Raw genomic sequence first — 247,734 nt, 5'->3', positions numbered from 1 at the left:
TTCCGCTGGTGCTCTGGTTTCCTCCCACAGTCCAAAGACATCGTTCAGCTGGACCGGTGACTGAATTGCCTGTGGTGTGTGAATGAATGTTGATGAGTGTGAGTGACGGTCCTGCAATGGACTGACGTCCCATTCAGGGGGTACCCAGTCTCCACATGCCTTATGTTTCCAGAACAGGCACTAAATCTGCACTGGACAAGCAGTTCCTGAAAATAAATAGATTTTGAAAAAGAATTTTAAAATGAAAACAATTGTGCACATATGGAGGAAGCCTGCTAGTAATTGTCACATGCAATGAATGCATTTGTATTGGAAAGAGTTTTTACTTATTTATTTTTTTTCTAAAACTAAAACTTTGTCTTTGTGTCCCATTGTGCACAAATGATTGAATGAATGAATGAATGAATGAATGAAACTTTATCCCAGAAAGAAATTCACTTTGGTTGAAGCAGCATACAATCTACAACATACATAGATACACACATACAGTATATATGTACATACATACACACATAAGTAACCAAACATAAGTAAAAACACAAATACATCTGCAGTGAGAAAAAGCTACCAAAATACATACATACATACATACATACACACACAGTCTGAAGCTGCTTGTCCCGAGCAGGGTCGCAGTGAGCCAGAGTCTAACCCAGCAACGCAGGGCGTAAGGCTGGAGGAGGGAGGGGACGCACCCAGGACGGGACGCCAGTCCATCACAGGGCACCTCAAGTGGGACTCAAACCCCAGACCCACCAGAGAGCAGGCCCAGGCCATACCTGCTGCGTCACCACACCCCCTGCTACCAAATAATTCTACTGGTAAGTTTTCTTAACTCTAATTTGCCCTTAAAGTGAGTGAGTGAATCAAGATGTAAAATTTCATTTGTTCTTTCCTGCCAGCGCTAGATGTTTAGTTTGGACTCTATTATTAATCATGTGGTATAACTGGATACATTTTAATGGTGATTATAATTGCTTTTCTTGAATATTGTACTTAATTCTTAGCTTTCTGTACACTGAAATTGCGCTCAAAAAAGCTTTAATAAACAGAAAAATAAAAGAAGAACCCAGCCGTGATGCTTAAGATTTTAGGCGTGTTATGAGCTAATTTCCCATTTGTTTGGAGCCATCTGTGTCAGCTGCCAAAATGCTGCAAAGAGCAGAAATCTAACTGTTTTCAGAGCACATTTTTCTGTTTTGACCTGAGAGGGAAGCAGCATGGTCATTGTGTTCTCTTCCTGTACAATCAACAGCTTGAAACTGAGCTGATCGCACATGTGAAGTCAGGATAAGTCAGACCTGGCAGACTACAGTGGGATCAAATCAAAGTATCTCCGCTCAGTTCCCACACCACCCACAAAAAGCCCCCGGTAGCGTCTGTGAGGGCCCGTCCGTCATTGCTGCCGACTGTGAATCAGGGAGCCCCGGGGCAGTTAGTAGGGGGCCACGGTGAGGGTGGAGGCAGTAATTAGAAACAGAGGGGCCTTGTCAGCAGTATGGGGTGGGCTGTATTTTTTATTATAAGTGAATGTAATGTTCTTCTGCAGTAGGGCCTCCTGAACATGAGCCCTGTGTTTGGGTTTTGGGGGGCGGTGTGAACTCCACACTGCCGTTCAGAGCTCTTAAGGCTCCGCTCTTGGGCCCAGAACTTCGAATACCATCACCTGCCATCAAGAGCAGCTGTGTCCCCGGCCTCGGAGAAAGACGCGGTGTAAGGATACCCCCTTGTGGAACACATGTCGAAAGGTCCCCACGTGCTGAGGACACATGCGGTAAAAGCCCCGGTGTCTTACATTTCCGTGTAGGACAAAACCCCCTAGGACAATACCCCCTCGGGAGAAATAATTACCAAAATTTTTATTCTTCTGATTATTTGTAGTTTATGAGCACTTCTCTGAGTTGTAAAATACTGCATTTGTTATATAATAAAACTGCAGTAATGAAGACGTTATAAGTATTGTATTGTAGCGTCCATTAATACTCGCATTATAAATTTACAGCTCACTCTTTTTGTCCTTGGGGGGTTTGTCTGGACCCCCTTATATTTGCATGTATTCATTTATCTGACACTTTTCTTCAAAACGGTGTATAGTGGAAAGCTGCATACACTGATATACCCATTTGTACAGCTGTTTTTTTTAAAGCAGTAATTTAGGGAAAATACTTTGATCAGGGGTTCCACAGCAGCAGGATTCAGTGCTTAGTCTTTTTTATTATAGGGCTGCACCTCTGTCTATTGTGTCTGAGCCAGCGAAGATGGTTGAAAACCAGGACAAGAAGGTGCACCCCTGGAAAGAGTAATATGGAGCAGTGAAACATTTGGGTCCCTCGTGTGCTGGTGGAAGTGTATTGAATGTCGTTTGATATCTGAATGTGAAGTCAAGAAATAGCTCCTTTTGTAGGACAAAAGATTTAGAGCAAAAATATAAAGGATATGGGTGCTGGAGAGACCTTTTCAACCCAGTGTTCCAAAATAGACTCTCCTCACTGTACTAACTTGGCAATACCTTGAGGTATCTCTCTACTTTTTCAGTGCACCAATATATACTTGTATATTTACATTTATTCAGTCCTTTTTTTCCAAAGAATCTTACAATTTTAAGCTACATTCAACATATATTCAGTATATCACACACAGTCTGAAACCGCTTCTTCCAAGCAGGGTCATGGCAAGCCAGAGCCTAACCTGGCAACACAGGACATAAGGCTGGAGGGGGAGGGGACACGATGCCAGTCCATCACTGAGCATCCCAAACAGGACTTGAACCCCAGACCCACCGAGGAGGAGGACCCACCCCAGTCAAGCCCGCTGCGCCACTGCACCCCCCCATTATGCAGTATATAATATATATAGGTGTGAAAAGTGTGACTTTAAAGGCTGCAAAACCCAGTTATATGGGTATTTTTCATTTGCAGCAGAACCAGACCGGCTCACAAAGCAACTTGCACTCTCATATCAATTTTGACAGCAAGGTAAGTTTTATTGCATCAGCTTTAGAGTATGTACCTTGTTTAAGGGTACACGGCAGTAAAGGGGGATTCAAACCTAGGTCATCAAGGTTCGGTGGTACCGGTACGGACCACTATGCCACCTGATACACTTTGAAAATGCAAATACATAAAAGTACATCATACAGCTCAAAGTCAAATAGTTATAATACTTAACAGTGGTTAAAGTGCTCTGCCTAATGTTTATATTAAATATCTTTTCAGTAGGTAAGTCACTCTAGTTCGTTTGTACTCTGTCATATTCCGAGAATAAATCTCAGGATGAATAAAATGATGAATGTATCAGGAACGGCCTCATACTTAAAATACAACAAAGGTATAAATGGGCAGATCTTTAAAAGTTCCTGCCTTCTGTGTATCGCTCAAAATGCCTCTGCTCCCAGCCTCCCGTGTGCACAATATTCTTATATAGACATGAAAAGTACAGAAACACAAATAGGTGAACAAAGTGAAACAAAGTCATGGAATATCCCTGTTGTTAAAAATTTATAGCAATAAGTTTTTTAGTTTTAAAACTTTAGTATTGCACAGTATATAATTAATAGTTATTTTTATGAAAACAAAATAATGAAGCATTTAATACAGGGTTCACTTTGGTGACTTTATAGGTATTACGAGGCCAGAAGTGGGTAAAACATGGGAACAAACGGAGCCATGGGCAAAATGCAAGTCCTTATTCATTACTAATGCACCTTCACATAATGAGAAAAGAGGCTTTCAGGAATAACAGCCAGTTTTCTGCTTTTGTCAGCACCAAGGTGTGGGTCGAGTATGATACTCGGTCAGCGCATTGAATAATAATTACAGCTCACAGCCAGTCCTATTGACAGCCAGGCCACAGAGGACCTTCCTCAGAGGACATGTGGATTGTGCATTTTCTCTAATGCACACGTTACATTTTCTACGAGATGTACGTCGCTTTGGAGAAAAGCGTCTGCTAAATGAATAAATGTAAATGTAAACATGTATCACGGTAATTTTACGTCATGAAACAATTATTTTTTAAATGTATTTTATGTATAACTGCTGTTGTTATCCATTCTGTTCTTATGTGTTACACAGCTTTTTTCTTATGATATTAGACATCATTTAGGGTAATTTTAGGATCGGCTTAGAATGAATTACTCTTCTTCTCTGTAAGAAATAATGTAACAAGTACTTTAACTGTCCAGTTTTTCAGTAGAAGTGGGGCACGGTGGCGCAGCGGGTTTGGCTGGATCCAGCTTTGCGGTGGGCCTGGGCTTCGAGTCCCGCTTGGGGTGCCTCGCGACGGACTGCCGTCCTGTCCTGGGTGTGTCCCCTCCCCCTCAAGCCTTGCGTCCTGTGTTGCCGGGTTAGGCTCTGGTTTGCCCCGACCCCACTCGGGACAAGTGGTCGTAGACATTGTGCGTGTTTTCAGTATGTGTTGCACCTTCAGGAACAAAATAGAACTGGGTAACAGGGATAGGTGTATAACAGATCACATTCATTCATCATTCATTACAATTTATTTAGAGGAGTAGTTCACAGTCACATAGCTGGCTGGGCGTGGAAAAGTGCAGCTCGTGGGCTTTTTTGTTGCCCTTTATTCCATTTCCTGTATCTAACAATCAGCACAGGAAGGGAAGCGGGAAGTTGGCGTGACATGTAAGGAAAAATCTGGACCAAATGAACGAAGCAGCTCCACCAAAGCGAAAGACACGCTGTTGAACCTGACGCGTCCGGGGTTTAGTCACGTATTTCTCCGCTGATCTGGACACACACATTTACACTGGCCGACACTTTCTCCAAATGGACTTGCGGTGTACAGCTACTGATGATTTTTTTGCAGCTGAGATTTTTTCAATATCTATATATCTGTAAGTCAGCTTGTGGGAACCATGAAGCTCTTATGACACCAGCTGCACAAGCCCAGCAACATGATGACGAAGCAATATGAGGACAGTGCCGGTTCTGTGGAGAGCGGTACAGTCGGGGTTAAAAAGAGAGATTCAAATGAGCGTGTGTTATGCAAATGAGATTGTGCTGAGGTGTTGCTAGGGGCAACTGATAGTGCAGCGATTGGCGCCGCTGCCTTCAGAACCAAAGGTCGCAGGTTCAAGTCTCGCTTACGGAAGTCGTGACTTTAGCAGCAGTGGAAATACCCAGCTATGAGAATGTAAATGTAGATTGGTGAACGCTGTAAGTCTCTGCGGAGAAATGTGTCACCTACAGGAATGTGGGTGTATCTATCTATCTATGTATGTAATATGTTCACATACTGAGTGGACAGTGTGCCCGCAGCAGTCATCACCGTAATGTGTGTATTTTCAGAGTGGCACTGTTTGTGTGTGTTTCCTGTTTGTCCAGCTTCCTCTGTCCCCCGCTTTCACAGCTCAGCACTTTTCCCTCCTCTTCAGCACCTTTGTTTGCCAGCGAGAAGTTGGCAGCACTCATCCCTGCGGTGCGTCGTGCAAATCTGCTCATATCAACAGAGAGAAAGCCATTAGTGCTCTTTTCTCAGCCCATACGTGCGTGGAGTGTGTCGAGTTTCCTGTTATTTTGCCATGCTCTCTAAGGAAGATCACAATAACTGCCAGTGAATTTTAACACTTCGCCATCATATATTGCACAGTTGACAATATTGTATTACCATTTTATTTACCCTCATTTAGGTGCTATCTTTGTCCAAGGCATTTTACAATGATTTGCTCATTTATGCTGCAGGGTATTTTTGCTCTGTTAATTTATGGTAAGTACCCTGGTCAAGGGTACTGTAGCAGGAGCAGGATGTGAGCCTGGAGCCTTTGTATTACAAAGTAAAAAACCCTCTACACAACGATATCTGCTGCCCCAGGTATTACCGCCTGCAGGCACTAGCATCACAAAGTCTTCCATTTCGCTTTTATTCGGAATCCAGGCTATTTCATTTTTTTACATATTTATTAGGTAGATAGATAGATAGATAGATAGATACTTTATTGATCCCTGGGGGAAATTTAGTAATGAATCTCTGATTAATTCTGTTTAACATTTGTGTCTTTTTTAACCCTGATGTGGTTTTGTCTTTGCAGGACACATGTATACTACTAGTACTTACTCAATCTAATTCAGGTCTGATAAATGAGGTAATGCTTTCATTACCTTATTTATTATATGGAAGGCTTCATTGTTGTAACATGAATGTGCTGAAAACTTCTTTCTCCCTACAGGTCAAGAATTCAATCCTTTGACACAAATTGAAGTCAATGTCACTTTCTGTCCACTAGATGGAAACAAATCACCTTTCATGTTGACTCTGTGTTCTGCTGTAAACAAACAAAAACAAGCATTTCTGTAACTCAGGAGTGACCCAAGTTTTTTGACTGCATCGGGGGAATTTAGGGGAAGAAGCCACAGGTGTTTTTGAAACATTTATTCAGGTTTTATTTTTTTTTCCAGTCTGGGACTGTTGCAATAATTAGTTACAGAGAAAAAAATCACAGTCGTTGAATGCCGGAAAAATTAAGACATTAACAGTGTGAATTTCATGTTAGGTATTAATCGTGGCGTGTGAACACGCTCATTTGGAAACAGTGAGCGGATGGGAATGTGCAGCCCATACGTGTTTAGGCAACAGAGTGCGGCACGGGGCGGCAGGTGGTGTAGTGGTTAAAGCCGCCACCTTGCCCTCAACGGACCAAAATTCCGATCCCACCTCCTGCTGCAGTCCCCTTGATCAAGGTACTTACCGTGAGTTGTTCCAGTAAAAATGACCCACCTGTGCAAATGGTCCAGTCGACGTGAGGAGCCGATTATTGTAAGGGGCTTCTGATGAGAGCGTCGGCCAAATAAATGCACGTTCGAGTCCGAGGAGGGATGCTGCCGCAGCACCCATGACAAAGTCAGTTCACCGAACTCGAATTGCTCCGGTAAGCTTCCGTTTGGATAAAAGCTTCTGCCGAAGCAAACAAGGAGTAAAAACAAATCACAGGTGAACTTTCAGCCGAGAAGCGCTGGAAGATCCCGCAGCAGAGCGGCCAACCGGGGCCGAGACACAAACAGTGAGTCACGGCCTGGAAGCGACAGCAGGCTGGCTCACGGAGCAAGCGCATGACACGGAAAGCACAGCGAAAGCCTCAGCACAAGATTAAGTCACATCTAGCTGTGCCAAGTTATTCAGGAAACATGTTCCAAAATATACAAGGCAGACTTCGCAAGATATTCGGGACGAAACCTACTGTTTCTTGCTGACTCTTATGAAACGTGAAGATTTCTCACAAAACATAACTGACCATATGCCAGCCATACTTTGTACTTTCTTTTCTTATGGCAGTCATTGTAAATACCGTGCGTTAGGTGCAACGGGACGTTTTGGAGTAAAGGGGCAGCCGATAACACAGCGGTTAGAGCCTTTATATCGAAGCGCCCTTCTTCTGCAGTGCCCTTGAGCAGGGTATTTACGGTGAATTGATTCAGTAAAACTACTGAGACATATAAAATATACACACACACACACACACACACACACATTTTCAGAGCCGCTTGTCCCATATGGGGTCACGGGGAACCGGAGCCTACCCGGCAACACAGGGCGGAAGGCCGGAGGGGGAGGGGACACACCCAGGACGGGACGCCAGTCCGTCGCAAGGTACCCCAAGTGGGACTCGAACCCCAAACCCACTGGACAGCAGGACTGTGGTCCAACCCACTGCACCACTGCACCCCCTATAAAATATATAAAAGGGTAAATAAATCGAATTAGCTGAGCGTACAAATCTGATGTAAGTCATTTTGGCTTATGAATAAATAAGAAATTATGAATAAATAAAAGAGTATTTGCTCTCCCTTTTACTGCAGAGGGTATATAGTCTGAGTGCATAATAACTCACCTGCTCCAGGTTTGCTAAGACAGTCATGTGTACATTTTTAGTTCATCCACACCTCAAACACTGAGATACACACACTTGTCCCGAGTGGGGTCACAGGGAGCCGGAGCCTAACCCGGAAACACAGGATGTAGGGCTGGAGGGGGAGAGGACACACTCGGGACAGGACACTAGTCAATCTCAAGGCACCCCAAGCAGGGCTCGAACCCTAGACCCACCACAGAGCAGGACCCGGCCAAACCTGTTGTGCCACCACACCCCCTCTACAATGAGATAATGCATTGTTAATTCTACTTTAAATCAAAATAGCTCCAAGGAACTTGTCATTTGAGCTATGACATCAGTTAATGGAATTTCCATCTGCAACTCTAAATGTCAGGATTTTGTGATGGAGGAAAGCAGATATTGTTGTGGAGTAATTGTTCAGCTGCTATTGCCACAGAAACAATAGTCTGACTTTTATTTGTGCATCAGTTCTGACTCCCCAACTCCAATCTGTATTTTATATTTAAATAGAGCAATGACTCTACTTTACCCCACTCATTACACCTGCACAACACATACAAGCTACCAGAATATTAATATGGCAGTACAGGCCGGGGGACACAGAGGACAGTTCCTCTTTCTGCGGACAGCTGCCAGAAGAGAGTTCCATCCCCACAGCCCTGAAAAAAAGAAAAAAAAACAAGAACAATAGCAGGAAAGAAAAATACTTCACGATTTTTCAGTGACGTTGTTTCTTGTCGTACCAACATTGAACTCACAGATTTTCCTTCCAACACAACATTCAGTTACTCTGCAGCTTGGTTAAAGCCACTATTAAACAGTGTTAAACTTTGCAGTCAACGTAAAATAAGTAATTGCACATGACATTTCCATAAGTGATACAGCATGTTATACAAGCAGAGGAGCAGTAGGTGGCATAGTGGTTAGGACTGCTGTCCTTGGATCTGAAGGTTGAGGGTTTGAATCCCACCTCTTGCTCCAGTACCTTTGATCAAGGTACTAACACTGAATTGATACTGCAAAAATTACCCCCCTGTGTAAATGGGTTACCCATTTGAAGTAAGTTTGGAGAAAACAGTCAGTTAAATATTTAAATGATCACTGATAGTACAAGTGGAGGGTGCGGTGGTGCAGTGGGTTGGACTGGGTCCTGCTCTCCGGTGGGTCTGGGGTTCAAGCCCTGCTTGGGGTGCCTTGTGATGGACTGGCGTCCCCTCTGGGGTGTGTCCCCTCCCCCTCCAGCCTTATTCCCTGTGTTGCCGGGTTAGGCTCCAGCTCCCCGCGATCCTGTATGGGACAAGTGGTTCAGGTGATGGTTCAACTGTGTTTTGTGACACACGTTAGAAGGTTTGCAGCTTTTCATCTTTCATTTCCGTGACCTCAGGTGTACATGCTGCCCGGTGTTAAATAAGGTACTCGCCACATCTAGGGACTTTCGTCACTTTGTTGATGAGAGGTAAAAATGAGGGGCAGACAAAATGTGTGCAGAATGCAATGCGGGGACAGATCAGCAGTGAAAGGAGGCAAATGAGACATGACAGGGCGGTCAGCGAGGGGTGAATGTATTCTTCCCACTGTACTCCTTCTGCAGATATTTACAGGACGCAGGCATTCGTGTAAATCGGCTTCAAGCTGTTGCCCCCAGAAATGCCCCCAGAAATACCCCCTGGCGCCTTACTCGCCCACTGAATGTTCCACACGTAGAGCCCGCAACCCGGCTGGAGTGTGCTCGCTTTTTTATTATTTTACTCTATTATTTACTAGTCTTCATTATGCAGTACTACTCATTATATCTTTGGTATTTTTGAGATGCCTTGTAATGGACTGGCATCCTGCCCTCTGGTTACTGTGAACTGCATGCTGGAGAAAGTTCTGGAATAGAGCGCCTATGCAATTTGGTGATTTTTCACCGATCGGGGAGATCGGCAGGAGACTACAAAGCCTTGACTAGCTCTTGTTTTAAGGACATACTGATAAGAACGTTTCAGGCTGTGTTAAAAGACAGAACAGAGGTGAACGTGCTGAGGGTCGTGCGCGCAGAGAACACGGGACACACGCAGGGGATGGGCGCAGCCTTGCGTCCTTTGCGAGCGCGGATGCACCTCAGTGATGAGTGACGCCTGCTGAAACTGGGCAGAATAGAAATAAAACCTGTTGTGGCTCCTCACTGCGACTCCGAAGAACCTCAGATTGAGAAAAGATCAGTAATCTAGGGTAAGTACCTTGATCAAGGGTAGTACAACGGACTCTTTGTTGATTGAATGGTTACTGTGCCTGATCGAAGAAGACACTGGTGACCTTTGATACCAACCACCCCTACCCCCCCCAAGCTTTTCCTCCAATTGGAGGTTCATGTTCAGCTCCTGTGAGACACAAATCAGACCGAGTTAAACCCAGCTCACTGGCTTTGTATAAGTAGGTAGGAGCCAGTCTGACTCGTAGTTACAGCCAGACGTCGGGGATGTTACAAGACGCAGTCATTATACACGGCGGCGTTCACTGGAATAAGTTTGGCACACAAAGCAGGAATAAGTTCACATGCTGCAATATACAAAAACATGGTATTTTCCTTGATTTCAGAAAAGTATACTACTCCACAGTAAACAGTCAACTCCTGAAACTGAAGAGGTGAAACACAGCCTCAGTCAGGAAGATCTGGCCTGTACCTGTTATCACGAAAGTTTAATTTTTTTCTTCTGTCCTGTTTAGGTGCTTTATTAAGAAAGTTTATTTCCATCAACTTAAACAAAAATACTGTACATACGTATGTGTGCACTGCATATTTATGCAACGTATTCAAACAATTCTGATTTCCTTTCTTTTTCAGTTTAATCATGTATGCACTTAAGCTTGAGGTGCTTAGGAATATCACATTATTATGCAAAACGTACATTTTTGAAGCAAACAAGAAAACCATAGTACTCTACATATTCATTATTATGTGTGTTTAATGTATCACTAAGGATATTTGCACAAACTCTTGTGCATTGATGTTGCTTGGATTTAATAAAATTAACAAAATAATCTCAGGACCTGAATTGCTTACCTTTGGTATTTCACTCTAGGTGACTGCTGGTTTCCCATTATTCCCTGTTGTGCTACTCAGGGTTCAATAACCCACATCCTTTGGATAATATCAAATCAGAGCTGGAATGAACACATTTGCTGAAATCCCCTAATAATAGGAAAGTTTGATTTTTTTCAGAATGTGACAACCTGTATTTTCACATTCCTCTTTTCAGTGAAACAGCATCTGCAGCATTTTGATTACACAGCAGATGACTGAAGTAGTCAGGGCCCCACTCCTTCATAAACCTCCAGTGCTCCTGACGGCATGACTCCAGGGTTAAAATTCCAAAATTACTGCAATCCTTTCTGCAGCGCATATTTATATCATGGAGAACATTTCTCATGGCTAAATCAATGGAAATTTCATCTTTACTTTTTTTTTTCCTCCCTGCAGCAGTTTCCCAGATTGAAAGCTCCTTTGTTCTTTTTATATCTCATTTTTTGGACAAAAAAGTTTCATACTTCCTGCCCTGTGTGTTCAGTACTTTGGAGAAACAGCTGAACTGAACCGATGGGTCAATAGTACTTCAGCAGTACTTCTCAATTATTCACTATGCAGAAAATCTTTTTTTGTAAGCACTTATGCAATTTCTGGCCCTTTAAATTTCCCTCTTTAATTTAACTTAGTCCATTTAGAATGCATATTGTAAACAAACATGGGTTCTGTTAGAATAAACTTTCATTTCCTGAAATACTTCATCTCCCCATATCTGAAGTATGTGTTTACGTCAAATTGTTTTTTTTTTTTTGTTATTGTTGTCTCAAGTAGCAATGAAACTCTATTCATCTGAGGAAGAAGGAAGCTTTAAAGTACGCTTTAAAAGTAGGAAAGAGATTAAAGTCACGCTCAAACATGCAAACTCTGAGTCCTTTTCAGCCAACATCCAGAGTGTGTTTGTGTTTCGTTGGTTTTGCTTTTCATTACTATTTCCTGGATGAGGGGAATCCCGCGCACATTTGTGATCTATACCCAGATCTTGTGGCTAAAGCAAGAGTGGACGCTACAGGCCATGATGCAGGGGCTTGTCAACCAAATGTGCTGCGGCTCCTCCAAGTCTTGGCACAGTTGCCCAGAGGTCCCACATGCTAATGGTGGGTTCCAGGTTCTTTGCTCCATGTGATATTCTTAATTTCCTCATCAGTAGGACCTGTTCTTTAAATGGGGCATCAAAAGACCAACTCCCCAAAACCTACAGGACCTGATCATTGACAACAGCCCAGGAAGCCTACTATGCCCCTCCACCTCTGGTCACTTGGTAGATTCATTCACAAGAGGTCAAAAATTGATGGCGCGAAAGTTCTCCGTTTTTGCTGCAGTGTGGCGAACTGGGCTCCCTCTGTCCCCCAGACTGGCTGAATCAACTTCAACGTTCAACAAGGGTCTCAAAAGGCATCTTTCAAACTGGCCTTTCTCCAAATTTCCTAAGTGCTCCATAAATTTGCATCACACCACATCAATGCACACCGCTGGCAAAAACAGCGGGAAAGGACAAACTGACTACTTCAACAATCAGGTGTTTGCATCTATAACGCTTTGCCTCTTGGTGAGATGCATACTTGTTCATATGGTGGAATGTGTAAAATGAACTGTACTTTAGAATCACGTGTCTGCGTCCAAATCTCTTGTTCCGTTGATGTAATGTATGCTTTGTATTCTTCTCTGAGATGTGCATTGCTTTGGAGAAAAGCGTCTGCTAAATGAGTAAATACATACGCAAATCCGGGCAGGGCAGATACATAACCAGGGCAGGGCTCGAAAACACTTAGAAGCTAAGCAAACCGAAGCATTTTGACACCGATGAGTTTATTTTGACCGATTTAATCTGTGTGATGAACTCAAGAGTTTATCTTCATAATGTTGTTCTTCTCGTTGTCTTATCACATTGGCATATTTGCATGCAACTGATTTCATTCGGGATCTGTTTCATCGGGGAGCGTTTTTTGCATTGTTTTCGCCACTGATGAGGACAAGCGACGGAGCGGATGGAGTGACGGATGAGGATGACAGACCAGAGGGATACAGGAGAGGCTTCGATGGAAAAATCGAGATGTGTTTGGACGTCCAAGTTTGCTAACCGATGGAGCGGGGACACGGAAGACTCGGTCCAACAGCGTTAGTCCAACAGCGCAGGCCTGCAGGGCCGTGAGGAGCGAGAAGCCGGTCACTGGCGATAACATGAACCATATCACTGAGTCATGTCTACTCAAACACGACACAACGTCCCGAAAACAGAGACTCGGTCAATTCAGATAGCAGCGCTCTTCAGGGTTTAGGCTCCGGTGTCTCCTTGAAGCGTTTCCTTTCTCATCCACTTTTGTGGGCATGTTTTGCCTTTCGCAGTACTTCACTGCGTGGGGTAATAATAATGTCGGTCTTTTTCTCACCACAATTCTGACAAACGCTCTGCGTAAACACTGCACCCTAACCGTCCTTTCCCACCCGGAATTCCCGCCATTTTGCGTGTGATTCACTTGTTTTCATTGATTTCATTGATTTCTTCTCTTTGCTGTTCACAGTTTAGATTTTAAAAAATTGGGGGGTTAAAGGTTGAATTAACACTTAAATATCAACTGTCGCGAATGTGTTTTGTGAATGGTTGTTAAAACTTAAGTGTGTACTGTGTGTATGGTACTTAGCGAAATATTTTAATATTTTAAGGTAACACCACATTGAAAGAGCACAGACATACCGTTTTATAGACTAGTCTAGGGGGAAACTGTTTTCGTCGTGTGTCAGTATTGCTACCAATATAACTAATGTTCAATCATGTTATTGACGGGATTATGGTCGTTTTAATTGGATTTGGTGACATAAAATGGAAGCCGGTTTTAACGGAGGTCTGAAACATTTTTACAGTTGAAATGACCGGTAATCTTCGATTTATGGGAATTCACCTGGACCTGTTTCTCACGGACGAATTGGGAGCAAGGCGGAAAAAAACTGTACGACATCGGACTAAGCGGTCCCCAGGGGCTCGATCACGTGATTCCGGTGCCGGTATCACGTGACACGGCAGTGGCTGGGCCAGTGGAAAGGCGTCTGGGCAGCTGGCATCGTCAACTGCGCCGCCTGCGCCCAGAGCGGAGCCTCCAACACGGTAACCTGTTTTCCTGGCGCGGCGAGGCTTTTTATTTTATTTTAAATAATAATAATAATTATTATTATTATTATTTTTTTTCCCCCAATTAATTTTTTTTATTTTATAGTCGTGATGTAACCGTACACACCCAGCTGCGGAAAATTATATTTCATAGTCTGTTCTGTTGAGCCAACTGATCATATACACTGAAAAGGTAGGTGGGCTTTGACAGTCTGAGTGTTTGCTGTGTCCGCTGCGGTAACATGTTAGTAACACTACAGTACCACATTTCCCTACCAGCTCTAACGCTGTTACTAAACAGGGAGACCGGTTGTAAAAAACGGGATTTGTGCGCCAGCTGGACTGGAGCAAAGTGAAACAGAGCTGCGCTCGGTCTCGTTTAAAAAAAAAAAAAAAAAGAAGTTAAACATGCCATTTCTTCCGAGATAAACACGCTCCGCAAACTGAAATCGCATCATCATGTGATGAAGGTAAAGTTTAATAAGCTCCGACAGCCGTTGCTATTATTTTAGCCCGTAGCGGACAGGTAATGATCATGTGATGATAACCTGTATTTATGCATACATCGCATAATGATGCAGTAGTTGCGCTCTGTTTTTTTGCTGCTGTTATTGATTTTTTTGGTGCTCTGTGTGTGTGTGTGTGTGTGTGAGAACGCTAATAACCGTTTACAGTGTAGAAACATCCATTAAAGTGTTTGTTTGCTTGTTCTGGTTTCCGGTCCTCTGTCTGTCACTGTGGCGACAAAGAGACGCGGAAATGGGCAGATGCGAACGCACCTTTCTCTCCGCTGAAGCGCGCGTGCGTGTGCGTGTGCGTGTACGTCGAGTATTCGACGTTGTTCTTCCTCTTGTTCGAGCTGTTTTCTGTGAGATGTGGTGTTTTACTGCGGAGATGGTGTAACTTGGGGGTCGGTCATTCGACACACACACACACACACACACACACACACACACACACACACGGGAGAGTACCGTGCGCCTGTCTGACCTTCCAACTATTGACTTCTGCGAACGGAAAGGACCCAGTTTGTCTTTTTCTTTATCATTGATCCCCCCCCACAGACTCATTCCACCAAACTCGGAAAAAACTCATTCAGACCAAAACTCATTCTGTTTTTCGCTTATTTATACATATACTCTACATAGCTTAATTCATAAAAATATGTTCCATAATATCCAGTGTTTATAACAGACAATCATTTATATGTGTAATATTAAGATATATCTTATTTACATTCTACATACGTATAATATTTGTTGCATATTTCTTTTCTTTTTTTTTGATGGGGGAAAATCCAATTCCGGAAGGGTGTCTCAGGACCTGCTACAGATCAGTCCGCCATACAGGGACCCAAGGGTCACAGGTTCAAATGCCACCCCCAGCGGTAGAACCCTTGAGAATGATCCAGTGAAGTTAGCTACCTGTTTAAAGGGGTAAATAAGTGTAAGAAAAGCATCAGATAAATGAATGAACGTTTCAGTCGTCATCACTTGAGCTCCGGAGGCTGCTGTCCTTTCAAAGTATCCAGATCTGTTCCCACTTGGTTTTCACACTGTGACCCTCAACCTTTGGGTTATGTTTAGATTGTCTCTGTTGTGCCTCAAAGTCCTAGGAGGGATGATATTTTTAGAACAAAATGCAAGGGATTTGTATAGAACATCTTTTTTTTTTTTTTTTTTTTTTTTTTATTATAAAGTTTATAAGGATAAGGATATAGCCCTCCGACCTTGTTATGTCATTAGTCCTGAAGTGTCTTTTTTTTTTTTTTTCTTTTTTTTTTTTCCTCTTTTTAAGTATGTTAGTGAATGTTGGATCGTCCTAGTTTGGGGGTCAGGGGAGGCAAGAGTCAGACTGTGTTTCATTACTGTACAAGATGTTAGGAAAACAGGACAGTTCCATGATTGTGACCTTTGGCCAAATGTGAAAATAGTAGCTGCCAAGATAGAACTTTGTTATGAGGACACTATCTAGTTTTTTTTCCGTTTGTTTTGAAAACGACTGAATAAGCAGAGATGCAGAAAGACACGTAACGTGCGTCCCCCTCACTTTTGTCCATATGTTGGTGTTGGAGGCTGGCTGTTTCTTCCAGGCTGTTTAAAATGTCCTTCCCAGGTAGACGTGAGGTTATTAGCCAATGCTTAATCACCAAAGCACGTGTTTTCAACTTGGGCTTTAAGTGATGAGTCAGTTTACTCTTGGCTGTTGCTCTCTGCGATCAGGACCGGTGGATTTGCTGCACTGTGTTTCTTACATTCACTGCTGTTTTTCCATGCGCGGTCTTTTCTCTCGGAGGTTGCGTTATAGTACTGACTCTTCGGAGGGAGAAGGAAAGTTTTGGGGTTGTGCCCTTGAGCGAGTCCATCTCCTGCTGTGTTTCCTACATTCATTTACTTCTCACACTTCTCTCCACAGCGACTTGCAGTGTTCCTTTCAATTATTTACCCATTTATAGGACATGATAAATTCAAGGTAAGTACCTTGATCAAGGGCCTGTTTTGGCTATGAGAACTTTGGAAGCTTTAATTGAAACGTTATCCTTCGGCTTGTCATGTAAGACAACGGGGATGAATTTTAGAAAAGCGCGTAGGCACGGCGAATGCGTGACGTGGAATACGAGCACCCTGTAGTCTTCTGCCTGTCTGGACAGGCTCTGGTTTCATCAGATCCGCGAGGCGGCATTTCCAGTGAGCCCGAGGGGTCGGCCGCGCGCTTGAACGAAAACAACCAGTGTAGACGCGTGACCCCGGGCCACGAAGGCAGCCGAGGTTTAACGGTGATTAATGTTGGTAGTTGCTCTGCGTGTGGATTTCCCTGTGCGGTGCAGTGTGACCCGCAGCGCGTGAAGAAATGCCTCTTTAGCAGGACCTGTACCGGGGGGACTCCGCGTCCTGCTTGCTTGAGATCCTCGTCGGAGTGTGGATCTCGTGTGGGTTTGGTTGCGTTCCGGTCAACGTTGGACCAATTTACAATTGTTCTCTAATTTTCTGACTGTAAGTTCCGAAAAGGAGCATAGAACTTGCTGTAATGACGAGGAATGAAGTTGTTTAGAGGTGTAACACAACACTGACTGGGTGGTCATCTATGTTTTTACAAACAAGTACAGTGAACTGCACAATTTTGGATAGGAACACAAATAAGAGAAGGCTGTGTGTAATACAGCCCAAGGGTTAAATGAGTAAGTAAAATAGGGTAATGGCAAACAAAGTATTGTGGAGTGACAGGGAGAATGATTGAGAGGCAGGATAAAAATAACATGTTAGAGATCACTAGCCATAAACCTTGTTTTGCTCCACTGATATGGAATTGCAGCAGTTGATAAAATGCTCATTTAATCATATGTCGTTGTCTTGATATGGGAGTCTCCTCTATAAATATGCTTTGGCCGTCTCCTGGATTAGGGCACGAGATTTTGTCAGTGATGTGTAAGCTCTGTTTTTTTTTCCTTCTTTCTCTTGCTAGGGAGGGCTTAGCCGCAGAGATGGGCAAGACTCAAGAGGCAGGCACGCTGCTGAACGGGGCTCCACCAGCAGCCCCCTCCTCCGCAGCGGAGGCACCGAAAGAGGGCATGCAGCTGAAGAAGGAGATCTCCCTGCTCAATGGCATCAGCCTCATTGTCGGAAACATGATTGGCTCCGGGATCTTCGTCTCGCCCAAGGGGGTGCTCATCTACAGCGCCTCCTACGGGCTGTCGCTGGTCATCTGGGCCTTGGGCGGAATATTCTCGGTGATTGGGGCGCTGTGCTATGCCGAGCTGGGCACCACCATCACTAAGTCAGGAGCCAGCTACGCCTACATCCTGGAGTCCTTCGGGGGCTTTGTCGCCTTCATCCGCCTCTGGACGTCGCTGCTGATCATCGAGCCCACCAGCCAGGCCGTCATCGCCATCACTTTCGCCAACTACCTGGTGCAGCCGCTCTACCCCACCTGCGAGCCGCCCTACTCTGCCTCCCGACTTATTGCTGCTGCCTGCATTTGTAAGTATACCTGACTGCAGGGTCTGAAACCTTTCTAGGGTCCACATCAGTCTGTCCTTATCCTTCATGGACATATACCTTTGGTTTTTTTCTTCGTAGATCAGAATGGAAATAACAAGAAAGCAAATGTGTCTGATATCCCACAAATTATAGCCTATGTATTCATCATTTCCTTTTAATAATTAAATGAATAGTAATAATAATGGTAATATCTCAGTAAATGGTTAAAATCATCATTGGTGGCTGAAATCCATTCAGTAAAAGTGACAAATGTACATACTTCATGAGAAATATTTGAAAACAAAAACCATATCCCAACTCTTGGATGTGCAAAATAATTTTGAAAGAGAACTTATCATAGCAACCTCACCAGTAAAGAAGGGTGGGTCCTGACCCGTTCTCAGGGTGCTGCCATTCACCTTTCTGGGTCTCCTCTTCAGATCTCGTTATACTCCTGTTCATGATTTTTTACATAAAAGAAAGAGAAATACAGACTAGAACAAAATGCAGACAAAAAGAACAGTAAGTTAATGAAAATACACTTGTGAAAAATCAGAAGACAAATAAAATCACTGTTCAAGTAGCCATTATAATAAAGAGGGTACTTAAAAGTGGTGTCGCACCATGAAAAACCCAACGAGTACATTCGCCAAAAATGGGGGGGTTGCGGTGCCCTGTATGCGTTTGAAGGCGTTACTTCACAGACATATGCTACAGAATGCATTAACAAGGTGGTACGTTAATGCTCTGTTCTCTGACCAGTAACTCCTGTGTTGCAATGGCTGGAGTTTGTGAAACTCTTTGCTAACTGTAGCGTTACTGTATGTTTCATTTCACTAGTCTGCTCTTTTTTTTCCCCATTTTAAAGCCTCTTTGTTTCCCCCATTCAGTCCTAATGTATGTGATGTCAAAACCACTATAGAGGCAACATCTGATGAGCAATTAATGTAATTTGGTAAGTAACGTAGGAGGCTGACTGTGCCGCTCCTGCTTCCCGCAGGCTTGCTGACGTTCATTAACTCGGCCTACGTCAAGTGGGGCACCAGGGTGCAGGACATCTTCACATATGCCAAAGTTCTAGCCCTCATAGTCATCATCATCACGGGCATCGTGAAGCTTGCTCAAGGTGAGCGTCTCTTATTCTCGTCTCCAGCAAGCACGAGTCGCCTGCTGTGTGACGTTCCTCCTCCCTCCTGTCCGCGCCCTGTCGGTAACCTTCTCGTTGTTGCTTTAAGCACTGCGTCGAAGAGGGATCCTTCTCGGAAGCTCCTCCGCGGTTGTTCTTCAATCCTGTATTTTTGCCGTCAAGTCATGTTTTCATTACCATGTATGAGGTGAATGTTACATCCTGTTCATTTTCGCCCAGGGCACGCTGTAAATTTTGAGGCGTCCTTCCAGGGTTCATCCTGGAATGCTGGAGACATCGCCCTGGCTCTGTACTCTGCCCTCTTCTCCTACTCCGGCTGGGACACACTGAACTTTGTCACAGAAGAGATTAAAAACCCAGAGAGGTGCTTATGACTTTTTTTTTTTGGAAAACGGTACTCCGCCACAAGGGTCGTGCCTCAACGTACCGATCCCCGGCAGATGAAAGTTACGCTTAAGATCCCGCACAACTGCATTACCGTGAGATGACCAATTTGGACGTTGAGTACATTTTGCTGTTCGATGGCATATACGTGTTTCCGGTGACGCTTTTCTCTCTGCTTTCAGAAACTTGCCGCTGTCTATTGCCATCTCCATGCCAATCGTCACTGTCATCTACATTCTGACCAATGTGGCCTACTATGCTGTTCTGGACATGAGCTCTATTCTCGCCAGCGATGCTGTTGCGGTGGTGGGTATCGGCTCGAAGGCGAATATTCCGCTTTAAATGGGGGCGTGTTTATTCCGCTGGTGTGTCTTTGCCTTAGGCAGAAATGGAAACGCGACACTACATTTCCGGTGTAATTTACTTATTTGTGTTAAATTTCGCTATACTTTCTGCTCTGCAGACATTCGCAGACCGCACGTTGGGTGTGATGAGCTGGACCATCCCCATTGCGGTTGCGCTCTCGTGCTACGGAGGTCTCAACGCCTCCATTATCGCTGCCTCCAGGTGAGCGTTCTTGCACGTGTGACCTGGAGGTGGCTTGTTCGAGTCTCAGGAGGGGTTCTGGTGTAGAACGCTTCGCAGACTGCAGCTGAACTGCGAAGTGTGATCGTGCAACAAATTGACTGAGCTGGATTAATTTGAACTGGGAAATATTGAGTCTTGTTGAAAGAAAAATAAAATATAAATAATAATGTTAATCGGATAATCTTCCCTTAGATTCTACTGACTACTCGCACATGGCCTTGTGATGGATTAGTACCCATAAGTGTTTATCCGCCAGATCCCAGTTTGGCATGCAGCGGCCTCCAAAATTATTGCCGCCCTTGATGAATGTGAGCAAGACGCAGGATAAAATAAACAGCTATGTGCCGTTTATTCAGTTGGCTGATGCTTTTTTCCAAAGCAGCTTCCAGTGTTTGGGTACTTAGCTATGTACATAGGTAAATAATTCTGAGTAATCTTTACTGGAGCAATTTAAGGTAAGTACCTTGCTCCAGGGCACTACAGTTGGAGAGGGGATTAGAACATGTGACCTTTGAGTCCATGGACAGTCTCTGTAACCACTACACTACCAGTGTTATCACTGAAGATGTCAGGAAAACCTCTTGCTTTTATTCAAAAACTCTTTAAAAACAGATATACATGAGCTACACGATGTTTTCTTCTGAAATGAAAGCGGCTCCAGGAAGATTGCATTCCCTCTTTCTAATAACGTCCTTCGACACGGATAGCAACACAAAGCCTTTTCCTGTAATTTTTCAGTAGGAGTGGCGTAAATATGGGAAGAATGGAATCTTGGACCAGCCCTCCGTGCAGAACCTTATGGCTGTCCTTAGGTCCGTGCTTACGAACGGTCCTTTTTAGTTCAGACCGTAGGCTTTCCGTAGGGTTTAAGTGTTGTGACTGTGATGACCTTTGGAAAATGTTGATTTGATGTGGGTCTGAAACCTGTGTATTCAAATGGTTGCTACCGCTTGGGAATGGTTTTTGTAACCACTGCAGTCGGATCGGATCTGCCGGTTAACGTGCTGCAGCCCTGGGACAATTTATAGCGTCTGCCTGTTTCGGGGGCTTCCTAATGGTGCCTCACTGTCTCCTCACCGACAGGCTGTTCTTCGTGGGCTCGCGCGAGGGCCACCTCCCCAACGCCCTCTCCATGATCCACGTGGAACGGTACACGCCTATCCCTGCACTCGTTTTCAATGTAAGGCTTGTTGGCGCTCATCTTTCCCTCTCTAAGGTCAATAGTGAATGAGAAGCCATAGCAAAGGAAGTGCACTGAGGATCTTATCTGGTGCCATTTTAAAAAATTAAAGGATCTGGTGTGTGTGTGTGTGTGTGTGTTAAGGGCAGTGTTTCTGACCAATTCTTTTACGCTGATAAGAAATGTAGAGCCCATGTACTCCTGCAGAGCACATACCCAGGTCTTCCTTTAGGAAATGATTAAACTGGCTCTATATATTGACCATATTTCCAAATTTATAAATCTTTTACCTATTAACCATTTTCTGTTCTCTCACATCTTCTAAATTGTCTTGTCTCTCATTGCTTCCCTAATGTTTGTCCTCAGCATTTTCCTGTGTTAATCACAACTTTTTCACCAGTTCAGCATAAAATGAGTGTGTTTATGCCGTTAATGCTGCTGCTCTGCTGAAGTCCACTTATTTAAGCTCCTGAAGCGCGCAGATGTTTACAGTGTAGAGTGCTGAAGCTATGCATTACCGTGAAGTACCTGCAGAGAGGTGTGCGCAGATCTTAGCGCTGCATACTGAGTGAATCATGACTCTCTGACAGCATATTGGTAATGTAAGCATATTAGGCACTTTATTCTTAAGTACAGTTTGAAGAAGTTGGTGCGGAGGAGGAACCGGAGTAAACTTACCGTAAATACTGTATCGTCTGTGTTGTGCGCCCCCTCCTGGTGGACGTGCGCATTGACCGCTGTCTTTGTGCTCAGTGTGCCATGGCGCTCTTCTACCTGACTGTGGAGGACGTCTTCCAGCTGATCAACTACTACAGCTTCAGCTACTGGTTCTTTGTGGGCCTCTCCATCGCTGGCCAGATCTACCTTCGCTGGAAGGAACCTGACCGACCAAGACCCCTGAAAGTGAGCGTAAAACCAGTCAAAACCATACCTACAACAGCTTAACGATAGATTCTTAACGATTCTTTTGCATTCTGTGATTGAAATGTGTGTTTACTCCTTTCCTCCGTCTCTGTCTTCCCCTTGGTCCCTGCTGGGTTGCACACGCACCATCTGCGCAGCTCACTCTCTTCTACCCCATTGTATTCTGCATCTGCACCGTGTTCCTGGTGGCCGTGCCGCTCTACAGTGACACCATCAACTCCCTCATCGGGATCGCCATTGCCCTTTCTGGCGTACCAGTGTACTTTCTGGGCGTCTACCTGCCGGAGTCGAAGCGACCGCCCTTCATCACATCACTGCTGCGTGAGTGATCGGGGAACTCTTTAGTCTCTTGTCCTGTCTCTCTAGTCTGTTTGCCCGGTTTAACCAGGATAGACACACATAACGCAACACTTAACATTTGTCAAAAATAGGGGTTGTAAATGCGAACGGATGTGTCCTGCTTACCCAAGGATGGAGGATCTGCCACAACCCTGTGGGGCTACAGCCAAAAGAGGCCCTTCCACCTCCCTTTGGCTTCTAAGTAACCCCAGTGCGTGACTTCCTTTAACATCCAAATGTTAGGTGGGCCCGGATTTTACGAAGCACACCCTGGACCTCGAAGTCTGACCCCTGTCTGGACCGGCTGGGTTCTTGCATTCCAAAGCATTTGTTTGGCTACGCTGATCACCAGCCGAGTCTGGGCAGCTGCTGCCTTCTGAACGACAGGGTTCCATCCCCTCTGAATTGTCAGGTGTATGACCTGTCTGTGCTTGGCAAGCTGAACTGGCGGCTCAGACTGAAAAGGGAACTTGTTACTTTGGCTCCGGTCAATGCTTTGATGGTGGCCCCTCAACTTTGACCTTCTTTCTTGACAGGGACCATCACACACTTCACCCAGTTCACCTTCTTCTGTGTGCTCACCGAAATGGACACGGAACACTAACCCTTTGCCTCTGCACGACCGCCTGGCCTTCACCTCGGTTACCCGGCAGCCTCTGCTGCTCTCCTTCAGCCACAATGGACGGACACACACGGTGCCTGCTCAGAACTGAGGCGTCGCCGTGGTTAAAAAGGGAGCCTTAAAGCCACTGCGCCGCCTCTCTTTAGCCTTCCCCCAGCACTGCAGCTGCGGTCAGCGTGTAGGAACACCCCGCCACCATTTTTCAACTCGCAGTGCCCCTCTGTGGGAAGGTGCCGTGCAGACCGCACGGGGTCCTGCTGGCCCGGACTCTGCTGTGGAGACTGGATAGTGTGGGGCGCTGCAGTACTGGCACACTGCCACCAGGGGGCATGTTGGCCCTGGACTCTCCTGAGGTTAGTTATACAAAGGGGCTGTTTATATAAGGGTTACGTTCAAGGTGACGGTGCTGTTTTTGTCATAAGAAATCTTTGTGCCAGAGGGAAACGCTGGGGATTGTCTTTAAGCGAAGAAGCAAGGCTTGTACTCATGGGGAGGTGATTGCACTTTGTCTGCACGTACTGGGAAGATGATGGACAGGTTCCCAAAAGGACCGCTGTCCAACCTCAAGTTAGACTACGTTTTCAGCCCACGCACAAGCACTACCATAGGGATGGTTTTCTTTTTGTATTTTCCTCAAGTCAAGAAAGAACTTTTAGTTTTTGTTGGTAAATGGTTCAAAAGCTGTTTATTGGGAATTTTTCTTAGCTGAACTCTTACTCCCTGAAAATACCTGCTGTGCATCGTTTCAGGTGTGTCAGTCTCATTTTTAGGGTCTGTAACAGTGTGCTATTTGTCGCTTTTTTTAATTAATCCAGATAGTGCCGTCAGTGTTACATGTCACCAAAGCACAGGAGAGAGATGGCAGGGAATGTGGGGACTGATTAGTTGAGCATCTCAGACAGCAGATTTTTATCAAATATATCAAAATATACTAAAAATGTATTAATACAAGTTAATTTTTTGTATCTACCCTGTATTTCTTTTGTGTCTCTTACTGTGGTGTTATGATACACAAAGTATTCAGGACATGGGAGTCAAATGCAAATGACTTTTCCAAAGCATCACCAGAATTGGGACTATATATCAAATGAAAGGGTTAGTAAATTTGCACGGTAAAGCTCCAAGTAAACATGGCAAACCGGCTAAAAGCATGCTTGAAAACAGATTTTAGTACTCCAGTTTTCATGGGGTTGTAACACACAACACGGATAAACAGTGTTATCTGCTGAAGCAGTGATGGTAAGAGTGTCAGTTTGATGGAAGAGAGAAGCTTTCAGTCTGATAAGCACCACAAGAGGAACATCTCGCTGGTTTTGTGGTTGTGAAACTCATCTCTTGGCCTGCACGCAACTCGTTGTCCAGGCGACCTTTTTGTAGATCTGCTGTGTCCTTGAGTCGAAAGCTCTTGTAGTCTTTGGCACTGGTTCTGCTTTTGAAAGACACTTAGATCCTTTACGTGTAAAAATTTAGAAATGGGTACAGTAGTTAAAACCTGTTGAGTGCAGCTTCACCGCCCAGAGACGGTACCTGGGTATGTTTCTGGCATCCACTGTCAGCCAAGGGAAGGGAGAGCAGGAGAGGTAGGAAGTGGGGGCATTTAAACAGGTCAAACACCTGAATGAGCTGCAATGGTCAGTAGGCCCTAGCTGCTCATCTGGCAGCAGGGAGTTAGTTCTCTGAGCAAGATATGGCCATAGCACAATCCAGGAGCTAGATGGATGGAGTAGTGGATTTGATCTTCTACATGCTGTCAAGAAGAAATGTGCTGGAATTTTGTAATTAGAGGTCAGGGTTTACGGTGCAGATGATGCCAGGTCTCTTGGGAGTTACAATCATATAACTTGCATTGATGCTGTGTTCATAGTGAGGTGAAGTGCAGGTTATCTCTACCTTGCGGGGGTCCAAGTGTCAAAGGTGTGAAGGAAAGCTGGAGTTGTGTGTCATCAGTATAGTAATGACATCAGTTGTTGGATGTGACAGATCCATGAGATCCTCACCACTGAAAGAGGTGAGGACCCAGTACTGATCCTTGAGGGACCACTGCGGCTTGTGGCTAAGCTCTGGGATAAAAGCACGTTAAGGTAGTGAGAGTGAGATGTGTCCAGAGGGGAGTATAATATGTAAGTGGACATATTATATTGTATAGTAAGTGGTGTGTGTGTGAGAGTTCCAGTGTGTAGTGTCGACTGCGTTGGCTGTCCTGATGAGTCCGCAGTGCCCCCGGTCTTGGGATGTCGCACTCTGGAAGTGGCGGAGCTCTTCGCTTCTAGTGTCCTGGGTGCTCATGGGAAAGATGTGGCACAGCTGGAAGGTGTGACCGTTGAAATGGTCCCATGAGCAGCGTATTCTGATGCGCCGTAGGTGTCTTGGAGAAGCGTGAGGTAAAGTGACGATTGTCGATCGATGTTTAGGTTTATCGTTTTGTACAGTTTTTTCATCTTTAGTTTTTATCTTTACTGCTCATTTCCAGCTCCTTCAGGGTTATGTACATTTTTTTACCTCTTAAATTTTGTAATTGAATAAAATGCTTTGAGATTCTAATAAATGTCATAAATCCTTAATGTCCAGGCTGCGATGTCCTTTCTTCACATTTTGTAATGTGTATTTTATCTTTTCCCACAATTGATTTTTCACTATAAAGTCTTAATGTTTTTGATACTTGTATATCTACCAAAATATGACATTCTGTGTGCAGTGAGACAACCTGCTCAGAAGATTCTGTACAATAAATATATTTAAATTAGATTAACTGAATATTTCATGGCTAAAATGCATCTGTGGAAAAAACATGTAAATCTCATAAACGCTCGTGTACAAAAGTTTCGCGTTGAATTCCATCAGTTGGAAAAGAATGATACAGCATGTCTGTATGTATTTATTTATTTGTTGGTTGCCCAAGAGGCTGGATTTCTAACGATGTTATGTCTTAAAGTATATAAGGTATATTTCTGTTCGTAACAATGCTCCTGGTATGATTATGGTGAAAATAAGCATGGAGAACAGCAACGGAGTGTCACCCTACTTCCCACAAAGAATTTCTTCACAGCATCTTCATTATTTATTTATTCCTAGTTAAATTCTTGAATCTACTTGAATAGTAACAGTTTGAAGACAATTTATACTGAATAAACTTATTTAAAAGTGTACAGAAGAGCTTGCTTTTGTGTGTGTATATGTATGTATGTATGTATATTTTTAAATCAACACTGAGTAATTCATCCATTATCTGTAATTACTTGTCCAGTGCAGGGTTGCCTTGGTCCGGAGCCTATTCTGGAGGCCCAGGGTGTGAGGCAGGATAAACCCCAGACAGAACATCAGTTCAGCACAGTACAACCACACACACACTAAGGCCAACTTGGAGTCACCTATTTACATTTACATGTATTCATTTAGCAGACGCTTTTCTCCAAAGCGACATACATCCCATAGGAAAACTAACTTTCAGAATATTTACGATTCCTGATCACCTTCCTATTTTTTTTGAGATACATATAAACATTTGTCACATTATAGGAGTAGCTGTGTAAAGGATTGAATTTGACTGAAACCCATCTCTTTAGAGTGGGGGAGGAAACCAGAGCACCTGGAGGAAACCCACATGAGCATGGGGACAACATGCAAACTCCATGCAGACGGAGCCAACTTTAAAGCCATATGTGGATCCACAGTCCATTATCTGGGTGGCACCAGTACCCCCGCAATATAATATGTAACAATGATAAAGTAACACATGATCAATTTTTGCTTTTCCTGTAAAAAGTAGTTCAGTATTTTTTTTTTTTCTGTTAACATCTTTTTTGATCGTAATAGTAAAAATATATTATTTTAAGGACATGTTAGATTAGTCTTTGTGTCTTTTTTATTGGAAAATTGTGATGGCACAGTGGTAATTTCTGACTGGCCCAATGTTTGATCCACAATAAACCGTGGAAGGAGGCTCTTTTTAAATCACAATATGCTGTTATTACAGTCATTGTTGATAATCTACTCTTGCATAGATTGGCCCTGTGATTTTTGATCTGCCATTAGAGAGGGGGTCTTGAAGGTCTGGCCGTCATTGCTTTGGGGCATCTGGCCAGCCTTCCGCTTGGAGACAAACAGCCAGACACAGATGAAGAACCCTGAAGGTTGGAGAGCAAAGATAACATGTGGGTGTGGAGTCAAAGCTCTGTGGTGAAGCTGCTTATAGATCACATCATCATCTGAACCCGCTTGTCCCGAGTGGGGTCACAGGAAGCTGGAGCCTAACCCGACAACACAGGGCGTAAGGCCGGAGGGGGAGGGGACACACCCAGGATGGGACGCCAGTCCATCGCAAGGTACCCCAAGCGAGACTTGAACCCCAGACCCACCAGAGGGCAGGAACAGGCCAAACTCGCTGCGTCACTGTGCCCCCTATGTAAAATATATGGTGTATATTTTATATACATATATGCAGCATCATATTAATATAGTAGCATAGGGAGGACGGTGGTTAGAGTGTACTGTACAAAAAATATAGCAATCGAAGTACATGCCTGCACCGTTGCAACCAAAAATCGATAAACAAGTAAGCAGTGTCATTTCTTTATGCAGTTAGAGCTTTTGACGATGGGTCTGTTACCTAGATTGTTTAGTCAGTGAAAAATGTCACGTCTTTCAATACAGTATTGTATGTACATTCTGGAGAGCACTGGATTCTCCTCCATCAGGACCTCCTCCCAAACTGTACGATGGATGGATGGATGGATGCATGGATGGATGGGTTAACTGTCACCTGTTGGAAAGCACACACTTACCCTGCAGTGAGTTAAAGATGCAGAAGAGGTACAGCACAGGCAGCGAGCAGGTAGTGTCTCTGATGCAGGAGAACGGCAGGCACCAGGTGATGCCCAGCACACTGGTGATACCCAAAAGGCTGCAACATCTCCTCCGGGCCTCGCTCTTCTCAGCCGGGCCGAAACCAACGCGGCGTCTGCATACGTGCCGGACCACCACCATCAGCATGCCCAGGTTAAACACGAGTATGATGCCAATGAAGCCCACGACGGTCACCAGCTTCACCGTCATATCTGCCAGGTAACACCTTCAAGCCAGAAAGACGCGCGCGCGCGCACACACACACACACACACACACACACACACACACACACACAGAGTTAGAGCTGCAACTGTCTTTTTTCCCCACAAACTTGAATGCTTGACAAACTAATTTGCATCTAATATCAGTATTTGCCCTTGAGCTCCTATAACTTTGCATGTGGGAGTTACGTCTTCATTTAATTTTCCTGTACATCACATGCAGCTCAGTACAACAAAGCAGAAGTGTACTTTCTCCTCTTTTACTTTTTACCATTTACTCATTATTTACTTTTTTTACCTGTTATGTTTTTTATGATATTATTTAGTCTGTTGTATTCTTTTCATTTTTACATATATTATGGGGAAGTGCACGTTATAGAAATATGTGGCACACCAAGTGTCTCTGGTGCTGGGAGACCCTGCGTGGTCCTTGTTTTGCGTACAACTTGATGATAATCTAACAAACAACCTCTTGACAAACTCACTTGGATTTCATTTCAGTATTTGCACTTAAAGTCCTACGACTCTGCATGTGGGTGCTACATTTCCATTGCAGAATTTTTCCACACGTCAGATGTAGTACAAGGTGGGACTTCCATCAACTGTTAAGCTCGGGGCTTTGTTAAACACGGCAGACTGCTCCATCGTGCTGTCGTTCGACAAGGTCGGAGGTCACAAATGTGTCCCAGCCTGCTTTCGTGTCCAACGACCCGTGCGTATAAAATATTTCTCGCATCTGCTCGATGACGTAGTAATTTAATTGAAGGACGGCCCAAAATGTGTTGAGTGCAGAGGGAAGGGGACCTACATGTAGACGTCGGCGGTGTCGTCCTCGGACAGCAGTTTCACACGCTGATAAACTTCTTTCTTGATTATGGCAACCAGAGCCACGACGACCGCAGGGAACCCTGGGAAGGCAGCGGCATGCTGTGAGGAGCGCTTTCCTAACCAAGACCTGCGGTTTTTCAGAGCGTCGAGCAACATGCAGAAAGGAATGGTGACACCAAGCTTTTATGGAACTGTGTGTAAAAGACCAGATTTTTGTGCCATGTCTGTTATGGTTTATTATGGGACCCCCTCTACTATTCAGCCATGAAAGGTGCAGCACGGATCCACACGGTCCCTGGCAAGCACATGCCCTACGACACACACACACACACACACACACACACACACACACACACACACGCAATGCCTGAAACCGCTTGTCCCGAGCGGGGTGACGGCAAAGAGGAGCCTAACCCGGCAACACGGCGCAGGGCTGGAGGGGGAGGGGGAGGGGACCCGCACAGGATGGGACGCCGGTCCATCGCAAGGCACCCCAAGCGGGAGTCGAACCCCAGACCCACCAGAGAGTAGGATCCAGACAATTCCACCGTGCCACCGCGCCCCCCCATCATGGCCTACTGGTGTGAATTAAAGTAAATAATGATGGTGAGTCACTAATAAAGAAAGGAGCTGAAGAGGAGTCCTTACCCCAGCCCACCAAGCACAGCTTGAGCAGGTACCTCCTGATGTATATGTTGAAGACTCGGACCAGCAGCAAGTACAGATGGAAGCCCTCGATTGCCGTCCAAGTGAACGCGGCGAGGAGCGAGTAGTGCAGGAGCGCGGCCACGGAGACGCAAAAGCCGAAGGGCAGCAGCGCCGCCACCAGCCCCGACAGCAAGAAGTGGACGTTGAGCAGGACGAGCGCCAGCATGAGGTTCAGGTGAACCTTCAGAGAAACGTCGGCGCCGGCCTTCCTGGTGCGACAGTGGGCAATGTAGTGGTTAGGGATTAGGGACACTCTGCCGTTTCACGTCTGAGGGAAGGCACTACTGCAGAAGCTTAGAGGTGTTTAAGGTGCACCGTAGCAGCAAAATGAACAGCAGCAAAACAAACAGCAATACTACTACTACTACTACTACTACTACTACTACTAATAATAATAATAAAAAGGTTTGGGAATTACATATGATTTGGGACTTTTCTACAGTCCTAACTCTCATTTTACTACTGACTTTCCCTTATGACAAGCTTAGAGTCAAAAGAGATATCTACCACTCAATGGAAAGCAATGCTTACAAGGCTGAAATAGCTTCCAGGAATTGCAAACAATTTGTTGTGTTTGTTTGCTCTGAGTGTGTGTGTGTGTGTGTGTGTGTGTGTGTGTGTGTGTGTGTGTGTGTGTGTGTGTGTGTTGTGCAAGTCCACTAAAAAAAAGCTATAGAAGAGCCTTGAGCATCAGTTAGAGCAAAAGTAAGGATTTATGCCATGGAGGAGGGCGCAAGGGAAGCAGGAAAAGTGTACGAGGTGGAGAAGAGAAGAGAGGGTGGGACACAGAGGGCCGGGGGTGCAGTTTCTACCACCGTCTGCTGAAAATGATCAGTGCCACCATCATGAATAAGAGGGACAGGCTGCAGCCCACCAGAGTGATGTAGGTCATAACCTGTCGGTCCAAAACTGAGACGGTGGAAGACACCTGTTCAAAAATCAGATCGGTTCATTTATCACTCAAGTGTTTCCTGAAATAATGAGGAAAATCAGTTTTCTGGGAATTTACGCCGTACCATTAACACAGCAAAGTAGGAGAGATGATCGCAGGAACAGGTGATCTGGTTGTCCAGCTCCTCCCATTTCGTCAAGCAGCCTTCTGTGCTATATCCTGAGCATACGGAGGAGAGCGACACCGTCGTTACGACATTGGCAAATAGTCAGTCGACCCGTTCAGCAGTGCCGTGTCCACCTTTCATTTACACAGAGGACACACGGCGCTGAGAACAAATGGACAGCAGACAGTAGTAATGGCAGTAAACAGTGAGCATCATTGCAGTTCTGGTAATTCAAGCCTGTTAAACAAGCCAATAAAGAGTCTGAAAGTTCAGCGCTTTAGCTGACTGCTCGGTGTTCTTAGATTTACTTATTTAGCAGACATTTTTCTCCAAAGCAACTGCCAATGAGCTCTGCGTAGTGTTACCAGCTCACACACCTTATTCGCCGCGGTGACTTACATTGCGAGATACACTACTTATTACACTAATACACTGGGTCACTCATCCATACATCACTGGAACACACACACTATGGGGGAACCTGAACAGCACATCTTTGGACTGTGGGAGGAAACCAGAGCACCTGGAGGAAACCCATGGAGACAACGTGCAAACTCCACACAGACTGAGTGGGAATCAAACCCACATCCCCTCAGACCATGCAGACACTATGAGACAGCAGCGCTACTGACCGTGTCACCATGCCATATTTACTACAAACTGTCACTTTTACCAATATTCATTGTTTTGTTAATGTTTTGGTGAAACAGTATTTAGTGAAATGACTAAAACTTATGTTTGCATATGAGTGTGGACACTTGGATTTTTGGAGACAAGAATCAATTTTACACCTCTTAGACTTCTCTAATTCAATACAAGGAAAACATTATTTACCTGCATGACAATTTGTATATGTAACAAACAGTTATTTTTACTTTAGATATAGAGGGAAAATAAAATTTGAATGACTAAGTTACTCTTGCATTCTCCCTTGGGACTTTTGGAAACAGGGTCTTTCAACGGAAGCCCTGACAAAATCAGAACAAGATAACACATATGTGAACCGTACATGTGGACAGCAGACAAAACTGAACATGCTGCCCCAAGTTACCTTTCACCTTACCTTTTGCAGTGAAATTATAAAAGTTGCACTGTGGCACTTTTTCCTTCTGTAGACAAAAAAAAATAACATCGAATCAGGGTTTAGGAGCAATTGTTTCTGTCTGTCTGTACGTAGCACCCGGGTGGAGGATTTGCAGTGCGATCTTTGTTCGTACCTCTAGAAGGGCTGAGGGCCTATTCAACATCATTGTGATATTGATACGGTCAGTTAGCCCTGAGATTCGTGTGTGTCTGATGTCCAGTCCCACCAACTGACCGTAGAGAACCTTCAGGTGGGAAGTCAAAGTAACTCATCTATTTATCTCAGTTCCTTGAAACATGTCAACACTTCACTTGCCAGTATATACTTCACATTTTCTTGCAAGAAAGGCTGTACTCAGGACACCTCGAAGTAGGTGGATGGATGGATGGATGGATGGATAACAGATACAGTAAGTGAGAGAAGCCTACCTCAGTCTGGTTGGGGAACGTGATCAAGCAGAATTGTATGATCTTGTCATAGTCTTGAGGACCCAAGACAGATTTGGGTAGCTGAACATGGACTGAGATGTTCTTCACCTCATCTTGATATGTGGACACCTGAGAATATTCCGGCGAACACGTGGGGGACGAGATTGTGATGGTCACGGTTCAAAACGCATTGCACTAATAAAAAGGTCAGTGGGTCTACAGCACATACATGCACTTTGTATTGCATGTCTGTCAGAGAAGAGTCTTTGGCAGATTGTGAACATATTATAAATAACAACAAGCCTCTGGCAGGATGTAGTGTGTTGCATGTATTGCACAAGTTTCTAGCGTGTGTGTGTGTGTGTGTGTGTGTATTTAAGGGTCCTGTTACTCATGACGGTTCATTGGTGCTTTACTGAAGTCTATGTTGATGACTCTTACATTTCTCAGACTGGCATAAATATCCAGGCCAGCAAAGTCCACACCAGCCTTGTGCAGTTGTGCTGCTAAAACATTGGTTATTATAGTTGCGGGGCCTTCAGTACAGACTCTCTCCGGAATGAACTCTAGTTTTTGCATGGCACTGTGGAAAAATATAAAGACATGAACTGACAGTAATAAAGCGCAATGAAGTGCTTTGAGCAAATTGATGTTATATCTCTACCGAAACCTCGTTTTAATCTGATGTGGTCAAGTGCGCTGTTGCAGAATGAGCAACTTATCTTACATCCTGCATTTGGTTGGTGGATCACATTGTTTATTACATGTTCATCACTGTCTAAAATAAAAACTTAATACTACTATGGTATGTTACTTTTACAGCTACCACCTTTTCACCATTACATCATGAATAGTAGATCAGATACTGAAATGCTGAAAAATGTTTTTGAAACTTCAGTTAAGTGAATTAAATGTAAATGTCAGTTAAAAAGTATAATCCATACCGATGCATTACAGCAGAAGGATCAGTGCCCTCCTCAATCATGTCATCAATTTCAAGCATTTCTTCTCTATGATATTCAATGTTTGAAATGTGATTTCCTGAAGCAAGGGGAGCTATGGTACATGTAATGTGAACAATCAGTCACAGAGGCACTAAAGCATCGTCAAACCAGTAGTCAAAGAAAGCACTTCACCTTTCAAACGGAGTAAAATCATGTATAACATGGTCCCAAACCAGGTCTTCATCCTAACAGGACAAAGAAGCTATTAGCCAGACTCAGAGACAATGGATGCAAGACCCATCGCCTTACTTTCGGTTGCGATCCATCATTTTGACTCTCATCACAGCAAAAATGAACATAGTAATGACAGTGGATGACTTCCCAGCACAATTTTACCGCAGTGAAAAAAGCATCCTGCACCAGGCACAACAGACTTGTAGAACATCGGGAAAAGTACAACGGTGCCGCAAGACTACTCCAGGGTGCTGTCCAGGTGCACCCCCCCAAAGTACCTATATGACTCCACAACCTCCAACTCCTCTCCATCAGTGACCACTGAACACAGTTGACCTTTGGACCTCCTGAAGTCCATCCCCATGTCTTTAGTCTTTCCAGTGTTGGTCTGTGGATGGTTTCTTCTACATCACTCAACAAAGTCCTTCACCAGAACTATGTACTCATCCCTCTGTCCTTCCCTGATAACCCAAATATTGCTGTATCACCTGAGAATGCCTGCACATGGCATGACTGGGAAATGAAACTAAATTCCAAGGTAAGCAGGGTAAGCAGGTTCCCCTCAGTGTCAAAAAACAGTAGGCAATATACAGCTGATCTCAGTGTAACAGAGGGGGGAAAACAAAAAGTAGACTTTTCCAAGAATAATAATATCTCATTAATTATTAAGATAAGTTGATTAAGAATCCTGGTGAAAACAAAGCTCAGTGGACATATTTGCATTTTCTCGCTCTACTCTCTCTGTCTGTATGCTGTTCTGACCCTGTGCTGTATGGAAAGCCAACTGAACTAAAAAGAATAAAAAATACAAAGCTGGATCAAAACATTTTTCATCCATGCTGCATATTGCTACTCATCTTAATTATTACGGGTTCATTTTCTGCTCCATTTGTAAAAATCTTTTATTTTATTTTGCCCTCTTCGTAATATAATCCTCATTTCAAATGGGATGGTTTGCATTAGAAAGCAGGTCACGGAATATGCATGTCGCCTGATGAAGACAAAACTGTTTTACTACTGGCAGAAAAATATCGCAAAAATAGGAATGCAGCTTTTGAGAAAGCAGAGATGAGCTCACCTTAGCGATCATGTGAAGAGTTCTACAGAAAAATGTTTCTAAGCTATATGCCAAAAACTGTCTTGCTATCAGCAGGAAGAGGAAGGAGATTTTTTCTGAGATAAAAACTTGTATGATTGTCCAGAAATTGAAGTTGGAAAAAGATGAAGAAAGACATTCTTTACAAACAATTAGTGTAACGAAACAAGGAGTGTCAACACAAACACAAGGAAATGAAGCTCTTAGACAAGAGCTCTTTTTTCCTCAAGGACCTCCATCTCAAGTTGACATCCCCAGCTTACTTTGCACCCCTCAAGCTCTTCTCTTCCCACCCTGGCCAACACACTCACCCCCTTATATTCGCTGTGAGTCCCCACACCGGTTGGACACTTAATTCACATTTTACCCACAATTCAATTACTCATAATAAACTCATTTTGCTGCTCAAACATAACACTCGCCAGTAATGTGGGTTGTTACAGTATATTGTTAATGCGAACAAGGTAATGGTATAGAGTAGAAACAGAACGTTATTAAAATAAAATTAAAACGGAAAATAAACTCAGGGTGTAAAGATGTCCAACTTGAGCTGATTTATCTTGTAAAGTTACAACACAGGGGGTGCGGTGGCACAGCGGGTTTGGCCAAGTTCTGCTCTCTGGTGGGTCTGGGGTTTGAGCTATGCTTGGGATGCCTTGTGATGGACTGGTGTCCTGTCCTGGGTGTGTCCCCTCCCCTCCAGCCTCATGCCCTGCATCACTGGGTTAGGCTCCGGTTCACCGCGACCCCGCTTGGGACAAGCGGTTTCAGACCTTGTGTGGTTACAACACATCCCCGATACCATGAAACTGCCCCCCTACGAACTGTACAAGTAAAAATCCTTCAGGTTTCATTACTGCTATGTTGTGTTACGAAAGTTATAATTTGTGCCATTTTTATCTTTGCGTTTATTCACTTAGCAGACGCTTTTCTCCAAAGCAACTTACAATGGATAATATGTAGTGTTATGAGCCCACACACCTTATTCACCAAGGTGACTTACACTGCTAGATACACTACTTACACTGGGTCACTCATCCATACACCAGTGGAACACACTCTCTCTGTGTCACTCACTCACTCACTCTCACACACATACACACTTTGATAGCATCCAATTTCCATTTGACAAGCCTGGGCAACTGGTTGCACAGTGGTTAGATCTGCTGTTTTTGGATCCAAAGGTCACAGATTCAAATCCCACATTAAGCTACAGCACCCTTGAGCCATATACTTACCCTCGATCACTCCTGTAAAAAAAGAGACTCAGCTGAATAAAGAAGTAAATAATTGTAGATAGCCGAACACTAAGAAAAGTCCCAGTTAGATGAACAAATGTAAATTATATTGATACTTTTTGACTGACCCTCTTTTTCAGGCTGTTCTATTTCTCAGTCCCCCATAACAGCATAGGGATCTGAAACTGGTCTTATACCTTATTGCTTTGTTTGCAGAATGTCTTCATGATCAATGTTTATTCATTTAGTAATTCTTTCCTCCAAAGCAACTTCCAGTGAGCACTATGTAGTGTTATCAGTGCACACACCATATTCACCAAGGTGACTTGGACTGCTAGATACTTCATCTAATTCAGTCTGTGTGGAGTTTATGTGAATATCTGCAACACATTTGTTTATTGTATAAGTTTTCTTGCGTAAAGAAAATGGGTCGTTAGCTCGCCAGTTTTTTGAATGCAAAATTGTGCAAGATTTAAGGTTTGATGTGTATGTTGATAAATCAGTCTGACCTAAAAAACACCATTATTCATGCAGCTTCTGCTGTTTAAAATTTCTTTATTTGTAAAACTTCATGATTCTGACAAATTAGTAGTGTCTTATTTCAAAAACAACATGTAAAAATACATTACACCTTTCTTATTTCAGGAAAGAAGGGGGGGAAAAAAAAAAAACATAAAAAATAAATTACAATATCAGTAGTCCAGAGGAGCCATGAGTAGTTGCAGTTCTCTGAAGGCACTCCCATGTCGTCCAACCAGTCCAGCCTTGTTCTTTACAAGATTGCTTAAGTTCTTCAGCTGCTTATAGCAGGCCTTGCACTTCTGGAGCCTGCATTCCAAAAGGGGAAGAACAAGTCTTCTCATAAAATGTGTTCTTCCTTTTCTTTTTACATGGTAGACAGCATAGGCTGTCAGCAATGCTCAGTCACATAAGTTTTAATAGCGTGATAAAGTAAAACTTTACCTTTCCTCTCGGGATATATCTACTCCAACAGAAGGAGGCGCTGCCAGTGTGTCAGAGATCAGGGGCCAGAAACGTTTCAGAATTAGCTTTAAGGACGTGCAACCGGTCTGGACATAACTGAAAGAAAAATATAAATAAGTACAGGTGCCATTGACTTGGTGTAATTAAACCATTTTACCTTTAGCACTGCTACAAATCAAGCCGACAAATACAAATTTCATGCACATTATGTTAAAGCTGGTGTTAAGATAATTAATCCTGGAATAAAATGTTTCCACTAAAACACACACAGCATGGTATATCATTCATATACAGAGGCAAATAAACAGTGTCAGCTCTCACCTCTCATATTTGCTCTGCAGCAACTCTTCTATCTGTGGCAGGATGGAGGTGCATAGATCAAGCTTCCATAATGACCTGGGGACAAAGGGCAAAGTGTAAATCACCTTGGTGAATAAGGTGTGGGCTAGTAACACTACATAGTATCCATTATAAGTTGCTTTGGAGAAAAGCATCTGCTAAGGGAATAAATGTAAATTTACATTACATTTACTCATTTAGCAGACACCTTTGAACAAAGCAAAACAAAAGTGTACTTCAGATGGAGAGATATAGATGTAGGCATGCGATTCTTAAGTACACTCACTTTATCTAATGCCACTTTTTAAACTGCCAAACATCAGAAGGGTAAAATGATGGAAGAAACAGCATATAATGTTCACAGGAAATAAAATGGTAATTATGACAGAATGTAATGGAATTTCATTGACTACAGTAAATCTGAGGGATGTGTTTTCAGACCCTTCTTGAATGTTGAAAGAGATTCAGCAGCTGAGGGATAGAGGGGGATCATTCAACTACAAATGATCTCGCTAATTAACACTGAATTCTCTACAGCTATACAAATCCTCACTGATACCAGCAATGCGGAACGTGATTCATAATTTGTTAACATGAAAATTACTGAAGCTAATTAAACACTACCCAAATGTTGGAATTAACAAGGTATTTCCATCCTAATTAAATATCTAAAGTACATTAACCCTACAACGTAGCAGACCGCTGAAGTTACTTACGGCTTAAGGTTGATGATGTTCAGGATGTCTACAACAATGGACAGGTCATTGATAGCCACAGCACAGTCTAGGGATGTCTGAAGTGCAAAAGAGAGGATTCAATCAATTTCACTGATCCATCCTACTTTTACTTACTATGTACATACATGTACATCTCACAGAACACCATCAGAAGCCCCCCCCCCCAAAAAAAAATTACCTAAAATATGGCTAATTAATTAGGTATGCAGAAATTCTAAGAAATCTTCCAGCTACTTCTTCAAGTGGTTGCTGTTGAAAACGATGCATCTACAAGTTAACACCAGTTTTTTTTCTTGTTGTAAAAAACTGTTACCTGCATAAATTAGACAGAAATCATGCAACACAAGACTTAAGTAGGTTTCTCCATTTTTCATATACTCTTTCTGGTCTGCACATAATGTCAGTCAAAAACAATCATGCACCTCACGCTGCTCAGGAATGTTTTACCAATTTCTTTAAGTTCCAATTTTTCATTGAGCACACTGCACCTGGATACAGCTGTATGCCAAATTTGTTAAAGATAAATCTTCATAAATAATAGTCACTAAAAGAAGTTACTTTGTTTATTAATGTTTCCTTTACAAGTGTACCACTTGTAAGCAGCTGCACGCACCTTGACATCCCCGCTATTCCACACAGATCGAACAGTATCCAGGTTCTTGAGCCGGCTGGTCAGCATCACACACATGGTATCATGTCCCTTGCGGATCTGCGACATGGCATCTTCGTCACTCAGTGCAGATGGCTTGTGATTCTTCATTACCTGCAGCATACACGAATACAAATTGTTCAGCAATTCAAAATGCATATCAAAATTTGGACTACGGAAAACTGTCTGGTCACCCCCAAAGAACTCCTATCATATTCTAGCTCACAGAATACAGGCTTCACTTGCAGTGTTACTCATTCCAGAAATCTGCTTGTAAAGTGAATTTTTGTAAAATTAACGGTAAATTAATGTGTTTGACTTTTTCCCCAACAAATATGCAAAATTCCAACCTTATCTTTTAGAGCAAGAAGAAAAACTAATTTAAACCAAATCCAGCATTTCGCTAGACACCTTTAAATCCAGGTAAGAGGATGTTTAAAATTAAGCATATACATTTGCGTGTCCCTGTACCGCTTTTGCACCCACCATTTCACTTATTATATTCTACTTTTTTTTTTTTTTTTGTTCTGTTGTATCTGAGCACCAGGGTGGCACAGCAGGTACCACTGGTACATCAAAATTGCTGAAATCTGAAGATTCTGTTTGCATGGGCTTCTTCTGGGTGCTCTAGTTTCCTTCCATGCTCCAAAATCATGTGTTTCAGGTGATCTGGTAACTCCCAACTGCCAGTAGAATGTGTACGTTTGAGTGAATGAGTATGTTTGACTGCCCTATAATGGACTGGCATGCCTTCCAGGGTGTGCCGTTTCATGTCTGATGCTTCCTCATTGGACAAGTGGCTATTATTAATGGATGAACAGAGCCATCAGTTTTATTGCTGTAATTTTATTTGATGTTTGTTTAATTTGGCTGTTCTATTATTGCAATTAAAAAAAAAAAAAACTGTAAATTGCTTAAATGTTTTAAAACATAAAGTTAAATATCTGCTCACCGTGGAAGAAACTGCTATAGCCGATGTTGAAGCCTCCAGGAAAAAAAAAACCTGAAATAAACTGCTACAAGGCCAGGACTCACAGCAATAATCATTTATTCATTTTATATTCTATTCTAGCCTGGGGTGGTCTTTGAGACATGCAGGTGCAGGTGCTATCCAACATACCGGGAGGAAGTCGCTCACATTGAGGCCAATAGGCTCATTTCTGGAGGAGAAGATGACTGCAGGCTCAGGTCTGGGCTGTGCTGTGGCTGCAGCAGGAGAAACCACTGGAGGAGGGCAAGCTGGATGAACCACAGCAGGTTGTTGGCGGCTCGTACCAGTCACCACTGTGGGCTCCACCCTGATGACGGGTGTAGATGATGCCACAGGGGCACTCTTCAGATGCCCAGACTGAAAGCATAAACAGGCATTGCATGACACTTCGCTAGGTTCCACTAATAATCACACAACAGTATCACCATGCTTAGGTTGCGCAAAATGGTATTTATAACCAGAGTCCACAATATGTAACCGCAAGTTGTTCCGTTTTAGCAGCTCAAAGTCTTCCATAGTCTTCGTACAAGCAGCAATAATACATTTGTTTAAATCCAGAAAATGTTAAGAGCACTATTTGCAATTTACAGTCCTGATAAAAACTAATTTCCAGTAAAAACCCTGATTCTTGCCTTCGTCACTTGCAAGTGCTGGGAATTTTGTTTATAAGCCAAACTAGTTCTTGGTATTGGTACAAGACATTTTACAAGTTAGACTAATTCACACTAAAAGCAAAGTTCATCTAAGCAAAAATAATAAAAAAAAATACAATTTTTTTGCATTTTAAGGAAAGCATTTAAGAGGAGTTCTACACTAAATGTCACCTCAGTGCACGTTATCATAAGAGTAAAATTAAAGGAAAAAAAGTAATATGAAATTGAAATTTACAAGATCCCAGACACACTTACTGTCAGTTTCTCAGGCATTGGGGTCATAACTTCCAACACTGAGTTTTGCTTCACCAGGAAACTCTCTGAAATATGAGCATAAAAATAAAAGTACATGACAAACCTTTAGCCTGTTGCAATCTACTGTCAGTTTTGGTAGGGAAAAATTCCACCTCTTTCTGAACTGACATCCAACCCCTTCCCAAAGAGCAAGTAAATATAACAAAAGTGATACCCCACTTCAGAAAATGTGTACAAATAAAGGCAGACTTTATAAATTCCATCACTGATGGTGAAGGACACGTGGTTAAAAGAAGGCTCCAACTACTCACCATCTTCAGGTGGAGCTGGAAAGGGCTCACTCCTCCTTGGGGGTGTACGAGCTATGAGAGGGCCACAGAAGCAAGCAGATTATGTTCTGACACTGAACCACACTTAAGACACAAAATATCTGGGGTCTCGGGGGAAAATCACCACACTTTTGTACAATTACGTATATTGCAAAATACAATGAAACTGCTACACCAATTATTTTTCAACTGAAATTACTTGACAGAATTTTATTGAACAGACCATCAACAACCGAGCACTTCAGAACTTTTGAGTGATCTGTAGTCTATGTTGGTTATATGTTTGTACAGAATAAACATTAGCACTGGGTGTGAACAACCTACAGATGGCATTCTTTGGCTGAAAGATCTCCTTGTAGTCCTCGGCATTGTGGATCTCTGCAGTAGACTCCTTCTCCTCACGTTCATCCTCACTACTAGGGCTGCGCCTCTCCCCCTCAGGGCTGCGCCGTTCACTTTCTGCATTCTGTTTCACCCTGTACGAGAAAATGTTATTCTAAATGTCAGAAACAAACGATCTGAACATACAGATATTTTCTCGGGGATACATCCTCTTGCAGTGAAGACAAGTTCAGAAGGCAATAGTAGAATGGTATGGGACACAGACTGAGGCAGGACCTCTGATTGGTGCACGTTGTTAACGGGCGATCGTAGTTGCGGCGGATTGTTGCGCCTTTGGGCGTGGGTTCAGGAAGCAGCTTATCATCTTGAATCAAGCCCTGGATAACAGAACCGGACTTCTTCACACGATTTAGATCCACAACATAGGAGGAGACATTTGTGAACTGATATGAGACTCCGATCTGATAGGATGAAAACAAGAAAGGGAGGGGGAATATGGAAAAGAAAATGTCAATCGCAGTGAGAAAACACCTACAAAAGCACACTTAGTAAACAACCATTAAAGTTCATTAGTGACTTTTATGGATAACTGCTGTATGCTTAAATGTAAGATTTTTTTCCCCCCAGAGATAAGTGTCTGCGTATGCCCCAATTTATATGCATGCATGTATGGGTGTGTGTGTGTGTGTGTGTGTGTGTGCGCGCGCACACTAAACAGTATGAGAAACAATATGGTACAACACCTACCAGCTGGTTGTTGCAGATGGCCAAGTCAGCGACCCGGCCCCAGCCCACAGGCACCACGTCGAAGCAGCGGTCAGGCTCCCAGCCATATACACGAAGGGAATCTTGGGAGCCGCTGTACAGACAGCACCCATCGGGATGAAAAGCTATGCACCTGCAAGAGACGGAATGTCTGCTGAAATGGGGAATGTTTGCTGAGCTGCTTCACAAGAGACACCATATGTGTATACTGACAAGCCTGTCTGAGGTGCAGCAGGCCCCCTGGGAGCATAGAATTTTCCAGTAAATACTGTAATCACACCTGACACCCACCTCACTGGGCCAGTCTCTCCTTCAGAAGAGCCGATCAATTTAAACTTCTCCAGGTCCCACAGCTTGATAGTCCTGGGTGAGACCGAGAAGAAGAGTAAGGGACGTGCATGAAGTTTTACTTGGGCTCCTCAAGGAACACCTTTCTCCTTTAGATATTTATCACCTAGCTCAAAATCCTACTTATAAACTCGACAATTCATACTAACTTTCAGGGTGTTACTTTGTTATCCTGTTCTTTCATTTAACTTTTCTTAAATAAGGATTCCTCATGTCTGTATGCAGACATTAATGCAACAAGACTCAAGACATACAGCAAAACTCTATTCCACGGACATACCTGTCAGAGCTGCCTGATGCCAAGAGGTACTCATTTGGGTGAAACTGGATGATGTTTACAGCACCAGTGTGAGCTGTAAACTCTGTAATCATCTTTCCTGCTGTCAAGTCCCACAGCTTCATCATGACAGTGAGGAAGATGGGGAGAAAACCACTTGTTTACACCGGGAAAGCATCTTGAACTGCCAATTACGCAAGTTGCACAATTGTGCAATTGTCATAATGTATGAAAAATTGTTACCAAAGTGCAGAATACTACTACACAACCCTTAGAGAAGTACCAGGCTAATTCACAGAGAGACATCAATACCAGCTGCCCTGTAATGCTGCAATACCTTCCTATACTGGGCTCCACATACTTTACCTTTATTGTACTGTCATCACTAGAGGATGCGAGCCACTTGCCATCTGGACTGAAGGCCAGACACCGCACTGCCTGTGTGTGGCCCTTGAGAAGTAAAACAACAACATTTTCTAGAAAAGAGGCACTTTTGCAAACCCACACACCATACTCGTAATACCAAATTATACTATACATCTAGATGCACAAAGACAAACTGCATTTTAACATCTTCCCCACAATAAAACCCAGAATGAGTTCATCTACAATGCCAACGGTTTCCTTTCTTAAGGACGTTTCTCAGTATTTTACATGGAATATTTAAGCAAAACATTCAGTACTGCTGTGTAAGGTACGTGCACTTTTGAAGAATCTGATCTGTAAGAAACATACCAAAATAACTTTGTTTTGTTGCATAAACTATATGAATTTTCCATCAAAATTCCACGGAGTACACTTCAGCTAAGTACAACTGAAGGTAGGGCTTTAAGTCTCATTCAAAAATGCAACTGAGCAAAACTACTTAATGATCTTAACTATGAATGTGTATTAGGATATGCTCATAGTGTATCCTGTATAGTATTACCATTTGTTTCATTTATTTCTATGCTGCTACTGTTGCTTTTAGGCTTTTAAAAACAAATAATGAATGTGAAAAGTAAACATATACTGACTTTAGCTTGTATGTCTAAATTTATGTCAAGTGATCCTTACTGTGAAGTTCAGAAACATAATTAAATGGAAAAATCGTCAATAATTAATTGTTACTACTTTGCAAACTCAGCCAGCAAAATCTACTTTGTCCTAATTTCTGCCAGACATTAGTTAAAGCTATAATGACATTTCAAAATTTTCTACTGAATGTCAGAACAAGAGAGTTTATTTTACCTTGTACCTGAAGACACATCCTTTTCTCCTAACGTCCCAGAGCTGAAAGAAAAATATCATCATGAGAAATGTACTGCGCTGTAAAGTTTGAGGGTACAACTATACTGTAATCAGGACCATAACAAAAAGCAAGCATAATTTTCCTAAAGCCTTCATCATTCCACCTTGATATTGGTGTCCAAGGAGCCTGAGGCCAGGTGTTCGCCAAATGGGTGAAAATCCAGGCTGCAGATATTTGCCTTGTGCCCCATCAGAGTACGCAGAACTAGGCAGACAAAATGAAGTTAGCCTTATTAACCTAAGAATGACACATAGTTCAATGCACAGTAAAGACGTTAATTTACAAGTGCAAGATGAGGCTAACATCTTTCCTCACACAAAGGCACACAGAGTTAAAACCCGATGCTTCAAACTCACTTTTGGCTGCCTCCAGATCCCAGACCCGCAGCGATCCAGACTGTGACCCAGCGACCACCTGCTCCTCGGAGCTGCTGAACTGGATGCACTCCACGGGGTTGTTGTGTCCAGTCAGTCTCTGTGGGACACAGACAATAGCGCTATGGCTGAGAGGTGTGGTGAAACACCACAAGACTTAAAAACATACAAATCTGACAAGAGTCCCAAACAGCAAACTTGGAAGGATGACTTTTGAAGAGGGTGAACAATCTCCAAATTAAAAGAAAGGGAAACACACCTGTTCGGCATGTAATGTGGTTCATTTGTTCCATGAAATCACCATGAGGCAATTAAGAATGGCTCAAGTTACCAGTATTTCTTATGATGGTGAAAAATAATCAGATACTGGATGAAAAATTATTTCTACCTTATCTTTTAGTGTTATATTGTCTTTCATTACCAACAACTTCTTGTCAGATCTGTCACGGATGACTAGAGTGTCCAGCAAGTTCACTCTGGATGGAAGTAAATTTCCAAAATTTCGTAATTTAAATTGCAATATACGATAAATTGGCTCATGTATGTTTATGATATAAAGGTCACAACATCACTGCCTAAATCTTTCACTCTAGAAATCATGAAGATGCTGTTAATCCTGAAACTGTGCAGCATTAAGGTTTGACATTAGGTGATCATTTCATCATAAGGGTTAGGCTTCTTTACACTAGTGAAGAACTATTCATTTATAAAAGCTATTAAATGGTGTTAACCGTTTTGATAGAGACTCAAAGATTCGGGTTCAAATACCCACTTCCAATGTAGCATCCTCAGTTAAGGTATTTACCCTGAATTTCTCCAGAAAAGAAGGGGGGAAAAAAACAAAAATTACAAATGAGTATATCACTGCAAGTTCCTTAAAACTGTAAGCTGCTTTGGATAAAAGCATCAGATAAATGAGAAATAATAACAGTGTAGAATTTGGTATTTGTACTAACATGGCGGTGTGTGCAGACACAGCAGCTCAGCTCTAAGCACCAGTTTGCCTACTGGGCAAACCGCTCCGCAGAACGTGCCGTTACAACAGCTCTCCACACCGCTCTGACACACTTAGAGGAACCAAACAGTTATGCAAGCATGCTATTCATGGGCTTTAGTGCTACATTTAACACTGTCATCCTTCACAAACTGGTCAGGAAACTGGACAACCTGGGCCTTGGTTCTTCTCTGTGCTCATGGGTCATAGACTTCCTCACAGACCGCCCACAGCAAAAACTGGTAACCGCACGCACTTCCTCCACCCTCATTCTAAACACAGGAACCCCACAGGGATTCGTACTGAGCCCCATGCTCTTTACACTCTTCACCCACAACTGCATCCCCCTCCACACAACTCCTAATTAAATTCCCAGACAACACAACAATAGTTGGGCTGATTTCAGACAATGAGAAGACGGCCTACAGGCTTGAGGTGAAATATCTGGCTGAGTGGTGTAAAGACAATAACCTGATCCTTAACACCTCTAAGACCAAGGTAATGGTTATTGACTTCAGTAGAACAAAGGAGACAGACCACCTCCCCCTCCACATACATGGAGAAGCAGCGGAAAGCACGGAAAGCCTAAAGCTCCTTGGCGTCTGTGTATCAAAATAGCTGACATGGACCCACAACACCTCATACCCGGCCCAATGAAGGCTCTTCTTCCTCAGGAAGCTGAAACAGGCCCAGCTCCCACAAAAACTGCTGCTAAATTCCTACAGGAACATCGAGAGCATCCTGAATAACTGCGCTACCGCATGGCATGCCAGCTGTACAGCCGCCAAGCGAAAGAATCTGCATCATGTGGTGAAGTAGGCCCAGCGAGTCATCAGGATGGAGCTCCCAAACTTAGACACCGTCTCTGCTAGCTGGCTAGATAAGAAGGTTGGCAGTATCATCAAGGACACCATACACCCTAGTCACTCCCTGTTTGAAACGCTGCCATCTGACAGTTCAGGACAATAAAATCCCACACCAATAGACTGAGGAACAGCTTCTTTCCCAGAGCTGTGGCCTCCCTCACACCCCTCCCTACCCAACCAGAGAACTGATCACAAGAGCTAGCTGCAACCTCCATCACTCCCCCACATCCACCCCCCAAAGCTGCTAATGACTTCAAAGCTTAAATCCAATCCTTTATTTATTTAAAGTGCTTCTTCCGCTGCTGTTTGAGAGTTGCCACACAAAATTTCAATGTATTGCATACAATGACAAAGTATCTTATTTCAGTTGTGAAATATGTCTACTGCTTTGTGTAAACAGGTTGCGATTGGTTAAAATTGTGAGCTCCATAGGACGTAAGAAGTAAACAGTAATACAATTCTGAAACTAAACCAACTATATGCCACTACAAATTATACTATAAACTGACATACCTTGTATGGGAGCCCATAAAATTAGTTATATCTCTCATAAACTCCAATAAGAGTTAGCCACTGTCCAACAGGAGCGCAACAAGAGGTGGGAGTGCACAAAACTTTTACGTGAGAGGTATTTCCATACCATGATGCAGTTGGGTTTGCTGACAGCCCAGATGTTCACAAGGCAGTCCTCCCCGCCCGTGGCTAGCAACCGGCCCGACGTCTTCCCCAGAGCCAGCGAGGACACGTTGCTGGAGTGTGCCACGATCTCCTCTAGAGCAGAGAGAGCTCAGTCATTAATAATGCCACCACACTGCCTCAGCTACGCAAATCTCTGGGTATTCACAGAAACACATGCTCTGCATTACATCGATACCGCAAACCTGGCACGAAAAACGTAGGCCATTACGTTAAAATGCTTTGATCGCCGATCCCGACGACAAATACGGGGTCAAAACCGGGATTCAGCCGAAAATAATAAGTATACATTCGCCACCATCTGCCATTTTCCTTGCTTTTAATGTATTATCCTTATCAGTCGTGATATTACTCCCATTTAGAATAAAGATGCCTGCTTTAAAAAGCTGCTGATGGTCTTTTCCAATTAATATTCTTTCTTAACGTATCAGAATTACTGTTTAAACGGTAGGGCAACACTTACGTAGTTTCCACGACGTCTTAGTTGCACTGGCTCCTGCCATGCTTTACAATTAATGACAACCAAATGACAGCTTATGTAACCGAATGCGGAATTATGTCAAACGCAGACAGAAAAGAGAATGGTTGTTCTTCATTCTTTTTCACCGAGCTGCTGATAGGACCTGTGGAAAGAGACAAGAAAAGACATTACTGTACTACAGGTAAAGGCCTCGTAGGGACCAAGAGCCACTTGAGCGCAAAGCCGCTGTTCGCTGCAATAACCGTGTCTACCGATAGGGGTCGACAAAAGCAAGCAGTAAAAAAAAACTAAGCACAGTACTGTACTCCAACGCTTCGCTTCTGTCAAACTGCAATAACACTAACATTGCGCCCGTCATGAATCATAGTTCATCGACATACTGAAACCGTATACGTGGACGGATAAATCGCAATTTAATCATGTTAGAACCTGACAAAAACAGAGGGCAACTAAACATACGAGCAACACGAATGAAGTCATAACACACAGATCACGGAAAAAAAAGCGAACGCAGGCATACAGCTGGCAGTCAAGAAAAGAAAATAAAAGTTAGATATTCCTGTTTCCCATTAACGCGACTTTTAAACGTTTACAGTAAGGCAAGGCAAAGTAACAAGTTACACATGAGAGCTGAACACAACATTCCATTCGATTCGTATTCGAGCTACCAGCTTAGCATAGATAGATATCTAAGACAGTTAGTCACACTGACATATACCTTGGTCAGTCTAATCATTCAGAAATCTAAACCCACCGTCTGACTAGCTAGCAGCTAAATGGAACAAAGTTAAAAGAAAATAATGCTAGACAGTAAACAGTTCAACTGTTGACATCTTTATTTCGTTATCCGATGCCCTCGGTTCTGGAGGTTCAGACACACCAATCAAGAAGGGCAGTTCTGATTGGCTGATATACGCTTAGCAACCGCGCAGCGTTTCGTTCCTTAATTAAAGTACAGTAACTTCACTGTTATTTAAAATAATGTGAATTCACATATATTACCAAGATACATTATTTTAGAGTGACCATCGCCTTTGCTTAAAGACTTTTTTTATTAAAAAAAATACCTTTATTCCGCTATAGCACAATTCATTCAAACAAACGGGAGCCACCGTGGTTACGGTTAGCCAATAAAATTCCCGAATGTTCACGCGGACGTAATGACGTAATGACGGCTGTATTGACGTGCCAAAAAAAAAAAAAAAAAAGTGTTTGTTCCATGGAGAAGCGTGGATGCAGCGCAGGTGTCAATCAGCGTACGAAAAATGTACAGGAGTTCCAACTCAAACCTAAACAGTCTGTGGCAGGACGCTGTACGGCAGTTGTAGCAAAATAATAACGTTAAATGTAAGACTAACATCCAAATTTAAAAATTATGCTGTTTCCCTACTTAACATATTCTTAAGTTGTATCTTGAATTATAGATCAATATGATTTAGATCATAGACAGGAAGATTGTTTGGGGGAAAGGAAATCGTTGTGAAAATTGTCTTTGTGCAAAATAAATATGTATTAGTATTGTACACGCTGCTGTAATGAGTTTATTTGTGAATTGATTCTAAGAGTGTCCCTTGCTTTGTGTGTGTGGACACAAACACAGTATTGCTTGAAACTCCACTATAAGTTGAGCACGTGTTTAAAGAAACTTCACTCTATGCTGGACACTGTTAAGGATGGGTACGTATCTAAGTGGTTTTTTTTTTTTTTTTTTTTTTGTAAACCAGCAAGTCCTCTTTAATTTTCCACAACCCTCTCATCTGCTGTGTAAACAATTCCTCATTCTTTTCACTCATGATGTCTGCTGGGTTCCAATTTCAATCCCAACCTGCAGATGGGGACATTTGGGAGACCTTATTCATTGCCTTTGATTTTCCTATATGTCATTCTACGAATGATAAATGGTGGATACGGAGCTTGACTGCTCTCATGGGCAAGGTTTCATTCTTCGGGACAGTGCTTCGAGACAGCACACTTTGCAGTGAGACTCAGTGTTTTACACGACTGAACAGTTATCCCTGTCAAAGTATGAGACAGCAAGAAAGCCATGCAATATGAGGGAAAAACTGTAGTATCTGTCTCTGAGATGCTGGAATCGATATGCTTGACACCAATAATAATGCCACATTTAAATTAATCTGGCCATACTAATATTGTCAAACTGTAACAAGACCTCAAACTTGTCTGCATGCTTTAAATGAGTCACTTTTTTCAGTACTTTTTTTTTTTCGGTGTGGAAAGAAGAGATTTGAAAACTGAGAGAAAAAAAAGTTGTTTTCATCAGATTTCAGTTTAACAGCTGTTTGGCTGTGTTTTAGTACTGTAGAAATTACATATGACATGCTGACATTTAAGGTCTGGGTTATTTAGGGACTTTTTACTGCAAGCAAAAACAGGGTGTGCATTGTACTGTAAAAAATAGTGATGATGCAGCTTAGCTTTACTGTAACTTATTCATGTTATTTTTCAGAAATTTCTAGCCACTATATGAAACTCACCAGACAGCGGTACCCATGGAAAGGTTGTCCTGTCCCCAGCCATTTGCCAGCGCTGTTATTTAATGGCATGTAATTATTTTCTGGTTGCTAGTAATGTTCCTCTGACCTTGATACCTAGTTTATGAGGTTAATGAGCTTCTGATACATTTGCTGTGATTGTAATATGTGTTTTCTTTATCTTTTGAACAGCTTTCTTGGTGTTGATACTCACTTTTCATAATCTTCACTTTAGTTGACATGTGATCAGTAGTTTTAACTAAAGTCATCTCCCCATATATGTGTCTGGCAGGACTTAGTTATGAACTACCTGTACTTATAGTGCAAATGCAACAAACCACCAGCAGAGGCCGATATTGTCATTTGATTGATTTCAGTTATTATTATTATTATTATTATTATTATTATTATTATTATTATTATTGCTATTATTATTAGGAATCCTTATGTTTCTGGGGTCCTTGGTTTTTTGTAGCAGAATTTTTACTGACTGTGTGCATTAATGAGTGGAAATTCTACAATCAATATTAATTATTTTATTTTATTTTATTTTATTTCGGAGGGCGGCGCGGTGGAGCAGTGGGTTGGACCAGGTCCTGCTCTCTGGTGGGTCTGAGGTTCAAATCCTGCTTGGGGTGCCTTGCAATGGACTGGCGTCCCATCCTGGGTGTGTCCTCTCCCCCTCCAGTCTTACACCCTGAGCTGCCAAGTTAGGCTCGGCTCCCTGCGACCCCGTATGGGACAAGCGGTTCAGAAAGTGTGTGTGTGTGTGTGTGTGTCTGTATTTTATTTCAGTTATTTATTACAGTCATTAAGAAAGCAGAAGTTCTATTCTAGAGCATAACCTCTTCAAAAAATTGTAACCCTTTGTCACGTTCATTCTGAACAGATGTCTATATAATTCATTTCCAGTCCTTTTTTGTGACCGTTCTTAATTTTCCGAAAAGTACAGCAGGAGAAGCATGAACATGTTTTACCTCGCAGTTTTACTTACTTTAAACTCGCTGTACCGAGCTGAGCTCGCACACAGTGGAGCCCTATCCTCTCCTATGTGATTGTAGTGTTTCCTCATCTAAAAGGACAAAAAAACCCAAATTTATAGCCAGACTCTCAGGAACTGAGCTGGGGGAAGGTGGTGGGGGGATCCACTGAACTGTGCTTCCCCTCCCTGGGACAATTGCTGTGCCCCCAGACAGGTCCATCTGTCACTCCCCGTTAGCTGACAGTGTCTATGGGTGAGGAGTGAGGGGTGTCTACCCCGTCCGGCCTTGTGATGAGGGCACTTCCAGCGGCAACTGTGAAATGAAAGGTTGTCTTTCACCATGTGATCTGGAGAAGATAATGAAGATAAAGTCCAGCTGAGATTGGAGTGTCCGCTTTTGGAAGTTCAGCATCATTTGCTCATGTAACGCTGAAGTTTTTCTCCAAAGCTGCTTAACAGTGTGACAGTACTACGATTCGCCAATTTTTACCCTCTCATGCTGCCAGAAGATCGCCTCTTAAAGACCGAGTGATACTGAACTCGCTCTGCGCCATCTGAACACACCAAACATCACCCCATTTCACCCTGTTCTCTCCTGTGTAAATATGCTTATTTATCGCTGTTTCTTCCATGCGTTCATGTACGTTGCATTTTGCGTGCAGCTGAACTCACGTAAAATTTCTCTCAGGGATTAAAAAAATTCTACTTATACAGCAGTGTAGTGTTTACTCTCTCCATTCAGTGCACCACCAAGGGAGGTGGGATTTGAACCTGTGTTCTTTAAGAACAAGGGAGCACTTCTAACCACGACGCCACCTGCTCCCCTGATACACTTAAGGCTGTTTATTCCAGCATAAAACATTACTGCTGCTTGCAGTGGTGTTATTACTTTTACTGTAGATATGCTGTATTATGTCTTTAAAACAGCGTAGTGGAAGAAGGAGAGTTACAGTACAGTATGCTTCTTTTCCAGCGACATCCGGCACCCCCCCACCCCCGCAACCCTACCCCAGCCCAACCCACCCCACCCCACCCCACCCCACCCCCTCCCTCCACCGAGCCGGTGCCATAAAGAGGTTTGATAGGGGGCGATGCGGAGCGCTCTTTCATGCAGCAGGGGGAGGAAAGGCAGCTGGAGCGGAGGCCGGATCGAGTGTCGCTCTGGGCTGGAAGTGGACACAATCCAGGGAAAAAGAAAAAATCAAGGAAAATCTAGATTTTTTTTTAAAGGGCAGAAACCCAGAAGCTTTTCCAGAAGAAGGCTGCGATCCAAAAGCGGTGCTCATTAGGCTCGCTCCGGAGCAGCTCGGTGCGGCCCTTCATGGACGGATGGATGCTGCGAACTGCCGCTCCAACTAAGTTTGTGCGCACGATATTCCTCCTTTCTCGCGCGCCTCTCTCCTCCTCCGTTTCCCACGTCTAACCTCCCGCGTTCGCGCCGGCAGCGGACAGTCGCCGAGGAGCTCTTCGTACCGCCGCTTCGCTGCAGAATCATCATGTGCGAAGCGCGCTGAGCGGGCGGGCGGGCGCGCGCGCGCTGTCATTGATTGAGCGTCCGGGCGGAGCGGCGCTCGTGGGGGACCCATGCTGCACGCGCACGACTTCCGAAGGAGAGACACGCGAGCGCAGTGCGGGCAAGAAGTGCACGTGTAACGTCGGAAAATAGTTGCTCCTTTTTTTTGCCCCAAAACTCGCTTCCATATCCATATCGGGGGATAAAACACGTCCTCGAAGTACTAGCATGTGGACGCGGATCAGTCACTCACTGCCACATTCCTGAGTCACCGATGCCCCAGATTATGAATTAACTAACGCCGTGCAACTTTTTCCTCCCTTTTTTCGTTTTTCTTTTTGTTTCATCTTTTTTTTTTTTTTTTATTCGCACGAAGAGACGAAGCGTCAAAGCGTCGCGAAGCTGAAACGCACAGCTCCGCGTGCCGTGGACGAGCGGAGACACCTGTTCTTGCCCACGAGCGATCGCGCCGAAGGTGAGAGAGCAGCTCGAGAAGATGCTGCCGCTGCTGAAATGGACCGCGGTTCCGCTCCTCGTGCTTTTGATCACCAGCTCCGGGACACATGCTGGGGAAGATCATGACTCTTTCAGTGCTGAGGTGACTATTATTATTATTAATTATGTGAATGTCGTTGTTGTGTCATTTGCTGGTGTTGCACACAAGTAGTAGTAGTAGTAGTAGTACTCCATCCATCTCTCTTAAATTAAATTATTATGCTGCATTCAAATTTTTTGGATGCTTAAACACGCCATTGCTGCAAAATAACTTTTTAAATCCCCTTTAATTTCCTAGAATCCCGTTATGTTCATTGCCTACATCACCCTTTAGTTGCTGGTGCTGCGCGGTACTGGGGTGTTCAGCAGGGCTGTGGCTAAATAGGGATGTACTTGGGATGAGTTCCCATGACAATAATTTTAAACAAAAAAGTAGTAATATAAAAAAAGTTAGGAGGGAAATGTTGGAGTGGTGGCACATTGATGAACACGGGGAAATTGTTTGCTTTCACATATAAACTTTGGTTAGGGTTATGTTCGATATGAACACCATGCAATGACTTGTAGATGGGGCACAGATTTGTGTCCACATGCTATATCTGTGTGGTAACACACACCTGAGTGCCACACTGTTTCACTGACAATATCTCTGCTCTGCCGACATGTCTCTCTCCCATCGATCGGTGCTCTTGTCCTCAATGACAGGGACCCGGTCTTGCTGGTTCTTGGCTCTTCGCTTCGTGGTTTATTAACAATAGGCGGTTCGGCTGCCAGGAGCCCCCCGGAGGCGGAGTGCCTTCCCCGGCAGCAGGCCTCTATGGCGGCGGCCAAAGTACACAAGCGACGCTCATTGACACACTGATACACTGGGGCAGGACCATATGTGGACATGCTGCTCCCTGGCAGGTCCACAACTGGTCCTTCTAGTGCCTCGGCTCCCTCCTCTTAGAACGTGTTCCCTGTTTATGTGTCATGGTGTTTTAACCCTCGAGTTGCCTTGTGGTTATCTTTGACCCATTTACAACTTTTATCTATCATAAATCTGCTGTCTTTAATTTGATTGCCATAAGGCTTCGTGACATCCTCCACGCCAAGTGTCTGAACACATAAGATTAATGCTCACCAGTTTTACTCAATTTTCTGTGTTATATTCAGAATTTGTATATCTTGTGTGTGTGTGGTCACATCTGGCCAGCTGTAGGAAATGAGGGGTTTAGACTACAAACAAGAGCAAAGAGTGTCCAGTGCCACATTCAGGAGTTCAAACACACACACACACACACACACACACACGAGTGGCATCATTTCTGGCATGAACGTCCATAGACCATAAACTCTAAAAAGTGTAGAAACTGAGACAATGACCAGGAATGAAGCTGAAGTTTAAAGGTGTAAACACCTACATGTATGTTGGCGATCATCTATGTTTTCTAATTGCTTTATAAAAAATAACTACGGGCTGCCGATTTTGGACAGCAACACCAAAGGCAGAATGCTATCTTGAAGGCAACCCGAGGGTTACTTTTTTCCCTCAGATCGAAACTCTTCAGTTCACTTTTCAAAGCAAGGCTGTTGCCTCCTTCCACATTGTCTCTCGTTCTTCTGCATCTGCACGGGTGCGATAACGCTGTTGGTTTCTGCTTTCATCTCACGTGTGGTTCTGTGGTTGTTTTGCTGTGCTCTTCAGGAGTTCTGTCGTGGAGAACAACCGCAGGAGACCGGGCTCAGTAGTGTGCAGACATGGCAGTCCTTCCCAGTTTACTGGACACACCTCCCTTTTCCCCATTAAGTTCCTCTTCCTTTTCTCTTTTCCACCACGCCATTATCTCTCCTCCATGCCCCCCCACGTACCACCACCTTCCTACAGAGCCTGTTCTTCAGACCTTCTCAACTCCACAGGCCTCCCAGTGTCAACACTGTCACCTTGAAACCCCTACTGCAACATATTTCCCATCCCAACCCTTCCATTCTCAACATTCGCCACCATATTTGCCTCTCTAAGACCCCTCTTTGGGGTTTAAACAAACTTACCCAGCACCTTCAGCAGGGGATGAGAAATGGCAACCTAACGGGGGCTATTAGGGCTTCTAACAATAAGAATGAGGCCTCTGGAGAGGGGGGAGGGGTGGGAAGTTCCAGCTGCTACCTGCTGGTGTTTTTACTGCTGTTGTGTTTCTCCCATCAGGGCTGGGTGTTACTCTCTGGCACCAAACGGCTGATTGTTTGTCTGCCCTGCGCGGTTGCCACACGCAGCGTGCTCGCACGAGTTGTCTTTTTCAGCGCACGTTATTATTCCAAAACGCACACGCTGCATAGGAATAAGTCTTCGTATTCGGCTGCCGTTTACATTTGGGCGTCGCCGATGAAGGTACAGCTCCGTTGTTGCGCAGACGATTTTGGGAACGTTCATTCCTGTCAGATTGTTGGTGCGACGTTTGACTTCATTCGTGAAGGAGAGTTTAAATTGTCCCGTAGGGTACTTGTGAGTTTCCCTCGCGTTCACGCATGCATTGGGTTTTTACTGCTAGGGGAAGTAAGGGACAAACTATTGTCGTTCTTATTGCTGCAGCACCGCCTCAGAATGGCTCCAGAAATACCAAAAGTTTCCTTACAAGGTATTTTTCTACCGCTTTGTCAAAATGTACAACTTCGCTGCCGCAGAGCGGTTTCTTACAGGAAGCGAGGGAGTCGCGGAGGGCCAGTTGGTGCAGGCCGGTACGCAAGCGTGTCCTCTTTGCGGTCGGTACCCTGTCATTGGCGGCGAAACAGTGGGCAGGACAATGAGAAGTGTGGTCATCTTGCCATGCCCACAATAAGTAACAGAGCAGACTTCGCAGCGGGAGCCATTGTTGAGGACAGCCAGAATTTCCCATGGGCACCTTCTCTGCCCTGGAGAATGGGGCATTATCTTCTTTATTCCCTTTGCGCTGTACCTCATATATCTGTGGGAGCGTCTCGTCCGTTTTCTGGGTATGCCTCCGAACGGTCCCGGTCGTGACTAAGCCTCAGATATGCAGACAGACAGGGATGGGGCGGAGAGAGGGGTAATTACAGTGTTACACTGATATGTGGGAGGAGGAGATGATGGGGTCATGAGGGGTTTTTGCTATGAAAGGACAACACAAGGAGGCTGATGCTCCTGAAAAGGTGCGGCCGGAGGCGACGTGAAGCTCACCCTCTGTCCAGACGGCCTGTTCCGTGTCCAGTTCCTGCCTCCCACTTGCTCCACACATTGTCTGCATGAGCGCCATTACTCCCCAAAGACAACTTTCCCCATCTCCCTTTGCTTTTAAGATACAGGGCCGCTTGCTGCCACCCAGTTTCGTGGTCTGTTGTTCAGAAAACGGACCCTTCCTTCTCAACCAGCGCTCATGAGTCTCCTGCCCAAAACACCAGCTCTGAACACACACATTTGTTCTCTTCAGATCTCACGCAGCGTTGTGGGTGTGTGTGCAGGTCCCTTACCTAGGAGCCCCAGAGAGCAAGCGGTGACCACTGACACAAACCCGAGACGGAGACAGTCTTGTGTAGCTGCAGACGAGTTGGTGTGAGGGCTTGTGTTACATTCCTGTCTTCATTGTTGAAAATGAATAGTAAAGGATTACGGAAGTTACACGCAGATACGAAAACAGGGATGATCATAAACACGTAGCATAGTCCAACACATTCAAGCATGGACTGAATGGTCATTGCTGATTATAAACCGACTTTGGATTTATGGCATCGCATACAGACTGAAGGCTGGCGCCTTGTGACAAATTACATCTTCATAAAAGCATTCTTATTGAGTGTATCAGGCACTTATCATCGTAATCAGTCTGTTGACGATGAGAAAGTGCCATAGGATGGAAAAACAGGCAAAGTGGCACAGACTGATCCAGTGTGACTGTGGATTCCTGGTTATTCTGGTGTGTCTGTCTTTACTGTAAACAGTCATATCTACAGTATGTTTCAATACTCTGGGTTCTGGCTCACAGTCTTCTCCCTGTTTGCCTTGGATCTCAGCCCTTGGGATGCCTTTAGTTTGTTACTGCTCATGGGTCCTGCAGTCTCCCTGCACCGCTCTTAGATCTCTCCATTTAGAATTCCTTTGGCTTCTGTCACTTCTCACTCCCTCACCACCCTATACCTTTCCATGTTGTCTGTCCAAGTTCCTAGGTCTGCAAACTCAACCCTGTCCTTGGCGCTACAGTGACCAAACTTCATGATACTCTAGGTAGGTAGGGTTGGTGCTGTCAAGTCAAAGTGAACTTGGGAGGACCATTGGGATGGTTTTGCTGGTAAAGGAGAGTAGGGAAGTAGTTTACCATTGTCTTCTTCTGTCAATGTCTTTGGACTGCGTGAGAAAAGCCACGCAAACTCTAAACTGTATGGGGACCAAACCCCTGATCTGAAACCACAGGACAGGCGCTATGAGGGACCAGCCCTACCCCCTTTTCGCAACATGTAACCACAGAGTGGGACTGTTCACTGTAATTTTCTTCTTTTTTTTTGCATTATCAAGACATTGACTGAAGGGAGAGGCCTGTGAGGCTCCCTGGCCTCTAAGAAGGAACAATAGAGGCTCTTATTTTTGAACAGACAGTATCAGAGAGTGAGTAACATGGGCAGAGGAGAGGAATTTAGGAGGTGGGGTATCCTTGTGAAACCCAGCTGTATCACTTCCTGAAATCCTGTCTTTATCCTACCTTAACCCTGGCATTCCAGCATTCAGCTGCAGTCTGCAACTCATCTATAGGATTCCTGGAGCATCGATTGCTCACATGCCATTCCTTGCTGCTCCTTTGTGATTAGACAGTTGTTTCGTGCACGCACTTTTCATCCCTTTGAGTAAAGAACATCTGGTGTGATGAACAAGAGGAGTGTTGATAAGTCCTGAAGGACTCTGGGTGACCTTTCTGTAGTCATTGCCTAGTTAACATCAGGGTTAGAGGCCAAAATGCTACCGTTAATTGCACTCTCTCCTACTTACAGAAAATAGTGAATAGTAATTATGAAGGGACCTTTTTCTTTTTTTCTGGTGGCGGAAATTGACAAATTACAGTACTGGAGGCCTTGGAAGGTGTGAGATTTTTTTCATTCTATGATTGTCCTTAATTGCTTGAAATGAGTGCAATGCTTTGATTGTTTAACCTTTGGCCTAAACCGATTTTGTAATATTGTCCTTACTGTACGTACTGTAGTACTTTTCTCTCCAACATCTCATGATTCAATCATAAACATGAAGCACTTACACGATCTGCAGAGTAGAGCAGGGCTTTTGCTGAAAGTAGAGTAACAGGCCATTATGCCAGTGAGGGTGAATGCAGGGCAGGTAAGATATTCATTACCCTGGATGTAGCCCACACGATATTAAAATTATTCCTCTCACTAACTTCTCCAAACTTGACAAAAATCACATTTGGTCAAGAATTGCAGACTCCCAGTCTCTGGTAATAAAATAATACTCCAGCTGTTCCTGTCTCAGCTGTCATTTCTCCTGGCCATGCTCAGATTCCATTTTTACGGGCCACTCGAAATTGCTTTACCCGTGAATCCCATGCTGGCGCTGAAGCCCAAGGCTCTCTTCAGGAACTACCTTGGCAGGGAGAGAATATGAGTTAAAGATGTGCACTTCTAACAATTTCTCACTGTCTCAGACCTTGCACAGCATCTGGCCCTGCTCTCTTGGCAATAGGTGATGCCGGAGACCCACATTGAAACACTTTGTATTTTGTATAAAAGGTACTTACGTATCCTTTGCAATATTACAATCACTCCAGTGCCCCGCAATAAATACCAGCTTGCCTGATGCCAGGTGCCCTTTTGAATAAAAAGCCAAGTGTGTTTTATGAGCCAAGCAGCGAGTGAGCTGCCATTGTTAATAGTATTTCCATCTAGTGGGCAGTGCCCACTCTGATTTTGCCCTCGCAGTTTCTCAATGAAAATGGCAACCTATCTGGTGTGTGACAAACAGATGTGCCATTCAGCCTTTTGAACAGCTGAGAGGAAAAAGAAAGAGACTGTTGCTCGAGGAGAAGGAGAGAAAGGAACCATCGAAAGAGAAGTTTGGGGTGGTTGGGGGCAGGGACAGAGAGGTGTGTATTTAGCCAGTCTTAAAGGTCTCATTTGTTTTTTTGCTATTTTCTCAAGCAACATGAGTTTCAGGAAAGGCTCCTTGGGGGGTTTCTTACTTGTACATTGCCTGATCCTGTGGCAAATGGACAGAATAGAAGACGGCAGCTCCGCAGATGGTGCTCTGCATCTGTGAAAGCTTTGTCATGACATGGCAGAGTTCCACCTTGGACCCCTTGCATGAAGACCCCTGTGTTGGCAAGGTCTGAACATTCAAATGTGTGGCAAAACATGGCTTGCAGCCACATGAAGGATACATATCTGGAAGACATACACTTCTAGTTTCTGGTAAACACCTGCTTTGCAGAGCTGGAGACAGGACAAATGGAAGCCATCCTAAAAGATTTATCACCCTGTTTAAACTCAAAGAACTGATCCAAGACCCTGCAGGCTGTTAATCCAATTATATGATGTTTAGGAAGTGTATGGTATGTGTTCTTTATAGACTTAGTAATAATATTGCCATCTTGAATTACTTTGGATGACTTCTCATCATATGGACACAAATTTCTGTCAACAAGACCATCTTACCGCTGCATGTTGTTAGATATAATACTTGTATGCATTTACTACTGACCCCTGACTCTTAGTTATTTTGGTAATTGTCAGCACTTATCTGTTAATAACAGTTTGTTTGGAATTAAATCAACTTACATGGGGTTTATCGTTGATGGACCCACCCTTCATCTCATCTGCAGCAGTGTCCTTTGTACAGTGGCTGGCGGTGGTTTGAGGTTTCTGGTCAGTCTGTCAGTTGAGTACACTCTGTTCCAAACTGCAGTAAGGCTTGCAGTCTTTGCTTACTTGTGACTTCTGCCTTTCTGCTTTCTCCCATCTCTCCAACCCCTGTGACACGTCGCCCTCCATCTATGAAGTTATTGAATTTTTCCCTCCGTTTTTCTCAGTCATGGCTGCGGATGTACGGCTACCTCCCCCAGGCCAGCAGGCAGATGTCTACTATGCGCTCAGCACAGATCCTGTCCAGCGCTATCAGCGACATGCAGCGCTTCTACGGCCTCACCATCACCGGCGAGCTGGACCTGGACACACTAAAGTGAGTCACTTTGTCTGCAGCTCTCATAATTGTTCTCAGATAACTGTACCAAATCATGTCACTGGCTAGGTTTCAGAAGCAGCAGGAGGTTGTCTGAGCCAGGTAATGTGATAGCCCAGTCCAACTCCATGCTGGTTATGTGAGATAATTAGATTCAGTGACACAAAGTGGATTAGTGTAAACACCTGCTGATGTTGAGATCTGCAGCTGGGTTACCCTGATATGAACTGATTCTTTCTCATTAGTAAAAACCTTACTAAGCACTCGCCTTCACAGCTGTAGCTCTCAGCAGCCTGAACCTAGTGTGTTTCCCAGTTTCATTAAGGTCTCTTGTGTTTAAAGTGGTCATTTTTTATTCAGGTAGTTACTTGTATGCATATAGATTATATGTATGTTCATGCATGTTGGGGACTTGCTGGTCTTGCTGAGTATGCACCACAGATCTCTCTTCCCACAGGGCTATGAGGAGACCTCGCTGTGGTGTCCCGGACAAGTTTGGGGGTCAAATCAAAACGAATGTGCGACGGAAGCGCTATGCTCTAACCGGTCACAGATGGAACAAAAATCAGCTGACGTTCAGGTACAAGGAAAATCAAACCAAATTTGCCATGGAGGATTTTTACCCAACAGGTCCTTGACAGATGTCTTGTAACCCTCCTGAAAAACCTGCAGCCATTGATACGAATAAGTAATGACTTCTTGGCTTCTTCCAGCATCCAGAACTACACGCCGAAAGTGGGAGAGTACAATTCTTATGAGGCCATCCGTAAGGCCTTCAAGGTGTGGGAGAGTGTGACACCTCTAAGATTTGAGGAGATCCCCTACCACGAGATCAAATATGGCCGGCGAAAGGAGCCCGACATTTTGATCTTCTTCGCCTCAGGCTTCCACGGTGACAGCTCGCCCTTTGATGGCGAGGGTGGCTTCCTTGCCCACGCCTACTTCCCGGGTCCTGGGATGGGTGGAGACACACACTTTGACTCTGATGAACCCTGGACAGTTGGCAACCATGACTTGTCTGGTAAGTGGACTTTCTGTGCATGGTGCTGAGTGGTGTATTGTAACTGAAGGGTTATTTTATAATAAGCCTGTTAACAATGGTGACGTCAATCCCTGAAGTAAGTAAGGAGGCTTCCTGGTGCCAAAGAACCACATGCTTTGGATTATCAAACTTAATCCTGCTAATGTAGAGTGTATGTTGCTAGGTTGGTCGTTTGTGTTTCTGTTAGGTCACTTTTGTCATTTGGTCATTAGTATGCTGCTTTCAGCAGAAATGGAAAAAGCACATTGAACTCACTTTATAATGACTTCTTATTATTCTAACGACCTTCTTAGAAACTAATCCTAAATGCTGACCCCATTTTATTTTAGTTGGTTTATTCCCTGGTTAAATCATTCTGTTTGGTGGGGTAGTGTTCTAAATTTATTCTCACTGCTGTATTTCCAACATAACCCCATCCTGGTTGCTGGAATCCATGCTTAAACTACTGGAGTAATCTTGGGTAAATTTTTACATGCTTTAATGTTTTTTTTCTTTATTATTCATGCTGGTTGAGGAAATACCTCAGTCCCTGCCAACCCATCCATTCCACATTGTTTAAACCCTCTTGCTTGAAGAACTTTGTTCTGCATCTACCTTTGTGCAGCTTCAGATGGATGAGGAAATTAGCAGGGCCATTTTGTTCTGCATATCCAACACCCCCAACACCCAAGCCGATCATAATGCATTTCCTTGGCTGATAGAATCCGTGATTGTTTTTGTGTTTTTCTCGCGGTTCAATTTTACTCTCATTATCTTTCTTATGTAGCGCCAAGGAAACAAAATGACTGAACCTTTTCCTGGTAGCAAGGGCCATTCTTGTCATTTCCTGAGTTAAAACAGCGGCAGATGGCTGGCCACCTACTCATATGGCTTAGTGAGGATGTGGGCAGAGGGGGCGCTCGCTCGGACCAACAGGCTACTTTTAGAGGAGACTCTGAGGTAATGGTGCTGCAGGAGAAACATCACTGCCCCCACACCCGACCCTTCTCAGGTTTGTGAATGTGGGTCTTAAAAAGCAGAGAAATTCTGAAATACATAGGTCAGCATGAGGGCAAAAAATCCATGACATTTTGAGCAAACAAACAGAAATACCTTTTTGGAATCAGTGATCCCTTTCTGTTTTTTACAAAAAAAGCAACAAAGAACTTGCTGTTCTGGTGTACGTAGTAAAAATTCCCAGCACACAAGACAGTCTTGATATTCATGCCCTGTGAATGTCCGGTATAAATGCCCGAAGACCTGCAATTAGTGACATCTCCTGAGATGAATAGCAACAACTTCTGAACTGTGTGACAACAGCATGTGAAAAAACAACCAAACCCAAAAATGAACATCTGGATGTTGCTGCTCTCATTGAAGTCTTTCAGCTTTTTGCGTGTGAGTGTTAGCAAGCCCCGCGGTGTTTACATATCCTTTTTAAAGTGCACAAAATGTTAGAGGAGGCTTTTGTGATGAAACGAATGCGTGTTTTTCGGGGTCTCATCACACTGCCTCCTGCATCGGGGTTTTGCTTTGGAGCAGATACATCTCCGACTCGGATCTTTGTTTCCTCAAGCAGCCGCAGAGATAACTGTGATCTCATCCTGTTTCGCTACCATTAAGCAAAGCACACATCCAGCGTAATGTAGAGTGAGCCTGATGTAACACAGAGCACTGAAGCAGAGCAAGCTCAAGGATATTATTGAGGGAAGGCCTGTAGCCCCCCATTTAAAAAATGCGCATTCATCAATGACAGACCAGAGTCTTACATTAAAGGTTCATATTGAAAGCCAGACAAGGGATATCGAAGTTAGACTCACCAGGCTAAAAATAAACCCAGCATGCAGAAAATCAGCAGTGTCTCTTTGAGTGGGCCAACCTGAGATGTCCATTTAAAACAAGCCTGTTCAATATTGACATTGCCCTTCAACCAACTGTATCTCATGGGTTATTTGGTGTTGTTTGACAGTGTATTTTTATACATTCCAGGACCTGTGATAGTGCATTACTGGAACCACGATGAATGCATCCCATCCATCAAGGAGAGATGCTTGCACAAGGATGTGCATGTGGGTTTTTGCACCTCGAAGTCGAGGGGCCAGAGAGTGTGGTAAAGCTAGGCAGTAGGGTGTGTACAATGCGAACATTTCTGAACTGGCCATCAGTGGATTGCACAAATTGTGGCCAAATAAAATGGCCTTGTAGGGCTTGGTGCTTTGTGGAACATGGAAAATCTTTTGACGAAAATTATGCGGTTTTGTAAATGATTACCCTGAACAAGCACAAATGGCTGCCAGTGCTGTGGGACACAGCAAACACCCTTAGGAGAGGCCCTTAGGACCAGCCAGGGCAAACTCTCTTCCCTCATTGTAAACTGTATTATTTTATTACGTCCAGCTAACGACTGCAATGGCTCTGATGTGTGGATGTAGTGCCAGCCTTCCTTCATAAAAACTCTAAATAAAATGGAAATGATTATAGTGTGTTTGTGGAATCCATCCTCCTGAAAACGTACCTTTTGTGTGTACTCAACAAAGAAGGGTAGATGCCAGCTCTTGATACCAGATCAAAAGAGGTTGAAAGGGGCTGAGGCTAGTACGGAGGGGTTTGAAATTACACTATTATTGTTTTAGGTTTGAAATTTCAGTATTTGTCCAAAGCTACTTAAAGTTTATATATTTATAGAGTAATTTGGGTTGAGTTCAATAATAAGAATATTATCCTTGGCACCTTCCGCTGCTCTCTTTGAACAACGCAATAAGATGAATACAGTCATACTCTGAGGTATGCCCATTTGTGTTACAAGAATTCGACTTTACAGGGACTTTCTTTTAATACCTCTCCCTTGGCTTACAGGGCATATCTTCACATTTATGAAGACTAAGTTATAGTTTGCCTCTTGCTGGATTAAGTTGTCAAGCTCCATTGTCCCTTGTTTGCTAGTTTCACCTGTTAAAAACATGGTAGTTATGGACTGTCCAAACCATGTCAACTTGCCTGATATGTGCAAATTCGTTTACATTGTTGTCATTGATTTCTTTTGTCTTGACTTTTTTTGCATTAAAGGTTACGTGAATACTTAAAGTATCAAGTATCATATGTACCCACATTATATTTGTTGTTTAAGTGTATGGTGGGTCATAGCCCTAAATTAGCTCAACAGGCACAGGTAGACAATCCTACAGAATTATAGTATATACAGTATTATAAAATAATTAATGAAGGGAAACTCACATTTAATGTTGTGCTATGAGAGCTAATGTTAACTACTGACATACTAATGCCCATTTTAGTGGAATTTAGTGGTATTTTAGCATAAATTGCACATTTTGTGGGTCAGGAAGACAAGTTTTTTTTACAGTTGAAAATAGTGGTAATTATATCTTCAGTTGATGAGAATTCACCTTACAAAGGGTTTGTTCAGGATCAAATTACCTTTGTCAGGTAGGGAAAAAACATACTTAGCTTCTGTTTTTTTTGTAGTTTTTGCATGTCCCTCATTCTGCAACGATCATGCTTACTCATGCACCACACACAAACATATACATGGACTAAAAGGGAGGAAGGGGCATCGCAGGGGGTCAGTGCACTCATACAAACCCCACTGTACAGCCTCTTCCTGCCCCACCCCAGCAGCCAGCGCAGCAAGGAGGAAGTGGCCCAGGGTCAGAGCATGGAGCGGGGCTCCTCGCACAAAGAGCCACTTGAACTCCTACCTGGAGCCAGAAGCAGGAGTCCCCAGAAAAAGCCTTTTGCTGCACCGTTACTTGATTTTATTCAGTCTGACAATAGTGTGCATATCTCTACTGTATATGTCTTTCCATCCAAGCACAGAAAATAAAAGTTCATACCGTACAATACACAATGCTCACTTTTACAATGCGTATTTGTGGTTTTTAAATAAGGCAACTTGCCGCTGTTTTGTTTCTCGAGTGACTTCAAAGGGGCCAGTACAGGTCACAGGTTTTAAGCCCACGGTGTGCTTTGTTTAAAGTCCTTGAATCAACACACAGCGAGGGGTAATGAGAAGACACATACTGTAAATGTTACTGAACTTTAGGTGCAGTAAAACTGTGATCTCCGTTTTCCTGAAGGCAGTAATGTGATCCACTCCCTGTGCTCTGTTTATGACACAGAGGTACGTTTCAGCAGCAGGAACCCTGTCGTTTTATTGGTCTCTACGGCTCAAAGTACTTAAGACCAAGGATAAGGGCAAGGCTATTGCAGTTAGACAATCAGTTTGTTCAATTATCCCGAATTACAACTGCGCTGAATGAAAACCATGGCTCATTCTCCTCTCTCCCTGCTTTTCTTCCATACTTTTTCTCTCCTCTCTCTAGGGAATGACCTCTTCCTTGTGGCAGTGCACGAGCTAGGCCATGCACTGGGCCTGGAGCACTCCAACAACCCCTTAGCTATCATGGCTCCCTTTTACCAATGGATGGACACAGAGAACTTCCAGCTGCCAGAGGACGACCTGCGTGGGATCCAGCAGATCTATGGTGGGCCTCCTCTTCAGCACGACTCCTACATACCTCTGTGGAAACAAGGGTCCTATGTTCTCCCTCCTGCCTTTCCTCAAACCATCTGCAGAGTCTAGCCACTCTCAAACCCCCATTGTGATAGTTGTGCATTGTCCTGGGCCAGGAGCCTTGCAGGAATGTGCCTGTTAACACAAGTCTTTGTGTCTCGGCTCTGTGAATCTGGCATTGTTCATTTTGAGAAGAATTTCCTCTAACATACATGATGCAGGTTCTTCTGGCTGTAGCAGTGTTCAGCAACTGCACAAGGGGCTCTCTGCTTTGTTCTGGTATCCCTGATCCTTCCAGCTTTTACTCTCTTAAGTCTTCAACCTAATACTATGAGAGAACAGCTTATTGTCATTAATTTAAAATGGGAAAATAGCTTAACACTAAGTTGCTTTGAAGAAAAGTGTCAGCTAAATGAATAAATGTAAATGCAAATTTCATTTACTGTCAGACTGGTTTGGCTGGAGTGACATTAAGTTGTTATAAGAGCTGTTGATGTTCACGTTTGTGTGTGTGACCAGGGTGTGGGGAATTCCAATTCACCAGCATTGTGGTTTTGGTTCCATACAGGCCCACCAGACAACACCCCCACAAAAACCTTGCCCACCGTCACCCCCCGCCACCCAGCTCAACCTGATCCCAAGCCCCCTAACCCTCCAAAGACCCCACCCGGTCCACCTCCGCGTAGGCCAGACAAGCCTCGCACCACAGATCGCCCGGACCATTACGGGCCCAACATCTGCGAGGGCAACTTTGACACAGTTACAATGCTGCGGGGTGAGATGTTCGTCTTCAAGGTGAGGAGACAGTAATGGGAAGGGTCACCATACCCTAACGCTGGCCGTGATCTAGTCACCTAACTTAGCTGGGCATGTTATGAGCAGGTACATGTTGCAGGAAGCAACATAGTTTGTAAGTTATTATTTATAGTAAGGTTGCTAAAAATTTTTGACATTGTTTGCTTCGCTCATGGACTCTTTGCACGCTGGGAATCCCAGAGTCATGTGGTGAGGTTCAAAATAAGCGAGGACGTTGTCGTCATCTCAGTGCCTCCACATTCAAAGTAGTTTATTTCTGTGAAGTAGCGTGAGTCAGTTTGCAAAAGAACATGAAACTGGGCTGTCCAAGATTGTGTAATTTTCCTGAATCTTACTCCACATGTTCAGCAGATGGACTTTAAGTATCTGAAGTCATTGTATTGTTTACAAATGTAGTCATATGAAATCAATTAGAAGTGCAAATAAAAATACTAAGTTCTAGAGTAAGTTAAGCAGAAATTCAAGAGCAAATATAATTCCTGTAAAACTGTTTCTGTTATTTATAGTTTTTCAAAATAATGTTCTGCTGTTTTTTTGCTCTACGTTCCAGTTTTGTTGACCATCAGTCTAGCCATTCAGACCACCCACCAGCTATACTTATACTGTCCTGCAAAACTATTATTCCCAAAGACAATGTACCATATCATACACCAAGATGTCAAGGACGCTGTTAAATTGCTTAGAAACAGACGCACGTGTTGGGACAGATCCTGTGCTCAAATAAACAGAATGCAATGCAGTTAAGTGCAGTTAAGGAAGACCAGTGTTTCATAAGAGTCACGCTGAAATGCGCCACGTTGATAAATAAATGGGGGTTTCCGGCAGTTAAATTTAGAGTGTTTGGCGGCCTTCCTGGGTCTGGTTTTAATATTGGATGGGACTGAAACAATCTCAGAGCCTGGATGGAATCCAGTGAGGTACCAAATGTATGAAGGGCAGTTTCACTGTGCACATAGAGGTCATGATATAACTTGCACGTGCAATTGTGTATATAGAAGAAGGGCGTGAAGCCTGTTATACCATGTACAGGGTTGAATGAACGAATGAATGAATGAATGAATGAATGAATGAATGAAATTAGTCAGTAACTGAATGAAGTTGACTCCCAAACACAGAGAATGCCTGTGCCATTGCATTCTACCAAAACCCTTGCCTCCTTTCCACAGGGCCGTTGGTTCTGGAGGGTCAGGAGAAACCGAGTTCTGGACAATTACCCGATGCCAATTGGCCACTTCTGGCGGGGTCTGCCTGGAGACATCGATGCTGCTTATGAACGGCATGATGGGAAGTTTGTGTTTTTTAAAGGTACGTTGTTCCATGGTAGTCATATATTTCAGTTTAAGTTTAAAGTATGTTTAGGCATATTCTGAACTGACTTTTGAGTCAGTTGGTCTTGGTCTGTCTTGACTGAAGCACAGGACTTGGATTTGCAGCTTCAGATGATGAGTCTCAGTATCATGTGATGGAAGAGGAATATGAGACCCACCTGGTCATTGATGGTCTTCCTTAAATTCATGATGTCAAGATCTAGTCTTTGACTGTATGTCAAAGTAAGGGTTACGGTTCAGTTAGGGTTACTGTAACTGGATATTCTTTCCTGGCAGCAGTACTCAATTCAGATTGATGGATTTTCCTCTGCTTTGGCTCCAAATATGAGATGAGACTAAAGGTTTCAGCTTGAGTTTGTTTGTTTTCCTTTCATTAATTAACAATGCCTCGGAAAATGCAGCTGAAGTTACACGTTCTCAAAACAGCAGCTTTACTGTTATCCTTTCCCCATGACCTATTCTTAAAGCCGTGCAACAGCAGTTTCTTTAATTGAAACACAGCAGGCTTTTGTGCCTTTATTTTGAAGTCCATCTTCAGGAAAAACAAAGGAAATGCTGTACATGGAAATGGCTTGAGGGAAGGTATCTCTTTAAGACAGCTGACACTCCAGTTGAAAATGTCTTTAGGGCAGATGATGTCACTGGCAAAACATTCCAAAATCTGGGTATCTGCCATTACAAAAAAAAGGAGGTAAAATAGGAAAAAGAAAATCTTGGAGCCTGACATCTGGTAGATGTGAAACTGTGGATTGCATCAGCCAGCGGTTTCCAGATGCTGACTCCAAAGGTTTCGCTTCTTACCAAGAATCTGGGCCAGCGGAATCAAGGGGGATGAAGTGGGCCTGTGGATGGTGCCTCTGTGTCTAGCGTACTGTATAACATTCCCACAACATTTAAGTAACATTGCGGTATGTTGATGAAGCATTGCAGCTACATCACAAGAATCTCATGTGATCGCAGGATAATACAGGCAGTCAGGAGATTTTGAGATGACAGATGAGTGGCATTTCGGGCACCTGATGACCATGAGTTTGAACCAGGAGCTGTGCCACACCCTTGAGAAAGAACGCCGCAAGCACCGCAATAAATTTCACAATTTGTGGCCCAGATTCACAAATAGGTTCCATATCCTCGTTATGTTTGTGCTCAGTTTAAATTATACACGCCATCAGCTGCCAAAGCTAAGTGGTGTCTGCAAATAAATAAAGCAATAATGTCATGTTGCAGTTTGTTTCCATGACAGATGCCAGATGTGGATGTGGAGGAGGGCTGTTTTCACAGTCCTACACACTTGCACCATGAAGCTTTGTGTATAGTCAGCCTTCCTGTCTTTCCACCATCCTGTTCCTCCTCCTCGCTTATAACCACTTTTTCTGACTTCAGGGAGCAAATACTGGCTGTTCAGGGAGGCAAATCTGGAACCTGGGTACCCTCAGGAGTTGACTAACTACGGACAGGACATCCCATATGACAAGATTGAGACGGCCATCTGGTGGGAACCTTCTGGCTTCACATACTTCTTCAGGGGAGACAGGTAAGAGCTTGGTCTCATGTCAGCCTCCCTTCCCTACACATCTCCATTATTCTTCACGAAAATCTTGTGTGATGGATGATGGACTTTTGCAACTATGCTATTTTCACAAGGTGTTCTTATTCCACACCACATCATATCATTTAGTCATTTGTCTGATGCTTTTCTCCTTGCTGTACCTTGCAGTACCTTGGTGTACCTTGCTGAGGGGTACTTACAGCAGGAGGTGAAATGTGAACCTTTGTCCTTCAGGTCCGAAGGGCAGTGGATCTAACTGCTATGCTGCTTGAAAATTTAATTTTTTTTCCACTTTCTCAGGCTAATTAAGTCTGACTTTTTTGCAATAGCATTTTGTAAGCTTATGCTGTTTTCAAGTCAAAAATCTGTCTTTCTCTCCTTCTAGGTACTGGCGGTTTAATGAGCAGTCCCGCACTACCGATAAAGATTACCCAAAGCCAATAAGCGTGTGGGGCGGGATCCCGCCTTCTCCCAAGGGGGCCTTTCTCAGCGATGATGGAGGTGAGGAGGGGCAGGGGAACGATGCCCTGGAAAATGCCCACTAACTTAATACATCGAACTGGGGAGCCAACAAAGAAGAAGGAGACAGAAGGCAGGGAATATGATCTCGGAAGGGGGAAAAAGTGACTTAATCTTTGACATGTAGGAATAAGAGCTTTTATTTGCAGGAGTGTAGGTTTTTTTGCAGTTCCGAAACCTATTACTTCCAGTCATGGTGCTCACTCCCTTAATTGCCTATGACCAAAATGGTTTAGCATGAGGGCAAGACCCTGCCACTCAGCAGAGATAGTAGAAACGCTATAGGTCCTTGCCCTTGCCTGGCGTGGTCTAGGGCATTTTCCTTGATGACAGTCGTGTGTTACATAAAAGCCACAGCTTCAGAGGCCCCCATTTGTTCCACTGGACAGAAATGGCCGTGAGGGTGGGTGATATCGGATCTGGTTTCTTGCTGCCAAAATTTGGCCATCAAAGCCTTCAAAAACACCCCTTCCACACTGTTGAGTTTTATTCACACATGAAGACTAATCCAGCCAAATGGGTACCATAGCATATGATACCACCAGTAGCAACTGTTGCTTCTTTTTTAACGAGTTCTCCTTCCTCATCATCTTTTGCAGCATACACATTCTTCTACAAAGGGACCAAGTACTGGAAGTTTGACAACCATCGGATGAAGTGTGAACCGGGGTATCCCAAATCCATCCTCAGGGACTTCATGGGTTGCAGCGTGGACCTGGATCCAGACACGGACAGAGACACAGATACCAAGTGGCCCAACGTGGACCAGCCACCATTCAACCCGGACGCAGGACGTACCAATGACGTAGACTATAAGGACGAAGACAATGAGGTGGACGTGGTTGTCAAGATTGATGAGAGTGAGACCCGCACCATGAACATCATCATGGTGACTGTGCCTCTGGTCCTGGTGCTGTGCATCCTGGGATTGATATACGCTATCATAAACATGCTGCAGAGAAAAGGGGCACCCAAGCTGCTGGTGCACTGCAAGCGCTCCCTGCAGGATTGGGTTTGACCACTCAACTTTGATCTGTTCACAATCATCATGCTTCATTGTCATACACCTTACACATACAGCCAAACACACAGACCAACACACAACGTCTTGCTCCCATGGTGCTCTACCCAATCTTTTGACGAGTTTATTTATATCAGAGTTTGCACATAGTTTTTTTTCAGTTTTGTTGTGTTTTTTTTGTTCAGTTCATATTGCATTTTTATTTGATTTTTTTTAAAATGAGGAATTCTGCAGTTCCGCTTCATGCACCTAATGCAGAGGATTTCTATCACGGTTTTGGTAGGAATCAAATAAAACAATATACTGGAGCAGAGAGAGAGAAGGGAAATGACCCTCTTCCTCCTTATTACCCATTGAAACGCACAGGAAGAAATGCGGCTCATTGGAGCAGCAGAGCCGTGCCTGGGGTTGACATTCAGAACAGGTTTCTGGTCACCCTGCTCACAAAGCCATTGCAGTTTAAAACATACATTGATTGCACACATAGTCTACTGGTGTACAGTGCTGGGTTTTCTAGCTGTTCCAGAACTTCCAAATGGGGATTCTCAGCCAACACATGACATTCTACGTCTTCTGTAGACTTTTTATATTATTGCAGGATGTGTTTTGAGTAGACAATATGTTATTAGCTTAAAAGTACATGGTCCATAGTGAAGACGCACACAGAAGATGACCAATAATGATTAGTGGTAAAGGGTTTGCTAGATTTATAGGACAAGTCTTTTTTGTTTAGGTGCACAGGAAACCTAATGTTTTTTTTTGATCTACACCCAGACCCATCAGAATTCACCCCATAGGCCTCCTGCATACAACCCAGTCCTGGTGGAGAATCATCTCCCTGAGCCTTTGGGGAGATATCAAATAAGTCAGAGTTTAAGGACAGCAGGTGTGCAGAAACACAACCCTCTGCCCACCCGGCCACATTGCTCGGCCAGTCTTAGCACAGTCAAGATCTGACTATGAGAAGGCAGGCTAGCAAAGGACAGACATGAGGAGCCATCTGCTAGAGTTCGCAAGGAATGGAGGAGGAAATCTTATCTGTTGAATATGCAGGGAGGCTTACTGTTATTATAGATCCCAGCCTGGTTTGCATTACACAGATGCTGCTGATTTGGGGGCAGCCGGCTGCCAGCGAATCTCCACTGATTTCAGTTCTGCTTACTAAAGGGGGTGCCTTAGGGGAGAGGAAAAAGTCTGTCCTTGATAGGGTCCTATTGGCACCGTTCCACATGACCTACAGTGGGGAGCTCAGTTTTTTCCCCCTCCTGGTTTTTGAATGTGTTTGTGTGCCCCAGAGTTATTTACCCTACGAGAAAATGCTTTCTCTACTCATTAAAATGTCTTGTGACCTCACTTGAAACCAGAAGGGACACTGATTTCACAGTCTGAAAAAGAGAACAAAATGGACAAGAGTTTGCTGTGTTTTCAAGGAATAGATGCATAAAAGTTACATTGGTTGTATCAGTAGAAACACAAACAAATTGCAGGGTCACTGAAAACAGGCCAGTGTCTTATAACCTTGGGTGTATAAAGGTATATAGAAGTGCTTCTGATGGAAATGGACTATTTTACTTTTTAAACCCGTTCGACACGTCGTCTTCACATGCCTACATTTCAGAATATTACGATCTTCAGGACAAAAAGAAAGGTTTTATAAACATTAGTATGCCAGCCAACATAAGGAAAAGGAGGGCTTAATGAATACTGTTGACCTGGGAGGAGTCTGTCAGTGATGGATCCTGTTCATTCTGGTTTCCTTCCAGCCTTGTGCCGTCTCCCCACATCCAACACACACCCTACTGTCCCTGGGAGGTTCGGAAAGGACTTAATCAGAGATAAAAGCTCCTTTACTGTCTGTCGGCCCTGGCAGAATAAATGGAGCACTTAAAGGCTCGGGATGACGGGGGTGTCCAGGGGGTATCTAGACAGTCCCTGTCAGTGCTTGCACATCCTCTGAGAGGTTTGTGCTGCTTTTTTGTTGGGATGGTGTGCGTAGGGCTTGGGTGTTAGGTTACAGAACAGCTGTATACTTCTTTTTCAGCCCTCCATGGATGAAGGGCAGGCTTACAAATTGTCCCAGACACATTAAAAAAGCAAATCTGACTTTCTTTGTGCTGATTGCTCTGGGACTGATTCCAAGACCACTTTCTTTGCATTGTAATTTATTTATAATAAACCTCAAGTAAATCTGCAGGGGGGGTGAACAAATACATTAAAATCCTACTTGTGATTTATTAACACATGAGTGCATCTGAAAAGTGAAAGGCCTTCTGCACATGCATGTGTAAATGTGAATAATACTTTAACCTTTTCCTTGCCTCCCCTGTGGTCCTTCAGGTCCTCGGCTACATTACATATCCGTGTCGCCAGTCGCCGCGGGTTCTGGTAGGCTGGTGGACATTCAGGGTTTCCAGCTCTCCTTAAACTGCTAACATCCAGAGTACGGAGAGATCTAAATTTTTTACATTATAATAACAAATAGTTTCTTGAAGCATGTGCTTAAATGCTCACTCCTGCAGCCCCTTCCGCAGTTGGGTTGAGGTTCGACCCTGAGGGACGGCTGTCACAATGAGCATTGTCCTTGGAAGAGGTGTCCCGGCACAGTGCCAGTATTTCACAGGACAGAGGGGGAAAAGTACCTTCTACCCATAATGCCTTTGTGTCTGGCCCAACCATGTGATGAGCCAATGACACAGTGCAATGAAGAAAACATCTTTGGCAGCTCACCAGGAGCCAGGGCATATTTAATTTTGGACTAAAGGGAAAAATAATCATCTCCATTATGCTTTTCAGTACAGCGACCATGGCTGCCCCCCTTTTTGCAGATCGTATTGGATATTTTCCATGTTGTTTGGGAGGCTTTTGAGGACAGTTCAGACAAAGTCAATTGGAGTAACTATTAATAAAAGAGCTTGGTAGTGCCAAGCTGTTCTGCCTGTGTCCAGGTTTTTTGTGTCTCCTGTTGTCCTTTTTCTTGCCAGATTGTCCTTAACACACAGCCAGGTTTTCCTGCACTGGCTTTCAGCACTCACACGTGTTTAGATGGATGGTTTAGTTTTGCTTCTCATTAGTAGAGCATTGCAACTCCTTCTCGGTTCTCCTGCTAACCACTAGTTCCCTCAGGGTGACACATATAGAAAAGATTATTGTGAGAACATGTGCTCCATCCAACTTCAAGTTTTAGGTTCTTTCCAGAGCACCATATCTCCCCATTTTTAAAAAAAGGAGCAAAAGAAATTGCAGATATATGGTTGCCTTGGAAATAATGTTTCAGCATTTTTGCCCATATACAGGCCAAAGCCCAGACTTTTTCAGATACAGTATCTAGCTATGGTCCATGGTTACTGGATGCTTTAATAAACAGTTGTCGCCTTTGTCCTCAAGCCTAAAAGCCAACTGCTATGAAACATGGGTGACACCAGCCTTCTTTCACACCAGAATTTAAGTTAGATAATAAATGGCTCCTGGGATTTTAATTTTGAATTTTAACATTCCACAACCTTACTGTAATTCACTGCAGCGTTGTGCTAATGTTAAGCCTGGAGTTCAGCGGATTTTGAAACCACACTGCCTTCATGTTCAAAGAAAAATTTGTAAAAAAAAAACAAACTTTTTTTTTGCCTGATTATTGCTGATTTTTTCTTTTTTATATTTTAATTGTCTAAATTGTAAATAGTTCATTGTTACAGGAAACAATTTAAAATTGGTATGCAGATTTTTGTTTTAGTCTTAATTTTAAATCTGAATTGTAAGTAACATTCCATTTTTTTGCAGCAGCAATCACAGAAAATTTTATACATTTGTTTTGTGTGTTGTTCACTTTAATGTTTAATGATCCATGCTGGACATGTGTAGCTCTTACACAATAAAAATGCAATAAAAAGAAAATCTCTCAGAGTTTTAAATTGGATCGGCACAGTTTTCATACAACAGGGTACTATACAACGAAACGGCTACAGCAGCATATGGAAATATATGCCCTTTTTCATACAAAAGGTTTATTATTCAGAACAAGAGCGTCTTTTCCAAGTTACACACTCATTTTATTTCCACAATTGGTATTTACTTCACAGCCTGCTATGTTTTTCCTCTGCAAAACACATGGACACTGTCCTTTTTCCATAACAAAATTGATATTTCCTACTTCCTGTCACACTGACAGTCTCAATCCATCACAGCTTCAACCAGGTAAATATATGTCAGCTGTAAAAAGATTCAGTACTCTTAGTTCCATTTATTTAGCCAGTACTTTTCACCCATGCAACTTAGTGTTAAAATTCTTACAATGATTTATCCATTTATTCGACTGGGTAAGTTTTACTGAGTATGATTAAAAAAAGGGCAGCACTCTCAGATGAACTGAACAAAAAATTTAATTTGCATAATACATGTGTACTAACATTAATTTTTACAATTCATTTTTTACTACAGTAACTTCAACAATTGTGGGTAGTACATCAGGGGGGTGGGTCAAACATTCCAGCTTTGTACCAATGTCCCCTCTAATTAATAAGAGGCCCTGTGCACTGTAAAATATTTTGTGTGAGATTTTTAACGATTACTGAAGCATGTGTGCCATGATGATGAACAAGCCGAACATTCCAGCATGATTTAGATTATAGGGCTGTAAAAAGAATGGCACCAGCATCACAAAACAATGACAGTAACAGTATTTACTGGCCAGGCAGCCACGAGGCAATTTACATTGGCTGTCTGTTACATTAAATTTTTGATGACAAGATAACAGATGCATTCTGTGCACTTAAATGCTTTGCACAAGCACGCTTAGAGGGAATGTTGGTCAAGTAGACAAGTGGACAAGTGAACTGGAATGGTCTGTGGACTTACCCTGTGGCCCAGCACCCAACTGGTTAATGAAGTCCTGCTGCTTAAAAAGTTATATCCCTTGACATCTGTAGAGTCATGGCAAAGTAATTCACAGTATAAATGGGCAATCTCACTCTAGATCCATGGTGATCTCAGATAAAATAAAAAACAGACAACACACAGCACAGTAAAACTTCATATGAAGTCTGATGCCTCTTGGCTCTGGGACAGGAAATTAAGTTAAGAACAGGTGCTTTATATCTATAAACCTGAAGCATCAATGACCCATATATGAATTTTAGAGCTGATGGTTCTGTCTGGCAAGAACAGATGTTAAATCCTTGTCAAGGCTCGGATCCCTGCTGAGAGAATAATGTCAAACTGCTGTTCACCCCCCTATGAGCTCCCATGCTCAGCACAGTATATAGTGCTTGGTGAGAACCCTGCTGAGACTATAGTAAACAAACATTACCTCCTCCTGGATCCCCTGTCCCCTTACTGTCCCCTTCCCCCTTTGCTGAGATCATGAGACCCAGGCCTGGACCTTGCTTCCCGTTTTCTCAGGGAGAAGGACACGTGCTCCATGCAAGCCTCTCATTTTATTTATAGTCAGTCTCAAAGGGCCAAGTAGGAGTCCATTGTTAGAGGGTGCAGGTGTCTGTTGCACTCAGACACACACATACACAGAGTGCAGAATGTGTGTGCCCTGGTATTAAAATTTTGCAACAATGAATATCCATTTCCTCTCTGGACACTTTCAGCCTACTTGGCTATTAATTCATAATGTGGCATGCATGGATCCCAATTAATTCTAACATTATTCTGTAACAGCTGCAAAAACCTCCAGCTGAGTTGTGCACAGTGATATGACTCTGTCCTGCCAATGGTTTCCTCATGGACAAAGAGAGAGACATGCTGAGAAACAGGTCTGTTGACTTTATATACTGTAACTAACCTCATTTTGCTAACACTTGGTTTTCATACATATGTAATTTTTTGTATTTATTTTTATTTTTTAATTTGTATTGCTATTGTCTTGCATTTTCTTTCATTCCAAAACAAGCAAGACCCCGCTTCACCTTGGATTCAACCCAAATTTCTCATTCTCCGGAAATTTGTCTTCCGCGTCGTTGAATTACAAAGCATTGTTGTGACCAGCACCGCTCTTCTTTCAATGACTCTACTCATATTGATGCAGTTGCTATGTGCTTTACAGTTGTCCAGTGTCGAAACTTAGCAGTGTCAGTGTTGTAAAACAGGCACACTTAGGTCCAAAAGGAGTCTAAAAGTACTCAATGAAGCTAAGTTTTCTCTGGTAGAACATCAGCACAAATCTTCATTTCTTGATAACTGAGCTTCATGTCTCTGCTTGTTCTACAGGCACATCCCCTGAATTAGTGTAGGAACTCTATGAACACCTACACCCTACCACGGGTAGCTTGCTCACTCCTCTACTTTTCAAAGATGTCTTTTCACCCTATTAGTTTCAAAACAAAACTTCCAACAAGGGTCTCTCATCTCGCAGGTGGGGTCTCAAGCAGCTGCTGGAAAGAGTTACAGAATATAGCTGGTTTTAGGGCATTATGTGTACAGTGAAACATCTGGATGTGTGCTTAGCATAGGCGCTGGTTGGCATGGGAAGCCCACTGAGATCACACCATGGCCCACCCATTTATCACAACCAACATCGCTAAGCACTTTCAGAACCCTGATTAAACTAAATAGGTTGTCATTTGATCCAATGTCATTATGCTCTGGCCAGGGTGAAGCGTTTAGCTAGCGCGGCTGTTTATTTTATTGGAAGTATTTGCCACATTTATTCAGCACCACCTTAAAACGGGCACTTATTTGGGAAAGCAATAAAATGCCTATGCAATGTACATGTGCTCTTGGCTCTTCACTGTGAACTGTGTCCCAGCTGGCAGACTCCTCTCCTGTGCCCTAAGAGGTGGTCACCTAATCTGGGCAAGGCAGGAGTTTCAAACCTGTAGTTAAGCAAACAGGCTATATACATTCAGTCATTCAGCTGACACAATTCTCTAATGTGATCTACAATGTTAAGCTATAATTATTTACCCATTTATACAGCTGGGCATTTCTTTATGGAGCAACTCAGGGCCAGCGCCTTGCTCAAGAGTACATATCAAGCAGAGGTGGGACCGAAACCTGTTTTCTTTGGGTCCTTTGAGTCCAAAGGTCCCCGCTTTCACCCCTGCTAAGCCTGCAGAAGCTGGTGGTTGCAAAAAGGCAGAACCACTGTCCATCTGCCCACTGCCCCCCTGGATGCAGGATGTGTCACACAAGCATCATCACAAAAAATATGAACATGAACACTGAGCACTACTGCCGTGGAATATTTACGCAAAGTAAATGAGCTTGTTGACAATTTTAGACGATGTGTTTGTTGGAAGGGTGATAGGAAATAGCAGACAAATGGAACCCTGAGGGCAGTTTGGGTTGGAAATGGTAGATTAAACTGTTTGCATTGCAGTTAGATGTAGCCACTTAGCTGCTGCAACAGAGCATCTGATGTAGAAAATCACATAGGAAAAACTTCAAAGGTAAAAGCCAATCATTTATATTCTTCATCATTTATCATTCTCTTATTATTTATATTCTTTCTTCTTTCAATGAACCTACTCATACTGATGCAGCTCTTTAGAGAGTATTCCAGGACAAAGTAGTCACACAACGATTAAGGAAAGAGACTAAGCTGTAATTAGGTCTACATATTGGACTTCATATTTTATTTCATACACATTTCATTTGTGGTGTTGTAAGGATTAGTCTGTGATGATGCGTTGGGGCAAATGCTTAGTGTATTTTTCATCCCGGCTTAAGAGTCCGCCGGAGGGTTCGCACCTGCTGTCAAATGAGGTTGTTGAGCACACCTGCTGGGACACTTTTGGACAAAAAAGAAAAGGAAATGAGGTAGTGGTGAGTTTGTGGAAAACAAAACACGTGAGAGCATGAAGGTTAGTGGGTGTTTGGATTTTCTGGTTTGTTAATAATAGAACAGTAGTGAGTTACAGCAGCACAGAGACACTACATGTTTGAAAATACATTCACATACACAAGATAAGGGCAAACAATCAAAAGGTTACAATATTTAAGTGGTGTGATCACATGAGACTCTTAACAAGCTCCAGAAAAGTGCTGAGAAATTCCAGTTATACACCTCCTACTTCCTGCTTGCTGTCACATGACTTTGTCAACCCATTACACTGATTACAATAAAAAATTAACACAGCAGATTCAATCATTGCTTACCCCTACACTATCATAAACAGTGTCTTGTGGATTGTGAATTTATCTGAAGATGACACTGCTAGTCCAAAAAAATATTCACTCTCCGGCACAATTCATAGTACCAGTTTTACTCATTTAGATTAGAACTGAAAGAATTTTTAAAAAATTTAACAAATGTTACAAAATATGTTAGTGTTACAGCTGTAATGTATAAAGACAGGACTATTTACCCCCTGCAATCGGTATATTTTTACATTACATTTATTTAGCAGATGCTTTTCTCCAAAGCGACTTCCAGTGAACTCTATGTAGTTTTATCAGCTCACACACCTTATTCACCAAGGTAACTTACACTGTTGGATACATTGCTTACACTGGGTCACTCATCCATACATCAGTGCATCAGTACATCAGACACTCTCTCTGTCACTCACACACAATGGGGGAACCTGAACAGCATGTCTTTGGACTGTGGGAGGAAACCAGAACATCCGGAGGAAACCCACACAGACACGGGGAGAACATGCAAACTCCACACAGACTGATCGGAGATCGAACCCATATCCTTTCGCACCACCCAGGCACTGTGACGCAGCAGTGCGATTTGCTGTGCCACCCAGATTTTTAAAAAACTGTATAGCAGACAGCTTTATCTGAAACACTGTGTTAGTGGTGATGATATGCACTGTTCAATAAAGACTTTCAGCAGATAAGGAACAGTTAGGGTTGGTCCCCTGTGTCACAGGAAGATGGGCTTTAATCTGACTGGGGCTGGCCTGTTTCCTGAGAGAAAACCAGTCCCCAGGAGAATGTTATTCAATGGTTCTGAGAAAGGCCCTCATCCAGTTCCCACAACCTTTTTCATTTTGGGGTGGACCCCAGAGTACAGGGAACCCAGCTTTGGAGCAGCTGTGCAATGACACTGTCATGGGATTTGACAATGGATACAGGGCTCTGAGCAGCAGCATCAGCCGTTCTGCTTCCATGTTGCAGTCCTGGTGAATGTTCCTGAAATGTTCTGTGAACATTGTGCAATCTGCAGAGGTTCTGATGAAACCATGGACTGTGCTTCCATGAAAATAGGATTTATCGTAAACTCAGCTGTTTTAAATGAAATATGAAAGAATTATTTGTTCAAAAGTATGTCTTTTCAGTCTTTATTTAAACCACTCATTTCTGATTTTAAAGCTGTCACTATCACTGTGTATTGAAATTGGGTATGGATTCATCAAGGAAGGGTCTTTGCAAATGTTAAAAGCATGAAAGCTGCTATCTGCCCTAATACACCGTACTTATACCACCGTGACCTCTTTGCAGCTGTGTCAACCAGAAAAGTGTCCTAAATAAGTAAGATAAAGTAGTTAATACCCTAACAAGGTGGGAGACTACATGTTAACAGCCTATTTGTTTGTGAAGCAGCCCCCTCTGCATTGTAAAACACGATGAAGCATGATGACCAGAACAGCTGATGTGCGAGTAAGTTGCCCTCAGGGTTCCATTGTTCACTTCATAGCACCAGGGCTGGTATCAATAAAACACAGCTCTGTGATTTGGGATTAGTAACAGCAAGTTGAAAACAAGCAAAAGGAAGTCCATAAATGACACAGGTGTCCAAGGACCTAATGGAAAACACACTGAACTGCAATGGACCCATTGAGGGTAAGGCTTAGAAGTTAATAGAGGAGAAAGCAGAAAACACAATGTGGTGCAATCGGAATACTTATATAAACAGTTCATTGAAATTCCACGAATTGAAAAATGACTTCATTCCTTCATTGCGTTATTATCTACAACTGCTTGTCCAGTGCTGGGTCTTGCTGGTCCAGAGCCTACACTGAAAGCATAAGGCATCAGGTTAGGAAGAGTGTACCCTGGATAGGATACAGTCCATTCCAGATTTGTTTCGATTCAATAAATAAAGCAAATCAATCAAACCAAACACACAAATAAGTAGTAATGTTGCTAAAGATAATTACTCAAAGTCCTCCATGAATAATTACTAATATTATGCTGTAACATAATCAGTTTAATTAAACAAATTAAAAGTTAAAACCAGGTGCAGAGAAAACATCAACTGACTGTCTGACACTTGGTGAATAGGAAAAAAGTCTAGTTTTAAGTTTATATTGCAAGTCTCCATTTCTTTGTTTGTTCAAGTTTTCAACAAAGTTGTTCTGTTCTTTCATAATAATATTATCCACAGACTTATGTAAACTGTTCTAGGACATTTCTGGGGAACCAGGTTTTACTACAATAATGGGCAGTAGTATTTTAGCTGCAGTGGATAGAAACTGCTCCCATGGCAGTATGTTGCTGTTTCTTTGGGGTCATCAGCTAGCTTTCAACCTGTCCTTGTGAGCAGAAAACATAAGAGTAATATGAAATCCAAATGAAAAAACTCCCAAAGCCATTCTCAGAAAAAGTATGCAGAGTACCTTTGCTTCATCATACAGATCCAACCATAATTTTACTCAACAGCAGAAAATACGGAACTAACATTCTCCATATACAAGGAGAAGTATGAATATAGATCACAACTGCAAAATACCATTAAGTCTGAAAGAAATAAAACCAATATCGGTCCTTAAAAATTTTAAACACAATTTTGAATGGATTGATTTAATTATTTAAACAGTGAAATAGTTCTACTTTTATGACGTACGAAGTGATAAATTTAACTGTAAAAAATCATTTTAACCTAATATCCTAATAACTCTAACACTACATTTAATTTTACAACACTGTTTTCACTTTAGGGGGCGCGGGGGCGCGGTGGCGCAGTGGGTTGGACCGCAGTCCTGCTCTCTGCTGGGTCTGGGGTTCGAATCCCGCTTGGGGTGCCTTGCGACGGACTGGCGTCCTGTCCTGGGTGTGTCCCCTCCCCCTCCTGTGTTGCCGGGTTAGGATCCGGTTCCCCGTGACCCCGTCAGGGACAAGCGGTTCTGAAAATGTGTGTGTGTGTGTTTTCACTTTAAAATTTTTTTTTTTTTTTTTTTTTTTGGCCCTTGATCAGCAACATCGCAGCATCGTGTGCTGAAGAAAATGTATCCACAAATATTAGAGCAGGTTTGTTTCACAATCTGATTCACGTCAGTGCATGAACAAGCAAATTGTTCGTAATATCTCAGCACATGTTGTTTCTCTGGGCTGCACTCCTCAGTCTGTTTGTGTTTTGGTGTGTGCGTGTGTGCCAGAGAGCGTTGAATCAATGCTGAATGGACCAAACACACTAGCAGACAAACTGTGGGGTCCTTTAGTCAGACATTCTCCGGCTGTGATGTACACAGCGTCTGTCCACTGCTTGGCCACACCTGGGGAGAATCACATCTGGATCCCATACAGCTTGGGTCAAGCAGCATTGGCAAGCCAGTTGGGAAGACTGGAGATTTCAAATGCCTCAAGTGTAAGAAGCAGACGAGAGGGGGACCATAAACTCTTGTTGAGCTATCGCTGATGCACTCTTGAGGATGATCTGATTTGTCTGTCCATAACTTGATTTTTCTCCGTCTGTCTTCCACCCTTGTATATTTTAGTGGTGGGTGTTTTACTGGAGCATGATGTGTGACAAATCAGCAGCTGTGTTTTCATGGAAGAACTGTAATGAGAAATGCAATTTGACTCCCCCAGTATTGTTATTCAATTGGTGTATGGTGGAGACATCACGTCATGAATGTAGAAGAAGTGTAGTAGGAGTTAACTATGAGAGAACTAACACTGTGTTCATCCAGTATTCTTACTGCAGGTAATGCAATACATTAGTTAGTGTCATTTAGCAGATCATTTTAGTCTTCATTATGATTACTATCATAGATATTAGGGTAAGATAAAATATTTCTGCAATATTAAAACTGGTCAAAAGCAAATTCTTGCAGATTCTTTTTGACTTACCCTTGTATTGTCACTTATTTAGCTGACATATCTGTCCAAGGTGACTTGCAGGGTGAAGGATAGTAGAAGGTAAAAAATATTCAAAGCAGGTTACCTGGATTACACTTCACCCATTTATACATCTGGATATTCCAAACAAGATATTTTATCAGAGTCTTTGCTTCTGTCTCTTTCCCATTAACCCATATTAACCACTTGTCACAGTTTTGAATCACACTTCCTGCTGTAGCACCCTTCATCAAGGTACTTATCCTAAACTGATACAGTAAAAATTACCCAATTGTGTAAATAGTAAGTAGTTAGCTAGTAGATAGTAGTTAGTAGTAGGTAGTTTAACATGGTAAGTCACTTTGGAGGAAAGCATCAGCTAAACGAATAAATGTATAAATGCAACGGCATCACCAACCATTGAAGCCCACCAACAGAGATCGGCGTAAGAGTTAAGAGGCGTAAGTCTTGCTTCCATTCAATAGCCACACTTCCCTCAGAGCTGTTTTTCATCCATATGGTGCTGAAGCCGACCTCCATTATTGTACCCGCTCCATGACCTCTGTGGCGATTGCTGTGAATCAGCTGGCTTTTTTACATGCTACCATTGCCTCCTGCCATTCGAGTTTTCCATCAATAAACCTGCAGGAGTACGAGTAAGGAGATCGATGTACCTCCTGTGCAATTCCATCCTCTCATTCCTCCAGATCAGGTGAAAAGCCATTAAAGGCCATTAAAGCCCTCATCCTACTCTCTCCATCGGGGCCATAATTTCATTTATGCTGCACAGCTGGCAGTCATAGCACTCACTCACCACCAGTTGGACATCATTTTTGTGGCACATTACAAAAAGCAGACCCTTCTTTGTGTGTGAGCACACGTAGCAGATTTCTCACTGCAGGCAACAACCCTAGTCCCGTTCCAGGGCTTTTTTTTCCCTCTTGAATGAATCCATTGTCCTTAAGTGTGCTTTGAGCTACAATTCGGATATGAAAAAGAAGAGCATGATCATTCAAGCAGACGCTGCTGAGTCTGAGACAGTGTGGAAGATTAAAGTAGGGCAGCTGGTGATGATGTCTCTCAGTTTTGGTTGTGTGGGTGGGTGACATCAGGGTCAGACATGCAGGATGTGGGTCAGTAGTATCAAGTGTGTCTCTGTTTCCTTTACAGTTGAGTTTAATGAATGTATTTTTTGATGTTCTGACATTGGCAGCCTGCATGCCAAGGGCCTTTTGTTGGATGACGTATGTTGCCAGGATAACCAAAGCAGTATAAAGACCCCCACAGAGGTGCTGTAACTGGAGCAGATAGTTAAAGATCCCTGAATTACAAGGGAGCTGAGGAATGGGTATGTCCCTGCTGCGGAAACACATTTCTTCTCCGAGCGAGTGCTGGGGACCGAGAGATGAAAGCATCATGTAAGAGGGCAGCGGAAGGGCAGATGTGTCGGCCACATGCAAGCATGTTACATCATCTCCCGTGCTCTCACCGAAGTGAAGTCGAAAAGAATGAAGGTGATAAAGACTGACGTGTGGCCTACTCGTATATTTGCTGGTCATGGAGAAGCTCCTCAAGAAAAGGTCCTCAGAGAATCAGCAAAATGAATACATGTAAATGTGAGAAGTAGCCTGCTCAAGTCTGGCCTCATGCTGGGGTTGGGGGGGGGGGCTTCACTGAGAAAGTACTGTCTTTTACAGGCACTGACAGAACCTTTGTCCTAGTCTACTGGATCTCCAAAGAGCCCTCCTTTCTCATACTCTCCTCCCTGCTCATTTAATTCATGTTAATTCAATTTCCCCTGCACGTGATTTATATTTCTAATGCCCTGCAGTCTGTCTTTGTCTGGTTCACTCCCTCCCGCAGGGCACGCTGTGCTGTGCTTCTAACTGCCTGCCCTTTTACGAGTAAATGGCAGGAAATGAGGCAGAGGAAAAGAGAAAAACGAGATTCTAAAGTGATGCAGAGGACAAAGTTTGTGATACCATTAAGGGAATGTGCTTGGAAGTTTAAAGGTGTCCCACACAAGGGCAGCAGTAGAACAAGCCGCAGCGTGCCTTAAATCTGGATAAATGTCCAACATTTACAGCGGTCATTTGTAGGGCTATCGGTATTAATTAATGACAGTAGATCAGTTTCATTTCAACTGCGAGACAGCGAGCATGAGAAAGAGAGAACGAGGGAGTGAGTAGACACTGGATGGACAGAATGTTAAACCTGTTAATCTATCGCTTCTTTCTGCCTGCCACATTCCAGAAGATAACCCTGCTCCACTGTCAATGTTGAAGCTAAAGTGATTAACATGTTTTGCACATCGGAAAGAGGATTCTCAAGGAGCTGTGCTGTTACTACAAAGCACCTTTTTTTTTCTGTTTACAAGGTTGAAATAGCAGATCTTTCTTCTGTCCACCCTGGGGGGTCATTTTTATCATGTGCTCTAGTTACCCTGACTGGACCACACAACAGCACTCTGTTCAAATCCTCTTCATCCCCCCAGCTCCTTATGATTAGATCAGCTGCGTCCCTCCTGCTACCAGGTGATTACAGATGACATTGGAATGGGCCTTTGCCCACAAATATCTGGTCTTTGTCAGATCTGCAAGACAGGTTGATGTATCAGACCATAGAAATTCCGCTGCAGACCTCCCTAGCTACAGAGGATATCAATCTTCGGCGCATGACCTCCAGAAATGGTTCTGTAGATACTTCATTGCTTCAGGGTTATGTTAAAAATGCTTTTATCCAGGCAGCTGGCTCTTTTTCAGTGGGGAAAGTTCCTTGAAACAGTTTACCCCACAGAAGGATAATGACACCTCTGTTTTAGTGATTTCTGTGGAGAATGGTGGTTGAAGAATGCTCCAACAACCTCCACCCTTGAAGCTGTATTTGCCAGCACCCTTGTGTTCTGCTCTCATCTGAAACATAACAGCCATCCCAGCTGTTGTATTTATAAAGACTGCACAAATCAGTCACGATGACATGATCACAGAGCTACTGCCTCAAGCTGGAGAACCTGGCCTATTCTGTTAGACTATAGATGTATTAATCACAGTTGGTTTGAGAAGGTGGACAAAGGGTCTTGAAGGTTTGCTGAAGAGACCTCCTTACACATGCACTGATGTACAGACACATGCCTCATGCCACTTAAACCAAAACATGAAGCTATCAATGCTCCGCAAGACCAGACAGTGAAGCTCCATTCAGCCTCTGCCTCACATTTGAACCAGTGACCTGACCAGTGACAACTGCACACTTTTTTGCATTAGCATCATGTTGCAGGCCAATATGAGACCTTTTTACCTCCCAAAAATCCATAGTCTGTTATTCTTACTGCAGAATCATTTTGACTTTTTCTACTTCAGTCCTCACAGCAGTCTCCATCAACCATACTCATGACTGTCTGAACACACGGGGTGGACTCTCTGTCACCAATGACTTTCTCGACGTCTTGGTTCACGTTTCTACAGAGCTATGAGATCACATAGACTGTTTTGACACGTTCCAGTCATCAGCTCCTTTCACCATCATCCCTCCGTAGTAAAGAAACCATCCTTCTGCCTCCAGCCAGCTCACAACTACAGTTAAAGTACTAACAAAGAGATCTACAGCTAAACCAAGTAGGGCATTAATTCATACTCATGCATAACAAAACTATAGTTTGCATGTTGGAGGATATTGGTTTATTTAAAAATCTTGAGTGGCAGAAAGGATGGATGCCATCTGAATAGAGGAATGCACAGAGAGGCCTGGGCAAAGTAAGGTTACACTAACCTTCCATTAAGGACCCAAGAGCAACTTCCAAAAATTTATTGGCAGAGGCCTGCTTGAAGGCCGAGAGCTTTACTGTCGGCATGACTGCTAGATCTTGAGTCAGAATTAATCAAAGCTTGTCTCTAAGAGGTAGCGCTTTTGTGTGTATGCCGTGAGGTTAGAGAGGATTGCACCGCAAGAGCTGGAAAAGAGCCCGCTTCTGTTCCTTGTGCAGGAGCCCCTATTCATTCACCTTCCTTTGGATTTTCTCATCAACACATACTCTTACAAGAACAGAATCAATACTCCTGCAGCTTTGAGCCACTATAGAGTTTGTGTCCCTTCATGGAAAACACCACATTTTTGTTATACTACCCTCATTTGATTTTCATAATCTCTTGTTCCGAAATTGACTTATCCTTTAGGTTAAGATCAGTGGTTCTCAAACTGTCATTGTTCAAGTGGGCCACCTGGTAATCTGTTATTTTTTAAAAAAACAGGAATAATAATATGATTATGACTCACTCAGATGTACAGTATAACACGTCCATTGTCAACAACCGCTTGTCCCAAGCTGGGTCGCAGCGAGCCGGAGCATAACCCGGTAACACAGGGCACAAGGCCCAAGGGGGAGGGAACACACCCAGGACGGGACACCGGACTGCCTTGCGAACCCCAGACTCGAACCCCAGACCCACTACGCAGCAAACACCGCCACACCACGCCATTATAACACAATGCAGCTTAAATAAAACCTCATATATCTATTCATGGACAATTTAACATCTGTGGGTCAATTTAGAGACCTTACATTCAGATAAGTTTCTCCAAAGCAATTTGCAATGTTATACTACCTACAGTTAGCTTGTTTATTACCCATTTGTACAGCTTGGGAAACTTACTTGAGCAATTTAGGGTACGTACCTTATCCATCCAAGGGTACTACAGCTGGAGGTGAGACGGGAAAGGCAGCAGCTCCAACCACTACAGTACCAGCTGCCTCAGATCTTTTTTGTTTAAACATTTTGTATTTATTGCTGAGTAAATTTCAGTGGAAAGTGTTAGGGTTAGCTACTCAGAAAAGTACCACTGGCTTTACCATAATGGATGCATTTCCAGAGCATGTCTCTTTTATAGTCTTCATTCCCTGTTAATCTATGCTGAGAAAAGACTTTATTAATTATTTTAAACTGGACCGAGAAACTTGAAGGAAATCAGAAAAACCAGTAGCATTTTGAGTGACCCTCAGACATGGACAACACCACAGTAGGGTAGGAGGGCAGAAGGGAAGGACCTACTCTTTGGTAGAGCCTATCTACCAACAGACAGGTCCTTGACCCAAGTTAGGATAAGGAGACATTGTCTCTGACTCTGACCAGCTCGCCACAGAGTTTGGCTCCGCCCTTCCCCGGGGCAAATCAAATTGAGCTCTCAGAGGAAAAAATCTGGGGCTGAGAATGAAAGGAGGTGGCGGGGGAAGGGGCAGAGTCAAAGGTCACATCCTGCCAGGGACAAACCCTCTAATGAATGGGACTTCTGGCTACTCTGCAAGCCTTGTGCTTCCTCCTTGCATGATGTAATGCTTGAACTCACATCAGAGATTAAGGTAGCATACTTACTACATTTTACTGTAGTAGGGAAGCAAAATAGATATTTTAGACATGCTCTTCCGTGTTGCTAGTTTGCTTTCCACACTTTAACCACTTTATTTTTCCATCTTTTGCAGAGCTATATGGTCCAGGCCAAAACATATCTTTCAGAAGAGAGGAACATTTTATCATCATCTTACTGATTAAGGGTGTTCACAAAAGGGCAAATAGTTATTGTGGACCAGGTGGGCCCCATTGTAGTGTGGTGCTTTTAAAGACTGGGCTTAATCTATATAATCCCAGAAGAATAAACTAACCAAAAACCCTTTGGATCGGTATTGGAACTGTTGCTGTGCTAGTCATCACTTCAGATTTTACTTGAGGCGCGTAATGGCGCGAGCTACCGGACAGAGGATGTTGAGCAATCCTGACCTCATCATTGCTCCAAAAACGGAAGTGCGTACCACTGTCTTCCCCAGCAGGATGAATCCCCTGGAGCTGACCACAATCAGTAGAGGAACACCTCCCCCAAGCCAGTGGCATCACTGAGCCATGGTTTTATTGTGTGTTTGGCAGCTGTGGCATACAAACTTGTGCAGCAGCTTTACCAGCAGAACAGAGACTTCCTCTTACGCATGCTTTTATTTTCTGGATAGGTGGCATTTACTAGAATATGAGTTTACTTCCTATTCCTAATTTCCTGTTACAAATCCTGACATCATGGTTCAATGTGTAGCTTTTTGAATTGGATCATATCTATCCCATTGTGGCTCTTAATGGTGAATTTTGTTCTTGCTGGGTGCCCTCCAATCGTTGTTTCTCTGGCTCCTCCCTACAGCTCTGCTGTACCCACTCAGAGAGGTGATGCTTCCGGTAATTATTCTTTCCAGTCTCAAAAAAGTCTGATCTGATACTTCTGTGATTTTTATTCTTCACTTAGGGGAATTGTTATGTTCACTCAGCACATTATTAACCTTCCTACATTTTCATTCAGTGGCACAAAACTGAAAGTTTACATGATTTAAACAGAAGTATTTATTTTGGATCATTTCGGTGGATAAAAACATACAGTTTTAAATTCTTCTACCAGTACACATTGGCAGTTTTCTGAGGGGATTTCAGCAGCGTTGTGGCGATTAGCAAAGATTGCCCTCTATTCCCCAGTTAGTGACCTCATACTTTTTTGTTAAAGACATGTTTTCAATACAGATCAATGAAGGGTATTTCCTCAGGGACGATATAACTGTCACAATGGAAGTCAGCCATGTAACCATTTAAGTTACAATAACTTTATTTAACCAACTAACAAAGGAATTTAGCAAGTATTACAACATGCATACAAGATGAAGATAACAGAGTATGGGCAAGTGCCATCAAGTCAACATTGAGTTATGATAACCACGCATGTGGTTTCCCAGGTAAAGGAGGATATGGAAGTGGTTTAGCATTGCTGTCTTCCGCACACGAATGGAACCCCACACAAGTACTAAGAGAACATGCACAGACTCTACACACTCTACACAGAACGAATAGGGATCAAACCCCACATCTGAATCCTGCGAGGAATGAAATTATTCGCTGGTAAAAACCAGTGCTGGTAGAAAGAACAGAGTTCCTGCCTATTTCCCCATGCTGGTGAAGGGGGAATTTCCTGAAAATAATGGCCTCTCTTGTGCACAGCTGCCTCAGCGGAGGAAATGTACAAGCCCATTGTTTTCACCCGGGAGATTTTCTGCAAATACAGTGGCTATATTCCGACTCCGCAGATGATGCAATTGTGAGATTGAAAAGCTGCCGCATGAGAAGTTACGCTTTTTGTCTTATGTTTTCATACTAACTTGATTCTGATGTCATGAGATCGAATGTTTCACAAACTATAGTACAGAAATTCATTAAAGCCCATTTGCAAATGTTGTATCTGAAACAAACTGGTGAATTGGAAACACTCTGTACACAGCCAAGCAGCAAAAGCACTGGATGTGTTGGGGCTGGAATGCAAAATTTTGCCTTTTGACATGTTTCATGCAACATCGTGAAACTATTTTGTTTCTTTAATATTGATAATTGCGCCCAATTCCATAACCATTGTTTTATAGCAAACGACTTTAAGGAAGAATGTCAGTGCTCAAACTGCTACTCCACATTATGGATACTGTCTCAGCGTGATTGTCATGTCCGTCACTTTTTCCGGACCCCCGTCATGACAATAACACTGAGACAGTATTCATATTGTATAACTTTATCTTGATAGAGAATCCTTTAATATACTGTAGGTTCTGTCTTAACCCTGTGACCTCAATTACAGAACCACCACAATGGTCCAAACACTACCTCAACCTCTGAGAATCATAATCTTCCTCTGCAATAATTACTCTGTCATTATCTCAATGCCTTTGGGTCAAGAATTTCACACTCTAAACCACATCTAATTTCTGTGTTTCTGTTTGGGTTTGAAGTCACATAATTGTACTAATTTGTTGTTAACACCATGTACTTATTCCTCATGACAAAATGCACAGCATCTGTTAATTCTTTTATATTAGAGCAGAAGTTAGGGTACTGGTTAAGAATATAGAACTGTAATATAAGTAGCTTGTTAAAGAACTACTGCTGCAGTTGCAGTTACTTTGAGCAAGGTAATTATCCTGGATGTCTCCAGTAAAAATGCCTACATGTATACATAACTCAAAAACTTTACATTATTTTACATTAAAAAAAGAGCAAATTAATAGTTATAATAATATGATTAATTTTGATACATTATTATGAGAACATGGAGACAAAATGTGGAACTTGAACTCAAGCTGTTAAATTCTTTGCAGTGCTTTTTTTTTTTTTTTTTGCAATCTCTGAAACTAGTGGTCCCGAGCAGGGTCGCGGTTAACTGCAACCCTGCAGCCTAACCCAGCAATGCGGGGTGCAGGGGGAGGGAACACACCCTGGATGGGATGCCAGTCTGCAACAAGGCACCCCAAGCAGGACTCAAAGTACAGACCCACTACTCAGCAGGTACAGACCAAACCCACCACACCACTGCTGTTAAATTTGTGGCTCTAATGTGGACAACCCAGCAACACATTTATCATAGAATCAGGGGTTTGAACATGGAAATAGCCTGAACAATGGACTTCCCTCCAGATTCCTGTGAGCACTTTTTAATGCTCCCAGAGAATGTGAAAAGGGTGCTCACTGACAGATGCCCACTTCTACTCGGAAGGAAATATGGCTTGTATTTTTTTCTTTCCAGGATGTTGTTGTGATGTATATTTTGCTGCAAACCTTTCCTCAATGGTTCCTCTCACATCTAAGTTGATTTTTGTGTTTTTTTTTTTTTTGATTTTTGGAAATGAACTTAAAATAAACTCAACAAGACTCAGGCTGTTTTTCTTTCTAGGGCAAAAGCCTTGGTAATTGAAAGTTCTCTGTACACTTCATAAAGGAGTGGAGGGCTTTGGCAAGCAGCATACCAAGTTTGATGTTATTTTGCTGCAAATTTGTTCAACCGCTTTCCTTGAAACTGAAAGTCTAATATTTGTAAACATAAATCAGTAACAGCTAGCAAGTTTTGGACCACCAGAGTTAAACAGTGACAACTGTCAAAGAATGAAGCCCAAATAAATGATCAGATGCATGCCAGCCTATGCCTTCAGTTATTTCAGTATGGCACATTATTTGTTAAGGCTCATGAATCAAATTGCACAGAGATTGCTATCAGGCCCAGAAAAGAACTGAGAGAAACTGTACTGAGGAATGCTTGTTTACGGGTTCATTATTAACCCAGTTCAATAGAGGTGACCATCGCCGAATCCCCTGCAGTATTTACACTGCGAGCATACATCCTGGTGTTTGTTCTGTTTGACTGCACTTTGAAAGAGTACACAAAGCGTGACTCTGGAACAGAGAGCTATCAAAGCCCTACAAAGGGTCAGTTGTGAAACAACATCAAACAAAGCATAAAAGGAGAAAAAGTCTTAAAGTTCCCTGTAAACATCCATGATGTTTGTCCAAAAAAATCCTTCACGTTTAGTAAACTACAGTACCTATAAAAAGTATTCACCCCCTGTGAGTTTTTTATCGTTTCATCACATTGAATTCTAACAGATTAAATTATGCTTTTTTTGACAATGATCGACACAAAAATACTTAATAATACAAGGATTCTTAACTTTTTTAATCCCATGCCTCACCTGAAAATGTAAGTAGTGTTAACATCTCCTATTCTCCACTAAATCAATAAATGAACCAGTCAAGACATAATTGCGACATATAACCTGGTTGGTACCTTACACCTCTTTTGCAGCCATTGGTACCTGCCCTGGGGAGGTACAAAGGTGCCCTACAGGTAAGGAATCCCTGCCTTAATTTCAAAGTGTAAACACATTTGTTTGTAAACACATCTGAAATAATTGCAAATATAAAGTCTAAGAGTTATAATACCTTTTATATGTACTGTATATTTTACATAACCACTGTTGTTTCAACCTCTGTGCCTGGGTCACCCTGATATTCTTGTATGAAACACTGTAATGCATGCTTATGTAGAGGTAGATGTCAAGGTGTCTCTCACACCTCAGTGGGAATCTACCCCTGCATAAATGCTCCACCACCTCAACAATGACTAATGTGCCGCCTGACAATGATCAAAAGGATTCAATCGATGCCGTCTCAGTGTTGCCACTAATGTGGTCTGATAGTCGAGACGGATCTCGTGAACTTGCCCATGGGCAGGGATGGCACCAGGGAACCATTTACTAACTGCCACACGTTAGTGTTGTTTTTGTCTCAGCATAATTGCCCAAATGTTGACAAGAGCAGTTACCAGCCAATCGCCTAGAAGTCAGAAAGTCCTCATCGGCCTATCCACCCTGTCTCCTAATGTGGCTGAATCGCTCTAGTTTCAAAACAACACCATCCTTGCCCCCTGCTAATAACACACTCTATGGAATGCGTTGTCCTGACATTGTTTTCCTGATGCATTTTGCAGGTGCTCATTATCCGTAAGGTCTTGCGTTCAAACAGATCGTGACAGGCACTTGTAAACCAAGGGCCTCTTTGGCATTATTTCATCTCAGAGGATTTCTGAAATGTGCTGATAGGTTTCCTTCCCTCTTCGTAAACACATGGGGTGTAAACACATGGCTCCGACAATAATTTGCAGCAAAGGGTCTCAATCAATTTGCAAATTCCTTTGGTGGGAAAAAAGTAGAACATGCACCAGTCTTTAAAACAATAATGACGAGAAACAAGTCCGCCACTAACCCCCAACCAGAACTGCCCCATCTCCTCTTCCCCCCACTATTTATGAGCTCTTTGTCTTTTCCTGTCGATAGTGTATCATAATTCCCAGTCCCCAGGCTAAATAAGATCAGGCTTCTAATGTGATTGAGTGGGCCTCCTGTAGCCTGCCTAGTAAAAGGTTGCATCTCAGAATCCACAGAGCCTTCAACTAATTTAATAAAAGGTCCATCAGACTAATGGAGCCCTAGCTGAATTGACCACCCCTCCCCGACCCAACTCATCTCGGTGCTGCCTCATCTCCGTGGGAACCCATTGAAATTCATCAGGCCACACACTGCATCGAACGCATGCCAAAGGAGAGGGAGAATCACCTTGGAAAGGTGAGAGGGAAAGGGCAGAGGAGAGCAACGGTGCAGGAATGCAGGAGTGTATGACCACTGGAGTGTGTTAGTGAGAATAGTGCAAATGAAGATAATGACAAATTTTCAGCATGTCTTTTTATTAAGAAGCGAAAAGTGATAGGATAGCTTAGGGCAATACAACTGCTACTTTTTTTGCTGGTTTGGGTTGTTTACTGGATTGTTTCGAGATGAAAAACTAGGCTTGTGCAAGAGCATGGCCCATTCTGCTGGGATACAGCATCAGCAAAGACGTTCCCTTAAACACGCCCACACAAACACACAGACCCACATGTTCCCAGAAACATTACACAGAAGTACATAGAAGTACACATAAGATGCATTCATATACACAGTCTGCTCACACACTCATGCTGTCTCTCTCTCGTACACACACACACACACACACACACACACACACACACACACACACACACACACACACACAAATACTTGCAAGGTCTTTCTCCTCAAGGGAGCTGGCTGTGATTTATTTCCACATGGAAAAGGCAAGTGTGGAAATTTGGATGCTTTTCAGAAAGTCAGAAGAGGACGTGTCCTTGTGCTGTAAAATCTTTCCGCTCCCTTTTTGTTTGCACCCCATTTTTAATACGTTTTGGTAAATACATTAATTTCGTTCCATGAATGTTTTTACAGTATGAAGTTTTATCGTTCCTATATGTCTTAGAGTTCCTTCCTCCTCCTGTCATTAAATATTTTATGAATGACATCCTATATGTATGATCAGCTATATTTTAGTCATATATGAACTGAAAGTTTTCTTTTCATGTAGTGAAATCTCAGATTGACTAAATAGAATTCATAAAGGTAAATTGTGTGTAAGCACTCATACTTGAGCACTTACAGTAGAAGGTTTACAGAGCTGGAGAGAATGGTTGAAAGTTAAACCTGCGAACCAAGGATGTTTAATGTGTCCTTGGTGTGATGGAAGACCTAAGTGTATTTAACTGGAGACAGAGGGACCGTCTCCTTTGTTTGCATGGATGTGGAAAAAAGGAAAGAGTTAATTTAGGAAATTTCTGTCTTTGTTTTTCCTGGCTGACATACAAGCCAGGCCCGGAACAAAGGGAAGCAGACAAGTAGTGGTTCTTGCCTGGCAGATTATGGAGCAACGAGCTGCTGAAGCGTGCATGGAGCAGCAGGGACCTGGACAGCTAGGGGAGAATGGGCAGAAAACAAGTGGCAATAGTGATCTCAGAAGTCAAACTGCCCACACAGATGGTTTTAATTGCTTGCAAAGGATGATGGAGGGGGAGAATAAGATCATAGGCATCCATAAACTGCAGGAACAAAATCAAGGCATTTGGCCCTCGCATATGGAGAAAGTGAAAGTCTCATGGCTGTTTGGCCTATGGGTCCCCCAATCCCACAGAGCCTCAGTTTTGGGGAGGTCTTGGAACTAACAAGCAGTGCAGCTGGTCACAGACACCCTTTCCAGATCACGTTACTGTGGTAACCAGGCCTGGCTGTGTACATTACATGATCGACATTCTGGACAAGGGTGCTTTGTGTATTGTATCTCCATGTTTTTCTCTTTCGCTGTTGGCTTGGAAAGGCTCTTGTACGGTTCATTATAGCAGTGATTGTTTATTAAGGAAAGGATGTCCTTGGTTACCATCCCTCCCATCAGGCAGAAACAGTTCACTCCCTTAGCTAAGAGTCAGGTTTAATAAAAGTCTGCAAGAAACACTCTATCAGGTTACAGGGGTTGTAATGTGACAGGCAGTCCACATAAATCCACAGAGCAATACATCAGCAAAGACAACCTCACAGATCAGCCAGAGCTCATGTGCCATTCAAAAATATCTTTGTCCATGAACAGTGGAACAGGCTTCATAACTCTAATATATTATTTTGTCTGCCTCATGCAGTGAACAGCATTGACACTGTGTAGTTTACCTTTCCATTGAAAGAAGCTCTCTTTCCTTCAGGGTGTGAAGAAGGTCCAAGGACGGTATTGAATAATCCTGCATGCTCACTATGTGTCCTGCTCGCTGTAGATCAGTGAAGATAGTGAGAAGTTCTGATGCCTGAGCCTTACTCAAAAGCACCTGATCCCCCACTTTAGCATCCCCAGCAAGCAGATAGAACTCAAGAAATGTGTGTTAATGTCAGTGGGCCCCTTCAAACTTGGCTTCTATCTTTATGGTCTATAGCCAATTGGAAAGCAGACTTCAAGACCCAGCTGGAGTTCGGCTACAGGATCTGCAGTTGTAGAAACACATTGAAATTGCATAGAAAGGCGGGGGGGAATACCTGACATCTTTCTTTTCTTTCATTTCTCTTCTTTGCATTCTTTTTGTGACCTTTTACCTTTTTCCCCGTTTTAACGCTTTTACAACCCTATCTACCGCGCCAGTGTCTAAATCCCACTACTGCAATTCTGAGAACCACATGGGACAAAAAGACACCCGCTAAGATATTCTGCCAAGCAAAACATAAGGGCAGGAGTAATTCAGAATCACCAGTCAGCCGAAGTGGCATGTCTTGTGTTAAAAAAGATGAAGCCTGAGCACCAGATACAGACCCAAACACTGAAGAGAAAACAAACTACTTCCACAGAGATTTGACATGGGAACTTTGCTCTGGAGCTCTCTTCCTTTTCTGTGTCTTCTGACTCCGTGCAAAGACAAGGCCTTCTTTCCCCTTTACTTAGTCTCTGTTGCACATTGCAGCAATATTTGGTGGCTAAAAGGGACGTCTTCTCATGAATCGACGAAACAGAGGTTCTGAAATGGGGGGGGGGGAGTTAAAAGCAGATGTCAGGACACTTTGGTTTCACAATTTGGGAAAGAAAAAAAAAATCCTGCAAAATGTTGGATAACATACACACACGAGAAACTGGTCTTGATGTTCTCAGAAATTATTCTAAGATGATTACCTCATTACACAATACATTGAAATGATGCCACAAAAAAGGCAGGATGTGACATATTCATTTAACGGAAAGCTTGAGATGTGGTGAGAGGGAAAAAATATGACAAGTGTTCCCACTCATGGGGCAAAACCACAGGAAGCACTGGGGCAAGAGAGTCCTCCCTCTATAGAAAAAAATCCAAAGGAGTACTGTTGTTTAGGGGATGGCCTGTAGTAAGGTCTGCAAATGAGTTTGTGTTTGTTTGGGGAGGCCTGGAGGCTGAGAACTGGGGTCTCTGTGGGTTTCTGTAGCCCTTTGTGAAGCACAATTCAATATGTATTTTGGGGATCTTCTTGGCAGAGAGCCAACTAGGAAAGAGTTCACTGACAGAGGCCAACTGAAAGCACCACAGACCAGTCTTGGTCTACAATTGCTTAACCCTACTGCAACCTGGGTAGCGGGGAGTGGGCGAGCTGTCAAGATAGGGCAACAGGGCAGAGATTACCGTAACTAGGTAGAGTGCCGATGAGCTGTTCACTTGGCTGGCATTCGGCGAACAAGAAGAAGCACAAATGATGTAAGGGTCAAACTTCCATTAGAAATTTAGTGGTCGATCCAGATTTACGTTTATAAAATGCCTATTTTTCAATATCCTTATTTTTCCAGAATTGTACACGGCAAGACACAAATTAGTCTGAAATACTTAAGGTATTACAAATCAAACATTCAAAATATTCCCAGTCTTAGATTTTTGCAAGGATTTTGTAGACTAAAACGCAAAAACTTTTATAGGCTTATACGTATATACTGTAAATCTCTCTCTAAGTTTTGATATACAATAATGGACTGAGTTTAGCACCTGTCAGGCGCTGCTTGAAAAATTTCTAATTTCTTTTCTATTGGATGATGCTGACAGCAGCTGAGTTGCTTTATATGGAGAATGCAAACATCAGTTTAATAATACAGAAGGTAACTTGGTCACCACTGCAACTGTTGCTGTGTACCAGTATGAATCCTTCTCCACTGGTAAGGTCTCCTTTGACATGTTGGTCAAAGGTCAGGGGCCCAATAAAGACTGATTCAAAGAAAAGTAAACACACACACACACACACACACACACACACACACACATTTTCAGAACCGCTTGTCCCATACAGGGTCACAGGGAACCGGAGCCTACCCGGTGACACAGGGCGTAAGGCCAGAGGGGGAGGGGACACACCCAGGACGGGACGCCAGTCCGCCACAAGGCACCCCAAGCGGGACTTGAACCCCGGATCCAACGGAGAGCAGGACCGTGGTCCAACCCACTGCGCCACCGCACCCCCTTGAAAAGTAAACAATGAAAGAGAAAAAAAAAGTGGTGTACATGTACTTCACATAGAATGGAGTTTCCATAATCCATTCTTGGACCCAAGCCTGGGTGCGACGTTTGCCAGCTGGTGCCTTTTGGCCAAGTGGCCCTCGTTGTCTGTCGGACCTCAGCCAAAATCGCAACATGGAATGTGAGGAATGGGGTCGGGTACAGAGCCTGGTGGGTAATGGGCATGGACAAGACAGATCGAGACCAACTGGACCAACATTGTGAAAACTTTCTCATGGTATATAGAATGAGCCAACATTGACAACGAAGGAGCCAAAGAACTGTGACGACAAGTTACACCCTAGGAATGAGGAGGCATGGGGTGGCAGTGAGTGGATTTACCCATCTGTGCATTTTTTTGCCCATATTCACAAAATCAGAAACAAAACAAAATGAAATTCTTTAGCCAAAACAAATGAATGAAATGGCCTTTCGGGTCTAAAAGAAGGAACACAAAATTGCCAGGAATTAAACAGTACTGAAACAACTTACAACAATCAAAATACAAAATCTATCACTTCACTCTAATAACTCAATTTTTCTTTTATAACCACCATAACTTTTACTGTGAAAATTCCCTCAGCTTTTCTAATCACCTTAAGTAGAGCTTTTAACTGGCTTTACTGGCCACACCTGGTGCTCATTGCCACTCAATTAGTTCTCTTGGTGCAGCTGTGAACCAGTGAAATGGGGGTGTACACAGGGCTTTCACCTGGCACACTCTAACAGTTTACATTTACATTCATTCATTTAGCAGACGCTTTTCTCCAAAGCAATGTACATCTCATAGAAAATACAGTTTGTGCATTACATTAGGAGAAAGAGAGACATAGCTGCAGATGTGTGATTCTTAAGTTAGTTAAATTCCACCATATGCACCAATGTTCATTACACGAGTAGCTGTACAAAACTCAGAAACATTTTTTTTTTGAGATACGCAAACACTTACATACAGTACAGAAGTAGTAGCTGTGTAAAGGCTTATCTGGAGATGATCATAAAGCTGTGGTGCATGAACATTTACACTTTACATGAGCTTCAGAGATCATTGTCAAAGTGAGTCCAGAAGAGGTGAGTTTTCAGATGCTTTTTAAATGTTGAAAGAGTTTCAGCAGTTCTCAGTGAGAGGGGGAGGTCGTTCCACCACAACGGAGCCAGAACCGAGAACCTCCACGCTTTACTTTTCGTGCGTGGGACCACCAAGTGAGCAGAAATAGACGAGCGAAGGGGTCTGGCTGGAGTGTAGCGGATGATCAAATCCTGTAAATAGCTGGGAGCAGTTCTGTTGATGCATTTGTAGGCTATAACCAGGGTCTTAAATTTGATCCCAGCAGCTATAGGAAGCCAGTGCAAAGAAACGCGTACTGTAGTTATGTGTAGTTATGTGTGCTTACTGGGCAAAGAGCAGATCTTATTTGAGTTTTACTGGAAAAAAAAAAATCTTTGCTTGGGATTTAAAAGTACCCGTTTTTGTGCAGGGATGTATAGACAGACCACCAACTAACAGATTAATGTTTTACTGCTCTTCTGAACAACAAAGACATCTTCTACACAGCAGTAAATCTGGGTTTTTCAGTTTGCATTTGTTTTTGTTTAGTGTAAAATGTGAACGCTGTAGAATGTGAGGATTAATTATAAATAACTGACTACATACAGTATACAGTAGGCATACAGTATTTTCTTGGTTTGAGTTACCTTAGTTGCAGAATCATAGCCTTTGTCTTTTACTTTATACTCCTCTGCTACACTAAACTTCACTCAGCAACTGTTTTGCCAGCTTTCACTGGCATGGTGGCTACAGTAATGAGATCATAAGAGATCAGTGCTGCCATCCGTGTTGACACTGGTGTGGAGCGAAAAAAGCAATGAAACATGAACAATGTTGGCATTCTCCTTCCAGCAGGCCACTGGGGTCATGCCAGGAAATGTGGTTTGAGCAAATCAGTGCTCTTCACCTCTATGCTACATTGGCACTGTCAAGTTAACGTTCTGCTTTTCTGAACTGGGGCCTAACTAGTCTTCGATCTCCAATGACTATGAGTTGTCAAGAGCAGGTATGTGAAGGGGTGTGGTCCTTGTGTCAAATACATGCATAAAAATGCATGTGCTTGTGGAATGCTTATGTTTATATATCAAAGAGCAGTGATGTCTATTGTCATAAAGCTCAAAGCCCACATGAAATCCTACTCGACCACCTCGTCTTCTGTTCCATGGGGCCTTCGCACATTACAGCCTAGATTTTTCGATGCGTGGAGACTTTCAGGAGTGCTTTTGAGAAAGGAGATAACTGAGTACCTCGAGGGCTCAGTCATTTGTCTCTTCCTTCTGTTCCTCTCCCACCCTATTTCTGTCTTTTTCTCTCTACTGCTCTTTTCTTATATTTTTTCACATCTGTTTCAGAGGACATTTTTCCTAGTGACAGATGTAAACTAATGTTCCACGGCCTTTCCAGCCCATATGCACACTCGCTTTATGATTTCATCAGAAGTGGGTCAAATAAACACAAGGAAAGAGGTGTGTGCAGTAGAGGGGGGAATCAATAGGCGTTTTCCTGTTGGAAAAATATACAGAATAAGCATGTGTGGCACTGACATCATACAGGCAGCAGTTACAATGAGACTGTAGGAAAGAGGCCTCTCATCAGCAATGGTGATGATATGAAACAGCTTGGGAAGTTCACACAAACACACACACTTACAAGTGCAAATTGTTGAGTCAGGGAATCAATTGTCCGATGGGACCCACCAGACTATGGTGGTTTTAGGAGAGAATGGGAATTTATCGTGTAAGTATCAACGCAATGGACTGCAACAGCAAGGTGAAGGTGAAATGGAGGTATGATGACTTAGTCAAAGAGGTTAATGAAAAGGATCATTTCTCACGTGAAACATGTCTTCTCATATGGAGCTTAGCATCTCTTCCTCTGTTGTTGGTGAAGAACCCCACATGCATACAGCCTTGTCTGTAAATGGAAGAGCCACTGGAGCATGGTTTCACTCAGACGAAGAGCCACAGAATTCTGCAGCATTACAAACTTAAATGAAGTATTACAGACCACTTCATCGACAGATATAGTCTGATAACAGAAAAACACTGTGGAGCTGATGAAAAAGTGAAAGTGATCTGCTGCATAGAATTTGTAGATAACCGATTGTCGTGTAAAAATAAAAGCATGAGAGCTGAGAGCCCCTTGACCACATCAATGTCACAAAGTGCTATTGTTACACAGATGGCGTATCCAAGCAAAGACTGCTACCAATTACCAATGTCCAAGGAAAGCTTTGTTTATTGCTAGCGCTGGTTAATATTATTCAAATTGATTCATCAGGGAAAAGTCACATCAACATATGGTTTTTGGACAGCCAAGGAGACAATCACTCCGCCATCCCCTAGACTTCTGTCTCTAAATTAATATGAATTAGTATATACAGATGCACACAGGTCATGAAGAAGGGAATATAGATATTTATGAATTGAATTTATAAATATGATGTTATTTTTAGGTACTTATTTATGATCACAAACGTAACCATTATGTATGAATAGAACACAAATTTATGGAAACAAAAAATCGTTTTCAAGGCTGAAGTTTGTTATATATATATACAGTTCTGTTTCCTATTTCAAAGACACAGGGATATGCATTATATAATGTTTATATAATATATAATGGGCCAAGTCTTTACTTTTCTAATTAAACTGTTTATCATTATGCAAGATTTTTTATTCATTTCACCTGAAGTGAACAAATACAGTCACAACTGTAAGTGCTGGCCTAATTACGCTTTATTTCAGTTTTTTGAGGATTTAGCACCAGTTACGATGATCTTTCCTGGCCTTCTGTGGTTAGCACATGTTAAATTTTCTTATTTGTTTCAAAATTAAGCTGTATTTTTCAATTTTAATAGTAACGTTTGGTGCCCAAAAAATGTCAGCATCTTCACACAATCGCCTGTGTTCCCCTAATTATAAAAATGGTTCTGTATTTACAGCAGTTTCATGATGAGCAAGCTTTTATCTTTACTTTGCAGAAGTTGTCCTTCACCCCTGTCCTCAGTAGCGTACTGTGCAAACAGATACTCTACATGTTTCGTTTCTCCCAGGACAGACTACTGTAATCTACAGCCCTGCTCGCTCAGGCTTTTATTCTGGTTGCATTCGCCCATCTCTTCACACCTTTTCAAGTCAGGAAGGGGATGTGGAAGTGCTGACCCACCAGGGCCAGTGGCAAGTGTGTTCAGGTTGGCTGAGATGACTAAGATCTGGATTGACAAGAAGAGACAATGGACAAAATCGTAGGCAAGTTCTCAGGGTTTTGGATTAATATCTGTTAAGCACTTCTCTGCATGCTTTAAGACGAGAGGGTGCACAAGAACATGGGAAAAGATGGTAGGTGAGTGTTTAGATGGTGGTCAGTAGGACTGATTCAATATCAGATCCTAAATAATGTGCTTAATAGAAGCTCTACTTCCTTGGTTCATTTATCCTCTACATCTAAATGTCCATCTGGGTAATCCTGGGGAAGATTCCCTCCTGTAGGCCAACTGCTGTAGGCCATGCCTATAACATCTCTCCGTCTAGATCACTTATTTGGGCAAACAAAGTTCGCACAGGTGTGGGATTTTTATGTTTAACCGCACTGCGGTCTCTTTTCTGCACTTGCATTTAGATATCTAAAAACAGAACAAATAATAAAGGAAGAAGGAGAGAATGGAAGGATAATTGAAACCCATTTTACCCAGTTTGGTTGTTTATTTTCTAAGCAAGCTGTGTCATCTGGAGAGACTCCTCCTTTCTTTTTGTTTTCTGTAATTTCTAGTTTGTTGTTTTTGTGGACCATAAGTGGATTAGTCCCCAAGGTCATTTAAGAGGCACGTACATATACAATCTTACCTTGAGTTACAAAAATTCAAGCTAACAATCTTTAAAGACCAGAACATTTACCGTTTTGCTTCTTTTTAACTCCATTTCCTTGATCGTTCTATTTCACAAAATTTCTCTGTTTCAGAGCAAAAATGGCATGTGTTTCTGCTTGCTGCCTTTACTTTGCAGCAAAATGCACTCAGATAAAATGGAAAAACAAAAGTGCTATATATGGTGGGTCACATTCATGGAACTGTGCAGGACTGATTTCATTCAGCATGCTTTTTGTTTGCTATAACTACAGTATGTCTTGCTGTAGTATAGCTACAACAGGAAGTACCCAGGGAATAAACAGATGAATACATCTATTATTATACTTTTTTGATTGGAGCCTGAAAGGATCCAAAGGCTGGCAAACACTGGCTCTGTTTATTTGTTGAATAGTTCCGACCCTCACTGCCTGCTTTATGTGTCCTCAGGTACAAATGAAGCATGTAGTCGGTTTTTAAGGTCACTTTTTAATTAATTCTCCCCACGCTGTCCTCCATCAGACTCCAACTGACTCTCTTTCCCTGCTTTTATTCTTCTGAAACACACGAGAAACATGACATTGTCTTGCACATACAGCAGAACACAAAACACTGAATAAAAGGTAGTTGACATGACATGTTGTCATCTCCACTCATTTCAAAGTAGTTTTAACTTTCCTGTTTCATCAGAACAGGGGTGCGGTGGTGCAGTGGGTTGGACCGCAGTCCTGCTCTTCGGTGGGTCTGGGGTTCAAGTCCCGCTTGGGGTGCCTTGCGGCGGACTGGCGTCCCGTCCTGGGTGTGTCCCCTTCCCCCTCCGGCCTTACGCCCTGTGTTGCCGGGTAGGCTCCGGTTCCCCGTGACCCCGTAAGGGACAAGCGGTTCTGAAAATGTGTGTGTTTCATCAGATTAAGAAGTAATAATAAAATAAAAGTTGCGCAACTCACTGGAGTCCATTCACCAGTGTTCATTGTCTGACACAGTGTATTTCTTGGACAGATGAACATTGACACACTGCACTGGGATGAACAATTCATTGAATAGCTTTTTTTAAAATTTAACTTTAGCTTTATTTGACTTTTTTTTACAAACACACATTGACTAAGAACACACACACACACACACACACATATTCAGAACCGCTTGTCCCTTACGGGGTCACGGGGAACCGGAGCCTACCCGGCAACACAGGGCGTAAGGCCAGAGGGGGAAGGGGACACACCCAGGACGGGACGCCAGTCCGCCGCAAGGCACCCCAAGCGGGACTTGAACCCCAGACCCACCGGAGAGCAGGACTGCGGTCCAACCCACTGCGCCACCGCAGCCCCTTACTGACTAAGAACACATTTGTATTAAACTTTTATTGATTGCAATGTAGTGGGTGGACTTACAAACAATTCAAAAAACTAACAGACCTCCAGCCCCAGTTTTGTTCGCAAGTTGAGGTCCAAGTGTATACGTTTACAAAAAAAAAATTTACAGAAACATCAAGCTTATAAAATAGGGAGTAAAAATGTTAAGCAAATGTAAATGTGTGGTTTTTGTTCTCTCAGTGATTTTGCATTTTTTGTCTTTGATCAGATAAGATACACGTCACGGTACAGGAAACCTTGGAGAAAGAAGGGAGGAAAAGTCAGGATGTTCTCAACTTCAAGACTGCCCCACCAGTGAGGCGTAGCCAAAGAACCCTGAGGTCTGGCTCTGCTTAGCGCAGCGTGCACAAGTGCGGATCAGCCTGGCACAATTCTCACTTTTTTCCACTACCCACCTCCTTGCCTCCCTATAAAAGCAACTATGCCATTTACAACATTATAAGACGTTCAGCATGAAGATTTAACTTGCTTTCCTTTGTTGAATTTTCCTATTTGCTTTTGCAGATGCATCGATCCAAATACGAGTCATTTAGTTTATTACAGCGTAATAGCTTTAATTCCTTCTATGACCAAGCAAAAAAATCAATGCATATCCTATTATCGCTGCTCACTCTCCATTGCCTTCAATGTGCCCCATCTCATTAGCAGCCGCTCTCATTTTGTGTGCTGCTGCTTATGCTGACTAACGGATTGTTCAGCCTTGTTCTCGTCCTGGCTCTCCCGATATTCACGACATTTAGCATTATTCACTGTGTGCTGCACTGTGATTCCCATAGCAGTCCTTACTCAGAGCGTCATATAGCCAAGGATCAGTGTGCTGTCAGACATCGACCCATGCGCACTGTGTAGGTGTGGCAAACTGTATGCAGTTATTTATGAACGGCAGTTTTCATCGGAATAAACACTCGGGTTAATCGGTATCAGTACATGTTTCCGAAGAGCGGGTGGCCTTGTTTCACCTTCAGTGTGACTATTTATGGACTATTTATGGTCACTGCTGTCCCAGGGCTGACCCCAGATGCAGAACTGCCAAATTTGCAGTAAACAGTACACAAAAATGGTTTTCAGGGATGTGAAGCTAAACTCTTGTAAGTGACTTTAAATACATCAGCAAGGGAAAAAAAGCACAAAATGGAACCTCTTCTATCTCTCGTCTCACAGGCAGCCTTAAACCTTCATTGCCTCAGCAAATTTGCATTTGAGAAGTAGCCCACCCTGCTGGTGGAAAAAGCAATCGTGTGCTGCACAGCAAGAAGGTAAAACTTCTTTGATGTTTTTCTTTTTTTCAGCAGACGGTCTCCCAGATTATTTCATTTGCAGTGTATTGTAGTGCAGAAATTCTGAATTAAATAGCAACTAGTCTGAAAGGACTGCTGTGGTGCTTCCTCGCAGTATAGCTCGCCCTACATTGAGTGACTGTATATGTCAATTCCTCATTTTATAGTTGGATGAAATTCTGATGAAAGTACACTTTCTGCATGTTTACACACACACACACACACACACACACACACACACACACACACACACACACACGAGCCAGTAGTCCATCCATCACTAATCCAATAGTAGCAAAGGAGGTAACATGATCATCCTTGACCCCCCATTCAAAGGAGTCTGTTGATATGAGACAAAGTCATTAACATAAAGATGACTATCTCCTTCCTTCTGTCTGCAGCCTTGGCAGGATGTGACTCAGTGAATAAGAAAATCCAGGGCTCTCTGAGAAGAAATGATGCCATCATGTTGTCTGTGGAAGTCTTACGGTTGCCTGCAGTTAATTTTCAAATGTCAGTACTGCACTGGCGTTTGTCACAGGACAATGGATTAATTGAACAGTTTGGTTTGCCATGCTTCATGCTTGCAAAATGTGCCTATATGTTTAATGGCAGTGGTTGTTCACCCTCTGGTCTCACACATTGTGGTGTTCTCTTTCCAGCCACTTCTGGGATGATACTGATCTGGCAGGAATGACTAGCAGATATTGGATGGGTGGAGAGGTGTTTTTTCCCAGACCTCCCAGGGGCTGGTAACTCCACGGCGGGGGTCGTACGGTGCAAAGGAAAGCAAGGAAGCACAATCTGAAAGCCTCTGGGATCTACCCCACTGTCCTAGTCCTGTCTGTCAGACACCCTCAGGGGAGTCCTGCCACAAACATAACCACACCCTACACCCCCGACCCCAGAGCTAAAGTGCTGACAGAAGAGCTACGCCTGGCTGTGGTAAACAGTCTTTGTTTAACGCTTTGTTTCCTGACAGCTGTGGAGAGATTCAGAGGTCAGGCTTTGTGAGAGGACTAGGGCAGTACCCAATTAACCACTGTCACCATGGGAGGCCGTAGGGGTGTGTGCAACATCTACTGGGTTCAGATGGACAGAAGGAAATGGCAGGATCAAAGCATGGAGATGATGTACAACCAGCCCTGATTGTGCTGCACAACACCTCACTACCCTACCATGGGAATACAGCTATCCTTAAATGTCCAAACCTGTCCAGAGCCACGGTTACAAGAATTACCCAGCAGCCCCTGCAGCTCAGGCTCATGAGCAATGCCCTACTGCAAAGCAGACTGGCTTGTGCCCGGCTAAGTTTTCACCATTGTGGTTCAGGAATTAATAACTGCATGCTGCTCTTTTCACCCCAACCAAGGACAGCATAAAACACTCATGTGTAACATGAACCTGAAATTTATCGGGCAGCCGTGGCCACATCCTGCTTGATACAAACACAATTATTAAAGCAGGATGAGGAAGGAATTCCTGTGGCCTTGGAGTGAATGTGGAAAGCGACCATCAGCGACTGTCGCTGCGGTCTACAGGTCCTCCACGTTGCCCAATTAAGCCCTCAGGGACCAGCATCTGTTGCCAGGGGAGACGCCCTGGAATGTCAGCGGAGACGTCAATGTGGTCTGTCTGCTCTGAACATTAGCGCCGGGGATCCTCGCTGACGAGCTGTCAGACGACCCGTGCTAATTCAACCCAGAGGAGAAAGAACCAAAATCTATAGAAAAAGAGGTTTAGTACTTCTTCTGGACACAGTACATCACTTAGGGAGGGCCTGGCATGAAGGGAGGAAGGGTAGTAATGAAACGAGGTTAATAAAGGGCTTGGACGCATCCATTTCCAAGTCTACAGAGTCCATCATTCATATTGGAAGCGCCGCATGATTCCATTGACTCCAGAAATTGTTTGTGACCTTTGGTTGGAAACATTGCATTTATACACTCTCCTTTGGAGACTTGAGGGACTTGTTATCTGAGTCTGCAAACGTCATGTGGTCGATTTAATTTCAAAGTCAGATGACCCATCGTGAGGAGCTGGCTCGCTGTAAGATAGCCCACACCCACCCACCCGTTTACAAGTGCTGAGCCGGATCAGGGAGGAGTGGAGGTGTTTCGCAGTGCCCTGATGGAAGTGTGCTGTTGGGAAAATTAATTTCATCTGCACACATGGATCTTTAACACCTGGACTCATTCAGAGAGACGAGCACGGCAGCTGTGCTCCTGTAGATGAACTGTGTGTTTATAATGTACAGTGTGTGTGTTTCTTTTAACTAACACGCCCTCATCTGCACAAATGCACATACACACATACACTCACAAATGAACACATGCCCGCTCTCACACACAGGTGGGGTACATCTCCAGAAAGACCCTTGTTATGTCCTGCTAGGCTGGAGCTCTACACCATGGGGCCTGGCTGCGCAAACATAGGTCAGTCAGCTGAACTTCGTAAGTGTAAAAACAGATGGAAAGCACTTAGATCAAACCCTGAAGGAGGGGATGGAGTGTCTGTGATGTTACCTTACTATGAAGTATAGTCACAGTACTGTGGTACTGTTTCCAAGGTTTTGAAAGCCATATTCATTCCTCCCGGTGTGATAAATGTCACAGTTAGATCAAGAGGAATGCTATCGCCACATGCTGTCAGTTCCTAAACTGATCAATAGTTCACTTATTTATTGTACGTACATTTGTTCCTCTAGCTGATGCTTTTCTCCAAAATGACTTTCAGCATGAAGCTACTTACAGTTATCTATATAGCTGGGTAGTTTTTACTGGAGCAATCATGGATACAGAAGGAGTTGGGTTTCAAATCTGGTACACTAAGGTACTTGGAGTCCAAAGGCATGTTAAGGGGACTAAGTTATTTAAAAATTTAGCTGACACTTTTCTCCAAAGCAGCTTACGATTACTTACCCATTCGTACAGCAGACTAATATTTTTACTGTATTCGTTCTGGGATAGTACCTTGATCAAAGGTATAATAGTAGGAGCAAGGATTCAAAACCTGTGTCCTTTGAGTGCAAGCTGGTGACTCTAACCACTCAATTACTCGCTGCCCCGTTTATTACATGTGACTTCCTCTTAGTTGGATACAAAAACAAAGTATGCGTAACTGCAAGATTCTTTCTCAAGATTTCGGAAATTCTAAGTGGATCATAACAACTTCAGTAAGACCAGCTCACTAGTGCTTGTAGCAGTTTATCACTGTGAAAGACCCTTGAAAGCCATCTGTCTGGAATAATACTGCTTTTTACGCAAACACATCTTGCAGCAAATGTGGGCTCTTATGCATCCATTTGATTGCTGTGCTGGAGAGGGAACTGACACCCAACTGGTCTGCTGCTCGAACCCTCTGAACCCTCTACGGTCTGCAAACAATGGCAGGGTGACATCATCGTCAGGGAGGCAACCGTGCTCTTCTGACAGTAAAGGATTCAGCATGGCTGAGCGAGAAGACAGTGATGAATTGCGGCCAAGGAGATTCAGAGGAAACCCTTGACTGGCCGCTTGGGGATGCACTGTCATAGCTGGAGGGAGGAGGAGAATCACAATGAGAACGTTGCGTGCATTGCTGTGCGCAGTGCCAAATAAAACACAACGATGTTTTAGACTTATACATTCATGAACACTACCTGTGTATCCAAGGAAACACCACATTTACTCTGTACATTTAATGTTAATTGCTTTTGTCACTGATCCCTTGTTTTTCATTGTAATACTGTTAATGTTTTTCATTTAGTTGTTTGTGAGTCAAGTTTCAGGTTCTGTCAGCAGGCCAAATGAATAAGATGCCTAATTCATCAGTTCAAATCATCAGCTGAGCTCTCATTCCCACCCATGTCCTTGCCCAACCCAGATACACTGCATGTAATGTTTTTACAGGATCTGCACGTGGTTGAGCTTTGCTGGACCAGGCCATCCAAGTGGTTCTCAGGCCGTAACTTAAGACGCCATCCCAGGGTTTTATGTCTTGCTCTGAAGTCAATTTCACACATGAGAAGCACCCATCGGGAGGGGAGAGGTTTTGGAGAATCGATTGGCCATGCAGTGGGGCCAGGGTGGCACGGTCAGGCCAGGCTCAACTGATCTCTGAAGAAGCCCAACCCCCATTTACCAGGGTCAAGATTTCTTTAATGTTTCCAACCCGTGTTTAAACAATCATTATTGCACATCCCTCTGGTTTCCTCCCACAGTCCAATGACATGTGTTTCAACTGAGCTGGTAGTGCAAAAAGTGTGTGTTTGATTGTCCTGCATTGGACTAGCAATCCACCCATCCAGGGTGTACCTTGTCTTACACCTTGTCTTACACTTTATGCTTCCTGGATTGGCTCCGCACCATCTTCAGCCTGCATTGAACAAGAAGCCATCAATAATGCATGGATGTACCTTGCACTTATTTAACAGGCACCTTTTTTCCAGTATCCTCAGCAGTGTGATAAAGCGTCCGGTTCAACATTTTGAATGAACGATTTGAACGAATTGAATCATTACTTCTAAGGTGATTCCACTCCATTTTTGCATTGCAGTCAAAAGTGTATGTTTCAGCCCAGGTAAAATTATTCCAAATTATGGTGTGAATTCATATGACATTTTCTCAGAGTAGAGGATGGTGAAGAGAAAACAAAGATAGAGTAAAAAAAATAGAGTGAACACATGTACTAAACTCAGTGGAAGGCCACGGTGACAGTTGGATAATCTCTCCTGCGAATTTGATCTATTATGCGTTGGGGAGAGGGGAGGTCGAGAGGAAACATTTCAAGGGGCATGGATACGGTATGTTTGAGTTCAAGCAGAAATTTTGCTTTGTAAAGGTAAAGTTCACTTTCAGTTCTGAAATGCAACACACGTACCTACAAAAGAGCACAGCATGCATACTAAGTGCTCCTTAAAACTAACACACTTCATCTACTGGAAGGTCACACACACTTTATCCACTAGGAGGCAGCCATACTGGGGAAATCTGCATTTTCCAAATCCGAGTTCATCGAGTTGCTTTTGTACAGTGTTGCTCATGTTTTCTGCTGCTGGATAACCATAGTAAGCACTGAACAGTTACTACACAAGGAAATCTTGGCACAGCGTTCTCTCTTTTCGGTTTTTGATGCTCGAAACCCTGATGAGAATTTGATTCCGCTGATCCCAGAAACTATTGGGGACCTTTGGTTGTAAAAATGCTTTATATTAAATGAACATTTATCACTGAATTCATACTGTATGTGCATTAGTGTTCACAGATTTATTCATTTTTTTTTTTTTTAACCTTGGCATGTCCTTTCAGCAATAGGCAGAAAGGTGTCATATGTGTCAGCAGTTTTCAGTCGTGGTTCTTGCGACTTCCAGTGTGTATTGTTTTAGTCTGAAGTATTTAGTTGAGCTATTCAACAGAGTTATTTTACGAAAATGAAAAGAACTTTTTATTTCCAGATTCAGTTCATTTATGTTTAGCAGTGGTGTGGAGGCGCAGTGGGTTTGACTGGGTTCTGCTCTGTGGTGGATCTGAGGTTCGAGTCCTGCTTGCAGTGCCTTGTCTCCCCCCCCCAGCCCTGCACCCTGCGTTGCCGGGTTAGGCTCCGGCTCCTTGTGACCCTGCGTGGGACAAGCGGCTTCAGACTGTGTGTGTGTGTGTGTGTGGGTACGCACGTACTTTAAGATAGAAACATTTAGCATCATGCAGTAAGTATATATTCTGCCTATACAGCCTCTGCATGAGAGGTTCTTAACTTTTTTAAGACCACGGACCCGTTTAAGAATCTGATGCAAGCTAAGGACACCTGGAGAAATGCCCACGAATATGTTCAGAGAAAATGTTGCTCTAGTTTATTGCACCTTAATTTTTTACTAAAGAAATTATGCCATAGATAGTAATATTATAGCCACGGTATTCATAGTCAAACTATACGGTGGCAAATGTGTGATCTGATGCACTTTTGTTTACAAAAAGTACAATATATAGGGAAAAAAAGAAATGTCCTGGCTACTTAGCCCTTCATTAGTTTTCCTCTCTCACCCTCTGGACTCATCTTGTTTCGGTAACTTCCCCCACGCCTCCACTCCTTGGCCATTTCCGAAACAGGATTTCAACAGCACTCAGAGCTCACTGTCCAACTTCAATGACCTAAAACCAAGTAGGATTACTACCCTACCCCCCACAAACACTCACCTCCCTTATCTAATAATAGGATCTCATGGCTTTTAGCTCCTCTCCTCTGCAGCTCTCTTTACTGGGTCTTCTCCTACTCAGAGGTGGCTGTTTAACTACTCAGTTGTCTTGTTGACCACAGAACATCCCATTGTGCTCTCCAAATTGTTTTCAACTCACACAACTTATTGTTCTTACTGAACGCTGGATCAGGCGAGAAGTATAGATTTTTCACAGAAGCTTTTCAGTGAGAAAGGACTTTTTGTAAAAATATTTACTATAGAGTGTAGATGTATCCACTCAGATTTGTCATCAACAATATGACTTGATCTCAGTCTCATAATGGAGAAAATCCAGCATCTGCTTTTAATAATTGGGACCATCTGAGAAATTCTGTTTCTTCAGACAGTCCAGTTGTCGGTGGTTTCCAATGAAACGGTAAACAAACACTGGAGGAAAACCTTCTGTCTGAACGGTTTCAGCACTCTAATATTCTTACCATCCATCCCTGAGAATGTGTCGGTGGTGAACTTCAAGATAATAGGGTTTTTTTAAAAGTGGATTGCTGCAATTATCTCACTTTGCACCTACTCCAAAAACCACTAATGTCCAGTAGGAAAACCACTTAAAATATAAAGCTGTCATCACTGCAGCTGAACTCTGACCTGCCATGGGGCACCTAATCTCCTACCTGTCGTTCCACAGGGTGACTCCTTTGTGTGCAGAGTCAGCCCACTGTTCCCATCATTCATTCTTGAATGCCCTGCAGCTTGTCACATACAGCACATATCTTGTCTTTCTGGAATGATGTGATGTGTGACCTATAGTCTAGCCAGGTCTGGACCTTCTGGCCTAACCTTATCTGATCTGAAGATTGTGTGGACAGGAATCCTGGGAAAATAGCCTATAAGGATTAAGCACAGTTTCAGTCTTTGGAGACAATTACTATAAGCTAGAGTCTGGGGAAGATCCTCATTTTTCATTCCTAATCTCCTCAACTCTGTGGAAAGTCCTGATTTCCCAAGCTTTGCTCGAGCGGAGTTACTGAGCAGCACCAGAAATCCTTGCTTTGGTAACACAGTAGTGATCATCTTGAATTATACAGTAATCCCTCAGACCTTGCTAACTGAATGATTGTGCCGTTTCCCCCACCTAGCCTGATAGCTCCTGTATGCCTTACTGAGAAGCATCACATCTGACACCCTTCCCATAAACAACCCATCCGGCAATATGAACAAAATCATGAATAGCAAGAACTATGGTCTTCTTGAGAACAGCTCCATGCGACTGCTCCACCTCCAACTGTCATACCACGGTTCCATCCTTTCTATATGTCTGGAAGAGCACATCACTCTGCTCTTAAGATTTAAGGTTTGGTTGCAAAAGAAAACAATACAGTTGAACCAGATTTCTTCTAAGGTGATCAGTTACTCTGAGCTCATCCTCGGAAACTCATTTTTCTTGCCTGGAAGTGACCGTGATGTAGTAATACCAAGGGCCATTTCTGTTTACTTACACTCTCAGCAATATATAGGCTTCATGAGCCTTCATGAGTGTATTTTTACAGCTGCTGCAGTTTATTTACCTCATTGGATCTTTTGTTCATTCTGAGCAATGTACAGCTTTCTGGGATTTGTCAAGTGTTTTCATTTCCCTTCAAGTCGCTGTGTCCCAGGTTAGTAAAATATAGACACAAAAATATTAGTCCATGTTTCTTTTTATCTTATTCACACACCAACGCTGTGTGTGTCCTTCATTTGGTTAACTGAGTGCTTAATCCAGTCTGAATGTGTCACAAAACAATAATTACAACCAATTACCTGCCAGAGTGAGGAACCTCAAATACTGAAATGACTTTAGCAACTGGCCATAGTCACAAGTGACTAGTGGATGGACATGTCTAAGTGGACACAGCATTGGGACACACCACTGTATTGATGAGGGTGGCGAAAAGATGGGACTTAGTGGGAAAAAGAAGTTAGTGAAGGAAGTTCACATTTATATTTGCTAATTTAGCAGCTGTTTTTCTTAAAAGTGATGTACAACTCAATAAAGTAAGAGTGCATTTCACCAAGAGACAGAGAGATAAAGATGCAGACACATGATTCTCAATGTGCAGTCAATTACTGTAATAACCCTGTTTAGCAAACATACATTATATGAGCGCCTGCATGTAAAATTGGTGAAGAGTAAGTTTTTAACAGATAAAGTCATGTCTTTTAACAACAGTATCAACACCAGGTTTTGGCAACAATAAGCATGATAACAATTTCATAACAATTGTTTCTACAGAAGTGACATTCAGATACAGACAAGAACAGGAAATTAGTACTTAATAAAGCTAAAAGAAATAAAAATAACACAAGTCCTGCTAAATTTCAAATGCACCATTAAGATTTAATTCTAGGCACATTCAACCACCCAGTTTCAATAACCGCCTGTCCTAAGCAGGTTCGCGGTAAAGCAGAGCCTATCCCAGAGGCATTGGGTACAAGGGTGAGGGGGGTACACCCTGGATGGGATGCCACTCCATTGCAGTGTAGCCATACATGCACACATGACCCAATGAGGTAGAAAGTAGAAAGTGACAGAGAGAGAGAGGGAGAAGAGAAAGAGGAGAAAAGTGGAAAAGAAGTAGAGAGAGAGAGAGACCAAATCAGAAATGCAAAATTAAGCTGTAAACAGCAAAAAAAAAAAAAATATATATATATATCTATACATATATATATATATATATATATATATATACACTCTGCCACCCTCCCTCTGAGAACTTGTCCACCACCACTTTTTCCAGGTGCCAGAAAACAAATGTACCTCCTTTATCCCTCACTGAACATCCCTGCCTATACCATCCACCCACTGACTGAGGTTATGGGGAGAGATGTAGCGTGAGTGGCGGGTGGGAGGGGGAGCAGATCTGTGGCCTCGGTGGTGACTCCAGGCTCCTGCCAACACACTGACCTGACTATGGTACCTGTTCTGGAACTCCCCGAAGACACAGAGGTCAGGGGTCACTAAGAACCCCCGCACACATCAAAAGAGCCCTTTAAGTTTGAAAGCCCATATTGTCACCATGTGTCAGCCATCAGGTTGAAAGTGTTAAAGTGTTCACAAGGCTCAGCAGGTATCTTCAAGGCTGCACTTTTCTGTCTCGGATTATTATAGATACCGCTGCAACAAAAACCTTCTCAGAAATAGTGGGAGAGCACCAAATTCAGTTTCTCTTCATTCTTCCACAAAAAAGGAGGGAAGACCACTGACTGGAAAAAATGACTTTGCTTTTTACTTGCCATATGACTTCAGTACCATTACACCTTTGGCTGCTTTCTAAAACTAGAATTAATTACCTTTCAGACTATTCTGTTAGGTAATTCTAGGTAATTCAGTTAATTACTGTTCAGCAATATTTGATGTAATAAATAAAGACCTATGTTTAAAACGGTATGTACAGATGGTCACTCTGCAGCACTAATAGGGACCAAAAAGTGCTTTTTCATGGGATATTTCTCCAGTAAGAAATAACGGAAGGAGTGTTAATGTTAACCATTGTGTGTAATGAAGGCACTGAAATTGTCACAAAAAAGGACCAGCACATTTGCAAAACAATTTACAGCAGAGCAGCATTGTATAACAGGGATCATCTATACTGTACCTTCAGACATTTTGGGCTCTGTGAATAACCTTTAAATTAGTCAACAGAGAATGTGTTCAAATACACACACACACACATTTGCAGAACCGCTTGTCCCATACGGGGTCACAGGAAACCAGAGCCTACCCGGTAACACAGGGCGTAAGGCCGGAGGGGGAGGGGACACACCCAAGACAGGACACCAGTCCGTCACAAGGCACCCCAAGCGGGACTCGAACCCCAGACCCACCAGAGAGCAGGACTGTGGTCCAACCCACTGCGCCACCACACCCCTGTGTTCAAATATTAATATTTAAATAACATATACTGTTTAATTCTTCAAGATTTGAGGCACTTTCAGCAGAACCACAAGTAACCTTGGAGGTCTATGAAAAGAGGCACTGCTCCAGGCCTCACACTGGACCTTGTAGCTCTAGTCAGATCCAGAGCAGGTGTAATTAGGGGCCAGTTGCAGGCATTGAATTTTGCTACTGAGATCATTGTCTGAAATCACTTTTCCCCTACAGGGTTGCAGGGAGCCAGAGCCTAACCCAGCAACACAGGGCACAAGGCTGGAAGGGGAGGGGACACACCCAGGACAGGATGTCAGTCTGTCGCAAGGTACCCCAAGTGGGACTCAAACCCCGGAGCCACCAGAGAACAGGACCCAGTCAAACCTGCTGCACCACCACCATTCCCCCCCAAGTACACACACACACACTGTCTGAAACCACTTGTCCCATATGGGGGTCATGGGGAGCTGGAGCCTAATCCAGCAACACAGGACATAAGGCTGGAGGGGGAGGGGACACACCCAGGATGGGACACCAATCCATCACAAGGCACCCCAAGTGGGACTTGAACTCCAGACCCACTGGAGAGCAGGACCTAGTCCAACCCGCTGCACCACCACACCCCCCTCAAGTAATTATGTTTAAGTTTATTCATTTAGCAGATGCCTTTCTGCAAAGCAACAAACATCTCAGACAAAATACAATGAGTGCATATTACATCAACAGAACAAGTGACTTGGATGCAGACATAAGATTCTAAAGTAATATTAATTATCATATTCCACCATATGAACCAGTATACATTACTTGAGTAGCTGCATAAAAGTTTATCCACACACACAAACACACATCTTTATAACCGCTCGCCCCAAACAGGGTTGCGGGGAACCGGAGCCTAACCCGGTAACACAAAGTTTATCCATTAATCCACAATTTCTAAACACAAAATTATTGAATATAAACATTTACCTCCCACAAGCTGCTGCATAAAGGTTTCTGCGGCAATAATAAAGAAATAGTTTTATTGGAAAACTGAAGAAGATCTGCAAGAATCACCACCCCATGTCTTTGAAATGTTGCAACACTGTGTTCTGTGCATGTTCAATGTTCCCATATGCATTATTCTGAATAATAACATGAAAAATGTACGTATAAATTCAGAATTTGTTTTCCTTTCTTCATTAATTGTATGTATATAGAGTAAAAATAAAAAATATAATTTGTTGTCCTATACGTATGCATGCATACCTTTACTAATTTAGAGAGAGAAGTCAAAGGGGTGCTGGACTGGTTATTGCCTAAGGGGTACCAAACATCCTAGTGACAACTCTGTCCCTGGTTAAAGGTGGGCCAAGTTCCTCCAGGCTCCCGTGGGTGTCCTTTAGGGCTAATCTAGGATGGTCCCACCCTTGCAATACTGCTGTCCTTCAGAGCCTAATCCAGTTAGCTGAGCCTCCCTGTCATCCTAATCTGCATAGAGTCCATTGCTTTCCAGTGGCGAGTTGCCTCCGCATCCTCTGGAATGCCAGGCCATTGCTGAGAAGAAACTGCAGGTACAACTCCGCACCGTTGTGGACCCGGATCCCTTTCGTTCACTCCACTTGGATTTGTTCAGACCCTCGCCCAGGGGCTCAGGTGACAGTGCTGTGGGATTTGGGGCTGGTGCTGCTTGTGTGCAATAGGCTGAGGTCACTGTGTAGCTTTAAGCTGTAAGCCTTTAGTCATAATGGCTAAGAGAGACGGACCTACAAAGTGGAACAGCAAAAGGGGGTCTGGTGTTAATTTGTGGTTTGAAATTGTGTTTGGAGTGTGGCAACAGTACAGGAAAGCCAGGTTATTTGAATGACGCCGCTAAAATGTTTTTGGAAACTGACAGCCGAGGGTAAGACACGTTGCGTCAGTGAAGAGAAAACACTGAAGTCGATCTGAAATGTGGAGAGACTCTTTTTTTCCAGAGCGAAAAACACCAGCAATGTTGTTTTAGCTGTGTGAGTATGTGTAAGACAGAGAGACGAACAGAGACCAAAAAATTGCTGAACTCAACCCCCTGAAAACCTGGGCTACCCTGCCCTACTCGTTTATGATCACTCAGCACATTTAAGTGTCAGGCTAATGAGGCAGGTGTGCACATGTCATACCTCTGCAATGTGAATTGTGGGGCAAATTCAGGACGATGCCATCGTCTGCCGAGGGCAACGAAGCTCACGGAAGAGAAACGATGAACACCATGGGGGCTAAGTACCCTAACACCCAAGCAGATGTTTACACAGCTTGGTTCTTATTAAAAAAGTTCAAGTATATTAAACAGCGTGAAGCCCTTGAGCAAACTTGGAATATAACGCAGTATGTGTCTGAATGCAGGACAAGTCCTACGCACACAACAAGTGAAGGTCAAGTCAAGTTTTGCAGGTACTAGCAAGCCAACTCACAGAGTATTCAGACAATGTGTAGAGAGGGAAACTGTAATGCATTGTATCTGCCTCCACCTAACAGAATAACTGATCATGAAGACTGGTCAGTTACAACAGCCATGACGTGTTACAAAACATCTTTCCAATGGCCTTCGGGAAGCAGCCAGATTCTTTCACTCTTCCACTTTGTGGTAATCCGTTCGCTTGCTCTGCCAAAGGGTGACATCTCTACGCATGTGCTTTGCACTATTAGTCCTTCTGCAGTTGGCATTACTAAAGGTGGTTTATCTCCCGCGTCATCTGTTTATTTTCTGCCGTTGCACTTGCCTGTGAGAGATTAGTGTCAGTGTGGTCACCGATGAGGCGGCGCCACTCAAACGCAAGTCACACGTTGACAATCAAACGAGAATTTTCAGTTACTTCAATGGCAATGAAAGCCAAAATGCCTTTGACCACATTTTTACGCTATAAACCATCTGTGAGCCAAAAACAGTAGTTTGTGAAGGAGAGGTAGAATACAGAGCACAAATACGACACTTTTCTTGCACCTAACTGAGGTTGACCTTCTGGCATTTGACTTTTCAGTTATTTCCTAGCCAGTTCCATTTTTTTGCCTTTTTTCACACAAAGAAATTATTTTCACAAGTTGCTTTTGTCACTGAATAATACTTGATCATGAGTGAGAAGGATTTCAAGCCAGAGCCTAAGAAAGATTCATCTCCTGTATACAGCCTGGCATTTTGATTCTAGCTATTTCCCTGTTGCAGGATGTTTAGTTGGGTAGTGAAAGTGGTTCCCCAACCCCCAGAACCTTCTGGAAAATTGGCAGGGGACAATGCAAACAATGCTTCAGCACAAGTAAGACCTGATTCTTTCATGTTAGGCCTTTTCCTCTTTTGTTTATGCATGTATGTACATGTGATGATCTATTAGATAGAAAATAACCGTGTTAGGGAGTGTAAAATTGTAGGTGGGTTTGAGGTTTTCTGTCTACATAAAACATATGAAACCTTATGAAATGACTAGCAAAGCATGATCATGTTGATTTATTTGGGTTGTTGAAAATGTATTTTTCCCACCTCTCCAGGAAAAGAAAGGGATATTTCAGAATGAAGTCAAAAAAGGTGAATATTTCTGGTCTCCAAATGTATAATTACTCTTCAACCTTCATATATTAGAAAATTATAAGAATAGGACCAGGGCTGCACTATCCATCAGAACATGATGTTTATAAGATCAGTGAAAAACTACCCTGCTTTATTGTGTAGTAAATTGTAGGTTAATGACAATAGGGGTTAATAGAGAATAGGGTGGATGAACATTGATTCAGAAATTATTTTAGTTCAGGAAATAATATGAATAGTATTAAGTGGTCTTTCTTTCCTCAAAAGTATAAATGCAAGAGGTTCATACATGATACCCTCATCTTCCATATATTGTGTTTTATTAACTGATTATACAATAGGAGAATTGTATTATTGCAACTGTATGCTTAAACTTTCCAAAAATGCAACTTATATAGGATTAATCTGCAGCACATACATAATTGAACATAGAAATGCATATAAAGCTACAGGTTTAATGCCTCTTGTTTACTCTTTTTGTTACATATCAGCAGAACCTGAGACAAAATCTGCAAAGGTCAAAGAAGAAGTAACAGAAGCAAACAAGTAGGCCAGTGTGTGCATTCGCTCTGTGTGTGTGTGTGTGTGTGTGTGTGTGTGTGTGTGTGTGTGTGTGTGTGTGTGTGTGTGTGTGTGTGTGCGTGTGTGCATTTGTGTTGTTTGTGTGTCCCGTGCAGTCCTATGTATACTCAATCCCTTCATCACAGCAGCAGCATTGCACTCAAATTCCTCCTCTGGTCACTTGCTTATGTCACAAAGGGCCCAATACTGAAAGCCTGCTGATTCCCAGTTTTGGCCAAGTGATATCTGTCCAACACCATCTGCTATGATCATCAATGTAATTGATATATGATTCTCTATTCTGTAGGGAGCTACTTCTGTAATGTGTACCAACACAACAGTGGGATGAATCCATGAAGTTGTACTTTGATCCTTATGTTCATGTCATTTGCTTGTACTTTTGTATTTTGCCAGTTGTACGTGGTTTTGTAGAAAAGCATCTGGTAAATGCATAAATGTAAATGTAAATAATATCTATGGCTGGATGCCAGACCAAAACTGTAAGTGCGGTGTGATAAAAGGGGAGAAAAATCACATATTAGCAAGATCCAGGTCCTGGATGGTACCACTGGAAGATAGTAGACAGTCATACTAACTGATTTGAAGCACTGATACTTTTTAAAAACTGGGGAGAGACATCAGATGGATACTAGTGGGATGTGCAATTAAGAGGTAGGGGTATCAAATGCCGGGATGGAACAAAAGGGGAAGAAGTCACAGTGCACCAAAGGGAATCGTACCATGCAGCCACAGCAATAGGACAATTCCAGTTCTGATTTGCATCTAGAAAAGAATGCGTAAGGAGTGTATTCTGTAGCCTTCTTTGACACTCGTAGTCCTCTCCTCCTCCCCCTCTTTCTTCCACTTTGCTTGTCCTCAGCAACCAGGGTGGGGTGCTATCCTGGCTCTCCAATGGACTGGCTAGCGCATTGCCCCAACCCATTGGAACTGCCCAACTTGCTCAGGCCAGCACCAATGGCAAAACAGAAGCCAAGGTTGGTCTTCTTCTAAAGCCATAGTGGAACCAGTGCAATCATGTTCATCAGTATGCTACATGCTGGAATGGGTCTGGAAGACACCTGTTCTGTCTTGCTGGAACCACCTAACACATAAACAAGTACCCCACAAGTTTAAAGTATTCATAAGAAAATGTCAAAATCTACTATAGTTTCATAGCTACCTGCTGGCCACATTCCTCTCAGTTGTCTGTAAACCTCCTTTTTTCCCATATAGAAATAGTGCGTGGGCCAGTATTGAAGGTGCCTTCTATTACACTGGTGGTGCATGTCACTCAGCTTCCCTATGATCTGAAATTGTGCTTCTCCTGTTTCCATCCAGCAGCCAGCGCCCCAGGAGACCACAGCTGACACCAGGTAGAGCCTACATCCACCTATGTCTCTTGTATTACTGTTTACACACACACACACACACACACACACACACACACACACACACACACACACACACACTCTGTCTACAACTGCTCATCTAAACCGGGGTCGCGGGAAACTGGAGCCTAACCCGACAACGTAGGGCGCAAGGCCGAAAGGGGAAGGGACACTAGACCACCACAAAGCACCCGAGGCAGGACCCGAACCCCAGACCCGCTACACAGTGGGCCCTGGCCAAACGTGCTGCACCACCATACGCCCCCAATTACTGTTTACATTTTTTATTATTCAGGGATATACAAGAAATGGGGCAATGGCTGAATAAATGAACAGTGACTGAAAGCTGTCTAGATATGTGGTTCTGTTGGGGAATTTACTTTATGACACTAGGAGAGCTACCAGTGATATTCCAATCTGCCTGAACGAAACAGATGATGTTCAGATGGAGCAATTTTGGTGGGTGTAAATGTTTGTTGAGTAGGACAACACTGATGCGTGCTGTGTTTCCTCCAGCTCCATCACAGCCAGGAGTAAAGCAGTAGAAGAGTGAGTGAATGCACAGACAGTACTTCACAGGCCTCCGGCTTATAGCCAACATTGTAATGCAATATTGTGGGCTTGCTTAGACTTTGCCTTGTTCACTAAGCGCTGGCACACTGAGTTGCAAGACTTTTGCATACATTTTCAAAAGTCTTACGGGGCAGCTGGTAGCATAGCGGTTGGAGCTGGTGCTACTGGACCCAAAGTTCATGCGTTTGAACCCAAATTCCAACTGCAGTAACCCTTGAGCAAAGTACTTTTCTGAAATTGCTCTAGTAAAATTACCCAGCTGTATAAACGGGTGAATGATTGTAGGTACCTTAACATTGTTAGTCGCTTTGGAGAAAAGCTTCAGCTAAATGAATAAATGCACATGGAATGTAAGCGCGAGGAGGCAAAAGCAGGCAGTGCCTGCAGTGGTGTAAGAACTGTACAGCCGATATGCTGTATAATTTCTCTGTATAATCAAAATGTGATACTTTCCACATTTGTATCTGTAGTGAATGGCTGTACAAGGTGCCACTGTTGTGTGCCCAGTCCCAAGCTTGGTCACTGCGTCCACATGAAGCGCACTTCGAGCCACGGAGGAATTTTAAACTAAAGCTGCTTTCTATTAATAGCTATCTTAGCAGCACTCCTTCCTATACCCGTCTTTGCCTGTTTGTAGCGTCGAGATATGAGATATGCAGCTTATTAAGAAATCCTTTGCTGCGAATAATTAGTAGCTAATGAAGTAGTTGCAAAGAACTCGTTAGAACACGAGCTTTTCACGCAAAATCTCCACAAAGCACTCGCGCAGGCAGGATGTCCGGCGTTTGCGCGGGACCGGAGGCGCGCATGCGCGGATGTGCAACCCTCTGTGCGCTTTTCTTTGCCTCTGGTGCCACCTGTCGGCTGCGTGGAGCGTAGCAGTTGAGCGTAATAACGGTCCGGTAATAACGGGCCCGTTTCCCGCAGGCAAGGGGGCGGAGTCATCGGCTGGATCGTCCAAGAACTGGTGAAGGTCGTGCCGCAGCCGGAGGAGAAGTCCAAAGAAGCGGACAAGTCTAAAGAGCCTGAGCCGCCACGTGCTCCGGAGACGGTCACGGAAGTGGCACGTGTTCCTTTCATTTGTCACTAGTGCACGGAATGATTCATTGCCAGTGCTGTCCATATTCTCAGTTATTGCACGGGCCGTTATTGTTCTTGCTATGATCATTTTTATAATTGTTAAAATATCTAGAAAAATAATTTTAGAATTACTTCATAGCTATGAATTAATTATAGGTGGTCACTATCCAAAGTAAGACAATCCATATAGCCTAATAACCTAGGGTTAATTGTAGCAGCCAGTATAGCCCTATCGAATATTACTTTACAAACTGATTTACTAAATTCATTAACTTGTTTCTGTTTCGCTGATGAACAAAAAAAAAAAAACTAAATTATTCAGTTTTGGTTCAATGTAATGAAATCACAGTGGTGGAATTTAGCAGTGTTCAGTTTTGTTTGTGCCGTTCACATTTTGTAACTTGAAAGCAGCTTCGCTTTTTATTGTTTAGATCACAGCATCAGAGATTAATTTTATTTTCCCATAGCTTTCAGAGGTCAACAAAGTCACAGAATGTAAGGCTGAGCCTCCAGTAAGTAGGCCTACACCTGCACAAAGGCAAATGCAAAAACTGGTGTTGATTTGTAAAGGCTCAAACAAGTGCATACTTTTTTCATCTCAGAATAATTTTGCAAGACCAGTCTAGGACAGAAACCTTTCGTTTTACTCTTTTCAGAAGGTTTAATACGTTTGAATTCAGTTCTACTTTATTTTCGCCATTTTCTAGCATAATTTGAAAAAATGCTGCGCTGGTGTGAAATCTTTACAAATCAACACTAATAAATACTGACATTTGTCTATGTCTATTAGCCTCTGTGCAATAATACCAATTTTACAGCATTAAATGAGAAAATTATACTTTTGGGTGTCTTCTAATATCTGCAGATTTAAAGATTCTAAATCTAAAAGCAAACCATTTTGCCTTAAAGACTATTCTGCAGAGATTTGCTTATGCTACGCCACAAATGCATGACTATAGCTAATTCATTAAATTAAACTGAATTAAGTTTATATATCCCAACATGGTTGCCCCATGGATTTCAAAACTGCTTAACAGAAAAGCAGTTAATTCAGAACTGCACATGTGAACTGAAAAGTTAAGAATTCATCACTGATAACCACTTCCCATAATGCAGGGTACCAGTAGTCCAGAGTTTATCCCGTAAGCGTAAGGTATGAGGCAGAGCACACCTTGGACAGGGCACCAGGCAATCATACGCACATTCCCACTGTATGAGCAGTTCAGAGCAACCAATCCACCTGAAACACATGTTATTGGACTGTGGGAGGAAACTGGAGCACCCAGAAGAAACCCATTCCGACACGGGGAGAACATGTAAATTCGACATAGAGCTGAATTCGAACCCATGCCTGAACGCGCAGCCCAGTGCTGCACCTTTGCTAACTACTGCTCAAATTAAGAATTATTATATCCAAGAATTTTTCGGTGTTTGTAGGTTGATAGCCTTTTTTTTAAAAAAAAAAAAAAAAATCTATTTTTAAAAATATTTCAGCAGAGATTTTATCACAGTGCATGGTGACACAGTCCATAAAATAAAATATTGCTGTTATAATTGATTAAACTGAATTAAATCATTTTTACGTACTTCGATTAACAACATCGTTTGCCTCAGTATTTAGCATTTGATTTGTCAAAAGTATGTTGATACAGGGAGACAAGGAAACATGTAAACATGTCACCAGCAGCACAGCAACAAATAGGATTATTAACAGAATTTCGCATATGTATACAGACAGAGAATAGCAAATTAATGTGGAGGGTAAAAAAGAATAAAATGTTGTAACAGGAAAGGTAATCATCCTATGGAGCTACTTGCGACTACGCTGTGTAATCATGCATTGAAGAATGAGCAGTGGTAGTAAGAAATCATTTAAATCATGTGCGTTATAAATTTTAATCCGATTTCACCTCTGTCTTCGGAGATCCCTAGATGTATTCCCTCCAGCTTTTCAAAGACATGCAGTTCAGGTGACTAAATTGTGTGTGTGTGTGTGTGTGTGTGTGAGAGAGAGTGAAAGAATAAAAGTGAGAGAGAGAGAAAGAGTGAAAATGGACCAGCATCCCTCAGCCTCGTGCTTGCGCGGCCCAGCTTATATGACCAGTCAGAAAAAACTGGACACGGGATGCTGTGTTGATCCAAATCATGTAGATTTGCAAGTTGTTCATGGTTCATTCCGTTTTGTTTCTAGGTTCACGATGCCAGCACTATTCCAGGTGAGCGTACCTGCACGCCATACAAATACTTTTTTGCTAGCGTACTGAAATCTCTGCGGTCTCAGTCTGTAACAGAAGCATCCCGTCGCACTAGCATATGGAGCGCAGTATACAGTATGTTTAAAAGCACTGTGTGTTTCCTGCTCACTGTGTCTGCGGATGCCGAGAGGTGGCAGGGTCATTAAGAGTGGCCGTGCCCACAGATGCAGAGCCGCTCCCGCACATACCCGTGGTGGAAGTGGTGTCTGAGAAGGAGCCCTCTGAGGTGGACAATAACAACCAGCCCGTTTCCCCCAGGTGTGTCCTTCATGTGAGCTCCTGCCAGCGACACTCAACACACTCCATCTATAATCTACCCACTACATGCCCCTCTCATCAGAGCAGTTAACAACAGCGTGGTGGAGGATAACCTAACATTAACTGATGTTGTAGACGTGGCTCTGAAGTTACGCTGAAATGCTCCTCTGATATCTCCAGCTAACAAGTGATGGAATCACAACCAATTTTAAGTCGTTCTGCAGTGAAATTAGTTGTATTTTACATTTGGTCTAAGAGGCTAAAATGAAAAAATTCCAGCAGCCAGGAACTCTCATTCCATCACCACGTGATGGTATGTTTACCACCGATTTTATCCACAGGGTGATCGACTGGCTAAAGCAAAGCTTTGAGAAGGTCATCCCCCAGCCGCCAGAGATCCAGGCTCCTCTGAACACCGAGGAGTCTCTGAAAAAGGAGGCCTCTGCTGCTTCTCCAGCTCCTTCTCCCGCTGCGGCTCCTGCTCCCACCCCTTCACAAGCCCCAGCTCCAGCAGAAACAATGAAAGGTAGCGCATCCACTCTTCTCCAGTCCTGCCATGTGATATGACGTTGCATGACTGAACTTCTCTGAAAATTCTCTGAAATTTGCTTTGTGTCTCAGCACCTCCATCCATCAACGCAAATGACGTTTTACACACCAAGGGCAAAAGTGCTGCACAAAAAAGAGAACGAGAAATTTCCAGTGAACGTGCAACATCGTCCCAATAAACTCACCCAATGACACAAAATACCAAAATAGAGACGTATTTCATTGGCTAGAATATTTCAGACCTGTGTCTGATGTCATTTATAGAAGAAAATTTCATTCTATAGACTTTATATCTATATCTTTAGATATCTATAGGCTATTTATAATATAGAAAAATTACTTGAATGATTAAAGAATATTTCATTTCACTGTGACTGTTACACATATTGTCCAGTCATGCACTACGGTACGCGCTATACAATATGGGGGTATAACTGCACTTTTCTGAGTGGCCCAACATCTCGGATAAGGAGCAGAAATCAGGACTCAGGAATTAAGGAGCTCTGAAAACTTTTAGGTTTGACCCTTGGACATCTGAATTGTCTAAGAACACCTCTGTATCACTAATAATTGTCCTGTTATAAGATGTACCTGTGTATCTGTCCTCTCACCTTCCACTGCTAGTGTTCTTACTCCTTACACACGCTACCCTTAAAACACACCTGTACATTACTGACACACCGCATAACATTTTAAATGACTCATTCTTCCTTGCTGTGTCAATGACATGTGTCTGACTGAACCTTTTACAGAGGTAGGATCTGAGCTCAGTTCAATGTGTGTGTGTGTGTGTCTGTGGTTAGTACTGTGGCAGTGTCAAACGGCATGTCCTTGTCTCTCTCCATCAGAGCCTCTGAATTCTGGCACAGGGGAGCCTGCGGCACCCAAGTGAGTGGGGCTGGGAGGGGTTGCATGAACAACAATACCAACAATGTGTAATTGTAAATAAAATGTCTTTAATTTCTCCCATCGCTTGTGCAGAAAAAAAAAAATCACTGCTTTTAATCACATTTCTCAGCAAAAAGCAGCTAGATGGAGGATGAATTCAGTAGTTTGCCCTTGTCCACAAGAGCAGCAATATTTTGTAGGACCATGTGAATATGTAGTACATTTGATAGTAATTTTTCAAAGTTTGGATAGTTAATATTTAGTCCATGCTGAAGTGCATACTGCGACACACTCAGTCGCTATCCATAAGTGCTTGTCCCAGTCAGGGTCGCAGTGGTCCAGAGCCAATCCTGGAGGCACAGGGGACGAGGCGAGTCAGGGGACACACTGGATGGGGCGCCAGTTCATCACAGCCCTAAAAACATGTTACAGATATTTAATAGTGGGAGTTATATGCCACAGCAACTACAGTTTGCCAGCAAAAACTCTTAGGCCTGCCCATCCTGCCCACTTAAGATACATACAGTAATGGGCAGGATTAGTTTACAGGAGAGACACTGAGTTGGACTTTTTTCTAAGGACCTTTTTCCAACCCCCCCGGGGACAAAGCTGGCACCTGAAAATGTAGCATTGCTATGTCTCAGAGAGTTTGTTTCGGGACCCCAATGAGCACGAGGATGAGGATGAGGATGGCCGAACCGATGCGTCTCCCTCTGTCCTCTGCCCCTCCAGCGGCGTGGTTGGCTGGATCTTCCAGGAGCTGAACCGCATGATACCGCAGCCTGTTGTGAAGCCTAAGGAGAATACGCCGGTGAGTGGAGTCACACCTCTATGCCAACCGACAGTGCATTTCTTTAGTCCTGGAAACCTGGAAATGAAACCACCACGCTAAAGTGACAGAGTCAGTGACACGTACATGGATGACATTATAGACTGCTGAGACCAGATATATTTATCTAATAATCTTCATTAGCTGAATGGGTTTCTTACCATAGCATAGTGGGATTACAGGGTCTTCTCCTGCATAACGGTGTCTCTGCACCATACAGCTGAAGGTTGCTGTTCTGGTATCACCATTTAGGCCTTTGATTTGACTAATTGACATAAGTCTTCTAGTTTTAATACACATAGAGTCTCAGTCTTGGGTAACCTTGTTTCTGCTTTGCTGTCTAGGAGGGAGTCAGTGTCGCACAAAACAGTAAGTAAAACACTTTATTTCTCAACTATCAAATATCAGCTTCAGAGTTACTTATTGTAAAATTTATTAATAAATCAGGTGTGTAGCCCCTTGTGATGGCAACGCATGCACGCAACAGAGTGCTGAGTGACCTCACCGGAAATTGAACCTAAAAATAAACCGTTAACTGATCCTTCGGCAAACGAAGGGTCGCGGATCATTTGAGTTGCTTTGAGAAGCACAGCTGCACACTTTCCCTTACATATACACACACACACACACACACACACACACACACACACGCACTCGGTCAAGAGGGGATAGAGCTCTGGGTCAGTATCACAACTCGTGCGGTGGAGAACAGGGCGAACAGAATCCCTTTGCATCACTGTAAGGCTGTGATGTGTGACTCAGACCTTAACTCAGTTCCTCTTCTCCTTCTGTTTCAGGGGGGAACGTGCAGACAGCCCCTTAAACATAAGGAGAATGAAGACTGGGGTCACACTGACCGGCTGATACACACACACACACACACACACCCACACGAAGGAGACAAGCGAGGAAACTGGCAGAGACATACGAACACAGATATACACACAGGAGAAATGGGATGAGTGGGTAGACTGGCAGGCACACACACACACACACACACACACACACACACAGACACAGGAGTGATGAGTGAGAGACAAGCAGACAAGCAGGTATACTGACGGAGATAGGCACAACTGCTCAGTAGAGTGACAGGCAGCTTCATCTATCCGCTTTTGCACAGCGACAGTACTTTATGCACTTTTACACATTTTACTGATGGTTATGAACGTGGAATATTAACCTGAGATGTCAATAGACTGTAAAGTTGTTCTGGGTAACTGCTCATGCTCTACCACAGCTGAAGACACAGCTGTGTCACAACGGATTTTAAAGTTGGCCTTTTTACGAATAATTTTACCACAAAGGGTGGTTTGTGGTAAAAGGTGCAGTTTGCAGTTTTTATGCCCTTTCGGTGATGATTTATGTGCAGCAGAGAGAGCTGGCAGACGGTGCCCACTAGATGGAGAGAAATTAATACTTGAGCTGTTGTGTTGAGCTCTAAATCCAAATGCATGCACTCCAACCTTAACTTGTATTAGACACGGTAAATATATGTTTATTCTCTTTAAACTCTACATGTTGGTATAAATTTACACCTTTAACTTGTATTCTACAATTCTACATTGCGTTGATTTTTTTTTTCTTCTGTTTTTCTATGCAAAACGCCGTTGCAAAGCTAAGGCAGCTCATTTGTTATCTGTTATGGTATATTGCGTTATAATGGCAGTGCATTCTGGTACAAATAATAAAACATGAATTTAAACTACAGGCTGTTGTGTTGATGCATGATGGGTTGCTTTAATGTCCCTTGGGATGGAAGTGATGAAGACACCTTTCATGATCATCTTCATGTTGTTTGTCTTTGCCCTGCTGTCACTATCAAGATGCTGTAAAACACATGAGCAATGTACATACGTAATCAGGCATCCATTCAAATACAGCTTGCAGGTTTTTTAAATTTATAAATGAGGTATTTAGCAATAATTTACTTACATAATTAATAAATTAATTTTGCTGGAATCATAGTGGAAAGGCTTTGGAGAAGAGCAATATGTACAATAGGAATAGTTATTTTTTACAATGGTTAACTTGAACTAAACGTACCGTGTATAATACAGTGCATGAAACATGCTTTTCTCATCATATATGTAAAAAGCACAATATTAGTTTGGATTATAAAATGAAATAATGTTTTTCCAAAAGTGGGGGTTCAGGTTTGGCCGGGGCCTGGTCTGGGGTTCGAGTCCTGCTTGGGGTTTCTTGCGGCAGACTGGCATCTCGTCCTGGGTGTGTCCCCTCCCCTACAGCCTTGCACCCTATTTTGCCGGTTTAGGCTCTGGTTTGGCGCGACCCCATTGGGGACAAGCGGTTGTAAACATTGTGTGTGTGTGTGTGTGTGTGTGTGTGTGTGTGTGTGTGTGTGTGTGTGCGCGCCAAGGGATAAAAACATAACTGAAGTTTATCTTATACATTGGAAATCTATCATGCCTTCTGCTTATTGCAGGTATTAGGGATTTAATTTTGGAATTAGGAACTGAAGTGTGGAAATTTAAATTTAAAATGTAATTTTATAAGTTAATTAAAAATTATAAGTTAAATAAATCTGAATTCTTTGGTGCCATATAAAAAGTGCTGGTTGCTACTGCTAGTCATTGACCATTGATGTTACCACTTTGTCTTAATCTGAATCAAGTTTGATATTATCAATAAGAGTAATTCATTGATTGTGGGGTGTGGTGGCACAGCAGGTTTGGCATGTGCCTACTCCCTAGTGGGTCTGGGGGTCAAGTCCCAGTTGGGGGGTTGAGTCCCCGTTGGGGTGCCTTGTGACGGACCGTGTCCCCTTCCCCTCCAACCTTGTGCCCTGCGTTGCTGGGCTAGGCTCCGGCTTGCTGGGACCCTCCTCGGGACAAGTGGTTTGTGTGTGTAAGTGTAACTCATTGAGGCTGCCAGTTACAAGTGAGGAAAACTTTTCTGTTAAACAATAACATGGGCAGGAAAAAAGGTAAGGATCCTGCCTGTTCAGAAGTGATTTTTATATCCTCATGTTCAGTTCTGGCAATGAGTCTATCTGTCAGTTCTGACTCCTGGCGCCCAACTGTGTTTCCATCCAGCTTGTATTGCTCAGGATCCTGGGCAGATGGTACTGGAGGACGTGGACTCGGACTGGGAGAACGAGAAAGAGGAGTTACCACCTTCCCGGGACCCTCCACGGCCCATGAGCCCTCCTCTGAGCTTCCTCCCCCAGGTGATGGCCATGCATCAGGAGGACGCTGAGACTCAGACAGACCGCTGGACACCCCTTGTGGAGCGCATCAAGAAGGAGGCTGAGGAGTCTGTCATGGCAACACTGGAGGAGAGGTGGGGGAAGTCTTCCCCGTGGCCTTTACATCAGTAACATTTTCACGACCTCAGATGCCTCCAACCTTTGTTAATTGCTGAGATGTTATTCCACCCATTTCCCACCCTGCGACCTCCTCCGTCCTCCTGGTCATGCGCACCTTCCCCAGGCTCAGGCAGGAGAGGCTGGAATCTGCACGCATGGCAGAGGAGGTGGCCCGGGCGGCAGCAGAGACGGCCGTGCGGCAGCTAGCGGAGCAACAGGGGACCGGGCGAGAACCGGTGGCCCAGGATGAGGAGGAGGAGAAAGAGGGGCAGGAGGAGGCTGATGGTGGAGAGCAGTAAGTCACGCATTCTCGCCGCTTACATGTGACGGAAACCTGAGCCAGTTGCGCATCCACACCTCAACGAGCGGAGTGTCCGGCAGCCGGGCGTGTCAGCAGAACCTCCGCCTGTACTCTGTGCGATCTGTACGTGACCCTGAGTTGTGATGAAAAGCGCTATGTAGGAACAGGAGCTGCGGTGTAAGTATGGAGCGCTGTGAGCTGGAGGTAAACGAGGAAGAACACTTGGAAAATCGACTAACGACTGTTTGTTTTGCAAAGATTGCCCAATATCCAGGAGGACGAGAACGAAGAAGATCCAGAGTAAGTTCTGCTGCAGAGGTCTCAACTATTTTTTATTTACGTCAGACCTCCGTAATTTTGAACCAGAGCCCCGGTGTCACATCATCACGCTGCTGGCTTCCTTTTTCTGCATTACTGGCATATTTTATGCCTAAAATCTAGTTTTAAGTGGCTGTCTGCTACCAGAGAAAACCAATTCTGTTTTCCCTCACCCCCTGTGTAGGTTACTGGAGATCCGTGAGGAGAGTGAGGAGGAGACGGCAGATAATAAGACAGAGTAAGACCACTCACTGACACGGGCGTCCTCCGCACGAGGAAAATATTTGTTACTGTCACCTATTGTACTTCCACTATGAACTATATTTTATTGCAGAAAAATGACGTTAAATAGTGAACTTACAGTTACGCTGTACATTCATTATTATGTTACGAATACCATGTTTTGGAAACAATACGTTTAGGATTTAGAGCTTCAGAGGCCCACTGACTTCTCTGATAGTCCTGAGGAATTGCTTTTAAATCCTGTTTGTTTGACCCTCAGCTGAGATCTTGACGATCATCTGTCATCCATCCATTATCAATACCCACGTATCCTATGTAGGGTCGCGGAGGTCCAGAACCTATCCTGGTAGCACAGGGCACGAGACAGGGCACATACTCCAGGGTGCAGGTCTATCACACACACACACACGCACACACGCACACACTAAAGGCAATTTAGAGCCACAAGTTCACATAAAACACAACAGCATCTGGAGGAAATCTCAGGCTGCTGAAATCTCGAGGTCTGAGGCACCAGTGGTACCCGCTGCACCGTCCTGCCGTAATCCATGCTGCTCCACTGGCAGTGTCACAGAGGTGATATCAGAGAAGGAGAAGCATGGCAATGGAGACGCATTCCAAGTCTACTTCAAGTTTAATGCTAAATGGTCTCATTCTCTACTTTTACTTATTTTCACCCTTTTGAAATGGATAGAAGGCTCTACTTTTAAGATTAGCATCCAAGACTATAGACTGTGTTTTTTTCGCTTGGACTTTTATCATCACGAGACATACTTTGCCAAACTGAAATTGTCCATACAACAAATAATGACATAAACAGCTGCACGCTGGAACTTTTTAACCTCACCAACATTTTTTACTGGAAGATGATTCGCTTATGGTTACTCAACGCTCATTCTGTTTTCACAAGTATTTATTAAATAGACAGAAAATGTGCTGCGAAGTCTACCGAGCAGAACGCGCTCCAGCGAGGTCCCACCATGGCCACTGCTGCATTCATCCGGGTCTCTGAGACTTTTTCGGGACCGTTCTCCGAAGGATGCTCATTAGTGATCCCCGCTGCTATGGCAACAGTCTTCCCAGTCACAGCAACTGCGCCTCGTCTCCTGGTAACGGCGAGTCTCCTCGTGACGGTTGCCTTAGAAACGTATTTCGGATTCCACGTTCCACGCGCTCTGAATTGTATTCTTTAAAAAGAACAGAGTCCGCCTGAAGTCCTCGGCAGGTAGTACGCTTGGTGAATCTCTTTGGTCACCTTTCTATTATCGACTGCTAAAGTACCATCAAGCGGGCCCTTTTGTAAGTACGTATTCAAAACAGTTTGTGTTTATACAGTAATTATATCTGTATATATGCTTATGTAAGTCATTGCATGCTCCAGCTATTTTTAAACAGTGAAAAGTTAACCTGTCACCCATGTTCGCCTAGGGTCAGGTACTCTGCTTGTTTTCACATAACTCGATTTGTGAACTTATGTTTTATATGATTAAGCATAATTTAATAATAATAATGTGATGTAGCACCAGGTGCAGCTGGTAGCATAAAGATTTAAGGGTGCTGCCTTTGGACCCGGAGGTCACAGGTTTGAATCCCACCTCTACCTGCAGTACCCTTGAGCACAGTACTAAAATAAATTTGCGTGCTGTCGGAACCTCCAGTCAGCTTGTTTTGTTATATTTTGTCATGACGCTGTAATATTCGCATTTGCCTTCTTAAAACTTATGTTTGGGGGACTGGTGAAAAATAAATGTTTTTGGCAGCTGAGGAAAGCAAAACTGCTCCCGAGTCCTTCATAAAGTGTTCTGACACGTCTGAGGTGTCGAATCCTGCGGTTCTTTGACGTGATTCCCCGTGCGTCCTGCTTCGTCGGGTGCTCAGCGGACTTTGGTTCTGTGGAAACGTCACCCGTAGGTCTTTCCAAAGAACCACAACCAAATTCCCTCAACAGGCCGACATCTCCAGAAGAAGCCAGAAGGACCCCGTCGCCCGTGGAAGATAGCCGGCCATCCCCTGTTCAGGAGCTGCTGAATGAACCTGAGGCAGAAAGCACCAGGAGCCCATCTCCTCAGGCCAAGGCACCAGAGCTAGAAGCAGATGAGACGTCTGCTCCACGGGATCCGGAAACAAACATCATAAAGGGAGCATCTCCTCCACCTGAGGAAGCAGAACCGTTAAGGGCACCATCACCTTCAGCTGAAGAACCAGAACCAGTAAGGAGAGCATCCCCAGAGGTTGTAAAGGAAGAGTCCTCCACTGTGACTGAGCAACCGGGGCCCAGCGAGGACCCATGTGTCTCTCCAGCCTCTGCACAGGTAGCACAGGTTCCCCGATGATGCTTCGCTGTCACATCTACCGGAACGCCTGGACACAGTGAGCAGTGGCAGCTCACTTCACTGCACAGGGCTTAATGAGCTGTTCTTCTGTCTTGGTACAGGAGGAAGAAAAAAAGGCCGAGGGATGTGAAGGTAAGCATGTCTGCTTTTGTGCGATTCCAAATTAATAGGTGCATGGAAATCAAAAGGATCTATTTCATGAGTACAGTGAAGTAATGAATTTCGTCTGGAACAGACTGCTGTACCTTTTACCCCTTCAGATGCTGTGAATACCCTTCAGCAAGGTGCTTAATGTGAATTACTCAAGTAAAACTCTTTAGCTGACTAAAAGATCTCTTTTAGATAATATTGTCATATAATAAAAAGTTAGTAATATTTTCATAGTAGATTTTGTATAATTATATGATTGCAGGTACTAACCCAGTACAAATATGCTTTTACTTTTTAACGGGTTCCTTTGTAGAGACATACTTTTATGAGTTTCCCTCTCATCCTGCTGTGTCATTGCAAGTTTTCTTGTCCAGCATAGTTTGTGTTAATGAGGTTCTTGGTAGACCGTAGATTGTTATTCATCCTTGATCTCTCTTAGGTAGTTCCATTCCTTTTTTTGACATGACTGCGTGTTTTGGCACCATAGTGCCAAAGTAGTTGTTTAAACACAGTCACAGACGACATCCTTACCACATTTTAAGAGTGTAATGGTTTCGTGAGAACTTCTTGTAAACTGAATTTTCCTGAATTGACTCCTAAATTAGCATTCATTTAAAATGAGAATAAATGAGAGAATATCTTGTGTGTTTATTTTATTAGTTTGGGGTGTTTCAGTACAATATCTATAATATTGTCGATGATCACAGTGATTACTGTTTTCTTTCAAATCAACAACCTTGTGCTGGATAATTTTAGTACTGAAGTTTCATGAAAAAGAAAAGCACAGTATAAGATATTAGATAGTTGACAGAACCGTGTGACACAAAAAGGATGAGCGGAAGAGCTTTAGAGAACGGAGATTTTTCTCCCCCCTCTTTTGCCAGATGTTGAATGAATGCTTCATTCTGGGAAGATGGGGCCTTGTGTGATGCCTGCAGTGTGACGCTGATGGCATGTCTTCTTTGCTTCTCAGCCCGCTGCCTCTCAGTAAAGAGCTGTCTAATGCGAGTCCCCTATGTGCCTGAATGCCTCGACCGCTTCCGTCAGCTGCTGCGAGAGAACAACATCTCTGTGCCAAAGCTGCCCCCGATGCCCGAGCTTCCTCCGCAGGTGGTCCAGTTTAACCAGAGGCTGCAGCCGCATCTGGCCCAGTTCAACCAGCATCTGCAGCCCTGCCTGGACCAGTTCAGTCAGAAGCTGCAGCCGCACCTGACACAGCTGAAGCAGCAGTTGCAACCCCCGTTGGCTCAGCTGAAACCACAGCTGCCCCAACAGGTCACCCAGCTGCCCCAGAAGCTCGTGGAGCTGCCCCAGCGGGTCGCACAGCTTCCCCATCTCACCCGTCAGCGCTGCCTTAACATCATCCACCGCCTTAACAGCATCAACCCCAAACAAGATGCCTAAACAGCAGAACGTTGACCTGGAGTTAGACCGGCTAGTTCATCAGGCACCCCTTCAGCACCCCGGGACCCCTTCCCCGTCCTCCCCCAGCAGCACACTGGAGCTTCCGAACGTTCCCGCCTATCCCCGCCCGCCCCCCGTTGGCCTCTCAAGGCAGCTGTCGGGGCTCTCGAACCCGAGCTTCAACAGCGAGGAGAGCCCACGCCCGGCCTCGACTCGGCTCTCAGGTGAACCGTCAATGGCAGAATTACACATTTCTATACTGCGTGCATTATGTACAGTCACCGCCCAGTTAACATCAGGGTTAATGACCAAAAACACTGCCAGTAACCACACTTGTCCTCTAACTGCACAACTCGGGGACAAGCCACATAATATGAGGTCCTACAACTAGTACCATTTTAGTTAATCCGTTAGGAAATGGCAATATATGGCACTGTAGAATAAATTTGTCGAAAAAACACATTACGCATTAAAAAGCACCAAAGTTGCGAAATTAATTAAAAGAAAACTAAAATATTTTTAAAAAAATGTCTAATGATTTCTTACCTTTGTCCATGATGTCAACATGTTGCAGAACATACAGTAAAGAGCATTATGTTGTATGCGCTAGGTCTCAGTTTGCAGATATTTGATCGAGGATGTATTAATGCATATGCACTTAGTGCACGGTCGACGAGGTCATTGTTAGTGAATCTGGTGCAAGAAGGGTATGATCGTTAAAAGATAACCACACATTGAGGGCATTTGTGGGTCAGGCTGCTCGTAGCATAGGGGTTAGCGCTACTGCCTTTGGACCCAAAGGTTGTAGGTTTAAATCTCGCCTCTCTGTAGTATGCTTGTGGAAGGCACTTACCCTAGATTACTCCAGTAAACTTACTCAGCTGTGTCAATGGATAAATAGTAAACACTATACATTGCTTCGGAGAAGTATCTACTCAGTGAATACATGTATATTTTTGTTATTCAGTGCACTGAAAATGTATTTGTAGCTTTTCCAATTTTTCCTATCCTTGACATTAAATTTCCTCAGATCTTTCTGTGTCAGTTGTAGAGGTATATGAATGGAGCCAGAGGGAGAGAAGGTGACATTACTGTTGTTTTTAAGTCGTTTCCTCTGTGCAGAAGATAACGAAATGGGCAGTCATCGCCGTGAAAAATTTAATCTCAAAAAGCAGCGAAAGTTGGAGGAACTGGGCTTTTTTTTGCTGCATTCACTGTATATGTGTATCAGTTCTAGATCACCGACAGTGGTGTTCCCTACGGTACTTGAACACATGTTGCACTGCGGTTCCCAGACATTCGAGCAATGGCCCGTATCTCTGTGTCTTCAGAGAGCTCGAGGTTGAGCATCCACCCTGCCGTCAATGTGGAGGACGTGGACTCAGAGGGAGAGCTGGGAGGGGGTCCCAGCAACATACCTCAAATTCTCGCCCCTCACACACCTAAATTCAAGACTCTTACTGTCCCCGGCGTGAACGTGGCAACTCGGAGGTGAGCTGCTTCATATTACATGGTTCTCTACTATATATGTGTACACAGCCATATACTCATTCCTGACATAATGGGATTCATTTGATCCATGAAATCACCTCATTGTGAAAAGGATTGAATTATCTTTTTTTACTTAAAGAAAAAAAAGTCAGTTCTAGGACAAAAATGTCACTCTAAATTCGACAAAATACCAAAAATGTATTTTTTACGCATGATAATGACACCAATATATTTTACAATATTTGTAACAATATCTATTTTGAGCTTACCTTCTAATGTTTCTATATTTTCATTCATCCATTCAGTTATCATCGATAAGGGCTTGTACTAATGCCGGGTTGTCGAGATCCAGAGTCTATGCTGGAAGCACAGGACGCAAGGCAGGGTACACCCTAGACAAGGCAATGCTGATAGTTTGGGTCAAGGATGTTTGTGATATATAGAAATATGTTTGCATGTGGACAGTAAGCTATCGGACGCATGGTGTAGCGTTACTAACAAATCTTGGACCCTGGGTGATCTTCATTTGATCATAAAGTTAAGGCTTTATTTACACTAGTTCAAGGTTATTTGTGTTATGAAAGGTGTTTACATTTATACATTTAGCTGATGCTTTTCTCCAAAGAGACTTACAATGTTAGTCTACCTACAATTATGCACAGCTGGGTTATTTTACTGGAGCAATTTAGGGTAAGTACCTTGCTCAAAGGTACAACAGCCAGATGGGGGATTCAAACATGCAACTTTTAGGTCCAAAGGCACTAGTTCTAACTGCTACACTACCAGCTGTCCTACAGTGTATGCTCATTATGTTTACATCATAAAAACAGTAGTTTAATATTTCATAGTTACACATTTATGAATTGTATCTAATAGCTATTATTAAGGAGCAGAAGGTAGTGTAGTGCTTAGCGCCATCGCCTTGTAAGTGAAAGGCTCATAGTTTGAATCCATAACCCTTTGTCCTACCGTAGTACCCCTGAGCAAGGTACCTACTCTGAGCTGATAGAGTAAAAATTACCTAGCTGTATAAATTGTTAAATAACTGTAACAAGCTGAACACTATCAGTTACTCTGGAGAAAAGCATGAAATAAATGAATTAATATTAATGATATCAATATAATATTAATATAAATGAATTAATAGTAATGGTTGTGTTGAATCTCCTGTCTCGGTTTTAATTTATATTTATCTTAGTCAATGGTAGTTACAGAGCGGAAGCAGGAAGCACTGGATGTACAGTAGCTGGTTTTATTATGGAAGGGTGCACTGCTTGGAAGAATATCTGTCTCCATCCAGAGTCTATATTAAAAGAGAGGAGTCCAGCCACCACCATTCAGACTCTACTTGGACACTAGCGGTCTTTGTTTCCATAGTGATGTTAAGGACAACGTGCACTTTCTTGCCAGAAAATGGCCACATTGATACCAGAGAGGGATAATAAGCGTTTTGGTTGGCGAGACCGGGGGGGTGCGGTGGCACAGTGGGTGGGACCAGGTCCTGCGCTCCAGTGGTCTGGGGTTTGAGTCCCGCTTGGGGTGTCTTGTGATGGACTGGTGTCCCGTCCTGGGTGTGTCCCCTCCCCCACCAGCCTTACGCCCTATGGTGCTGGGTTGGGCTCCGGCTCGCTGCGACCCAGCATGGGACAAGCGGTTTCAGACTGTGTGTGTGTGTGTGTGTGTGTGTGTGTGTGTGTGTGTGTGTGACACCAAGTATGTACTTCTCTCCCAAAATACATGCGGTGATGCTGTTGTGCAGAATAAAATAGCAGTTGTAAAAGTAAAATGACTGCGTAATGGTTAAACATGTCATTGCACAAGATAACATGCTTGTTCTGTGAAAAAAAGGCATATCTTATATTTTATAAAGGACAAATGTATAGTCTATTTGTGTTAATGAGTTAGACTCTCTAAAACAGAAATTATGCAAAAATTTCCTCAGCCTTCTCATTCTGTCTTTGTGTTTCTTTCTTGTTTTTTTATTCCTTGGACAAATTACAGCAAAGCAACGGATAATGAGTAAGAATACACTACAGATGCTAGTCCTCTGTAGCTGGTGGTACCGTAGAGTGTGCAGTTCTCATAAGTACAGTAGCTGCTCCAGTTTTATTGCAGCTGTGCACAGTGCTGCTCCTCATTCCGCTTTTTTCCTGCCCGCTATGTTTCATCTTGTCCTTTGTCATCAGTCTACATTGCCATAAAGCCAACAAACCTGATATAACATTTCAGTGTTATAGTGTAAGTGTATCTAGCAGTGTAAGTCACCGCGGTGAATAAGGTGTGTGGGCTGATAACACTACATAGAGTTCATTGGAAGTCGCTTTGGAGAAAAGCTTCTGCTAAATAAATAAATGTAAATTCCAACATCAGCATCTTTTACATTTATATCTTAAGAACTTCAAACATTGCCCTTGCATTCTTTATGGGAGAAGCCAGTGATGTGGTAAACTGAGCTGCTGCCTTTGGACTTTGGTTGCAGGTTGGAACCCCAGCATCCACCCATGAAAAGTACTTTCCCTAAATTGCTCCAGTAAAAATCACCTCGTTTTATAAATGGGAAAATAATTGTAAGCTACTGCTTAGCAAAGTGTCAGCGAAACGTAGATGTCTATTTCTGCAAGAGCAGAAAAAAACTAATTTAAAAATAGATTAAAATCATATGTTTGAAAGTAAAACGTTGTGGAGGACAAAGTGCAATACCATTACACTCAGCTGTTTTTGAGAAGACACAGTGCTGAGGATTACGAACAAAACATGTTGGCTTTCAGATCCAGGACACTCTGTCTTGAATGCAAATCTAAAACACATTTCTGCACTATAAATAAATACTGTTCATTTGTTTGTCAAATACTCTGTTGTGTCTTCCTCTTCTAAAGCTGACTTGTGAACCACACCTGATTTAAATTGTATATTAAAGTATGTATAGTGAGTATTCATTTTAGCATCAGTTTTGTTTTTAAAAAGTAAGTTTTTTAGATTTAACATTTTTTTTCTGGTGTTTGTAACATTAGTTTTATTTGCTGGTAAAAGTCTCACTAGTTCTCTGTTTAATTCTTGATAGTTTTAGAGTTTTACCCTCCTTGTCCCTGGGTTTCCTCGCGTCTCTACTTTTTGATATAAAACCCTCCTTCTCCACTCCCTCCTGTGGATGGTCACTTTGATGGGCCCCCAAGACCCAAAACCACATATTTGTTTGGACAAAAATGTGAGCTTCATCTTAACAAACCAAAAGCCACAGCACTGACAATTTTCACCGCTGCTGTCATCATCAGCCTAGAGTTCTGGATTTCATATGTTCCTCGTTCATTTAGCAGTCCAAGCTTGTATGGTCATAACTTGGGTAAAATTTGTGGCTTTCCAAAGTATGCTAGCACTACTAAATAAGGGCAGCAGATGATGTAATGCTTATACCCGCTACTGCTGGACTCATGAGTCTCAGGTTCAAATCCCACCTCCTGCTGTAATACCTTTGGACAAGGCACTTACCTTAAATTGCTTTAGCAAAAGTGTCTAAATGGATATGTAATTGAAAATCACTTTGGAGAAAAGAACTAAACCTTCTGCCATCCAACGTGGATGAAATCCAAGCTCCAAGTTCTGTCTTTGCATGTGAACTAATTGTTTTGTCTCCCATACCTTGTGAAACCATTTACTTGTCTTGTGCCCCAAGCTTGCTTGAGGTCCCATCAGTCTTGACGCCATTCCTACACTCAGGTTTGCTTTTTCCCTCTGTAGTTGACAGTTTCTGTATGGTACCTTGTCTCAGTTGGCCTCTGCATTGCTCTGCTCAGAAAGAAGCTTTATACTGAAGAAGAAAATGATGAAGAAGAGCCAGGGACAGCCATCAAGGCTTGGCCCAGCCAGACCAGCCTCCTCAGTGTTGATGATGGGTGAGTGTTGCGTCCTCCACCTCTGGCCACTTGGTGGTGCGCAGCAGGTCCAAAATCAAAAGACCAAAGGTCTTTGGTTCTAGTTCCAGTGTAGGAGGATGAGTTTCCTCTGGTCCTCAGAATTGAGTCCCTGTCAACATTCAAGAAGAGTCTCTAAACATGGGTTTCAGACTGACTTCTCTCGTGATCTTTTGTCTGCTCCGTAAACTGTCACTATGTTGTCTTTCAAAAAATGTATCCCTTGCATAAATGGTGGTATTCAACTAACCGACTGCACTTTGAGAATTCCATGTCTCTCTACGTATATCTCTCTGTCTGTTGGTCAGATGCGCTTTCGTTTACTCTGAGTTGTAGGTCACTTTGGAGAAAGTCCGAAATGGATGAATGTAAAAGTGTCTCAGATCTTCAGCAGACTTCAGTGAATAGTATTAAAAAAGCTATTTCATTGTAGAAACCTTATATTTACTTTAGACTTCATCTCACCCTGCTGACTCTCACTTCCATTGGGCTTTATATAGGAGCACATTGTTGTACTGTAAACCTACTGAGATGGGTGTCAAGATGTCAAAACTTGAAACGATTCTGTTTAGTTTTCGGACAGGATCTCCGTAGTGGTTCACTCTTGTGGGGAAAATGCAAGAAGTGATCTAGATTACTAGACGCAGGTGTGAGAGAAGTGATTTGTGCCGTAGCATCTGACAGTCTGCCGCCGCACTGTGATGTCTGAGGTCACACTCTCTGTGCCTCTGCAGAACGAAAGACCGCCCAGGCTCAGCCCTCAGCCAGACGAGCATGGTGGTCAACGATCGGCTCCAGGAGCTGGTCAAGCTCTTCAAGGAGAGGACAGAGCGTGTCAAGGAGAAGCTCATCGATCCAGACTCCTCCGACGACGAGAGCCCCTCCACCTGTGAGTTTGAACCTTGTGCATAAAGCACATCAGCAACTACTTGCAAAGGACAATAATTCAGAATAAAAAAAATGCCAGACACTCATTTAATGGGATTTAAAATGTCATTTCTTGAATCAGTCCAATCAGGTTCCGAACAACAATGATGCCTGTCTTTGGACTAGGTCCTTAACAAGTGACATTTTACACGTGAACCACTTGTGCCCCTTAGTTTTACCACAAAAGTGTTATTTTAATGAGAAGCAGTCTTTCTCATCTGCTATGATAAGTGTGTAATGACCGGTTCTATATGTTGGTTTGGAGGAAATATTGTGTCTCATAGAAAAATCGAAGTAGTGCAGGGGCAAAAAGAAATGAACCCCAAGTTGCCTTGGTTAAACCAAGTACGTAAGTAGAATCAGGTGTGTAAATCATCACTATTTATTAATTTTATAGGTTTTAAGATTTGAGATTTAGATTTTATTTGTTTATGTTCATATTTTATACAAGAATAATGACCATTCAAGCAGCATTGTATGAAAATACAGCTACCACAGACGAGGTTCGTACAAACACAAAGTTGCCGTATGGATGAGTGACCCAGTGTAAGTAGTGTATCTAGCAGTGTAAATCACCATGGTGAATAAGGTGTGTGGGCTGAGAACACCACACAGAGTTCATTGGAAGTCGCTTTGGACAAAAGCATCTGCCAAATAAATAAATGTAATGTTCATAATGAAGCAGATTAAATTCATGCATAGACCATCAAGATGTGATTCAACATCTGGATCCGCAACCCACACATGATTTAACACCTTTCTCATATTTTGTCTCGCTTACAGCCCCATCGAAAAAGTCTGCGGCACCTCCCCCGCCACCTGAGGAGAAGAAGGAGGAAGTCCCCGGACCATCGGACAAGGAGGTGGAGGAGTGCTACCGCGATGTGCTGTGCTGCAAGGTGAAACTGCCACCGTGGGTGAGGGCGGTGCTAAACTACCGCTTCCCGGACAGCATCGACCCCTTCACCAGTGAGCTCCTCTCCTCTCTCCGCTCCACCTGTGGAACAAGGACAGGGATCTGCAAAAAATAACTGTTTAAAACATCACTTGACCATTATGGTCACCTAATCCATTTAGACAAAACATGCTGACATACACACACACACACACACACACAGACAGACACATGCAAACACTGCAGTAACCACTCTGTGGTTAGTTCATATATTTTGCTTGATGTTCCCTTCTAGGACACACTGTGAAAGAGCTGGATCTGTTGACTGATCCAGCATGTTTTGAAATTCGAAGGGCTCTATTGCCTCTGGAACCGGAGCGCCTGCTGTGTCCGCAGATGTGACGGTCCCTTTACGGTCCCTTTTCACCGGTCACTCGTTCACTTAGCAGCGCTCACGCTCGCAAGGGCGATGCCGGCATGGGTGATCGCTTCTGAGAACCTGCTGAAGATGCAGGAATTGAGAAAGAAGCATGAACTGTAGCTGTCATCAGCGAAATATTGCAGCAGGGCATGTGACAGGTGAAGTCCTGTAGCAGGGAATACAACATGTTCTGGATTTCGGTAATGGAGAAATGGATACTTCGGCACACCGATGGAGGGACCACGTGCCGGTCGGCCACCCCAGTCCGACAGGCGCGCGCGCAGATGCCCAGCTGAGTATCTGCTCTTTCCCTCTTGCCTGCAGACCTGGTTTATGTTCTCTGGCTCTTCTTCGTCACCATGGCCTGGAACTGGAATGTGTGGCTCATCCCGGTGCGATGGGCCTTCCCTTACCAGCGTCCTGACAACATACACCTGTGGCTGATGGCCGACTACCTGTGCGACACTATCTACATCCTGGACATCCTGGTTTTCCAGCCTCGCCTGCAGTTCGTCCGCGGCGGAGACATTGTGGTGAGGGAGCGGAGAGGAGGGCAGCAGCGCTCGCACGCGGTCGCGCACGCGACACCTTACACAGCAAATCACACGCACTGATGTCCCCGACAACCCGCACGCATACCGCATGTGACCAGTACAGACACAGTATCTCATACAGGGACACGCAGCAAAGGCACAGAACAACTCGCACAAACTGTTGTTTTGGTGCATGTGTTCTCTGCTGACTGCTCCTTCGTTTTTTAGAATTGTTGCAGCTTTCACTGCTAATTGTTTTTCTCTTTCTTATGACTCTTTGCAGTGTGACAAAAAAGAAATGAGAGGAAACTACATGAAAAGCCTTCGTTTCAAGGTGACCACTTCGGACTTTCATAAAGTCGAGTGCATAGTTTGTGCACATTTACAGTATACTGTAAATACTGTATACACACCCATACAGCGCTAGTCAGAAGTTTGAGTACACCTGGACAATACTTTTATAAAACTGATAAACTGATGGGGTGGCGTGGCGGATCTGCGATTTGAGTCCCGCTTGGGGTGCCTTGCGACGGACTGGCATCCCATCCTGGGTGCATCCCCTCCACCTTCGGACCAGCGCCCTGTGTCGCCGAGTTAGGCTCTGGCTCACCGCAGCCCCACTCACAACGAGCAGTTGTTGACGACGGATGGATAAGCTGGACCGATGAAAGTAAAACCACACATGTCCTACATTTCTGGGAACTGCCGTAGAAGAGCTGGGAAGACATATTTGGTGATTTCCTGTTGACAGAATGCCGGTATGTATGCAAAATTTATACATATAATGTGTCAATTTCAGATGGATGTCATCTCCCTCATTCCCCTAGAGCTGCTGTACATAAAGACTGGAGTCAATTCTCTCCTTCGCTTCCCTCGGCTATTGAAGGTGAGCTGGCCAGAAACAGATCCAAATGGTTTGGCTGGTGCTTTAACAATAACACTGTTATCTCACACTTTTTCCAAAGCAATTTACACTGTTAAGCTACTTGCAGTTACTTACCCATTTATACAGTAATGTATTTTTACTGGAGCAATGTAGGGTAAGTAGGGTACTGGAGGTGAGATTTGAACCTAGGCCCTTTAGGGCCAAAGGCAGTAGCTTTAACCAATACACTACCAACATTCCCCATTGTTAGTGTGTTATTTTACATTAATTTTATATTGTATATTATTAATTATTATTATTATTCACCTGCAAAATTAAAAATTTGGAAATTCCTCTGCATGATGTAATGTTTCCCATTAACCATATCTTTTCTTCACGTGGCGAGGAAAAATACTAAGCAAGAACACTGCTTTTCATGGGGTGTTATATCACACACTGCCTAACTAACATTTGATGAATTAAGGGTCTAATGAGACTCGTACTGCATCTTTTCCCCACAGTTCATGGCGTTCTTTGAGTTCAATGACCGCCTGGAAGCCATTCTGAGCAAAGCATACATCTACAGGTGAGGGAGGGATTTTTAATTTTTACATTTCCCTGCTAGAAGAGTCCCTCTTAACTGAAACATCTCAAGCTAGGCTGGATTTTTTGAGGTGTAACTCCCTTGTACCTTTGGAATTGTTTCCGAATGAATAGCTCCTAAAATATGATCTGATCTTCATCTAAGCGGCGATGACAAATAATGAAAAGACCACACATATTTTATATTGCCATTTTTTTTATTGAGGAAATGGTTTAAACAATCAAGGTCCTTGATGGAAATAGTACATGAACCCTTATATTTAGCAACTACAGGAACCTCCTAAACTCCACCACATGCTTTCTGTATTTCCTGATCAGCATTTTACAAGGCGTTCATGCAGAAACATGGATAATTCCACAGGGTTTACAAATTTTTTTCCTCATATCTATCCATTCTATTGTCAAGAGTCATCCGAACCACCACGTACCTGTTGTACTCTCTGCACTGTAACGCCTGCCTTTTCTACTGGGGCTCCACCTACCAAGGGCTTGGGTCCACCAGCTGGGTGTATGATGGTGTCGGAAACAGGTGTGTTATTTTACCCTCGTCACTAATATTACCAGCACACACACATTTTCTGTGCTGATCTGACAGACTTGCACTGACTGATCTCTTGTCGTCCAGCTACATCCGCTGTTACTACTTTGCTGTCAAGACCCTGATCACCATCGGGGGCCTTCCTAGCCCCACCACGTTGTTTGAGATCACCTTCCAGCTGGTCAACTACTTTGTGGGAGTGTTTGCTTTCTCCATCATGATTGGACAGGTAGGGAGGAAATGATGTAATCAAACTGCGTGATGTCAGACGAAGGATCTTGCTGATTTGGGATAATAGGCCTCGTTATCTGTGTCAGGTGACAAAACACTGACTTCTGCACATTTATGTAACACTTCATGTTGGATGTGTTTAATAGGGGGTGTAGTGGTTAAAGGCATTGCCTTTGGACTCCAAGGACCCAGGTTCTAATCCCATCTTGTGCTATAGCACCCTTAAATAAGGTATTTACTCTGAACTACTCAACTAAAAATTGCCCTGTTCTGTAAATGGGTAAATTACTTGGGCGAAATTGTCTGTTAAACAAGTAAATGCCAAGTGTCTGAGAAATCTCAGTTATACAGCTGCAAAAAGCATTGGTCTGTGGCCTGGGTGTGAAAAAACACCCTTGTACCTGATTTCCCTGTAAAGCAAAACTTGCACATTTCACACAGAACACAGCTCTTCAAAGCCAAAAGACCACAGTGGTGGCGTCTCCTTACTCCTCCATACTTAGGAAACTGAAAAGCACTAGGTTCCATTGTTCAGTTTGCGAACGGTCTGATCCCTGACAAACCTAGCTCATGACACAGAGCACCGAATACACGATTGATCATAAACTGATTTAAGCTGTTGTCTAGAACCTCTGAGCACAGTTTTACACCTGGCATCTTTGTTATCACGTGCTTATGTGCTGTATGGCAGAAAAGAGTTTGGAAAGATGAGCAGTTCTGATGCTGCAATAATTTAATTTAAATTGTTCCTGAACAGGTTGCTTTAGAAAAAGACTGGACTGTGGGTTCATCACTAACCAGCCTCCTGCCTGTCCTGTTTCAGATGAGGGATGTGGTGGGTGCAGCCACAGCAGGACAGACCTACTACAGGGCCTGCGTGGACAACACCATCAAGTACATGAACTCCTACCGCATACCTCGTGATGTGCAGAACCGAGTCAAGACCTGGTACGACTACACTTGGCAGTCTCAGGGCATGCTGGGTAAGAGCCATGCAATGACTTTGTGGATACGGCAATATTGTGAGTTCGGTGTTATGACAACTGATTGAGGGTTACAAGATTTGAGTGTCATCGTTGTATTTTCTTTCTTTTCGCTCTCTGTCAGACGAACAGGGGTTGCTGGTGCAGCTCCCGGACAAAATGAGGCTTGACATCGCGGTAGATGTCAATTATGCCATTGTCAGCAAAGTGGCTTTATTCCAGGCAAGCGCAGCCACTCAGTCTCAAATACAGGGCCATACAGCAGCACCTAAATCACAACTACCACCTACGTAATTATCCACTTATCCACCCACTGCCTTCCAGCATTAGATTATATGTCTCCTTATGGAACCATCGTCTCTCTTTATTTAACATTCACATGTTTTCCTTGACAAAGACAAAATTATCTTGGATTCTAGTGAATGACTTCTTGCTTATTTTCTCCATCTGTATTTTTACGTTTATCTTTGCATTTATTCATTTAGCAGATGCTTTTCTCCAAAGTGACATACTACTCTGAGAACGATACAAGAAGTGCATGATATTTTGTTTCTCTTCACCTCCTGTGCATGTCCTTTTCCCTCCCTCTTCTCACAGGGGTGTGACCGGCAGATGATCTTTGATATGTTGAAGAGACTCAGGTCTGTGGTTTACCTGCCGGGCGACTACGTTTGCAAAAAGGTACAGGGAGGCTCAACTGGCCACTCTTACACAAGTTCTATCTACATAATTAAAATTTTAACCTTTGCCATTCATCCTTTATTCATTAAATTAATTAAGTGATGTGAAATTATGATAATTACCAAAAAGTACATACATTAAGTGAAAGGACAGTTAAATAATCTTTGGAAAATTCCTAATAGCTGCAGATACCCTGTGCTGTTTCTTTTCGCTTATTTCCACCTCAGTTAAAAATAGCTTCCTATAATGCGTGACCTCACCCATTACTAGTTTAGTGTTTTCATCAACGCAGCATCAATGTGCTAGTGGTGACTCTCGAAGCCATTCAGGTCCTCCTCCTCTGAAGAGCAACGTCCCAACTCTCTGCCTTTCTAGGGAGAGATCGGGAGAGAGATGTACATTATCAAAGCTGGGGAAGTGCAGGTGGTGGGCGGACCGGACGGGAAGACCGTTTTTGCAACACTGAGGGCGGGGTCTGTGTTTGGAGAAATCAGGTAAGGGCACGCGCTACAATCTTTCACCAGTTTAAGAGATGTCACTAAAGCACTCACTTGTAAACTGTCCAGTAAATCAAAGTGACTTTTTATTCACTGTTTCACGTTGATGCTAATGTCATATTGATCATTTAAACTGGACGTTGACTGAATTCTACATCACTTTGGAGAAAAGGGTTTGCTAAATGAATAAACGTAACATAATAAAATGTACTCCATCTAATTAATTTCTCCCTGACATGTCTACTGGGGAAGTTTGTTGGCAGTTGGAGGGGGGAACCGGCGAACGGCCAACGTGGTGGCTCACGGTTTCGCCAACCTCTTCATTCTGGACAAGAAGGACCTGGCTGAGATTCTGGTCCATTATCCAGAGTCCCAGAAGCTCCTGCGCAAGAAGGCCAAGTGAGAGAGGAGCCAGTCCTCTGTGGCGTCCACACTTCCACCATAGCGCTTTTTGTCACAGCTTGTGGGTCACATGACTGGTCGCAGGACCTGTCCGTCACATGACCGGTCACACGGTCAAAAGCACAGAATGCTGACAACTGTCCTTGCAGAGAGTGTGGTGGACCAGGAAAACAAAACTACCTTTATTGCACAACCAAGCAGAGCTGAATTGAGTGTGGCAGTCAGATCTGATTAGCTGTTTGTCTTGTGATTTGATGTCGGTGTTTGCTGTTGACTCAAATTTGCGATCTGCGGTGCTCTTGCGAGACAGAAAAGCGGAGCTCTGACACTGAAAGGGTACTTGCACCGTGTGGCCCATGGCACATGTGCTGTACTTTTCATCAGAGGTTGCGAAATGATTGGACACAAATGTTTGAGATTCATCAGTGTTGGTAGATAATGCACAAAGTACTCTCACAACACATGGTAATGTATGTGGCATGCTGGGTGTGCCAGGCTTGAGGAATGACCAGATGTGAGGTGGTACAGGGTGGTCTTATGGAGATTTTATTTAAAAATGTAAAGCAAACTCTGACAAACTCATACGATCATGGTCCAGGAGCTCTGGGCAGCATGTTCTGAGCTCTGCGGTCTCCTGTCCTCCTGTCCTCCGACAGCCCATTCAGACAGAAATACCTTCTAACCGTGAGTTTTGTGAGAGTAGTTTGCATTTACTAGTGGGCCGTCTTAAAAATACCTACCCACACACTTGATATGTGTTTTTACCCCCAGGAAAATGTTGACCAAGGACAAAAAGCCAGCAGGCGACAAGACAGAGGCAAAGGAGACACCTCAGGTCATCCCTCCACGACCTGAGACCCCCAAACTGTTCAAAGCAGCGTTGGAGGTGACGGAGAAGTCTGGCATTAAAGGCACCTTCTCCAAGCTGAAGGAGAAGTCAGTCAGGTCAAGCTCGACCTTGGAGGTACCGTCATTCATTCATTCTCGATGACTGCTCGTCCTAATGGAGGGTCAAAATTGTCTGGGGCCTATTCCACAGGCATAGGCCACCAGTCCATAGCATCCTCACTCACACACATACATTCACAGTTACCAATTCAGCGGAAATGTATGTCTTTGGACTGTAGAAGGAAGCCCAAACACAGATAGATTTGAACCCACATTCAGATGCACAGCCCAGGAGCTGTGAGGAACCCACACTACCTGCTGCTCCACTCTGCAAGCCTTATGAAGGTACGAGCTTATGGGAGTTACCATGCACACAGGAGCATGCAGTTTAAGCTCGGGAGTTCATACTGGGTCTTACATCCAGACACTTTCATATTGATTGATTGTGGTCATAATTTGTACAAAACATGTTTCATTATAACACAAGACTTTATTGTCCTCTGCAAATGAAAATAGTCTGACATTTTTCCAGCATGAAAGGTTTTCTTTGTCAGTCCTGTACCTTCGCTAATGAAGTCACCCCTGTCTCGCTCTCATCAGCCGTCCCCCACAACCTCGTCACCCATCCCCCCTCCATCCCCCGTCCACCGCCGCTCCCCAGTTCCACGCAAGGTGGTGGAGGAGGACAATGACGACGAAATGGTGTCTGAGACCACCGATAGCTCTATGCTGATCCGCATGGCTCCACGTCCGCATGGGGAGGAGATACTTTCTGTAGAGGTTGTCCCTGGGGATGAGGAAGAGGAAGAGGAAGAGGGAGGGAAGTCTGTAGAGGAAGAGAAGGAGGAAGCAACACCCAAGGAGTAACAGAGGGAGTTGCAGAGAGGCTTGAGAACTAAGGGACCCCAGTTTATGTCTTGGCCTGGGAGCCAGGTTTCTATTGAACATAGATGCCCATCATAAAGGTATACTGAAAGCACCCTTTCTCACCACCCTCACCAACCACAGAACTACTACTTCAAAATAGACAAAATGTATGGTTCAGTCCCAAAAGTCACAATAGTTACCTCTGACTATAAATGTGGAGTTGGGACAAAGCTCTGCTTGCAGCAGAAAAGTGGACAAATTCCGGCCCTCATAATGCCTTTACAGTGCAAGTTATCATAGAGCCTTCACAATTACAGCATTAAGTTATTTAATCTAGGGTATAGGAGCTTTTGCTGTCTAGTCAAGTCAGTCTCCAGGTATGCTGCTCTTTTTCATCCCGTTGCGTTGCCAAAGTTTTCAAAGCAGAAATGTGAAAATACCGCACCTCTCCAACTCGACCAGATCCACTAACCTGTTGATACACTAAAACTACCCCGAATTAAGGTAGTTAATAGACAACTATCGGTCAGCCCAAAGCAATCCATACAGCCCCGTCACTTAAATTGATGGACTACCAGGAAACATTAACGCTGAGAGGACTGTAAACGGAACATGCAGGTTTAAATGTAAGGCATTTTTAAACCTGAATTTACATGTAAATATTCAGCTCTAAAAAAAAATGACTCAAATATGCTCTGGCATTCACTTTGGAAATGAGCATCTTTTATCCAGACTCAAAAACGTGTTTCTCATTTTTCTTTTTTCTTGCCTGCTTTTCAAGAGTTTAACCTTTGTAACAGTTTATTGATGCTTTCGCAGATGGTGTAGAAAGCCAGTGGCCTTCTGTGTTGCTGCCAGAAAAGTAAATACCAGTAGTGGTACTAAAGATACATGTTTTGATCAGAAATGCCTGTTAGGGATGAAAATAGAAATCTGGCTGAAACATACAATTCGTACAATAGCCTGTCAGCATCCCACAGACCCATGACTGTGGGGATGTATCTTATCCAGGAATACACACACACACACACACACACACACACACATATATTCAGAACTGTCCAAGCTGTTTTTAGTAACAGTCCCCAGCTATTTAGCACATTTCTTGTATATTCTGTGTAAGGAAAAATACCCCTTTCATACGGGTTTCCGGTGACTGCAGTTTACTTCTCCATGATATATAGAAACAACTCAGTTTCTCGAGGGGACCGGAGTAGATAACAAAAAGAAAACAATCCTAAGTAAATGTACAGAGTTCCTGGTTGAGCGAGGAAGCAGCAGCAGGGATATCCCTCCTGATTTCTGAGCTGAAGCCGGATGCTTGCGAGAAGAATGAAACAGACAGCAGTTTGTGTACTTAGTGCATTATGTCAGGAGACAAATGTCTGACGTGCTATTTCTGGGAGTCTCACAATAACTTGACTTACGCGATGCCGATCTCCCGGCTGAGGCCTGTAGTTAGAATGGAGAAATGAGCTTTTTGAGTTCTGAATATTGAAAATCTGCCAAGTTGTTTACACTTACCTCAGTTGCCAGTAGCACAATTTGTTAGAACTAGCAAAAGTTGTGGAGAAAAAGCACATAGGTTGCATTTGTTTTTAATTACTTTATCATGATCTAGTTTAAACCCACTTAGAACTGTTGCGCTTCATGGTGCTGAGATTCAGTGTGGAAGAGGCGAATTACTGAGAAATAAATGTGTTTGACTTCAAAGCTACTGGAAGGAGCAAAGGAAATTATGAAAAAGGCGGGAACTGAAACAATAGTGAACAAAGCTTCCAATGAAGCAAGGAATAATTTGTCTTACTCATAAAACACTGATAGTCTTTTATTTAATGATTATGGTTATGTGTTTCTTCTACTAATTACACAAAGTGTCAAATTACATCTGTGTTGTTATTAATAACATACATTTCTTTCAGTTCTTATGTATTTCCCACTCCTCAGACCATAGAAGATGTAAATGAGAAGTACAGTTGTGTGATTTTTTTTTCTGTAATTAATTTGTAAATTTTACAAATACATTAAACCGTCAAACATATAAGGACAATTAACATTCCTGGACAACATGAGTGCTACAATAGTGTGTTTTTTTTCCCCCCCTAAAAAGCTGTACGCTCAGCATAGCTTCAAAATTCTGATATTGTAAGCATTTTCGCACCCATGATGATGTACTGTGAGGGTAATGCAGGAAAAAGTCCTGCAGATGTTTCATTAAACCTTTTCTTGTAAATATGTCATGAAATAATGTAAGAAAAAAAATCTGGTACCAAGTTTGTGATTTTATAAAATATGGAACAGAATACAATTCTGAAACAATAGGTAACTGTAAAAAGAGATTTTTAGAATGATTTTTATAAATATAGCACAATGTATAGACTCCTAGACTGCTGGGGACCAGCTGCTGAAACTGCCACTTATGCTGTACATATTACTACAAAATAATGCTTGGAGTGTTAATTTCTGTATGTATAGGCTACCGTAGGTGACTTCTATTACATATTATCAAATCTGTTACCGGCTCATCAATAAAGACGCCCAAAACACATACGTTGAGTTTGGACGTGTTAATTTTGCATGGTATGTAGCTTGTAATAAACTGCCAGTGAAAGCAAAACCGCTTTCACTTTCATTATAACCCTTGTCGTATGTAGAGGTGTTGAAACAAAAGGTTCTGCCCAACACCTTGCAAGTCCCGTAATAATAAGCAGCGCTTAGAACGGCAGCGCTTGGAATTGGAGGGTGAAGGTTGGAATCCCACCTATTGCTCTACTCAGTACTACTCGGACTACTGCTGTACTGGCCTTGAGCAGGGTATTTTAGCCTGAATTCAGAATTGCTCCAATAAAAATAACGCAGCATGAATGTGGGTGAATAATAAAATAATTTCGAATAGCTTCACTGACTGCTTGCAAGTCAAGATCATGCAGCTGTGGGAAAAAAAAAGGGAGTCGGCTGAATGAACAAATGTAGTAGTAATAATATTAATGATGATGATAAGTCTGCTGCAAACTAGGCACTGCTAGGCTATGTACGTGATGGAATGAAAACGGAGCGCCGAGGAGGAGCAGCTGCTCTTCGCTCTAAGTCGCGCTGCCGCAGTTTTGCCTTTAAAAAGCGCAGCTGCGTCACTCGCGTTTCTTTCAAAGCGCCGGCCGATTCCGGCCTCTGGACGGACCGAGTCGCACTTCTTCGCGAGCGCCTCCGGAGTCCCACGCGGGGCTGTACCGTCCAAAGCCGGACTCGTCGCGTTAACACACGCCGTAAAACTGGCCGACTGATTCGGGGAAGGGGAGGAAACGGGAGTCGCTTTGCTGGGAATCAGGTGAGCGCTTCTTTAACTTATTTCACCGCACCGGGCAGTTTTGTGTGGCCGGCGCGGCAGCGTGTCCGTTTTGTACAGTACAGCAGCGGTCGGACCTGTTCCGTCATTGAGCGTTTCGCGTTTGCACTCTGTCGTTTGTGTGGCGCTCCGTCTTCGCATTCATCATAGCAGTAATAATGAACATTAGCGGCCCTTCTTCTTCTCACACACACACCACCTTCCACTTGCCTCAGCGCCGCTGGACGCGGGACACGGGACAAGCGAGTAGTGTGTGTGTGCGTGTGCGCGAGCGAGCTTCGCCGCGCTTGGCTACGCGGTAACTTACGTTGTTGTCTCTCACCGTTTCGTTCTTCCAATGGTATTTTATGAGGCCTCCCGGGAGGAATGTGCCGCTTCTGGAAGCCAGAAGGGTGAAGCGCCTCGTGGCACGAAAGCGATGAGACTCAGATTTGTGTGAGTAAAGCAGGTCAGGAGGCGGAAAGCCTGGAAATGAACGTCCGAATCACGCGAGTGAGTGAGTGAGTGAGTGAGTGCGTGAGACGTCCCTCACTGCGAAAGACATGATGTTTCTGAGAAATTTTCTCGAGAGCCTCGTTGGTTTCGTCACTGCTTCGCTGACCTCCTTCGGTCTAATGACCTCCCAACAAGATTACGGATTACCACAGTAGTGTACTGTAGTACCACAGGGCGCTTCGCTTCTCTCTTTTTCGCGCAGTTCGTCCGCCCTTCAAGGCTTCAGGGCTCCAAAAGACGAAGAAGCGACGTGCCAACATTTATCTTCGCCACGTAAAAAACGTTTTGAGACGTTTTGTTTTGAAAAGTGTAAAACTTTAGCCGCAGGCAGTTAGTTGTCGGAACTCAATAGTGTGTGACCTTGAAATGGACTATGAACAGAACACCGTTTTACACACTGCACTGGGGGGGCTGAGAAAATGATGACGTTTGGCAATATACTGTAACCCTAAACACAACTTCTAAACTAAATAAACTGGCTCTTCAACTTAGAAAAACAGTGACAGTTGAGTTGGGACCGGAAGTCTAATTGTTCGCAAATCCATCCACCGCCATTAAATAAGCGCTCAGTACCGTTTATTCAGCGGTACCAAGCCTTGTGTAAAAATCTCAACCAGCTACTGTCGGTTAAAACTTTCGTTATTAAACATTTCTTTTTAATAGTCTCTACAACCTCACGATGACTGTCAGCCAATTCATTGCAAGCATGAGCAGTGTTCCTCAGCATCGGGTCACTTTCTCTTTGCTTCGTTATCCATACAGCGAATGAAGTGTGACGAGATGGACCTCGATTTACTTGCTGAGTTGATTCTGTAAAAGTCTTGGATACAGTTATGATAAATTAAAAAAAAAAAAATGCATTGACTAAATGATTTAACTTTGAGTAAGATAACATTAAAATTAATGAAAATTGCTCAAAATAGTCCCGCCTCTTACAAACTCTTAGCACTGAGTGACTAAACACAGTGAATGAATCCAGGCCCATATTTCTACTCTGCTTAGTTCTTTTACTGCCAACTAATGGCTGCGTGTGGAAACACAGGTTGCATTTGCAATTTTTGAAAACGTAAGACACGCTGAGGAAATGTCATTTAAAAGTGCCTGTTCGTCTTCCGCCCCCTAGTGGCTGTTCTTCGCCTGCACAGGCTGAATTTCCACGGTCAGCTTACATATGTTTGAAAAGTCTCCCAAGATTTTGAAAATAAATGAAAGGCTGAAGTCACAGTAAATTTGGAAAAAAAAAAAAGGTATTGTGATGTAAGGCTTGTGAAGCAGTAGAAAAGCTAATTCATTTAAAGCTGAGCTGGATTAAAAACGAGGTGCACAGTGGATTGCACTTAGCAGAGTAATAACTGATTAAGTATTTGTATGTGTTTGATTGCAGAATCAGTTATGTAATGAAATGCTTTGATAAACTGTAAATGGGAGGTTTATTTCCATCTGCTTGGATGGGTTTGTGCTCAAATATTACTTGCTCTGATCTTGCAACCACTGTCTGTATAGTGATAGAACTGAGCGTTTTTTCCTTCCGAATGTCTGCCTTGGATGCAACATCACATTCCTTTAGCTATGAATAGATCTATTGAGTTTTGATTATTACAAATGGCAGAATTAATTTGGCTGCGTGGTGCATTTCACAATGCCTACCCACATGCTTGTGCAATTTCTGTGAGTTAACTTTTTTGAAGACACACTGCAACAGAATCATTTAAGCAGTTTTTAATATTAAATTGTACAGAAACATTGTCATGGTCTTCATATTTGCCCCCCCCCTTTTTTTTTTTTTTTAAAAAAGGCACGTATTGCGTTAAATCAATATTCATGATTACGTCTCCATATTCCTAACAGAATGACTGAGACACCAGATGAATTGATGGAATGCTGGGACAAGGAAGTGGATTATGAATCACCATTTTCCAGTTCCTTCGTCCAAAATGTCGCACTTGAAAATTTTGGCTCCTTTTCCCCTCATCCAGCTGTTATGTAAGACATAATTCCAACCAGATGGTTGCACTAGGTGCAGTTCCCATCTCCTCCAGCAGAGGGCAGAGCACTTCCACCACTTTGAATGTTACAGTGTAGCTCTTTGTTGGTGACAGTGACCACTGCACATTCCAAACAAATGTCCCTACTAACTGGACCCACATATAAGCTATAGTACAAGCAAAGCAGCAATTTCATTTCATATGTACTGTGGGAAGCAGCACACAAACAGATGGAGGAAAGCATGTGCAAAATATAATGTATATTATAGTCACCTCTGTCCGTGTGGTTCATAGATGGAGAAGGAGCGCATGCTGTGATTCTCCTCGCTTGCTGATGGAAACTGGTGTCTCGCTGAGGCCGTCTGCGGGGAGCGAGCTATGGGTACAATGTACGCCACACCCCTCGCTTACTCCACACGCCTGTTTGTAGCGCATCGCGCTCCGTGCTTCTCGTTACGGCTCCTCCCTGTTCGTTCCTAGGTTTTAAGTGACTTGTGTGGGTGTCTTTGGATGGTGGCAGTTCCCTTGTATCCATGTGGATTTCTTGTCCAGGAATGATAGTGAAGGTTGGGTGTGGACGGGACACGCACACGGGTAACGGTCCTCTCCCTGGGTTTCCACATCCAGGAGGTTTGTGTTGCTGCTCCTTCTTTCCCCTTTTTCTCACTGCGGCCACTCAGGCTCTGAACTTTGTCACGTACAATGAGTAATGCACACCGTATTTTTCTTCCAGATGTATTTCACTTTGGGGGGGGGGGGGGAAAGAGTGTCTAAATGACTGAAGGTGGTAATGAAGCCTGACAGCCAGTCCTCACCCTCTCCCCCCCCCAGCCCCATTTTCTGTAAATATATGGTACATGTGCCCTGTGTTGCTGGGTTAGGTTCCAATTTGCTGTGACAAGCGCTTTCAGACTGTGTGTGTGTGCATTTGTGTGTTTTTGGAAAGTGGGAGCCCTCCTGACCCTCACCCTTCCTTCCATGCTGTTTGTTTGTATTCTGGGTGTCCAAATACTTTTGCACTGACTGCTGCATCTTTGGGGATGTGTGCGACGTTGTGACATCAGCTGCCAAGAGCTTTTGAAGTAATATTTGGTGTGTTTCGTTAAGCTGCTTATTCATAGTGCAGCTGGATGAGAGTGTAACCGCTTTCAGCTGCTTGCATGCTATCGGTTCGTGCTTAAAGTTACGAAAGATTTGAAAGCCCTCCTTCCTGCAGTCGCCATGGACGGCGATATGGCTCTTTGCCTGCACGTGCCGTGACTGTTCCTTCGGCGGTGGAGAGCAGCGCGGAAAAGTGCCGTTGCTCTGCGCTATTTCCGGAGCGGATTGGAGCTTCGCCCTCCTCGTTATCGCGAACCCGTTTATTCACATCGCTCAACCCGTGGAGCTGTGTTGCAATACAGAACAAACATCTCTGTGATGATGGAAAAAGCACAGATTGTTGGTGGTTATGTTAATATTTAACATTTTATCAGCCCATGTTTCTGTAGTAAAAAGTGAGGTGTCCACTGGGTGAATATGGTATGTGCATAATAGGTTGTTGGCATTTTGTACTGTCTGTTTTGTCTAAACAGTATTTTGTGAATATATGTGGGCAGTTATTAGCATTGTTTGACAACGCATAATGACCTCTTGTCCGTATATATGTTACACGATGGAGCGCGAAGGACGCAGCAGTCGAGAGACGCCCTGTGGACCAACACTTGGCAGAGCTGCAGTGGAAGATGTGGAAGTGGTCCTCAGATGTGGATCCATCAGCACAACGATGAAGATCAGAATTGTTCAGCTAGCGCTGTTTTCTCTAACGCTGTACGTGGTGGCACACGAGTAGCACTGCCACCTCACAGCGTCTGAGCTGCTCGGGCATAGGTTCGACTCTGGTTCGGTCCGTATGGCGTTTGCCTGTTCTCTGTGTCCTGTGGGTTTCCTCCTGCAGTCCAAAGGCATGCGGTTTACGTGGGTTGGTAGCACAAACCTCAGTATATTCCGAGAGTGTGTGCGCATGTGGCTTTGCTGTGACGGACTTCCATCCAGGATGCACCCCACTTCAAATGTGCACCCAGTTATTCTGGGATAGGTTCAGGACCTCTGTGACCCTGACTGGGATTGATGGTCTGATCTGTGTATGGCTATGAAAGCTGGACTTGAAAAGCAGGACAGGAAAAAAGACTTTCAACTGTGATGCTGGAGGAGAGTTTTCAAGACTCTGTGGACAGCTGGGGAAAACTAACAGATCGATATTTGATCGAATCAGGCCGGAGAGCTCACAAAAGGAAGTAGAAGCAATGACAGTGCAGCAATTGTACTTGGACACATCATGCAAACATCAGGGCAAGAGCGTCATCTTTGCATGCAGTGTCCCAACACTGCAGTTGTTGGGGAAAGTTCAGGGAAGAAGACAACTGTTGACCAGATGGCTGGACTTGATCGCTGCAACAATGGACAGAGCCCTTTCAACACTACAGACACAGGTAGAGGATGCAAATTCCTGGAAACACTGCTTATGTGGTCTATAGCAGTCGGCATAGACTTGCTTCATGGAGCTCTGAAGCGCGAGGGTTTTTTAAAATAAATTGGGTTAGAGCAGATGACATGGTTGGGGGGGCCTTGTCCATATTTAGATGTACTTGTTTTATTGTGTGCCGCAATGTGCGGTTAAAGCTGCAGATCAGCTCTTTTCCCTCCGAGCAGTTAGGGTAAGGTACAGCACTTTGATCAATGCACAGCGATAGCGGTAACTTCCAGCATAACCTCAGTGCACTGTGGCAAGGTTTCCTGGAGGCTTCTGCTCCTGGTTTCTGCCGTCAAGCAAGAAAAGGAAAAGCGGTGGCATGTAGGTGCTATGGAAAGGATCACTGTCCTGCTTTTCTGACCCAGCAGGTGAACAGCACTGCACTTCTGCAGCATGGCCTGTCTCAGAACTGTTGTGTGTGTGTGTGTGTGTGTGTGTGTGTGTGTGTGTGTGTGTGTGTGTGTGTGTGTGTGTGTGTGTGTGTTGAAATATATGTGCAATGAATAAGTATAGGAGGGGGCACAGTGGCGCAGCGAGTTTGGCCGGGTCCTGCTCTCTGGTGGGTCTGGGGTTTGAGTCCTGCTTGCAGTGCCCTGCAATGGACTGGTGTTCCCTCCAGCCTTGCGCCCTGTGTTGCCGGGTTAGGCTCCAGTTTGCCGTGACTCTGCTTGGGACAAGCAGTTTCAGACCCTGTGTGTGAATAAGTATAGGTAGTGAGAAGGCCATTTCCGTTCCCCGTTGTTGCAAAGTCAGCATAACAGGGAGAAAAATACCTATATATAATATATAGGTGTAATTTGGACATGTTTGACCAGCATCTTATGTGTAATCCAGTAAAAGATAATCTTATCTAAAGTAAAAGGTAAGATTGCCTTATTGGTTTGTTTATTACTGTTATCGCTACTTGGTTCGAGGGAACTTTATCATATCCTGTGTTGAACAACAACATTCCAGTTCCACACCCCTGCTCTAGATTGTGGCGAAACTCCCATATAAATACCATGCGTTCTTAGTGTGTTTTTTAAATGGCACATAAATGCGTTTGTATGTTGGCAGGGATTCCCACACTTAGCCGTGAAAGTGCTTAATCAGTCGGAAAGATACCTTTTGTTCTGCTGACACAAGACGGGGTAGCACGCGGGACACGGACAAATTGGTGTGTGGTGCGGGAGGCTTCGTGACTGATTTCACGTGGGGGAACTTGGGGGTTCATTCTGAAAGGCACTGAGGGTGCGTTTCAGCATTTGGTGGGATAATGGAGGCCCTCAGGTCCCGGGGGGGGTGCTGCCTCTCTTTGCCATAGCAGCTCCAGTGGTATTCTACACTGTCACTCGGACGTGGTGAGGAATGAGGTCATTCGGAGATGGCAGCCAATCGCAGTTTGGGATGCTGCATTAGACCTGCTGCTTGGATGGGGGAAGCCACGATTGTGTGTGTGTGTGTGTGTGTGTGTGTGTGTGTGTGTGTGTGTGTGTGTGTGTTTTCGTTCTGCCCTTCTCTGTTCCCATGTACGTGTTGTTGAATTACATCACCAGTGTCCCGCTTGTCCCCTCTCCGAGCTTTATCCTAGTTTTCTGGTTGGGCAGGTGCTCGGGATGGGTCAGAACAGTTTGTGACACAGTATGTGGATGAGATGGATCGCTGCAGTTTGGTGCCGGAGAGCATCGGGACCTGGAGAGGCGCAGAACGTGTCCGTAGGCAGCTGGTGTCTATTCGGTCTGCGGACGTGGACAGATGCACGGCTTTGGTAGCCAACGCCCACCTGTGGACCCGGAACCGACTGCATACTTTCCACAAGAAGAATGTAGAAGAGATGCAAAATCCTGGGTCTCGGCATCATTTTCGCTGTTTTTGTTAGTATTTGTGTTTGGAAGATCGCTCTCACAGCGGCCTGGATTTAACCCAGCGAACGTGTGGGATTCCTTCACGCACGCATATTTAGTGTTGCGTAACACCTCCGGCCTTTTCCTTATCAGGGCAGTAATTTCTTTGTGATTGTGTTTGTCGCAGCCTTGGCCGAAGATCAGCGTGGCACGCTGGCTGTGAGGTGAGCGGGTGCGACTGGGTGGGTCCACGGCTCAGGTCGAGTATATCAGCGGGCGTAACCGTGAGAGGCGATCCAGACAGAACGTGCTGATAAGCGCTCTCCGTATTCGGTCATCTCTGCGGAGCACCAGAAGAGGTCGAGCAGAGTGCTGTCGCCCTATAGCTGGGACACAGCTTTCCAAAGAAGTTATTCGACACTGCGTCCTGTACCTATCGCTCGGAGGTGAAGAAGTAGCGCCCGCTGTCCATCCTTGAAGATGCCTGCTTGGTGATGCTTTGGGATGCTCCCTGACCCCTTCACTGGAAGAGAGCAGTGGATGAACTGGGTAGCGCAGGTCTCCTATAAGAAGAGAGAACTGGGAATCTGACATGCAGTGAATTTTGTTTTCCCTCCCCCCCACACAAAATCTGCCTTCGGGTTACGTCTGAGAGCTTTGTGGGACCATTAGGCTCTAGTGGACATTGAATCTCTCCGTCTTTCTGCCAGGAGCATTTGGGGCAGTGAGGCACTGGAGTCGTCCTCGCCGGTGCCCCGCGAGCATGTATGTCCTCTGCACCCTTGTCGTGCTGTCCATACACAGCATCTTCAGGGACCTGAAAAAAGCGCTGGATTCAGGGCGGAAGCAGGGGAATGGGCCCCCGTTGCAGGGGCCGAAGGTGGGCCCTCGGGACTGCAGCTGCACACCTGATCTAGGCAGCCAGGATGAGTGGCGTTACGGATATGTGCCAGAGAATGGGCTGGAGGGCAACGTACGAGCGCAGGTGAGAGTGACCCATCACACCGCGTGAAGGTCTCGAAGTTCCTGTTGAAACGGCTCCAGTGTAAATGAAGCAAAAGGCTTGGCACAACTGAAATGAATAACTGCGTTTGTTGTGCGGTTTCACGCGCCGTCTCAACCGTGCTGTTCCACAGTAGAAACGATTTTAGAACTCAAGTTTGTCTGTAAACTGCGTCATAATTACCCCCCTTTCCCCTCCCAAGGGCCTGTTTCTAAGTATGCATTCACTCATAATTATTATGAATGATCTGCAGCAGTATGTTTGGCAGATGTTAAAGATTAATGCTTCCCCCCACTTAATTGTTCCGTTTGATATGTTTTATGGGGAATTGTGAGGAATTAACTGATTGTACTCGGTTGGGTGGCACAAGTAGCGCTGCTGTCTCACAGCGCCTGGGTGGTGTGAGAGGACATGGGTTTGATTCCCGCTCAGTCTGCGTGGAGTTTGCATGTTCTCCCCGTCTGTATGGTTCCTCTGGGTACTCTGGTTTCCTCCCACAGTCCAAAGACATGCTATTCAGGTTCACCCGTAGTGTGTGAGTGGCAGAGATTGTGTTCCATTGATGTATGGATGAGTGACCCAGTGTAAGTAATGTATCTAGCAGTGTAAGTCACCTTGGTGAATAAGGTGTGTGGGCTCAACACTAGAGTTCATTGGAAGTCACTTTGGAGAAAAGCATCTGCTAAATGAAGTAACATCAACATACTCTTCAACCTTTGGCTTGACAAACAATTTTCTGTAATATGTGAATAACAAGTGCAGGGTTCTGATGCCAGTGTCCATGTGAGATGGCCCATTCAATTCCATGAGTCTGTGCTACATCTGACTTTCCCTACCCTCCCCCCCCCCCCCCCAGTGTGATGGAGCTAAAACTACACTGTCCAAATAGTCTTATTTCAATCCAACATTCTCTGCAGGGATCAAATGTTATATAATAAACAATGGTGGAAGTTGAGTCTCCTGTTTTTGCCCTTGTGTTTCACGATGATGGAAAGAGAAGCACTGAGATACTAAGTCAAACTACCATCTGGGGCTTGGCTCATGGAGCTCGTGTGTGTGTGTGTGTGTGTGTGTGTGTGTGTGTGTGTGTGTGTGTGTGTGAGAGATATATTCTATACAAGTCAAAGTTCTACCAAGGGGTCAAAATTGACATGCTAATGTAAAAATGTCCAGACTGATGGTTCCCTCATGTGAATTAGTAAATTTTTAATTTGAGCATTTAGAAATTAAGGATCTTGAGACATTCACAATTAACATAACTACTAAAATTGTACTGTGAGTCACAGATGCTGTATTTTGTATATGTAACAAAGACTCCGATTGTTTTAATTGGATGGCATGAATTGATGCAGGTGAACAGGGTTAGTGTCAGAAGTAAGGCGAGATGTGGGGCAGCCATGTCTCGCCAGCTGATCTGAACAGGACAGCGGCATAGATGTGAAAGGTGCAAGAGCGGCGCGCGGCAACTGATCCTCATTCTGCCTCTTCGCGCAGCAGCTTGGTTTTCTTTTGCGGATGAAATATTCATTCGGCGTTATGAGGGGAGGGATGATTGGGGTGTGGAAGGAGGGGGTGGCAGCTCGGTGGGTGGTGTTCCTGCCGAGGGCTTCCGCACTGGCTCGGGTAGCGCTGTTACTAAGTAACGGGAAGAAAGCGGCGTGTGCGCAAACGCCGCTCGGCGGGAAGGAGCACGGGGACGGGGCGCTCGGTGTAAGCGGGACAGGGCCGCGGGACTGTGAAAGGATGTCGGCCGCCCGCCGGCGAGGGCCGGGAGGTGAGTGTCTGCACGGCCGCCCCATTCCGCACACGAGGGGAGTTCGGGACCGTGCTTCGCAGGAGCACACGAGCCGCCCCACTTCCGTTCCCCCGTGTGCCGAAGCATCTCGCTGCCAGCGCGTCGGCATCCTTCGGTCCTCTCTTGCTGAATCCATCTCCAAGCGGCGAAACTCCACAGGCAAGCGATCGCTGTGTCCTCGTGACTCTGGGACAGATGGGCCTCCGATTCCATCAGTGTTCACGGGTCTCATGTTTCGTGAGTGACGGTTCTGCTCACGGCTCTTTTCGCTCCGTTTCGCATGCACATTGGACACTTTCCTGTACTTACTGCAGTTATCATACTTGGATACATTCTGCAAGCGATGGGTCATACGAAAGAGAGAACTGGTGTTTCTGCTTGTGATGACTTCCGATTTAATGTGATTTTTCCATCCAGGAACGAGAAAAGATGACACTTTCTCCACACGGCATATTGTCCCTTGAGATTTCACTGCCCTGTGTGGAAGTAGTACTGGATGTGGCATCTACCTACAGCGTGTGCTCTGTGTCAGTGAATACCGTAGTAAGAAATGTTCTCGTTGACCGATTAACGATTTCAGAGAAGCTCAACTGCGATGAGATATGTGATCCACACCTCAGAGACAGAAGGGGCTGCACACGTAGCCTGAGAAGCCTGTTCAGGTGCCTTCTCTTTGGAACATGGATTGTGCTTGGAGGGTGTTGCCAGAGCCCTGTTTGTACATGAATTATTCACCGCTTGAGCATGTGTGACGTCCCCGTCAGCTAAGTGGCGGGGGGGTTGGGTGGGACCTTGTCTCAAAAGCCACTTATTGTTCATAGAACTATAGTAAGTTTTGAGATGTGATCGCTGTGCTGTGGTTTGGACCGACATTTCCGCAACACGTTTATGAGATTAATTACTGTTAAGGTGCTGCTATACTAATTTTAAAATTGTTTAATCATAATATTAGCTGTTTAAATTACTATTAAACAAGGGGAATAACATGTAATGGCCTTATTGATGAGCAGTTTTTCTTCCACCCCATGTTTTGCACTGTACGGAAGTGATTTGAGGTGTAATCTCCAACAGGACAAGCGGTCTGTTTTATTTCTCTTGTCATTTACTCATGGTTCCATGTGTCCCCAGAAATCTCTACTCATTTGTCTTTTTGTGTTAGGTTTGAGTAGAACAAAGCCCTTGTGTGACCTACAAGCCCTACCACACATTTTGCAGTCATCTTCTTTTTTTTTTTTTTTTTTTTTTTTTTTTTTTTTTTTTTTTTGAGTGTTGGTATAACCTTCAAACAGATTGGTAAGACATCACATTATTGCATATATCCAGCTTCAGACTGCCATGCACAGTTGTTCTGCATCTAATACACACACAGACCTTCACCTTGGCAGTGTGCATCACTTGGCCTGTGCACTCTAGATGCTCGGTTTTTACATCGTCTCCAAGCTCTGACTGTTGCACAAGCTCCCCGTCAGCCCGGCAAAGTCGCTCACCGCTGTGCGGATGATGCAAATCCAGAGCACCCAGCACAATAGAACATGTGCGCGTGCACGCCACACAGGCCCTTCGTACAATAACGCGTAACATGCAAGAGTGTGTTCCACATTAATTCTAGAGGGGTGTATGTGTGCGAGAGGGGAGGACGGCGGCGTAGGTGTGAAGTGGCCGCTCCTCCGATTCGACGTTAATCTTGCGGGATCGAGGTCCATAACAAAATGGCTAAAATCGTGGGGAGCTGCATGACGGCAGATAACGGAAATGGGCTAATGAGATGCACACACTCCGAGGCCCGGGGGAAGGGGGGAGCTGCGAGGGGGAGGATGTGCTCTAATTTTTCACTCCTCTGAAGCTTTGGGTTTACAGTAAGCAACTCATCCCTTCCAGATCCTCTTGGAAAAAGCATTTCAATATTTTATTTCTAATAAGAACAGTCTTTGAAATTTGATGGCCTTATTCTTAAGAGAAACGGTGTCCGAGAGGATAACGCATATGCTGCGATTTTGCCTTAGCTGTTTATTAAAATATTGGCGAACAATCCCTCGCTGTGTGTGAACAATGCAGCAGTATTTGGAGAAGTATATAAGCGGCATAAAATAAACGATGTGGTCTAATATAGTAGTAAGAGTAGCTGGACCAATTATGACAGTTCACATGGTTGGAAGAACAAGCAGTGTACGCATGAGCCCACCATGGACTGACTGACGCCCCTGTCACATAGTGTGTGTATCGTTTGAAATTAACAGGGGCATGTCAAAAGGAAGCAGCAAATGCTCAAAGAATACTTGTGTTCCTCTACGTTAGTCATGTTGAAAATGACCTTCCTCCAGCGTGTGTGAGACCTTGTGTGGTAACCTCATGGACAATGGGTGGACTGGGAGAGAGCAGTGTGTGTGTGTGTGTGTGTGTGTGTGTGTGTGTGTGTGTGTGTGTGTGTGTGTTGATGTGGAGAGAGTCAGGCTGTCAGCTTGGTAAACAGTGACCGTCTAGTCCCCAAATGTCAGGATAAGGCACGGCCGTGTCCCCAGGAGCTCCGCGGATAATTCCCTAGGAGTGCCACAGTCGTGTGCGTTTACGGAAGTGCGGCTGACAAGAAGGCACGATGCTCAGTTTTTCACTGCTGTGCGTTTTTACTCTATAAAGCTACTCTGTTCACCTTTACGATTCTCAAATACAAAAAATTTCAAATTCATCCCCAGAGTGTGATGCAATATACAGAAATAATTTAAGAATCCAAAACATTACCTATATAGTACAATAAATCCATATATAATGTAAAATACAGAATAAATAATAGCCGAAACATTTTCAAAGGGATCGGTTAAAAAGGACGCAACTAATGCAGTGAAACCAAAGTGGAGCGATTTGTAAAAGTGCTTGAATTCTGAATGCTATCTCATGGTCTCCAAAACGAAAGCCACTAGACTATTAGTATTTTTGTATTCATATTGGTGCAATGAAACCACATGAAAAATAAATGTATATGGAAGTATAGTTGAGTCACTAAGAGGAGTGACGGCGCACCTTCAGCCCGCTATAGAGGAGCCTTACAGAAAAGAAAGCCATCTGCTAGCAAGCTTAAAGGATTATGGGAAAAGGAGCTCTTCGGCTGGGTCAAAGTGTCTGGGTGGGGCAAGGCGCCGTTATCGCGCAGCTGACCTTCGTGCAGGTGAAGAGGGTTGCCCGGCTCTGCTGCGTTTGGAGGCGCACGTCCGCCGCTCAGGGGGACCGCGGGCTGGGAGTCGGGGCCTGCAGAGGGAGGTCAGGATGTTTGGGTGGATGGGCTCCCTCCTCCACAGGAGGTGGCTGGACAGCGAGCGGGACAGGAGCGCCTGCCAATCCGAGTGGCCCGGCACTAAGGATCGCTCCGGCCAGCGGTTTGAGGTACGGCGGGTGTCGGGGGGTATTTTCTATTGACGGATTACGGAAGAGGCGGTCCCGACTGCCGCTTGGGTCATGATACTTCAGAAATATCACTTCTAAATGTGTGAAGTGTACAGTAAGAGGAGTTAGGCTTTTTATTGCACTCTGGATTGGGGTCGGCATCCGTCCGCACACGTGATATCTGTGGATGGTGCGTTAACTCGTTACAGTTTTAAAGTAATTTTAGTTGTGCGGCTGCAGGTCTAAAACGTGAGATGATCTGGAGCTTTCTCATCTGCACCTCTCAATTTCCCCTTAATTCTCGTATCAATTTTGTTTTTGGACCGTGAGGTCAGTGATTTCTAAGCCCACACCGAGGTCCGCCGTCCCTTTGTTAGGGGCGGACGCCCCAAAGACCACAGTTTTTACACCCAGGAGTGAAATTCGCAGATGAAATGACGATTTCCAAGTTGAGCATCTCGTGTAGTCTATGTGTAGACTAAACCGTTTTACCGTGATGGTGACGCCATCACATTTCCCTTGTCCAACAGCATAGTCAATCTGTTAACCTCTCCCTTGTTTTAATGGCTCAGCTATTCCTTCATCGCCGTCTGTCTGGTCTGTTTGTATGTGGGTGGTGATACCGATGGGCATCACCAAGTCCTGACTTACCTGAGGAGTTACTGTTGCAGCAGTGGTACAATACATTATTGCTGAGCAGGTTGTATCTTGATTTTCAGGAACGTTTGTAAAGTAAGAAAGAGAAAAACATAGTTGGTATTTTATGTGAAATGCTATGTGTATATTTTTACAGCCAGATAATTTACTTGTTCAGCTGTTGGAATACTTTCCACTCTTTCAGATCTGTAAAAGCTGGAGAGATTGTGCTGTCTCAAAACAAGTGTCGTTTCCCCAAAGCATTTAATTTTTGAATGTGAATGCCTGTAATAATGCACCCTTTTGTACAGTGGGATGCATACGGGGACTGTACGTGGATCATGGCCACCCACACGCTCTCACTTTCAAAGCGTCCTGATTCACAGCAGGCTGTTCACACCGTAAGGAATCTCAGGGCTCAGTCAAGTCATGTCACTTCCATGCTTGCCTGACCCTTCAACATGCTGTACCTGCAATGACCCCTCCTTGTGGAAAATATTCATCTGAAGTATCTTTCATATTCGCCAAACGCTAACCCTGTTATGTATTTCAGTTATTACGGTCAATGAGGGTTTTTTCCCCACCCCTCCTGAATGGGAAATGTTAATCCACTTTAATATCCGGTGCATACATTTTCCTGCCTTATCGGCTTTATTTTAGTCTATCAGGTCATGCATACACATCGCATGGAATAGAGCGTAAATGTTGCGCTGGTGCTTTGGTAACGTTTTTCTCTGTCTGTATAGCCAGCGCGACGGCCCAGCGCGCTCTTTAAGCGAGCGGTTATGCTCAGCACGCGAAAAAGCTGGGACCTTGGCCACTCCCCCTGCTTGACGGAATTCTGGAGGAGGGACGTCTCGTTGGACGGTGAGTGTCACGTGCGCGAGAGGAAAAACCTGTGCGGCAACGTTTTTCCGAGCGCTGCGAGAAAAAGAAGCTCCTTGAGGTGAAGGTAAGGGGGGAGAGGACGAGGTGGCGCACGGGCGCGATGCTTTGATCGGCACCGGCACTGGAATCAGCATGGTGTACCCGGAGGTACCGTACAGTAAGGCCAGTCTTTCTCTCCACTCTTTGATAATTACTTCTTAATTTGTCTCCCTGATTAAAATACTGTTTTGAATGTGGCCAGTGGACTGTTCATGTGTCTTCAGTAGAGGTTAAGAAAGTTGCTCCATTGGCAAGGTGCATAGTTTGAAGTGTTGGTCCAGGGGCAGCAGGGTGAATAATGAGCCATGAACTTTCCAAGAAGTGTTTTGTGTGTATACACATATAAACAGAGTGCGTGATTTGTGGAAATATCACCTTGTGAGTCAGTTCCGAGCGGTGGGTAGGAGACGCAGGAAGCCTTATCACACATCGATAATGCCGTCTCCAGTTAACCCCCAAGGACCCCTGCACTGATTGTGGATGGATGATAAAAGGAGTGTGAAACAACAGTCCGTCTCACCTGCCAAACTAATAAGTTACCTATTAACACATTTCAGGGCAGTCTATGTGGTCTGTCAATTTGATCTTGTGTGCGTTTCCATGGCGCGTGTCAGTGAATAGACGATGCTGAGAAGCATTTATATATATTAACAGCAGGAGCGCCACTGGGTCTCAGCAACATGTTATGAATACAGCCGCATACTGTATGTAACACAAGGACAACACGTAATATTCGGAAGCGCGCTAAAGCACCATTGTCCGAGAGGCATTCTCGGTGATGAAGAGCTTGACGTACGCTAAATGATAGGCTGAAACATGCTGGCTGTGACTCACTAGAGTAGGGAAAGACGTCTGCAATGACGGGGGGGGGGGGGAAGGTATCGTCTTTAGTCATTCAGCCCTTTTTGCTGGGTAATTTGCCGAGTCTTCATCACCCTTATATAAATGTATTTTTGTAATGTATGACTTGTAGGGATAGTGTGCACCTCCCTTGTGCATTTAAATATGTTTGCCTATTCAATTTTTTCTACATACTGTGTGTGTGTGTGTGTGTGTGTGTGTGTACATTGCAGCCAAAGTGAATTTCCCTCTGGTAATTAATAAAGTTGTTTGTTCTGTAACGTATGACTTGGAGAGAGCGAGTGTGAAATGTGATGTGCTGGTCTCCGCAGCGAGCTCGCTGGATTTCCTGATGAGTGACGGTGAGGAGGACAGTTCCTGTCTTCCACTGCAGAGCGCAGCCTTCCCCCACCAGTACATGACTGCTGACCTTCCAGAGTCCAGTGGCACCAGGGACCAGCAATTGCTTATACAGGCAAGTGGTCACATGAGAAAACACACACACTTCTTAACTGCTCATGTGATCGCCTTATCAAATGCAAGTCTCATATTCTTCTTATGGTCATTCAGGGTCAGGCAGTGCGTCTCCATTGGTAAACGTTGTGTGTGCTTGTGTACACGTACTGCTTGTATTTTCTAGGGATAGCAGCACTGCCAGCTTCATACTGTAGGTATAATGCATACACAGTTTTTTTTTAAAGTATTCTATTTATATGTTGGGTTAGGTATATATTTGTATATCTGTGTATGTATGTTGTAGATCATATTTTGCTGCAACTAAAGTGAATTTCTCTGATTAGTTCATTCATTATTCATACTAGATATATAAATATAGCTGTATAATAAATTCAAAATTGTATACTGTAAACAAAGCCAAAAATATAAAGTGCTGTAGTGTGTTCAGAACTACTCCAGACTTGTATATGTATTCTGTTGGTGTCATTTATGTACTGTAGTGAAAGGTCAATCTGTGAATGTGCTCTTTCATGTATGCTTTCCCACGGTGAGCAGTGATGGGGCAAATACTAAATACTTTGTGGAGGAAATTACTCATTAAACTGTGTGTGTGTGTGTGTGTGTGTATGTATATATATATATATATATATATACACACACAAACCTGTACTTAACCCAGCTAAAAATTACCTATTATCTCAGCCTTGAAAGGAAGTGCTTTTTAATTTAAGATTGTGTGGTTTTTTTTTTTTCCCTCCTCTTCCATAATGATGTGTATGAAACCACATTTTAACAAGTAATAAGACTTAAGTGAGAGCCTGTTTATGTTGGCGTGTTCAGACAGGATGTAAAACCTATTGCTCACCCGCTGCATTCCAGCTCCTTCACGCTACAGCTGTTGTTCTGTCTTCTCGTCTTGCTCATTGTTCTCGTTTTCTTGCTCCTCTTTGTGTCACTGCACTTCCCACAGAAAGTCACTTGGTCTTACTCCTGGACTGCTGCCTATGTAATCTTCCCTCTTTTCTATCATTTGTGACTTAGTCCAGTTGAGTAGAACTACTGTAGATGTGGTGATTGACTTTATTAGTCTTAGTACGGTGGTTCCCAAATTATTTTGGGTGGCTGGACAAGAGTCAAGTTCACAGTATCGCCGATGCCAAAAAAAATATTGCATCCCTAATGTTAAAATAAATTCTCAACTCCAGTGCAGACGGGTCATAAGCGAGCTAGTTATTTATACTAATTGTTGGATTTTTTTTTTTGTAGCTGTGACACATGGATATTTTAGGAATAATTTGCTTGATGGAATGCTGGTCTGTGACCATTTCATACATACTTATGTATTACAGTTTCTGTAATGCTTGGATTAATTTTACTACGTGTCTGAAGTTAATTTGCCATCTCATTGTCTTGTCAAAAGCACTTCTGAGCAACTCACACGTGAAATGAATATGCTGTATGGTAAACCTACCGGTCCCGCTTCCGGCCATAACGTTTGCCTCCTTTTTCGGATCAGGCCCTTCAAGACAAGGCGTCTGAGATCCAGGCTCGTCTGCACAACCAGGAGGCAAGCAGGAGGCTTCAGCTGCAGCGGTTGTGCCAGAGCCACGAGCAACACCTGCAGGACCAGGTGCCTGCGATCCACAATCTGCAGGACATCTCAGGGAGGCAAGACACGGCCGGTGAGCAGTAGGGAGGGCTGTAAAAAATGCTGTTATGACACTTGGCACAAGTGTCACATTCCAACGTTATCTGCAGTGAGAATGTGCAGTGGGGGGAGAACCTGTTGGATTGTCATCTTCTGGGGAGCTTGCATAATTGTGTGTATACGCGTGCGTGTGTTTGCAGATGTCGGGCACTCCAGCTTGGGCAGCCGAGGGGGCCAGGAAGCGCAGAAGATTGCCAAGTGCGTAACCCCTGAGCAGGAGTCGAAGGGGCGGCTGCAGGAGGACCGACTGCGCAGGCAGGAGAGCACGCAGCACCGGCTGGAGTGCTGCCTGCGCAAACAGGTGCGTTCGTGCAATTTATAATTCATTTGTCCAGCAGAGGCACATTTCAACATGCCCCACGGCGGAGCAGGTTTTTCACACTGCTTGGTTTTTTAAAAACTATTCAAAACTGCATCACAAACGGCAACATGGAGAGATTATGAATACATCTGTGAATATAAAGCAGAGGCAAAACATCGCACTGTTTCAAAAGTGTGATCAAGAAGTCATTTCCGCTTCTATGCGAGTTCCTATAACACGAACTGACCGCTATGCCATTAGTCAATAGGGGAACGATGTCGATATCCTGCAACGCTCCCATCACCTTATTTTGTCCCCAGCTGTAAGACACAGCGGCTCATGGAGGAATGTGCATGTCCACGTACATGACTGTTCTCCCGCATGCTTTGTGGTGGATGAGTTATGAGGTTCTCCTAAATTTATTCAAGAAACGTTAGATGTTATAAAGATCCTAAATCACAAAGGTCACTAAGTCCTTTTTTATATAAATTCCCAAAACGGAGTGATGACGATGTGCCCAAGAAGCATGCTGGTTATAAAGTTTGAGGTGGAAAGCGTAAAAGAAAAGCTTGAACATGTGAAGGAAAAACTTTTTTTATAAAGCATTTCGAACTAAATGAGAACGTGGTGTCGCTCACACAACTTAGTCAACAGTACATTCATGTTGAGATCCTGTATTTACAATAATATTTTCGTGAATTCAGCTCGTTTTTTAAACTGTGCAAATTTATTGATTTAGTAATGGTTATCAAAATTATAGTTAATTGGTAATGCTTTGGTTGCGAGTTTCCCTCCTCCTAACCCTTTTTTCCTATAAGCCTTTTTGTTTTTATTGCCTGATTCTAAGCTGTGTTAAAGCAGAAACAAATGTATCATTGTTCAAGTCCACTCTCCAAAAAGGTGTCCAGAATTTGTATGAATTGCAATACAGATGAAATGGTAGTTTGTTTCTAGCAGAATAAAATTGATCATTTGGATCATCAATATAGCATATTTAGAGGGAACGCCAGGTGTATTCCACACCAATAAAACACTGCTGCTGAATTATTGAAACCAGAAGTAAAGATAATTCAGGTCCTTATAAATTTTTGCAATGGATCATTTAGCAGACTGATTTTTGTTCCAGAATATTTTTGATCATATTGGCATCCTAGGCAGGAATTTTTAAGTGAGAATTTTATTAGGAAAAATAACGCATTTTACCGGATTTTAACAGTTCCTGATTACTGTTGTGGCTCATTCTGAATAGAATGCACAAATGGGGACATTTACTGCTATGTTTCCAAAGACACCGTTCCCTGGAGACAAGTCGTTTTTTCTTCCAGAGAGGCCAAGAGAAGCCAGAAAGCTCGAGTCTGTTTAACATGGTGGTGGTGGCCTGCCGTAAGGGTGTCTGATGCATGCAGTATAACAGCAAAAGACGTGATCGGGATCGTCGTCTTCTCTCTCCTACTGCCAGGTGGAGGACTTGAAGACGAAGCTGCAGGACCAGTCCCAGGAAGTGATCAGGCTTCGCTCGGAGCTGGTGGGTGAATCCCGAAAATCCTGTTCATCAGGAATTCGCCTCTGGTTCTAAATGTCTTGTCGGTTTTTTCTTTTTTTTTTTTTTTCTCCCCCACCCCTTGTTTTCTGTGCTGTACTCTACTTTTTAGTTGGAAATCACTCAAACGCCAGTTTCAAAATGTCAAATGTTTTGCCTGGGTGGTGGAAACTTACTGTGGGATTTATGGAAAATTTAAATTGATGGCAGTTCACTGACCCCTTAGTTTTCCCCCTTTCTAGGGAGCAACAGACCTGGAGAAGCACCTGGAGATCCTGGTGTCTGAGAACGAGCGGCTTAAGCAAGAGCTGAGTGCCTGCCAGGCCTCGCTGCTCGACGTCCCAGCACCGACGCACGCATGCAGTGACTGTCTGCACAGCAAGGTCAGAGCTCTGCGCTCATGTATTTGAGAGGATGTTTATATACCGGTACCTCCAGGCATGAGTGTTGCATTGTATATTTGTTTGTGTGATAGTACTTATGCCCAAATCAATATTACGAGGATTTGCCACACGTGTATAATAATGCACGAGACCCTCCCCATTGACTGCGCTGCTGACGCCAGAATCTCTCGCACCCTGGGTAAAGGATGCAGAGGCTCTGCGAGACCAACTGGTGCACCTGGAGGAGGAGATACAGGAGAAGGACCGCCAGCTGGCTGAGCTGGAGAGGGCGGCAGCTCAGGTGGCGGAGCGGGAGCGGTGGTTAAAGGAGTCTCTGCATGAGAAGGAAGAGGTGGAGCAACAGCTCAGCCGTCGCTTAAGAGAGTGCCAGCTAGCCCTATCCCAGCATGCAGCACAGCCCCCCCAGATCAAGGTGAGAGCTTTGGGATCTTCATAGCATCTAAAGTCTCTTGCGGTCTTGAAGCTCTGCCTGTTTGTCACAAAGTTCTTGCTTTTGGCACTGGTGTGGTGGAATGAGCTCCCTCTGTTTCTCAGAACAGCTGAATCCCGTTAGCATTGAGACTGGTCTCAAAACATCTTTGACTCATTTCTCACCTGAAATTAAACAAAAGAGAAATTATAGTTCTTATTGCTATTCCAATTGTAGACTCTTTAATAATGAAGCTTACATATACTGTATGTGATTCATGGACACTTGAGAATTTTTAGTTTTCTGAGGGGGGGGAATGCAAAAAAGTACTTTTTTGTTTAGCCAAGATTTCAAAGAAAAATATGTGGACATGAAGGGCTGAGTGTATAAAATTCGTCATTCAGTTTCAATGTGTCACTGCTTTTTCTTTTATGGTGATTTTGAGGTAAACTTGAAACAAATTGGATTTTTGTCCAATAAGAAATAGAATTAGTATTTTCATTATCCAGTTTCTTGATATACAAAGTCAATTTCTATGAGCAAATTAGGACCAGCTAATGGGGAATAAGTGTAAATGTCTTCTCAAGCCATACTTCTCCTTCGCTTTTTGTCAAGATTATGTATGCTTTTTGTGCTTCACATGGTCGTTAGTTATTTTCAATGCACTATTTTAAAAAAGCATGAATCGCTCAGGAAAGCAAGTGAAATGTAACGGGCGGCACGCTGCAGACACCATTTACGTATCCCCTTCTCCCTCAGTACATCAGCAAGACTGTTGAAGTGGAGTCAGCCCAATCGAGGAAGGCCCTGCAGGAGGCACAGGCCCAGAATCAGGCGCTGCAGGAGCAGCTGGTGGCCCAGAGACGACTCCTCCGTGACCTGGAGCTGCAGCTGCACGAATCGCAAAGGGTCAGCAGCCAACTACGCACACAGGTACGTATCCACTGCTGCCCACCTCTGTCTCTGGCTTGGCACCAAACTACATGCTCACCTGTTTGGTTTCTCCCCCCCCGCCCCTTTCTTTCTAGAAGAATACCAAGATTCCCTTGTACAGTGATATGCTCCACACTTGTGCTTTTTGTGGTCAAAGGCATCTTTATGGCCCCACAATTGCTGGCATTCCCCGGTGTGATGCTGATCAAAACCTGAGGAGGTTAATAACTCGCTTAACTCTTCCATAGCAAAGCGTCTGCGGGGCATGTCTGTGGAACGAGTTGCCCTCGGCATCCCCGTTCCTCTGTGGCAGCACGTGGGCCGAGAGTCTCTCTTTAACCGCTCTTTCCACTTGCATTCCAGCTGAGGGCGGATCGGAGCCGGCTCTGCGGCCTGCTATCTCAGGCCATTGGGAAGGGCAGTGGCGAGCCCATTCGTAGGTTGTCCAAGGTTGGCCTCTTATTTTGATGCCGTGGGGTCGGAGGTACCTGAATGCGGAGCGAGGACTGCAATGAGAGCACAAATAACGTGAACAATGTGACACCTTCGTTAGAAGAATTCTCATCTTTGAAAATGTATCTGTGTTGAAGTCGCTGTCTTGGCACCATACAGCCTTGCCGTCGGCTAATATACCACCTGTCACACAAACTTTTTTTTTTTTCCCTCTTTCTCTAAAGGGAATTCTCACGCATTTTGTCTCTCGTTGAGTCCAGTCCGCCACTGTACCACCCCAAAGCATCACTTACTGTGTTTTTCCTTTGTTAGAGCTTTGTATGAACCATGCTGTCCTCTGTGCTCAGTGGTATGACACCTGAATCACCCCCCTCCACCTGTAGCAGCAGGTCTAGCTAACCTGTGTTCCTGATGTTGCCTCTGCATCTCAGCTCGTGAATGAGGGTTTGTTTAGCTGGATGTAGAGCCGCTTCTCTGTGATGTCCCTGCCTAGACTCAGCTGTGCACTGGCTCATCTGTACGCTTGAGAACAAATGCAGTACAAACAATGTCTGAGGCTGTCAGATGTTCAGCGCTGAAGACACTCAGCTGTAGGGCACTGAGGTTAGAGTAGCAGCGACGCCCAGTGAGAACTGTGGAAGTCGGCTGTATGCCGTCCTAGGTGCGGAGGGACTCATCGCAGGATTTTTCTGCATCCCCCAGATCCTGGCGTACGAGGGCGAGATGGAGCGAGCCCAGGGCCAGCTTGAGGCCGAGATGCAGAATCTGGAGGAGGAGAAGAACCGCATCATCGAGGAGGCCTTCGTCCGAGCTGAGAGTGAGATGAAGGCCGTGCACGAGAACTTGGCCGGTCAGTCGTCACTTGCACTTTGCATATGGGCATACGCCCCGTGTGTGTGTGTGTCAGTGAACATACCTGACGCTGACATACTTGCCTTGCGCAGGTGTACGGATGAACCTGCTGACCTTGCAGCCAGCCCTGCGCACGCTCACTTTTGATTACAACTGTCTCAAGAGGCAAGTGCAGGACTTCCCCTTGATGCTGAAGAAAGCTATTGCTGAGGCCAAGCAGGAGGTGAGAGATGTCTGGAGACCCTCTTTCTAAACAGCCACGAGTGCTTGTCCCACGTTCATCACATTAACCCCATTTCCTGCCTTGCAGATCTGCCAGGTGATCGGAGAAGTGAGCAGTGCCAACCAGGAGCTGCTGCGCAAGTATAAGAGGGAGATGAACCTCAGGAAGAAGTGTCACAATGAGCTTGTGCGCCTCAAAGGTAAAACACAGGTGCCCTGGGTTCGGCGTACAATCTGGACAACTGTTTGTGGTTGACTGAAGGAAGACGGGACCTTCTGATGCTCTTCTGGCAATTCAACAGGAAACATACGCGTGTTCTGCCGAGTACGTCCCATCGGGCTGGGAGAACTAGACGAAGCCAAGAGCATGGTGACCTTTGACCCTGATGACGATGCTGTTCTAACCCTTTCCAACAAGGGAAAGGCAATGACTTTTGAGCTAGACAAGGTGTTCCCCCCAGAGGCCACTCAAGAGGAGGTCAGTGTTGGACACAGGGGAGACTTTTTTTCTTCTTTTAAATATTATAGATAAAAAAACAAAAACATGACATTGTCCTTTGTTGCTACATGAACAGGTTTTTCAGGAAGTCCAGTCTCTGATTACCTCCTGCATTGATGGCTACAATGTGTGTATATTCGCCTATGGTCAGACGGGCTCGGGAAAGACCTACACCATGGAGGTAGTCGTCCAAGTCTTACTGTATGAATGGGGGGGGGGGGGGGCATTGTTACCCTTGTCGGATAACTTTCTGACAGTCGGGGATCCTGGAGATGTAACTCAAAATGGGCCCAACAGTTGGAGTTTCATTTAATACTACTACTTTGATTTACAAGTCTTTTCTTTGCATTTAGGACTGAATTTGGGTTTTGTGCATCTCATTACAGCTGAGCAGGGCAAGACTTACATTTTCATTTATTCATCTAGCAGATGCCTTTCTCCAAAGCAGCATACGATGATCACGTGGTATTTAACTGAAGCTGCTTTCAATGGTGACATGATGAGGGATACAATACCGTAAACTCTGCAGTCATGAACCTGCTTTTGCAGCACAGCAATATAACACACACACTCACACTAATTTAAAGTACCCAGTTCAACTGAGGATCATGTCTTTGGACTGTGGGGAAATCGGCACCCGGTGGAAACCCACACTTTGCGTACAGTATGTAATAGCTGTGAAAGACAATACAGTATTGGAGTAATTAATGAAGGGAAACTGCTTTACATTATAACTGTTGAAGTAACTGTTCATTTTAATAGGATTTGGTGATATTTTAGCATAATTGGTTTCAGTGGTAATTTATGCATTCCTGACCCCACAATTGACACCCAATGATGATTAAGTCTTAATTATGAGAATCACCTTACAGAGGATTTCAAGTGCACCCTACCTACCTAACATGGGGGAAGACTACTTGTGCAGTGACATTTTTGCACTCCTGCCATTGTTCTTCCTTTCCTCCAAGGGCATTGAGGACAATCCGGGAATTAACCAGCGTGCGCTGCGGCTGCTGTTCTCGGAGGTCTCCGAGAAGGCCCCAGACTGGGACTTCAACATCACTGTCAGCATGGTGGAGATCTACAATGAGACGCTTCGGTAAGTGAAACGAAGCGGTAATAAATACATGGGGGGGTTGAACAAGTTGCCTCTCATAACCACTCCTGTCATACTAAAATATCCTTTGTTGTGTTCACTCCAGTTATATTTTAAAGAGTCTTAATCACTATGAAATGAATGTGTCCATTCATTCCTGCCAAATGTACACTGTGGTCAAACTTTGCACAGTAAATCTCTAATCTCTGTGTGCGCAGTCCTCCCATAGATGCACTCCTCCCCCCACTAATACTTATTATATAATTCAGCTCTCCGCTGGCGCAGATATCAGGGAGTGTGTGCTGCTTTAAAGTGGATTATAATTAATGTTCCTGACCATCTGGCTTGGTGTTCATGTGACCCAGCCCTAGTAGCACCGCATACAGTGTTTGTGTATCCGCTGAGCAGTAGTGTTAGCTGTTGGGGTAGCTGGCGGTAATGTCATTGGCACCATTGCTCTTAGATCCAGATAGCACTGGTTCGAATCTCTCCTCTTGCTGTAGTAGGCTCGATCGAGGTACTTACCCTGAATTGCTCCAATAAAAATGACCCAGCTGTATAAATATGTAAATCACTGTAAGTCACTTTGGAGAAAAGTGTCAGCTAAATTAATGAAAGTAAATATGAAAGGCTGGCTTAGAAAAGGTTTTGGGAACAAAGATGAACATTGAACAACCTGTCTCCCCAGCATCACCCCTTTCTTTAGGAAGCTTTATTAATACCTTCCATATTCTGTTTGTGTCATTCATACCAGTCCTTGATTTAGTACCTAAAGTTGAAAAATTACATCTGATGTACAGTTGGTCACATGCTGTGAGACATCACCTCACAGCACACTTATTCCAGTGAATGTTGTGTGATGTGATATGACCCATAAAAGGTATAAGCTTAACTAATGAAATAACTGAGTTTCACTGTTGGCTCAACTGCAGCAGAAATCTGTAGCATGTGATAGTTGCTGTGTGCTAATAGTTTATCTGCCGTTTCAAATTAGGAACCTTCTGGGAGACAATCCACATGAAAAGTTGGACATCAAGATGTGTCCCGATGGTAGCGGTCAGCTCTACGTTCCAGGATTAACGGAGGTTACAGTGCAGAGCGTGGAGGACATCAACAAGGTAAGTACACACCCCAAACGGTAGAGTTCGCCTCGGATTTACACAGGCGTTTCATCAGGGTGTGTTCATACTCCGAACAAAACTGGGCACATCCTAAGATTTGTTCTTAAGCCATGAGTTCCTTTCCCAAATACCTGCAAAAACATGTCCTGCACCATTGTTTAACAAGAAGTAGTGACAGCACAGAATTTTTAACAAGATTTGTGAGAACATCTGTTTGCCTGTAACTTTTATGGGCAGCTCTGCGAGTAATGTATGAGTAATGTGCAGGTGAGTACCAACAAAATGACAGCATCCGACAAATAACCCGTGTTTTATTAATACTGTACTTCGTACCTAAAGCTCTTCATCTGTTGAATGTGCTTTGGCACACCCTGACCTGTGCATCCCTTTGGAGAGAGTCTGCCAAATGTATAAACATAATGACTTGTCTACATTTAAACTTGGGGCTATAATCAAATGAATTCATCTGTTTGCTACTCAGAACATTTGACAGAAATGGTTTTCATGCAACAGAGGCTATGAGTATGCTTTTTAGGCATGTAAATTATTCTGCAGGCTCTAATCCCAGTTTCTCTGACCTCTCGCACCATGCAGGTGTTTGACCTGGGCCATATGAACCGGGCGACTGCTTGCACCAACCTAAATGAGCACAGCTCCCGCTCCCACGCCCTCCTCATCATCACTGTCGCCGGGTTCAACGCCTCCACCGGGCACCGCACTATAGGTCAGGGGAACGCACTTTGGATGCCCTATGTGTACAGCCCGTTCCCCCCCCCCCCCCCCCCCCCCCCCATTCTACAATAACTTATATCATTCTTATAAATAAGCTAATCTGAAAAATCTGAGCCTGGGTGGAATTCCCCATACTCAAGGTCCGGTTACAAATTCCTTACCATGCAAGTCCTCCCATTATTCAGTTTACAAACCTGATTCATTACCGGAAGTCTGTTTATTTAGGGGGATTAAGAGTCATGTACTGAAATGACCTTTACCATAATTTTTTGTAGGACAGTTGTTCCAAGCAGGACACAAGTCCACCCAAAGATAACTCAAATTTATTTTTACAATACTCACTCTAATATGTGAAGGTCTTGCAACATTTGCACAAACTGTTCAACTAGAAGTTTGCATGCAATTTTAACTCCTTTCCAACTACAGGATGAAAAGGGTTAGGGTGACCGATTTAAAGCCCAACAGCATTTTATCTTACCGTGTCTTGCACTGTATATGAAAGGACCCATCTTCAACCTCCGTCTACAGGTAAACTCAACCTTGTGGACCTTGCTGGTTCAGAGCGTATCGGCAAGTCAGGGGCTGAGGGCAGCCGCCTGCGGGAGGCGCAGTGCATCAACAAATCTCTCTCCGCCCTGGGAGATGTCATCCACGCCCTGCGCTCAAAGCAGGGCCACATCCCCTTCCGCAACTCACGCCTCACCTATCTGCTCCAGGACTCGCTGAGTGGGGACAGCAAGACCCTCATGATGGTGCAGGTTGGTACAATCAAACGGGAGAGATGGGAAAACTGTACGCTACAGGTGGTCGTCTGCTTCTCTTCTGTTGATCCCTGTGCATGTCAGCTTTTAGTCAAAAATCCCCTTACATGCACGTCAAGTATTCATATATGTTACATTTTGTGATTGAGGATCTAGCAAATCCATTATACACTCATTTCACACATGTCAATACTAATATATACAGCACAGTTAAATAAAATGGCGCAGGGAATTTGTGAATACTGTGGATAATACTGCGGATAATACTGCGCAGTACTATCTACAGTATTCACAAATTTCCTGTGCCATTTCATTAACCCAAGAGCTTTTCCTTCCTTTTTTTTTTTAATTTATTTAAAAAGTAACTCTAAGGAAATCATAGTTTTGCAAACAAAACCAAATCTGTATTTGGTATAAGATGCCAACCACAGACTGACACACAAATGATAAAATGCGGTGCCTGGAGGCAGTGCAGCCATGTTGTTGTGCAGCACGTGGAGCAGTTGGCAGTACACGTTATGATCAAATGTCAGGACTCGGGAATAATGCTGATAAGATGGCCATCGTAAGTAATATTTGTAGTAACTCGAGGACCTCCTGGGTGTTGTGGTGAAGCCACGGTGAGCAGTGTACCATGACCTTCGTGACAAGTGCCATGTGCCTTGCCTCAAAAGCTGAATCTGTTGCAGACAGTGGGCTGTGCTGTATTATAATAGTAATGATGTGATGTATTCCTAGATCTCCCCGCTGGAGAGCAATGTGAGCGAGTCTGTCTGCTCCCTCAAATTCGCCCAGCGCGTGCGCACCGTGGAACTGGGTGGGCCGACTGGACGCAAGCTCAACGAAAACTCCTCCACGTCATCCTCACCCACTCATGACAGCCTGGAGGTAAGAGCACCAACCGCCTCCACCCTCCCTATAGTGTTCAGGCCCGAACCTCCGAGCGCCCTGGTCTTTTCTCAGCTACACCTTAACTTCAGTACACGTGCTAGATTGCAGTTGTTGGCCTTGAGTTCAGCTCTGAAAGTGGCCCATCTCAGGGTTATGACACACCGCAGCAATTGGAAACAATGCAGCCTTTGAGGGAAAATGGGCTTGGGAATGTGGAATTTGCTTATGAAAACCCAAGAGCTTTTCCTACACTGGAACTGATCCATAGCTGCAGGGAGAAATAGTCACATAGCACGTTAATCAGTATGAATGTCAGCGATTCATCGACAAACTTGTAAATCCGTTGAGCTGCGAGTGCTGTAATTGCACCATGCTTTCACCTGCAGCTGGACTCTCCTCCGGTGACACCTGTGCCTCTGCCCCTGTCGCGGGCCAGCAGCGGGGGTTCCACATTGGCATCTTCCTCCAGGTCCACAAGTAGCACACGCAGGAGGTCCCACTCCTACCAGTCTTCAGGTTGGTATACACATGTACGTGTACACTTGTCAACTTTGCAAAAGTGCATTTTGTTCCTTCACTATTGATATGGGGGAAAGCAGGCTCACATTTGGACTCCTGTCCTTGTTTAGCAGGAGTAGGGGGATCACTTTAATATAGCAGCATTTAAGAAGTTACTAGATGAATGCTTTTGTTTCAGGGTAGAAGAGAATGTATGGGTTTATGCTGCTGTCATAGGAAAACCTTGAATCAATGCAAACAGTCATTTGAGTGAACCCTACATTCCTGTATAACAAAACTAAATATCAGCTTACAGTGACTGTTCACCATTAATGGAATTTCAACACCTAATCCTTTTCTGTATTTGGATGAGGGTTGGGACACTATACTGTTACAGTACTAAAATGTTTGAAGTATATACACTGGCTCTTCAATTTATGAACGCAACTGGGATCGGAAGTCTTCATTATTATTATTAACTTCAAAGTTACTTCCACTGATTACAAGTAAGGGTGAACTTCTAATACAGATGTTTATTCACATTACGTTATTTACACATTGTAACATTTAAAGTTTTAGTCTCCAAACTCCTTTTCAGTCTTGATTGCACCTTTTCCTGGAATGATTTGGTCAGCAGTTTTCCTTATCTTCCTCAACACAACACTCAGGGACACCAGATGGACAGTAAACAGGGTGAAAGCATGATAAATGAAGTCCAGAAAAATATTCTGTATAGTGTATTTTACTGACATCAGCAGGCAGAAATGGATCATGTTTGCTGTAAAAGGACTATTCAACTGCATTTTAGTCTATATTTTTGGAAATTTGTAACAGCCATTCATAACATGAGGTGCCGGTGTACTGGAAGAAAGCCTTAACAGTACTTGTTCTCACTTTTGGAAACAAGAGTCTGTTCTGCATTTCGACGCCAGACGCATAGGTTCCTTGGAAAATGCGTATCTGCACTCTCTCAGCTTGTGCACTTGTCTAAACGAACAAGTTCAGTAGCAGAGATGCTGATCCAAGATGCTGCCTAGTTGTGTTCAAAACCAGTGCTTTTATGGAGTCTTCCATGGACTTCCTTTCTGTCCTGTCGTCGGTGTCGTACTGTGGCTCTGACCCTGATCGACTGGTTGATTTGCAGAGTGACATGTAGAAAGAGGCAGCGGAGTGGTGGGGGACAGTGGGCCAGGTAGGTGGGTTTTGGTGGACTGTGAATCTAGCATGGAAGACATGCAGCATTGCATGGTGCCCCTTTGTGTCACAGTCAGTGGCCACCTGCCGTAGCCGCCTAACACCACTGAGCCGCTTCCTGTGAGTTTGTCCTTTCTGGCCGTCATCACAGCTGACCTGCATGTTGCCCATGCCATGTGTGTAAAACTGAATTTTGAAAACTAAATGCCATTTGTCCCCCCTCTAGGAAGGACAAAAGTGGCAGTCTAATGGATGCTGGATGCCCGGGCAGGACTGACGGGCCGCTGGCTAGAAGCTCTCCTTTGCTGGGACTAGTGCTGCGTGCCTGTAACAGGGTTACCTGAAAACTTTACAGTTCCGCAGTGCACCGACATATGAAAGATGCATTTTGAAACGAGAAAGCTCGGCTACATTACCAGCATTTGGAGTTCAGAGGATAAAAGGGCACAGCTGCTGCTGCTCACGTATTAGGGTGCTCACAATGTCTTCCAGAGGTCTGCTGACGAGGGGAAAAAGTCTTCCGACCACAGTATTTGTTCCAAGCAAGTTGCACTTTAGATAGTTACCATTTTTAAGCTCTGTTTTTGTATTTTGTATTGAAGACCGCTGATGTCAACAGCACAAATGTTTCCTCCTCGGCACCAAAAATTCACAACTGATATTTGCTTAAGGACCTGGAGACTAATTTTGTACATTACTTTGTAGCAATAAGAAACATTTTTAATATTGTATGAAACATCTGTTGTTGCTGGATTAGTTAAGTAAAACCTTTCGATGCATGCATTTTTTGCTTGATTTCTTTATTTCTGTGGGAGGGTAATTTATCAAAGGCATCAAATTGACAGACTTGCCATTGCCTCAAGAAAACTGCAGAAACTGATGCACAAGTAAAGTTTTAATGTAAATGCCATTGCGGAACCACCCCAGCAACCAGGCATTATTTCTGCTGTTCTGGTAATGTTCCCTAAATTGAGAAATCAAATGAGGGGACAAGCACCTGCTATGGATTTTTACAGGCTTTTTGTATTAATAAAATTGAGCCAAAGCCACCATCTGTCTGTCTTATGTAACTACCCTCCACTGGAAGCAAACAGAGAAACCCATTTATAAGTAAAAGATTAGGGGAGGGAATACATTTCTTGGGCTGAGAACAAATGAGTAGAATGAACAGGTATCTGGGAGAGCTGGAGTTCACAAACCCATTTCAATCCCAGCAGATACACAATCGCATCCGAATTTTGCTCCCTGGTTTCAACTCTTGTGTACAAGAAATGTTGGCTCTCACCTCAGTTAAACTGTGCTTACAAGAGCCACACAAAAATAGGAATAAAAAGTATAATGTTGTAAATGGTAACATTATTGAATAGTGTATACTGGGACCAAAAGTCTGAGATGTCCCTCACTTCATTAGTACATTAGGTTCTATTAAATTTGCTGTATGACTTCATATATTCAACCAGTTACCCTATCAGCTTCATCAGCATTATGTCTACAATCTCCTATCCAAATCTGCCTGATTGACAAACATGTCCATTGTTTGTCCAGCATCTGGCCACTCCATCAAAAAAGTGTGATGAGATGCCTGAATTTATTCACTAAGGAGATTCTGTGAGTCTTGGATATAATTAAAAGCCTTATAGTGTATTCACATCTTTTACTTTAGGCTACATTAAAAATAAAACTAAAATACATTATTCCACAAATTCCTTATCAGCATCAAATGTTTCTCATAAGTGAGTATGTTTGTCTTGTAACTGATCACCAACAATGCTCTTCACTTCCAGATAACCTCTATGTGCAGAAATACAGATGATGCTCCACAACAAACTGATTCTTGAAAACAGATTAAAAGATACAGCAAAACTGACTACATGAACTATATGATTACCAATAAGGGCACAAAGCCTAAATGTTGACAAGATCTAGATTTTAGTTTGCAATTTCTATCACAGTTATATCAATAGAATTGTTCACTGGCACAACTCTGTAATCCTATTTCACCAGAAATATCTTGTTCCAATTATTTTCTCACCTTTCCCCAAATTTTCTCTCTACCAAGTACTTATTAAAAGTTTATTCTCTGACCAATATTTAGGAACAATTTGAGCTTTCTTTTTAATTTGAAAAAATAATAGACAGCATAACTTTTATAATTAATCTGATGCAATTTCTTTTTATAACAAAAAAATGTAACACTGTGCAAACATTTATCTCCCCACCATGCACAGACCAAGCTTTCAAATCCCTTCAGTTGTCACACATTTCAAAGTAATCTGCCATATTTTTGGTAGAGTGAACTTCATAATGCATGGGATTAATTCCATTATTTTGAAAAACCTGTGCTAAGCATTAAACACAAATAAATTAGAAGATACTTACACATCAGACTGTTTGGACTGAAATAAAAGCAGTTAAACATCAGGGCACTACAGCGTGACATTTTTAGAGTTCAAATAAACACGTTTTGTGGTAGAACCTGCTAAGCTTGACATTTCACCCTTTCTCTAGTCCTTATCCATTCATTGCTGCAGAAAATAAGCTTCTGGATACCAGCTCCTCATAAAGGTAAAGGGCTTGGAAAAGAAGCATAAGAAAAGCATCCTTTGCACATGGCTGTAGTCCTAAAGAAGAGAAGCACCATCTGCAGGCAGGGTGTCTGAGGAACAGCCTGGGAGAAGGATGCTTGTCCGGCGTGTGCTCTCATTTAGATTTATTTATTTAGCAGACGCTTTTGTTCGAAGCGACTTCCAATGAATTCTATGTAGTGTTACCAGCCCACACACCTTATTCACCGTGGTGACTTACACTGCTAGATACACTACTTACACTGGGTCACTCATCCATACCTCAGTGGAACACACACACTCCCTCTGTCACTCACACACTATGGAGAAACCTGAACAGCATGTGTTTCCACTGTGGGAGGAAACCCACGCAGACACGGGGAGAACGTGCAAACTCCATACAGACTGAGCGGGGATCGAACCCACATCCTCTCGCACCACCCAGGCACTCTGAGACAGCACACAACACACCTCCTGACACACTTTGCATTGTCATTGATCAACTTCAATATGACATAAGTAATTACATAGCACTAATTAGATGCTAACTCAATTAGTAACTGCATTTGTGATGACACTGGCAGATCTGGGGAGGGACAGCACCATTACTGTAGGAACAGCCAACAAAATTACCACAATACCAAGATGTACAATGCTCAGGGGTTAACCAAGAAGCTTAGGGTAGCTGCTATCAATCTGTGAGCATTTCTTGCTTTAGCTGATGTCTTTGTTTATGAGCCCACGATAAGAAAAAGACTGCACACAAATGGTGTGCATGGAGAAGGACGCCTTGAAGGAAACCGCTGCTCTCCATCTTGTCTCAGGTTTTCCGAACACCACCATGAATACTGCGTAACAACCTGGTTCTGCTGTTTACTAAACAGAAAGGTTTACATACATCGCTCCCTCAAGTAGCTGCATAAGACCGTTCATAACTTGATTTGTTTGTAGATCCAAAGTTACTTGGGCCACTAATTCACAATCAATAAATTTCATTTCCACAACCTCCTAACCAACAGTTGACTCAAAGTGTCTGTCATCCGAAGTGTTCATCCTCTGGCCATTTTCACCTCGATTGGCACACTCAAAATTTAATAATACTGAGATCCCTTGATTTACAGTTGTGGTTCTGCAAAAGTATTGGATAAAGCTAAAATACAATTGTTTATCTCATGTAAACGGCTTTGATTATGAACGCCCTTAGAATAAAATACAGTTACTCAACTTACAACGACCCAGACTTAGGACAGCAATTACAAACATTAAGCAAAACACTGCTTCTGAAATTTATCGGCATTCTCTATTATATTTGCGTTCAGCACACCTCTAAATGAGGTCTAGATATTACCTTCGTAAAGATCCAACAGAAACACAGGGATCACATCAAACAGCAGTACTTCAGATGTCAGTAGCTAAAACCAAGATGGCATAAGCTGTCATTTTCAGGTATTTAGTCATTTTATTATCTGACTACCTGTCTAAGGAGAGCAAGTGGACCAATACATGCATTTGTTTGCTTTTCTCCAAAGCAACTCCCAATGAACTCTATGTAGTGTTACCAGCCCACACACCTTATTCATCAAGGTGATTTACACTGCTAGATACACTACTTAGAATGGGTCACTCATCCATACATCAGTGGAACACACTGTCACACCCGAATAGCATGTCTTTGGACTGTGGGAGGAAACCAGAGCACCCTATTTTACCAAGTTTTCTAACGTTTTACATAAATAAAGCGTCTGCCCCTGAGCACTGTAACACACACACGGTGAATTAGTCACCGCCCCAAGTACATGTTTTTGTAGTGTAGGAGGAAATCAGTGCAAATACACTAGCCTTAAATTAAAATGCTATCCTTAAAAAGGAACAAATTAGAAATTAGCAATGTACATAACACAAGTTGGTCTTATAATCCTATAATGTAGTGTTTACATCTGAGAACGATAGGGTCACAGACTTTAAAATGTGATTATTGTAATGAAATTTGATTACTTTTTCTGATTTTACAACTTTCTAAATTGAGGCAACCTGTTTCATGATTTATTAGGTAAAAATCTTGTCACTTAACAGAAAGTAATCAAGCTTTGCTGCTGTGATCATTGATAAAAATGTCATGTTCTATATGGTAATAATTTTTCCCCTCCATTTGTCTGCAATAAATACACAAATTAAATACGGATCTTTGTAATATTTAAACTGCAGCTCTAAAGGTAGTGAAGATTCTGAGCCAGCTACTACTGAACCACCTAGTTCAATTTGATATCATGACTGATCCCGTTTAACTTTTTCGGAGCTTCTAATGGTACAACGAGGGCTGGAAAAGTTGCTGGACCCTCAACTAAAAAGCTGACTTAAAGACAGAGTAACAGTTGTGTTATAAAAAAAAACTGTACTAATAAGAAGTTAACTCACAAAAACAATAATTGATGGTGCTTGCACTTTAATACAGATTTTTTTCCTCAAGTCTATTCATTTTCAATGGCATTTTTCCAAAACAGCCTATTTTTAAAAAGTTCTTGGTGCAAAATATTGTTTTTAATGCATACAGATACTCAAATATACAAACAGAAAAATGTTCAACATTCTGACATTGCTCCAATACCAAGTTAACATAACCAAGACTGGACATTTTCAGGCAGTACCCCAGCTTTTTTTTAGACAAGAAATGGCCAGACAAGTAATGGTGAGCTGACATGCTTGAAGAGTAACCTTCATCTGACACTTTAATCTCGTCGTCACTGAAAAAGATCGGTACGGGGGGGCTGCTTTTATTAAATCATCTTTTCATTAGTAACAATTTGAAATGTTTGCTATTTTCCACCTCTGTGCCCCTATCTCCAGCCCAAGAAAATTCCACAAAACTTCTTTGCAAATGATTAAAATAAAAAAAATCTTTAATACTCCATTACCTCTGCCAAATTAAAATTTCTTCATTTGTCTTCGCTCCTGTCTTCTCTGTTTCTTTTCATTCACCTCCTCAGTGGCAGCTGGGGTCTGAGCTGTAAACCAGGGTCCCAGAAAGTTGACCCAAAGCAAATACAAAGCTCGCAATGGAGCCTGAAATCCAAAGTGACAGAACAGCAGACAGGTGGGGGGGGAAAAAAAAAAAAAAATTAGCCAAAGAATTAAATTCTGCCAGGCTGAGCTGACATAACAAATCCTGGAAGAATACAAAGCCCATAAAAGGTTGTGGCACATCTTACCAGAAGCCAGAGGTACCAGAAGTAGGATGATATGGTGCTGAGGACCTGCACGATGGCAGTGAGCAAAATGACATCTTTCAGGTGCCTGAATCAAGAGAAGAGTCATATACTGTGACAGTTTAAACTACAAAATAAACCAATTAGGTGGCCCCTATTCTAAGTACCACTTAGAATACCACTGTGCTATTTTATATAACTTGTGCGATTACCACCGAGTTACACATCCAGATCTGCTGTGGTACAGATAAAACAAAAAACAGCAACATTTTAAACAGAGTGCGCTCTAAAACTATGCTTCACTGTGAATACTGCTATGTGTCCCATTTATCCAAACCGGCTTAATATTATTTCACAAGTTATACAGCTGGGTGTTCTTAATGGAGCAATTCACAATAAATACCTTGCTCAAGGGTACTGCAGCAAGAGCAGGATCAAACCAAAAACCTTCAGACTGCAAGTAAACAGCCATAACCACTATGATACATACTGTATGCAGGCATACACCAGACCCATATTATCACCCTTTAAGTAAAAACATGGACATTGCATGGGAGAGCAGATCCTGCTCACCTGGTGCAGTCTCGACACTCACTCTGCCATCCCTTGCTCCATGTTCAGATCTATTCCACCATCAAGTAGGCTTCCATCTTCTGCAAAAGTGGGCCTTGCCATAGCAGACATGGACCGATAACTCCCCATGTAAACCACCAGAGCAAACACCAACAAGAGCTGCAAAAGAAGACAAAAAGTCAAAATTGTAAAACATGATACAACATCCTGCAGTAGGAAAATACTCAGAGCTGAACAGTATTTATATTTGGCTCATCAGTGCAGTAAAGAAAATGTATGCTAGTTGGGAACATTGTAGATATTGACATTGTGTAGTAATAATTTCAATCCACATTACCCATGTCCAAACGGTTGAAGAACTGTAGAAAAGAAGGTTTACAGCAGCAAATATGACCTGTAAAGAAATTATTTTATTTTTCAAGAAATAAACATCATGTTACATAATCAGCACAGTAGAACAACAAAAAAAAAAAAAACACGATCTTACATTCGCTCCAAGAATAACTCTTGTGTAAAACTTAAGTGTTGCAGCATTCTCCTCATATATTTGCTTCTTGCCCTTTGTGCCAACTTTTCCTTTGGGCTGGATCATTTTAGACAGAGAAAGAAAGAGATGATCATGTCAATCTTTCAGTTTCTCCAGATCAGCAGCAGAAAACGCATATCCATTAGCTATTAGGCTAGGTATTTTATAACTAAATGTTTATAGATAAAAACTCATTACGACGTACTATCGGGTCACTAAACGTCACAAAACACACAAAAACATGATATATACACAGCACTCTGTATATATTTATAGTTACACACACGTGGAGTGCTATCATCATGGCGACAGACAGCACAGCTACTACTTCAACTTGCAAACATCTTGCTAAATGTATTAATTATGACTTCATTAGACAACGTACCGCCATATTTTTTGTTTTGCACCAGTAATATGATACAGTCGCGCCTACCAAACAGCTTGTATTCCTGTTCACATCAACCTCTACAGCTTTATTTCACCCCGAACCTAATACATCGACTCAACCGCAGTAACACATCAGCATTTACACAGGATGCGTATCCGGCGCATGAGTTACTCGTCACTTCCGTCTGTTTTTAATGACGGTGGGTGTGTATGCGCTTTTCTGTCACCAGAGGGTCGCATCGGTAAATCGATGTTTGTAATGTATGAGGCCTGGGCTGAGAAACTGTAAGTAATCAATGACAGCCAAAATCATGCAAGTGAGTGTCAATTGTGTGATCTCCTCTAGTTAATTGCCGTTTAATTTCTAGAATTCTAGTATAGTAACAATTTGTGTTATAATATAAATGCCGGTGCAGCTACACTTAATCTTATTGCACGTAACTGTATGTAATTTGTGTTCATAACTTTATGAATAACACAGCTAACATTAATGCTGCACAGATGAAATACTGTACCATAGTAACCTCTGTTCAAGACAGGAGCGCATGTGCGGTCACATGTGCGGTCATATGTCCAAGGAGCGAACGTGTCAAAACTACAACTCCCGGCATCCTCGGTGTCGCCACTGTACCGAATTTTCAAGGTATTCACTGAGCTCGAGGTCACGCCGGGGATCCATGCAATGCATGCGTCATGTATCATAAAAAGAGTAAGAAGGGGCGCGTCGCCGAGCGCCGGGCCGAAGTCCGCGCGCACTGGGACAAGGACTGATACCGGAAGCGCCCCGATGCCGCTCGGATGCCACAACAAACTCTGCGGGTTTCCGTGAAAAGTGCCGCCTAAATATTGATTCACCTGAGCGGGACCTGACTGTCCACTTTGACCATTTAAACATTAAACAATCTTTTTTTTTTCCTCCAATCCGCAAGGACAATGGAAACGCCAGATTTACCTGTCGAGGTACAGTATAGTAGCTAAAAAATTAGGATTTTATTATAAAATTTCCATTTTTCCATTTAGCAGACGAGCGACTTCCAGTTCCAGCGTTAATTATAATTACCTACAATTTACTTACCCATAACTGGGCGAATAAAAATATATGCTATGTAGTTTTAATTGATGTATTTCTTTGATTAAATACAAGTACATAATTATTATATATACATAGGACTGTAACTTGTTGAGAGTTTTTGTTGCTGTTACATACATTTTTGGGATGGTTTCAGCACTTAATCCATGATGCCATGGTGTTTAAGTGTTTTTGTGTTTTATGAGGACAAAATGAAGAGGGGGGTAGAGATTTTGTGAAAACTGCATTGGTGTTACTACTGGACAGCACAGGCTTGTAAGCCTACTTATGAAAAGTAGAATTAATTCTGCTTCTGTTACACTAGATCATCACGTACATCCTGACGTTCCTACACGCTCCTGACAGGAAGGAGGCTTCTTTGGTCTCTAAAAGCTGGTACATCGCTAGTCAGGACCCCCAGTTCCAGGTACTGTGTGCGGACTCACGATTCTTCTCTGACTTTCGTTATAATTATCCGTGTTGTACTCGCATACTGTATATATGAATGCCTCCCCTCCCAGCTCCTTACGCTGTATGTTTACATTGGAATGCTGCTGTTGTGCTCGTTGCAGAAGAACCTCACCTTCAAGTTTCCGGCATCCTCGTCCTCCCTGGACGTGATCCGTGGCCTGGCTAGGCTGCCGCGCTGCAGTCTGGTCATCACTCACCTGGACACCTCACATGCGTCGCGTGAGGTGCTCGCTCAGGTGGGCCGACATCTGGGGCCACGACTCGAGAGCCTGTCTTTGCCGAGGAGCAGTGTGACTGAGTCCAGCCTACTGGGCCTCCTCCCCCGCCTCACCGCTCTGCGTCGCCTGGACCTTAGTGGCCTGGACAGCCTCTTCATGTCAGGTGCCTTCCTGTCCCGAGAGGATATGCGTAGGCAGGTGCAGGCGGCTCTGACGCACCTGGAGGAACTGGACCTCTCTGGCCTGCGCTACCTGTCTGATGTTTCCTTCAACCGGTTGACAGGCTGCACCCCGCACCTGCGGCACCTCTCGCTGGCCGGCTGTCACATCGCCTTTGAGTTTGACCCTTACCGCGGTTGTCCTGTAGGACCGGACTCTTCTGCATTGCTGTCGCTGCGCAACCTGCACCGGTTGCTACTGCAACAGGTTGGCACTATGCAGAGCCTAGACCTGAGCAGGACCAGCATCACTCCTGAGTCTCTCAAGGCCCTGGTCAAGGTGGAAGGGCTCTGCCTGCATGAGCTGCGCCTGCGGGGCTGCAAGGAGCTCACGGACCAGGCGCTCGTCACCCTCTGCAGGTACCAGCCTGCGCTCAGGACCCTGGACATCAGCGCTTGCAGTGAGCTCACAAATGCTGCTGTACTCGCTGTGGCATCTGGCCTCAAGGACCTCCAGCACCTCTACCTGTCCCGGGACTGGAGGGTGACGGACAAAGGGCTGTCAGAGCTTGTGATGCTGAAGGACCTGCAGACTCTGGACGTTTCGGAATGCGTTCACATCAGTGGCACAGAGCTGGCGAAAAGCCTGACTGGCCCACAGGCCAAGGCCCAGCTGGCTTCTCTCAACTTCAGGAACTGCAGCTACATCCGGGTGAGTCGGCATCCGCCTGTGATCATCGCCCTTCTTCCGTCAGCTCGCCGGCTAACCCTATTACAAACATTCAGGTTACAAATTTGTGAAGATAAACATTTACAATTTATTTCGAGCAGCATTTTCTTTACTTTTGTATTTCCTAAAATGTGTATTGTAGAACAAAAACAACCTGCATTTCTGTAATCAATAGATATTTGGCAGTAAAATGCACCTAAATGTACAGGGATGTGGGGCTGCCTTAATTCAAATAATTTCCGCAATGTTTACAGCTTATGTCTGCTGTTCCTCACTGTTTCATCGTAACATGATGAGTATTGCACTTGGTCGAGGGATAAGTGATGATTTTTGACTTATGAACAAATGGATTTACAGATTTCTGATGCCAAATGTTTGAAAGGTAAGGAGAAAGTGTACTGTATTTTTAAAAAAAAAAAAAAAAATGGAAAGGAACATAAGCTGTAAAAAACGTCAATTGTGATTTTAGTTCCAGGCTGCCGTGGTTCAAGATTTAACGTGGGTTTTTTTCCCCCACTGGCTTTTTTTGGGTATATGGAAAATACACCATTCCTTGGTTTATATGGTAGGTGTCAAAGTAACTGAGTGTGCCACTGGCAGGCCATGTTTAGACTCATTGAATAATTGTTTTTAAATCAATCTGTTTTCTCCTCCCCAGGACCTTGCTGTTTTCTCACTGGCCCAGACGCTCGGCCCCCGACTGCGTGAACTCGACCTCACTTCCTGCCCGTACCTGACAGACCTGAGTGTGAGTGCCATCTCCACATACCTGCCAGCCTTGGCGGTGCTGAGGCTCGGCTGGTGCAAGGAGATCACAGACTGGGGGCTGCTGGGAATGGAGCAGCCCTCTAAAGAGCACAATCCTGACAAAGATCTGGTGAGATGCTGCCGTCGTTAAAATGCATCATGAAATAATTGGAGTAATGTGAGGGCTCCTGAACTTGTGACCCTCCCACCCCCCAAGAAATGGGTAACAGGATTGGGTTTTATCATCTCTCCATCCAGGAGGACAAAGGGCCCAGCTTCACACGCACCTTTGGGAACATGGGCTTCTTCCAGCCACCCCCCTTGCCATTCTCAGAGAAGCCCCAGCAAGTCACAGAGGAATATCTGGGAACCTTCCGGAAGCAAGAAGGCGCCTCACTGCTTGCACTCAGGAGCCTCCAGGAGCTGGATCTGACTGCATGCTCCAAGCTGACTGACACCAGCATCACACAGGTGAGGGAGCAGCAAGATCAGAGTGGATGTACCATATTGTCAAGGGTGTGTTAAGGCACATAAAATCCCAGTGATGTGGGACTTCCTCCTCTGGGGGCAGGTGCTACGGTACCCAGATCTGCAGTGGCTCTCCCTCTCCATGGTGACAGACATCACTGATGAGAGCCTGGTATCAGTGGCCCAGCACTGCCGCAGTCTGCGCAGCTTGCACCTGTCCCACTGTCCCCTACTGAGCGACGGGGGTGTGGCAAGTGCAGCCCCCTTCCTACGGAGGCTGGAGCACCTCCACCTGGCAGCCTGCCCCCTCATCACCAACAGGTCTGAAAGGTCCATATGAGCTGGAAGGGTAGAAAAACTGCTTAAGAACAGTAAGAAAGAGGAGGGTGTTCCAGGTTTGAATCCTACCTCCTCCCATAATACTCTTGAGCAGGGTATGTTCCCTGAATTGATATGGTTATAATGGCCAAATTGTGTAAATGAGCAAATCACTGTAAGTAGTTTAAGGCTCCAAGTTTCATACAAGTACGGTATGTTTGTATTCTATCATAATTTCTGATAAGGCATGTAAGGGGGAAGTAATTTAAATACCTATTAGCAGTTTGTATGGAGGTGCTGCTCTGACCCACCGCCTCCCTCCCCCAAGGTCCCTTGCTGCCCTCACCCAGCACTGCAAGCGCCTGCAGTCTCTGGACATCTCCAGATGCAAAGCCATCACGATGCGAGCAGTCGAGCACCTCCACTCGCAGCTGCCCTTCCTGGATAATGTCCACTGCCGTTTCGTGGGTGCGGCGGACCCCACCTTCATGCCCTGATGGTGCTACTCATACAGTTTTGAAAACTTTGTTAGGCTTAGCCTGCTCTGTTCCTTGCTTCACTTGAAACACAGGAGCTTCTCTGCATTGGAAACCAAAATGTCTCCACAGATCATAGCCAATGCTGACTACTAAATGTTTTTTTTTATTATTTTTTATTCAAAGAGACTTGCAGATTTACCCATTAAAATAAAATATAAAGATTCAAACCAGGTTAACAAATACATTTCTGAAGAGTTCTGCAACAGCACTCCTCCTGCAACCTGAACCCAGAAGCTCCAGGTTGCAACTCCATGTGCTGAACCTGTATATAACCTATTGTCCCCCTTGCAAGCATCACATCATTTAGTAAGTATTGTGAATCACCACATATTACATTAATCCAGCTGCATTCCCTAGGGATGTCCCTGTGGTCAGACCGGTGAACATTCATATTCATGGTGCAGGTAGCGTGAATGTCAACGCAAACATATCCTACAGATGTTCGTTTGCTTGTATGGTTCCTGCCAGTTATTTTTATAAACAAATCTGTATCCAGCATTTAGTCCAAAAGAATTAAGATCTAAATTTCTTCTTGCTCAGAGTCTGAGAAATCATTCTGCTAAAGTAACCATAAAGTAACGAAAGCCATCATGGGCATCCCTTCAAGACAAATGTAATAACTGCTCCAAAAGCTGTCTAGATGTACCACTGTATATACAATACCAGAGTAATAATTGAGGGGAGAAAAACTGAAGTACCACTCTATGAATATAGTTCAAGTTCAGGTTGTTTTCGTCATTCCTCTATACAGCTTGTGTACAGTGGAACAAAATGTTGTTTCTTCAGAGACCGTGGTGCAACACAGAGCATAGGACAGGACATGGACACAGGTATGGCTGTGAGCTGTAGTATAGTGCTGAGTTTATTGTTCAATGGAACCAGGTGAGCGGTGGGAGGCAGCTGGGTGGTGAGTAGTCTGAATGCCTCAGGGAAGAAACTGTTGCGGAGTCTGCTGGTGATGGTGCAGATGCTCCTGTACCTCCTGCCAGACGGCAACAGGGTGAAGAGTCTATGAAAGGGGTCGTCCATAATGCTGGTGGCCTTGCAGATGCAGCGGTTTTTGTATGTGGAGTCAATGGCGGGAAGAGGAACTCCGATGATCTTTTCAGCTCTTCTTACCACTCGCTTTAGGGTCTTGCGGTAAGAGACTGTGCAGTTCCTGTACCACACCGTGGAGCAAATAGAGCAAAAGAGGTAGCGCTGCAAGTGTTTACATAATTTTAGAAGTTATTTTTCCCACATATCAAATGTCTGACTTTTCTTTCCCCTGACAGCACACTGGTGGTTTCGCAGAGGAAATTGTTAGATCAAAAAAAAAAAAAAACACCCTTCAGTGGCACCATGGTTTGCTCAGAAAGGTTAAGATAATGAGCCATTGCTTATTTTGAAGCCTATAGATGAGGATCTATAACTTAAAAAAAAAAAAAAAATTGTGTGCTGTTAGATAAGGTGTTGGATGGCAATTACTCTGGGTGTGTCGTGCATTGTAACAGATTCTCAGGTTCCGTTTGTCAAGTTAAGAAAATTATTAGTAGGGAAAGTCTACCAGCCCTAGCAAAGCCATATTATTGTCTGCAAAAAAATAAAATATAAGCAACAATGAACACAGAGATGACATTAATCTTTAACAATGCCACCACTTCCTGGGTAAACAGCACAGGCGGTGTTTGTGTTGACCTTCTGCACTCAGTTTCATTTTGCAGCGGTGCATTGATGGTACAGCGTGTTACTGTACACACTGGACATGTACTACCAGTTCTCTTCACTTCCTTTAATATCCTTGATGTATAAAGTGTAATGAATATAGGCCAAATCTTTTAAAATAAGTAAAGGCCCAAGCTGGGGCAAGTAGAGGGAAAGGAAAAAAAAAAAAACTACTTGAGCTTCTTGGGGACATATATAACTAATCATTTACATGTGACATAAAATACTTTAAATGTTTAAAACACCAATTAAAAGTATACAATCTTGCAAAAAATGTTGACTTACTGTACATCATACCTTAAAAGCTACAAGTGTAAAATACTAGGATTTTTCTTTTTCAATTCCACTTATGAAAGGATCAATAAATAAGCACAATGCATTGTTCCCAGCTGATGTTCCCATAATTGGCCATGCAGCAAAGTCAGACAAATCAGTCAAGTCGATTATGAGATATGTCAAGAGTTGCGGCCAAAAATACTGGCACCCTTGCTAGTTTTGCAAATCAAAATTCTCTCTAAAAAGTTGAAATTGACCAAAATGTTTAGTCTCCAGAATTCTTAATTTCACTGTTTAATATTAAAGAACCTTTGTTTTCTTTATTCTGAATATAACATTTTAAAAATAGAAAAACACCATGGGCAAAACTGTAGACAAGTGAGTTCAACTGAAAAGGACAATCACCTGTTTCAAATATATTTGTAACAGCTTAGGTACAGGCCATTTTAGGATTTCCTGTGGAATAAGCAAACACTAAATTATTCACCTTTTTGTTTTGTTCCACTGCAAGCCAAAGAAGGGCCACAAGATTTTAATTAAGAGTTTTATGGAAATGTTCCATTATTTGAAAAATGTGCACAGGTGCCAATATTTCTGGCAGTGGGTGTAAGTAACGGGCAACAATCTATAATGCACACACTTCTACGCTGTACACCACACTATTTCGCTGCTTGTCAGTTCGGCCACAGCAGTGAGGTTAGAATTCTGGGTCCATGTGCTCCCCCTGCAAGATCGGGGTGTCAGCTTTTGTTGATTTCTTTTTCCTTTCCAGCAGATCACATAAAACTTTGAGGAAGCACAGCATCTCTTTGGCTGCTACTGGCTGTATTGTATTGAAAAGTGTGTTGCCCTTGGCTACCAGTCCATGTTTACACTGTGCGCACCTCCAACACCATCTCCTGAATTTTAAAGTAGTTGAGTGCTATGAATATTGCACGCTCTCCAATGCGGCAGCTCCTAGTTCCATAACTACAACAGTGGGGGCTATCGGACTGAGTATTTAAGCAGATTCATTGTTATTATTAGCTGGAAAATAACTTCCCATACAAGTACCATTCCAATATTACAAAGAATGATGGCCACTTACATCAAAAATAGTTCCAATAGTCTGATTAGTAATTTTGGATGCCATTCAGGAGCTTGCTACAACACATTTTAAATTAAAAAGTCTGTTTTTAAAAATTACCATAATACTATTAAATGCTTTTTAAATTATCCAGCTCAGATCATGACTGAAGAAGTGTGGATTTGTTTGACAGTGCATGCTATAGTTTCTGTACTGTAGTTACCTACTGAGTTTTTCCAATTTTATATGTACATTTTTCTACTCAGAAAGAGGTGACTTCCAGACAGTGATGACCGACTACACCACACTGAAGTCGTTGCCTCTCACCGGCTGATGCTGGTTGAGATATTATGGCAAATGTACAATTGTGTACACAATATACTTACACATGTACCATCATGAGTGAACCATTAAAAAAAATAAAAAAAAAAAAAACCCCTTTGCATTTGAGTGGTGCAAGGAAACTGCAGTCCAGCCAACTGAATCACAGTTCTCATTCCATCTTACCATCCAGCTGATGTTCCCATCAGAGAAAGGATCAATAATGCAATGTCACCATTCACTTTGCATGTGTTCAATGGCTCTGCATTATTGAACAGCTTCACAAAAGTACTTAAGATGAAATTACTGAAGTTAAATGTTTCTGCCAGCCAGATGTAACAACAAAAATTTCCCATTAGCTGTGAACAGCTGAACTGCCGATTCCTTTGCTGCAGGAACTACTGAAAAATATTGCACAAAAATAGATGGAATTCTATGCTCTAGACAGAACACAATGACCTTGCTCATACAACCCTTGTACCACAGCATATATACATTCAGGCCAGCTGTGCTCCAACGAGTAATACGTGTACCTACTAACCACTGTCATCTAAACTTGGAGCCTGAAACTACTGCACACCAGTGATAATGATCACTGGTACAAGGAGGATCGATTGCTTTAAATGGTCAAAACTGCACGGACACAATGAAAAGCAACACAAATCTGGTGCTCCTCAGATTCAAATCGAGAGAAATGGTGTTGATTCTTTGCCGAAAAGATGACGAAAGAAAGGATGATAAAAAGGGTGATGATGACAGGGTGATAGACACACCACATTGAGGGTTTGTCAAGACACCATGTACACTAGATTCCCTCTCATGTACTCTTCTGTTCAGCAAAGGATATTTATCACATTGTGTTCATAATGTATTACATTCTAACTTTGCAGACTCTTACAGGATACAAGCTGAACCTAATGCCACAACACAGGAACGACTAGAAAATGTCTCGGACTAAAAAGCTCTATTTTAAGAGCTCAGTGCTTCTCTGCTTGTGTGTGTAAATGCTGTCTGCCCTGACGCTCAAGTCCCCTCTGACAGCACGGTAATGCTTCGGCAGATCCCATCATAGTCTGCAGTCAATTAGTCCATGATCTACAAACAGAAATAGCCTGGAAAGACAAAGATTACAGTTTCAAAATTTAAAACTTTCCCTATGTTCAAGGTGCCAGCACTCCTCTTCCAGTTCATGAGGAGTCTCTGAAAGCATGCAATGAGACACGACAGGAAGTCTTGTGGAGGGGAATCAAGGGAATTCAGTGTTGTTAATGTGGTAAAACTGAAGACACTGCCAACACTGCTGGATTAAAATGCTTTCACTGAATAGCAATACCTTCAGTCATCAGTCTACTCATAAATGTTGCATGACCACACCCACCTCCTCTTAACACAACGGGTAACCTCTATATATAAAATCTCTTTTATAAAGCTTCTCATATAGCTCAGCCCTCTACTGCTCCGTTTGGCTGAAGTCATAGCAGAAGTTGAAGTTGCTGGGGGGTTTGGGGACTGGAGGTGCAGCATCTGGGATGGGCACATTCTCCAGGTCAAGCAGACGCAGCTTGATCTCCATGGAGAGCAGGATCTCAAGCTCACTACGCATGCACTCGCTGCTCATCTCCCGTCCCAGAAGCACACTGAGCCCATCGGTCCACAGGCAGAACTGGAAAAGGGAGACATTACAGTTTTCCAAGTGTGTAAATGAACACATACAGAAATGATGGCACAAAACCGGTTCATATTGTGTAGACACACAAATAAGTGTAAAAAATTAGAAATTTAACAGGACAGATGTGTTGCATATTTTTTTCCAGGATATATCTTTTCAGAACATAATATAATACATACTGAAATTCACATCTGTAAGTCCTGATTTTTTTGGGAAAAAACTACAGAGAAACAAAACAACAAAGCTAAAAATTTTAGATAAGACAGAAATTGCCTGATCTTAATTTTCTTTTCTTGTTTCTACTGCCCATTTTAATACTTTAAATCGGTTAAGATCTCTCTCTCTCTCTCTCTCTCTCTCAAAATTGGGGCTGTCAGCTTGGTTCGTAAGCATTAACACCCCTGGTGAACTTACATCGGTTCTGGAAGATGCAATGAAGTTGAGGCTGTACTCCTCTACATCATAAGTGATGCTGAAAGCCAGGTCAAGAACTTCCTAAAAAAACATGATAAAAGCACATTATAAAGAGTTTCTATATAGTGGGTATGTTTCCAGGAAAAGTGTGTATCCATATGCACTACCACTCAAAAGTGCAAGTCCACCTGTGCAAGGTGTAAAGAATCTGTATGGGTTACACTGGACAGAAGAGTGAAAACAAAGCAACATCGGAAGTGTCCTACATGTCTGGGAAAGACATAGCAATTCATTTCCTCATCAAACCAAATACATCATGGTGGTGGGGGGCTTGCAGCTAATGGACTCGCTTTTTACTGGTGTTGTATGTGGATATGTGCATGTCTCTTTGGTGGTGCAGACCTTGTTCTGTTTCCCCTTATTCTCTTTCATGTGGGGGCAGTCCTTCCCAGTCAGGAGTGCTTTGATGTCAGCCACAGGAACTGCAAACAGAGCAAATTAGAGCTGTCATTGTTGGGGGAGGCATATGATGAACCTCCAGGCTAGGGTGCATGCCTGCCCCTATGGCTGTAGGACACCACGCTGGACTGTGGTGTGGTGGCCAGCTTACTCTTCTCCTGCAGGGTTTCTATGGGAGGGGTCTCTGTGTCCTCCTCAACATCTCCGTAGTGAAGGACCTTGTGATTGGGCGAGAGGCGGCAGTACCACAGCTTGTCTGAAACGGTTGGTTACAAACAGAACAATACAAAAAAAGTACATTACAGCAATAGGAGAGATCTGAATGCAGATAAGTGATTAAGTTGTCAATTTGTCATATAACAGCACATAAATCAGAATACATGAGTGGCTGCATAGAGGGTTTTTTTTTTTTTTTTATTAAACATAGTATGTGTTGATCAAGCAGATGGAAGATCAGGTGAGATATGAGTCTGAAAGAGGTAAGTTACAAGATTCTTCTTGAATTCTGAGAGAGACTCAGCAGTTTTGAGTGAGAGAAGGAGATCATTCCACCACACTGGAGCCAGAACCATAAAGCTTTGTGCTTTTGATTTTGGACCTCTTATACAATGGATCATGAAGCAGGCAGTACTGGAGAAGCATAGCAGTTTGGTTAGGGTGTAACAAGCGATCACATCTCTACTTAGAGTCTAAGTACCTTGTTTAATGGTCCTACAGCAATAGGTGGCATATGAACCTGTGACCTTTAAATCCAAAGGTAGCAGGAGTAACCCACTACACCACCTGCCCATCTGTGTGCTTCACTCACCCTGACGCCGGCGGCTGCTGATCTTGCGGAAGAGAGTACCGTGACACAGCCGGTTGAGCCTCTGCTGCCGGATAAGCTCCAAGAGTTCTGGCTTCAGGCGCTCTTTCAGCTCACTGTCGGGACACACACACACAAAACAGGGTCCTCAAACACACGTGTAACAGACCTGATAACATTTAATATGTTTTGAATTTCTCCAAATTTATGATGTATAGCAATAACTGTCTGTTGTAACAGGACAGGACTGTAAATGTGTGTGTAATAAAAATATGTAAATGATAAATGTGTATATATAAAAATTATAGCAACATCCTGTGTGTTGAATAGTACCACTGCAGTTTGCTCTTGCTGTCCCACTCATTTATCACTGTGCTACAGCAGAAGTGATGCTTGTTCTCTGCTGCAGGTAAGTTAAACAAGTTTTGCTGCAAAAAGTTTACAATTACAAACTCAGATAATGTTATGTGTTAAACAGCTGGGTTATACATGCAATATGCACACACACAGTCACATCCTTTATTCCTACTTTGCTCCTAGTGTGGACTTCCTCCTGTCCTGGACCAGCAGAGAATCCTTTACTACCGGTACTGCCCTTGAGTTGAGAGTTGCAAATAAATATGACTAAAAACATATATAATAAGTAAAACTGAGGCCATGAACACATACCATGAACAGATGCAATTCTCTTCATTATGACACCACTGAGGTTATTTCCTTCGTTGTGTGCATCAAGGACACAGGAGACAATGAAATAGGATCTACTATCAATGATCTGCTGGTTCACAATTCTCATGACCGATATTTTAACTAATAAATTTATTATAAAACAAAATTTACATCACAAATGCACTGAAGCTCTGTAAAAGCCCAGACACACAATTCCCTGTGTCCTCTTCCCTTCTACGTTTTCGCAGCGGACCGCAATCGCTCAACTCCTGCCCCACCAGTGTGTACTGCTTGACTGGGTCGGGAGATGAAGATTCCAGCGCTTTTTCAAAAAGTGTCTATTGGAGCTGCGCATGCTGGGATGAGGCAGGCAAGACAGGGTGGCAGTGGTGGGACAGGCTAAGCCTGGGCTGTTTAGTGACAAACACTGAGGACAGGGGAGAACACCACTTTAGATGTGACAGCAGAAAAGCTACGGACCTTTAAAGTGCGAGTCACCTTGACCAGCGACTATTAACATATGAATCTGCGAAATACCTCTACAGAGTTCAGGCATACAGTCCCACCAAAGACAGACAATTTATGCATCTTAATTTTGACTGTGAGGAGAAATAACTTGTTCTACTACAAGCACACCTATCCCCAATCATACAAATACTTGTCATACACAAACATTCACCAGTCATCCTGCTCTAAGGACTAAACCCCTAGTTATTTCTCCTTTCTAGGCACTAAAGATTTTTTTTTTTTTTTTAAATGTTAAATTGGGGATTTTTTTTGTCTTTAAACCAAACCTGTGTTGTTTCAGGAACAGATTATAAATCCACAAGAAATAAAAGCAATTATTAGCTTCTCTGGTGTCTGGACCCCCATCTCAGAGTTGACCTTTTGGAGGTCTTTACAGACTGGGTTTTGAATACTGGGGGGACATGCATGTATTGTTTAGAAAGAGCTCTGCACTGCAGATGGGCCAGATGTTGAAACAGGAGTCACTCACAGCACAGGTGGGGCCAGAGTCTCTTCTTGGTGCAGGCGCTCTGTCTGCCGCAGCTTGAGAATCTCACTATAGTTGAGGGCGTTGACCTTGTTCTTGAAGAGCTCCAAGGACGTGGGCTTGCTGGCCAGTGTCCGCGTGATCTGCTCCCGCACAACCTGCATCACCTGAGCAGCAAACAGAGGAAGTGGATCGATGAGCAAGTGGGCACCAGGCAACCCTTAACAATGGGGGTGAAGCGTAAAGTGGGACCGAATGCTACAAACACTATAGGAGAGACTGAAGACACAAAGACAGGTCCAATGTATGAACATCTAGGAAGCTGCATCATTTCACCCAAGAAAATTCACTCGTGGCAAATTCTCGTTTTGACCAATAAATATGTGGTTCTACTGAGCTGGAACTTTGTGATGCCATTGATCACCTTCCATTCTGCATGCAGCGGGGCAGAAAGCAGAGCAGTGCAGCTATGATCAATATAAGCTATCAATACCCCCCGTGATTCAGGATTAGACCATCATAGCTAATCCACTCACTGCAATCCCCACAGTGAAAAATTTCCTGCAAAACACACAATGCAGACAGTACATTTCTGTCATGCAGGTTTTCGGAAAAATTGAGTCAGTCTTGCTTTCCTCCACAAGATCTGGTTTCCTTTCTTCCTTTTTAATGTCCTCTCATCAGTACTAATTAGTAGGGAGTGGATATGGACAGTGGCAGTGTGTGGGTACAGCTGTGAGAGCTTTGGGGGGGGATGAGAAAATGTGTCCAATCTGTTCCAGTCAGCCTACTTCCCAAGCTGTGACCACAAAATACACAACAGCCTCGGATCTGTACAGCGAACAAACAGCAAGGTTTGTGTATGTGTGTGCGCGTGCGCACACACACGCACGCACGCACACACACGCACATTCCCTCTCGCCACACAACTCCGTGGCTCACACAAACTGTCTCCTAGGTAATGGAAGCCTTGCACCCACTTCATCCCCAGATCTGGTGTGAAAGTGACTGCTTTTCAGCAGCCCATGGGTACGGCAAACATCGAATCCGTTTCAGACATAACAGACATCAGGTCATTGCAAAGAACTGCCAAAACACACAATAAGCACTACAATACAGAGCACTAGACAACCATTATAACACAGGTACACACAACACATAAAATACCATATTCACACACTATTACATCCCTAGTTCTCACAAAAGCATTCATCAGGCACATAGCATGATTGTCTAGATGTGTTCAAGAACAATTAAAGAAACAGTCATATTGTATATCACAAAACAAACATTAAATGTAATATTGTGGATAAAGTAGTGTTGCTCACAATATTAAGCTACTTACATTGATTACCCATACAGACAGCTAGATGATATTTATTGTATCAGTTCAGGGTAACTACCATGATCAAGAGTACTACAGCAACAGGCAGGATTTAAACCAACAACCTTGAAGTCCAGAGGTGATGGCTCTAACCACAACACCATCTACAGCCACATTAGACAGCATTTTAATGAACACACTTGCTCATAATTTAATTTGACAAAGTTTAACTCAAATATCTCAAACTGTAATTTATCAACTACTAGAAGTATGCATTTTAATGATGCATAACTAATGAAAGATGTGTGTTGAAGCCAAGAAAACTGCAAGCCAAGTCAGTTGTTACTGTACAATTTCTTCACACAGAGTAGTGTGTTAAAAATGAGACCTCACCTGCGCATGGCACCTTGTGAACACAGTCCACACCGTAGGGGTGCTGTGACTTTCCCGGAGGGAGGGCCAGGCAGCAGGATACTATAAACCGTAGCAGGATCCCTCATGCACACATGCACCCCATCTGAGGGGGGCACTCTGACTCACTACTAGATGCTCTTACCTTGGCTACTGAGAGGGGTCAACTGCCCTCGATCCTGTTCGAGCCTTTTGTAGAGCCTGGTGCCGTTCGCCTGCAGCCCCTGGTGTACACAGACCACTGGCACCAAGCCACATAACCCCCAGCCCACCCTCAACCAGCCTTTTCCAGGAGATGCATCAGCCACTGACAGAGGAAGGACCGCCCACTCACGCAGGCACAAGTACATGCTGCCTTCCCTGCCCCCAGCTGGAAGTGACAAGTTGGCGGCCATTAATGCTAGTAAACTTATTGAGCAGCAACATAGTCATATGCTTACTAAATGATGTGAAAGGGAGAGAGATAGAGGGAGGGAGAGAGTGAGTCTGTGTGTCTGTGTGTGTGTGTGTGTGTGTCACACACACAGGATGGAGACCAAGGTGCAAAATAATGCCTAAAACACACTAAATATTGAAAATGACCCAGAACGCTGAGCAATAAGTTTACAGAAAAGATACAATCAATTCCTAGAAAGAGGAATGTTACAGAAGCACCCTGATACCTGCAGGCAGATCAGTGGCCCAGGCTGACAAGCTCAGGGTCACAGCCAGTTTCAGAAAGAACATCCTCAGCACAGAACAGGCTTAAAATCACGCAAGGTAACCAGGTGGAAAATCATGTGTGGTACCTGTGGGAGGAAGTGGGACTGAAACTGGAAACTACTGAATCCAGAGGTGGAGGCTCTAAACAATGTGTGACCTACTGCCCCCAGGCTGGGAATGTAAGAGGATGACCAGCAACCAAACAGACTGACTCAACAGCAGCAGCAACAATAGACACAGCTCTTTCAACAGAAGTTTCTGGAAACAGTCTACTAATGTAGTTGCTGAGAATTACCGTCAACTGAACAGCACTTAATCGCAAAGTGCATCATGGTGTGCGCCGAGTAACAAGTTAGTCTCAGAGTTTTAATAATCCCCTCTGTGTTCTCACCATAGACTGAACGTCAGGAGTGCCAAAAAGCTCTCACACAGTCAACTGAGCTATAATCCGACACAAAGCAAAAACAGATTGAGCAGAGTGAGTAACTTCAAGACACAGTGCAGCTGAAACAGCAGAACGTAGAAGCACTTCGCCAGCTCCCTTTGAGTAATTGATAGAGAGAGAAGGGGAAGGGGGGGAGGGGAAAAAAAAATAAAAATACCCCACACACATAACATGACCCCATTTTCAACAATGCAATATGGAACCCTCCCTTTGACCCACCCTAAGCATAAAAAAACTAACAATTAACAACTGAATTAAACAAAAATAAATACAGCAAGAAAAACAAAGTTGTTTAAATGTGGGCACATAACATGTTTGCATCCTCATACAAAATAACAAACCAGATTTAAAACTAAGTTGGCACCTGACATCGTAAATCAAAGTGCAATGTGAGACGGAGGCACGTTATATCTGGTTGCCCCCCTACTCTGCAGGGATGTGCTGTGGCATCTTCAATCCACACCCATCCCCCCACCTCACCCATCGTTTCCCCCTGCCCTTTGGTCATCTTTCCTGAAGGATCAACAGAACTAGTCATTTTGCCAAAAAATGAGTCAAAAGGTATCAAGTCCCCACTCAGGGACATGGAGAGGAGAGGGTGGAGCAGCCATGAACAGTTCAGTCTCAGGAGGAAGGGGGGGTTCCTCCGAAACACACTAACAGAATCTGCTGTGCCAATGGATATCAAAAAGACAAAGAAAACGTACTGTATATAGGCAGTGTAGAGGTTAACAGTTAGCACAGCCACCCTGGACTCAAGGGAAACAGGTTCAGATTCTACCTCCTCCTGTAGTACTCTTCACCAAGATAATCACCCTGAACTGATTCAGCAAGAAATTACTCCACTGTGTAAATGGGTAAATCTGTAAAAACTGTACATTTCTGGCAAAATTGTCAGCTGACGATGCAAATGTAAATATATAACTAGACAAAACTATGAAAGAAAATATTACAATCATAGAGCTGAAAACAGAATCTACACAGATAAACCATCCAAATTGCTTGTTAATGTCAACTGCCTACACAGGGGAAAAAAAAAGAAGAAAAAAAAAAAAAGATTCTACATTACAGAGAAATTCAAATCACACGGGAGTCCAAACATTACAGGCCCTGGCACATCACAAAGCGGAGGACAATTTACACCGCACCGTACTTTACTGGTCCCTGTATGCACAACGGAGACCAAATATTTACCAACAAGAGCGGTTTGCACCTTGACGCTTCAGCTTCTTATCCGAGACTCTCTCACGACGCTTGGGCTTCTGTTTTAGAAGACCATGATCGGAGCGGCACCGACCCACAATGCCATTCTAGCTCACTCCCAGCAGAGCATGTACGTGTGTGTTTGTCCCCCAACCCAACTGTTTAATGCTGATGTAACCAGCTGCTGTGTGGTCCATCGCTTGCTTCCCTGCACTCCCAGCGCAAAACATTTCTGCCGTCGGGGCGATTCTTTCAGTAGCATTAATACCATGGTGAAAAGGCACGCACCCCATTGTTTATGCTGCTTGCCAGCTGAGCTTTTGCTTCCAAATGGGGGCTAGAAATGCTACGTTTACCGTCGTGTTAGTACTCCTGGCGCCCCAAAAAGAGCAGTAAACTGGTAATTAGGCACCATGCAGAGGACAACAGACACAGGTTTCTTTGAGCCAGGTTATGGTTCTGCTACAGGTTTCATGCACAGTACATTCCTTTGGCTTATTAAGCGGTAACAGTAATGAAATCTAAAGTCTATACTGGACAACAGGAAACACACACCAGTGCTACCCACACAGTAACAGATTATGGCCCACAAGGGAGAATGATAATATACACGCGCACATAGAATGTGTGGCATACTAGACATATATACAGACAAGCACAAGTCAGCGCTGGTTATCAGGATGAGAGAACACTCAAGGTGAGGCGATGCCATTTTGAAGATACACATGTTATGGTAGCTATGCATGTCTCTTTGTGTGTGTGTGTGTGTGTGTGTGTTATCAGTCTCCCCTGCATGTCGCACAGATGTTAAAACCTTGCAGGACAGGAAATGGGGGCAAATGGTAGCATAGTGCTTAGAGCTGCCTCCTTTAGACCCAAGGGTCGCAGGTTTGCAGTAAGTATAAAAATAATCTTCAGCTGTAGTACCCTTGAGCAAGGTCCCTACTCTCAAGTCTTCCATTAAGAATTAACCAGCTGTATAGATGGGTAAATTTACATTTATTCACTTAGACACTTTTCTCTAAAGCGACTCCCAATAAACTCTATGTAGCGTTATGAGCCCACACACCTTATTCAGCAAGGTGACTTACACTGCTAGATACACTATTTACACTGGGTCACTCATCCATACATCAGTGGAACACACAGTCTCTGTGTTACTCACACACTATGGGGGAACCTGAACAGCATGTCTTTGGATGGCTAAGTGATCATAAGTATGTTAACACTAAGTCGCTTTGGAGAAAATGCATCAGCTAAATGAATAAATGTAAATAAGCACACACAGCAATCATAAATAAATGTGACTCAAAGATGGTGAATCACATCTCAGCAGTGCATGTGATGAAAGACCAGATAATGCCACTAATGATAAAGTGAATTCGAATGAAGACTAAACGTCTGATGATAGCGAAGCAGCTGATGAAGGATGACTTCAGGTTATTTCATAAAGGTACTAGTATATTAAACACGTGTGCACCCAATTAAAACCGCTGTTGCAATTCACCCTAGTAAAATTATGCTTTCATTGTAGTTATATTTATATTTATTTGCATTCAGCTTAGTTATATTTACCTGACACCTGACTTCAGAGCAACTTACGATTTATGCAGCAAGGTAATTTTTAGCTCATCGATTCAAGTACCTTTGTCAAGGGTACTACAGCAGGAAGTTGTATTTGAACATGTGTCCTTTAGGTCCAAAGGTGGTAGCTCCAAGCAGTAGATCACCTGCTCCTACAGATTAGATAAGTGGAAGACTTTGACTTTTAGTGAAACGACAGTAAAACAACACCTGTCTGAGGCCATGTACTCCAACACATATGTATAAGACACAAACTTGTTTCATTGCGTTACAAGCGATCGCCTTTCCCCTCATAAGAGCGGAAAGGACAGGCGAGTGGAGAACCCTCTCACATGTAATTTATAATGACTGGCAAACTTGAACAAAGTGCAGAACCACCAAGTGTGAGGTGCCAGCGTAAGCAGTAGCAGCAGTTTACCTGTGGTTTCAGTTTTCCATATGATACCGGCAGATTGTGGGTTTTCAGTGCAACCCTCTGACAACAAGAGCACAGGCAAAGTAACCACTGGCCCTCAACAGGCATGAACACTGAGGTGCTGGAAATTCCCATGACGTGTATATCTGGCAGCTCTGAAATTCACCTCTAACTGTGCGCACACACGCACACACAGGCTAACAGCTTTACCTTATCAAAGTCCTCCTGTGTAGCACGCATTTCCTTCCAAGTCTTGTTGAGTAGCTGAATGCAGATGCAGAAGAGCTCATTGAAGATGCGGTCCTGGGAGAAGAAGATGGGGTGGAAGTCGGAGCGGGTCTCGGACGCTGCCAGTAGGGGAGAGTACAGTGAAAAGCAAAGTTAAGAGGGTTTACATCTCATAGGCCCCCATTCATAACAAACTTTCTAAACAGTTCTCAGTTTGTACTCTGCAATGCAGCTTTAGTATAAGTTTTTTATTCTTTTTTTTTTTAACCTACATTTGCCAGTTATACCTACTTATTCTCTGAAATTTACAAGGATATACAAGAGTTGCTTGAAAAGCATTGACATCGACTGTATTGCGCACGTGCCGTGTGGTGGGGGAGCACACAGCAGGACCTCTTTCTGTTTAGTCCTTCACTCTTTTCAACTCATGCTTTGTGACGGCAGCCCCAGGGGATGTTTCTTCAAATATGCGCAACAGAATTTTCTTTAAAGCCCCAAAAAACTGGTCAAGATACTTCTGAAGAGTAGAATCAAGCATATGGAACAAAACTTTGCTGAGAAGGAAACTCATCTAATAAAAAGGAGGAGAAGCTGCAGTTGTCACCTTGGAGACAATGTTAAAAAAAATGGCTGCTACAGTTTTTGGAGGACTGCAAGAAGGGTGTTGTGTATGAAAAGGAAAAGGATGCCATTCCTGAGGGACCTTCAGATGCTGAATGATGGGTACGGTCTCAGACCTTTACAATCAACAAATGCATATGGTAAAATGAGAAACAGTGAAAGTCTCCGTCTGTCCTCAACAACAGTGGAGCCTCTTGCCCCATTCAAGCTCCTTGGGCCCCGTTTCAGCTCGGTCCCAACTCACGTGGCTCCCCGATGCGGAAAATCTCGCACAGGATAAGGGTGAGCTGGATGCTGCTGCGTGCGAATGGGCACTCGTGCTTGTCTTCCCGACTGCTGTTCTCCAACACAAACTGCCAAAGGTAGACATTTCTCATTTTAAACTCCACTGAGTGTGCAACTAAAATAAAAACACAAAGTAAATGAAGAAAAGGTGGTTCACAAAGCTAAAGCACTGCTGTATATCATATAAGTTGCTTGAAATAACCCCTATAGGTATTTTTTTTTTTTTTTTAATTAAACAAAACTAGCAGGATTCTGTCTTGAAGAACTCCTTCTTTAAGTTCCATGCTTCCCATTTAAAGCCTGGCTCTGGATTTGAGCTTTTGGCATCCCTCCCTCTGCTTTCACTTGTTCCATTTTTGCTATAATGGACAATATTACTAGGGACACATTGTTTCAATGCCCCCTCCCAAGTTAAATTATTTTATTTTCCATTTAAAATTATTTCTCAGAATGTCAATTTAATGAAAAGCAGGATGCTTAAAGTACTCCTAACATTTCTTAAACTAAACAGAAAATCAGTCTGCTCATGGATTCATTGTAAACGTACAAGGTCCTGCATTAGATTTACTTCTTCTAGCTTTAATAATTCAGTATTAGTTTGTTCTTCACCTGAAGTTCCCTCTATAAATACAGGATATTAATAATTAAAGTAATGAATCTTCTGCTAGATAAAAAGTAACATTTCATCTGTATAACAACTCATACGAGCGCTGGACACCTTTTCTGGATAGTGGACTTCTCGGACAATCATTCTTGATCACACTTCAGAAATATAGCATTTCCTTTGCTTTATTATGTGAATGTGTATTCTTAATTCCTGTTTCCATTTCCCTGTGACCCAGTGTTGATGCTGTTGCTTATCAATTTTTAAAAAAAAGTTCCCTGTCCTCCTCTTTCCCCCTCCTTCCTTTTCTTCTCTTTCTCTATTGTCTTTCATCCTTTTCCTCGATAGCCTGTCAAAGCTCACCCTGCTGTAGGCATCTGGATAGCGGGAAGCAAAGTATGTCATAGTGTCGAGTGCCAGCAGCCCTGGCGGGGCTCGAACGAGGTCCTGTCCCGGGTTACTGTTGTTCTGTACACAGGAAAGAGGACATGGAGAAACTGTTTGTGAAACTCATGAGGTCAGTATAATGTCAGTGAATGAGGGACAGAGTGTGGAATGAGGCTGGAGCACAAGAGGGATGGGAGGAAGCACACGGGGCAGGAGGACATACGGAGAAGCCCAGCTTCTTGAACTCCTTGGCACAGAGGGAGCGCCGACGCTCATTGCTTAGGCTCCCCTCACTTTCTGTCTCAAACGCCAGCTGCCGCAGGTTGTGCAGCATATCCCTTTGGTCCTGGGGGCGGGGTTGGGGTTTGTGAACGAGAGAGATGGGTGTTACCCAGGAAACAAGCAGAAATTCACCACAAAGTCCACAGTCCCTGTTAGTCTTTCTGATTAACATTGTATTAATCTGCCACCCAACTTAATCTGTCTGTTTTCTGGTTTTGGTTTGTGCTTTTTTCTTGTTTCTTTATAATTATTTTATTATTATTATGCAGCTAATGCTTTTGTCAAAAGCACATTTCTTCAGGGTAGCAGTGACGTTTAAGCAGCACCCATAAAACTTTTCACTTGCACACAGCCCTATAGGGCTCTGACCCCCTTTCAAGCAAAAGGGTCACCTGGTTGTAAGAATCCAGCGGTGTCCTCATGAGGGGCTCCAGGAGGTTAAGGGTAACAGACTGCAGGACATACAGGTAGTGGGCCATCTCATCCCCTACAGGGCCAGAGCTGTGGATGATATTCTGTGGACCAATACAAAAAGTCAGTGTGTACCATGAAGGTCACATTAATTTCATCAATAATTTATTATAATGGGTCATTCATATCCTCAAAAAATACACAGTTTTAAGTAAAAAAAAAAAAAAAAAAAAAAAGACCTTCCTATTCAAAAAAGGCAGAGGACTGAACTTTAAAATAATTCAGTTACTCTTTGAGATCAGTTCTTTATAAAGCAGAATTTAACATTTTACACTGTAAAACTAAGACTGCAGCCTTTACATTTTTCATTAGCACATCAGTATTTTATTTGTCCTCAGACATCCCTACCAGGAAAAAAAACAAACAGGTCATCTGTTTTGCAGGATATAGACTCAGAAACGTATACTTAAGAGTAAGCACAACAAGACACAGATGTTCGAAACACATGCGAATTGCGTGCAAAACTTCTAGATGTGAGGTTCAATTGTAAAAAGTGGATAATTACCTTGTAAATATACTGACGCAGATTTTTGTTCCCCAGGTAAGCTAACAGTTCCTGGGAAATAAGAGGAAACCGTAGAAAAATATTCAAGGTAGATAACCAATGCATAAATAGTAACGTTCAGTTACTTTTTAAACCTTCATCATAAGTCTCCACATATATGACCTACCTGCCAACTAGAAATAGTACACACTTTCTTAACCGGCGAAGTGAATGACAGAAGTGACCCAGCAGGTGGCAGCAATGGCACTTTACAAGCCAACAATGCACTCCAGTTACTCATTCACTTCTGACTCAGATCCTCACTCCCAAATTCCCAAGTTGGAAAGAACTAAATTTCACATTCTTGAGCTACCGCCACAGAGAATAATTTATCTAATTACTAATATGACACAGCATTTATTTGCTCAGAACACAGTAAGTGGAAAAACCAGGATGGAATCCAACATATACTGGTGTGCAATTTAAAGGAGACTGCAGACATGTAATTAAGGTGAGCAGAGAGCAGCTTGTCAAGTCAGCCCTACCTGTCTGTCTACTTCCCCAGCTGTCTGCAGCAAGGCCATGAGCAGAGCCATGGCTTTCGTCTGGATCTGCTGGTTGGTCCTGTGAGATGGAGAGGAGAAGGGGTTCGATCACAGAGCGCTGGATAGATGTTTCTGTCTCCCAGCCATTATTCCATTTCCCCAACTGCAGCACTAAATCAAAAATGGACCCTCTGTATCCATGCCACAGAACATTTGTTGGTTCTGGGTAACAAACACTAGACAACCCTCTTCTTTAGAACCACTGCTTTGTCTATATGGCATTTTAAAACAATGCCATTTATCTAACTACGTAAGTAATTATGCACACTGCATTCCAACTAAAAAACTGGCAACCAAGTAAATTATGTTCAGAATTTTGCCTCGGTGAGAATTTTTCCTTCTTACTTTGAAGTTCAGGTATTTCACTTCACAATCACTGCTTCTACTAAAATAAAAAATAAAAAAAGGTGTCCATAGATCAAAGCAGAAACCTTGACCAGTAAAAACACAGTCTGAACAAAGTCATATGACGATTACTTGTGTTCCAATATCCCAGGCTTTGAACGGCTTCACCCCGCCAGTCTGGCCATCTGAACTGTCTTCTCGTGCCAACTGTTCTCTCTTCATCTGAGATTGTTTAACTCCTGCTCTGATTTCTTTACAAGATGCCTGCTGCGAGGACTGCCACTGGATCTCATACTATCCGTTTACTCATAATTCTGGGCCTCTGTGGTTAATTTCGTGGAAGATGTCTTTGTGAGCAGTTCTGCAATTTCCCCCCTAAAGGAGAACTGTATATGGATTGTCAAGTATGACTATACGAGTTGTGCATGTGAACAGGTGAACTCACACCAACCCTCTTTAACTCCTTCAGGGATCTGATAGCACTGGACTGGGACACACTGGACTGTGGTCCCAAGGAGAAGTTCAGAGGTTCTACAACCCTGAACATTCCAAACAACAGCTGAGAAGCTTTTAAATGTCAGACGCTGAGATGGCAGATCAGAGCTCTCAAAACTACAGACCCGTACACCCTACCCTTTACATCTGCCAAAATTTTATATGCGTCTTACCATTTCTTACTGAAAATACAAAAAACTTTTTTGAACACACCTGCAAAGTTTCTCTTTGTAGACAGTTTACCAAAGTGAGTTCATACTCTGTGGAAATGGCCCCACAAACAGCTTTGTCATTGTTCTATGCCCAAGACCTTTTAAGTCTACAGCTGGAACAAAGGTTTTAAGAAAATTTCTAAAAATTGTTTTCTTTTCTACTCTACATTATAACTGAATGCAATAATTAATTTCTCTTAACTGCTTGCCCTGTTCGGGGTCACGGCATGGAAGTTGGGAGGTACATCCTAGACAGGACAATTCATCGCAGGGTAGCCATCAACACAGAAATTAGTGGTTCAATTTGTCATTTTATAGTTGCTATTTTTTTTTTTTTTTTAAGATTTACTCAGACTACAGGGTTCATGGCCAGCTATTCAACTATTGTTATAAAAATTTATTATAAAATTTCTTCGTTGCAGGGGTGGATGTGCAAGAAACCCGCTGCAAACATGAAGGGTCTAGGGTACCATGAAACAATGTTGGACATGAAGGAATCACAGGCTTTTCCCAGAACTTTTAGAGTCCTAGCATTACCCACACACCCACTGAACATAAAAAGACAACCTGCGATCAAGGACTCCTCTCCACAACAGATGCATAGCCAAGATGAAAGCGGTGGTGTGATCAGAGAAAGTCACGCTTGTAAACATGGTCCTCCCAGGGGCTGCACTAATTTCACAAATTTCCTGCCTTTCAGCATCCAGCAGGCTGTCTGGATGCTTGTGTGACTCAGATGTTTTACTAAATGTAACTACTGCTGCTGCTGGGCCTTCATTCCAGAGCTATTTGTGTATGTGAGTGTGTGCATGTACACACTGTGACTCCTCACACTTGCAGGTGGGTGATCAGTCTCTCCAGAGTCACCTCCTGCCTGACCAGCTGGAAGAGGCTGTTGCTGCTCAGGACCATGTTCTCCAGGATGGCCAACGCCAGCCGCTGTATGGAGGCATCCTGAACTTTGGCGTTGACAAAGCTGGCAATCTGAGAGGGATCAGACGTGTCACTTGCAGAATAGCAGGATGTAATCACAGGATGGCAGAAGCAGGACTTTCAAAAGTACCTTCTTGATGAAGGCAGAGGACAGGTTTTCCCAGGAAACAATGCCATGATCCATGAGCTCCATGAAGCCAGTCAGTGTGTGAGTCATGATGAGACAAGACCTGGGGGTCAAGAACAAATTCCAAAACAAAAAAAAAAAAAAACATTTGCTTAATTTAAAAAAAAAAAAAAAAACATTTACCCAATACATAATGAAAAGTGTTCTGTTACATTATCAAAGCTATCAGCAACTACAGTACTTCAACTATCAACAACAAGCAGTAATTACATTTACATACAGCACCAAGCCTGCAAGGATGAGCACAGGTATCACTGACTTGTCAATATACACACCTAACACTTGCAAGTGTGTAAAATCCACTATACAGAAAATCCAGCGCTTTGTTTTCATTGTGTACTTGGGGTTTGACTCTGGCCTTGTTGCCATTTTGTGGCGTTTGCACATACTCCACACTGTTCACCTGGGTTTCCTCCTCCATCAGTCAAGATCTTATTCAAATTGGTCCAATTCCAAATCAATGCAAAATGAAATCAGGTGCAAGAAACAGAGTGGCACACTAAACTAATGCCAGAGGTAAAATCACTTCACAAAAAGCCTAAAATAAATACAGGGGAATGGCCTTTAGGAAGGGGGTGCAGTGGCGCAGCGGGTTTGGCCGAGTCCTGCTCTCTGGCAAGCCTGGGGTTTGAGCCCCGCTTGGGGTGCCTTGTGATGGACTGGCGTCCCATCCTGGGTGTGTCCCCTCCAGCCTTATGCCCTGTGTTGCCAGGTTAGGCTCCAGCTCGCTCCAACCCCCGGTTGGGACAAGCGGCGCGCTTGTGTGCGTGCGTGTGTGCGCGCGTGTGTGTGTGCGAGGCCTTTAGGACTTCAGAGGAACTGTGGCTAAAAATAGTACAGAAATACTGCTTGGCATCACCATGAAACATGTAGAATGAGGTTTTTACAATTAAATTTGCATTTGTAAATACTATTAATCTTACTTTACATGCAAAATTTTGTATTATTTCCGCCACAGTTAGGGTATACCCTGACCACAGATACACAGGAGGAATGCTGCACGCCAACATTTCCAGATTACACACATACATAGCTACTGGAGCAAGGCGCTAACTTCGTGTCACAGCGAGTCCAAATTCCTTTGGTGCATGTGGGAGATTAGGTTTGATAGCTGTAAACTGAGTTTATCCTTGCATGGCCAAACTAATGGTGTGGCATCACATGTCATTCCAGTGTCACATGTGTGATTTTGTTTACCTTTTTTTCTTTGTGTGTGTGTGTGTGTGTGTGTGTGTGTGTGTGTAACAAAAAGGAAGGAACCATGCAGTGTCTTGTACAGTACATAACACTTACTTACCAATTCAACACTTAAAAATATTTGTGTGATGTATACAAGAATACAATATATGTATAAGAATGCAATAACTGTATACAAGAAAAGGAAAACATTGGGGCATTGAGTCCAGTTCATTTGAATACAGCATCTTTACACAGATTTGGTTCAGTTCTGTAACTTGCTGGAAAAATGACATCTGGGCATAACCTTGGATAATATAAATGAAATTTAATGATTAATGAAGAATAATTGATGGAGGAAAGTGATTATGTAGACAGGGACCACTGATGACCACAGATGACTGACAATGACTTTCCTTTCCTCTACTGCACTGTAACCTCACTGAAACCCACAACAAAGTCAATCACCCAGAGCAGCAGCAATGCACATCACACTCACTCCTTGTCCTCTTCCACTATTTGTACTAGTAGGGAGTGTCCGTCGCGGCTGATAAACTCCTGAGCAAAGGTGATATCGGTGGACACGTCCGCCAGCTGCTTCAGAGAGTCACAGCGTACTCCTGAGTCAGAGCTCTGGATGCCCTTATACAGGTCCTCGGCACAGCGGCCCTGAAACACACACATGACTGTAAACCATACTTGTAAACCAAATGCCTCATGAGCAATAAAGACAAATTCCTAGCTGGTAAAATCACAATGATGACTGATGTAGACACCAGGAGGCGTAGCGGTTAGAGCTACCTCCTTGCAGCTAAAGGAATCAAGTTTTAATTCACCTCCTGCTGCAGGACCCTTAATCAAGGTATGTATCCTGACTTTACCCTCAAGTTAAAAAGAAAATAAAACCCAGCTGTATAAACTCGTAAATCACTGTAATCAGCTCAACACTATAAGACGCTCTGGGGAAAAGCACTGGCCAACCTTGTGCTGAGATTGTAGTACTCACAGCAATCTTGATTGAAAACTCCTGCTGAGAGAGGCTGGTAAATCCAGTAATATCCTCTGCAAAAGCCTACAGTAAAGCACTTGGTGAAGACTGTGGAAGAGCACGGTAACTAGGCGCTGACCGGACTATGAGTAGGCCCAGCAGGTGTGACTATGTAACTTGACGTTACCCCTTGTCCGACTGTCCGGGACAGAAAATGATCAAATTAAGGTAAAATATTAATAAACTGCATGACGTCACTAATTGCATTTTGGTTTTGAAATCTCCCTGGAATTTGTGAAATTAAGTGAAATAGTTTAATATTCAAGCAACTTATGTCGGAGCCTTATTTGTAAGTATAACTACATTTGTCAGACTTTTCCTGAAAGCAACTGCCGATTTAACCATTTATACAGCTAGGTCATTTTTACTGAAGTAAGTATTTAGGATAAGTAGCTTGATGAAGGGTGCAACAAAAATGACAGTGTGACAGGAAGTGGGACTCGAACCTGTGACCTTCAGATGCAAAGATGAGGTACTAACCACGATGCCACCTGCTGTACATTTCCTTTCACATGATGCTCTGATTGCCTTGCATCGATTACAAAGATATTTTAAAACATAGATTTTGATTTATCTTTCCAATATATTCCAAAACTTGACAGGAGCAAAATACAATGGGAAAGTTAAAATGTACAATGTTCTTGTCATGTGAACAACCAAACACTACAAATTAATAGGAAGCCATGAGAGGCCTTCCCAACAAGGTCGCGTCCCAGCTCTCCTTCCTCTTGGCCGTTTTTGGAACTTGGAGCAGAGCACGGCTGTAGTGGGACTGCACCGCCCACACACAAAAGTATGCGTCTTGGAGCTGCTCACATTGGAACACACACTCCCGACCCACTCACACAAGCACAGGCACGCGCGCGCACACACACACACACCCTTGTAACAGTACAGGAGTTTAGCTGGAATAACTTTTTGTGCAACAGACGCGCTCACACGCGCGCGCACACACACATTCCAGTTCCTACCTTCATAAGTCATAAGGAGGAATTACAGCTTCTCAGCATACAAAGCTTTCCCTGCTGCTTCAGGAGACACAAACACCCCTTTGTTCTGAGACTTCCACAGAGCATGATCTCAGAAATGGGGGCAAGGGTTTAATGGTGTTCTGGGGGGCTAGAGGACACACGGCAGGACCAGGCAAAAGCCGCTCACCACAGCCTGCCCATTTCCGCCCGTTCGGTGACCAAAGCAGCCAGACAGAATGAGCTAAACAGCAGGCCAACAATAAGGGACTTCTCTGTTCTTCTGAACTTAGCCAGGCAATTCCCGGAATTTGGAAGGGTCAAGGAGGAATGAGATGCCGTTCCCGTAGGGTCAGCGGAACGGGGGTGGAGAGTGCTCAGGACACACAGGGTAATTCTGAAGCCCGGGACCCTAAGTCACACTCACCGGTGCCTTTGTCAGACGCAGAATGCTGCCGTTCTTGATGTCCAGCCGGTTCTGGAACAGAAACAGACACAGCTCAAGTTACTTGTACTATTAGAAACTGCAAGGCAATAATGTGTGTATTTTGGGAAGTGTAACAGTCCACTATAACAATGGAAGACTACTAGTCTGTGTGTGAGTGACACAGAGAGAGAGCGTTTCACTGATGTATGGATGAGTGACCCATTGTAAGTAGTGTGTCTAGCAGTGTAAGTCACCTTGGTGAATAAAGTGTGTGGGCTTGTAACACTACACAGTATCCATTGTAAGCTGCCTTGGAGAGAAGCATCTGCTAAGTGAATAAATGTAAATGTACTTTGGAACAGAGAGAAAATAAGTCTTGTAAAGCAACTTTTACTGGTAGTACAAAGTATAGTTACTAATAGGCTTACAAAGTCTGAAAGAAAATGAGAGAGCGAGAGAAACGGAGGGATAAATGGAAAAGTGATTGAGAGGAAGGGAAGGAAGATAGGTGGGAAGAGTAAGTTGGGCGGTGGAGTGCAGAGGAAACGGTGTAAGAGGGAAGCAGGTCGCCATGTCCCGACTCGCCCTGACTGCCTCAAACAGGCTGCTGGAATCTCTCTTCCTGAACAAGGTGGGTCTCCCTTGGAAAACTGCTACGATACAGGCACACATGCACCTCTCACACTTTCGTAAGGGTGATTTAACCTACTTTCCAGTCACCTTTTTTTATTCCTTCCTACCATCCCCCTATCCCTAGCAAAGGATGTAAACACTGATAGTGGATTGGTACACACTGCAGCAGAGTAGTAGTACAAAGGTCGCATACTACCAAGGTTAAGGCCCGAAGAATTAAAGGAAGAAAAACTGAAATTTTAAATAAAACACGTTTTACGCATTTCAAGGGGAACTGTACACTTTATTTAAAAATTAAAATTAGCTCAATGTACTATGTCATTACTCTCATAAAAATACTATAGGCTACTGTGAAATCAATAACATATTAGATACCATTTGCGGGAAAAAATGAAAAATTTACCGTTTCTGTTATGTAGGTCTGAACACTGTCAGCATATTGAAGGGCATAGTTGTCCGGTCCTTGGAGATTCCATCTGCAAAGAAACAAACAGAGAAGACATTCACTTTACTAACTAACTACACCTGGTAAAAATAGCATAGCCCAGTGCAATTTCCTTTTAGTAACCTATATATGCAATTCAAGTTGTGATTAAGCAAATCAGTTAGTCACAGTTCCACAATGCTGCTTGAACTTAACACAAAGAACATCTAGGTGACAGCTGACTGTCCTTGCAGTTACATTTGCAAACCATTTGAAGTGGGGTCATGCTTGTCAAACCACTGGTGGAACTACAGACATTTCACAAATTTAAATCAAAATGTGAGCTGAACAGACTGGCAAAGTGTACAAATGATACATGGCCTTGAGTAAGCGTAATTAACAGAAATACAAGACAAAGCAACTTTGGGCAGTCACATGCTACGCACATACAAAATGATATATTACATAAGAGCACTTAAAAAAAAAAAATGAATCAAGTACACAAAAAGAAAGGGGAAGCGGGAAAACCGTCTGCTTACCCATCACAAACTTCCTTAATGACAGCTGACAGTGGCTTTTTCTGTAAGCAACAATAGTTGCAGTTTATTTCACTGAAACATTTCAGAAACGACGTTACAAAATTGATTCTTTTAACACCCGTTAACTTGTACATGGATTAAAGTTTAGAAGAAAAAAGCTAAAGTTTAATATGTGGTAAACCAAGACGATAATTTAACTTTTACAAATGACCCGAGCAGTAACGGGAAACTAAACAAATTGAAAACATCTATTTTATTCCTCCGGTGGCAAAAGGCTGAAATCTGCTGCCCTGTAATTTGTGGTCTGCGGTGCGGTACACCAATCAGCAGCTGAGGGAAGAACAAAGCACCAATCACAGGCTTGGTGGGGAGCACAGCACCAATCAGAGGTACGGGGAACAGGACTGCGGTGCTCTCTGCTAGTGGAGCATCTCCCTTTGGCCACAAACTGCAGCCACAGAGCATGTACTGGTTTAGCACACATCTAATCAGTCACACTGCAAACACTGACACTGATCCCTTTGCCAACACCCAAAATAATTTTAAATTTATTCAACAGCCCATCAGCGCTTCAAAGTTCAGGCTGAACTGTACCTAACTGATGCTAAGCTGAAGGTGCACACGGTCAGGCCTACCTGGTCCAATTCAATGAGCTGCGGGTAGGCCCCGGGCATCTGTATTGCGATCTTCACTATGTCCTTTTGTGGTGCCATGCTGGAGTGTGATTGCGGGACTCAGCTGACAGCCGGGTTCAGGGGTGAGAGCAAGGCCAACAGGCAGGACACAGCCCTGACAGTCAGAAGGAGGGGTCACAAGGACATCAAAGGCTGCAGGTGATCAAATCCCACGTCCCATCCTGATGGGCACAGATCCTAACCCCACTGTGTGCGGAAGGAATTTTCCATCTCGAAATAACTAAAATGTTTTGTGTGAAAACAATGGACAAAAAGCTCTCCAGTAAATCACAGAACTAGACACATGGGTAGAAAACCACCACACCTCAGGGTGCATCCCTGCATATAGAGAATTCCCCCCCCCCCCAACACACACGCTGCAGTTACACCCTAGCAGTCCACTCTTACCCTACCACCACTACAATTCCGTGCAACTGACTCTTTCACTGAGTCACGTAGTGTTTTGTTTTTAGCAGAATTATCTGAAGTTTTATTCTGGAACCTATTTTCATAATGAATAGTATCTGACTTGCAGGTTCCTCTTTGTTCATCTGGAAAGAAGAAGGGGAAAAAAAAAAAAAAAGTGCTGCAAAATCAGCCAGTTACAGTGCCCATCAGGGCTGAGGTTAGGCTGTACATTTGAAGTATGGGCAGAAGTATTCTGTGCATGTGTGTGATAAAGACACCACACCGCTTGTCCCTGTCTGTGTGTGCACGGTTTCTGTGAGCCTGGGCTTAGTCTGTCTGCAGCTCAGTGTAATGCACTTGCAGAACAATACAGATTTTTTTCTCCCCTCTTAAACAGCCAATGTACATTTCTTGAACAGCCTCAAGTGTTTCCATATGTCCAGAAAAACCTGCTGCCTGCATGTGAGAGTCAAGAGGGACAAAAAGCAGCTGAGTGTGAATATAAAGGTGAGTGTGTGTGAGAGGAACAGAGAAAAGGTACATGTTTGACCCGGCACACTGAGATGCGGGCAGACATGCAGAATGCTCTGAAGCTGCCAAAGCCACCAGACCACAAAATGCACACACCCCCAAAAGCAAGGCTCAGACTACGGTCGCTGAAATGGAACACAAGGACAGATTTCCTCCTGGGCTCCCATTAAAAATGAAAAACACACGGAATTAAAATAGTAACAGTAAATGTGAGCATTCACTGACAGCTTCCTTTTTTTTGATAAATGAAGTTACTTGTCAGCAGGTCCCATTTCAGAAAAGGATCAGGACTGACACTTCCATTAAGTTCACATTTTGACCACCAAACTTGGCGAAACATATTCAAATACTGTCACAACTGCTATACGGACAAGTTATGCTTCTTTTTAGCTGTGAACCTGTAGAATGGTTAGAAGCGTTATGCTTGCTCTTCAGAGTATAAGAACATAGTTTGTGCAGTAGGAAATAATGAAATTCCCAGTAAAACCATGCAAAAGCCAGAAAAACATCTTCATCCAGCTGCAGCATGCCTAGAAGTAATAAGAAAGGAGATGAAATATGATACATGCCCATAGCACCCATTGACCACAAAAATGAACAAAAATGTCATGACAATGACATTAACAGACATCTAAACTGTTAGTCATATAGGCATATATCCACACATACATATGTATATACATACATACATACATACAATATCTGTGCATCCATGTGTAAGCATATATAGCAAAAATGCATGTGTATTATATTTTTTGTGGGCTGTCCCACATGACTGCATTGCATTATTTTGTTCAGCATGTTTAACATGTAGCTCTGAAACAGCATCTGAGTCACCCACTGTAATCTCCTTTCCAGTAAAAAAAAAAAAAAAAAAAGAGAACCTGCAGCAATTACAGAGCACGTAACCAACAGAAGGGAAGGACATGAAGGAAGAGAGAACTTCTCAAGGGTCCCACATACCCCACAGCCGAGAATAACTTTCTGTTTAACAAGTTCACACGCCTCCACCCACCAAACTGACTTCCTCCGTGTCACGTAAAAATTAAACTTTGGACTTGTCAATCTATGTTAACCAGATTCCACTTGCCAAGTCAGACGCGGTCCACTCCTGCCCGCTTCCTCCAATCGGGGCCAAAGGTTCTAATCCCACAGGTAGTAAGTGGGCAACTACCCAGCGGCCGGAGTCAGCAAGAGCAAATTGCCGTCCAGTCGAACCCAATGACCACGGAGCCCCTTTGTCCCAGTTTACTGCATCAGGAGCCATGAATAATTAAAAAAAAAAAAAAAAAAAAAAAAAAAAAAAAAAAAAAAATTGTTTAAGCAGGAAGTAACTATGTTAACCCTTTAGGCCCTACTAATAAAAAACACATTGACCAATGAACCCATCACAGCCTGTCAGTTCTTTAAACAAACTTGTTGCCATGCCACCTTCACATCCATTTTTAAGCTCAAAGCTCTTAAAGCTTCCTGTGCATTTCATCTCAGGAGCTGAACACACAGAAGAGAGAAAGTGTTAATGAGGTCACTGGTCAATGGAAAATACCAGCCGTATACATTCCTGCTAGAAAGACACAGCAGTCAGTCATGAACTATTGTGTAGTAGGGTCTTCTGCACCCTGAGGACCAAGGTTCTTGTCCTGTGAAGAAATTGTGGGTAAGGGCATGTGTGTGGGACAGACGGGGGGGGGGGTTCTGTAACCTTGGAACAGTTGACACACCAATCAGAAACTATAAGGTGACCCTCATTCTTTGAGCCCTGCGGCAGGGGTTCGACCGTCACTGCTCGAGGCTGATAAGTAGGCAGAGTGTGTTCTTGCGGAGCGGAGCATCAGGGCTGAAGACAATGTCCTGACCAACAGACCTGTGACACCCAAAGGCCCAACGCGATGCTCTACTGTAGGACCCCGAAGACACACACCCGGATCGAGTCCTTCCATTACCAAGAGCCCTGCCATCCAGTTGCGCTGCGTCCTCCACACTGGGCTCTGCCACAGACAGAGCGTTACCTACAGCCATTTTTATGAGAACCAGCAGATGTAACGGATATGAATCACATTTAATGTCCTGCAGGGAAAAGTTTATGCCTAGTGCCACAGCACAGATTTAAGAAGTGTGAATATAACTTAGAAGTACAGGTGTTTGCTTAGAAAATTAATTGTAGCAAGATTGGAGGGGGGGGAAACAGGCAGCATGACAGATAGAGCCATTCCCCTGCAATGTGAGGTTCCTTCTGCATCGCCAAGTTTCATCAAGGTTATTTACCCTGGAATGATGCAGTAAAAACAACCCAGCTGTATAAGATCAGTATGGTTCTCTCTCATTTCAAGTCTCCTTGACAAAAGTGTCAGATAAATAAAGGTTAATTTAACTATGTAAACACAGTATTCACATTTGACTTGTTATTATGATGCACTACTATTTGACGTTAAGTTCCCTCTGAAGTATGTATGTGGGAGCGATCATGAGAAACTTAGGAAACCCATCGAGGCCCCTCAGCTTCTCCAGTTTCCCCCGGTGGGTGATCGTTTATTATACACAGCAAACTTACACAAAGTCATTCTTGACACTAGCTGTACGGATCGCGCGCGCGCGCTCGCTGCCAAATGAAATGTACCTGACCTGACGCAACCACTACAACTTAACTGGAAAGCCACGACAGAGCGCGTGCAAAAAATGTTCCGGGTAAATGAGCGCGAGCGCAGCGGCCGATGCCCATAGTCTATAGACACACGGTGGCCGTGCGCGGGGTGCCAGAGTCCCAGGAGAAGCGGGTGTCCGTTGCCTCTGGAGACACAGTGAACACCACACTTCAACCCCGTTCCAGCGGAACTCCGTGCGAAAAAAGTGCAGTGAGCGCGCCGCGGGTACCCGCTTAGCCCCTGAGCGCGCGCGCGCCTCGGACCCTTTTGTTGCGTTCGCTCCGCTGTCCTCTCTCTTACCTGCTTAAAATGCCGCTTCAGTGACCAGGAGGAGCCCGAAAGTCCACTGATTTCATTTGTTTCCCCGCTCACCAGTGATTCGAAAGAGCTGGCGGTTGGAAATTAAGTTAAACAATGCGTGTGTATGTTTTACATAAGTTTTGTCGAACTTCGTAAGCGCGCCAGAGCAGCCTGCCCTCCGAGCTCCAAGCCGATTGATCACTTTCAAGGTTTTCCGGGTGCGGAGGGATTCGCTCTCGGATTCCGGCCGCCCCCTATTGGACGGAGCGGGCGCGCGAGGGGCTGCCGCGGGGCACCGCCGGGAGCGCGAGCTGCGGCCGCTGTAGGAAATGCAGCGCAGAATTGCCGCCATGCAAATGAGACACCCGGGCGAGCCGTGTCTGCGGAAAAACCCGGCGTTAACGGGACGAAGCGCTTCACTGGGCGCAAAGGTGGCGTGACGGGAAAAGAATACGGTACCTTTTTCAAATATAAAACGTAATCCGTGCTCTTAATTTCAGTGTCCGTTTTATATCGTTCCCTTAGCTTCATATACAACACTTATATTGTGTTGCAGCAGGTAGTAATGGTGCCTCACCATGCACGGCATTGGGCTGTGTGTTCAGACGTGGGTTCGAGTCCGACTCGCCCTGTGGGGAGTTTGCGTGTCATTCCAGTGGTGGCAGGGTTTTCCTCCAGGTGCTCTGGTTTCCTTCCACATTCCAAAAACCTGTGTGCCAGATGAATTGGTGATTGTCGGCTGCATGTAGTAAGTGAATGAGTGAAAAAGTGTGTGATATCGCCCTGTGACACTGAGGTCCCATCCATGCAGTACCCTAACCTCACAACTACGGCCCCTGCCTTGAACAAACAACTACTGGTCTGGTCACGAATGAAAGGAGTCAAAGTATTATTGCTCAATTTCTTATGAGGACACAAAAGGGCAGGCCTTTCTATTCAGACCTCCTGCATCTCAGACCCTCTGCCCCATGTCAGGTGTCAGCTGAGGAAGCTGAGCCACTAAAGAGATGGTCTTGCAACCTGAAGGTTGTTGGTTCACTACATGACATTTACTCATTTTCTCATGCTTTTTGCCAAAGTTGTACAAATATTTACCCATTTATGAAGCTGGGTAATTTTACCAGAGCAATTTAGGGTAAGTACCTTGCTCAAGGGTACTACAGCTGGGATTTGAACTTGGAATCTCCAAGTCCAGAGGTAGTTCTGAGCACTATACTACACTGATACACCAGGTTCAGACCCTATTACTGTACTGTCCTTAATCATAGCCCAGCACCTACACTGAACTGTTCCAGTAAAAAAACACATATTTGAATGAACATGTCAAATACTGAATATCTTTAGGTATGACGCCTAAACAAAAACTTTGATTGTAGTTGTGGTCATTGGTTTTGTCAGGGCTTCAGGAGGGGCTCAGCTATTATCTCTACAACCTATACTCAAATCAGAAGAGAACTTTTTAATTGTAACCGGTGTGATCTAATACAATTGTGTAATAACTTGTCATGTATCCGAGGTCCAGAAAACAGCATTAATAGACAATGGAATTCTGCAGAAATATGGGGGCCAAACAAATTCAAGATGCCACCTTCTGCTGAAGTACCCTTGATCCTGGTACTTATCCTCAATTTATCTGGTAAGAGTACCAGACTGTATGGGGGGGGACTGCAAAGCTTATGATCCAAGTCTCCTTGGACACAGACACCGGGGGGGCAAATAACCAAAATGCTGGTTTATGAACTTGAATGCAAGTTATGTAGATTAAGATTGAAAAAGCAACAACTTGCTGCAGACAAATATTCAATTATTCAGTTAAATTTGTCCACTTATACTTCACTCATCTGCTAATTGTGATTTCAATACTGAAAACTGGTGTACCAGTAAAAGGACATTAAGAGGACACAATCAAATCTTTATTTCATTTTTCTTTTTCCAGTTAGAGAATAACTATAGTAATTTGTTAATCACTGAAGATATCTACAAACAAATGAAGGTTTAAAAAATAGAGAAAATTTCCTGGAGATAGAAGGGGAAGCTGTTGGACCTCGCAGTGCTTTCGGTAGCTCAAGTGATGGCTGGATGAATTGGTGTAAAGTGCTATGTTGAGATGACTCAGTTTGACACAGATTATCATATTCATACATGTTTACACTGTTTACACAGAAAAAGTCAAGAACACTTGTTTTATATTTGATAAATATAAAAATAAATGCTCACTGTATACAAACAGAACAGTGCCTTCATGAATGGCATGAACAAGAGAATTTCAGCCAGGTGTTTGAAAACACACCCACTCAAACACTCCTAATTTTTTAAAAAAATTAGGATTACACAGGAGTATGCAGACTATCAGCAGTATTTACAAAAGCCTAAAACTACACAGGAGACAATTGTTGATTTCATGGCAGCTTTCTTAAAAACAAGCACACACGCAAAGAACAGATCATTTCATGGCAAATTCAGCTAAGTGGATGGCAATGAATGGGAATAACTAGGAAGCAATAAAGCCAAACATCTGGTAGTATAAACAGAAATGCAGAAACCAGGGAAGAAAAGAAACATCATGTTATCAAAAAAAGGTGAGAAGTTAATGGCAGTTCAACAAAAGGCTGTCAAGCCAATGCAAGTTCCGTCAAGTGCATCCCAACGCAACCATTTCATAATATTAAAATGTTTTGGAATCCTGGGAGAGGATATGAGCCTTCATTATAGCCTCTGTCTCTATGATTGCTTCTGTTCTCTCGGTGAAAAAAGTAAAAAGTGATTAATGTGGGGACCTAACTAATATTCATGGAAGCAAGATAAACAAGGAAAAGATGAAGTTCTACAGAACTATTTCCAATACTCAAAACATCAGCAAAGATCCTGACCATGGATGTCAAGTTCAGATGACAGCAGGAGCCTCTGTTGTACCTCCAGAGCAGGGAGTTATGAGAGACCAGTAAAGAATGAAGCCTCCCACATAAGACATTTTAATTAACTTGAATGTAGTTCATGGAACTTTACCATTTTTGGCATCTATGACTGGGCCCTTCTTCAAAAGGAATATTGTTTTAAATGAAGTTAAATTAGTCCTGCCATCCTCTGCCTATAAATTAATCACGTGATAAGCAAGATTAGGCCTAGAGATAAAATTAGACCCCATTATCCTGAACAAAACAAACTAAAATATCTTGTCTTGATCCAAATGTTCACTGAATAACTGGAAATGTAGAGGTTACATAGCAGAGTCAAACAAACAGTAAAACATATAATTCAGTCTCATGCTGGCATTAAAAATCAGTGGAATACCAGACACATCCCATATGTCCTCAGTTATTTTTCTATATAGCATCCTTAGTTTCTTTCCGAAACCACAAGACTTACTAATGAAAATGGTGCGAGTAACCTGAACGTATTGAAGAAACATTAGAAAATCTTCATAAGCTTAGATCCCAGGTAACTACTGTATTATACACAGAAGTGTTGGGTTAATTCTTCCATCATACGCAGATATACGATACTATATTGCAGTAACTGAAAGCCTCCTTAAATTACTCTATACCTTGTGGAAAAGCATGTCACCCAAAAAGATGAACAGCCTGAAGCCTGGAACTTAAACATCTATCATATTATCTCACTGGGGTCACAGCCCTTAGATGCACTAACCATCTGGACTGCACTAGCACAAAACACATGAAAAACGTTGTGTAAGTAGTTACTTTAAAAGACGCTAAATTGTGTTTAGTCTTTCCCAGACAAGTTAAAATTATGGATGTGATCAAGGTTTCAAGTACAACAGAAATTTTACAGTGTTTCCCTGCACAGCTAGAAGAAAAATATGAAAATGGGATAATAAAGTCCAATCCAAGATGACAACTTTAACTGTAACCTATCAGCACAATGCTGTTTCTGGCCAGGTTTATAGTTTATTGTAGCAAAATTTTACTTAAACAATGGTAAACACTTGTCTCTCACTTCAGTGCATGCAGTATAGTGAGAGCATTGAGGAAGAAAAGCTACTCAAGGACAGATGATGGCTGGCAGACAAAATTAATTAGCCCCAATATTATCTCTCTGTGCACCAAGACCAGGACTGTAAAACAAAACTACACATTGTTCAGTAGACAGGCCTGGTAAGGAAAAATCTATCCCTATCTGAAAAATACCCTGGGTCAACTGGGTCAAGACAAAGTTGAAAAATTCCCATTCAGTTTACTCTGCACTGTACAAGGCATACAGAAGTTGCAATACATTTCAATTAGTATAGTTTTATAAGGTTTGCTAATATTTGTATTAATATATGGCTTAATGGGATGCAAAAAAAGGCTAGCCAAGATTATAAATTACATATTACATGACAGTGTGGAAAAGGTTCAGCGATAGCCCCTTTAAACCCCTCAAAATATATAACAGAATTACTTGTTTCTACAGAATATGGTTCAACTTCTAATGCTGAAGTTTTAATAAATGAGGACTTTGCTTCATTTAAACACTAAATACAGTACATGTCTATCTGGAGCAGAATTACTGTGGCTGTACTTGTAAGAATTATTGCTGGTGTTTGCCTGCACTGCATGAGCCCTGTCGCCACTTGCTGGAAAGTCCAGAAATCGCAGCCTGCCTTCTACAGCCCACTGGAGAATTGCTTCCCTTTCAGCTCTGCCAGTCCTCAAGTCATCAACTTCCTTTAGTCCTTTCCAAGCCTCAAGCACAGAACTCTAGTTCTCTTGCTCTGCATCTCCTTTCCAAAATACTTCACTATGCAAGTTAAAATGTTCATAAAACTGAGCCAATCATTTCCAACACCCATCAAAGGTTGCCATTTTAAATAGGTTTGTGGGATCACATAAAATGCCTTGTCCACGCAACAGCAGCTATCTCATCTTTAAAGCTTGGTGGCTGGAAGTACAGTGCTGGTTGCCCTTTAGCCTCTGCTGTAGTATCACAGAGACCAGAGACCATGCCTTCCTGTTTAGAAGCAACTGTTTGGGCCAAAGGGTCTAAAAAAGAAGACAACAAAATGACAACACACAAAAATATACGTTCATCAAATCAGCTTATAATACAAGAATCCAAAAATAGAGCAATTCCTGCTTTGTTCCTCAAAAAGGGCAAAAATATTTTCTTTTTTCTGCTTTTGGTTAGAACCCTATTCACAAGTGCCCCGTGGCTTAGATCATTGTCAAAGGTTGAGGATGGGGACGTCAAAAAGGTCACAGAGCCCTTCGCTCTCGTCCAAGTTGTAGATGTAATCATGATCCCCAGGTGGAGGGGAAAGACGGAGGAGTGGAGAGAACACTGTGGGAAGGAGAGGGTAGCAACACTGTGACAAAGGTTTACTCATTACACAGAATCCCTAAACAAAGACGCAACCAAACTTGGCAGAAACAGGCTGAAAATAGTGTGGAAAATTAACACTTTGTTCACTTGAAACCTTTGAACAAAATATGCAAAAGTACATCTTCATAAATAAAGTATCTCAGACATTAAGTTCAAATACTGTATAATACTCTGTCAGCCATCCACAGACAAATGACTCAAGTCGCTAATAGCTGGTGACAGGACTACTGTGCGCAGCAGATGATCTGATCTGCATGTCATGAAAAGAAAGAATGTACCTTCAGAGGCCATGAGTTCTTCCAGCAGATCAGCACTCATCATTTCTACAGGGAGGAAACCGCAGATTTGAGAGAGAAAGAGAAAGTGTGTGACTTCCAACTGCAGCTCTCAACCACATTTCAACCATCAAACGTCCATGAATTGAGTACTATACCTTTTGTTGGATCAAACATTTCTGAGAGTTCTTTAGGGAAATCTGGCACTGAAAAACAGAAGAGATGTGGACACAAATGAAAGTTTCTGCATGCAATGTATACAAAGCAAATTTGAGCAGTCAATTAATATTCACGACAAGGGAAGTTTGCGAGAGGCAGGCTGCCTCCTGCATAACGAGTTTTATGAAAGAGCTCAGTTGCCAAGCACCTTGACAAATAAAACCACAGTTGTTTACTCCCCCATCTAAAGATACAACAGTTGATGAATTGGTTGTGAAAAAGTAGCAGCATTTGAAAGTGAAGAGAGCGAGGCAGAAAGAGCTTTAGTGAAGCCCATCTTGGCAGGGCCCCAATACCCCCTGCAAAGGTCGTTCTGAGCTTCCTTGTTAAGGGCAGAATATAGATGTACTCGACCAAAGCAAACGCTCGTCGTAAACAGAACATCCATGCTTCTGTACCGCAGGGTCAATCATTTCCCTGTCAAACACATACCGTTTTGAGAGAAGGGTGGGGGGGGAGGAAAAAAAAAAAAAAAAAAAGAACTGCTTGACGCACAAGACAGCTCCATAAAACTCACCACTGCCAGAACTTCACAGGAACAAAAAATCTATGATATCCATTAGATGTTGGCACTGCCTGACGTTGTGCCCCTTGATGAGCATAGCCTTCACGTTCTAGTATGTGTGAGTGACGGGTATTTTTTATATGTGCCACAGTCATCTGGGTCTAACTTTACTGAATTAGTCAATGTAGCATTGAATCAACTGTAGCTACACATTTTACTACCTAAAACATGACTTCAGTTAAACCTACAGGAGGTCTGGGATTATGAGAAACCGGTACCCTGCACCATCAGACACCACACTTTCCTGTTGGTTGACAGACAAAAAAAGCCAAGCAAGACCGTAGTACTCAGGAACCATGAAAAACTGCTAAGTAGATCACCACTTTTTTTTTTTTAATAAATCAATTTTAATAATCTTTAGCTGAATCAAAACTTTGATCCTTAAGGAAACTGGAAAGTACAATTGTCAAATTCTTGCTCTTACATAAAGCAGTTTTGTTGTACATATTTACTGTTGATGAAAAAATATTTCTTTTTATCAAACACAACCATACAGTGCTGTGTTTCGCCTACAGGAAATGCCAAGCCGCCTGCTGTTCTAACCCAGGTGCAAGCACCCAGCCGCTGGTTCTCGTGGGAGACTGCAGGGAGACCGTTGGAGCGCCCAGCCAGCCGAGAGATCCCAGGTGGGCCCCTCTCCATCTCCCTCAAAACACCCATAATCTACTATATCATAAAAGAAAGAAAAAAATAGCTCATACCTACTGTACAGTAACACAGGCATGTTCACACACTCAAGACCCCCTCTTTGTTAACTGGTGTGGTGCAATCACTCTCCGATATCATGTTTATTTATTCACTCAACCAGTAGCAGAAATAAACCCTGCCTTGTGCCAAAACTTGGTCATTTTAATAAAATGAACTAAATGGGGGGGAACAGCATAGCAGTTAGAGCAAGGTTCTTACCTCGAATCCTTCAGTAAAAAAAAAAAAAAACCCAGCTGTACAAAAGGCTAAATAAAGTGTTTTCATATTTTAAGTTGGTTGGTTTACAGAAGAATCCGCTAAATGAATAAATGTTAAATGAAAACCAGTGTTTAATTGTTCAGCATTTCTCAACTACTCTTATGACTATCAAACCTCACAGAAACCCTTAACACCACAACAATGTGAAACTACTGAGATAATGCAGCTAGAAAGAAGGGAATAAAATGCAATGGAATTTAAAAGAAAAGTACAGCTTTTGGCTTTTTCTACTGCATTAAGTGAACTCGGCCCTTTTCAAAGACAAGTTAAATTTGACTAAGCTTTATCCTTGATCACTGCAATTCAGAGACAAAGTGGCCAGAAGAACTTTCTAGTTATGCAATTGCACAAAAGGTGTTAAGGCCACACAAAGATGTCACCTATAGATGCAACTCTAGAGAAGAAATGTGGTCCACAGAGTAGCAACGTCCAGTCTCCTTCCTAACAGTCACTGACAGAACGCTCCAGTCTACGTGAAATGAAACTGATACCACCAATGCGTCAATACACTACTGATTAGAGCCGTTACATCTGAAAAGGCTTAAACACCAGTTCTCTCACTCACCAAGAGAGATAATAGCATCTGCATTAACTGCAGTCAGACTCACAAACACACACCCATGCTCCTTGCAGAAGTATCAGGTCTGCAACACAAGATCTCTAATTTGTGCAGTAAACAGGTTTCCCACTGACACAGATAATATAAATGTGGTATCGCCTGAACTGTACTTTAACCACAAACAATTTATTCCCCCATTAGCTAACCTGAGACTGCTTAGTTAAAGCAGTGATGATGCCAGCAACAAGGTATTCTCAAGTTGATTTAAGCCCTTCAAGAGCCTCTTCTGGTGTAACACCCACATACGCACCAATGTGAACTGTCTACAACCAAAAAATGGATCCCGCTGGGGTGCTTATGAGTGTCCTGTGAGTGAACTAGCTACCTAAAAGCCACTTACGTTCTGGCGGGCTGGACTTGATGGGCTCAAAGACTGTGGAGGCAGCTGGAATCGAGGAGCTGTTGTCCAGCGAAGCAGAGGACTGAAGCACCTGTGTGTCCAGACTGTGCGTTTGATCAGTCGTCGTTTCTTCAGTTGGAGGAACAGATTCTAGGGCAGCACCACTTCCAGAAGCTTCTGCCAAAGACAAAATGAAGAGGAATCATCTCAGCAGCACTGTTCCGTTCATATATTACTATCTTAATTACTATTGTTTGCAAAAGTGTGTTCTGCAAGTTCTCAGATCATGCAAGTAATTTTCAAATGCTGCTGGATTATAAATGATGGTTAGGTTTATATTTTTATTTCAATACCACATCTTCATTCAAGACATCATTAAAAGGAATTAGCAAATTTCTATATAACAACTGAAAGCAAATTTTCTTTGTAGATATTGCAACCAAATGCCAAAAGTGAAATATGGTGCATACATAAATTCAGATCCCACACATTAATATCTGGCAGATCCACTTTTTGCCATAACGGCACTTCTAACGAGGGTAGGCGTCTACCAGCTTGGCACACTGAGTAGAATTAATGTCACTGGTTAACATTAATTCCCACTCATCTTCACAGATTTGTCCCAGTTCATGCCAGTTCCCTGCACGGCGTTTGTGAACGATTTTCAAAATGCCACCGATTTATGCATCTGAAATCGTGACATTGACTTTGACTGGGCCAAGATAAGATTAGCAGTACTGGCTGAAAAAGAGCATCCCACCACCATGCTTAGCTGTAGGGAAGCAGTGCTACTTTTGTGCTTTGTGTTACAGGTACAAGACTACACTTAACACACCTTATCTGGACAATTATGGTGATGTCCAAAATCCAGATGGGCTTTGAGATGGTTCTTCATCAGGATGGGTTTGTTCTTACTTTTTGACTATTGGGTGTTACAAAACTGAAGGACTCACAAACTGGTCTTACTATTGGTGCACAATCACAAGACCTTGATTCCTCCACCACCATACAGCCACGGGACACCTGGGACTCGTGCAATAAAGTCAGTCTCCAAACTTTTCAATCAACTCTTGTAGTTACCCGATTCATCTTTACGCCACTCTCTGAAACTATAGTCCTTTCAGAGTGAATGTTGATCTCTCTCTAGCTCTGCGCATAGATAATTTTCTTGTTTGAATAATGAGCTTTTAAGGACAGGCTTTTCTAGGTTGTGTGAAGCACCCTCTGCCTCTTGATTATTTAACAAAAAAAAAAAAAAAAAAAATCAATCATGCATTATTGATATAGTCATACACATATATGCTGTTTGTACCCTTTTCCTTCTCTATGCATTTGTATATTTAAGTTCCTTAAAATACTGCCTGGTCTTCATTATCATCCCTTCAGATTCACTGCCTGACAAAGGATCATTGTGGGGTTTTTAACCAGTAAACAGTGTAATTCACTGGTGAACTGGATGTTATGAAAATGGTATATTCCAGATTTGGCTTGTGGCTTTATTTATCTGCAGAGAAATAAACAATTTTGCCTTAATTTTTTCTATCTGAGGAAGTGCAGCACCAATAAAAATACAAACTGGGCAATTATGTGACCGTTTCATTTGTAATCCAGCAACATTTAAAAATGTTTGCAGGGTCTGAACACTTTTGCACTTCACAGTATTCGTCTGACAGGAGAGAATACATTTGAAGTTTTCCACATTTTGAATTCTGCAGTCCTGATAACACATCCATAATCTTGAGAACTGCAGCTATTCTGTCACCAGGTGTACAGAGCTGTCGGTGGCAACAGCACGAGAGACAGGTTGCTTTACCAGAGCTGAGAGCTGCAGGTGTGATAGTGGCAGCGGGGGCAGGCGAAGCCATGGAAGGGCTTTGGTTGTTGGTCAGTGGTGGCTGAGTGGCCCGTTTAGGAGTGGCAGGAGCGGTGACAGGAGCAGTGGCAGGCAAGCTCTGGAACATGTCCTCAGGCGGTGGGACGGGCAGGACCACAGGGGCGGAGCCTGAGGTGTCCTTGTTGACCAACAGCACCTCAATGGGGCCGGATGTGCTTTTTAAGTGGATCTGGTACTTCTTCTGTCCATTCATCACCTGTGGGTGACAAGAAGTGACATTACTTGACTGGGAGGAAAATTTAAAGAACTGGTGGAGTTTCAAAAAACACAGAACAGAGGGGTTTCAGTACTAGGTGAGAAGCAGACCCAGATTCAACAGATACAGATATGGAGATATACTGTAACTAGACAGTAGTAGTACAACTACTACTACAAGTAGATACTCTAAAATGGACAAGAGAGTAGGTAGTATACACTGAGAGCTGAGTGGAGATGAAAGGGGTAAAAATCTACACTTACTGCCTCAGGTATAGGCACCTCCAGCTGTGTGCCTGAGGGAGCCCGAATGGCCAGGAGTGTGTCACCTGGAAGGGCAGTAAGAAAAGGGACAGTCAGACAGGACAGCACTGAGAAGTTAACATTCATGCCCAGCAGTAACACGCAATAAAGAGGATATACGTATATAGAGAGAGTTAAAGCAACGTACCTTTGAAGCAGCTGCAGATGTCTTCATGAGTAACGTAAGCCAATGTTTGCTTGTGTTAAGGACCAACTGTTGTGTTCATTACTGTGCCATTTGGCCCCTTGTGACAAGGGAAACCCACAGCTCCCCTACACGAAGAAGAGCATTCTGGAACAGCGCTTGAATTGAGACCTGCACTGCTAGTTCTTTTCAAAATATAATAAATTAGCATTTTTGGCTTAGCTAAAAACTTATGTTGCTTAGTTTACAAGTCCTATAAATTGGTAGAATAAGTTATCTTTTAAAAAAAAAATAAATAAAAAAAAAAAAGACCCAGAACAATTCATTGTGCACATTTCACTAAAATGTAACTACAGCAGAACCTCTACAGGGATCTGAACCAGTAATCTTCAGGCTACAAGTCCAGTTCCAGGTTAATATCCACTGCTCTATGCCTGTTGCCATAAATAAATAAGACTGTATAGCTGCACCCCCTACACTGCCATACTCAGCACAGTAGGGGGGAGAGCAACATCTCTGCAGGAAAAAGTGGTACAAAACATGAAAGATATCTGCTGTTCTGTGTGTCGTCTGTCACGTTCTTGATGCTCTGCTGCACCCACACTCTCTGCTGGTCCAGCTCGTGCTCCCGACGGTCTAGGTCTTCCAGCTCTGCCTTCAGGTCAATCAGCTTGTCGGCAATCTCCCTCGTGTTGCATCCAGGCCCCACACCCCTGTCAACAAACCAGTGAGTCACGCAGTACATGGTCACACATTAGACTATTCACAGAGTCACACAATATTAGAACTACAAACCACTATCCAAAACATAATTAAAAGCTTGAAAATATTCATTAAAACATTTAAGGCATTTAAATGATACACCTAATTGGTAGTTTTGTACATTAATTTTTCTGGTACAAAGTAAAGCAACTTGCAGTATTTCTGGTCACCTGTATGAATGGCTACATACAGCCAGAGGGAACAGGACTCACTTCCACTGAATGCTGTTTTTTGATTTCTTCTCAATCAGCCCGATGCCCTCCAGGACATTTGTGATGTCATAGATGCGCCTCTTCTGTCTGACAGCAAGGGTGTCCGCAGCCTGAGAGATACCGTATACAAGCTATAGTAAAGTACCAGACCTACTGACAACCTACTATTTCTTTCTCTAGTAAAGCAAACATTCAAGTACTGGTTCAATAGTTACACACTGCTCCTCAGCTTATGACAAGTTTTCAAACATACAAACAATTCTGCATTTCTTTCTTTTAAATTTCAGTTTGTAGCCAAGGAAATGACCCGTTTACTGTCCAACCCAATAAATGCCATTATAATTCACCCAAATGTAGGACAGTGAAATCACCTTCAAATTGTGCTTACAACTGTTTACACCTCATGTTTGGCATCTCCGTTGTGAAAACAGTAAGCAGCATGCTGTTATTGTTACGACGGAGAGCAAAGAGGAGAAGAAGAAAACTGATGTGAGGATGACTAACACTGCACATTTACTGGATGAATCAGTCAATAACAGTCACTGAATACAAGGCTGTGGAGGCAACGTATTATTTTTAGTCATTTCAGTTTTAACGTAGTTCAAGTCTACTAAAATAGAAATCATTTTAGAAAGGTTTTTGCAGATCGTAATCTGGCAAATCAAAATATGTCTATTATTATGCTTTTACGGAAAAGTGTCAACTACACGAACACAAGTAAACCGCGGTCTGAAGAAGCCGGTGCACTTTCTCCGCTATGAGAAAATAAAGTACACTTCCAGTAATTTTGAACCACAGCGCAAGTCAACTTTGATATACGTACCCCTTACATCGCTTTTGCAACTCTTTACACAACCAAAACCTGAAACTGAGAAATGTCCCCCCACCTCCAATCTCACTAAACTCATAAATATTAGCGCTCCTTAAATGAGTCAAACTGGCGCAACAACTCGAGAGTATTTCTTGAAGGGGAATTCGGCAAAGTATCCTTCGCCGTATCGTAGAACACATATCCAAAGTGACAGCCACCCATTTTGACTGGTATGCTAAGTGCTGTATTTCCCCAAAGGGACAATCTAGTCTTTACCAGGACTTGATATCATAGTTTGCAAGTGTACTTAGGGAGTGCTGAATAAGCCAAACAAAATAACCGTGCACTCATGTGAAAAGTATGACTAATGTGGTGTGAAAAAACTGTGTGGAGACCAACACTTGCCATACACCATTCACTTAAAAACCCGTGTCTTGATTTCACAAATTCACTAACTATATGAAAATACAGCAAAACAAAATATCAAAATAACATAACATTTAAATACCCTCAGAGATGTGTCGTCAAGCCCTGCTGGAGACAGTTTTTTAAAAAAATAAAAAGACCTAGGTTTTTATTCCATTTAGTCCTCATGTATGTTTACCCAATGCAACTAGGCAACTATTAACAGGAACAATAAGTGTCCTCTGCTCTCATGAAGAGTCCCGGGCAAAGCCAGGAGCCAACTGTCCAAGTGGGAGTGTCAGCATGTTTGCAGTGGGAAGAAAACACCAGCTGTCATCCTATGACCCCTACACCCCCACCCACATAACCCCAGCGGTCAGGTTAGCCTGTCAGAACTACTGCAGTTTGCCAAGTGTTTCCATCAAGTAGATTTTACGTGATAGGCATCATGTGCCACTACAAATATTAAATAGAACTAAAGAGAGTGTCCAAACGGACACTTCTAGAGCACCTGGTACCTATCCTGCCTATCCAAATTGAAACTGGCTAAATTAAATTCATGTTTGATTTTCTGGTCACAGACAATGCCAAAGCATCACTATCACACACACATTTCATTATCACAGATTCACATAATAAAATTGCCAACTCCACCCAACCAAAAAGACATCGATATGCCACTTACACACACCTACAGCTTGGGTTCAGGAATTGACTAATTCTACATAAAGACACAGCAAAACTAAATAACCACACCATTAATAGATAAATTGCTGAAAAGTGCATTTTCATAAGTTTGAGTTTTTTGCTAAAATGCTTTATCAGGAATGCTTCCCCTAGATGGTAAAAACACGATCACAGCTACAGTACATGTGCACGCGCGCGCACACACACCAATGTGAAGGGGATCTCCTGTAGAGCAGTGTGACGCTTCATTGCTCAGCATGTACGGGGCAGAGGGAGACTCTCACATCTGCCACTATTTTGCATGGGAGGCTTAGAAAGGCTTACAAGAACATCACTACATTAGCTGCTTGTTCAATTGTATAAATCGGAGATTTGCCAAAAAAAAAAATAAAATAGAAACACCTCGGCTCCAGAACATCTCAAGTCTATCTGGGACTCGACGGACAAAACACATGGCGCACAGCCTATAATAAACTTCACTGTTCAGTGATATGAGGTGCACTTGAACCTTTCTCTCGAACCCGTCCGAACAAGGATAATTCTGCAACCAAGTCTAAGCATGACCTCTGACATGCTTGTCCCAACACAAAGTGGGAGTCATCAACCTGCCCTGGAAATCCTCCTGTCGATGGGAGATCTGGTGGCAAGGGGGTTAATCATTAGTGGCAAGCGGGCCAGTCCGCGCAGCCAGGGGTCTTATCGCACCAGGCACAGGGCTCGGATCCAAACGACGACACAGGGCAGCGCCCCTGCTGGTACATGTCACCCTGGATGAAACCACACTCACCACGATGACACAAGCAAGTTTCACTGTTGCGAGAAAAGTGCTCTGCCCTTTGCTGTGTCACTCGGGAACCAGTGGACGTGACCTGCTTGAGGAGAGCGTCAGAACAACAACAGCAAAACGTCCAGCATGTGATCCAACATCCTACTGGGTGGTCTCACACAACGAAGCGTCACGCAGAGAGGCTGGCCAGACTCACAGGCCTTAGACCAGAAGTAAACATCTGATGATGGCATTACGGCCAGCGCGTGGCCTCACTGACGAAACCTGGAAGTTTTGTAATGGCCTTCCAAAGGCCAGCGCTAGACATGGGTACCGCCTGGGCAGCGAGATGAGAAGCAGCCCAAACGCAGTGTGCCTTATTGCTGCTTAAGGTTTAACAGGTGGGTCTGCCGTGCGATGGCAGCCCGGGCGCTTTCTAAACGCTGCGAAAACTTGAGCCTTGACCTGCTGGGAGTGGAGCGCTCCAGCTTATTAGAATGACAATGTCTTCGTAAATCACGGGGGCTGGGGGGGGTGGCGCCCGGCACCCGGCCATGCCACCTCCTGCAGAACATGGAAAACAAAATAAGCATCCCTGGGCTCGCTCAGGAACCGCAGCGAGCAAATTCCCTGGAACCTTCTGGGGTCTTGAAACAAAAGTACAGAACTCAGGAATTCCATACAGCCACAGGTGACTTTGGACTTCCGTACAGGACAAGAAAGAAAGCCCTACAGAGGGTGGTCAAAACGGCTCAGGAAATCATCGGCACACAGCTACCAGCAGCCGAGGACACCTACGCCACACGCTGCCTCGCAAAGATGATGTGCATCACGAGAGATCGCAGTCACCCCGCACGGGCACTTTTCTCTTCCCTGCCATCCGCAAAACGGCTCAGGTCTATTCGAACCCGCACAGCTAGGTACAGGAACAGCTTTTACCCCGCTGCTGTAAGATTATACAACACTAACCAATGTGCCACCTTTTAGTAACTAGAGTTGGACTGGTCCTTGCAAGCACATTGGTAAATTACACTGCCGCTTTAAGCATTCTCATTCACTCCTCATGAGTTCTCTGACTGTTACCATTATTTATTGTTATTTACTGTCATTGACACTGTTTTGTTTGTGCAGTATTTCTATTGTCCTTGCCCATAGTCTGTGGAGAAGCATTCAGGAAGTACACGATACTTGTATCTATGACAAGAAGAAACTTGAACTTCAGACACACAGTGGTTGCAGGTTCGAATCCCACTTGCTGCAGCCTGTAGTACCCTCCTCCATGAAGGCGCACACAATTGGTCCGGTAAAGCGACCCACCTCCATGCATTGTAAATACACACACACGTGATTTTCTGAACCGCGATTAAAATGTAAAAAGCCGGCAAAGGCACATATGGTAATGCTCGTGAGGTGCTGCAGATTCGGTGCTCGCCCTCCCTCTCCGTCCGTCTCTCTCACACACACACACCTCTTCCTGAACCACAGCTCTCCTCGGGACTCCCCGGCACCTCAGCTCTGGGCTCCCAAGGCCTCGTATCTCTCCGCCGGGGACGGAGGCCCAGCGGCCGGCAGCGGGTGAACAACAGGTGCCGCTCACGGCCACCACGGCGACTGCCACAACAACCGGCCGCAGCGCCAGCGGCGGGGGACTCGGCACAGCACAGGCGGCCTTACCGCTCCGGCACCGGGCCGTACCGTTGATCAACATCAACAGATCAAGCACCGAGCGACGAGGACAGGAGGAGCGACATGATTATGATACATTATATTCCCCTCAGCCGCTCCGCTCGCCGGATTCACGTGAAGAGCGCGAGAGACGCCTCCTCCTTACTGAAAGTACGGTGAATGCGGCTGTTTGTGTTTGATGTTTTTTTATTTACGCGTCGGTGGACGGCCCGGGAAAGGAGAGAGGCTTACTATTTTGAGGTCGAGCACCCCGTCTTTCGCCTCCTGCAGCAGAGTCACGAATTTGGTGGTGAGCAGCCCTAAGCTCTTCTCGTGTCGGCTAGGGGTCTGCGGCTGCAGCGCGTCCGCCATGGCTCCCAGCTCGCTCCTGGGCAACTCCAGGTCCATCGGCTTCCCGGCGCGGCTCGCGCCCCTCGGCTCGTCGTCGTCGTCGTCGTCGGTCGCGTGCGTGCGCGCGCGAGCGAGCGCGAGCGGCGCGGAGGAGGACTCCTCTGCTGCTTACTCGCGGGCTCACCGCCGCGCGGGGGGCCCCTCGCAGCGCGCGCCGAGCGGCCCGGGACACCCAGCCCAGCGCACCGGAAAATCCACAGTGTGTCCGGCTGTTCCGCGGGGAGCGAAAACAAAGCTCGGTCCGGTTTGGCTGGCCAACTCCTCAGTCCTTTCGGCCTGAAGCCACCCGGCAATGAGGTGCTCTGGTACGAAGCCGTTAAGGCCGCAATGCATAGTGGGATGTATTTGAACTGCAGGGACCGTCTGCAAAGTGACATGATTTCAAGTAGTGCAAAACCGTCGCAGCGCTGGCAGGGCGTTCCGCAGTAAGGAATGTGTAAAATGACTAAAGAACCGGAACCCCTTGCGAACCAGTTCTGCTGTAAATAAATAAAGAAAAAGAGGAAAACAGAAACAATTATGTAGGCACACCAGAACCGTACAGGTTCAAGTCCAAGGGGAGGTTGTGCTTGAATTCCTTCGATAAAGTATGCAGCTGTATAAATTGACTTTATTGAGAACGGGTTGCTTATCTTATGTAAATAATAAAAAAAAAGATGAAGAAGCTCCAGTTTTGTTAATCAAAACCAATATAAATATTTAGCCATTAAAAGGACTGTAACCCATAATGGCAAATCTCATTTTGGAAACTGAATTTTAATCAACAAAACCGAAACCCATCTCTCTTCACTCTTCATCTCAGCCTTGGCTACATGTTCTCCTCCTTCTGTGTTTCTCGCTGTTCTATTTTACCGTAGTTCATCATTGTAATATATTTGTCAAAAAAAAAAACAAAAAAGATTGACTGGCCTTTTTCTTCTGTAATAGTTTCATTTGTTTAATCCAGATTATTATAGCGAGTCCTTGGCTGATTCTTATGTTCATTATAGGACAGGATACAGAGTTTCATCCAGGATTCTTAGCAGGTAATTGTTATCCTACAATCATGTAAACATTCTATGTATTATATGCATCTTCTTCTTCTTCTTAATCATAATAATAATAATAATGCATTTTAATATTGGAGACTGCTCTTCTTCATGAACATCATAGGGTCACAACAGCACAACACCGAGAAATGCCAAATATGCCTACGTACAAAGAGCAAGGACTGGGTGTCAAAAGGTTACAACAGATCACAGGTATTACCACATAGTCCTTTCTAATAACTTCCATAGGGATGTTCAGACATTCCAGAATTCTTTAGAATTTTCATGCAAATCAGATGTAAAAACTTCACTCATCCACATATTTACAGAGGGAACGTCAGGTGTGGACAGCAACATTAAATACATTTCTTTGCCAAATGTGTAGTAGTAAGTCTATGTACCATAACACCACCAAGTAGGGACTTTGCGATTTAACAAGAGAATAGTTGGGAGAAGTCAGTGTTTTTGCTAAGGGTTTCTTGGAGAGTTGCATGTACCCCTTGTGTGTGATCACAGTCCCGGAATAAGTGTATCAAAGTGTCCGGAGAAGCTTTGCATTGAGAGCGCGGGGGGTCCCTGGGAGCATCCCGTGAAGACGCGCTGGAGTGTGAGGTACATTCTGAGAGTGAACTTGAACTCTTGCTCCTGGATGCTGAGGGAGGTGCAGGCAGGGGAGGCTTTCATTTCCGCAGCCAGGACTAACAAGAATTCCTAGGTATCTAAAACCAGTGTTTGCCAGTTTAAAGGTGAAACACCACGTGGAACTGTTTATTTATTATTATATTGTAGCCAGAGATTTAAACAGATTCATTTTATGCCCTGAAATAGCAGGACATCACCTTCAGACTGCTCGTTTTTAAATACATGAGTTTAACTGGTATTTAATTGTTGATGTCGGGTTTTCTGAAACGATGTGTATTTTTCATTTTATTTTTTAAAACGCAACTGTTTTGTCTCATTTTCAACATGCCGATGAAAGTTTCATGAGGCTAACACTCATTGTCGTACCGCATGTGCGCTTTTTTTGTTCAGCGTGAACACAAAATTTGTGTTTACGATGAAGAAAAAAAAAATGCTGTAACATCAGAACGTCCCACCTCCGGACGGATTTATCCAACAAGAACTCGGCTGTTCGGCTCTTTAAATAAAACACGCAGCGTCCTCATTCCTTCCCTCCGTCGCGGTGATCCGCAATGTGCGCCTTTTCCCCACTGAATCGCCACCCGTTTCAAGGGAGCGTCGCACATTTACAATCCGCAAAGATTGACGTGAACACTGAAGGACCGCTTCTTATCGGGACCCGTCAGAGGACCTTTTTCAGCGAAGTTCATGTCTTATTTGTACTTTTAATATTTATATGGGGGTCATAATCGCGTTCGTTAGACGTTACAGGTGGAAAGTTGTATTTCTGAATAGAGAAACGATACAACACGATTTTCTCTTTTTATTGTACCGCGGGGGGCGCGGTGGCGAAGTGGGTTGGACCACAGTCCTGCTCTCCGGTGGGTCTGGGGTTCGAGTCCCGCTTGGGGTGCCTTGCGGCGGACTGGCGTCCCGTCCTGGGTGTGTCCCCTCCCCCTCCGGCCTTACGCCCTGTGTTACCGGGTTAGGCTCCGGTTCCCCGTGACCCCGTATGGGACAAGCGGTTCTGAAAATGTGTGTGTGTGTGTATTGTACCGCGATGTGTTCAGTGTGGGAAAATAGTGCGGGACGAAAATAATTGGTGTAATATTTATTCTTTCGGGGGAAAAATCGTCGGAAACAGTTACACAGCTGTTATGAAATCTGTCTGAATTTCCGTGAGATTCAAGTCTGTGGAAACTCGCCTGTTCCAGGCTATATTCCATGTTTGATTTGACTTGGTTCCGCAGTTATTGCTTTTCTCCAATAACTGATCAAGGTGAAATATAGATCTCCAGTTCTGGGTAATAATTTGCAGACGAATCTGAGATGTTGACCGAGTTCACTTCGCATCTGTCCGTCTACTCAGTGTTGGAGCACAGCAGATTGATATTGCAGATCTTCTTCAACATGTTCTTCAGCTGTCATTTAAAAATTGGGTTTTTGCAATATGGTTTAACTGGTAGGCAGGATATAATTCTAATACTGTCTACAATTCTCTGGATTCATTGTCACTTTCAGCCATACAATCATTTCAAGTACAGTAGTACGCAGTGAAATTACTGCTGATACAATTTTTTAAGGTGTGTTGAAAGTAAATGAATCACAAATGGGCAAATATTAGTTTACATGTCATTTTGCATTTGTTGTTGTATCAGTTTGGGGAACAGTATGCAAGAATGAATTTATTTTTTTTTTTCCTTTTGGTAATTATTTGGAAAAAAGAGAGCCTTCCCCTGCTCAGGGTACGCTCATTTGCCCAGTCCATTATTTACAAAACGGCAAATGTCATGCAAACAAGTAACAGAAAAGGGATGGCAGCATGAAATGCATATCTAGTCGTGCATATGCAGCAGTGTCCAAAAAATCTGTACCACTATAGCAGTGTCCCTTGCAGCGGTGCTTGTTCTCCAGTGGCCACTGCAGCTGTACCCAGTGCGGCACTCCTTTGTCCCACGAATAAGTCACCCTCATGCTTCGCTGCCCTACTTTGCTCTTAACAGATGTGCCGGTGCCTTGTGTCTGCTTGGGTACATGTGTCACGTGTTTCACTGTAACACCTGTTACATTCCGCCCAGCTTTTTTCATCGCTTATGCAAAATTAATTAACAGCAAACACTGCAGGTGTTATTTCACCACCATACATTCCTTTTTGGTATTAGACCGATGCTTTTAAAATGAAACATGAAGTGAAATAATGAATGAAAAATTAGATGTTCCTAACAGTACATGTAATGTTTTCCACCTGATATATACGTATACAAAAAAACAGCGGGCTGTGATGGACGTGCAGCCCTCCTTGTGCCCAGATTACCAGACCCCTGCTCAGACAAGTGTTTGGTAAAATGAAGAGCTTAATGAATTTAACAAGAAAGTAAACAATACCTTTTATGGACTGTGTGCTTAGTAATATGTGTCTGAGTGACAAAGAGAGTGTTTCACTGATGTGTGGATGAGTGATCCAGTGTAAGTAGTGTATGTAGCAGTGTAAGTCACCTTGGTGAATAAGGCGTGTGGGCTGATAACACTACATGATGTTCACTGGAAGTCACTTTTGAGAAAAGCATCTGCTAAGTGGATAAATGTAAATGTAATATCACCAGGGCTATGACAAATTGAGTTCCATTTTAAGAACTCATATTTGAATCAAGTTTTTAAATATAATTTCATAAGTGTAACAAAAAACAATGTAAAGTATTAAAAAGTAAAGGAATTACTTATAAGTGGCACCCTGCTCAGAGGGTTCGCTGTCGCTCACCTTACGCTTTGGGATAGGCTCCAGACCGCTGAAACCATGCACCGGACAAGTGGTTTTTTTAAAATAGATGGCTCGATGGGTTTATTTATTAGCTGTTGTTTAAAAATAACAAAGTCTTTAGAAAATGAAGAAGCAATTTTTTTCTGATGTTTGTGTCAAACAGTCTTTTATCTTTGTGTTGAGTCTTTTAAAACATAAAGCTAAAATGTAAGGAAAATGTGCTCAGCTCAAGTGACAATATTTGGATGCTGGAATCCCAACTGTAAACAATTGTTTTGAAAAATAAGGGGCAACACTCTCAAATGTAAGTCAGTGCAATTTAAATCCCACAATCACTCACCAGTGAATAAGGCCATAACTTTACAATCCTCAGGTTATCGGAACATTATGAGAACATCGTATCCATCCATCCATCCATCTTCCATCTCGCTTGTCCTAATAGGGTCGCAGTGGCAGCAGGGAGAGCAGAGAGGCCCAGCCGCCCCTGTCCCCCGCAACTTCCTCCAGCTCGGGGATCCCCAGCCGTTCCCAGGCCAACTGTGAGATATAATCTCTCCAGCGAGTCCTGGGCCGACCTCGGGGCCTCGTCCCAGTTGGTCGTCCTTGGTATACCTCCAAAGGGAGGGGGCCCAGAGGACATCCTTATCAGTTGTCTGAACCACCTCAGCTGGCTCCTCTCAATGTGGAGGAGTAGCGGCTCTACTCTGAGTTCCTCCCGGATCTCCGAGCTCCTCACCCTGTCACAGAGAGTGAGACCCAACACCCTGCGGAGAAAACTAATTTCGACCGCTTGTATTCACCATCTTATTCTTTCGGTCATTACTCAAAGTTCATGACCATAGATGAGGGTAGGGACGTAGATCGACCAGTAAATGGAGAGCTTCGCCTTATGGCTCAGCTCCCCGTTCACCACTACAGTCCGGTACAGCAACAGCATTACTGCTGCCGCTGCTCCCAGTCTGCGGCCGATCTCACTCTCCCTTCTCCCCCCACTCATGAACAAGACCCCAAGATACTTGAACTCCTCCACCTGGGGCAAATTCTCTCCCCTTACCTGGAGAGGGCATGCCATCCTTTTCTGCGAGAACATCGTACACAAAGATATTAATTTCGGGGTATCCGTTCATCCACCCATGCAGTTGGAATAATTGCTTGTCCTGAGCAGGGTCATGATGAACCGGAGCCTATCCCAGATGCACTGGACAAAAGGCTGGGGGGGGTACACCCTGAGGTAGACATCAGTCTGTCACAGGGTAGCCACAAACAGAGGAAGCCCCACGCAGACACAGGGAGTACATACACACACCACACAGACTGAATGGGGATCAAACCTACATTCTCTCGCACCGCACAGGTATTGTGAGACAGCTGTGTTACTTGCTGCACAATTGTTCCACCCTAATTTCACGTTATGTGGAAGGGATTTTTTAAATGTTTGGCCCAGCTAGCATC

General features: G+C 43.5%; 10 protein-coding genes across 20 annotated transcripts; 5 read left to right on the top strand and 5 right to left on the bottom strand.

Annotated features, from left to right (window-relative positions):
- The first annotated feature begins 13,956 nt into the window (after positions 1 to 13,956).
- On the top strand, positions 13,957 to 25,736 carry LOC108926180 (Y+L amino acid transporter 2). Of its 2 annotated transcripts, none has more exons than XM_018738739.2 (10): positions 13,957 to 14,206; positions 17,476 to 17,990; positions 18,991 to 19,116; positions 19,357 to 19,501; positions 19,704 to 19,827; positions 19,985 to 20,088; positions 21,193 to 21,289; positions 22,043 to 22,192; positions 22,351 to 22,534; positions 23,089 to 25,736. In XM_018738739.2, the coding sequence occupies exons 2-10, from the start codon at positions 17,495 to 17,497 to the stop codon at positions 23,154 to 23,156; spliced, it is 1,494 nt and encodes a 497-aa protein (XP_018594255.1). In that variant the 5' UTR covers positions 13,957 to 14,206; positions 17,476 to 17,494; the 3' UTR covers positions 23,157 to 25,736. The 2 variants fall into 2 exon arrangements, with proteins under 2 accessions (XP_018594255.1, XP_018594256.1); XM_018738740.2 differs by having other exon boundaries at positions 13,959 to 14,010.
- A 1,348-nt stretch (positions 25,737 to 27,084) lies between these two features.
- Positions 27,085 to 34,620, bottom strand: LOC108926220 (adhesion G-protein coupled receptor G5-like). Its single transcript, XM_018738810.2, has 12 exons — positions 34,601 to 34,620; positions 33,481 to 33,533; positions 32,786 to 32,927; positions 32,345 to 32,473; positions 32,050 to 32,160; positions 31,896 to 31,941; positions 30,791 to 30,885; positions 30,590 to 30,702; positions 29,715 to 29,983; positions 29,047 to 29,146; positions 27,956 to 28,242; positions 27,085 to 27,298 (listed from the first exon to the last, which is right to left on the bottom strand). The coding sequence occupies exons 1-12, from the start codon at positions 34,610 to 34,612 to the stop codon at positions 27,162 to 27,164; spliced, it is 1,494 nt and encodes a 497-aa protein (XP_018594326.1). The 5' UTR covers positions 34,613 to 34,620; the 3' UTR covers positions 27,085 to 27,161.
- Positions 34,621 to 36,394: 1,774 nt separating this feature from the next.
- katnb1 (katanin p80 (WD repeat containing) subunit B 1) lies at positions 36,395 to 48,087 on the bottom strand. Of its 2 annotated transcripts, none has more exons than XM_018738803.2 (20): positions 47,946 to 48,087; positions 47,210 to 47,369; positions 46,691 to 46,821; positions 44,173 to 44,290; positions 43,920 to 44,020; positions 43,756 to 43,797; positions 42,892 to 42,975; positions 42,529 to 42,644; positions 42,192 to 42,263; positions 41,883 to 42,033; positions 41,412 to 41,596; positions 41,118 to 41,269; positions 40,776 to 40,826; positions 40,465 to 40,529; positions 39,686 to 39,913; positions 38,530 to 38,679; positions 37,896 to 37,972; positions 37,162 to 37,236; positions 36,820 to 36,936; positions 36,395 to 36,684 (listed from the first exon to the last, which is right to left on the bottom strand). In XM_018738803.2, the coding sequence occupies exons 2-20, from the start codon at positions 47,247 to 47,249 to the stop codon at positions 36,549 to 36,551; spliced, it is 2,091 nt and encodes a 696-aa protein (XP_018594319.1). In that variant the 5' UTR covers positions 47,250 to 47,369; positions 47,946 to 48,087; the 3' UTR covers positions 36,395 to 36,548. The 2 variants fall into 2 exon arrangements, with proteins under 2 accessions (XP_018594319.1, XP_018594318.1); XM_018738802.2 differs by having other exon boundaries at positions 47,982 to 48,087.
- Positions 48,088 to 51,778: 3,691 nt separating this feature from the next.
- LOC108926332 (matrix metalloproteinase-15-like) lies at positions 51,779 to 74,228 on the top strand. The gene is made up of 10 exons (XM_018738975.2): positions 51,779 to 52,812; positions 59,729 to 59,877; positions 60,335 to 60,457; positions 60,591 to 60,898; positions 65,239 to 65,400; positions 65,998 to 66,224; positions 67,412 to 67,550; positions 68,957 to 69,107; positions 69,508 to 69,623; positions 70,241 to 74,228. Exons 1-10 carry the CDS (start codon positions 52,711 to 52,713, stop codon positions 70,657 to 70,659), a joined length of 1,896 nt encoding a protein of 631 aa, XP_018594491.1. The 5' UTR covers positions 51,779 to 52,710; the 3' UTR covers positions 70,660 to 74,228.
- A 14,112-nt stretch (positions 74,229 to 88,340) lies between these two features.
- Positions 88,341 to 150,168, top strand: LOC108926218 (cyclic nucleotide-gated cation channel beta-1-like). Its single transcript, XM_029253543.1, has 34 exons — positions 88,341 to 88,461; positions 89,631 to 89,727; positions 120,422 to 120,536; positions 120,880 to 120,914; positions 122,430 to 122,565; positions 124,774 to 124,798; positions 125,002 to 125,095; positions 125,437 to 125,621; positions 127,177 to 127,343; positions 127,706 to 127,730; positions 130,418 to 130,664; positions 130,814 to 130,984; positions 131,249 to 131,290; positions 131,493 to 131,546; positions 133,500 to 133,863; positions 133,986 to 134,016; positions 135,008 to 135,376; positions 136,770 to 136,929; positions 140,721 to 140,819; positions 141,572 to 141,726; positions 142,548 to 142,733; positions 143,405 to 143,613; positions 143,897 to 143,947; positions 144,413 to 144,499; positions 145,000 to 145,064; positions 145,488 to 145,610; positions 145,707 to 145,848; positions 146,674 to 146,833; positions 146,958 to 147,055; positions 147,431 to 147,514; positions 147,890 to 148,008; positions 148,264 to 148,410; positions 149,185 to 149,377; positions 149,902 to 150,168. The coding sequence occupies exons 1-34, from the start codon at positions 88,341 to 88,343 to the stop codon at positions 150,166 to 150,168; spliced, it is 4,623 nt and encodes a 1,540-aa protein (XP_029109376.1).
- Positions 150,169 to 153,067: 2,899 nt separating this feature from the next.
- LOC108926325 (kinesin-like protein KIFC3) lies at positions 153,068 to 183,847 on the top strand. Of its 2 annotated transcripts, XM_018738955.2 has the most exons (22): positions 153,068 to 153,493; positions 167,882 to 168,002; positions 169,235 to 169,377; positions 170,875 to 171,040; positions 171,207 to 171,367; positions 172,827 to 172,892; positions 173,150 to 173,290; positions 173,496 to 173,723; positions 174,480 to 174,653; positions 175,809 to 175,956; positions 176,051 to 176,181; positions 176,269 to 176,380; positions 176,483 to 176,658; positions 176,756 to 176,860; positions 177,648 to 177,778; positions 178,770 to 178,893; positions 179,491 to 179,620; positions 180,157 to 180,386; positions 181,128 to 181,277; positions 181,667 to 181,796; positions 182,923 to 182,970; positions 183,199 to 183,280. In XM_018738955.2, the coding sequence occupies exons 1-21, from the start codon at positions 153,212 to 153,214 to the stop codon at positions 182,925 to 182,927; spliced, it is 3,054 nt and encodes a 1,017-aa protein (XP_018594471.1). In that variant the 5' UTR covers positions 153,068 to 153,211; the 3' UTR covers positions 182,928 to 182,970; positions 183,199 to 183,280. The 2 variants fall into 2 exon arrangements, with proteins under 2 accessions (XP_018594471.1, XP_018594470.1); XM_018738954.2 differs by lacking the exon at positions 182,923 to 182,970 and having other exon boundaries at positions 153,069 to 153,493; positions 183,199 to 183,847.
- Positions 183,848 to 187,971: 4,124 nt separating this feature from the next.
- On the bottom strand, positions 187,972 to 190,384 carry tmem208 (transmembrane protein 208). Of its 2 annotated transcripts, XM_018738882.2 has the most exons (7): positions 190,224 to 190,384; positions 189,800 to 189,895; positions 189,650 to 189,706; positions 189,335 to 189,471; positions 188,743 to 188,827; positions 188,449 to 188,596; positions 187,972 to 188,277 (listed from the first exon to the last, which is right to left on the bottom strand). In XM_018738882.2, exons 1-6 carry the CDS (start codon positions 190,227 to 190,229, stop codon positions 188,459 to 188,461), a joined length of 519 nt encoding a protein of 172 aa, XP_018594398.1. In that variant the 5' UTR covers positions 190,230 to 190,384; the 3' UTR covers positions 187,972 to 188,277; positions 188,449 to 188,458. The 2 variants fall into 2 exon arrangements, with proteins under 2 accessions (XP_018594398.1, XP_018594396.1); XM_018738880.2 differs by having other exon boundaries at positions 187,972 to 188,596.
- Positions 190,385 to 190,419: 35 nt separating this feature from the next.
- Positions 190,420 to 195,738, top strand: fbxl9 (F-box and leucine rich repeat protein). Of its 6 annotated transcripts, none has more exons than XM_018738795.2 (9): positions 190,420 to 190,510; positions 190,761 to 190,868; positions 191,155 to 191,185; positions 191,620 to 191,721; positions 191,867 to 192,853; positions 193,530 to 193,748; positions 193,877 to 194,089; positions 194,190 to 194,416; positions 194,733 to 195,738. In XM_018738795.2, exons 1-9 carry the CDS (start codon positions 190,476 to 190,478, stop codon positions 194,899 to 194,901), a joined length of 2,091 nt encoding a protein of 696 aa, XP_018594311.1. In that variant the 5' UTR covers positions 190,420 to 190,475; the 3' UTR covers positions 194,902 to 195,738. The 6 variants fall into 6 exon arrangements, with proteins under 6 accessions (XP_018594311.1, XP_018594312.1, XP_018594316.1 ...); XM_018738796.2 differs by having other exon boundaries at positions 190,421 to 190,510; positions 194,190 to 194,407; XM_018738797.2 differs by having other exon boundaries at positions 190,429 to 190,542; positions 190,765 to 190,868.
- A 1,100-nt stretch (positions 195,739 to 196,838) lies between these two features.
- Positions 196,839 to 225,509, bottom strand: elmo3 (engulfment and cell motility 3). Its single transcript, XM_018738966.2, has 21 exons — positions 225,314 to 225,509; positions 221,394 to 221,547; positions 220,759 to 220,799; positions 220,199 to 220,271; positions 219,163 to 219,213; positions 217,219 to 217,388; positions 215,487 to 215,586; positions 215,256 to 215,407; positions 213,312 to 213,390; positions 212,788 to 212,838; positions 212,204 to 212,326; positions 211,753 to 211,875; positions 211,506 to 211,610; positions 210,498 to 210,606; positions 209,615 to 209,751; positions 203,324 to 203,487; positions 201,661 to 201,773; positions 201,004 to 201,108; positions 200,796 to 200,875; positions 200,394 to 200,474; positions 196,839 to 199,973 (listed from the first exon to the last, which is right to left on the bottom strand). The coding sequence occupies exons 2-21, from the start codon at positions 221,469 to 221,471 to the stop codon at positions 199,761 to 199,763; spliced, it is 2,148 nt and encodes a 715-aa protein (XP_018594482.1). The 5' UTR covers positions 221,472 to 221,547; positions 225,314 to 225,509; the 3' UTR covers positions 196,839 to 199,760.
- A 4,068-nt stretch (positions 225,510 to 229,577) lies between these two features.
- On the bottom strand, positions 229,578 to 242,195 carry e2f4 (E2F transcription factor 4). 2 transcript variants are annotated; one of them, XM_018738744.2, is made up of 10 exons: positions 241,717 to 242,195; positions 237,131 to 237,240; positions 236,708 to 236,869; positions 236,160 to 236,203; positions 235,973 to 236,037; positions 235,433 to 235,709; positions 233,620 to 233,796; positions 231,069 to 231,116; positions 230,914 to 230,958; positions 229,578 to 230,593 (listed from the first exon to the last, which is right to left on the bottom strand). In XM_018738744.2, exons 1-10 carry the CDS (start codon positions 241,870 to 241,872, stop codon positions 230,478 to 230,480), a joined length of 1,200 nt encoding a protein of 399 aa, XP_018594260.1. In that variant the 5' UTR covers positions 241,873 to 242,195; the 3' UTR covers positions 229,578 to 230,477. The 2 variants fall into 2 exon arrangements, with proteins under 2 accessions (XP_018594260.1, XP_018594261.1); XM_018738745.2 differs by having other exon boundaries at positions 233,620 to 233,793.
- Between the last annotated feature and the right edge of the window lie 5,539 nt (positions 242,196 to 247,734).

Source organism: Scleropages formosus, chromosome 7 (assembly GCF_900964775.1).
Source record: "Scleropages formosus chromosome 7, fSclFor1.1, whole genome shotgun sequence".
In the NCBI taxonomy this organism is placed as follows: Eukaryota; Metazoa; Chordata; class Actinopteri; order Osteoglossiformes; family Osteoglossidae; genus Scleropages; species Scleropages formosus.
This window is presented reverse-complemented; position numbering and strand designations above follow the sequence as displayed.

Excerpts from the sequence above, each read along its gene's own strand:
- LOC108926180 (XM_018738739.2), top strand. The coding sequence starts at position 17,495 with ATGGGCAAGACTCAAGAGGCAGGCACGCTGCTGAACGGGGCTCCACCA. Across the intron at positions 17,991-18,990 it reads TATTGCTGCTGCCTGCATTT|GCTTGCTGACGTTCATTAAC; the intron begins GTAAGTATACCT and ends TGCTTCCCGCAG. Across the intron at positions 19,502-19,703 it reads GAGATTAAAAACCCAGAGAG|AAACTTGCCGCTGTCTATTG; the intron begins GTGCTTATGACT and ends CTCTGCTTTCAG.
- LOC108926220 (XM_018738810.2), bottom strand. Across the intron at positions 30,886-31,895 it reads TTATAATTTCACTGCAAAAG|GATATAGCACAGAAGGCTGC; the intron begins GTAAGGTGAAAG and ends CCGTATGCTCAG. Across the intron at positions 28,243-29,046 it reads GACACCGCCGACGTCTACAT|GTGTTACCTGGCAGATATGA; the intron begins GTAGGTCCCCTT and ends TCTGGCTTGAAG.
- katnb1 (XM_018738803.2), bottom strand. The coding sequence starts at position 47,249 with ATGGCAGGAGCCAGTGCAACTAAGACGTCGTGGAAACTAC. Across the intron at positions 42,264-42,528 it reads GCATCAGGCAGCTCTGACAG|GACTATCAAGCTGTGGGACC; the intron begins GTATGTCCGTGG and ends GGTCTCACCCAG. Across the intron at positions 41,597-41,882 it reads CCATCTGCAACAACCAGCTG|ATCGGAGTCTCATATCAGTT; the intron begins GTAGGTGTTGTA and ends TCATCCTATCAG.
- LOC108926332 (XM_018738975.2), top strand. The coding sequence starts at position 52,711 with ATGCTGCCGCTGCTGAAATGGACCGCGGTTCCGCTCCTCGTGCTTTTG. Across the intron at positions 59,878-60,334 it reads CTGGACCTGGACACACTAAA|GGCTATGAGGAGACCTCGCT; the intron begins GTGAGTCACTTT and ends CTCTTCCCACAG. Across the intron at positions 69,108-69,507 it reads TACTTCTTCAGGGGAGACAG|GTACTGGCGGTTTAATGAGC; the intron begins GTAAGAGCTTGG and ends CTCTCCTTCTAG.
- LOC108926218 (XM_029253543.1), top strand. The coding sequence starts at position 88,341 with ATGGCGCGAGCTACCGGACAGAGGATGTTGAGCAATCCTGACCTCATC. Across the intron at positions 131,547-133,499 it reads ACGGCAGATAATAAGACAGA|GCCGACATCTCCAGAAGAAG; the intron begins GTAAGACCACTC and ends TTCCCTCAACAG. Across the intron at positions 143,614-143,896 it reads TCCGCGGCGGAGACATTGTG|TGTGACAAAAAAGAAATGAG; the intron begins GTGAGGGAGCGG and ends GACTCTTTGCAG.
- LOC108926325 (XM_018738954.2), top strand. The coding sequence starts at position 153,212 with ATGAAAACGGAGCGCCGAGGAGGAGCAGCTGCTCTTCGCTCTAAGTCG. Across the intron at positions 168,003-169,234 it reads GAGGGACGTCTCGTTGGACG|CGAGCTCGCTGGATTTCCTG; the intron begins GTGAGTGTCACG and ends TGGTCTCCGCAG. Across the intron at positions 171,368-172,826 it reads AGTGCTGCCTGCGCAAACAG|GTGGAGGACTTGAAGACGAA; the intron begins GTGCGTTCGTGC and ends TCCTACTGCCAG.
- tmem208 (XM_018738880.2), bottom strand. Across the intron at positions 189,707-189,799 it reads GAGTTATTCTTGGAGCGAAT|GTCATATTTGCTGCTGTAAA; the intron begins GTAAGATCGTGT and ends ATTTCTTTACAG. Across the intron at positions 189,472-189,649 it reads CTTCAACCGTTTGGACATGG|CTCTTGTTGGTGTTTGCTCT; the intron begins GTAATGTGGATT and ends CTTCTTTTGCAG.
- fbxl9 (XM_018738795.2), top strand. The coding sequence starts at position 190,476 with ATGTTTGTAATGTATGAGGCCTGGGCTGAGAAACT. Across the intron at positions 190,511-190,760 it reads GAGGCCTGGGCTGAGAAACT|ACAGGAGCGCATGTGCGGTC; the intron begins GTAAGTAATCAA and ends CCTCTGTTCAAG. Across the intron at positions 191,722-191,866 it reads GTCAGGACCCCCAGTTCCAG|AAGAACCTCACCTTCAAGTT; the intron begins GTACTGTGTGCG and ends TGCTCGTTGCAG.
- elmo3 (XM_018738966.2), bottom strand. The coding sequence starts at position 221,471 with ATGGCACCACAAAAGGACATAGTGAAGATCGCAATACAGATGCCCGGG. Across the intron at positions 220,272-220,758 it reads ATTAAGGAAGTTTGTGATGG|ATGGAATCTCCAAGGACCGG; the intron begins GTAAGCAGACGG and ends GTTTCTTTGCAG. Across the intron at positions 213,391-215,255 it reads CTGATCACCCACCTGCAAGT|GACCAACCAGCAGATCCAGA; the intron begins GTGAGGAGTCAC and ends TCCATCTCACAG.
- e2f4 (XM_018738744.2), bottom strand. The coding sequence starts at position 241,872 with ATGGACCTGGAGTTGCCCAGGAGCGAGCTGGGAGCCATGGCGGACGCG. Across the intron at positions 231,117-233,619 it reads CAAGTCCAGCCCGCCAGAAC|TGCCAGATTTCCCTAAAGAA; the intron begins GTAAGTGGCTTT and ends TCTGTTTTTCAG. Across the intron at positions 230,959-231,068 it reads AATGTTTGATCCAACAAAAG|AAATGATGAGTGCTGATCTG; the intron begins GTATAGTACTCA and ends TCCTCCCTGTAG.